Source organism: Salarias fasciatus, chromosome 13 (genome assembly GCF_902148845.1).
Source record: "Salarias fasciatus chromosome 13, fSalaFa1.1, whole genome shotgun sequence".
NCBI lineage: Eukaryota > Metazoa > Chordata > Actinopteri > Blenniiformes > Blenniidae > Salarias > Salarias fasciatus.
In genome coordinates this window covers 25,297,860-25,562,651 of record NC_043757.1, presented here as the reverse complement: position 1 = coordinate 25,562,651, position 264,792 = coordinate 25,297,860, and the positions used below count along the sequence as shown (strand labels likewise).

General features: G+C 44.1%; 5 protein-coding genes across 10 annotated transcripts; 3 read left to right on the top strand and 2 right to left on the bottom strand.

The window, feature by feature from the left end:
- Positions 1 to 55,678: 55,678 nt before the first annotated feature.
- On the bottom strand, positions 55,679 to 77,160 carry LOC115399381 (cationic amino acid transporter 2-like). Its single transcript, XM_030106705.1, has 12 exons — positions 77,135 to 77,160; positions 60,466 to 60,839; positions 60,196 to 60,351; positions 59,930 to 60,099; positions 58,291 to 58,408; positions 57,888 to 58,110; positions 57,215 to 57,351; positions 56,793 to 56,895; positions 56,406 to 56,530; positions 56,131 to 56,297; positions 55,882 to 55,990; positions 55,679 to 55,800 (listed from the first exon to the last, which is right to left on the bottom strand). Exons 1-12 carry the CDS (start codon positions 77,158 to 77,160, stop codon positions 55,679 to 55,681), a joined length of 1,830 nt encoding a protein of 609 aa, XP_029962565.1.
- A 23,769-nt stretch (positions 77,161 to 100,929) lies between these two features.
- Positions 100,930 to 124,624, bottom strand: LOC115399380 (coiled-coil domain-containing protein 85A-like). The gene is made up of 5 exons (XM_030106704.1): positions 124,552 to 124,624; positions 124,082 to 124,281; positions 121,175 to 122,234; positions 103,777 to 103,834; positions 100,930 to 101,033 (listed from the first exon to the last, which is right to left on the bottom strand). The coding sequence occupies exons 1-5, from the start codon at positions 124,622 to 124,624 to the stop codon at positions 101,018 to 101,020; spliced, it is 1,407 nt and encodes a 468-aa protein (XP_029962564.1). The 3' UTR covers positions 100,930 to 101,017.
- Positions 124,625 to 136,975: 12,351 nt separating this feature from the next.
- LOC115399084 (major histocompatibility complex class I-related gene protein-like) lies at positions 136,976 to 148,709 on the top strand. Of its 6 annotated transcripts, none has more exons than XR_003932631.1 (9): positions 136,976 to 137,131; positions 138,007 to 138,273; positions 138,688 to 138,966; positions 139,095 to 139,400; positions 139,695 to 139,790; positions 139,861 to 139,878; positions 140,103 to 140,149; positions 140,360 to 140,557; positions 148,693 to 148,709. XR_003932631.1 is itself a non-coding variant. In XM_030106273.1 (8 exons), exons 1-8 carry the CDS (start codon positions 137,077 to 137,079, stop codon positions 140,465 to 140,467), a joined length of 1,122 nt encoding a protein of 373 aa, XP_029962133.1. In that variant the 5' UTR covers positions 136,976 to 137,076; the 3' UTR covers positions 140,468 to 140,994. The 6 variants fall into 6 exon arrangements, 4 of the variants coding, with proteins under 4 accessions (XP_029962133.1, XP_029962131.1, XP_029962134.1 ...); XR_003932630.1 differs by lacking the exon at positions 148,693 to 148,709 and adding an exon at positions 143,466 to 144,258; XM_030106273.1 differs by lacking the exon at positions 148,693 to 148,709 and having other exon boundaries at positions 139,749 to 139,790; positions 140,360 to 140,994.
- A 10,463-nt stretch (positions 148,710 to 159,172) lies between these two features.
- slc24a3 (solute carrier family 24 member 3) lies at positions 159,173 to 229,084 on the top strand. The gene is made up of 17 exons (XM_030106200.1): positions 159,173 to 159,480; positions 187,792 to 187,911; positions 215,758 to 215,834; positions 216,765 to 216,839; positions 217,048 to 217,132; positions 217,283 to 217,386; positions 218,388 to 218,462; positions 218,686 to 218,711; positions 219,259 to 219,312; positions 219,416 to 219,543; positions 220,193 to 220,353; positions 220,718 to 220,961; positions 222,149 to 222,315; positions 222,493 to 222,607; positions 223,241 to 223,353; positions 224,196 to 224,261; positions 224,426 to 229,084. The coding sequence occupies exons 1-17, from the start codon at positions 159,279 to 159,281 to the stop codon at positions 224,570 to 224,572; spliced, it is 1,959 nt and encodes a 652-aa protein (XP_029962060.1). The 5' UTR covers positions 159,173 to 159,278; the 3' UTR covers positions 224,573 to 229,084.
- Positions 229,085 to 230,466: 1,382 nt separating this feature from the next.
- Positions 230,467 to 234,335, top strand: LOC115399056 (E3 ubiquitin-protein ligase TRIM39-like). Its single transcript, XM_030106201.1, has 2 exons — positions 230,467 to 230,585; positions 231,159 to 234,335. The coding sequence occupies exon 2, from the start codon at positions 231,168 to 231,170 to the stop codon at positions 232,806 to 232,808; it is 1,641 nt and encodes a 546-aa protein (XP_029962061.1). The 5' UTR covers positions 230,467 to 230,585; positions 231,159 to 231,167; the 3' UTR covers positions 232,809 to 234,335.
- Positions 234,336 to 264,792: the final 30,457 nt, after the last annotated feature.

Genomic DNA, 264,792 nt, shown 5'->3' with positions numbered 1-264,792 from the left:
CACCTGTTTTCCTGGACGACCCGTCCGACCTTTAGGCACAGATTTACTGAAGAGGTTTCTGTAAATGAAAATGCCTGAAAACATGACTCTGTGTGTGGGGAAGCTGTCGGTCAGCGCACACACTACATTTAGCATGCTTGGCTTCATGGATGTGAAATTTAAGACACAAAATACTGAGATGAATTTATGCTAATAGATTGTTGTGCAGAGGGATCTATGTTTGGAAAAGTGTGTGCTCCTTATTCTGATTGTGTCTTTTTTTAACGAGTTGTAAATCTGCTCAGTTTCCACCAGCAGAGATGCTGCTTTTATTCTGTCAGGATGCATTTCCTCAGCTGACCCCCAGTGACTTTCATTTGCGGACTTTTTCTGAGCTGTCCAATTTCAGCTTTTAAATGTCCAACAACACATTTTTGTTCTGGTTGTGGATCAATACTCCACCCAGTCACTCCATAGTGAACACAACAAATTAAATAAAAGTAGGTTCCAGTTGATCTTTCTCATGGAAACAGACCTAATGCAGATCAAACCCTCATCTTAATTCTCCCAGCAGGCCCGGACGGGCCAACGGGAGGAACGGAGGATCCCTGATGTGCTGATGCTGCCTGCATGTCGGCTTTTTCCTTTCCTTCTGCCTGCCGCCGCTCAGCCGGTGTCGCAGCTGTCTGCCTTTTTATCAAAGTCTTCTTTCAGCCAATCAGAGGCCAGTCTGGCCAGCAGCACGTGAGGACAGTAAAGGCTGGTCCATGCTTCACATGTACGCGTTTCCGCGTCCGCTTTGGAAGGTCCGCGCACCACCGATGCAGACGCGCTTTAAGGGGGGTTCCCTGCTAAACGACTGACTCTTCCCCTGTAAAAGTCGCCCAGTCAGGCCCTGACTTCCAGTGTTGTTCTGAGCTGATGACCTGCAGAACATGTACGATGGGAAAACTCATTTTACTTTCTTGAATTCAGCACATTTCATCCAAGAATTCAGTAAATCAGGATCCTAGTCTGCTTGGATTGATCCTCCAGTGACCTGAAGTTGAATAAAGCAGTGTCAATAGATGAAACGCTGAATCAATCCTACAGCGATGAGCCATTCTGCCGATCTCCAGATACTTCTGATGCAACAGAACTGAACACAGGAATTATTTTTGTATCCACAAAATACGACAATTTTATAACCTTTGGATGAAACAGTCTGACAAACACACTGGCCATGGAGGTTATTCTGTGGTAGAGTAGCAGCTTTCTGCTGTCATACAGTGACATCTAGTGGCCCCAGATGGCATGAGCCATATATTTTTGTATAAATGGTAAATGGTATCTTGCTTCCTGTTATTAGAAACGGCGGCCGGGCAAACATCTAAAAAAAAAGAAGGGCGGGATATCATTCAGAAAATATGGTTATGTTATATCTTTTGCTGACTTTGGTTTATATAAGAAGTACAATATACGACAGTACAACAGCCAGTGGTCCCTGATGGGGGGCACAGGTCTAATGTATGAGGTCAAAAGTTACTCTAAGTAATCAACAGTTTGACTGAATCAGATCCTGAATAATGACTGTTAGAAATGATGCTGCAGCAGGGACAAGGCGTCCCCCGGTCTGAAGAGTCTTCAATACCACACTTTTAAACCACATTCCTGCATGAATGCAACATGTCACACCTTCCATCCCCTGTGTGCCTGGCTCAGCTGCCACCAGGCAGACCTCCAGGCCAACGCCACATATTCCAGGGTTTTTCCTTTTTCTTTTTCTTTTTTTTTTTTTTTTTTTGTAGTTACAGTCTGAGCACATCGCCAGCACAGTGGGAATGCATTATTCAAATAGATCTTTGTTACTCCTCCAAGATGATTGTGGCACAATCAGCCATGAAATAAGTTTTGCTGTTTTTTTTTTTTTTTTTTTTTTTTTAAGTGTTATTCTCCCCTCCGGGTCTCTCAGGTGTAGCTTTGTATTCAGGTCGGCTCGCCGGCGCCAAAAATCAATCTCAATCAAAGGTGGCGAGGAGTTTATCATAAATTATCATGAAAAGGGTTCCCACTCAGTAGATGCTTAATTACAATCTCATTTGAATAAGTTTGCATATTAATGAGTTTGGAATGAAAATGGTTTGTGGGGTTTGTGATGGGGGGGTGGGGGGGCATGGGGTAACCCACGGCGATAATGACGCTCCTTTAAAATGGCGAACACACAAGGAAGTGGCACACACGCACACACACACACACACACACACACACATGCAGATCAGTGCATACACACTCAGGGGCGTTCTAATATGATTAATGGCGGAGTGTCTGTGACATTAATAAACTATAACCAAATTAAAGACTTCATTAGTCTCGACTCGATCTCGGTGTTTGGTCACACGGTGAATCAGCGCCGTGTGAGATCTGCCTCGCTTGACTTTTCTCTTTTTCTTCAAATCCAGCCGCAAAAGTTTACCTTCAGTAATAGAATAGTAATAGAATTTTGGGACAGCGGTAAACATGTGGTCCTGCACGTGCTGCGTGGAAAGCTCAAAAGATCCAAACGTCGTGAGAGGAGAGAGAGGTGAACGTGTGAGCTCTTTCACAAAACATAACAGAATAAAATCATCTGCATGGGTTGATCCACTGAGTAATTTTACGTTTTTTTTTTCTCTCTGGATTTTTGTAAGAACCAGTTTAACTAGTTTTTAGAACTTTGTAGGGGAAAAAAATGGATATCCAGACAAATCTTCAGCGGATTTGGATTGTTTACTTCTTTGTACCAGTTGATGAAATTACAACAGACTAAACAATAATAATAATTGAACACAAAGAGAGAGAATCATTTGTCACAGTTCCAGGCACTGAGTTTCTATTCATGTGGTTAAAACTTGTTTCTTGTCTTCAGAGTATATCCAGAGTCTGCCCGTTTCTCTCTCAGGCCAACACGGCGATACTGACAAGCAGACTCAAGACCCTAATATTCAATAGTGCTTTTAAGTGATGGCTCCCATTTTTTACAGTTTTACAATGGCAGAGGGAGGGTGGAGAGGTGGGTATCACGCTGTTCGACTTGTTTTTACCCTGTAAAGTATTGTGCTGCATTTCATTGTACTAAAAACATAAACAAATGATTTATTAATTGATTTATTAACTGATTTAATGACTCATTAAGAGTTTTCAATCAAAAAAAAAAGCCTGCAAATGAAACCTTAAAATGGCCTTAACTGTTAAAATCAAAATCTACTTTTAGCAATTAATACCTTTTGAAACCAATTTTTTTTCTTATTGTTTTTTTTTCTCGACTTCTAAAAGTTTTTACATAAAGTATTTCCAAAATAACCCAGAATGATTTTAAAAACATTGTCTTGATTTACTTTCAATGTGTCTGCATCTAACTTTCAAAAGCTAACTCACTATCAGAGGAACTGTCACGCACTGCAGTACCAGCTGACGCCACCAGGTGGTGTAGTGAGACGTTTGCATAGTTCTGTGATTCCAAACATAAAATCTGATAATGTCAGTGGAACTGATCCTGGTGCTTCATGAGTACAAACAGTCAATAGTCATAAGAAACACATTACCTCCAGCAGTGTACTCAATAAACTCTGTATTTTATTTAAGAACAAAAAACAACTGGATATTCATTCCTGTCAAACAGCCAAACCCTGCTGATAGTCTATGGTCAGCCATTGATCCGCGGCTCTGTGGGGAAGAAAAGTAGGGAGAGAAACAAACATGAGGCAGAAAACACACAGATCAGACTGTTTCTGCTGATGTTTCACATCACAAAGGACAGAAGAGGCCGTCTGGACCTGGACGCTCCGTTTAGAGGCAGAAGAGAACGTTTTCCTCATGTGTTTGAATCAGAGCACTGCTGGACGATAAAACTGATCACAGCAGAGGTTTCAAACATATGACCTGGGGGCCAAAAGTGGGCCACCTTCAGTTCCCATCCAGCGCCAGAGAGACAGTTAGTAATCAGACATGTAGAGATGTTCCAAGTCACGCTGGTTTGTCCAGATGGCAAAAGGAACCTTTGTGCCCTTGAGCCAAAGGCGCCACCCAAGAGCTAACTTCATGTCCAAAAGTTCTCGGGCCCCAATGTCGTAGTCCTGCTCTGTGGAGGAGAGTTTCTTGGACAGAAAAGGTGAACATGGGAGTCAATGACTGACTGTAGAGAAAAGACGGATCCGACACCGATCACCGACCGAGCCACAGCCTCCACGGTGAATCTGAAGGCCTGATCTGAGTTGGAAGTCCAGGAGAAGGTAACATGAAGATCTGTGCAGATGAGCATCAATGGAACTGAGCCCAAGAAGACAGTTTCCCAAAAAATGACCAAACCCCAGGAAGTGTTTTAGTTCCATATGTGCCTCCCTCTGGGCCACAGTGAGCCCTAAAAATGAGACGGCCTTCACAAAGAGTTGATTAACAAGATGTCAGATGGGGACTTGGTGAATGGGCCTCAAACAATGGGACTCAAACTCTGGCGAGAAGAAAAGAATATCATTAAGAAAATCAAACGACAACTTCAAATCCCCAGAGCGATGGCCGCCGCCGGAGCTGGTGTAGGCGAGGAGGGAGTGGGAACTTGATCCATCAGACCGGATAAATGAATTCCATAGGTGGAGAAAGGTTAGTCGTTCCCAAACTATCTGGTTTATCTCCTGTCCCTGGTGATCCACTGTGGTCCAGAAAGCCAGCTGGTCCGTTGTGGTGCCAGCTGAGTCCATTTGGTGGCCAGTTCTTCCTCTCACAAGGTGAAGGGTTGACTCACAGGCTTCACAGGTAGCGAGAGAAGCATATTGAGTTCTCGGGGGGAAACAAGAAGGGGAAGAATCATCCAGCAGAGTCTTGGATGCGTACACGAAAGTCAGAATGTTTAAACACACTTTGGGGCTGGAGAGGAATCTTGGTCGCACAGAAACAGGTTGGAAACGTGAGACTTGGAACGTAAGACAAGAAACCAGCAAAGACAGAAAATGTGTCATGTAAGACTGAGCCTGAGGGTTCTGCACAGATTTATCCAGTAATAAAATACTCAGAAGGCAGAAACAAACATGGAGGAGCAGAAGTGACGGATCTGGATTCCTGATGCAACAGCAGAGACTAGTGGTGAGAGGCTGTGTTCTCCTCTGGCTTCAGGCCTCCTGACCTGACCTTCTCCTCTGTTTGCAGGATTATTACGGCTACAATTACTGCAGATTACGTCCTGGGCAGGAGGGGGAGGAGTGTGTGTGCACACACTCGCATGCAGCAGCTTTTTATTAGATCTGAACAATGCAGCTTATTGACTCCTCACATCACCTAAAGGGCAGCATCCTGGAAATAAAGCAACTATATTTATGGACTATTTTCTCTCTCTCACTTTTATTTTCTCCCTGCATGAAGGAAAATCTTCCTCTTATTTCTCTCATGGTCAGTTTTACCATTTAAATTCGTGGCGCTTTGAGAAACACCAAAATATTCTCATAAATACTACAGTACTGCAAAGAATACCAGTATGGATGGATATGATGTGTGAAATGAAGATTTGCCTTTGTGGCATTGTCCAAAAACAAACAAACAAACAAACAAATAAATAAATAAATAAATAAATAAATAAATAAATAAATAAATAACACTGATAGAAATACAACAGCGTACAATATTGCACTAATGAATCTTAATCCTAATGCTGAGTAATACAATATTACTGCTAATAAAATACTACCATACTGAAGAGGGTGGTGTTAAGAAATACGAAGGACGGGATTCATGCTCTTAAAAATAGCAAGTTAATCAGCATCCAAAATGCCTAAATATTGTCAAAAATGGATGGGTGATTGGACAATACACTGGAAACATGTTGAGTTGTACTGGTAATACTACTACTACTACTACTACTACTACTACTACTACTAATAATAATAATAATAATAATAATAATAATAATAATAATAGTGTTGGGATATAGTGTTGGAAATACAGTGATCCACATCAAGGAAATGTCAAAATTACCATTATACACCTTGGCAATGTACAAAAATAAAGCAAAACAAACGAAAAACATGTTAAATATGCAGTGTGGTCTTGTAGAAACTTATATTGTACAAGAAAACCATGTGGCTCTAATAACAAGGCTGGATTCAAGATTGAAATATACCAGATTACTTATAAAATTATAATTTAAAATGATCAAAAGTAATAAATCATAAACTTAAGAACAATCACATACAAAATATGTAAGCCAAAAATACCATAATAACACAAAATTAAAATAGCTCTGACAAAATGACCATAATACCGTATTACTGGCCCAAAACTCCCATCACATTATCTATGAATACCATGATATCACCAGCAATTCCATAATACTACCAAAATACCATAACATCACCAAAAATGACCACAATTACTGTCATGCTCTCCATTCTCAGTATGTTTGGAATATAATATTACACATTAAAACACAGCAGATATCACATAATGTACGGTGTGATGTCAGAAATACATTAATACTGTTGAAAATACCTCAATACATATTATGTTAATTTAAAAAATATCATAGAAACAAAGAGATGCGATGATGCAAATCACAGTGCTACCAAATTTACCAGAATACTACCTCCTCCTCCTCCTCCTCCTCCTCCTCCTCCTCCTCCTCCCTCCCCTTCGTCCTCCTCCTGCTGCCACATGCTAAAAATCATAACTCACCATTTCTGACTTGTTTTGATGAGCGAGGAGGCAGAAGGAGGACGAGGAGGTGGAGAGTGTTCAGCTGTGTGGAAGAATCTGAGCTTAATCAGAGCTGAGGGCCGGCAGATTAATTACACACACACACACACACACACACACACACACACACACACACACACACACACACACACACACACACACACACACACACACACACACACACACACACACACAGGCTAATAAAGACTGCATGCTAATGAGTGGAGACCCCCCCCCCCCCCCCCCCCCCCCCAACAAAAAAAAACTGGAGCAAATAATTCCTAAAGTGGTATTGATCTGTGAGTGGAGACGTTCAGCCTCCATTAGAGGCAACAAAAAGAGAGGAACGAAAAACACACCGGGCTTCATCAACAGGAGAGGAACCATGTGAGATCACACACCGACTGTCACTACGGACGTCATGTGACACACACACACACACACACACACACATACACACACACACACACACACACACTGATGATAAATCAGAATCAGACAGCTCGCCGTATGTCTGCTGAACGCCAGACTAAGAAGCGAAAACACAGAAGTTTCATGGTGTTTTGGGTAGCATGGCCGCAGCGCTTTAGTCTCTTCTCCATCATCCTGGGGGCTGAGATCGACGGAGGAAAGGTTCAAAACCCGTCAGGTCCATTAACCCGCTCACTGAGTCCTTCCTGCTACAGCTGATGAGCTGCAGGGAGGAAAACACACCACATCATCCGCTGGGCAACTTTAGCTTTCTTAGAAGTTTGACAGAAAACGTAAACATTGACCGTACAGTCAAAATGTCTTCTATCAACACCAGAGTGAAGATCCGACACTGGGATTTGGAACCAAATGACACAAACAGGAATCCTTGATTAAATTTGTCTAAATGGAGAAGTGAGCCACAACTGAAACAAACAAGATCCACACGGCTAATTTAACCTTTTTCACACATGTTGACCAACAGAGGGCGCTTGATCTTGTTTTCCACTGACCGAGTGACCTGCTGTCTTTTTCTGTTTTGCAGCTTTTCAAGAGAGAACATTCAGATTCACCAGTCGTGTTAAGATGAGAATCACCTTCGTGTCAGAAGTGGGATCAGAGAGGCCGTTAAATACCTGCAGAACAAAGTAAAAAAGAAAATCGCTTGTCTAAATGGCTGCAGATGAATCAGACCGCAGAACATTTGCTTTTGTCGCCGACGTCTCGTAATTGCTGAAAACGCGCGCCGCTCACCTGCAGACAGGCACTTTGTGCTTCGTCTCATTCAGCGAGATTCTTTCCTCATTGCCGTACGAGAAGCCGTAATGAGGAAAACAGATTGATTATGTGGCAGACGTACATATTTTCGGTAATAGCAGCCTGCGCGGCGTGCTGCATGCGTGTGCATTGTGCGGCATGGTTAAGCGGCGGGCCCGTGATTCGGAGGGTATGTAAAGGATTTTACGCCACGCCGTTTCTCCATTTTGACACACGTATGCACACATACAGTCTGGGAATGATTGCGATTGCCCTGGCAGAGGTCCAAACCTTGTTTTGGGTTTAGCCCATGCTGGGAGAGGAGAGCACAGGCAGAGGGTGATATACTCCATCCCCGCTCTCATTAGGCAACTCGGGGAACACGTCAAATTGCAATTTGTTTCCCTTGCATCCAATAAACAGCTCATTCACCGGTCAATCAGTCACCGCGGCGGCTCGTCAGATTAAACCCAGCGGAGGCCGACACAGCCGAGAGACGAACCAGCGGCGGCTGAAGCAGCCTCCGGTCTCCTCTTCCACACAAATACACAGCGGCTGCCGGGCGATGTGTCCGGCCGGCACAGATCGCCGGCGTTGATGAGACGAGTGATGAGAACACCACCTGGTGGACTCATCAGGACGGGCAGAAATCCACCGTTTGTAAAAGAGTCTATTGCATTCAGCGTGGGATCAATTCTTTGCAGGAAGTGAAAGCAATGGGCAGATAGTCAGAGCTGATGGATGGAAAACAGATTATAATTTTGCAGCGGTTGTTTACCTGAAATATTTAACACAACACGACAGTAATGGAGGATATGAAGGGAGAAAAGTGTCTCCACGTGTGTGCACCAATACAGGAACCAGCTCGAGAGAAGAGAACCACTCGATATTAAACATGTTTAGTTTAAGTCAGGACTCGATCGAGCTCCAGTCAGACGTTTTAAAGCCCTGCTTAGCTTTCATTGTGTTTCGGCTGCTCGTTAATACGACTTTCAGAATCCCCGAAAACATCCTTCTGGAAACGGTCCATTCTCCATGAAACAAATGGAAAACGCAACTCTTCTGAAATCGTTTCACTGAACAAGATCATGAATAATAGAGACGGAATCTTCAGTTCAGTAACAGGACTTCTCAAACAAAGTGCAGATTTTCAACACCATCATCTGCATATGTGGTGACAAATTTCTCTCATGCAGCAGATTCTGAGTGGGTAAAACACAATGAGGGAAGAACACTGAAAGGAGCGTCACTGTGTCGGCGTGGGCGGTTGAACTACAAAACCACAGCACCCACTAGTGACATGCAAACTACAGCGTATTCAGTAGTTGTCTTCAAAAAGTTGGCAAGTTTTTAGATATAAAATCGATGCTGTTTCCAGTCGTCCGGAGGCAGAAACCAAATGAAGAGACTGGCACGAGAGTTTGTACGACTGAAGAATCCACCGCAGTAATGAGACGGAGGAGATTACAGCGTAGGAAGGAAGAGAAACACTCAGCAAAGACGTACTGAGAGCGAGACGAGGCCTGAAATGAGAAGAGTCAGTAAACCCAGACTGAAAACAAGGCTCAGCGAGACCAGACTGGAGTGGGACTTGAACTGAGGATTGAGAAACATCTATAAGATATGAACACTCATGCAGGATATTGTATAGAACACCTGAAACAGTTGATGTGCTGTAGAGAAAGTTATCAAACACATTGAAGCAAAACATAATTTTGAAGATGATCTGTGGGGACAAACAGTGTAAGTACAGGAGATTTATATATATTTAAAAACCTAACAAATGGCACAATAGACATTAAATGTTCCAATAAAGTGTACAGATAAAAGTCGCGATGGACCAGCAGAGAACGTGCTTCTATAACCACAATAACAACAGAATCTCTTCTGAATTTAAATTGATTTACACAAAATGTGAAATGAATCAAACAAGATGATATTACAAATAGCACAAAGACTCAGATGTGGTAAATCACACTGCTGTACAGTAATCTATTAGTATTAACAAACAAATAAATGAAAAACTTTTTGGCACTGTTTGTCATCGGTCAGACCAGATATCTGATTTTCAAGGCTGAGTTTTAACCATAAATCCAGGGAGGAGTCCAAATCCACCTTGACCTGACTAGACAGTGTGACCTGAACACGGCACGAACATGACGACCTGAAGTGGGACTTGTCATGGATTTCCTAGGACCTTGGGCCAGGGGGGGCTCTGGGATGACCCACAACCTTCGAGTAGAATTCTTCAGCTTTACTGGAAACAGTCAAGACTTTCCCCAGAAGTCAGATGGAGACCTCAGACTTTGGTTCAGATGAGTTTTAGTCCCATGACAGGCAAAACTCAGAGTCAAGAACCGGACTCCAGACTACTTTACAGCATCTGGCATGGTCTTTTATACAGTTTCTTAGTCCTGATTCGACATCCTTTTTATTTTTTTGGTACCCTTCTACGCCTGGTGGAGATAACTGTGTCTCCCAATGTCCGGAACACCCCGTCCCCCTATCCATTTGTTATCTAGTTTTTAATGGTGGCGCTCCAGGACACATCGAATGGCACGTCAGAAGAACTTTCTGTTCTGTGTCCTTGCCTGCCTGGTTTCATGGTCCTGTGTGACACACTTCAAACCACTGAGAAGACTACTCTAATTTTTTTGTTTTAAAGAAAAAGAAACACAATTTTGTAACTGTCACATGCCGCTGCAAACAAGTAGGATCAATATCCTGGACAGGTCCTGGAATATCTACATCTGTTACGGCCGGGATCACTGCGGACCTGGTCAATAAATCCTGTCTGCTGACATCGGGAGAGATTCCCTGTCTGACAGACTGAAATCTGTCTCGATCTGTTCTGGGAACAACTCTCCCCAGAAGTCCCTCGATTCTAACCTGCAGATCCCTGCAGATCCCAGTCCACAGCAACTCTTCTCAATCTGAACTCCTCCTCCAGCTGATCCAACCTCTGCATATGCTCAACCACTCTGACATGTGTATAGACTTCACTATATCAGTACATTTACACTGTATATTCATATTTTTCTGAATGTGTACATCTGTATATTTAGTCTCTATTCATAATTAAAAATAGAATATAAATTCATACAGTGGTTGCAACCATTTGTCACCTGTACTCTTGAATGTGTGAAGACAAGAAATGTGAATGATGATCCTGATGAAGACACAAACCAGACTAGAACAAGACTGGGGTCACCAGACATGTCTCAGCAGAAAACATCTCACACTGGCCTGTTCAAAACAAAACTGGAGTAATGATAATAAATTATCTTCAATGTTTCATGTGCAAAGAGACTTCGATGTCTAAAGATCTGTGAGGACGGCGCTCAACGGCTAAAATGACGAGGTTCACTCTGGAGGGCAAATACCGTTGATTTGGAGGAAACTGTGAAATCAGACCAATGACCTTGAGAAACATTTCAAGCCACTTGATGAGGGATTTCTATTCAGAGATCTATTTTATGATGACATTTAGTTCAGTTTCCACCTAAACTCAGGTCAACAGCCTGAAAAAAGACCTTGAAGGGCAACAGGAAGTAGAAATCCAGCCACAGCCCGGAGCTCTGAGGGTTCACTGCAGAACACACAACACGAGATGCTCAAGCTGTGTGCATGATGGGCATTCAGGAACTGTGTGTGTGTGTGTGTGTGTGTGTGTGTGTGTGTGTAATATAGCATATACATGCATGAACATGTGTGTGTGCATCTGAGTGTTTTCTAGGGGTGTGTGAAGAGGGCAGGTTTGTGTGTGTGTGTGTGTGTGTGTGTGTGTATGTGTGTGTGTGTGTGTGTGTGTGTGAGAGATGACTGTTGTCCTTGTCGGAACACCTGCTGTCTCCTCCCATCCTTCCTCCACTCCTTCCCTTCCTCCGACACTCCATCAATTCACACAAATGCATGCGATTATGCACACACACGCACGTGCGCGTGCACGCACACACACATACACACACGTACGTCATTGTCACTCCTGTGTACAGTCCCGCAGCTCAGTCCTGCACATCTTTACGTTTCCTCCTCGTGAGTCTTTCTTCCTCCCTCCTGCAGCTCTCTTCTCATTTTGCTTGCCCACTCCTCCGTCCATCCATCCTTCCATCCCTCCCTCCCTCCCTCCCTCCCTCCCTCTCTCATTACCTTAATTAGATCCAGCAGATGAACATGGTGGAGTCTGTTGGGGAGGAGGCGAGGCCTCGGTGATGCAATAAGGCTCATTTGCATCGGCAAAGTTAATTGCGGGAGCGGAGCAGGTGTATGGCAATAATGATCATCACACATGACACTAACCTGTGACCGCCGGCGTACGTGACACACACACACTCACGCACACACACATGCATAGTGCCACGAGTGTCAGGATTTGCAAAACGTGCACGTGCCGCAGGAAACACCAGGAAATTCAATCCACGCACGAGCGCGGACACACGCTCGCCGGTTTCCAAGTTTTGATTTCATAAGAAAACTTGATGTGGGAATACGTGCTGGACGGCGGCCACGGACGGCCACCTTCCAGTGACACCCAGTGGGCACGTGGATTATGGGGAGAATACGAGGAGCGTGCTCTGAGATGGGAAATGACTGCAGGAGGTCGAGGAAGAAAGTCTTTGTTCGCAACTGTGAGACTCACTGCGTGGATGTTCTCCCCTCCTGCACGAGTCAGGATGGAGCTCCGCCTTATTTTGATGCACCAGGTAAATGTTCCAACATGGACTACAACTGTAGGAGAGAAATAAAACAGCTGCGATCAACATAGCATCATTCAAAAAGCCTAAACACAGAGAAAACTAGCATATCGTGTGTCAGCACCCCAGTGAACCAACAGAAAGCCGTTAGCTTAGCGCCACTTTGGAATCAAAGTCACATTTACAGTAAACAAAGACTGAAACACAATTCTGCACCTAAATATTCATCGAACGTACAGACGGTGGAGTCTATGAAGAGAAATACAGACGGCAGTGGATGAACTTTCCAACATAAGGCTGAAAGAGAGCAGAAAAAGATGGCTGACTCTCTGTCACAGGCTCAAAACTGACTTTCAAAGTAAAAGACTTCACTGAACAGACTGAGAATCAAGAAACATTAAGTCTTATCTTTCAACAAATTAAGGGCAGAACAAACATAAGGCACCTTCTCCAGACCTCCTATGGCTGAAGTCTCCAGTTCGTCTCACAGATTTATCAACACTTTGCAGCAGCGTGGCTGAAACTCGACCTCGGTTTAACCAGGTCTGCCAACAGAACGACTATATTATGTTTCAGTTCCAGATCATCTCCACGTTTACACACCAATTTCAAAATGATGTAGTTTTCATGTTAGTGGTGTTTGTAATTAAACCAAACACGCAGTAAACTTTAACCATTACCAAGGCCAGTTCCAAGGTAACACCACCACGGGTGGAAGGACTCGACTAATTCTGGCAGAGGAACGACTTCCTGAAACCTCCGAATCCCCCGGTGGCTCGGCTGCTGGCCTGCAGAGAGTCCCGGCGTGCCGCCACGCCGTCCAGAAAGAAAAGCTGACGGGTTTTGTCATCGCCATCGCCATCGTCGCACGGACCTGAATAATTTATGGCCCCCGAGGTGAGGATCGCACTGGCGTGTTGCCGGGTGGAGGGCCCGGCGGCGGGGCTCGCACATGTTGTGCCGGGTCGGATGGACAAGGTGGAGCTGGTGACAGTTTCACCTACATCCACAGCGTCAGATGGATTTCACGGCGCATATTTAACACTGCTGGATTCAACACCGATGCCGAGCCATTTTTAGACGCTCGGAGGTACGGCATCAAGTCAGGCTCTGTACTTCAAGAGCAGCCAGCGGGCAGAAAGACGCAAAAAAGACAAAGAATCCACTGATGACTGTGTGTTATTGGTACTCATTGTAGGTTACCACAAATGAACCTCCAGACCAGAAACTGGGATTATTCTCGGAAGTTACCCATTACAGAGTGAAGCAGAACTAAGATCGGGGTGCGCAAAGGAGCAGCATTTCCAAAAAGGTGCATTCTCAGTGTCTCTGAACAACGTAGTCATGTAAACAGGCTGCTAAAATACAAAGAAAGTTTAGTGGCTTCATTTGAAAACATCGTCCCAGAGGATTTTAGCAGCTGAGGGTATATTACTAAAGTGATTTAGAGAATGAGCTAAGGCTAAGTGCTTTAGCATGAACGAAGCATGCCTGTCTCTGTGAGAGACACTGAAGCATTAAAGCCACGGAACAAGACATTATTAATAACTTGAGGACATTTGTGTGATCGAGATAGCTTCCTAGATTTCTTTTTCATAGATAGTTGAACATATTGTATCTTAGATCAGGCGGTTTAATCCACTGATGGTTGGTAAATACTCTGCTAGCTAGACATGTTAGCATGATGTGACCTGACTGCCATCTTTATCTGCCAGAAAATCTTTCTTGAATTTGTAGTGATGACATTATTGATAGACTACTTTGCAAGTTATTCAGTTTTAACATTTTTTAATTAATAACTGCTAATAATAACTCATAACTGCTAATAAGGCTGCACGGTGGCACAGTGGTTAGCGCTCTTACCTCAGAGCAAGAAGGTCCTCGGTTCAAATACCGGCCGGAGCTCGGGGCCTTTCTGTGTGGAGTTTGCATGTTCTCTCCGGGTTCTCCAGCTTCCTCCCACGGTCCAAAAACATGCATGTCAGGTTAATTGCTCACCCTAAATTGCCCCTAGGTATGAATGTGTGAGTGAGTGGCTGTATGTCTATATATACATGTCAGCCCTGCGACAGACCGGCGACCTGTCCAGGGTGACCCCGCCGTCGCCCACAGCAGCTGGGATCGGCTCCAGCCACCCGCGACCCCGAAAGGGAGAAGCAGTAGAAAATGAATGAATGAACTGCTAATAATAATAAGCAATATTAATTCTTCTTTCTGAGTTTATACCACAGAATTGGTTGTTGTGATTGTAGTTTACCAAAAGAAAATCCATGAAGTCTTCTTACCAACGTGAGCGAAGCCCCTCAGTGTAAACAGATGCTTATCTTTCGCTCTAAATAAATAAATAAATATGTTTTCATTGGAGGAGTATTTAAATGCTGTCTTAACCTTTTGGGTGGTATCTTGGGAACTTTGTGAGCACCGTGTTTCAGACTGAAGACGAACCTTTTCTGTCTGACTTCAGGATTTTTAATTTTTAGATTTGCACTGGTTTTCTTGACCGTGGGATATATTTAGAAACCATCTCCTGAATTTACCTCAAATGGTTGTTAGAGGTGCAGTATGTGAAATATAAGACCGCTTTGAGAAACAAGTAGCAGAAGCGAGGAACTGTAACTTCTAGTTACAGTTTTATTTTCCTTATTGGACTGGGTCTCAGCAGTGGTGTCAAACATAAGGTCTGTGGGCCAAAACCGGCCTGGCAGGGGGATCCAATATGGCCCACCACACCACCAATAAATGGTAAAAATTCCAATGATCCAAGCATATTTCTTCAGAGTAATGGCCATAGCAATGGAATTACATTAAAAAAATATCTTTTCTTTTGTAGTTTCTACCCTTCATACCTAGAATTTGTCCAATTTACAGCTGGTGAACTATTGAACATAAATAACAGATTAGGAAAAAGAAATACACTTTAAATCTGTTTGCATATCACTGAGAATATGACTGTCTCACTCATCACTGCTTTTTATTGTATTATTTCCATTGAGCGAAGTTCTTTTCCATTATATCTTAAGCGAGCTCGAACATTTATTTTATTAGCTTCTTTGATAAATGTAATTGTAACTACAAAATTCTGAACTGTTGAGCCATTCATGGCATGATTTCGAAGGTAACACAAGCTCTAGAAATTGTGATTTGATGGCATTAAGTTTTCATGCCGTTACTGCTTTGCCTTTGTGGATCATTGAGGAAACCTTTCCCAGGAAAAGCTGCTGCATCTCTGTACCAAGCCGAAAGTTCCACCTGAGCACCGTTGTCATGGAAACGGACCTGAAAACGTTATGAAAGTTTTGCGCTTTCGCCTAAACTTGCTTCCACTGCAAGAAACGCTTCCCTGCGAGTCCACGGCGACCGGTTGGACATTTCCAGCAGACTGAAGGTGTTCTGCTGAGATCTGCTGCCTGAGACGCTGGGAGGCGGCAGACAAACGCCCCAGCAGCCCGAACGAGGCAGAGCCGAGCCCCGCCGGTCTGAGATTTCCAGGATTGTCAAAGTGAAAATGTGATGATCGCACCAGATGGCGAGTTTTCTGCACGCCACTTCAAAGGGTGCCGGGACGACGCTTTGTAGGCATTCTGCCGACCGCGTCTCTTTTCATGTGCGGGTCGGGGAAGGTCAGCGTTGCTCTGTCTGAGCCTCTTCATTAGGCTCCTCGCTCCTTCATTATGGAGCGAGCTTTTAATTGTCTCCGTCGTTACCGTGCACACACACTGCATCTCTGGCAAAAGTTGCGATTTGCTTGGCGTCAACATTTTGCTGGCCGAGAGGAAACAAAACGGTGCGATTTATTTGGAAAAAAGAGAAAGTCTTTGCACAAGCAAGGAGTTTCTGCTAGTCTGTGCAGGTACGGCATCTGGTGAGGAAAACAAACCGAGAGGACGAAACATTAACAGCCTGCTGATCATTACACCAACAGTCCAGCGAGGAGTGTGTGTGTGTGTGTGTGTGTGTGTGTGTGTGTGTGTGTGTGTGTGTGTGTGGTGTGCTGCTGGTTTGACAGCCCTTTTGGATCTGCCTCCTCCAATCCACCACTGTGGAGAGAAATATGGAAGATATTCCTATCAGTTCATTTCTTTGCACACACACACACACACACACACACACACACACACACACACACACACACACACAAAGGAAAGAAGAAGCCATGAAAGTGCGGGGGAAAAAAAAGGGACAGAGTTTGGAAAAGAAGTCTCCTCCTCGCCTTATGTTGACCCATCAGTCAAACAGAGGGAAATAATTTGCCTGAGAAGAACCGCACAAACCACAAGTAAACAAGCTCTTCCTCCTTTTAATGCATTATTTATGGAAAACAGGACAGGGAGGAGGTGGTGGAGGTGGAGAGGAGCGCGAGGGGCGACTGAGTTGTGTGCGCTGTATTGTCTATGATGTCCTTTGTGTATTATTCATGACTGCTGCAGTGTTGCTGTCTGGTTAACATACTGTATCTCTACATACAAGCCTCTGAGCTAACGCTACGGCTGCTACAGCTGCTGCAGCTGGCGGTGGTCAGTCCAATTTAAGTTCCCCCAGTCAGACTGAGACTGGGGATCAGTGGAAAACTGTGCTGAATTCATCAGACCAGGCTGATTGGACACGGTGTGGATTTAAAACCAGCAAACAGCATCGTGACCCGAAGTTGTACAGACAAAGGTATATTTTCATGTTGCATGTGAGATATAAATGGGTAAAATATATTGGGGCAGCTGCAGATCAGTTGGTGAAGTGGTCATCTCTCAATTGACTGGTTGCTGGTTTGATTCCCCATGTATTTACATATTGAAGCGTCCTTTGTCAAACTGCTTCCGGTGGATGGACCGAGCGCCTTGCATGGCAGCTGCCTCCACTGGTGCGTGTATCTGTGCGTGAGTGTGATTACTAGGACAAGGTCAAAGGTCATTACTGTATGCCGTCAGTTTCTCAATCTTCAGGCACCATTGTGTCAAGAGCAGGAGTGATTCAGTCAAGAAACTTTATTTATGCCACTCAGACCAATTCGCTTTCGCACAACACAAGTACAATTACAATAAAAATCTCATCTGTCCACTGCAGAGCTCCCCTTGTTTTTTGGCAAAGCCATTCCCAAAAATACTTGGTACCACTCACATTTTCCAAATATGGAGCTTAAGTCTCTAATAGACTCTAATTAACAGAATTAAGACAGTTTTCATCTGAACTATAGAAGAAAAAAAGAAACAAATGCTTTTGATTAAAGACTGGATAACTGACAAAAAAACTGACTCCTCTGTTGATCTTGCACCAAAATAGTTTCAGCTTTGACATGACATTTCTGGTTTTGAAAAAAAGATTTTCCAGAAAAAGCTTTACAGTGCTCTGAAGCTTTCACCAAGAACAGGATGTACAGGGTGAATAGAAGTGGCACCAATACTAAACCCTGAGGTGCCCCTATGTGAAAACCACACATTTGACAAGATGCCATTTACGAAAACAGTGTTTCCACCAGGAAAGTCTGAAAACAACAATAACGTGCTCAAGTAAGTTAAAATATGCTAAAGACTGTTGACTGCATAAAAAAAAAACCTTGCATCTGCATCCTACAGAAAGCCAAAGAAAAGTCAAATTTCTTGACTGCAAGCCATAAACCGGACTCAAGAACACGTGCAGAAATCATCGTCTGTGTCTCAGCAGGGGGTCGGACCCCACCCTGTCAATGTGGGGGAGGCAGCTCTTATAAGTATGGAGAGGAAGAAGATGAATCAGAGGTGAGGAGCAAAGAGAACTTTAGAAAAAACATTCCTCATCTACAACAACACTTCATGTTTGTGCTGCTGCATCGTCGAACGATGATTAACTTCAATTCTCAAGACTCACAAATGCCACAAACCCAACCTTTAGATAATGAGGTCTTAAGGAACAACTTATTCAAAAAAAAAAAGAAACAAACTGGGGAGCGCACCATCAGAACACTGGTCGGGGTCGTAGCCCTGCCGCTGCGTCGTATCTGTGTTTTGTTTCCTGACCTGTTACGCAGTCGCCCAGCGGAGCGTCGCCCGGCAGACTCTTCTCGGTTTAGGCCGTCCCAGTCCTCCCTGTAATGCTTGAGTCATTTGGTGTGGGATGGAGGAGGATGGTATTTTTGGAGGTGCCTATTGTTTTTGCTTCTGAGGGCTTGGAGGTAAAGTCACGGGGGCTATGCGCTATGATTAGCAGCGTTGCAGGCTGAGGAGGGAAACAGCAGTAGCGGGCATTAGCCGTGTTTGCACAGCTGTTAAAGTAATGCTACCTCATTCCTCTGCTCCGGAGCCACGGCCTGCAAACCGCCGCCGTGAAAACACAACTCCCCCCCGGGGCGCACGTCAATTCAGACCTTCTACTGTCATGAATATAAATTCTCCTTTTTCTTACTTAGTTGTCTTTGGCTTGCTTCAGCTGTGGCAGAATCCTGCAGTCATTTACCTTTCACTGTTTGGATGCTCTGCGTGTTATCGCTGCTGGTGGTTCACAGCCGCTCAAGACACAAGCTCAGATTTCAAAATCAGGATTTGATTCAATATCATGGCTTCAGGAAGTATAAGGAAACAACTGGCAGCTCGAACAGGCAGTTTAGAATACATGAAGAGTACAGTGTGGCGTGGTCTCTTTTTAAAATAGATCTCAGCTCTTCTTTCACAATGATCATCGTTAAATCCTGTGATGGCAGGAAGTGTTCTGTCTGTAACAGGAAGGACCTGCAGCAGGTGGTGAGGGTGGCAGAACAAGTGTAATTAAAACTCAGGAAAACTTTTATCATTGCTTTTGTCTTCATTTAAATGATCCACAAATATGCAAGAAAAGGTTCTTACCGAGCAACAAAAGAATCCAAACACTTGTACAGTAAGTAATAAACAAACTGTACTTTTTGGTCACTTAGGAGGGAATATTGAAGGCAAATGTTTCACCAAACTTTTCCAGATGTATGTGTTCAATTGCTAGAGACATGCTTTCTTTTATTTTGCAAGTCTTCCCTTGAAATAGTGGATAGTCTAGTTATCAGGGGTCATACTGCACATCCTGTATATGTATGCAGGGATCAGGCTCGTTCAAAAATGAAGATCACACCTTTGCTCTTATGGGTCTTATGAATGACCCATCACCGGATTCTGATCAGTCTCTATCAGAGTAAATATCATCAACTCCTTCACTTCTGTTCTGTTGATGCAATGATGAGAAATATTATTTCTATATGTATGTTTACAGACTTTAGGCAAACTCCCAACTGTTATTCTAAGTTTGGGAAACTAAGAAATATTCAATATGGTTTAAAGAATTGAAAGTAATAATTTATTTAGGTACCACTAAAATTCAAACTGTAAGTTACACAGATGATTAAAGCTATTCATTGCTAGGAGGAAGTTTGCCCAATCGTCTTCATAAGCGCTTGGGCAGGTTTTACTCAAACGAGAGGATCTTTCAGGTTTAGCTCTTCTGACCTAGTTTTTCATTCTGACGTTCTGGACGTTAAATCCTGGTCTCCTCGCCGACTGACACCGTCTGTTTTTGCTACTCGGACTCTGTCCTGAAGCTCTGGAGAGGGACGGGGACATGGGCTCTGGGTCCAGGCTGTGCGGCGGCTCGTGGAGAAAAAACGGCCCCATCACGAGAGCCGTTATGGCTCTCGTTCCACCTCTGAGCCCGAGGAGTTTAGTTCTTCTCATTAAATGAACAACGCCGCTCTTCGGAGGGAGTGTAAAATCTATATTTCCCAAGGCTGCTAAAATAAAAGGACTCGCTGACAGAATATGGTCCACTCCAGCCGGCAGTAGGACCGGGGAGGGCGATACGGAGAGCCGGGGCGGGCGGAGATGGAAACAGATCGGCGTGCTAATGCTAATTCTCGCGTTCGGGAGGATAAACAGGAAGAGTTGTGGCAAATTGTGATTGCTGACAGGCCTGACCCCCGCGCTCTCGCCATGTTTCCCCATAACTCACAATTACGGCAGACATTAGAGGATCCCGGGAGGCCCGTCCGGCTTTATCGGTTCCCCGGCCAGAAATGCAGCGAGGCCCCTGGACACGAGCCCAGTTCCATGAATTAGCCGGAGAGAGAGCGCGGAGAGGATGGAGGAGGTGGAGGGGTACCCTGAGCACACTTTGGGGGTTTAGGGCTGTTATGGATATGGCTGTGGTAATTAGTCAGTGCTTGTTATTGCCCGCGCTGCCACACCTGTGCTCGGCAAAATGCATCCGACAACGTTCGAAGAAGAATAAAGCCGATCCAAACTCCAGACGACGCTGTCGGGGAGGAACTCTCCTTAACCTAGCCCGCCCGGCCGTCACAGCTTACCAGTGGAAGCTTCCACTTTGTTGTTTTGGACGGGCGACTTTTGGCGCGGCCGGCGCTTTTATTTGGGAAAATAAACGAGCACCTGTTCGTGGACGTGTCAAACTCAATCTCACGGCTCGTTAGCGGGGGGCCCTGCCCAATAACCCAGCTTTAGCGCCGCTTTGGCTCCTAATTCCCATCTCTGGGCTGTCACACGCCGTCGTCGCCACAGTCATTCATGTTTTTATTCATTTCACATTTCATCATTTATTCATTGCCCAGCCAGACCTCGGACAGGAGGCGGCGAGCGGGCTGACGGAGGAAGGACGTTGATGCTCTGGAAGAGCGGCTGATGGAGGAAGACATCAAGGCAGCGAAGGACCGGCTGACGGAGGAGGGAGTTAACGGAGGAACACACGCTGCTCTGGGAGAATGGCTGACAGGGAAACAAACGCTCTGGAAGAGCGACTGACGGAGGGAGACACGAACATCCTGACCGCTGACGGACCGACCAGAATCTTTTAACCGAGAGAGCTGTGAAAACCTCTTAGCAGCTGCACGACGGCCCGAATTCCACCTTCTAAAGTCACAAGACTAACATGAGCAATTTCCCCGTACAACTATAAAACTCACTTAAATGGCACATATTTCATGATTCATACCAGAAAAATGTTGTTTAAAGGGGAAATATTTCTCCCTGTGGTTCGCTTAGAGGTTAGAATTTTCACATTTTGTCCCACAGAATTCACAAAAAAAGCTTTTGAGATGAATCAACGCAGCCGCTGCAACAACGTGGGGTGACTGCCGTAAACTTCAGCACATTTTCAAATTAAAGGGGATTTTTCAGTGGTTATGTAGATGTTGAGAAGTTCAAAATATCTGTGTTGGTTCTGATACTAATTTACCTGAAAAAATTATTTCATTTACTAAGAAATTAAAAAAATTGAATGCAAACATTGCACCTTAAAGTAAAGTTAAAATAGATTAATAAACCTAAATAATAATAATAATACTCTAATAATAATGATAATGATATAATAATAATTGTATGTGTTCCACTATCATAAAACAGAAAATAAACTCTGCCAAACTGAATCGGTTTTGCTCCCTTGTAGGTCCTCCTTCCTTTATGAAAATGCTGGACTTGGTCCGCCGGTCCTGAAAATAAAACTCATGGTAATGTAAACAAATGAAAGTGTAAATCTAAACGTTTTAGCACTTGTTCATGGGTGAGACAGAATAACTCTCATTGTGATGCTTCTGTTTGTTCCTCTCATTCTTCGTTTCCCTCAAACGACTTGAGTGATCATTAGTTTAACTGTTTACTCACAGACCCTGTGATAAAAGTAGATGTGATGCTTGAAAAAATAGTATTTCTGACTGAAAACATGTTTTTAATACAATCTGTGTTCAAAATCTGCTTCTCGATGGAGAACTGTGCACCGCAGTTGTCTTTTTGTGATGTGTGTTGGTTTGAGTGTTGGAAGTGAAGCAGATGCCCTTTCCCCCACTCCCACCCCCGCCCCCGCCCCCCACCCCCGCCCCCGCCCCCACACCCAGGTAAACAGAGCTGTCACCTCGCTCTTAACCAGATCTGAAGCATTAACATCCTGGCCCCGCGTGCCGGCTCCCCCGGGAGCGGGGCCACCGGCGGCAGCGGCCGTCGCCCTCCCACCGCCGCGGCCCGGCCAACCGCGCTGGCACGCCGGGCCGCGGCGGCGCTGGCAGCGGCGCCCAAAGTCACTCGGCAGGCGCTGGCGTGGAGCCAGTCAGTTGATCCCGGGCCAGAAATAAAGAGGCAGGCGGAGACGGTGAAGGGACGAGGTGAGGAGAGGGAGGAGCAGGACGGCTTTCCTCTGCCGTTTAGCCTCCCAACTGCACCCCCCCCACCCCACCACCCCCCCACCCCACCCCTCCATCTAATTGACAGAATAAATGCACCTGCTATCGGCGGCCGTCACGGAAATCAGTCGTGGCGCCTGTTACAGGGCGAACGGAGCTCAAATCAAAGGTCGACTGATCCGCTTTTACTCTTATTCCTGCCTCTCAAACTCCCGTTGACGTCCGTCGCTCACCTTTGGTCATCTGCTGTTGACTTGACGCTTCTCTGAGCCGTAAATCCGGACGAAGTCCGGCTGCTGGATGTTTGCAACTAAGCATGAAGTCATTTTTATTAATATGGAGTGAGCTGCAAATCAAACACAGAGGTTATAGACTGATGAAATGAGTGCTGTTTATTGGGATGGGTGGCGTGAACGTGTTAATGAGCAGGTTGGTGCTGATGGCCGATCAAATCACAAAGAGCCCGAGTCGTACCGCCGCCGCGGTTTTATTGGGAAAACAAATGGAGGAGCCGTAAATCAGCCACAAACAAAAGACGCAGCCACGGAGCAGACGTCCACGCAACGGAGAGTTGATCCCAACTTCTTCTGCTGTTGGTAGAGAAGACCGAGATGCTGCAGGCCCCCGTTACGCTCCCGCTTTACAACATGGCGATCAATACTTTCCCAAATCGACTCTCATCTCAACCTAATATGTTGTTTTTTTTTGATATATGCCACTTCGATTATAACACTACCCATATGGAAAGGCTTCAGGTGAGAACCAGAGATCCTAACCTGGTCCCAATCTGGTTAGAATCCACAGATCTATACTTGGTCCCTGCATTAGACTGAGGCAAAAACACTCAAAATGGGCACAAAACAACTAATAGGAGGAATTTAGAGCTAGAATTAATGAGAATGAACTGAAAGTATTTGGTAGTTATTCAACTAAATCATCTTCATTTGTTAATTTGCAGGTGTGTGAGCTTGAACTGAACAGGATTGACCATTAGCTTGCGGCTACATGCTAGCTCTTTTGGGGGGGGGGGGGGGGGGGGGTGGGGGGTGCAGAGACCTAGATTGTCTTTCCGATCTGTAAATTCCTTTCTTCGTGTTTTGCTCCTATCTGCACTCTGATCCATCTCATCCCTCCATCCAGTTCTTTAACTGAAGCTTTCCTGCGTTGTGGAGTCCGTTTACACATTCACGGCTCTTTAAACCACTGAAAACTCACTTATTCCTGATCATATAAAATCTGTACACTGTATATTTACTTCCAAACCAGTCGAGATTCTTTCTGGTAGAGAATAAATTGATATTTGAACACATTAAACAACTTCATCCTTGGTTTCTCTGAAGGATTTCAGTTTGAGAGAGAGAACCAAAAAATGCAGAACAGGTTGTGGCTGCACGTATGGAAAGTGTGTGTCTGTCTTGTTTTGAGCAAGTGAATGTGTGAATGTGTGTGTGGAGGTGTCTGTTTGGGGGATGGAGGAGGAGGAGGAGGAGGAGGTGGTGGACTGGACAGATTCCGACGCATAATTTAAATTTAATTGGAGCGGGCCTGACTGGCTGGGTGTCAAAATGAAGAGAAAATCAGTCACATTAATCAAGATAAAATTATCAGCTGATTAATCAGTGTTCTAATTATGGTGCCGAGCGCTTCTCTTCTTTGTTCTGTTTTAATTACTCTGCTTCATTGTCTTTCCATATGGCCAGCATGTCCCCCCTCAAAATGGCCAGTGAGCACACACACACACACACACACACACACACACACACACACACACACACACACATCACCACTACAGCTAAAATAATTAGTGCATGCTCAAATATGTAAATGTCTGTGGAAGGACTGGTCTTAAATCCAGAGGTTTCCGGTTTCCAGTCTCTCTCTCACCGTCCGCTCGCCTCTGTTCGGTCGGGGTCTTCGCTCTCCTGCTGCAGAGGGGACAAAAAAAACGAAGCATGTTTCAGTGAAACCTTTGGCTCGTTTCACAATCGTGTTCATTGTTAAAGCTTGAACTTTTCTTCTTTTTTTTTTTTTTTTTCCTTTGGCCACAGCAGCATCTCCTAAATGAGCCGTCAGAAGCGACAATCCTGCTGAACGGGTCCTGGAGGAGATGATGGACGGTCAACGTCCGTCTGAGAGCCGCAGTACGACGCCGCCGCGGCTCTTTATGTTGACGGAAGAAAAACACTAATGAGGGACAATCAGCTGTCGGAATTCATCCAATCAGGCTCCAGATCAATGTGAGAAACCTGCGAAGAGTTCAGATTAAAGTGCAAGTTCAAGACAATTAATGGACGAATCCTTGTTGCAAGACCAGGTTTGTCAAATTGGATTCAGTTCAGGAGCCGGGCTGGAGGAATGGAGCCAAAATAACCTTTAAGTTTAAAATTTTAAGTGTTTCTTTGTTGTATTGCAGAGGCATATGTGACGAGAATGGGATATTTTTATATATAAAATAACAATCTCAACGTGAAGCTAATTTTATGAAACTTTCTGGTACTTTTACTGCATAGAACTTTTCCCAGCACAATAGCCATTTCACACGCACCATGCAACACGCGCAAGCATCCCAGTGCTCAAGGCCGCTGAAGAAGCAGCAGCAGAGTTCCTTTATGCCATCGTAAACTAAGCAACAAGCAGCACAACGAGACAAAAACTGTGAAAAGACATAAATATCTAATATTTAGAGACAGTACACAGGCCTGTATGGGGACGGCGGGGGTTAAAAGGTGACAGGTCGGGCAAAGAAAGAATAAAAACACTATCAGTGAGAGGAGCCCTGAGTTGCCGCCATCTTGGATCTGTGTTTGACGTGCGAACATGGAGGAACTGAACCTGCAAACATGACTGAAAGACGGCTAGTTTGATTAGCAACCAGTTAGCTAGCTGTCATGGCAGCTCGGGTCTTAGTGTGTTTAAAAAAAAAACCTGTTTCTTTGAATATTTTCACATCAGCTTGGTGGTTTGGTGGACCAGACTGGAGCGTCTTGCTGGCCGGTTTTGGAACATCGTCCTTTGAGTTCTTCAGGTTCTCTGCAGCTCTTCATCCTCTCATCAGCTTCATCTGGGGGTCAAACTGCCTCTAAACTTTGCTTCGTTCCTGCCATTGACCAGTCCTCCTCCTCCTCCTCTTGTTTCCGTCGACTGCCGCTACGCTACCTTGTGCTACGTCTGTAAATGCTAAGTATCAGCGAGAGCGGCGCGGGATGGAGTAAGTTAGTGAATAAAACATGCTTCTGTTGCCACAGGGGCTCCACATTAGGCAGGGTAAAGTGGTGATTAGACCTACCCATCAGACTCTGCACTGTAATTCCCCTCTCCACTTTCCCCAGTGTTCCTGTTTTACTCCCTCTTTTTTTTTTCTTAACTCTTGCTCCTCTTCGCTCCCTCTGTGCTCCTTTTGAATTCTCTCTCCTCATTTCTGTCTATTGGAAACAGGAAGTGATCCTGTGAACACGGTGAAAAACAGTTCAGGGTTTTGTATTTAAGGCAGAAAATGATTGATTCACGACGATGTGTTCGCTGCACTTAATGTCCCAAAGACTTTAGGTAACTAAATAATAGGATGTATTATTTATGCGACGCCTCCGCCTCGCCTGCAACTCTCTACCTCAACTCAACGTTACGCATCGAGCTGGGAACTTTCTCCTACGAAGCTGCATTGAAGTTTCAGAAAGGATCCGATCAGATTTTTAACCATTTTTTTTTAACTGGTTTTAATAGTTTCATCCCATCTTTTGTTTACAGCCAATTGACTCTTTTTAACATTTTTGAATGTTTTTCTTGTATTTTCTTTTGTCTTTTGTTGTTGTTTGAGTAGTTAGAAGTTGGTTTAGTCTTTCTTTTATTTATTAATGTTCTTGGTCGAATTGTTTTTTTTAAATCTTTTTCTTTATAACTACTATAATCCTTTCATTCTATATCGGTGGCGTTCCGGTGGTGACGGCCGCCATGTCCGGAGCTGGAACTGGATTGGGTAATTTGGGTGAACGGCGCCATGGCACCGAGTGTTCTCCAGAACAGACTGGTGCAGTTCCAGAAAATAATCTGAAAATCAGCGGACTGATTTGGTGACTGGTGAAGGGAACCGACCCAGCATTCGTCTGACTGAGGGAAATGGTCAGGAAACTCTTCTCCAGCTCCTACCGATCAATCTCAACTTTGAGTGAAAAACCGTAGAAGGACGTAGAATGGTTGATTAATATCTGGCCAGGCCCATCATGCACCGCTCCTCTTCACCAGCCAGAAGGTCTGTGGCGCTACAGCGTTGTCAGATCCCACTGAGAGCACATTCAACAGTCTGAACTTCTGGCTCTTCTCACCAATTTCATTTGTTAGCTGCAAATATTGTCCAACAAGACAACAGTAGAGGAGGAATCAGGATCAGATCCCAGTTCACTGATTCTGCTGGTTGTTGAAGCTAAGATATCTCATCACAAAAGGCCTGTTTTCAGACGGATGTCAGACATTCTGTCCACTCACATCAACTCAAATCTGTTTCTCTGTGATTTTCTCAGCTTTGTGGAAGAGAAACGTTCCAAGTTAAATAAGCTGCTCTTGAAGGATACGTTAGGTTTCCTCTCACTCTTTCATGTCCAGCAGGACTCGTTCAGACGGCTTTCGTTTCAGTAAATGTACCATGACAGTAAAACTCTGGTAATCAGCGCAGACGCAGCAGCGCGGAGCTGTGCACTCATCTGTTTGCTGCTGTGTGGAGAGGGAGAAAGCAAGACTTCATTCTTCATTCGGTCCTGCTGTGTTTTCACACCTTCACAGCGAAGTGTGTCTCGGAGACGTCAGACACGAGGGCTGAATCTGCAGCCGAGGGCTTTCCAGGCAAAGCAGACTCTCCTGTCCCGTTCCCCTCGATGTGGAGCCGCTTTACCAGGCTGATTTGAGCGAGGTGGGGGGGGGGGGGGGGGGACACGACTCTCTGCTCTTTCTGTTGCGGCTTCGCTGAACTTTCGCGGACGGCCGGTTCTTTTAACAGTGAAATGAAGGGTCACTCAAGATTGGACAAAGCCAGACACATTTTGTTCAGGTCACGGCAAAATCTATTGTCCTCTTTTGAGAGATATATATTTTTCTCTCTTTTCTGGTTTTCCTGACTTTTGTAGATCTGTTGATTTGTCTGCGAAGCCGGCGGCTTTCATTTGTGTCCAGACACTCCTGACATCTGCAGCGGGGTGAGACGTCACTGCCTGCGCCCTCTCTCTCTCTCTCTCTCTCTCTTTATTGAGTTGTCAGCGTGTCGGAGTGGAATCAGACCACTCACACCAGCGCCGGGCGACCGAGCCTCTCTGAATATGTAATTAGCTGCTGCAGTACAAGTGTCTCATGAATATTCATGATCTTTTTAATTAGGCGGCTCTCTTCACAGCTAGTCGCCACAAAAAGTTACCTCATCACACGCTGCATATGTGTGTGTGTGTGTGTGTGTGTGTGTGTGACAGCATTTCTGTGTGTGTGTGTTTGTGTGTGTGTGTGTCTTCTCAGCTCTCAAGTGTAGAGGAAAGGGTTGGTGGAGGGAGAAAAAAAATTATGAAAAGGAGAGAAAATGTGACAGAATGAAAAATAAAAACCTGCTCTCTTGTTCCTTTGTAGGTGTGTGTGTACCGTGTGTGTGCAGGCATGTGAAAAACAGCTCTTCCCGTGGAAATAATAATCATTCCTTGACATATTTATACAGGTCGCCTCTGGTCTTTTTCTTAAAATAGTCCTCACATATGCTGAAGCAACACCAAAAGGGAAATCATCAATGCATGTAATATTCTTGTGTGGGAAAAGTAAATACATCTGCTGGCCTCGGAAGCCGGGCTTCGTGCTTTTAGTAGAAATAACTTCCTGCTGGCATTTTTCAGAAAAATCCAGCAGTCTTTGATATCAGTTTCACCACTCCTTCACGAAGATTCCTTCCATTGAAAGCTTTCTGTAGGTTTTCAAACGCGGCTTCTTTCCAGTCCATTTAGAGCCGAGCTTTGTCACCTCGGCCCTTCACTTAGTCTTTTTCAAGCAGTTTCTTGGTTTAACCGTCTCCCCGGTTTGATCCGTCCATTTGTTTTTACCGTTCGTGACCGTACGGAAAATAGAAAATTCCCTCGTATCCCGGCCTGGATCTTTAGGGGACCGCAAGCTGTCTCAGAACCAAGAGAGATAATCACTTCAAATCTATTTAACCTTTAACTTCAGAGGCAGATCTGACCTTCCATCCTTTTTTGCTCAGTTTGGATAATCCCATAAAGGGAATATGGGCCAAAAAAAAGAGAAAAACCCAGAAAACCCAGAAACCAACCAACAGCTCCAACTTTCCCCAGTTTGACTGGAGTTATTCCCAGACCAGCGGAGAGGAGTCCTCCACGGTATCCTCACATTGTCATTGAAGAGGGTTCGTCCTGTCGATTGTTGTGAATATGCTCTTATTCACTTATTTCAGTGGACGAGGAAAACCGTTTCCAGATAGCAGGGACTTCTCTTGGTCCCTTTTCTGGGATCCGAACTGTTTCCTCCCTGGTTGTACAGTCCTGCTTCATGTGCTAACATCTCCGTAGGGATCTCAGGTAACGTTCGGGCCAGAAAGAGCCAGTGAAGGCTGAAGAAGCTGCTGAGGCTAGCGAAGCTAGCTAGGCTAGCTAGGCTCACGGAGTGGAAATAAGAACCTGCTACTAAAAACTGTGGATGAAACTGCCCGAATTCTTCAGACGAGAAGAGAGCATGAGACAGGAAATGAGTAAGTTACCTCATGTTTTGTTGCTTTTCACACTCATAAATCCACAAAACCACGATGACCAGAATGCAGAACCTGAACACAGAACAGCACAAACGAAGGAAGTCAGTCAGCGCTTCACAGAGCCGGGAGTTCATCTCACTGAAGGTGGCAGCGTATAAAACATCCACGCTACAGTTAAAAGTTAGCTTATTTACTAGAGTGGCTAACTCCAGCGGATCCCGCCGGAGCGGCCGGACCGGGGAATGAAGCGCGTCGTGACGGGCGTGTTTACGACGTCACACGTGAGCGCCGCCGTCAGACATTCAATCTCATAAGTGAGCTCCGCCGGTGAGCCGATGATATCAGCATTTTTACAAGCCGACTCGTCCAGGTGTAAAACGGGCCGAGTGACGGCGCCGCCCGCCACGGAGCCCGGCTCTATTAAGAAATGGTCGTCCACGCGCCAGATGCGAGCAGCCAGATTGATCGAGCCCCTAAATTATCCTAATGTTTCTCTGAGCATGACTTTTATATGAAAATCAGTCTCACCAGCATCAAGACACCACTTCAAGCTCTCCAGACATTTCAAGAAGCAAATGATTTACTTGTGGAGATTCGTTTGCGCCGTGGCCCCTTTGTGGGATTTTAATTGTTTATTGATCAATATAATAGGTAAATTTTAATGTGATTCCTTCTTGAAAAGGGTTTATTTCTTCTCTTTTTGTTCTCCTGTGGAACAGTGAGAATCCCAATTTAGAGGGATTCTTTTGGCAGCGCAAGCAATTAAGCTGCTCTGAAGGTTCAGGTTGTCCTTTTAAATATTGACAGTTTTGTCGCTCCACCTGCACCAGGCGACGTTTCTCTTTCTGAGGGCTCTCTCACAGATTTGCAATTAAAACACACACACAGAGGAAGAAAGAACAAACACTCCCTGACTGACGCCTCTGACAAAATGCACTCTGGGTAGCATTGCCAGGGATGGAGTCCAAATGCAGAGCAACAGCGATCTCTTGTGGACTTCTCGGTCAATACAAGCAGAAGAGGAGAGAATGAAATGTCTGCGATCATCCACTCCTTTGTAGATAAATACAGCTCTGATTGGAGGAACAGCGGAAGGACGATGCTCTGTGCAGATTCAAATCATAAATCAAACAGTGCAACAAAGCAGTAAGTCAGTTATGCACATATTAGAGAGCAGAGCATTAATAATCCTAAACTGGCAAATTCTGGAATTAATACTGACTTATTAATATTTTATCCTTACCTGTTTGCTATTTCAGCGCTTATTCTATTATAATCTGTTCTATTCTGTGTGGAAAACACTGCAAAGAATTCCTGTCTGGGTTTGAAAAGTCCAACAAATATTGAAGATTTGAAGTGGATCGTTGTGGGGTTGGGGGTGGTTAGCCTGGGGGAACGCCTGAAAAGGCTCCCCGGGTGGCAAGTTTTGTGTTTTTGTTTAATAAATGACCCGAACAGTCCAGTGACTGCGGCGGATGGCAAGCGGGAAGCGGATTCTGCTGGTATCAGCAGACCCGAGACACGATAAACAGGTTCAAAAGATGAATATTCAGGGTCAGAAAACACCCAGAGACTTAAAGCTTCCTCCATATTTGTTTACCTGTTAACTTGACTGTCGGAGTTTAGAGAAACAGGAACAGATATGGTAATTTGCTACAGCATTTTCAGTATTATATCTACACTGCTGTTACAGTGTGAGGCTCATCATGTTTGTTTTTCAGTGTCATCTTAACATTTTATTGATTTTCAAAATAAGTTAAATACTTTTCTTTTTTTAACAGAATTTAATCTTTTCGCCTTTACTGAAATGATGTATTTTTTCATTTTATTTAAATTCATGTTTTTTTGTCATTTATTTAATGTGTTTTACTTGTTTGGGTTTGTTTTTTTACATTTTGCTGACTTTTTTAAATTGTTTGGGTGAGTTATTCAATCCATTTGAAGTTTTTTTCTGTTTTATTTTCTCCCATTGCATTTATTTTGTCTAAGCTTGCAGTTGTAAAAGCTTTAGTCTATTGACCTGACTCTTTAATTTAAGATCCTGTATTGAATGTGATGAGTGGCATCCTCACTCCGATAGATAGAACTTTCTTTTCCTGTGCATTTTGCAAGTGACCAGATAGAAATAATAGCAGCGCAGACAGGAGTATTAAATCAGAAGCATTATTGCTGAATTTGTGAAAGTTAAAGGTCAAGTTCATACAAAAAATGTTTGAAGTGGAAATGTTGTTAGAACATCTACGGAAATGAGCCGAAGAGCTGTGGACGACACCTGCTGGCAGCATTCCCTCCGAGACCACCAAAATTCAACAAACATTGGAGTGGAACCTCAGATGGAAAAGTTTCACAATAAAAGTTTTGGGGAGCCAGTAGAAGAAAAGTCCCAGCTGTTTAATCATTATTTTATTTTTTCTTAAATGCTGTATTGAAAAAGATTTAATGAGTATGAACTCCTCCCAGTACATCACGAATTAAGTAACTGATTGATTAATCTGAGTCTAATCAGGTCTTTCAGCTTCAAATCTGAAACCTTAAAAAGTCCCAGACTCCCCCTCCTTCTCCATCCCTCCATCTTTCTGCTGTCTAATCATCTGGCTCCTCCATTAGGGGCCCGTGGCTTGGCACAAAATGGCCACCCTCCGGCCCTCCTGCCGCCTGGCGAGGAGCCGCTAAGCAGCGAGGCTGCGGCACATCCATCCATCAACCGGCCGTTTATCACAGCCGTCCGCTGGCAGGCCCGATCCATCAGAGCCCGGAGTGTCGGGGCCCGCTGGAGAGCGCGGCAGCTCCCGCCGTAAATAAAGGAGGAGACGCAGCGGGATCGGGAGGAGGGAGGAGGCAGCAAGCACAGGCAAGGAGGATCGAAGGATGCTGGAGTCTCAGGACGAATCAGAGTAGGGTTCGTGTTGTAAAGGAGACCAGTCCTGACCTGGTCTCAGCCCCTTAAAGTCTTGGGACGCTCTTGTCTGTTCTGTCTCAGGTTGGGTGGACCCAGGAGATGTCCACACTGCTTCACAGAAACAGAGCCATGAAGGAGCAGCTGGAATCCAGCATGACGGAGCAGAAGAGGGAGATGGACGAGATGAAACGCCAGCTTCAGGATTTAAAGAAGGAGACATTTTGGAGGAGGATCGTTTGGTTCTTTAGACGAATATAAAACTCTAGAAAAAGACAATGTCCTCGTCTGTGGGAAGACGACACAAAAGACCAAAAAAACAGGCGTTTAAAAACTCGTCTCCTCAAGAAAAACAAAACAAAACCGATTTAGATTCCTGACCCCGCCCAAAGAAAAGCTCATTAAGAAATAGAACAGAGAAAGCCAGATGATTTTATATTAGAGCAATAAAATGCAAACAGAAGCACATTTAAAACCTGTTAAAGGGAATAGGAGGGTGGGAGATAGACACATAAGTCAGTCAGATGCTGGGGCTGGAGGAGTGGATCCTGGCCCGGGTGGCAGTCAGACGCTGGGGCTGACTGGTGCTTGGCTTGGTCGGTCAGTCTGCCATGTGCTTATGGCAGGAGGCCGAAGATCTTGCTTCAGGCTGAAGGAACTGGTCGCTCCGCCTGTGGAAGTCTTAAAGAACAGTTTGTGAGAGTAGAGGCGGTGCTCCTCTGCTCTGTTCTGGTGGTCCTTGGGGGGGGGGGGAGTGGATGCTGGATGCCAGTCTGTGGATAGGCCTTGGTCAGAGGCCTCCTTCCTTTGTTATCCGTTAGCAGTGCTGGCTAGCTGGCTGTGGGACCAGGGAAGGTCCATACCTTCCTCTTTGAAGGTCGGGGGAGAACTCTCAGCCGAACCTTCGTCTTCGCAGAGGTGGGGTTTGAAGCTCGGCTTGAGTTTCAAATGCCCCCCGCCCTGCATATGCGTGCACACACAGCAGTTCAGGCAAATGAACAGCTTCCTGGTGATACCCGAGATCCCCAACAGGGCACAGCCAGGGTTCAGGGGTCAGGACAGACGGGGGTCAGGGTTCAGGACAGACGGGAGTCAGGGTTCAGGACAGACGGGGGTCAGGGTTCAGGACAGACGGGAGTCAGGGTTCAGGACAGACAGGGGGTAGCAGGTTTACAGTCTGGATAGATATGTAAAGCTTCAAAACAGCAATAAAAGATGTGAAGATTGAAAAACTAGAAATGTTTTCACCATTTCTTTCTGGGACTTCATTATGACTTACATCACACTCAAACTAGAAATCTGAATCACTTTAACAGATCAGGTAGCGCAAATGTCTTTAATATGTCTTCCTGCTTCAACACACCTGAATCTCATGAAGCTTCATGGCCAAGTCCGGCAGATAACGAGCCTCATTGCAATCAGCTGTGTTGAAGCAGGGACACATAAAAACATGCAGGGCTGCGGCCCTCCAGGACCAGGAATGGCCACCCCTGAGTTAGAGGCTTCTTCTTTTTTTTTCTTTTACTTTTTTTTTTTTGAAGGGTAGTATATTCTGGAGTAGTCTCATCAACACTATTTTAAATCACATGTATATTGTACAAGAAATGCATCCTTTAGCTACCTTTAAAAGAGGTACTAAATACTTCAGGCTGTATGTCACTACTATGACCATATACGACTATCTTGGTGGTAATAATAACAATAATAATAATAGTTATTATAATATAAAAATTATCATTATTATGGTTTTCTACCATTTAAAATAATTCTCTGGAAAGGATAGGCAATTATCAAAACAGTGCAGTGGGCCGAGAATCCTGCATGAAGAAGGAGAAGTGTAGTAGACAGAGTAACTACATATATATTATATATATATTATATACAATCTAATATATAATATATATATATATATATATAATATATATATATATATATATTCTTGTAGAAATTCATTCTCATCTTTTGCTTTCATTAATTTCAAGTGTATTTTTAATGAATAAAAATAATGAACCAGCAGTGAGCTTTGAAATGTATTTGCTTCATTTATGTATCGTTACAGTCAGTGAAGGTACTTAAAGGTTGTATAGAAGATCTCTATTACTTACAAAAATGAATTAAAGCTAAAAATGGCGTTTTTAAGCTGTAGCAGCCTTTTTTTATCATGATCAAAAAAATTTAAAAATTAATCAACTCTGGAGGTTGTAAAATCAACATTACTTTAGCCAATCCATAACGAGGTAGCCTCATTATCTATTGGTTTTCTAACGTGTCAGTCAACCTCTCTACATTTGTAGCTGTCATGCTCCTACGACCTTTTCGTCCCCCCCTCCCCTATGCGCTCCGCCATTCTAGGCTCTGCTGCCGCGATCAACACCTCTTCACCTGTAGACTTGAGACAGTTTTTCTTAATCATAGCTGCAACGTGCTGCCATTTGGCGAAAATGTATGTTTTAATCTTAAAACAAGACTCAAGTGGCCGAGTTGGGCGGTGCCAACTTGACTGTACGCTGCTTACCAACCTAACCTACCTACCTTTTTTTGATACCAATGATACCAACCAAACCATCGTCTGGCTGGTTCAAATCACTGGACTCATACATATCTAAATTTCTCTGGAAAAATAATCCATCACGTATCAGTTTAAAGACGCTACAACAGACTAAAGACAGAGGTGGACTAGACTTGCCTAACTTCAGTAATTACTTCATAGCCAGCAAGCTGCAATATATCTCCAAATGGCTTAAACCTAACAATCTAGATGAGCCATGGCTGGATGTAGAGCAGCATTATGTGAGGATCTAGTCATCTGACCTGCCATTCATCAGTCCCACCATCAAATCCCATCGGTTGTTTTAAAAGTGTCAACATCAGTTCCTCTTTAATGGCTTGGTGGGACTTTCTAAAGCTAACCAAATCTTCTCTGATCCCTTGTAAACTCACACCCATCTGGAACAACCCGGACATCCTGCAAAACAAAAAGATGATAAACTTCACTCAGTGGAGAAATAAAGGAATCAGCCAGCTTGAACATATCATTGAAAACGGCAACTTTCTATCATTCAATACTCTCACCTCACAATATGGAATCAGCAGCACAACTTTTTTAGAATATCATCAACTTAAATCTATCTTAGGTAAAAAGTATACCTTTAATCGAACAATAAGCAATCATCTTTCCCAAGCATAACTGTGAATGGAGAAAAAGTACAAAATGTAAAAGAGTATGGATACCTGGGCATTATGTTAGACCCACATCTCACCTTTAAAAAACATATAAAACAAATGTGCCATAGTATAAAATACAACATCAAAACATTCAAATGCATCAGAAATTCTTTAACACTGGAGGCAGCTCTGATTTACTTTAACAGCATGATCATGTCCAGATTTGATTACTGTATAACCTGCTGGTCCCAGGCCAATAAAACTACCCTGAGGCCGCTGGAATCACTGCACAAGCAATCACTCAAAATTCTTGACAAGAAGCCACGCCAATACCACCACTGCACAATCCTTCAAAAATACAAAATGTCAACAAGATCCAGAAATATGCCTCAATTAGAATGACACACAAATATTAAATAACTCTGCACCCGCACCTCTTCAGAACTTTATGCAGTACACCTCGGCAGTAACATCGCGATCCACACGAGCTTCTACCACTGGGCAATGTCATATACCAAAACTTAAAACAACATATCAGCCTTCTCTTACAAAGCTATTAAGGACTGGAATGACCTGACAACTACTCTGAAAACTCAGACAGATTATCTCACCTTCTCCACAGAACTTAAAATGTGGCTGGGGAATAATCAACACTGCCAACACACACCGGGTTATTAAGATCCAAGCTATGAGCCCAAGCACATATGAACAGAACTGAGATGGTGTAAATGTGCAATATTTATATGTAAATATGGGTGTTTTTAACTTTTATTGTGACATTGTAAATTATAGTGTATGTAAATAGAACATGGATTTGATTGTGTGTCTGGGTTGTGATGAGATTGTGTGGACGAATGTTGCATGTGTGAGTGCTAGGTAACTGAGAGAGTGAATATTTAACTGTTTGTATTGATGTAGTGTTGTAAGTAAATTTTATCCTTGTAACCAGGGACTGCAGATGGAAACTAGCTGTGTAGCTATAATCTGGTGCAGAACATCTCTGTCTTGAACTTAATGTCTCTGTACATTGTCCCTTCAAATAAAGACGAAACAAAAACAAAAAACAAAAACAGAAAGCTTTTCTGATCCGAACAGTGCTTTGGGAGAAATTTAGATCCAAGACTGAGCGGCGGACAGCCGTATACGTCTAGTAGACGGGGCATCGGTAGCACCGCTCCAAAACGGCTTTAATCGTCCAAAACTCATTAGTTTCAATATTTCATCATGGCCTGCTCACGCCTCTCCTCCACGACAGCCCGGTGTCGAGACACAGTAAATGTTGTGGTTTTGTTGACCTCTGAACTGAAAGCTTTGTTTACAGCTGCCGCGCACATGTGCAGTACGGTTCACTGTTTCAGGGGCTACCGGAGGCTACACAACAACTTTCTTCTTCCAGTTTAGTGCAAAATGGAACAATATCTGTCAGATGAAGATTTGTGGACGAGAACTTTGAATATGAAGGTGTCCTTACTGTTTCGAGCCAGAGAATACAGATGAAGAGCTCATCTAAAGGCGAGCACAGAGGCAAAGAGAAGAACGGCTGGCCAGAGCCACCCTTGTCTCCTGGATCACGCAGTTGTAGCTGCTTCTTCAGCGCCACCGTAGCCACGGTGCTGTGGTGGAAATGGTTCACCAAACGTGTGCAAGCAGCGATCAGTCGGCCCATCACATTCGCCTTCAACTCGTCACTGATTGCTGACTGCAGAGTATCAGCAAAACACAGTACCGACTCCCAGTCCAGCAGGGTCTCATTCGCAAGCACCATGTTGGTCGCATTATCAAGCACACAGACTTTGTTATCCAGTCCCACGTACTCATTGCACTTCACAGCCAAGTTTTCAGCGGGTGTGTCTCTCCTCCAATGCGCTTGTCTGGAGCACACAGCTGTGGAGATGTCCTTCGTCCGCATAATGACACGTTTAATCATGTATGACTCGGTGGTTATGGACGTCCAACCGTCTGAAGTTATGGCCACATATTCGGCCCCCTCAAACACTCATTTCATCTCCTTTTTCATTTGCAACAGGTGATCTCCAGTCGAGACGTAACTGTTTTGCCTAATTGAAGCCTTTGCCTTCAACAAAAGACAGCGGCAGCATATCGCAGGCAGTCACTTCACAAATCAGTTGCGGAATCTTTGCTGTGCGGTGAGCATCACAGCGTCTGGCTTTAACAAACGCTCTCATGCTGCCTTGCCCCGCCTCCGGGCCCGGTCTCGCCATCTTTCACCTGCAGCTCTACATCGAGGTGTCAACTATGGATGTGGTTTCTCATCGCTCCGGTAGAGTGGTTATAGCGAGTTTCTCCTTACACAGCCGACAGGCGACCTTGTTGTCATCTGCTGCGTTGAACTACTGCCAAACGATGCTGAATTTCTTCCGCAGTAGCATCGCCATTTCTTACATTACTTTACCAACTTTCCTCCCTAAACTTTGGCCCCGCCCCCTGCTACGTCTGCGTGTGCGGGAGGAGCAATTCTCCCCCTGGCTGCTCAGTCTGTTTAAAAAAAATCGAGGGAGAGGCGTGGAGAACAAGGCATGATGCTTAATGCAGCATTTAGCCGACCAGTGAAATACTAAACATTTAATAAATGAGTAGGTGGTTAAACGATTAAACAATTAGCCATGCACATCCCAGTGGACACGTCCAGGCCCCTGGGCCCCCCCCCTCACCCCCCCCCCCTCACCCACAAAAACTTTCCTCCAAACCCTGCCACCAAAACAACGATATACAGCAATACATTATATTATTTTTGGATTGTTTAATCAAAAATAATCTTAAATACAAAAACAGAGGATAAACAAGATCAATAAATAAAATACAGTATATGAATTGCACATGCTTAAATAATATCTGAACAAAGTAAAAAAGGCAACTCTATATATAATGTTAAATACAAAAAAGGAACAAGACCAAAGAAAAAAATCAATAAATAAAATAGAGCATATAAATGAGAAAGAATGAAGCAAAAAAAATCCTGCAGTAAGCTATTCTTTAACTTGGGTTTTTCACCCTGCTTAGAACTGACATGAACAACAGTTTGTTGCGTTACTGTGTCTTCATAACGAGGTAGAGAGAGGCTTTATCTGGAGTAACACAATACATGCATCACTTCCTGATTGCACATCACGTGGTAACAACATGCCCATGATTGGCTGAGGCACATATTTACTGATTCATATTAACTTCACACAAATCTCCCCCTTCTAAAGCTGTAGTGCGTAACTTTAAATGTCTATGAATGTCCGTTTTAGCCAAGCCACTACTAGTGGAGATGACAAAATGCAGATTAAGCCGATCGGCTCCTCTAACATCTCGCAGGATTGTTCAATATATATAATTCTTGCTTTGCTTGTCGACCGGCGACATTCCCGCGCTGGCAAGCAGGAAATTATGCTTTTACATCACAACAAGAAGGGAGGGGGAGGAAGAGGAGGGTCTCATAGCAACAGGCAGGAGCTCAGGCAGACCGCAGCTTGTGTGTGTGTTTACCATTCCTGCCAGTGAAAAAAATTCACACTTTTTTTCTACCATATGAGGGGTACCCAAAAGAAACCGGAATTTGGTTATACTTTTATTTCTTACATTTCAAAATAAAACACCACCGTCACCTTCAAAATAATCTCCATCCGCATGAATGCAGCGCCCAGCTGTGTCTCCCACTTCACCAATGTGTCGTGACACCCGTGCGTAATTGTGCCATTCAGGGCCGGCTGCGATTTTTCTGTCACCTCCTCTACATCTGCAAACTGCTGTCCCTTCAGCTCCTTCTTCAACTTGGGGAACAAGAAAAAGTCACTCGAGGCTACATCTGGCGAATCAGGCGGATGGGAGAGGAGATTCATCTCATTTTTCTCCAGAAACTGCGTGAGGCGCAGCGCCGTGTCCGCTGGCGCTCTGTGGTGGTGGATCACCGGCTCCACTCCGCCACGACGCTCTGCTTCCTCCTCACATCCTCACGGAGCGTCTGAGGACTTCCTGTAGTAGTCCTGATTTACAGTCTGACCTGGAGGGACAGACTCGCTGTGGACAATACCCTGGACAGCCGAGAAGCAGCTCAGCATTGTTTTCACTGCTGAGTGGACCTGACGCGCCGACATCTGGCCCTTTTTAAACCACCGAACCACTCATGGACCTGAGTCTTCCCCAGAGCATCATCCTTGTAGGCTTGCTGCAACAAGCTGAGTGTTTCTGCTGCTGTTTTTCCAGCAAAAGTATAATTTAATGTTTACGTGCTGCTCTGGCTTTCCAGTTAATGTCGCCATTTTGGAAAAAAGCGCAGACCGCAGCAGCACTCTGTTACTATAAATAACGCCTGACAGGCTCAGTGTAACTCTGTCAGCTCAGCTTTTTCACAGATATGCAAGAGGCTTACCTGTAGCACATCTGACGGCCAGAAGTCGAAACTCATCATTATTAGTATTTTATGACCTAATTCCGGTTTCTTTTGGGTAACCCCTCGTACAGTGGTATTTTGGACTGCTGCAATATTCCATGCTTGTCGTTCGAGAAGTGGTGAGATGGGATCACTGTATCTCCAGCTCCAGTGTCTAATTTAAACTCTTTCATTGATCCATTTAACTCCAGATTTTCTGTCCATTCATTATCCACATTGTCCAAGTTGATTGTCACTTCTCTGAGAAAGCTGAGGTCTGAATCATACTCTGTCTGATCCTCTGTGATATCATGAATACCACCAGCTGACCTGCATTTCCGTGCAAAAAATCCTTTTCTTTTGAATTTGTGGCACTCCACATCTTTAGCAGAACAGTCCTTCCAATGGTGGTTTGTTACATTTCCACACTGCCCACAGCCTGTGGTTCGGTCCTTAAAGGGCAACTCCGGTTTTTTGACACCTGGACCTTATTTATAGGTGTGTGCATGCTCATATACTCACTCAGACAAACATCGTGCAGCTCGGAGTCCTTCAGAAGTTATTTAGATCCAACCGATGTAGCTGCACTAGGGGGTGCCACAGCAATGGAGCGTTAGCGCGGGACATAATCTCTGCAAAGTCGCTCATTTCGGCTGTATTTTTCCTCCATGGCGCTGGGTTGCCTTTCGGTCGGAAGGGGGGCCTCCGGCGGTGTCCCGCGGCCTGGCTCGGAGCGTGCATCCACCGGGCGGCGGAGATCTGGATTCTCCTGGCGAGGAGAGAGCTCCGGCCGTCGCGCGTCCCGCGGCCGGCCCGGAGCGCGCATCCGCCGTGGAGCGGAGATACGCATCCTCCCGGCGAGGAGAGAGCTCCGGACCATCGCGGTGGGCTGTCGCACGTCCCGCGGCCGGCGTGGAGCGCGCATCCGCCGGGGAGCGAGATACGCATCCTCCCGGCGAGGAGAGACGTCTAGCGGCCGCGCGCGAGCCGTGCGTCTTCGCCGGTGTCCGGAGCCTCCGTGGAGCAGCTGAGGGCCGTTACCAACTCGGCCCCTGGAAGTCAGACGCCGGGGCACCGTGACAGCCGAGGCCGACTCAAAGTGCCTCTCTGGGGAGAGGAGCTCCGCAACGTTCCATCTGAGCTAATTGTGGCTAAGTTAGCGAAAACTGTCAGCTCTTCAGATGACCCACCATAAGACGGTAGACGAGCTGACTTATGATAAAACTGGCGATGGATGAAGAAATACAGCCGAAATGAGCGATTTTGCAAAGATTATGTCCCGCGCTAACGCTCCATTGCTGTGGCACCCCCGCTAGTGCGGCTGCATCGGTTGGATCTAAATAACTTCTGAAGGACTCCGAGCTGCACGATGTTTGTCTGAGTGAGTATATGAGCATGCACACACCTATAAATAAGGTCCAGGTGTCAAAAAACCAGAGTTGCCCTTTAATTCCTGTTTTTTCATTTGTGTCCATCTTTCAGACCCCTCTGTGCTTTGTGTGTGTGTGTGTGTGTGTGTGTGTGCTATGTTGCCATGAAAACGAGCTCCACTCAGCAGCCATGGCAGTGAATCAGCAATTTTTCATGCAGCGCACATGGTTGAAGAAATGTCCTCTGTCAAGAAGCGAGAGGTGAAATTGAAAAAAATGTTTCACTGTGAACTTCACAAGCCTTTCGTGGATTTATCCAGAAAATTTCATGTCTGTAGGATCATCCATTCAGCCACAGCGAGTTTGGAAAGATGTGTTAAGTTTTTGGATTAAGGCGACAAAATCTCTCTCCAAAATACATTGGAGCGGATGGGAGAAAATTCTGCATTCTTCTGAAACAGTAAACTGCAGTGCTGATGTTACAATACATATCCGACTGAATCAGTGCTGATATTCACAGCAGCATTCCCTCTCATGTGATGCTGCTTAATAAACATTAATGATGAGCCTTGACAACTGGGCTCACAACTATAAGATATGGGTGGAAACGTGACCGTTACCGTGATGAGGCGGGCAGCTGGGGGCGCGGAAAACTCAGAAATAATATTGCAGACAACTAAAACGATTTAATCGTCTTGCTTATGTAGTACATCCACTTAGAACAATAGTGAAAGTTACACCTCTTCTTCTTTCCCATTTGGGCAGCCAGCGCGGCGGTGCTTGGCGCCCCCTGATGGATGGCGCCCTTAGCACTGCCTATGCCACGGCCGGCTCTGACCAGATATTGAAATAAGGTTTTCACATCTGGATCAAGGACAAAAATGCCTACGTTTTGATGTGTAAATGACATCTCTATGTCAAAGTTTGGTGTGGCACGATGGCGGGTGACTCTATTCCGGAATGAATGGAAAAAATTGCCGGTTTTTGGCCATTTTCTTGGTTATTTCTTGCCGGAACGCCGAGAAAACTCAGAACACACCATTCCTGGAATTTACACACGTTTTGATGTGACTTTTGTGATGCTGCTCCAAACGGTGTGAGATTAGCTTTCTGGCAAAGTTTTCGTGTCAGAAGAATAATAATAAAATGTAAACCCAGGATGTGACCCCGGCGAGGACGGTAATTTTCACCTTGCTATAGGCAAGCACAAAGAATAATAGAAAAAAAGAAAAAAAAACCCAAATAAACATTTGAGCATGCATGAATTAGAAAAATTCTCCATCTGATGACATCATCTCTGGAGTTCACCTTGTTGCCATGGCAGCATCCTGAACATGCTTTCATGTCTGAGTTGAAAGGTTCTCCCTGCTCTCTGCAGCTGCATCAGGTGAAACTTCAGTCGCTCCAGTCAGAGCGATCTGATCTCCGATCGAAGAAGGCAGAAGTCTCTCACTCAACCCGTTAGCGTCTGCTGAACAAGGAATTATCGTTTCTACTTCAGCTCAAGACTTGAACAGGAACATTTTGCTGTGTGAACCAAAGGAAGCCCGCATTCAGCAGGACAAAGACATAAAGCAGTCCCAGCAGCTCACCCTGAGGTCAATATTGAAGACAAGCGACAGTTCTCAGCCAAACATGAGACCGAGGAAGACAGTGACCATTACAGCACCCCCGACTCAGGCAGACCGCAATAATATTCCACAAAGAGGTGAAGCGATGCAGCCGGACAGGCAAGCAGAGCTCCCTCCAGAGGAGCGTCTGGCGGAAAGGAAGAAGGGGAAACTCTGGACACCTGGACCACCGAAGACAGAGGCTACTGGAGGATTTGAAACCATTTTAAGACGTCCGAGAGGTGAAGCGATGCAGCCGGACAGGCAGGCAGAGCTCCCTCCAGAAGATCGTCTGGCGGAAAGGAAGAAGGGGAAACTCTGGACACTGGACCACGAAGACAGAGGCTACTGGAGGATTTGAAACCATTTTAAGACGTCCGAGAGGTGAAGCGATGCAGCCGGACAGGCAGGCAGAGCTCCCTCCAGAAGATCGTCTGGCGGAAAGGAAGAAGGGGAAACTCTGGACACCTGGACCACCGAAGACAGAGGCTACTGGAGGATTTGAAACCATTTTAAGACGCGAGAGGGAGCGATGCAGCCGGACAGGCAGGCAGAGCTCCTCCAGAAGATCGTCTGGCGGAAAGGAAGAAGGGGAAGCTCTGGACACCTGGACCACCGAAGACAGAGGCTACTGGGGGATTTAAGACCATTTTAAGACGTCCGAGAGGTGAAGCGATGCAGCCGGACAGGCAAGCAGAGCTCCCTCCAGAAGAGCGTCTGGCGGAAAGGAAGAAGGGGAAGCTCTGGACACCTGGACCACCGAAGACAGAGGCTACTGGAGGATTTAAGACCATTTTAAGATGCCCTGAGGGAGTGAAACAGCCACCCAATAACAACGATTCAAGGGAGAAGCCTGGCGACCCAACCAGGCTTCATTCGAGTGGAGGAGCAGCAGCTCCACCAACTCCTGGACAGCAAGGACGCTGTGATAGCCTCACTGCGTGCAGAAAAGGCTTCATTCCTCACAGAAATAAAAATGCTGAGGGAACAGTTTGAGGCCAAAACCAGTGAGGTTAAGAAAGAACTGGCAGCCCTGACGCAGGAGAACAAGGAAAAGGACGAGCGCCACGCTGAAGCCGCCTTCAGCATCATCGATCTCAAAGAATGCGTCCAGGCAGAGCGGGAAATGAGAGCTATAGCCGAAAACAGGCTGTTAAAGAAAGCGGAGGACGCTAAAAAGTTAGAAAAAGAACTGGAGAACGCAGGAAATGCTCTCCAGGAACAGAGAGGCTCATTTGAGAAGGAGAAGTCCCGTGTCCTGGAGGAACACAAAGACGCTGTGTCCAGCTTGATGAGGACCATGGAGAAGATGAGGGAGGAGATGGAGGAGGAGCGGTCCAGGTGGACCCAGGAGATGTCCACACTGCTTCACAGGAACAGAGCCATGAAGGAGCAGCTGGAATCCAGCATGACGGAGCAGAAGAGGGAGATGGACGAGATGAAACGCCAGCTTCAGGATTTAAAGAAGGAGACATTTTGGAGGAGGATCGTTCGGTTCTTTAGACGATCCACAAGTCCCAACAAGGGACAATAGATAAAAACAGGGCTGCAGGTTGATAAAACTGATCAGCCGAACCAACCAGACACACTGAAGAGAGAAAACTAAAAATAGTGACAGAGGGAGGAGACGAGACATGACTGGTGAACAAGCAGTGCTGGGGCAGTGACTCAGAAAAACCTTTACTTCATGAGTCACTGCAGTTTCACTGAAATCACAGTGTAGATACCAGAGGTGGGAGATTGGAGCCTGATCAAGTCATCTCCATGCCATGTTTCTGACCTCACCATGTACCTCAGACAAGCTGAGGAGCAGGGTTGATTAGATTCACCTGGTGTGATACATGGTCAGAGCAAAAACATGGCATGGAGATGACTTGATCAGGCTCCAATCTCCCACCTCTGGTAGATACTTCGCCTGTCCACAGTGTTTAATGTACAATATAAAACTCTAGAAAAAGACAATGTCCTCGTCTGTGAGAAGACGACAAAAGACCAAAAAAACAGGCGTTTAAAAACTCGTCTCTCAAGAAAAACAAAACAAAAAACCGATTTAGATTCCTGACCCCGCCCAAAGAAAAGCTCATTAAGAAATAGAACAGAGAAGGCCAGAGATGATTTTATATTAGATCAATAAAATGCAAACAGAAGCACATTTAAAACCTGTTAAAGGGATAGGAGGGTGGGAGATAGCCACAAACACAGGAAGAGGTGGGGCTAAAGGTCACAGACAGGGGTCAGGGGTCAGGGGTCAGGGCAGAGGGGGGTCAGGGGTCAGGGCAGACAGGGGGTAGGGGGTTTACCCCTGGATCAATATAAAGCTTCAAAACAACAATAAAAGATGAAAAGATAAAAAAACTAGAAATGTTTCTACACCTTTCTTTCTGGAACTTGATTATGATTTATATTCATAGTCAAATTAGAAATCTGAAGGACTTTTACAGATCAGGCAGCCCAGACGTTGTTAATCTGTCTTCTTTAACCTGTACATTTCAAGATGAGGGATTTTATTTATTTATTTTTTTTACATCAGCTGACTAGACAAAGCATCCTACACTCTAAAAAGTGGGTTAGTTTGGGTTATTTTGGTAAACCAATATATGAGCTACTAGTGTACTAGTGTTGGGTTAAGCGTTTGGGTTATTTTTATAAAGAGTTACAAGGCCATGATTTTAACCCAGTTTCGAGGTTTTCAAGGTTATGGACCATTTTTGGGTTGTGTTTCAGAGAGCAACCCATCTTTGAGTGAGGCTACGTTCAGACTGCAGGGCTTAAAGCTCAATTCAGATTTTTTTTTGTGAAATCTGATTTTTTTTTTGCGAGTTTGTTCACATTTACAATAAAATGTGACTTGGATGTGATCTCTCGTCTGAACTTAAATACCACCCAAAGGTGTCCCGCATGCACAGAAGAGGACATAACGCCGTCACGCAGCGAGCGAGGAGAGAGAGAGCGAGCACATGTGTACATATATTTTTCTTCCTGTCCGTTGTCCTGGCGCTGCAGAATTTAGCGCAGGCGGGGTGCCCGGACGGAAAAGGACACATGTCTTCGGCGCCCCATATCGTGACGTGTAGGTCGGATGAATGCGACCTGGCCGTTCAGACTGAAGTCGCATGGCCAAAGATCAGATACGTATTGCATTTAGGACCACATATCCAAGTGGCCTGGGTCGCATTTGAAAAAATTGGATTTGTGTGTTCAGACTGTCATGAAAAGATCTGATCCAGGTCGCAGGGACAATAAAAATTGGATTTGGGTCACTTCAGCCTGCAGTGTGAACGTAGACTAAAAGACTAACATATTATTTCCAAAGACTGCCTCCTTGTAACGGGGCCTGAACTGCTCCTCTTAGTCCAGAGTCTTTATCTCATTCACATGTTGATCCTTTGTCCGCTGTCTGACGCTGTAAAGCAGCTCCCAACACTTCCTGCTCCTCTTCCTCATCTTAACGTTGCCTTAATGAGCCAGTCTGTCTGTCTGATCAGCAGAAGAAGGGGAGGGGCACATTCAGCCTGAGGGAGCTGAGAGAGAGAGAGAGGAGAGAGAGAGAGAGAGAGAGAGAGGAGAGAGAGAGGAGAGAGAGAGAGAGAGAGCGAGGAGCGAGGAGGAGAGAGAGAGAGAGAGAGAGAGAGAGAGAGAGAGAGAGAGAGATGAGAGAGAGAGAGAGAGAGAGAGAGATGGAGATGACGAGAGATGGAGAGAGGACGAGAGAGAGAGAGAGAGAGAGAGGAGCGCTATTTGTAATACCTCACCTGGATACTCAAGCAGGACCAAGATTACCAACCAAATAAAAGAACAATTTTATTAACCAACACAAGAATACTACAACAATGTTATGATTCTGTAAGTTCTCTCTGTCCACACTGTATCATATGTTATGTTGGAATTGCTTCCAATAAAGATAATTACTAAAAAAAAAAATACTACAACAATGTCAACATTTCAATAAAAAATAATCCTATTGACTTTTTTCACACACAAAAAATATCAACACTAAAAACAAATATAAAAACTGTAACAGTATCATCACTACAACAAAAAGTACCATTACCATCGGTATTTATGAAAAAAGTCATTAGTGGCAGTAAGATGCAAAATACTTCTGGCTCTTTGCTCTTTTGTCAATGAGCTTACGCCCTGAGGTCCCCTTTTAGGCCCTGGATATCATGAGTAGTTACACTACAGTAAATAAATACATGTTAAAAAAATACCTGAAAATGCACAACAAATAACATGATAAACATAACTTTAAAACACACATGCTGCGTCAAGACACAGCATCTGCTTCAGAGTCACCAAGCTTTAAAGGTGCCTAAGGAGTTTGCACGTTTTATGCGAAACAGCGCCCCCTGCAGGCCTTGGGCGTAATGCAGCTTAGTGAAAAACTCGTCCCTGTGGCTCCCGTGCACGGAAGAGGGGAACTCCGTCTTCGCTCGTTTAGAAGCGCTCAAGTAAGATTTAAGTTTCTTTTACCTGGTGGAGTCTGTGTGGAGCTGTGGCAGTGCTAGAAGACAGTCTGTTCTTACTTTCTGGAAGATCCTGCTCAGTTGTTGCTCACTAAGCATCTGGCGGAGTAATGGCGGACAAAATGAAACCTAACCAGCCGGAGCGCGCATTACGTCATTCCTTTCAAATTCTCCCAAAAAAATGCTGGTGCCGGACCGGCACTGTGACTTTCAAGTGACAGTTTAGCGCTGTTAGAGGTACTTGTAATGAATATGTCAGGGCACATTGTACACATCATAAAAATGTGTAACATATTTATGGTGGAAAATAAGTATTTTTAAGGTTGTAAAACTCCTTAATGCACCTTTAAACAACTGCAGTCATCAGTGCAAATATACCCATCCACCATCGCTTTTCCTCTCTCTCTCTCTCTCTCTCTCTCTGCTCCGACACTGTGAAGTGCAGAGCGAGGAGGGGAGCGGCGCAGAGCGCCTCAACAAGCACCTGAGCACGGAAGTGAGCTATAAGGTCCGACAGAGAGGCTGTGCTAACTCTTCCAGAGCAGGAAAAAAATAAATAAATGATCTCAACGTGCTGGTATCGATCCGATACTAATACTAATTTTGGTATCGATACTATTGATATTTTGATCAATCTGCCGGGGCTCACATGATTAGTTTCCATCTCGCATCGTCGTGGATCAGTCTGATGTTGTATCTGCAAGTAAGAAAAAAAAAAAAAAAACAGCACAAAGTTAGTTTCCACGTATGCACAACAGTAACTCCTCATGAGAGCATGTAGATGCATTTCCCTGGCACTGAGCAACAAAAATGAGGAATGTATGAAAACATGAACAATCAGTCATGTACACATACCAACAGCATCCTATGAAAGATTACTAAGTGAATTGAGCAATTAAAGCAACACTAAGGAACTTTCAGTTTTCGTTGATTTTGGCGGCGCCAGTGGACAAAGCGGTAGTGTTTTGCCTGAAGGAATCCTACAGTTCCCATGAGGACGAGCGCGTTACGTCGTAAAATGCTGCTCCCGGTGGGCGTGCTGTCGGACTGAACTCGCCTACATTTGTTTCCAGTGGCTGTGTGAAGGACGGATAGCGACGAGGTCATGAATCTAATGGTGGCTTAACAATGTTATATCATGATGTGACGCATGCCGTAAAGCAGTCCGCACATTTGGAGTGTTTCAGTGTGCAGGGTTCCTACCACCCTCCTCACAGCTGCTTAGTCCAAGTGAAAGCAACACTGACGCCCTCAGGCTTTGACAGAGGGGTCATTCAACTAGTTGTAAGTCGATGTATCATCACAAAAGATATTAAAATGTTTTATTAAGGTTGAAAAGTTCCTTAGTATCGATTTAATTAAAAAAAAAATGACAGTATTTCAACCAGGATTTGCATTTTTATTGTTCATGTTTCCATAAATAATTCTAGCATCAAAAGAAAATATTTTAAAAAAATGAATCAGAGCTGTGCATAATCTTTCAAATGGAAAGTTTTTAACCAAAACCATAACAAAAACCCTTTTTTTTTTCCCTGACTTGGGAGTGTGAACATTTGAATTACACTGTTTCTTATTGTGTATTCTTATTCTTATTCTCTTGTCTGTGTCGGGGTTTGAGGTCCTACCTGCACGGCAGTGATCAAGGTGAGGAGCTGGGTGGTTCCTCCACCGGGGGTATCAGGATCAGGTTCTGGGACAGCTCGCCACCTCCTTGTTCAAGGAGGAATCCATATCCAATCCAGGGGTTCAATGTACCAATGGTGTTCAACCAGGGCAAAAAAAGAACCCAGCCTGCATGACAATAAAGACCTTATTGTACATCATATATGGCCATATCTGTTATTCAAATCCCTGTATGCTACTTAGCTTAAAAACACAGTAACAATCATTTCTATTCACTAATTTCAGGACCTACTTGGTCCTGTACATCAACTCAAAAGGAATATTTTTAACCTATTCAATGAGGATTTGTTCAATTTCTTTTAAACCATGAATTATGATTATAAATTTTAACCATGAAATGTTTTCTGCTCATAAAAACATTCTAGACCTATATTTAAAAACAATTTGGCAATATTTAACAAAACAATCATACCAGGTAATTCAAATCAACACTCATGACAACTGCACTGAGGATTTTCCACAACGCAAATGAAGCTACAGCTCACATCATGGATCCCAAAATATAATCAAACCACAATAAAATATCTTTGAAAAGTAACTAAATCTATCTAGCAATTGCATCCTAGCAGTCATTGCAGTACCAGCAGATGCACCAAGGCGACAGGAAAAATAAACACAAACATGCTGCAAGCGTGCCATCAGCAGGAGGCAGCAACTTAGCCTCGTGAACCAGCCCCGCCCACTCCACATCCACGTTTGGATTTAGTAGCTGGGGTGGGTCTGGGGACAAGCCAATACAAACCCTGTGCAGGGGAGGTTGGTTACTCCTTTGACTGACAACGCACTTCAGCCAATCAGCGCTTCAAAACATATACGTCATCAAGATGCGTTAGCTTCTCTAAGAGTTAGCTTTAGCTCTTTAGCTCTCGCTTCTCTACACACGAAGACACGCGAAAACGCCTTTTTCTGTTAGAAACTCACCAGGCGCAGACTCTTGCTCTTGCTTCATTGTTGTAATACTTGGTATTTTGGCTGTAACTTTACTGATTGCAGCTTTCAGACGATGGTTAAAGTCCGTAATCTCCGCCACGCTCGTTGATGACGTCACTTCCGGTTCAGCCGCCGGAATTTGCCAAAAAAAATTGAAAACAAAAAGCGGCAACGCTGATTGGCCGCATTGTCTTTCTATTGGCTTGTCCCCAGACCCACCCCAGCTACTAAATCCAAATGTGGATGTGGAGTGGGAGGGGCTGGTTCACGAGGCTAGCAGCAACTAGCTTGGCTGAATATATCACTCACCAAGAATTTCGGAGAGTTTTAACATGACTTTCTGTCACTTCCTCGCTCCCAAGCTCGCTCATGGACGGCTAAAAGCTTGTCCAGCTTTTTATTTGTCGTTAAATTATTTATTTCTTTTTTTTTTCCAATTCGCTTCCTCCTGTGGGTTTTTCCTCTCGGCTCATCCGGGTCAACCGAACGTGCTTCCTGAAGGGGGTGGGAACTAGCTCCCCTCCACCAATAGGATTTCGGTCTTGCTACATGACAACCAATGAAAAGAATGAAGTTTCACAGACATCGTGATCAACCAGTTTCTTTTTTTTCACAAAGTATTAAAGAATAAAGGGATTACAAATATAAAAAAACATAATTTAAACGGAAATCAATTCAAAAACACATTTATAAAATAAATACAGAGTATGAAACTCAGTTTCTACTGGGCTACACGTGGGTTCTGAGATCTACTAACAGCATCTGTCTGCAGGCTGCAAGACAGAGGCGTGTGCTAAAGCTTTCAGACACTTCCACTTCACTGCCAGGTCTCCATCGTGATCTCGTTCACGTCGAAAAAACACAGGACGTTTTGTTACCACTCTACTGGTATGAGTGTGTGTGGGATGACAAATCTAAAATCCCTGGAGGAATGCCTCAGAGAGGTCAGCCTCTGTATCTTGGGTTCTATTTCTATTAGTTATTACCACATTGTCTTGATGGGGTCCTTTTTCTGTCAATGTAAATAAATAATTTATATCACAAAGTGTAACATTCTGTGTGAGACTTTATTTGGTTTGATGATGTGAACAGTCAACAACATACACAAGACTACATTCATTTACTGATGAAGAATGACAGTCAGCCAGAGCTTTACAAGCATAACAAACAAAGTGAATTACATTCATCACGTTTTTAATATGTGTTGCTCTGCTGAGAAACAAAGTTTATTAAGAGCTCATTGCATCCACTGGCACATGCTCCTGTCAATATTCTAATTTGAAAAATGAAATCTATCATCCAAAAGACAAAGAAACAAGTTAACTTTTTTGGAAACAAATATAGAGTATGTAGGATGTGTAGGATGAAAAATCTAAAGTCTCTGGAGGAATGCCTGGAGGAGAGGGCTGTTTTCATTTTTTTATTTCAAAAGCTTTCAGCTTTACTGTAACCCCCTCCGACAGGTTTTTCATCATGTTGTTTGCCAACATTTTCATGTCACTGTAAAATTTTTTTTAAAAAGTATTCAATTAGATGTTTCATCATCATCAATCATCATCAATTGTTCACATATTATTATTACCATGGTTCATATTGAGGACCCCTTCTGAACCTTTCTAAAGCCTCTGATACTGTTAGTTGATGTCTTTCAGCCAGAACTGCAACTTTCACCTAGACCAGAAGAAAGAAATTTGCACAGTTAAAAAAAAAAAAAAAAAAAAACTATCACAAATTAACATAGTCCTTTAAAGGTATAATACAGGATTTTCTCGAAAAGACGAAGCCAAACGTCCGTTACTCACTTTTTGAACAACGCGCATGCTCCAGACCATCCGCCCGGCTCTCCTGCTTCTCCCAGGAAAGGCGGAAGCATGCGAGCGCGATCTCCTCTTCTCCGGCGTGCACGGCTCTGTTTACAGTTTCTGCGATCGGCCTCGCTCATACATAAAGCTTGTTTTCCGAAACAGTTACAGTTTCATTATGTCAGACTTGCCATCTGTAAGTACTAGCTCAGAAGCTCATGGCTACATAAACACTCTGAATGCGCAAAAGGGAGAAGCTTATTGGGCGCAAGCACGTAGAACCGCCTTACGAAACCAGCTCGTCAGAATGATTGACAAACAGACCCACCAGTTATTTAGGTGATCCACCCGGAAATCAAAATCCTGTATTCCACCTTTAATTTTCACTGGAAGACTAACTAAAGGAAAATATATGTAATGTTTTATTAACATCAACCTAAAAAAAGAAATTCCCCAAAATTTTCCTTACATTATTTCAAGTTTAAGATGCAGTGTTTCCCCTATAGTTCAACTGGATTAAATGCATACATGTGTTTAATATGCGCATGACATTCATTTTGTATTTTTATTTATTTTAAACTTGATTTTGAATTTTAAGGCATTAATGTTTGTATTTTAAAATTTTAGATGGATGGATGGATGATACCTACTCATACCTTACAGTAAAGAGTAATAATTATTTGTAATGAAGTACTTGATTTATGTATGAAACCTGCTGTATAAGTAAAGTTATTATTAAATCAACATTCAAGAAAGAATTCAATGAAATTGAAACAACATAAATCACAAAATGAAATGGTTTGATGTTTGCAATAGGAAATAATATAAAAATTAATATAGCATAAAGCCTATAAAAAAAATTTCCATGTCTCAATAAAATCAAATAAAAACAAACAGACCTGTTTAAAAACTGTTGTGCTAACTTGATTGAACACAAACTTTTGTCCATTTGTATGTATTTAGCTGTCACAGGAGGCTCAGAGTGAGCTGCCCTGATGGGCGATCATGAGTGTTTTGTCCACTCCGGGCCTCCGTCCTCCTCTGACGCCTGCTGTTGGTTTGTTCGGTCACACCAGTAAAGGTGTCCTTTCTGTCCCAGAGGATTCACCTGGAACCGGATCCAGAGGAGACCAGATGTGCTGCCGGAGCATTTTTGATCCTGACCCAATTCTAACACCCACTCAAGGTCACCACGGCATACCCACCGCTGTGTGTGTGTGAACGAGGTGTAAATCTTCATCTCTTAATCCTCCATCCGACACAAACCTGCAGATTTCTTTTCCTCAGTCTCCTTGGCTGATTTCTCCCCTTGGGGTCAGAGGTCATGACCTCGCAGTGACGGGACAGCGGCGTCGACCTTTAGCGGTGATGGAAGCTGACGTCCTCCTGAAATGTCAGGCTGAATGTCAGGGCCCGACCTGAGGCCGGAGGTCAGTGCGCCGCCCTCGCAGCGCCGGACTGTGGCTAAATAAAGACGCTCATGACGTCCATCAGCCCAGAAATAGTTTGTTTTTTTTATTTCTGCCGTTAGCTTTAGCTTCACTGCTCATGCTAAAGGCTCCCGCACAGACATGACTGGTATCCGTCTTCCTCCTGATGGAGGGATCTGAAAACCAGTCATTAACTCACCGCAAGACAAGAACAACTCAAAGTAGAGAAAACCAACCATGTAAATGAAAAAAATAATACAACATATATCAACTGGACAATGTCAAAAAAATTGTCTGCACAGCTTTGTCAGGTTTCTCTGACGAAATGTTGTTTCAGACTTTCTTATCCCATGCAGTGTTTTTCTTGTGATAGCGTGAGCGTTAGCTGGAAGTGTCTTCATCTTCTGGTTGTATTCAATGGCTCCGTTACCAGAGGCAGCAAAGAAGCAGCCCATACCATGATGCTGCCTCCACCATACCCACAGATGACTGAATGAACTGAGAACGTTTTACCTTGTGTTGAAGGACATTAGAAGTTCCTGACTGAAACGTGGGCTTGTCGGTCCTGTAAGTCGCTGCAGAAAACAAGTGTTTTCATGCAAGGAGTGAAGTTCCTTCACTTGAACTTTGCTTTTTGAATAAATGAAGGATTGTGCTCCATTCCTTTTTCTTCTTCAGCTTTCTGCTTTGTTCATCTCTCTGCTGATGATTTTCACATTCAGACAAAAAAACATCAGTAGGGGGGAGGAGGTCGTGGATCGAGGGGGATGAGAAGCGAGGATATTTCAGGAGGTTAAAGGAGAAGAAATGATGCAAATGATAACATTTAATTCCTGTTTGGTTTTCAAACCTGAAGGGAGCATCAGTAACCAATAATTTATCTAAATGTTACTGAAGTTTGTGATGTGTGTGTGTGGACTTGATAATTCCGTGCAGAGCGACACCGTCGACTCTGAGGTGCTGATGGCCTTTAAAACTCGCACTCAGTCCGCCATTGGGTTAATGAGCGGGCAGAATAATGCAGAATGATGTCCATTAGCGTCACGGCGTCTCCACAGAACTGTAGTCTGTGGAAAAGGCTTGTTTGGCTGCATTTCCACCGTCAGCGTAGTTATCAATGAGCTCATGCGATGCATGAAAACCCTGTTCAGGAAGCAAGAGCAGCTCTGCAGGACCTCACATGATCAATACATAAACATGAATCCTGTTCATCTGCAGTTCAATCCTTCGAATCCAAGTTATTTTCATTAAACTCGACATTCAGACAGCGTCTCTGCGATCGGACTCAACTAATTTCCACGGCGCCACCTGAACCTAAGAAAAGCGGCAGTAATACAGATGAGCTGGGAGGCTTTTACCTCGGGGAGAGAAGCCTTTTGAAAATGACCCCCTCCCTGGAGTTTCTGCCCCTAAGTGGTAAACTAAAGATTTTTTCTCAAGTCCTGAGATGGAAGCGATCTGCTAAACGCCGCTTTGAAATGACATACTTGAAGGCGCCTTAATGCTTTTCCGTTGGAGTGCAGTGGAATCTTCGCCTGTTAACGGATAACCTCGCCTCTCCACCACTTTGCGGTGGGGGTGGGGGGGGGCGGTGCTGCCTATAGGCGTCTCGCTGCGGAGTGTCACAGTGAATTAGCCTCCGCGTGGCATCGGCCTGGCACACTCCGCTGCCCGCCCTCTGCCCGCCTCGCCGCATATGCGTCCCAGATTAGCGTTAATAACCAGTCCTGCCAATCACGCTTTAATCACAATGAGTCTGCAGCGAGGTCGCAGGCGTCTGGGACTCAGGTTGGCCAATCTGGAGCCGCTAATAAGGCCAGTTTGAACGTGTTCATGTGTGTGTCCCTCATGGGTTTATTTTGAGTGTTGGAGGTGGCAGCTGCTCAGGTGAGCCCCAGAGATGGATGGGTGGGGGGTGGGGGTGGGGGGGTATTACAGGATATTTGGGCAACACAACAACAGCTGGCGCAGACATACAATACTGTGTGTGTTCATACGAGCAGTTTGCATGATGAGTGATTTGTCCAATCAGGACATCAATTACACTGCTCGAAGCAATACCTCAGTAACGAGACGCACTGGAAAGAAGACCCACATGCCGTGATCAATGCATCGGAAAGCCATATGCTGCTGCCATGTGGATATTTTCACCAGTAATACCAATTATGGTCAGAAATCAGAAATCACATTTTGAGAAAAATACAGAAAAACATCACAAAAATGTGTCACAAGTACAGTTCATATTTATTAACATTTTCTTTATATAACTTCAAAATACAGATCAATATTTTATTACGTTTCCTACAGTCAAATTCTGGGAAACTACAACAACCGCACTGCATAGCCTTGAATGACCTTGAATCACAGCAAGCAAGACAAATTTAGAATCACAAAAAACAATAACACATTCCAGTATAAAAACATGCTTCAAAGAAGGTGGCAGAGTATTCAATAATAATGTATAAAACATTTAAAATCTTTTCAATGTGATTCCTTCGTCATCTTGAAGTCTAATAAACATCAGGCAGCAGAAATGATGACTCTGCTGTGAACAAGGTCCATGTTTATCTGGACCTGGGCCTCCAGCAGTCTTCGTTTTTGGACACTATGCCGAACCCCATAACCAAAGTAAATAATCAGGCCTGAGGAAAGCGTCACAACGTTACAACAACAACAACACAAATAGTCCATATCAAGGTGTGACTTGAAGAGAGGCAGCTTACCGACTACCATCCAAACAGCGTAGCTGATCCAAGTTTCCCCCTCGAGCTGGACCATCAGGTACGTGTTGATGAAGATGCTCACCACGGGGAGGACGGGCACGCCGGGAACCTACCAAAAACTTAGTATTACATATATCTTCTTAATCACTGCCTGTCAATCATCATCGCCTCGAAATGGAAAGCATGCAGTTTCCTGGACGCCGGGGGACTTTGCACCAGACGTCCACCATCATCACTCCACCGTCTTACCATGAAAGCAGCTTTGGCGTTGTTCTGCGGTTGCCTACAGATGGTAATCACAGCGAGGAGGAGAACCAACACCAAAACAGCAACCAACACAATGCTCCACACCTCCCGTCGACGGAGGTTTTCAACGGCCTCCGACAGCAGCGCGCTCAGGGCGATCACCAGAAACACTGAGGAGACACTGAGCTGCTTAGAAAAACACGGATCTGAAGTCATAAACGTGAATGTACTGTACACTGAAGAGAAAAAGCCCAGAAGCTCACAGGTAAGAGACTTACGGATAATGACGGTGATCACTCTGACGTTTTTAGAGGTGCGTCGCGTCGCCCGGTATGGAGGCTTGAACAGTCCCTTCATGGTGAACTGCTCCCGTATGCCCCCGAAACCCCGGTTTTCTTTATACCTGGAAGAAAAAAAAAAAATCACACACACTCAAATACAAAGAAAGTTCTAATTGCTGTGCAACAAAGACAAACTAAGTCTAAAAACTTCCAACACGAACAGCTGACCAGTATTAGACTGGAGGGAGCAGGTCATTTCCATTTACAGCAGCTACTCTCTGAAGTAAACCAACACGACTCCAGACGTACAGAAGTCAACACAGAAACCGGGAAAGGCTTGAAATCATCAGCTAACATGCCAAGACCATATGTCTTTGTACATACCTTAATATGAGAATACACACTGCAACCAGAGTGTATGCAAAGATGGTCCCAATAGAACTCATGTCTACCAACGCCTTCAGGTCAAACAGGAGTACCATGACCGCTGCAAACAAATTCAAACAGGATGTTAAAAACAACAGATAAGGTTAACCTATGATACCTGAAGCAGAGAGTGACTGGTAAGACATCTTTCCTGGAGGAAAAGCCTCTTTCTGGTGTCCTATCAGAGCAGGTTGGGAAAAATACTGGAATTTGCAACCATCTATAAACATTAGAAACACCATGTGAGGACACAGTTACCCTAGCACACTTTTGGCTTGATATATCCCCCTCTTCATAATCATTTGCATGAGGTGAATGTCCTGATCAGAAAACAATTGAGCTGAGCTTGTTTTCACAAAGGGTCGAAGGTTCTGTCTCACCAGCCACAGCTCCTGAGCACAGTGTGGCCAGAACTGGACTCTGTCTGCGGCTCATGTAGCCCAGTTTCTTGAAGAGCAGACCGTCTCTGGCCATGGCGAACAACACCCGCGATACTGGAAACATCACCCCAAGGAGGCTGAAAGGAAGAGTGACACAAACTCTCAAACTCGATTCAGAATGATTGAAATTAATTCAAAAAGACATCTGGTCTATGCTGAGGTGAAAATATATATTTTAATTCACTTCTAACTTGACAGAAACTAAATGTTACTATAGACGTTTCACCTGTTACTCTATAAACATTCCCTTGGTTGTGAGAATGAATTTAGCCTCAATGTAAATGAATGAGCAACTTAAGACTCAAGATTCATTTAGTTGCCACTTAAACCCTGATAGTTTAGACAACAATGAGGAACAGTGTTGGTCAAACTCGAGCAAAGACATGAATTGTAAGAACCACCTTGTGCCACTCAGTCGCTCTCTAAAGCTTTCAAGGCTTTGGGAACTCGAGATAACTTGTTTCTTGATTTCTATATATCGTCACACAGTAGTGCCACGTGCTTTGAAGATTGTAACTGCAATAATTCCTTTAGTTCACTCAATTCAGCCACCATCTTTCCTCCCAGTATGACCCCTGACCTTTTTCTAAAAAAAGGACCGTTGCTGAGGTACCTGGTTGAGAGGGCACAGAGAGATCCTACGGCCACGGCAAACTTGGCCGGCTCCCAGCCGACGTACTCGAAGGCCACAGGTAGCGGACTGTGGGAATCGAGCAGGTGGTACGGCATCATGAGCGTCAGGGAAGCCGACACGCCGAAGTAGGCCAGGAAGCAGATGAGCAGGGACGCCACGATCCCGATGGGTATGGCCTTCTGAGGGTTCTTCACCTCTTCGCCTGGAAAACACGTTTGGTTTAGAGCCAACAAACCAAACAGTGGATTCATCACAAGCTGTTTTTGTTCGTAACTTCTTTCACTTGAATCTGTTTTTGGGATGAAGATGCTCTGTGTATCATAAATAAATCAGTAGAATGAGAGCTTCCTTTAAAGGTCTGCTCAGCGTCTTGTGACCGTACCAGTCGTGGCGATGCAATCGAACCGAACGAAAGCATAGAAACACGTCGCAGCTCCTGCCAGGGTTCCTTCGAAGCCATATGAGAAGAACCCGCCTTGACCGAAGTTAGTTGCTTCAGTCTGGTTCGCCGTGACGTTCCTGCACAGAGAAAGAGGATCAGTGATGGACTGGTGTAGTTTAATAGATCAGTGATTCTCAAATGAGCCGTCTTCAGAACCCATCGAAGACAACCTGTGACTCGAGATCACAGAACAGAACATGCCAACACACAAAAGAGTCCATCATAAGCAAAATAAACAACAAACAGATGCAGACAGATAAAGATCCACTTTTCAGCTCAATTATCAGCATTATAATGAAAAACTAGAGCGAAAGTTCAAGTGACTCCTCAGTTTTGACACCACATGTGTCATTCCAACAAAACACAACTGGATATTGAGATTCATGGGTCATATTTTGCGTCGTACTCATGCTTCATTGCATAGGTCTTCCACCAGTTGAGAATCCGCTCCAGACCAGAGCCGGAACAGAGATGAAAGCAGCAGTACTGCTGTTCAGGCCCTGTTCACACAACATTTCAAGTGAAAAAGCATTGTGTCCGTCTCAGAAAAGTTTCTCTTTTACAGCAGAAACACTGCAAATGGTGTAGTTAGCATGTTTTTTGTAATGAAACCACATACACACACACACACACACACACACACACACACGCATTCAGAAAATAATACGCTATAAACATGAACAATGGGAGAACACAGACATTTGTGTGGACAGACGACCAAGTTGGATTATTGTTAGAGATGATTGTCAACTCTGAAACTATCAAGTCTAGGAGAATGTGGCCTGGGACCAGGAGAATATGGACTGGAAGTCAAAACATTGTCCATCTACTGAGCATGAGCAGAAGAATTATTCACTGCAACTTGGTGCACACATGTAGCAGTGCTTCTACTGTCAACTTGACTGAGCATTACCAGAGTGCATCCTTTTCACCCGTTTTCATGACGACGGAGCCCAAATACTTAAATAAAGTTCCACCCTTGGGAGCCATTTTGAACAAGGTCTGTTTTCAGTACCTCCTCGCATCAAAAACAGATCCTCAAAATTCAATGAAAATGCTGCAGTTTTAGAGGGAATTGTTGTGTAAACAGGCTCTTATTGTGGTCACCATGAGATCTAATCACCCGAAACACATGCCAGGTATAAACGGGTCCCAGGTCCTCTTAGAAAGGATTTAAGCTGTTTCACTTGGAGATTACAACCAAAGCAGCTGTGAAATCTCAGTAACATCACAACCTGTGATGAAGACAGCAGGAGTTCTGAAGCAAACATGGACAGATGGAGAACTGGGATTTAACTTCTTGTGCAAAAATGGGAGTAAAAAAAATACATAATTAATAATGGACGTTTCAGGAGGTCCAGCAAACTTTATCAATTTTTGGGGGACTAGATTGGAAAATAATTGAAAGATTAAGATGATTTTCTCTTCAAGATTGTAAAATTGATATGAAGTGGATCTGGCCAGACTCAACATTTGATAGCTCAGAGTTGCAAATATTTACAAAGCACCACAAAGGGTTAACACCGTCCATCCATCCAACTGTGAACGATGGTCATTTAATATCAGGGTGAAATGTAACGTACAGTGTTTGTTGAGTAGCGTTGAGAATCGCCTCCTTGCTGATCCTCCAGTTCTCGATGTCTCCTTTTATAAAACCCGCGATGATGATGAAAATGAGCACCACCGCGTTCATGGTGGTCAGTATAGCGTTCACGATGGCGGACTCCTTCACACCAATCGCCAGGATCCCTGTAAAAAAAGAGAAGAAATTGAAACTGAACTCATTTCTGATCAATATTTAGCATCTTTAATGCTTTACAAACTTTGCATAGAAGAATTTGTCACCAGTGAGCAACATAATGATGGCAGCAGCAAAGAAGTCTGGGTACGGAGCCAAGCCGGGGGAGTCCATGGGGGTGTGTTTCCCCAACGTGTTGGCAATGGCGTTATGAATAAGGTCGTCAAAAGCCCCGGACCAGGCTTTAGCAATACTGGATGTTCCTGTAAATCAGAAAACAGAGGAGATGAAGTCAGCAAAGGCTGGTTTCAATCAATAAGTACCTTTCAGTTGCACATTTCTCATTCAGCTTCCGATCCTGTGGGAGTGTGACTCACCGATGATGTACGATATCAGCAGGTTCCACCCGGTCACGAAGGCCCACACCTCGCCCACCGTCACGTAGCTGTACAGGTAGGCCGAGCCCGTCCGCGGCACGCGGGCGCCGAACTCCGCGTAGCACAACCCGGCCATCGTGGAGGCTACGGCCGCCACCAGGAAGGAGACGACGATGCTGGGGCCCGCCACGTCCCTCGCCACCTCCCCAGACAGCACGTAGACGCCCGCCCCCAGCGTGCTGCCCACCCCCAGGGCCACCAGGTCCAGGGTGGTCAGGCACCGGCAGAAGTTGGAGTCCTCGCCAATTGGCTCCAGAGGCTTCTTCCGGGTCAGGGAGTGGAAGAAGCTCACAGTTCTAACGCAACACCTCCTGCTGCAGGATCAGGATCAGCATTTTAAACATAATGTTCATACATAAATAAATTTACATCATCTGCCAACAACTTTTATAAAGTCCAAACATAACATAAGCTAGAATACTTTAGGGCCGAACATCGAACCCTGTGGAACACCACAGGTCATTCTTATAGGGTGTATTTCAGTATTATTTAATTGTGCTGAACAGAACAGTTTCATGAATCAAAGTTTGATTTATTTACATCATTAAACAACAGCAAGGGAAAACTAAATCATGACTGAGCCATGCTACATGAGACTCTTTATATAAGAACAAACTTTCTCAGAAACCGATCACACAAACTAATTTCTTTAGGTCAATTTGCATGGATCCATCTGAGCATGCTTTTGGAGCTTTAAATGAACAAATAAGCAACTTTTTGTGTGATAAATAGTGAAGTTTACCTGCTGCTCATGTTCAGACCTCTGGAATCAGGATCAGCAGCTGCTGATGTGTGAAGGACAAAGGGAGTGAAATTCCCTTCTGTTCCCAGCCAGCAGCCCACTGCTGCACAGCTGAAGTCTATTCAATCAGGACCAGGTTGGGGGGGGGGGGGGGGGGGGGGGGGGGGGGCTGGCTCTCCTGCTTCTTCTTCATAGTGGCTCGTGGCTCAGTGTTGCCCCCTGTGGACATGTGAGGCAGCGCAGGACACAGTACACCACTGGAAGATGGCATAACACAGACTGTGAATAAAATAAAATAAAAATTTAAGAGTAAAACTCTGAGTTGAAATGTCTTGCTCGTGCGCTTCCTGCAGATCATTCCAGAAACCTCCAACACTGTCATGCAGTGCCAGATGAGTGAAACAACAGAGGAAAGAGGAGTGAAATGTGAGGCCGGTGTTGCTGATACCAAAGAAGTCGAGGATCTTGAGGAAGTCTATGATGTTTGGATCTTTTCCTCTTCCTGAGCTTATTGTCGAGTACCATAATCAGGTATTTCTATTCTTCTTCCACCATGAATTGAATTTGAAACATTGCAGCTCTCCAGGCTGGTGAAATACAGAAACCAAGGATTTTCTGCCAGCTAGAAATATTTCCAGGTATTCATACAACACAGGATGAAATATTCACTCGGTAACTCTACGTCTCTCCTGTTTTCCCACAGAAAACTTTAACACAGTTCGCTCTATTCCTAAAAGACATTTCAAAACTCAAGTTTGCTCAACACACATGCAGTGTATACATTTACAACATCAAACTATATAGAAGTTATATTGATTTTTATTGACTTTTTCTTTTGGGACATTTTATGCTAGAAGGTTTCATTAAAATTAGCTTTAAGTTGAGACTGGAGTTGTTTTCACAGTAAATGTAAATGTTTGTTTTTTTATGGACATGTAGACATTTCCCACATATATATATATATATATATATATATATATATATATATATATATATATATATATATATATATATATATATATATATATATATATATATATATACATAAAGTGTAAATTTAAAGGTTATTACACTATTTTACAGGTACAGTCTGCTCAAGATGAAAACAAAAATATGTTTGACACCCCTGAAATAGTTACATCTTTTAAATCTCAAATCTCAATCGTGTTCTCAGTAATTCAGAATTATTTTCCAGTTATTATACACACATTTTAAAAGCTTTCAAAGTGTTTTCAATGTTTGTTTGTTTTTTTAATAAAATGTTTTTTTTTTGTGACGTTATAGAGCCTCACCCCAACACATGTGAGTCTGCAGTACCTAACATCAGCCAGCAGATAGCAGCAGAGTCAAGGTTTTATTTCCAGGTGCCAGTGTGTGCACGTGCCTCCTCGCAATCATGACATAATCCGGAAATGTGTGAAGCATGTGGAGGCTTTTCACAATAATGCCTGAAAGAAAGAAAAGGACATGTTGCTCTTAATTACTTCACCCTACTCAGATTCTACTGAATGGTCAACAAACTCCTCCAGCTTTAGTTAGTAGCTACAGTTTTGTAGGAAAAATGCAAAATAAACTCTAATGCTAAATTATAATAAACCCACAATGTCTGTCCTTCGTTTTTTACAATTAATCTAAAAGGAAAGAGCAGTGTCACAGCTTGAGGAGTCACACAAAATGACGTGATATTGCAGGCATTCTGATCAATCAGGAAGCTAAATATCACACTTCCAAGGTACAGTACAGATAGTTTTGATTTATGTGCATCATAACTGTGAACTAGAAATGTTCAAAAGCACAAAGAAACAATGGGTAAGTAACTAGTTAGCATGAATAATTTCATAACGTGTTTTAAACACGATGCTACAAGATTAAAGGTTCATTCATACACTCTTTCACAGCGAGCTGACGCATGTGGCGGCGCACAGTGACCTCAGTCACTCTATTTATAGTCCAGGTACCAGCTATAAGAGACAAAATACTCAGACTTTTGTTTTGAAGGCACCGGCGTTAGTCTTTGTTCCTGTAACCAGGAAGTGAATCAGAGGTTGGAAGCCACTCAGAGGTTAAACATGAATTCATGAATGTTTTTAGAAAGCAGCAGAGTGGCTTAATTCATCAACAGGATGATGGCTAATGTGGCCGTTTAGCATCGGTACGCGATGTGCTGCTAGCTTGCGCCCGCTTGTGTGACTTCACTTTGGAACGAGGCCGTAATGTGACCGAGTTTAAAAATACCCGTCTGGATCTGGGTCGCTGCAGTTGTTTGTCATTTTGGGGACGGATCCGGAAAGTGCTTCACTTCATAAAACCACCATGTTGCGCTATTATAAACATAGAAAGTTTCTGTTTCTCTGACGTTTTTAAGCGCAAAGATGTGGCTTGATGGCTAAAAGTTAAACTCATGTGACACAGGGAGTGAGGTGTGCTCCGGACCTACTGGTCAGGTCACCCTTGTTAAAGAGATCTCAATTTCAATGAGTTTTCTTTCCTGGTAAAATAAAGATTCGACCACTAGACCACAATTGGGATCTGAATGCGGGTATTTGGATGGAGCCATTGTTAAGACAATAAGATCTTTGTCAAGCACATAAAACTGCTGAAAATCCTGAGCTGAATGCACTTAAGAGCAGACTATCAACCCTCTGTGCTGTTTTAGCAGTGCTATATCCAACGTTAACACCTCTCCAGAAGAGATTTGATTCTTTCACTCTGTGAAACACTGTGAATCTCCCACTATTTTTGGAAAAAGTGTGAGGAAATGTGTGTGTTTTTTCCTCAAGGGGAATTTCTGATGTCAGATCAGTGGTTTCAGAAGAAATTAATCAGGACGAATTCAAACACATCGTGAGCAGGGGGTCGCTCAAGCCGTATGGACTGAGGGATGTGAGATTTTGTCACATTTTAGTCAATCAAAACAGAAAACCTGCATATAGAAACATGTAGGAAATGTGTAAATTTGTATTTGTGACAGTGCTAAGTCATCTTGCATCTAAAACTGTCCGTCTGCTCTTTCTTCAGTCCGTCTACGTTTTCCTGATCCACTCACGGCTCTTTCTTCCTCCCCCCATTCCCTTCGTCCTAATTCTCTCCTCCGTCGTTCGCTTCCGCTCACTGTGAAAAGAGCAGAAGCTTACATTCAGCCGCTGGCTTTTGTCACTTTTAATCCCGGCGCTCGCCCCCCTCCCGTTCCCCCCGTGTCCTGTCACACTGCCGTCATACCAGGTGAGACGGAAGCGATCTTAGGAATGAAGGATGTCTGTACGGCAGCCTCTGGGGTACGGTGAGCTGACATTTACCGCACCACCAATACACGCTTCCCTGTGACCGTCCTGACGTCCGATCGCCATTTCCCCCAGGATGAGTGATCAGCACGCTCTGGAAGCACGTCCAGCGTCAAGTTCAGTAGACGTGAGCATGTAGATGTGCTCCTAATGACTTGAAGGATGTGAAGATAAACAATAAAAATGAATCCCTGGGAATCACCTGAAGTGATTCACCTCAGCTGACGAACTCGAGCTGTTTAGATTTGATCGGAAACTGAAGAATCCCAAGATATATATGCAATAAGATATAGGAATAAGAACTGTCGGTATGGTAGCTGTCACTAACGCTCTCCCATGCTTGCATTTCTTGGGTGTTTCTGTGGAAAGCAGCTAACACCGGGTGAACAGTGGGATCGATGACCAGTCTACCACATGGGACAGAATCTACTATGATCAACTAGACTGGACAGAAACGACCACATCAGCTGGATTAACGCTACAAAGCAACGCTGTTCGTGGTCCAACTGCGTCTGTGTAATATCAGAGCTTTCTCCTCCAACAGCCTGAGCCGGGGAGCCGTTTCTATAGGCGGCTTTGGAATTGGTTTCTTGGGCACAAACTCATAATAATCAGGAAAAATGGGATACGTTCTGCATGTAAATTGTGTTTTGGAGCTTTTCTGTTCTTCGATTATGTTTCGCTGGGTGGTTTCTTATCCAACCCTTTCTCATATCTCTGTTTTCATAACTTGCTGTTGTTATTTGATATTCATGAAAAAGCTGCTCATGTTTACAATTACTGCATTTTGTTTGTCAAGGACGTGTGCAGCTGCAGATAATAGCAACGGAGGCAAGACGTGTTTTTATCATGGTTGATGGGCCTAAATGACTGATGCAATTCCAAAACCAACTCTTTTTCTCTGAAAAGCGGTTTTCTCTCCAGTCATGGACTGATGCCTTTCAGACTTAAAGAAGTTTGTAGTTTTGATAGTTTGACTGCATCCAGTGTGACGTGACCAAATATGATGGAATATGGTGGAAATATGTGAAATAAATAAAGTTTTCATCTATATTCAAGAATAACTGGCTCAAGAAAGGCTCTCGTGAATACCTCAATAGTTTTTTTTTTCTTTTGTTTTTTATGCATCGTCTGGAGGTTTTCCCTCATTCCCTGAAAGTTCTGATTTTCCAATTGAGTGTCCATCTGCAGGAGGCCATCTGCAGCAAGCATGCGATGCTGGAATGTCAATACGGACCAAGAGCAGAGATAATTCCAGTCTGGTATATTCAGAATCATTTCTCAACATGCAGCCAGCCCACTCAAATGGTGGGAGGCAGACATGGTGTGTATTTCAGCCTGTTTCTAACCGTTACCTGGAGCACTCTTCAGAAAAGTTCCTATAGGTTACTGAACTTCACGAAGTGAAAAAGGCAGTTTTACACTTTGGGTTTTATTCTGAATGATTTTTCTCGTGATCTTATATGATTTCCAGCGGGTGTTGTGAAAGTAGTTGCTTGAAAACTCTCTTGAACTAAACAGTAATTGCATTTTTGTTGTCTGTTTACACGACAACCATGCTTGAAGTCACTGAAACTCAACATTTTTGAAAAAACAGAGATGCAAAAATGATGCATTCTCGTGCAAACTACAACAGATAAGAGGTCTGCAACTTTTCTTCGAGACAATCTGGATGCTATTGAAGCAAAAACTGTCTTCTTACCCAAATTCCACATGCTGAGCTAAACCTGAACACAGTGTAATGAAGGCTGCAGTTTTTGCAGTAATGAAACAAAGCAATCCTCTGTTGTCTGCTTGTGATTAAGAGGTGAAGTGAGAGATGTTAGATCTTTACACGCTGCTGAGAAAAAGGTGAGAATATGCAATTAACACCTTTGAGTTAAAGGTGACAAGATGTAAACACGTGCAGAAGCTTGTTAACAATAAGCAGAACGGAGACAGAAGCAGCTCTTGTTGCTGGATTCCTGGTGAATCTCAGGCCTGCTGTTTGCCTTCAGTATGTTTTCTGTCCTCATCATGGTGTCACTTCTCAAGCTGCACACGCGATGGAAGTGTGTCGTGTGTGGCGTTGGGATCCGTCGATACCGCGGGGTTACAGAGGGTGATCTCCCTCCTCTCATTAACCCGCCCCCGCAGTTAACAGAGGTAAACCCAGCAGTATCAATCCAGCCTAATTGGTCCGAGGCTGCGGAAAACGCTACGCTATCATTTTAAAAATTCCCCAGGGTGAGGTGAGGGGACGACTATTAAAAGCTGAGAGTGAGGAGGGGGGGGGTGGGGGGATTCCTCAGCTTTGTTGGGAAGACACTCTGGAAAAGACAATCCCTCGTTTGTAAAGTTGGAGCGTGGTGAGGGGAGGTTCGGGTGTCTCGTTCTCCAGACTTAACAAAGGTTTGTTCTGCTCACGCTCTACAACAAAGTGTACATTCACTAAAGTTTACCACACCATCATCTGCATAGAAGCATTTCCAACATCAGGCACAACGGAGAATGTCTGTTAACAGGAGCTCCAGGTGGTTGTTTTGGATAAAACACAGCACTAACTGGTTGCCTGACAGAAATGAATAGGGGTTAAATAAGTTTCAAAAATCATTATTTGTGTAATGAATACACAAGAATATGTGTGAAGTCAGAACAAGTCTCCCTGTAGTTTAAACGGTCCATGAAGATCGTTTAGCTATGAGGCTGATGCAGCAGAAACAAAAACCTTGTTAAGTTCTGGGATGGAAACTGGGAGCTGCTTTCAAAAGAGAAGAGTCTGAACCTTCTGCACATGGAACAACATGAAAGCAGCAGGTATGAGGTGGAGGGTGTGCATTATTGATTTTCTTCAACTAATAACAAAGAAACACAACAACAGCGATTTAAATGGAAAGTGTCCAGCTGCTTTTTTTGTTTTTTTGTGCTGACAGATGAGTTTCTCTTTCTTTGCACTCACGTTTCCCTGCAAGACCTTTAATATGATGAATAAATGTCTTCCATAAGGCTGCATAGTACAATATTATCAAGCTGTCTACTCGATGAATCTCCAATCTGCAGTCTGGTTGCACCTTTTAGAAGAGAGTAGATGTCACAGGATGCATTGGTTGTTTTGTCATGGGGGTTGTCAACCTGCTCGAAGGAAAGAAGAAAACGATCAGGACAAAGTGTATAAAACGTGTGTGGAAACATACATCAACACAGTTGTTCTTAGCAGACACAATAGACGGAGGTCTCATGCCGCAGCACGTAGAGCCGAGCCTTCACCAGCCGCTGAGGTGATGCATGTTCTTCCCAGAAACTCAATTACTTCTGTCACCAAAGACACACAACACCCCGGATAATCCATGAACAACAAGCAGAGTGATCGATTCTCCATTAGAGACGGTGTGGGCTGTTCCCCGTGCTGCTTCCCTGAAATTTACCGCCGTCACCGAGAAACCCGACGTGTCTCCATCCTGGAAAGTACCCGCTGGTTGGAAAACATCCATAAAAACCCTCATTTACATGGTTCTGAGCAATTCCTCTTCATCAAACTGAAACTTACTCATAATTTGAGATGTATTTCAGAGCAGAACCCAAAGAATTATTGTCTTTGCAAATCAGCAAGATGAAACTGACATTAATGTTTCCACTATAAATCCATGACCACAATAGTCATTAAGACCTTTCTAAAATGCTGCTTTCAGACTAATGGGAGCCTGAAAATTCATACAAAATTCTGCCAGACTCATTTCAGTCCGCGAGCCACATGCATTTCCTCTCGAGTGGGCCGGACCGGTGAGACCTCTTGACCACTTTGACCTTTAAATTAAAACATTTTGTTGTTGTGGCTCAGAGCATGCATGAAGAGAACATTGATATTTTCACAAAAATCAAATAATTGTGAAACAGAATTTGTACAATTTTAATGTAAAGTCAAACCTTGTAGTGCAAAGTACTTAAAAATGTCCAAAAAACCCATCAGTGGCTGCTACATTCTGCATGTTTTTACAAACTCAATATGATTTTCTTATATCTTCATTTCCTCAAGATAATCTTACTTTTTTAAAATTAGTGTAGTTGGAAAAAAAATCCATTCAAAAAGCTGCAGAGAAGAAGAAAATGCAGAACTTTAGGTGTATTTCCACTTGCCGTTATTTCCCGAAAATACGACGAATGTGATGAAAATATGGTGAAATCTGATTATGAATATGAACTGAAAACGCAACTTTTTGAAAACGTTCCGCCTCTCTCCACCTGTAAACGGGGTAAAACACAACAACTGCTGCGAAGTGAATAGTTCTTCTGCACATGCTCAGAAGATTGACGATAAAACAACCAGCAGCCCCAGCGCCCACGACGCCCCCCCCCGGCCCTCAGAGAACACCGCCGAACACCACCGGCGAGGAACGTGGCTAACGGAGCGCTGACGGGTACCGACGCGCCTCACGGTGCCAGAAGCCTCAAAATAGCAACACTCAGAGGTGAGTTGAGTGCATTAAAGCTGCCGGGTGGTTTATATTTAATGGTCTCACCTCTTCGGTAGAACTTCCAAAAAATAAATTAGGGGATAAATTTGACACTCGGGATGTAGATGAAAGTAAATTACAGCAATTTGAGGCAATCGATCAACGTCTGCGGCGCAGGCGGAGTGTTAACACTGGAGTGAGACGCCTCAGCCCGGTGATGCATCGCTCTCGAGTAGCAACCTCGCTAATTCTTCGCCGTGCGACGCCCGCCCCTCTGGCAGGTGAGCGCGCCGCGTCTTCATTATGCGTCTATACTTAGACTGGAAGTCTGTCTGACATCAAAGGTGCAACTGCACACCGAGCAAGAGCAGGCAGTGTGTGTGAGTCCATACGTTTCTACACACACACACACACACAGCGTCAGGTTGACACTCTGCGGTTGTTCGGGCGCGCTGCTCCCACAGATGAAAGAAGGCGACCGAGGAAGTGTGTTAGCCGAGCAGCAATCAGCGAGGAAAAAAGAAAGAGGGAGTTAAAAGGAGAGGACAGGAAGAATGATGGTGAGCACAGGACCGGGGGAGCGGGGAGGGTGTGTGTGTGTGTGTGTGTGTGTGTGTGTGGGGTGTGTGCTGTAGTCTGTTTGACACCACCATTCCTTTGAAATGTGACTGAGCCTTTGCTCTTTTGGGCTCAGTCGATTCTTCTCAATTTGCCCGGGTGACAGCGGCGGGGCAGGAGACTCTCCCAGCTCCTCCTCCCTCTGATCCTGATGTCTCTCTTTCACTCCATGTTTTTTTTTCTCCTCCACTGAGCCACTTTTTATTGGATTATTCATGCTCTTTATAGGCTTTTTGTCACTTCTGTTTCTGTGGCACCAGCTTGATTGTCAAGTACATTACAGGTCATGTTCTGCTGCCTGTGGAAGGATCTCGCCATCGTTCCAAGACTTTATTCAGCAGAAGTATCCCAAAACCCAGCAGAAGCCAACGGGACGGTTAGGTCCACGCAGACGGAGACGGGAGAGGTGATTCAGGATGAAACAGGAAACACGAAAACAGGCGAGACACTCTGACTTTACAAACGCCCTGACAGGTGACAGCAGGAATCATGGGTATTTTGACAGAAATTGAACTGAATATCTGTACCTGATGTTCTGCGAAGTCTATCAATCATGAATGCAAAGGGAAAACATGCAAACTCCACACTGAAAGAAGCCAGACCTCGAATCGAACTCAGGCATTTGTAACATCAACCAGCAGTGTTCACCACCTATCCACTGCTTCCAGCGCTGGCTAAACCAGGCTGGACGCCACCCATCACGGACATATGTGTTTTAACGACACTATTCCTGATTTCATCGTCCAATTATGTCTTTTTTCGGGGTTTCTCGGGCTGATCAGAAAGTTTAAAATAGTCTTAAATAGTCCTGATGTGTATTCATTACAGACAGCTTGGTGTACTTGTAAAGTTTAGTTTTTCACATAAAGAACTTTCTGGTTTTAACTGGGAAGACCTAAAATGAGACAAAGGTTTTCAAACTCTAAAAGTGCTATATAGATGTATAAAGATATAGATATCTATAGATATATGTCGATATATAGATACCACTGCAGTTATATCAATTCAAAAGGAAAAAAATGGAAAAATGTACAAAACAAACTCAAAACATTCAATGAAAATGTGCGCTCACAGAACTTATTTTGAACCTTCAGGTTTCACAGTGTAACGTAACGGACCAATCACAGGCCTCGTGGTTTCCACTTCCACGTGTTGGAAATCGGAGGCGTGCGTCAGGCAACACTCTGGCTCTGCCGGGGTTGATTCACGGTGATCCACAACCTTTACGCATCGAGTATAAATTTGTCTGAATTTGTCGCCTCGACCTTCAGATTTCTCCTTCTGCTGCTGAAAACCCTCAAATCTCTCTGGAAGTCTGTTTTTAAAGAGCCACTCAGCTAAACACACAAAGATCGAGCGTCTGCAGACACTAACATGCTCAGCGGTATGGATCTGCTTGATATTCTGCTTTAGCAGGGTCTCGTCGCTCTGTGTCTATGAGGCGTCGATCCATCACTCTCATCGGAGCTCAGTCTTGTCTTTACTGCACAGAAACTGAGCCACAGGAGAGATTTATTTATAGAACGCTCTGAAACTGTGACACACGGAAAAGAATGGAGGATTGTATATTGGTCCATTAGGCTTCCAGGCTCTTAAAAAACCAGCAGCAGACGTGAGGAAACTGAAATATCAGGCTGACTAATGATCTCTGCTCTGCTACATGTCTCTTTTTAAATCAGACTCCCTCCTTGCTTCCTCCTCCTTCTCGTGCTCGGATTCTCAATCCCTCACTCGACTTCAGCCAAAGTCTGCACGGAAAAATACTTAATGGGGAAGTGCAACGAGACGAGAACTGTGGTGAAGTCAGAATAAAAAGGCTCATTTATGAGAAAATTTGACCTTTTTTCTCAGGCTTTTAAACATCGTCTTTTTTAAGTGATTGGATTCATTTTCAGGTTCACCAGTGAACTTAACCTGCACAACACAAAATTACAACTTTTCCCACTGAAAACAGGTGGTTTATTCCTATTTAAAACAACTGTAATGTTAGCATTCAGCATGTCTGCTTTCTTCAATCTGAAGTCCTCAGAGTCCGATTGGGTGATTGTTTAATAACTCAGCTGTTAATTTTTTTCATGATTTATTAATAAAATGATATAAAACGTCTTGATAAATAGCACACCTAGCTAACAAGTGGCTAAGTAGCTTTCCTTGGCAGAGACGGATCTTCACTCAACCGTTCAGTACTGTCACAAATTTACTTTGGAAACACTTGAATGTGCAATTTAAAAACAGAAAAGAGGAAACGTGCTACATATGCAAAAGTGGTGCCGCTAGCTAAACGGGTTACTAGACCACTACGTTCGAGGCAGAAATCAAGGCTTGGTTTGACACAGACTATCATCATCTCTCTATACTTGCTCACACACACCGCGGTAGCCGCTCACACACACCACTAGAGCCTCCTTCACATAGTTAATGAAAAAAACCACCATATTTTCTCACCTTCCTGGGGAGGAATGTTTCATTTTATCCTCAAAAAAGATGATCAAGGTCAGCTCGATTTCCTTCGTGATGAATATTCTCTTGCTTGTCGTATTCTTCGGAAAAAATGAGAGAGAAAAAAACCTGTGATGTTTATTAAAGATTTTTATGCAGCACTTCAAAACAGCCTTGAATGTTTTATTAAAATCCACCTGATGCGCCATGATTTCACTTTATCTTTTGGAATTTAAGGATATTTTAGAACGTTCAACTGCAGTTCAAAAATTCTGTTTTATAGCGCTAAATACAACACCCTCAACTCTCTGCACAGCAGAAACCAAACAACTGAACATGAGCAAGCAGAGGAGACGGAGGAAAGGAAAACCTGCAGAACCAGACTGAGAGGGAGGCGTTTTGTTTCAGATCTTTCTGATATCTAGTACTTTTGCCTCATTTCAGCGGGGCAGTTTAACCGGCTACACATAAAACAAAAAGTTGAGACATGGAGGATAAAGAATTCCCACATTTCGTCCAAGAAAGTTGAATAAAAATGAATCTGTGGCGGCTCTTCCTCCTTTGACCTTCAGGATTTAAAGAGGCTGCTGGAATTTCCGTGGCTCATCCGTCAGGATGGAAGCAGCTTTGGCCAGATGAGTGCAGACCGCCTCGCCCACCACGGGTTTTGTCGAGTCTGATTGAATTATCTGAAGGAGTGAGGGTGTCAGAGTCGAGCCTTGAAGACTGCGTTTAGCATTCGGCTGTTGCTTGTTGAGCCGTCACTCTCCAAAGCAATTTCGAGAGCTCGAAAACATATTCAAGGTGTCATCCAGCTAATTTCCAGCAGGCTGGAGCAGTGAGGCGGCGTGTGTGAGCAGCGGATCGATACCGGCGCCTCTCCATCAATCAGCCGGGCCGGCTCAGTGAGACGCTCCCCGTCACCAATGTCACTTTCTCTTCACGTAAATTGTCTGAATGACACGAGATCACTTACAAGTCTATCAGAGAGCGATTCAAGCCTCCCGCTGCAGCGCTCTGTGTTTACACGAAGGAATAACACACACACGCACACACACACACACACACACACACACACACACACACACACACGATTAACCTTCAGATACGCTGCCTAAGCTGTTTGCCTCGGTTACCTCACGGCTAACCTTTTCACAAGGACCAAGCCCCTCATTTCTAACCCACAATCCCTTGCAGCTTGTCCTGTCAGTATGAGGCTGTTGCGATCTGACTTCAGTTCTGTGTATTCAGTGTGTGCATCTGCTGACATTCAGGAAGAAACGAATCTGCAGTGTCGGCGTAATGAAATCTTCCTCACAGTCGCTCATTCAGTAGAAATTAGAGAACGAAGTAATCAGAGAAGATGCACATGTGTTTATCAAAAAATTTAAAAAAAATTAAGGGGGGGTCTGGTGTTGATTTTTTTTTTTTTTTTTTTAATTCTTTTGAGGGATTCAAACTCGTTTGGGTTGAGTGTGTTCAAATAACAAACAGACATAAATGAGTTTGCTGCAAGAGACTAAAACCACAATTATGACCTGCAAAAACCTGAACTTAGCGCTTGAAATATTTTGCTTCAAAATACGGAAAAACATCCTTCCAAAGATCTGGTTTGATTCTCAGCAGATCTGAAAAAGTTCTCACTGAATATCATCTATCCACTGGAACAGCTCAAACCTTAGCTAATCAAATCCTGTTACTGACCCAGAAGCAGAAGCTCTTCCTCAGTCATACTGAAATGTGGGGTTCCACAGGGCGCCCAACTTGGACCTTTCATTTTCTCCATTCGGTTACATGAGTTTTCTCCAGTTTCTTTACATAGTCTATGATATGATGATATCTGCAAATTTTTATTTTATAAAAATAAAAGTAATGAAAGGAAAAACGATATAGGAAGTGATTGGTCACACATTTAAGGCAAGCAAAAGGAAGTAGTAACAGAAGAGATTCAGCAAAGTTCACAAGACCCAAGAAGAGGCAAAAAAACCCTGAAGATTTCCTGTAATAAAGTCGAGAAGGACCAGCTGAAGAAAAGCAGATTTGATATACTGAGCTGGTCTTCAGCTGTGTTTTAAACACGTTAAAAACAGACAAAGAGATACACAGATACCGATACCTGTATCAAGGATCGGGTCGATACCGAGTACTCGCTCTCTTCAAACATCCCCGGGTACAACCTGATGAGCTGCTTCGCAACGTCAGCAGCAGGCCGACCAGAGAGTGATGCCCTCGTTTGGAGATATTAATGGCATTTACAAAGGTAAGACAGACTAAATGATGTTCTGCCAGAATACCAAAAGGAGGAGGAAGATAGTTGGTCCAACAGCAGCAGCTTAAACTGCAGAGACGGTGTCCCTCATTAGCTGAACCGCTCAGTGGATCGGAAGGATTTTACATCCAGCCGTGCTGCATGCTGCATGCATGGATACATTATGTGTTGTTTTAAAGTGTGTCCTGTTAGTCGATCCGTTTACTCGGATGATTCCCACAGAACTCCAGCACTCGTGTGAAGTGGGAACACTGTCAATGCATCAGAACTAACATCACAATAAGTGTGAAGAACAGGATGCGTAAACACAGCTATTGCCTTTACTGTGGCCGTGTTGTGTGTGTGTTTGTGTGTGTGTGTGTGTGAGTGATGAAGGAAACACTGCAGTTATTGTTCCAAAATGAGCGCCGTTAAACGAGAGCGAGGCCCCTGTTGAACAAGGCGAGGCTAATCGTCTCGGGAGTCATAGCTCCTGCTCAGCGGAGAAACATCCTATCCTCAAGCTCCTCGTTACTTCTTTATGCCCCTTATGTCTGTGTCCAGCAGTAGGCTCTGCACACACACACACACACACACACACACACACACACACACACACACACACACACACACACGGAGAGGATAAAACATAAAGAGCACACCAGCCTCTGCGCTGTGATCTATGCTAGCCTCTCTGAGAAGATGTATGACACCAAACGCCGCCGTGAAGACCTTTGAGGAATTGACTCGGTGCTTTCGCTGACACAAACCGGGTGATAAAGCCGGAGCGGTGACCGGGAGCTGCAACAGCCTCACACTCCTCACTGCTGGAAGGCCTTTTCAAGCAAACGGCGGCTCCTAATGTGGAAGCCAGCAATAAAAAGCAAGAGAACTCATCGGACTCCGGAGCTGAGGGAGTGACCGCTGTGTCTGAGCGGCTGGTTGTCGTTTGTTATGTTGTGTAATCAGAGGTACACTGCATCCCGAGGCGTCCTGTGGCACATGCTGAGCTCTGGTAGGGAGACTCCAGCTACTAGCATTCAGGGACGACGGAATCAAGAGTCCTCAAAGACACTGTGCAACGTTTCACAACGATGCCCATTTACAGGGAAATGGGAGAAATGCTGAGAACGAGTCAGCGTTCAGATGTTAGCTTGTTAGCGTTTAAAAAAGTCCAGTCAAGTCAAGGTCTTGATGGATCAGAGCTGTTTTCAAAGCAGGAACAGGAACTTTGATTGCTTTTTATCCATCCATCATTTTGAACCAAAATACATCTTTCTATTCTTGTGTGATACATTGGTAATGAGCCTCTAAAATTTGGGGAAATTATTTCAGTAATTTCAGTATTATACTGAAATAAACAAAAATCTGTGTGGCAAAAGAAGTAAAAATGATGAAACATGCATGAAGAGTTCAGAGTGTGTGAGAAGCCTGTGAGAGACTGAGGACAAGCAGAGAAACTGTTACTGTGGTGAAAAAAAACCAGGAAGGCTGATTGTGGGCTAAAGAGCAGCTGAACCAGGACTATCAACACTTCTAATACATGGAGACACGGGAAAACAAATGTTCAGATACACCAGTGGGATTGATTTTACCTCTTTATTTTTTTGATAATGTGGCTTCTATTCCAGTAAATACGGTTAAAGACACACTCCACTGAAAATCAGGTTTGCATGTGGCTGCAGTTAGCGGGCGAAGCCCGGAACCTCCACCAGAGCCTTGACTCTACGGCTAGCTGCTGTTAGCAGGGAAGAAGCAGCATAACGCCGTCACCCCGGTGTTTCAGATCAACTGGTGTCCCTGTTAACTGGTGACTGACAGATTTTGAAAACCAGAAACTTGTAGTTGTTCTGGTCAACGTTGGTTATCTGCAGAGTCTTGTTTTAACATCTGCTATGTGTTTACAGAAATCAGCCAGTCAGATGTAAGAGAAACATGACTGTTTTGTGGGTTAATTTTTCAAAATTAAATTATATTTGATTTTAAAACTAATTCCATTTACTCTTAAACTGTTTATATAATGGAAATCTTCACAATAGTACATTAGTTGTTAGCTACCATACAAACTGCAGTACATTGATGGTACCGCTGATATTACAGAGGTATTAGAAATGAGAAATGGAAAGTCACTGGTAGGATCCCACTGGAAACATCTGTCTATGGACACGAGGTTTTAATAAAATGATGGCTGTGCCAATAAAGCATCATGGCATTATTGGACACCAAAACACAGTTGAAGTTGTCATACATCAAACCTCATTTACATCAGTTTTATTTAGTCGGATTATTTGGAATAACATGAAAACCTAATTATTTATTTCCAAATTAAATATTCAAGGATTTCCATGCTGCTCTGAGAAGGAACTTTCATTGAACATTAAACAGGTGAATAGAGACGAACAGAGACCCATCCATCATCAGGACCGATCTCCTGAGTATTGTTTTCACCTCATGATCTGCGCCTACAGGTCTTCTTTACACAGATCGATGTTTGCTTTGGGTCAATAGCGGAGCGTCCACAGCGCGGCCCCTCGTCAGGAGAGATCCTCCTGACTGATGCTGCAGCGGCAGACGGTGGGAAAGCCTCCAGTGAGTCTATTAAAGCTCATTATAAACCACATCAATGATGTAGAGACAAGTGTTTAATTACTTAGAATCCAAAAAGGCATCGTGGGTCCTCTCGGGATTTAGAAACTGCACATCAGAGAGAAGTTAAAGAGAAGTTTGGTAAACACCCGTTTGAGAGTGACAGGAGTCTTTTTTCATGTTAACACACTTTTTGAGAGGATTTTAGACTTCCTGTCTGGACTTTGTTTCCTTCCTCCATTAAAGGTGGCGTTGGCAGGATTACCTTCGCACGATGGCGATTTGACCCATCCAAGATGACGATTTGTACCCCGGAGTCGTGCCCACCTCGGGGTGCCGAGCGGAGCCGGCAGTGTCACGGCCGCCTACGCCGGCGGGTTGATTCACCTGTGACCTTTTCACGGCGGGCCTGGGGTCAAAGCCTTTTTTTAAGAATTCCAGTAGAAACAGACGGTGTCCTCCGTGGTGTTTTGATGATGTTATGTCCGACGAGGCAGGTAAATATACAGGCCTGGACTTCCTCATGCGCGTTCACGAGAAGCAGAGCTTTGAAGCGCCGCCCCTCAACCAATCAGGATAGTCTCAGGGGCTCTTCTGATTGGTCAAACATACCGGGAGCAGTCGAGAATCCTTTTCAGCTCAGAACAGAGACAGATGGAAACGCTGCGCCCTCGTGGTAGTGCAGTTATGCTACACTCCTGAAGGATTATCAATGGATACTCTAACATTTAATCCAAAGAAAACACAGAAAAATTAGCAGTGACTAGCAAAATCCTGCCTACGGCACCTTTAAACTAAAATACACTTTATTTAGTTTAGTTTAGTTTAGTTTAGTTTAGTTTAGAGGAGGCTGTGGAACAGCTGATAGAGCTGGTTGCCTTTTAAACCCAAGGTAGGTAGTTCGATTCCCAGATTCCTCCTCTTCGTGCAGTATGTCAAAGTCTCCCTGGGAAGGCCACTGACGTCTCCTAATGACGCCCAATCACAGTCCAGCGCTCTGCATGGCAGCCATTACCAATCGGGTCACGAATCAGTGCATATGACTGAAAGTGTCCAACATTTCAAAACTGCTGCAGCTGTGAATATAAGTTTTTACCCCCAATGCTGATGAGATAAATGCTGAGCTTGTCTCAAATTCCAATGTGTTTTCTGTGAGTACGATTATTTCTTCAGCTAAAAAAAAAGACTCAAGTAAAGTTTTGACTCCATATCAATCCACTTTTTGCTGAGACCTGAACTTTTGACTTCAATTCTGGTGAATATTCTTTGTTGAAAACCTTGTTGAACAGCAGAGATGATCAATAATAAAGAATAAGGAAAGAAGTCAGAGGTCAGCGGATCAATAACCGTGCTCTCTATTACTTCCAAATGCATCGTCCCTGCTTTCATTAGTGGGCGGTTTAATGAAGAGACTGCAGCATTAGTCTGCCATTTAGGCATTTTCTAGCCTGCCTCTTCCTCTCTTCACTGGGGAAATAAGGCCAGACTGCAAAGCCAGAGCTCAGGACGCAGCAGTGGAGTCTGCACAGGATTTAATTGTGTTTGCATTGAGATTTGGATGGTTTGCTGTTTGTCTTTGCTGCTAAAAGGAGAAAGATGATGAATTCTGGGCTTCCGGTGCTGTCCTGAAACGGCCTGTCGAAGCAGAGACTGAGCTCAGTCAAACGCCTTTAAATTTATATTAATGAATAAAAGACTTCATCTGACTCTTATCAATAATAGAAGAGGAATTTATCATTCATTGCAACCAGTTACTTCAAAGTTTTGATGGAGGAAAAATCCAGCATGTCAAAGCAGCAGTCTGCTCATTGGGGAACAGTTTGGAAGCATTGGCTTTCGATCCACTTTGAAGGACTGTTTCTTCTTCGCTGGATTCTTTTAGTTTTGCTCCATGTTGATGTGGTGACCTGGTGAAGGCAGCACACTGACAATAGATTTCCTCACGCTCACAACAGAACTTCAAGGTAGGAGGAGTTTTGTTGTTTGACGGTTCGACTGAGCAGTGAACCGATTTGAAGTGGATTGAATAAAAGCTTTCATCACACCAGATTCTGTTCCTACCTGTTATATCCATGTATATTTTCCACCTAGTTTCCAGCTCTTTCTTTGATATCCTGCTTCTTTTACCTTTTTGCTCAGGCTACATCTGTGGACCATGACTTTACCTGAGTTTTTTTAAATGTATTTTTATTGTGCCTAATCTAGTATTTTTAAACTGAAACAAGGAGTTCTGGATTTCCCTGAAATGGTTTCAGTCCCCTGGTATGGAAGAATGAGACGTTTTATCAGTGTTCAACAGTAAACTCAACACTGACGTGTGTGTGTGTGTGTGTGTGTGTGTGTGTGTGTGTGTGTGTGTGTGTGTGTGTGTGTGTGTGTGTGTGTGTGTGTGTGTGTGTGTGCGTGTGCCTGACACTCAGCCTCTGTTGACACCAGTTGTCTTCCTCACCTGGGAATGCCCGAGGCCTCGGAGACAGACGGAGGGAAGACGACTGAGAAGACGAGCCCCGCGGAGACGAACAGGGAGGAAACGGTGACAGAGGGACGAAAGAACGACTGTGTCTCATCCGAGTGGAGGATCTGGTGGTGTCAACAGGCCGAGTGCTGAGTGAAACATGGAGCTGAGAGCAGCGGAACTCAGGAGGACAGTGGTATATGGAGTATTTACTGACAACAAGAGGATCTTTCATTTCTAATTCAAATCGATGGAATTGGTGATTGCAGTGCAAAATCAGAGCGAACTCCAGCAGCAGAACCTTTGCCCATACATTGAGAAATTACTCTTTATGGAGTGAATAGTTTTCTTTCTGTCTGCAAAACGAAATAAATCCACACAATGTTTGGGATTTCTCCCCGTCCCAGAGCCTGCTGTGTGGTTTTGGTAGCAGGCTGCCAGCAGATGGTATCTCTGACATTTACAGAGACGTTTCATGACCTTAAGCGGAAATACGAGCAGGATGGGCTGAGATTTTTTATTATTTTGGTGTCTTTTCTCCTCCGATGAGACAATGCTGAGATTTATCGTCATGTGTTGGATGAATACGTGAATCTTATCTGCATTAGCGCACTTTATCATCGTTTACAGTTTTATGGAATGCATTTAATCTATTGATGCATCATTTTGTTACACATTTCTCCCAGGGAGGTACATCCGCGTTAAGAGGGAGTTTCCCTTTCCACCGTCTCCTGTGGCAGCTGTGGAGTTGTTGGTTCCTCTTTGTAAAAGCGCCTTGAAAGACCGTGTTATTTGGTGTGATTGAAATGAAGTGAAATGGAATTGAAGCTCATTAAACATTAAACATTTATTAACGGCTTCTTATTTTTTGGAGGGAAAACTCCCAGTGGGGAAATGTAATTTCACAGGTGTCATTTCTCAGAGTCTCACCTGCACGAAGGCAAAGTTTTCTACCTTAACAGAACATCAGAACAGGTGTTTTTACTCTTCTGGAAGCATGATGGAAAAATAACTGTATTGTTCCCAGTTTCTGAGACTGATCTGGCCGTGATGGGGAAGCGGCGGGTGGTGCAGGCCCCTGAGGTCCTGATCCTCAGGGAGTCCGTGGCTGAAGGGGCGGAGTCGAGTTCCAGAAGTTTCCGTCCTGCCGGCTGGAGCTGCTGGAGAGACCTGAAGACGGAGTTCAGGACCGCTGTCCAACTCCAACCTGGAGGAGCAGACGGAACGGACCGTCCTGTCCTCCAGATGAGACTCAGTCTGAACGGTAGGAAAACCAATTCAGTGTGGAGAGTGAAGTTTTATTTTGGTGTTCAAAATGAGCAACATTTCTATATTAAAATTAAAAGAACTTCCTGTCTTCTGTACTTTCTGTTAACTTCTGTGATTTTTAACATATTTAAGTGCAGATAGATTAATCAACGAAGCATGTGATTGATCAATAAGATCAATAAACAGAAATCGTGAGTGATTATAAAGGAGGTGATCAGAGGGCCAGTGTAAGAGGTGGAGGTCTTTTACACCCCAATTAGCCCTGGAAGCTCACTGTTACCATGAAACTCACTCATCCTCTCTCTTATCGTCTTGTCACAGTCTTTTTAGAAAAGATTTGCCACAAGTTTTAATCGAACTGTAAATAAAACCCACATTTTTTTCTCAAAATGCAACAAACAACATGTAATGGCTTCATATTAGATGTTAGGTTTTTCAGTTTTGGCTGTAAAACCTGTATTTGTGCAGTTCTGACCTCTGTGTTGACAGACAGTGATTCGTGGAAATGTTTCTGAGACTTCCTTCTTCCTAATTCAGTATTTGGATCCAATTTTATCGCTGCTAATGTGGACTTTGGGATTCACCGCAGCGCTTTCTGGCTCACACGAGGTCTTCACACACATCCTGAACAGAAATTTCACAGAGCGAAGTATTGATGATCCACAACTCCAATTGGCAGCTTGTCAATATCATTTGACCACCAGGAATTTCTACACCGACTGAAAAAGTCAGCGTGAAAACAGCAGATTGGATCATGTCTGAACATCCTGGTCAACAGCAGGAAATGCCTCAATTACTCCTTTATTTTAGCCTCTGATCATCTCTCCTCTGGATGGAACTCACATTTTAATGTTTTCTTCATCTGCAGTAGAATAAGGCCACAGATCAGCTGCTTAGTTTACCCACAGTATCGTAAAAACATTCTGCACTACATTTTATAATATTAAAGTTGCTTATATACAAAATTTGATTTGCTTTCCAAACTATTTCTTCCATGTTAACACACCAGATTAATGTATTTACTGTAAAAATACAAAAAGTTAGAAAATATATGAAGTATTCTGACCCATATTTGATCATATGTGACTTCCACAGCATGTAATCACTGTCTAATAATACACGGCTTGAACTGTTTTACACAATATATGAAGCTTTAATCAAATTCACAGTCATTTTAAACTTTAAATAGAGAAGTTGTGTTTAAACTGCACGTCGCATGTGTCATTTTTTGTTTATTTGAAGTGTCCAACACACACGGTTTTATTCCTCTGTGTCTAGAGACAATGAAAAAATGAAGAAATTGAACCAACTCACGTCAATATGTCACATAACTGATGAGAAAATGTCGCCAGCAGCGGCTGAAAGCCGAGTCCGGAGCAGCGCAGACGAGCCAAGCTGAGGATTATTAGGTATTCTGAAGCCGGCGCACACTGAACCTGACTGGAGATGAATTCATTAACATTCACAAAGGTTTTGGCTGCCAGGTGGCGGGGGAGAGTCTCTGCTACCTGATGGAGGATGAACCCCGTAAAGGTGAAGGGAGCCCCAGCTGGGGGAGCATCCTAAACATTTAAACGGCGCCGGCAGACTTCTAATGAGCAGGAAAACTGCTGAGTGCCGCTTCCCTCCATCTGTGTCGCTTTACAGCCGCCGAATTGAACGGCCTCAGCCAGACGCTGCAGGACCGAGAGGACTGGTGTCTGACCGTCCAGAGGAAGGGACGCTCAGGGGAATCTTCGCTTTGTCCTGAAGTTTACACGGCTGAGTGTTGAGCGAGTGGCCGGTGCGTTGTCCTGGCTCAGAACTTGTTTGAATCCGTCTGGCCGGCCCGCTCACACAGCTCAGCTCCTATTGATTACAGTTTAGACCAGATGGATCCCCTCATTACTGCTTCCTCCCTCAGCCGGAGCGGCTCGTAACGTTAACGACGGCTAATGCTGCTTTCTGCCGTGTCATACACAAACCGTCTCCACGCACAATTAACTCTGAAGCGTTTACAGCGGCGACACGCTCAGAATGGAGAGCGGCGGTTCTCTAACAGGCGGAGAGGATTCTGTTCAGGTCGATGATACAGTCGGGATACAGTCGCAGCGTCTTGGTTTCTTTCTTAATTTACTGTTTTCCGTTAATTCTGAGCACTTTTTAGCACGTAGCTGCAAACAAAGAAACAATGCCGAGGACATTCTTCCTCTCATTTCCTCCCCTGTGCTGCGGGTCGGTCTCTTAATTATATTCCTGATTAATACGCAGTCCCCCTTCCTCCCCTTCATGACCTGGTCCACAGTCAGAACACTGGCTTTGAATTCTGGGATGCTCTGAGGGAAAATTCTCCATGAATTTTTATTTTGCTTCTGACTTTGCTTCATACTCGATTTTGGCACTCGAGCATGAAAACTGATTAAAAAAGAAAAAAAAACACATATATAAGTCATTTATTTCTTCATGCATGTACTGTATCGTCGATTAACTTTATCAGGAACTCTTCCTTCTGCTCTCTTTTCTGTTTCCTGAATCAGATTTGATCATTTTCCTTGCTCTGCCAGTCATAAGCAGTAACAACGGTACTGCAGCAGCATCGTGCTTTCATTTCATATTTATCGCTGTATTCTGGTGTATAAGTTCCTTCTCCATGTAAGTTACAGGAAAGACCAAACATGTAAAAAAAATGTGACTTATAATTTACATAAAATTATCGAGTTTTTTTCAGGAAAGGACATGTAACCCAGTAAGGGTTAAAGATAAAAACTAAGGTGTTTTTCTATTTAAAGAAATACTTAGAATATTTTCCAAAACAGCGTTTCATGTCATTCAGGACCTTACCTACATTTCAAGTCCCGCCTCTCGCTGAGTGATTGACACCTCGCGGTGTGTGGAGGAGATATCGCACTTAATGAATATTTGTATCGTTTGAAAAGAATTAAGATTCTGAAAGCTTTTAAAGCTGACAGACTGAAGCTAAATGCCACTAAAGTTCAACTAAAGACCAAAATCACAGTGAAAATATATAAAGTTCAGACACATTTCTTCACTGTTGATGAAGGTTCCTCCTGTAGACTGATTTATGGCTTTAAGTTAAGGAGATTCTCTAAAATTCAAATGATTTGAAAAAGGATTTTTCTGTGTTTTCTGTGTTTAGGACCTTAATCACAACAGGAATATTGACTGCTGAAGTCTCCATCAACGTACGACATCCCTCCATCATCTCTGTTCGGTTAATCAACAAAATGCTTTTTTCTTGTTTCTCCAATGTGCTTGATGCCCAGATTCTTCAGATAAAACATTTAAATTAACTTTAATTAGTGAAGCTCTAAAAGTTCCAGACTCTGTTTCTGTCTTTTTTTTTAAACTAACAAAATACATAAATAAATAATCCTAATGTAGGAGAACCGACGTGCAATTATATTAAAGTTTACATTGTTTAGAACAGCTGTAGCCTCTCTGGTCTCACTCGGTCCAGAGCTCTGCAGAATTTATGACCAAAAGACACGTATTTGCCGACTGTGCATCTGATAAGATTTTCAGATATTTGATTTCGTGACATGATCCCTTAAATCTCCAGTTTCAGAGTTAAAGTGAACCATTGTAATCCACCACAGCGTCCGTTCGGAGTCTGATGCTGGGATTACTGTGGATGCAGTGAATGAAGAGATGGGTTTGAGCGGAGCTGGAAACGCTCCCTCCTCTATTCCCAAAGTCCTCAGTCATTCTGTTTAAACGGCGCGGAGACCCGGGCCATCCATCACCATGGGAATCTCATTTCCACAGTGTGTCCAATGCAAATGAACAGCGCTCGCCGTCGAGACGGGGGGTGTGCCGCTGTTTTGCCAATAATAGCGGAGGAGCGGAGAGACGCTCGCTCATCCGTCTTGGCTTCCAGCAAACAAAGTGCCGCTGAGACGAGGAGCTCCGCTCACATTTGCATAGCCCGTCTTGGAACACATTCACTCGTTCACATTTGTCAGGAGTGTGCTAGCAGTGTTATTTTGGGCTTGCAGATGTTAGATGGGTGAGTACCGTGCAGCTTTCATTCGGCTCCGTCCATCATCCTCTCAGGTTCAGACAAAAGCAGAGAGGAGGGATGAACGACTGGCTGCTGTAATCCACGTCATCTGTCTGCCTGCTTTTGTCTTTCTTAACCAACAACAGGCCCGTCTTTGACCTTTCCTCATCCTGCAATCCCAGAAAAAGTCAGCGGCTCCGGGTTTCTAAAACAAAAAAGGATAATGAACCGTGAGTGGTCAATTCCGTTCGGTTCATTTAAACTCATGCGTCTCCAGGATTCTACACTGAACCACGATCACCAGTGAATTGCTTCTCCTCCATTTATCATGTGTGCAGTCACAGGTTTACATGCTGGGAGAGTGCGATGCTGGTGTCGTTCGTCCGTTTTATCCCTCCGTCCCGCCTTCGTTTTCCAGGTTGGACAGGATGGATGACTTCCCAGCTGACTTGTTTCCTGCAGAATACCCTGGCAGGCCCACGGAAAACATGCAAACCATCCATAGAACAGCCTCAACCAGAATCCAAACATGATTCTCCGCTGATGATGAGAAAATCTAAATTTAAGGACTAAAATCCAAATGCTTTGGTTGTTTCCTCTCTGCACTGCTTCCTTCAGCTCAGCTTCTGCCTCCCAATAACGAACAGATGTGAACTTTAATGTGAATTCAGGCCATAAGTCTCTTCTTTTTTCTTCATTGACCTTTTCCTTCCTGCCTTCTGCAGCTCTCCCGAACCCGGAGGAGGCGTGTAAAATGTGATCGGGTTCCTTAAAGACGGTCCTGTCGCTGAATCCTCTCACATTGATGGATTCATCAAGTCGCCGTGCGCCGATGAGGAATTCAGACGGAGAGCTGCTGGCTGCCGCAGACCTGACTGATAATGAAGGATGGGAGCGCAATAAAGCTTTGACACACGTTTGTCCAGCGTCACTCGTTAATCCTTCGGTCATCGGTTTAACCACTACAGATCTTAAAACCTTCATTCATTTTTTGTTTTCCAGGTTGCGTTCAGCAGGATTAAGTATCAGGATCACTGGTTTTTTTGGTGTTTTTTTTCCCTGTGCGATCTCTATGATGTGATATAATCTTATGCACATGCTGGTTGTAATCTGATGAAAGCTCTTGTCATCTATTGTGACGCAACTGTCTGAGAGCAGGACTGAGTCCAACTGCCACTGTCCAGGACCACGTTTACACATCGCCGGGTATTTTCTCTTCATGTGCAGAAACCTACATAAAAACCTGGTTAAGAGCTGCTATGAGCAGCCAGACCTACAGGGGGCAGTGTAACGAGAAGCAGAAAGCTAGGCTAGCCAACACATGGTCACACATGTGATGCTAGCGCTGCTAAAGCTAGCTTACATGTAACTGAAAGACCCTCACACAGGAGGACAGAAGGGTTCGAACGGGGAACACATGTAATAGGAAGATGGTTATAATCTTCTGGCTGACGGAGCAGCAGGTCACTGGTTTGGGAACCACAATGCGGTTCCTCCATCTGGCTTCATTCAGCTTGTTCCAACACTCTGATATCAGATGAAACCGGAGGAGCTGCTCTGCAGCGCCGCACTCTTCCTCCTGGCCTCATTACATGTCGGGACGTTCTGGACAGATGTGATGCTGAAAGAGACAACCTTAAAGAAGCGTAGCTCTCGTTAGTGGCGAGTCAAGAAGAGCCCAATTCTGGAAATCAATGGCTTGTGTTTGACGGTTCTTTTTCTCATCTCAGGAAGTGGAGGGGGGGAGCAGAGATACTCTTGAGGTAATTGAATGACAGGGACACTCTTGTATTTCCACACAATAAGGAGCGGGATTGGTTCTGACTCTTTGTCATGTCCCTCCCATGTGAGCGTTGTCTGTAATTGCTCTGCTCGTCTCCTCGCCGTGACGTGTTGCTTCCTCCTATTGTCAGGAGGGCTCCTAATTTAGCTCCCCGCCACCAGAATGGAGATCAGGATTAGCCAGGAATAATCTCTCAATGGAGAGCTAATGAAGTGAGGGGCTGAGGCTCTCGCTCCAACGTGGGGGAAAGGAAATAAAAGGATTAACCCGTGAAGGTACACTTCAGCACGGACATTCATATGGACGGACCACCAAGTTGGACTGTTTTTAGTGGTGACTGTCTTCTCTAAAACTACCAGGACCAGGACCAGTAGCAACAACCAGACCAATCAGTCTCAATATTTCCTACTGGTTTTTGCTATTGCTTTTTTCCCCCTTTTTTTCAGAAACAGCTGTTTGCTTTAAAACCATTTTCTTGATGCTGTTGGTCATTTTTATCTCTAGAAAAATGGCCTCAGAAGGCAGAAAATGTTCCACGATGTGAGAAATACATGGTATTAGTTTAGCAGTCTGTAGCTTTTTTGTGTGTGAAAGAATAATTTGAAAATTGAGCAGAGATTTTATTCGATGTTAATGGAAGTTACAGGGTTGATCTGCTGCACAGCGTTAACGTGGGCTCACAGAGCGGAGCGCCGTCGTCTCTCTGACACTGCTAATGCCTGTATTAGTCTTGATTATAGAGATTGAATTAGAGAACAATGCATAAACATCGGTTCTGTTTGGCGTGTGTGTGTGTGTGTGTGTGTGTGTGTGTGTGTGTGTGTGTGTGGTTAAACAGTTATTAATACATCAATAGAATCCAGTTCTTTAAAAATACTCCACTGAAAGTCCTGAAGAACTGTGAAGCAGGACGAGGTGAAGGACTTCAGATCAAATCTTCAGCGTTAAACTACCCAGCATCAAGTGGTCCCTGCTCAAAACCAAGGATTCCTCTGAGAGTGGCTGGGAACACTCGATTAGACATCTATTCTGTAAAATAAAAACATTTTCATCCGTTTTTAAAGACTCTTAAAAGTAATTTGTTCTGTAGCTTCATCCATAAATGAACATTGTCCTGAGGTACCACTGAAAAGACGTCTCGAGAACGCCGCAGGTGCAGTGGGAGAACTTTTCCATCGCTCCTCCTTAGCAAGCGCTGCACGGCGCCGTCACGACGTGCTTTAATCAGGAAGGAGCTCACGGGCGGCACGGCGCCGCGTTCGGCAGTCTGCAGGAGGAAGTGCAGCGATTCAGCCAGCAGGCAAGGTCACCGAGCGCCGCGCTCATCGCGTATGCAGCGTCCGTCTCGCTGCGAGGAGCGAACACGCCGGGTCTCCAGGCGGGGCGGAAAGTGCACGTGGGGAGCGCACTTTACGGGAGTGCATGTCTCATTAGCAGCTCATAAAGAGGGATTCGGGGAAGAGCAACTCCTTTAAGTTACTGCAGTTTGGGTGTGAACAGGTGGTCAGAGGCTCCGGCTGACTCCGAGACTCCCGCAGAAACAGGAAGTTCTCCTAAATAACATATACATGTAGTTTTAGAATAAAGACTTAAGTCAATTAAGAGCGATCACAGATCAGACCTTTGTGAAGCAAAGACAGACTCCAGGAGAAACTTCATGATATGCGGCGGTGGGATTTAGATGTGTGGAGAGTTAAGGAGAGGCTGGGAGGATCTCTGTGCACACAGAGCCATGACTCAGGGATGGCTCAGGGTCAGCCGAGCCCGCTCTCAGCTCTAAGCTTTATTAGAAAAGGAAAGTTTTGAGGTTAATCTTGAGAGTTCGAGGCGTGCTGGATCCGCTCAACAGGAGGCCGACATCTGGGTGACCTGCACCCGGTCCTACCTCTGGATCCTCAGGGAACATCCAGTTTTCACACAATAAGAAAGAAATATTCAAGGAGAAACGGCTTCCATTACTCTGTAATGATACTTTCTGTCCTCCAGTTAATATTCTCACTGCAGCATTGGACGAGTTACAGAAAAATCTTGCTAATAATAACTTGTAATTATCCATAATAGTATTTTTTACGATATTCTAACGAAGGAGGGAAACTTTCCAGGGTCCTTTGCAGGAAATTTCACCCTTTAAAATGTACAGAATCACATGAGCAGATATAACCCAGTGGGTACTTTATCTTCCACCTGCCTTTAACTGGAGCATAATTAATTATTATTATTAAAAAGGCTGATAATGGAACAATATAATTCTTATGGTTTCCATTGTACATTGTTAAATTTTAGAGTTTAAAGTGAACTTTCTACAACATTTATTTCTGAATTTCTACAATAAAAGCTGAAGAAATTCAAAATTATTGCAATCAGACATGGTTTTCCTCAAAAAACCATCTGATTTTGTGAAGTCCAGATCCTTCCAGCAATATGTTTCAATTTAAAAAATGAGTCTATCGTCGAGTTCCCTCACTGATCTGGTGGCCCAGATAATCGGTTTGAACTGAACCCTTCCAGTGTGGAGCACCATGTTCCTTATTATTTAATGAGACGGCGTTCAGTGTAAAAATGCCCGAAAGGCTTCAGTCGATCAGACCCAGAAAGTGATGAGACCTCCTGTTCTCTTCATCTCTCGTCCATTTCTCTCTCTCTCTCGTTGTGTTTGTGCGTCCAGGGGCAGGAGTGGGCCGCCATGGCGGAGCTCCGAGGTGACGGACGACGACGCAGAGTCAGGGTAACCCTGCAGGATGGAAGTGGCCTGAGTGGGAGTTCTTCTGAAAAACTGAAAGCAGTGTGCTGAGAATGAAAACTCCGAGTCTCCCATGAACCCGTTCACTCACCTACAGTTACAGTGAGCCGCGAGAAGAACAGGAAGAACGAGATGGTTGCAGTGAGGCGTCTGCCAGCCTGAAGCAGTCGGAAATAGTCCCGACGCAGGTTCATTCCACACAGCTTGGTGTGCTTGTTAACTTTAGTTTCTGCAGGTTTTTTGCAAAGTCTGACCTGAAGAACGTTTTGGTTTCAGCTGGGAGTAAAAGAGAAGGACCAAATTTCACAATTAGTGGTGACTGGTTTACGTTATCACCCACTTTCACCAAACTGAGAAGTGAAACTTTAAAGACCACTCTATAGCAGTGTGTGCCTCTACCCTTCACTCTGGACGTTCTGCATGGGGGTCGCACGAGCCGTCAAGTCATTGGTCGAAAACACAATGAACTCGTTAGACGACCGGCTACTGCACCTGCATAAAGATATGACAGAGGGCGTCCTACGGGCTTCTGTTGGAGAACATAGCTGGTAGTGATCTGGGTCACGAGGCTCAGGATCCAGGTATCAAATTACAAACCAGGGCATCAGGAGAGACTTCATCCAGATAGCCATCAGTCTAACCCACCACAAGAAAACAAGGTAACCGAGTCCACATGCAGAATGTGAAGAGTGATTGAAGATCAGCGTGATCATGCAAATAAGACAGTGATCATGCAAGTATGACCTCTGACCCCTGAGGAGACCAGAAGAAGGCCAGAGAGGTCCTCAGGGCCCAGACAGCCAGCGACCATCCTGGAGCCCATATCCCAGCCCACCCCACCCCAGAAGGGGGCAGAAGAAGCCCCCGGCACAAAGTCCACATTTACTGCACCATTGTCTGGATCACATGTGGAGTTTACCCAGGGCAGAACTTTAAAAAAAAAATGTCTAACTCCATCTCTCTATAAATTCACCATTTGATTTCTTTACAAAAACAAGCGGCAGCGCCGACAGTGGCCCACCGGCTCGCCCCTCTGGTCCATGCAGGACGATCCTTCAGGACGCCGTCGTTCAGATACGAATGCATCAGATCAGAGATGTTTGCTGCCTGTCTTGTGACAAACCGCCGCCTCGCTCACACAAACTCATGCAGAGAGAATTCAGTAATGTGCACGCTTCCCTCAAGCCGAGGGTCGGCCCTGTTTTTTTTCCGCAGTGCGCCACGTGCCGAGCGGCATCACGCAGCGCTTCGCCGCTGCTTTTACACCTCGGGATTAATACTCCGGATGCAAACCAGCTTTCCAAATGAAACAGAGGTCACGTCGAGAATAACAAACATCACTCCCAGTCGGGGCTCCGGGCACAAGTCCTGCAGTGACTTCTGGGAAAAGGAGTTTTCACAATCAGGGATTAGCGGACGCCGGCGAGCGCTGAACCGGTGGAAACATTGTTAATCACATCATAGCATGGGGGGAAAGCTCACGTCTGTTTCCGTCGTGTTGGCTGGCAGTCGTTCACTGCTCAGCAGACAATTACGTAAGAAGAAGCAGGGTCAATGAGGCAGAAAGGAGTGTGTGTGTGTGTGTGTGTGTGTGTGTGTGTGTGTTTGTGAGATGTGGGGAACTAATGTGTGCTGTATGTATGAATACATTTAACTTGTGCATCTGCCTCACTCCTGACTGTCCATTCAGAGCGCAGACAGCGAAGAGAGAGAGCATTTCAGATGACACTCGCTGCCCACTTCTCCACATTTTCATGCCAAAAACCCAAAAATAGGCCGGGAGCTTCAGGGCTGGCAGTGGGAGGGCCGAGCCAGCTCACGACTTCCCTTCTCCGACTGCTAAACAAGCCTCAGTCTTAGAAAAGTCGGATTCTTTGCAGACTTTATTTCATCATGCACTAACAGCTGCCTTCGGGTTGAAGGATTTGACGCCTTTCAAAGTAAAACAAGACTTTTTAATGCATTTTGGCCTCATTTTAAACTTTTCTCAGTAATTTTGAATTTTCTATTTGTCATCATCGCCATGTTTAATCTCCTATTTTTCTACACAATTTCACCTATTTGATCTGACAACTCTATCTTCATGTAAAGCAACTTCACACAATATGTTCAAAAAAAGTCAAAAATAAAAATGTTAGTTTATTCCAATAAAAACCGTAAACATGCTCAATGGTCTGTTTTAATCCTTGAAAAAAGTGAAAGTAGAGTATAAACGTAAACATTTCAAGTACATAAATCGAAATCCAAAACATTTGTTGCCTTTTTTGTGTCTGTTTACACGACAACGATGCTGAAAACACAACTTTTTGAGAATTGCTCACAAACGTGGAACTTTTTGAAAAAACCTTCCGTGGGCTTTTATTTAAAACATTATATGACTAAACTATGAGGTATGATGAACAAAAGCAGCATCAAACATATAAACGTCGACCACTGTGAGTCATGCAACGTGGAGATTCATCAGAAGTGGGTTAGGGTTGGGGTTAACCAGGTTTTGGCTCTTAACTGGATCAAAAATCAGCAGGAAGCCACATTTTTGATTCAGTTTAACAGTGATTTCACTCATGTTGACGTCTGATTTCAATTGTCATAGTTATAAACAAAGGAAAAGGAAAAGTGTTATTTATTCAACAAAAGTAAAATGAATGTTTGACAAATTTAAATTGCAAGAAAGGCCGGGAGGATGTGTTTGTGGAAGACGGGGATTCGTCAGGTCTCACGGATTGGTGTCTTCGGAAACGTTGCTGTTTCGAACACACCTGGTGAAAACCTGCGAGGTCCAGGATTCTGCTGTCGTCTGCTGGTTCAGCCTCCTCCTGCTGTCCAAACAGGCGCTCTGCAGGTCAGCGGGTCGCCCTGAATTATTCATGGGCGTGGATGTGTGTGACCTGTCCACGGGGCACGCTGCCCCCTTCGCCCAGCGATCAGTTAATGGACTGAAACAGAGACACGGCGTCCCGCGTCTCTGATCCTACAGTTGGACTGGAGGAGGGAATGTAGCTCGAACCAGCTGCACACAGAAAGACGCTCCTGACTCTGACAGTTCCAGTCTCTATTGCAACTGGAGACACACTTTGAAAAAATACCAATTATCAACTTAAGGACCAGGAAAAGCTTCAACGTTTCCCCACAAATGAGACTGAATGTAGTTTTTAATGCCTCGCAGTAGTAAAGAAGAGCAATCACGAATCTCCTCACTGAGTTCTTGGAAATCATGAAATGTGCAAAAGCAGATGGGTGCTGTCAGACACTGCAACAGATACAGACGAGGTGAGTCACAGGCGTAAGCAGGGCTCAGAGGATCTGGGACGAACGCTCCTGGCAAACAGACAAAAAGGTTCCGGCAGCGACACACGACACTGCAGCACTGCAGAGCCGAGCCACAGGTGCTGAGAGCAAACCGGAGGAAGAAGCAGCTTCTCCAAGGCTGACGACGACGAAACCTCAACAAGCCAATGATCCCGAGCAGAGGAGGAGGAGAGCCGGCCTGCTTCATTATCCTGCCTGTGTTAGTGTGTGTGTGAGACGGCATTGTCAGGTGTGTGTATGTGTGTGTGTGTGTGTGTGTGTGTGTGTGTGTGTGTGTGTGTGGGTGGCTCTTATTCAGATGTGCTTGTTATTTTGCCAAGGCAGCTAATAAACAATTGGGGAGAATTTCCTCTGGAAGCCAGCCAGCTAGAAATCAATCTGTACACACACACGCACACACACACACACACACACACACACATGTTTAAACAGCATTACTTGTTGGATTTCCAATATACTGTACCTTCCCTCCTGATCTAAGGACCTGTTAACTCGTTTAGTGTGAAAACACGTCGTTTTGTGTGTTTTCGTTTCAGAAAAGTTAAAAAAAAGATGTAGTGTTCATGTTTCACCACTAGTGGCTGCTGTTGTTTGCTATAAAAGGTGATAAAACCAGAATAGAAAAGAATAAAAGAGCCACTTTGATTGCCAAACAGAAGAGTTGCACACTTCAATGAGATTTCTTTGCAGAAACTCACCAAAAAACAAAAATTATTCAAAATAGACTTAAAAAAATACATATTTATACATATATATCCTTATATATAAATCCTAAATATACACGGACATATTCACACAGACATCCACACACATCGACTGCACAGTGAAAATGTAGCTGCAGTTTTGCACAGAGGAGTAATTCACAGCGGTTTGATTTCACAGTGAACCATGAGTGTCCAGAAGGATTATTGGGATGTTTAGAGTCTGATGCCTTGGTGGATGAAACAGTTGTAGAACCTGATTACCGAGTCCCTGGAGAATATGGCCCGGGAGCCACGCCACTCTGGAGGACGCCATTAAACATCTACTGAGCATGTGCAGAACATATTTACTACGGCTTTGGTGAACAGCAGCAGCTTTGGGAGATATTTCCAAGTAGCTGCTTTTTCAGTGGCTCCAGATCATAAAAACACAACAAAAACTTAGAGTTTTTACTTGTGTGGACCAACGTTTTGGTCTCCAGCAGTTTGATCGACGTCCAGATCCGGACCCACAACACAGCCCGATACGCTGCAGCCATAATTGAACGAATAAATAAAGAATGCCGAGCTGCCTACTGTACATACACACACACGCTGCGGGTTATTGATGGGGTGTGTGTGCTGGAAGTGGAGTACACTGACACACAGCAGCAGGAAAGCAGCTAGCGTACAGTAGAGGGGGGCGGTTGGGTGGTGAATTGATGATGTTAACAGAAAGAGCTGCAAGGCTACACGAGAGCGCGCTCGCCATCGTCTGACTGAAGCTATGAAAAGGCAATATTTCATGAAAATCAGCAAACACAGACGTCACCACTGTGGGTTCTTGAGAAAGACGTTCCCCCTGTCAGCTCCTGAGATTTAAGATGTAATCCTGTATTGTGTCTGCAGGTCAGCCGAGCCGGCCAAACACATTTGTTGCAATTAACTTCCCATGAATGTTATAGCAAAGGGAGGGAGAGAGGTTTCAAAACAGAGGGGAAGGACAGACTCATCTGGAAAGGACTGAAACAGTGAGACACAGGAAGTGAAGAACAGGAAGAACCTGACAAGCTCTGATCATCATTCAGCCATCTCTGAAGCTGGCCCCATTTCAGAGACGCTGAAGTCCAGCTGCTGTAACAAGTTGTCCGTTTCACTCAGGCCATGACAGCAAAAAGCTGAAAAAAGAGAGAGTTTACGTACCGTCCAAGGTCCCAGACCCTCGTCTTCTTGGTCGTTTCTGTCCTTCCAGCAGGTTCTCCCATCTTGTGAAGCTCTAACAGATCTGATCAAGTGACTGTGGGGTTCTTGTTTGATTCCATGACTGCTTGGTCTGCTCGGACTTCCAGGAGTGCAGATGAAGGATTTCTTCCTGAAGGAAGTTCCTTACCCTTTAGAAAGGTCAAGTTTTGGACTCTACAGGAAGTCTGACGCTGGAGAGAAGAGTTGGGCCCTGCTTTCAGAATCAGTAAGAAACTCAAATCTTAGTTGTCAACAATCCTGGCATTTTGGTTGTAAATACCACCAAAGTATATCACATACCAACATTTTAAACTTGAACTGAAATTCATATGATTTCACTGATCATTTTGATTTTGATTAAATCTAAAGTCAAGTACCTTTTCAGACATAGCAGATGTATTGAGGGCTGGCACATTGTCATGGTTCACGTTTAGCACTGTTGTCTTATTTTGTGATTTTAACTGTGTCAGACTTTCTGCTCCTGGGGGTTTTGCTATAGGTTAACTCGTCTCGTTTGGCAGTTTGTCGCTGTTTAAGTGTTGCTGGTTTCCCTGTGACTTCATTGTGCTCCAAGTTGGTCTCTGCATGGTGCTTTAGGCTCGTTCCACCTCCCCTTTCCACAGTGCTCCTGATAAAACAAGCTCCTGTTTTAAACGACCGGCCAGCGATCCCTGACAGCTCAGAGCTGAACACATGACTCTACTGACCTGAAACACCAAGTTGGACGCTGGGATATTGTCAAACTACGGGAATGTCTTGTCTTGTGTTTGATTGCTGTCAGCTGTTTAGAGGATCTGGCAGGCTGCCGTGGTCATACCCAAATGTCAATGACTGAAGAAGAAACTGCACTAAGTGTGGTTGTAGTCAAGTAGAGTCAAACTCTGAACACATTCAAAATGAAAAGCTCAGTTTATCTTAAATGTACATTTTCAACTCTGAATTATTTGGAGTAGAAGAGAGTGCAACTTCACTCGTTTACAAATTACAATCTAAAACCAACACTTTGGAAAAACAGTGACTGAATGTCCCATTTAAAGCAGACACACACACACACACACACACACACACACACACACACACACACACACACACACACACACACACACAAAGACGGCCTCGGACAGAAGGAGTCGTTTTTACATAAAGACACTTTATTAGCTTATACGTACATCTCTGGGTATAATAATTCGCTATATAATACCAAGAAGTCAAAAATAATAACTGTAGTTATATAGTTATAAAACTAAGCAGATATACTACTCTTGAATTTAAAAACATAAAAGTCTTTGATAATATATTATACTTCCTGTCTTGTTTCGCTCGTCATCGATCTAAGAAAAGAAAAAAGAACAACTCACAGGTTGAAGAGGTTATACAGTATGGATTGAGGATGAGTGTGTGTGTGTGTGTGTGTGTGTGTGTGTGTGTGTGTGTGTGTGTTATATTGTGAGTCACTGTGTGTATGCATATAAATGTCATGTTTTCCACACACCCGGTCTTTCAGCGCCGTCATTAAATGGATCAGTATCCAACGTCTGCCAGTCTGAATCCCGTCTTTTAGGTGATAAAAACTGAAACTCAAGCCCGGTGTCAGCACCAGCGTCTGTGGAGGCAGAGCCACGAGTTCCAACGCAACATTTACAGGTTTTTGTTGTGTCTTTGTTTTTCAACCTTTCAAAAATGATACTGCCGCTAATAAATTCAAAATCAGCAAAAATTGAGAAAAAAACATTTTTTCAAATATTATAATACTGGAACATTTTTCCATAGTAAGTCATAGTAAGTCATTAAAAGATAAAGTTTTTGCAAATAAAACAAACTGTAGGCATTTTTCAGACATGAAAGAATGGCCTGTCAACATTGATTTGTTTATTTACAATAATTTTTCATGATAAATTCTGAAACAGGTGCATCATTGATTATTTTTTTTATCAAATATTTATGGAATAAAATGCCATTTTCTCTACTTTTAAAAAGTAACAACATTGAAAAAAACCTAATTATATATTAAGGCCAGTGGTGTGGTTCAGGGTAAAAGCTTATTTTTCAGTTAGCATTACATTCACTTCAAATCCCCCATGATGCACCACTCAGTAACATCAAAGAGTCAGATTTTTTTTTCTCTACAGGATGTGGAAGTTGTGACCCGCCCTACTCTGAATCTCACTGGCTGGTACTCACTGATTGATTGGTCAACGTCTGTTTAGCATGAGAGCTGACGAGCCAATACAGATTCTCTACCGGACAGTTGTCACTGTGATTTTTTGACCACGTGTTTTTATATTTAATTGGCTTTCAATTTTTGAAAATGTCTCTCAGATCATCATAAAAAAACGTGTGAACTCTTTTAAAACCAGCCTGGCAGTCATGACATTTCAGATTTTTAAGGTCGTGCTTCAAAAGTTATTGACACACCCAGTGGTGAACAGGAAGTGTGAAAAGGCCTGATCTTTCACGTTCGAGATGATTCAATTTGATGAAACTGACCATCGATCAGCGATCATGAACCCAGGAGTGTGGAAAACGCATATATAAACACACACACACACACACGCAGCGGCACATACAGTACGTGACTGAACGCCGACACAAGGTTTCAGAATACTGGAACATCGTCAGTATAGGATCGGACCGGGACACAGAAAGCTGGACGAGGAGCAGAGAACTCGGCCGTTTCTTCATCCCTAAACCAGAGCGCCTCCAAATCCCCACCTTTAAAACACCGTGTGAAAGCCTCACAGCCGCGTAGGAGTGAAACTTCACACACTCTGAAGAATATGGCAACTGGAATTCATTAGAATCTGATCGGAAGCATAAGCCGGCTGTGCGAGTTCAAGCTGGTGTCACGCCAAAGCTTTCAACACACCCGCCACATTTAGCTTAACCGACAAAGAAACAATTTCTACACAGAGTTTCTTAAGTTTGCAGTTTATCACTCCGAAACAGTTTGTGTGTTCTGCAGTTCTAAACTCCAGGTGAAACTTAGAACTCTTCTTCAGAACCAGGACTCTCATAGATCTCCAGGGAATCGGAGGAGAATTGACCGATAGCGATCGTTAATCAGATGCCGTAAGGCAATGTAATGAACGACCCTCAACAACGCCGCGTGCTGCGTTAAATGCAGCGCCATGTATTCTGGATTATTCAGAGGGATTGTTGCCAGCTTGAAGCTCAATGTGAAAATCATCCCTGTGGATATTTGCCTGTATTTCTGCCCGTCTCGTCAAGGATTAGGAGTTGCAGTACCATCAGTGGCCACAGGGCGGCCTCAGCTGTTCAGTTGAGCCACATGTTGAACCCTCATTCCAACAAGCTGCTGGACACATCAAGTATAAAGGCAGTGACTTTTAAACCATCTGAAGTATAATATCCGTCTTCCTGCTTACGTTGAGAAAAAAATGAGTCTTAAAACTCAAACAACTTCAAAAATGGAAAAAAGAGTCAAAGCAGAATAATCCCATGATGCACTTCGGTTACCGTGGCGATACCTGTAAAGTCCATCACGCCCTGTTTGGTCCACTGGCAGCTCTTTGGTCCGTGCTGCGTTCAGGCTTCATGTAAAACTCATTTTTTAACCAAGATGGCAGCATTTCCTGGCTACACTGAGACGTCCATCGCGCTGTGACGGGGTTGAAGCAGAGCGAGTGTGAGAAGCGCCTTGCTCTCTGTGCATCAATCTCTGTTTCCTCAATCAGAGGACTCCAGGTCCACCCTCCCATCGTGAGCCAGGATGGAGCAGCACTTCACTCCTAAAAGGAAAGACTGCTGCCTTTCTGATTTATTTCAGATTGCAGCCAAAACAGGACAGCATACAATCCATGTGAACTTTGTGCTCGGCTTTGTGCGTGATTAACCTCCAGCTGAACAGCAGATCCGGACGGACGCAGCTCAGACTGTGCTGAATGAGTCTCTGCTTTACCTCGTTCAATTTGGGCCACGTGTTGGAATAAAGCTATGCTGCTAAAACTGCTTCATGCACGGACATGACCAGTCCTCCTCCTGCCTTGCTCAAGGTGACGGGCTCACCGCAGGCTTCGACGTGACACCAGCAGAAACCTTGTTAAACGAGATCAGTAACACACCCTCTGTCGTCAACACGTCGTTTAGAAACTCCTAAAGTTTCAGTTTTGGCCATCATTTTTTTACAGTGACAATAAACTGAGCATGTGGGAACATAAATCCGTTCAAACGGTGACATTGTGAGGATTTAATGTCCTGAGGGGGACAACAAACAAGTCCCACTCCACAATTAATCACATCCTCGTATTACCTCTAATTAAGTTAGCTGTCGACACTAAATGAGCCGAATCACATTATAAAGCCGTCCCCGGGTCAAACGAAGTGTTCCGGCTTTCCATTACAGTTCATGATGTTTTAGCAGGAGGCAGACCAGCGCTGGGCCAGGTCCCTCTCCGCGTGGTGGTTTGCAGATTTCTGGTTTTGGAAGAATCCACAAGAACAAGAAGACATCGCAACATTTTGAAATCGATATCCGTTTCTGCGGAAAACAGCAGAAACACTGAAAACATGTCGTTTTCATGCAGGGTTGTCATTGAACATCTTCTGAAGCAAGTGCAGAAGAACTATTTACTGAGGCCATGTCAGAAAAGTTGAATTTCTGAAGCAGCAGCAATAAAATATTGCTGTAGTAAAATACCATCTTCTGCAACTATAGGAGATGTTTTCTAGACTTTTCACTGTATTTTACATCAGAAGGTTTCAATAAAATGAGTTTGACACCCCTGAACTAAGTAGTCTAGTCTGGCTAGTTTACTGAATGTTTATGGCAGCGCAGCAAATCAAGATCCTGCGAAGCAGCAAGAAGTAGGTTTGCTTCCGTAGAGCTAAATGAAGACAAGACGTCTCATTCTGAAGTGTGAAGAAGAAGCTGTAAGTCAACGGTTTGACGGTGGTTCTGACTGTTCATCCACACACAGTCCTCGTCAGTGAAAACCCTGGTGTCTGTCTGTCTCTCCTGCTTATGTTCTCCTCATTGACGGCTCGCCTCTCCCAGGAGCTCATTATCATCATCATCATCATCATCATCAGCAGCAGCAGCAGCAGCAGCAGCAGCGGCGGCGGCGGCGGCGGCCGTCATCGGGAGACATGAGCTCCGTTCTCAGATTCATTTACCGGGCTGCAGAAACACACGAGGCGCTGCAGGTTAAAGGCAGCGAACCCGACTCGGTCAGCGCTGAACTACTCTGAAGGACTCAGTGAATAAGTTCTTAATACGAAAAGCAGTAGACTCAAAACTTTCCTCAGTCTCTCTTCTAATATCGTGAAAATCCTGGAGGAACATTCTGAACAACTGGAACATCATTAATGGCATGACCGGCAGGGCGGAGTTACTGAGACTTCTGACGGCCGCCTCACTGAGGCCTGTCTCCAGAACGTGCACGTATTGATCGCAGTGTAGCCGCGAGCGAGCGGCACTATTGACTGGATCACTCTTCACTGGAGTCACGCCGGTTAGTGGGAGGAAGATGCTCCCAAAACCTGGATTGTAGCAGCTCTTGAAGGATTTTTAAGCGAATGAAGACGAGAAAAAGCAGCCGAAAAAAATATCATGACGGCCTTTCAGTCACACACGGAGCGCTTTGTGCTCATTAGCTTCATTAGTTGGGCTGATTTGTTAAAATAAAGAGGACTACTGATGGTCAGGGGGTAAACATGAAGATACTAGCATGTTGTGCTTCTCGAGAGCAGGCTTGGTCTCAAGACCACATGTTGAAGGTCTGGGTCTTCACACAGTCTCAGCCCCTCTGGGCTTGGGTTGGGTGGTCTTGACTCCCCCAGCTCAGCTCACCTTTGCGTTTGGGGCATAAAGCCACTATAGATACTGTAGATAGAAGGAATGCACAGCGATCGGAGAAAGAGAGGTGAACAATGTTTACCAGTGAAAACCACCAACTGGCTGCTCGTTTAAATCCTGGCGTCGCTGAATTACTGCACAGAGAGCAATGTTTTCCACCTGCACCGCTCTTTAAGTGAACAGGGAAAACACAGTTTGTATGAAATGCAGAGTACTGCAAACTTATTGAAATGCTGTTTTCTAAAACTGAAACTTTTCTCAAACAAAACAACAACAAAAAAAAGTGGGTTGTTGTGGCATAAACATATAATGTGATGTGAATGGTTCAGCTGCAGCAGTCTGTTTGATCCGATGTGGTTTCTCATTGTAACTGTTCAAATGATGGCCAAAACTTTGACAATTATTCCTAGAAAACAGCTGTTTGATGCTGAAAATACCTGTGTGCTTTAGCCGCGGCTCCGCGTTGCCTTTATAAAGGTGTGTTGGTTTGTCAGATGAAGGGATGAAGCTGGAACCTCCAGCCACTTCGCTCAGAGTCTTCCCGAAGAGGTAGGACTACATTGTTGGCAACACAAAGGTTCTCCTCCGTCTATATTTACGTTCTTCTCTTCTTTTGGCAATGCAGGAACGAGCAACATTCAGTCTTTCCTGGTGGTCCGCGAGGAAAATGCATAGCGGCGGCGGCAGCAGACGTGGCAGAGAGAGCGTCTCAGCACGTGGTCGGCGCTCCGCCTCTGAGCCGTCCCACTGCGATCCTGGACCCAGTCACGTGTCGATCGCCCCGTCCCCTCCTCCGCCCTCTCTCCCCGGGGTGTGTGTTGTCACAGCAGCATCTGATGGCGAGGCATGTCGTGGTCAGGAGGCATCAAAGCTGAAAGACAGCGGGGAGAAGCAGTGCTTCAGACGTGGCTCAGCAGAACGCCGCCGCTCGTCCTCCGCAGGTGCAGACGGGAACCTGATTTATTCGCCCATTAGGAGCTGCTCCTCCATTAAATATTAACCCGGTGCCATCGCTCAGCCCATGCATTAAAGCCGGGATCACGCCAGGGTGACCTTTTCAGACCGAAAGACACACGAGTTTCCTCCTCCTACCGAAAGAGACCATCCACAGAGACCGTATTCATGCATTCATGAGGTTCTACGGATTTGTTCATTCAGCAGGTGTAGATGTGCTTCCGTGATTAGTTTCATGAAATGAGATGCTACAATACAGTAGAAATATTAGAAATAAATAAATTCCTTTAATGATCTCTCTTTCAGAAATGGAATAAACAGTTTACTGGTGAGCAGCTCGTGTTTGTTTCGACACGAGAGAGAAAAAAGGTGAAAAAGTGTAGTTTCGTTGTGTTAAAGTGGAGAAAACCAAACCGTCTGTTCAGAGGAACAATTTTCACTCATGTTGAATTTGGGGCGGCGATTTTCTGAAAGGGTAATTTACTGAACAGCGGGGAGTCGATAAAAAGGCTCAAATCCGAGTCTCCTGCTGTGTTAAAACCAGACGCTCCACGTTCAGACCGACAACTGGAACATATCAGAGAGCTGGAGCTTTATTAACGGTGATCCTCACAGAAATCCACACAAACCTTCAACATGTGAGTCCATGAAGTGGAGGACCTGGTCTGGATTAGACCAGGATTTATTTGCCACGAGGCAGTTGTGCCTCATGTGTGTAATGTTGTGAGAAGAAGTCTGAAAGGCAGTAGAAATTCCTCCTGAGAACACTAAGAGCTGCAAAAATTGGGTTTATCGCTTTTCCCTGACCCGTGTTTTATCACAGAAACCAACACAGTTCCTCCCTTTCCATTAAAAATTAAACCTACCGCTTAAATGTTGACATTATCGACAGTGTATTTATTGTTTGTTACTAATCTAGTCTATTTTGAAGAGGAATTACAAAATAACGTAAGTACACTCGACCTACTTGAGGATTTTCACAGGAGACTCGACTAAAACTCGTTGATGTGGTCATAAAAAGGTACAAACTCATTTAATCAAAAAGTCACGACGTGTCTGCTGTGTGGCGTCGCGCTCCAGCTGATGGCAGATTTTTATTTTTTCAGCTTGGCTGTCGACTCTGACTCTGACTCAGTCTGACTCCCAGGACTGAAGAGCCGGGCCAGCGGCCGGCTGATTGACGGCTGCTCCGGACTGTTCCGGAGTGTCCAGATGGTTCGTGCGTTCCCGATCTGACCCCCACGTGCCCCTGCAACTTAGTTTCACTGTCCATCAACACGACACTGAAGACATTATAGAAATAAATTCAAAGTGTTGCAGAGAAACATCGAAGCTGTTTTTCACTGCCGACCGACCAGCTGACTGGAAGACTTTTGACTGGTGATTCTACTTTGCAAAGATCAGGAGATTTTATAGAGAATTCAGCTTCAACTGTCTCGTCAGACTTTATATACTTAATACTCCACTTGACTGACACTTTTATTTTTGTAGAAAATAAATAAGTCCACTAATAAGAATATATACCTATGAAGATTCCCGTTTGTCCGATTCCAGTTGACCTGATTCAAGATCATCGCTGTCAGGAATTCAAACATTTTGTCCTTATTATGACCTGATCTCCACTCATCTACCTCCATCTGTTCCTGCATGTGGCAACCTCCATGACACAGCCTCTTCTCACTACCGTTTGATGGCCAAACAATAATTTTCAGTTGGATAAGTCAATTAAAGTTCAGTGACTTCTTCAGAACTATCAGGTCAATACAAAAAAAATCGAAGACAGACACATGGAACGTTGTCCATCGTCTTATATGGCCATCAAGATGTTTACTTGTACTTTTCTTCTTGGTTTTGTGTCATCGTCTGAAAAATGTCCATTATATGTAGACTACTATCAATCTAAGTAAAAGCCGATAGTCAAAAGGTCTTCAGGGAGTCCTCAAATGTCTTTAAAGATCAACTCAGTGGAGCGTCATCCCAGTCAGGTCTCCTGCTGGTGAAAATGCCAACATGGCGACATCAAACCAACCAGCCAACAAATGAAGGCACTAATAAAGCAACGAACAAACCATCAATCAAATGAAAGTGAATGAATGAACACATGAAAGAACAAACCAACCAACAAACAAACCAATGAATAAAAGAACAAACCAACTAAAAAATTGATCACTTTACCAACCAATGAACCAACCAATGAATAAACCAGCTAACCAACCAACCAATGACAAAAACCATCTAACAAACCAAAGAACCAGTCAAAGAATAAATAACCTAACCAATAAATAAATGAAGGAATGAAAATTGACAAATGAAGAAATGCGGACATGAACAAACTAATTGATGAACCAACAAATAAACAAACCACTGAATGGTCAGTTGTAGATTTTGCATGCAACATAAAGTTATAGTTTGGTAATGTGACATGATCCCCGGGTTCTATTGTAAATGAAAAGCAGGAACTTGGACAGTTTTTTTTTTAATGATAAAAGTAATGGTTTCAGATTAAAACGGCCCTCGTCTATGGAAGCAGCCGCAGTAATCCAGTTCAATATCTCCTCAGATCATGCTGTGTGTTATGTTGAATTGGAACATAAAACTTGACATGGATCCTTAAATTACCACAAATTGTGTGTGTGTGTGAGAGAGAGAGAGATACTCACCTGTCCCAGAGCTTTACACTCCTACAGGAGCCGGTGCAGCATCCAGCAGAGATCAGAGCTGCAGAAGAAACCAGTGAAATAATCAGAGAAATGGCACCATGAGAGGCTCGAAGCACCTGGTGAGCAAACACACCATTTTCTTTGAATTTCTTCCCTTCCTGTCAACGCTGCCTGAGTCCCGTCACGGGTGGACAGGCAGCCACAGGCGGCACTTCCTGTTACCCATCATCCCCTCCTGTCCTGTCTCCATGTCTTCCTCAGACATGTGGGTTTGTCTCCGTCTGCCGCCGTGGAGAGACGCCTCCTCTGAATTCCTTCAGGTAAGAACCGGGCTCCACAGCTGCAGAGCACTAATGAATGTCTGCAGCTGGAAGTCCTCACGTCTGCTGGTGGATCACCTCAGTGTCCAACACACTCAGAATGGTTCTCATCACAGGAAGTTCTCTTGAGATCTGTGACTGGATTAGAAACAACGCTGCGGTTTCAATACATCTAATTTTACAATCAATGCTTTGTTTTGAGGAATTGGTAATAATTTGGCAATGATTATTTAAAGTGACTCTTTTCACACAGCATCACTTCGATGAAACAGATACCAAATATATAACAAAATGCAGGAAGAAGTATCAAATATCAGAGGACGTGGTGTCAGATTTCTCTGAATGTTAAAAAAATCAATTTAGACAAAACTTGTACAAAGACAGTCAGCAGAAGTTTCAGTGCTGCAGTTTTTTAAATCTTAGAGCTAATTTAACGATTGATACAAAGGGTTCCCTCTATAAGAACATCTATAGCTTCAAATCATGAACTTTTTCATCCAAGATGTTTTCTGTGAGTTTATTATTTAAAAAAAAATCTCCAAGTGGTTCAAAAGATTGTAGCCTGATTTTTTTCAGCATTAGAAAACCATGGAGCCCAGCATGAAGCCCTGTGGAACTCCTAATTATCAAACACTTCATAATGTAACTCTGGGTTCATAAAATGCTCAGATATTAGAGAAGATTTCACACAAACAAATTCTGGGTAGTTTTCAGGAGGTAAAAAAAAATATTCTTCCAACAGAATGAGCTGATTTATTATTTCAGGGTAGATATTTCAAAATGGGAACAATCCGGATACTAACTTAACATTTTTAATCATTTGATTTCTGCTTGAAACTTAATAAAGACTTGAATCATCAGATCTGTTGAAACTCGAAATTTTCATCCATCTGCACAGGCAAGTGTCATTATCGAATGAGAATGGATCAAAAGATCCAATAATCTTGTTCAAGAGCTGCCGCCTGTCGTACTCAATCTCAAAACTCAATCTTGGTTCATCTGAACACAGCAGGTGTGAAAACACCTTGAAGCAAAGATGTCTGTCCTACTTTATTTTCAGGGGTTCCTCCAAGAGATTTCAACATGGGATGTTAAATGGACACAGAGCTAGCACAATGGTGGGATGTAACTTTAACCCAACTTCACCTTTTGGGAGTATAAATTATTTTTAACAGCTTTTATTAAGTCCTGGTAATGGTACGTATCGACAAGCAGCTGAAGGTTAGAACTGGTCCTTGAATAAAGTGGTGTCGGTGCATTGCTCGCCAAATGCAACCAAACCCCAACTCCTCAGGACTGGGGAATGCAGGCGGGGTACGTGAGGGTGCAAATGGTGAAGTTTGTGAGAGGGTGAATGCTTGAAGTCGTTACGTAAGCCTGGGTTTGTGTGTTTAGCTGGGTGGAAGTGAAGGCCTGCTGTACAGGCTGCACCACTCCGAGTGAGCATGTGGCACAGCAGCTGTGGGGAGGAAGAGAGCCTGACCACTGACTGTGGTCATCTATCAACCCTCCAACACAGATTAACCACGCGGCGTGTGTGTGTGTGTGTGTGTGTGTATGTGTGTGTAGAAGTGATGCATATTCTAATTAAGGACCAAACACTAATGGATCAAACTGTGGCTCTTTGTGTTTCCCTCTCCTGGACGCTGAAACACACACTGACCTGCTTACACCTCCGGTTGAGTCTCTGTGGTATAGGCTGTCACACACACACACACACACACACACACACACACACACACACACAGGCCTCTGGGCTGGTTCACAGCTGTATGCTCTGCTTCGCTTCAATGCACCTCACTGAGAGTGAGGGGCCGTGATGGACAGAGGGTGTGTGTGTGTGTGTGTGTGTGTGTGTGTGTGTGTGTGTGTGTGTGTGTGTGTGTCTCAGTAGTTTATTCTGCAACTCAGTTTGATATATTTTTTGGGGGATTTTAAAAAATTTTCCAAGAGAAGAGAAAAGTGGCGATCTCTTTGAAAAAGAGGCTCAGTCTGTGGTTCATCAAAGGGTTCACACTCACACAGACACACAGACAAACACACACACACACACACACACACACACACACACACACACGGTAACGATGCTGCAGCAGTTTGAATAGCTCTCAGATGAAACAGACTGGCAGCGACACCTGTGTTTTTATCCTCCCGTTGCTACAAAGAGGTTTTATTATTATTCTTTTTCAGCCCTTGTTGATCGTGGTCAGTGACAGTCGGCGTACGCAGCCACAGAACACATGAATATGCAAAAAGTGGAAGATAATAGGAGCCTGGGTGTGTGTGGAGGGAAAGAGGGGCTTCAAAGCTGACTGGAGATGAATTGCCAGGGAAGCAGCTGTTGGCCTAGTTAGCAGGCCTGTCCTTAACACAGGACCTCTGATCACACACACACACACACACACACACACACACACACACACACACACACACACACACACGCTTATATTACACAAGCCAACGCATGCTCACACACAGCCTGGAATAACATGTGCTAACACAAGCTGCCAGCTTCAGCTGAACTTTGCCAGGAACCTTTGCTAACCTCCCTCAGTGTGTGTGTGTGTGTGTGTGTGTGTGTGTGTGTGTGTGTGTGTGTGTGTGTCATGCTGAACAACACCACCTCGTAATCCAGCAGACCCTTGAACACTGAATGACTTTTCCTGTCTATTTCTCAAAATCTCTCACACCTTCTGACCTTTATTCTCTAAACATTCCCTCAAATTGTGTGTCAGCCACTGCAAACCTGAGACTTTCTGTCAAATCACTGCGGTTACTCAGCACTGTCGCAAAGCGAAGGTTTCGGAAAGAAACAGAGACAGTTTGACTCAACAAGATGCATTTATGTCTCATGCATGTAGCACCGCTAATCAACACACTCAGGCCCCGTTTACATGATCGCGTTTCAAATTAAACCACATAATTTTTGCATTTCAAAAAAAGTTTTGTGTTTACACAAATGCTGAAAAAGACGTAGTTAGTATGCCATGGTTGCCGTGGAAACGTACACCCACAACGCAATGAAAGTTTTGTAGTTTTGCTTGAATCCGGGCCCAAAAGTGAGAAATATGATCCAGCATGCAAAATAAAAAAACAAAATAACCAATCGCAGCTGAAATGTGCCTCACATAATCTCTTCATCTGGTGCAATTAGTGGGTAGTGAATCTGCAACACACACACAGCTGTTGTCAAGTCAGAGAAGGGAAACACTGTTGAAAATTTGGCAATAAATCCCGACTGGTGTTCATGTGTAAGTATAAGACTGGAGTGGAATGTCTGCTCAGCAGAAACTCTCAGTATGCAAAGCAAATGATCTGCTGTGTCAGGGATACACACACACACACACACACACACACACACACACACACACACACACACACACACACACACACACACACACAGAAAGGCCTCTGTTACCTTCTTAAGAATACAATGTAAGTTCAGAAATGTGCACACTCATCAATACATGAGATATGTAAATATGAGGAGGGATCTGTAAGTGTGCACATTGATCTCTGGATGTTCGTGCCGTCTTGTTAACAGCTAATTAATGCGCACATAAATATGGGCTCTGCTTGACTTCCTGTTTCCATGTTGAATGCTGCGAAAAAAGAAAAAAGGGTGAAGATTGAAACATTGAATGGAAGAGGAGCACCAGAGGAGCACAAGCTACAGTGAAACACACACACACACACACACACACACACACACACACACACACACACACACACACACACACACACACACACGTTTGTACTTGTATCGTTGTGAGGTCTCTCATTGACATAATGCATTTCCTAGCCCCTTACCCTAACCCTAACCATCAAAAATAAAGGCCTAACCCTAACCCATACCCTAAACCTAACCTAAACCCAATTGTAACCCTAAATCAAAAACCAAGTCTTAACCCTCAAAAAGGTCAAAAAAGGCCTGTCGAAAAGTGAGGACCGTCAAAAATGTCCTCACTTTGCAAAAATGTCCTCATCCTGTTGGTGAAAAACAAATTCTGGTCCTTACTTTTGGGTATGTACAAGAACACACACACACACACACACACACACACACACACACACACACACACACACACACACACACACACACACACACACACACACACTTAAGCGTATACAGAGTTGACAGAGCACTGTCCATGGTGCTGAAACAACATCTGCACCAACTTAATAAGTACATTATTTGCCCATCCTCCACAAACACACACACACGCACACACACACACACACACACACACACACACACACACACACACACACACACACACACACACACACACACACACACACACAAGCTTATAGAAACACAGAGTAGACAGAGCACTGTCCATGGTGCTGAAACAACATCTACATCTACACAAACCTAATAAGGACAATGTTTGCCACACACACACACACACACACACACACACAGCCAGTGTCTAGCAGGTAATTAAAGTGTCATCTGCAGCTGTAACGTTTCTCAGTTGATTCGTTTCTCCTGGAAAACAAGAAATCTTTAAACATGGTGACTTCAGTGCTGCTTTCAGTGTTCTATGAAGGAGTATGGGGGTCTGACGGTGGACCACATTGCTTCGGACCACACACCAAAACAACATAACGCCTGTGTCTGCTCCTCCTCATGAGCTCTTGAAACAGCTCCATCTATGCTCCTGCTACTTTTATCTCAATGTTAAGACAGTGAAATCATTCTCTGAGGTTTTTATAGCTTCCTGGTACGAGAGCGTCTTCTTCTCATGCTGGTGATATGAAGTAAAAAGTCACCCGCAGCACGTTTGTAGAGGGTCTTCAGGGACCGCTCTGAATGACGGATGTATAGGCAGAGCGCAGCTGAGCAAGCAATGCTGCTAATTACTGCTGGAGCGCCGCCGCCGCCGTCTGAGGATCTGTTCGAATTATCAGGTGTGCTGGTGAAATTCCACTGGATCGCCGACAATCGATAGCACCGAATAGTGCAGCTCTTAGCATAAACTGGTTAGCATCGACGTGGCTAATGGTCACTCTGCGGCTGGGTGTTTCGGAGTCGGGAAACTTAATGATCTGCCTGTAACTTTGCCAGCGGTTGCTGTGTTTGACTTTGCAGTTGCTAAGCAACGTCCGCGTCTGGATGTTAAGTGTTTAAACATCCCTGTTGTGCACGGCGGGAAGCTAACCTGCTAACGTCTGATGAAAACGCAGCAGGGCTTCAACAGATAAAAGTGCATGTGCTTAAACCGGCGGACTCATCGGATCAAACTGTAAAACCCACTACATAGACGAGGGAGGTCATATTCTGAAAACCCAGAGTCGACTGCCTCTTCGGCCTCTTGGAATTACTGCAAAGATACCCAAAGTAGCTTGATAAACCAAACATTTATTTAAAACATTCGTGAAAATATTTTATGACACAAACATAAATCAAACTTCACAATATCGATTGATTTTCCAAGCCGCTTGTCCTTTTCAGGGCTGTGGGGGGGGTGGAGTCAACCCCAGCTTTATATGGGTGAGGCCGGGGTGCTGAACCCAGGACCGTCTCACTGTGAGGCAAGAGCGCTAATCACTGCACCACTATGTAAATACCACTATATGATATATGAAAGCAAAGTTTATACCAAAGACTGTCAAAATGAAGTAAAACTTCTGCTGTTATTATCATATTGTTGACAGAACATAATCTTCCATAAGATTCAGTCTCCTGAGTTGCAAATGTGATTCTGAAAAAGTATTAGAATTACAAGAATATGCTAAACTTCATGTAGAGAAAAAGAATGAGTGCAACATGAGCATTAACACTCTCACTAAAGAGTTCAGCTAAGACCCCGTTTAAACAACATTTCAAAGGGAAAATGAATTGTTGCTGCATTTTCAGTACAGAAGTTTCTGTTTTCGTTTCAACAATGGCAGCATTTAGAAAATAATGTCCATTTACACGGAAACAACTGAAACGTTGATAAAAATGTAGTTTTCATGTTTGGCCAGTAGTGGGCACTGCTGTTTGATTATGAATTCAAAGTACTGCAGTGACCATGGATTGGATTGGAGATTAAAATATATATTAATGTACTGACTGTCATTTGTCCAGCCATTAAACCTGTCAGTGAGTTCAGAAGATGAATACAGGGATTGAAACTTTATCGTGAACAAAAATTCCATTTTAATCACTTATTCACAAAGTGTTTGTCCTTTTTCTTTTAAAGTCACTGAATCATTCTGCGGTGGATATAATAGTCAGATTGAAATACACAAATTCCTGCAGCTTTGATGTTTGGCTCTCTATCAGGTGAAAAGGGAAGGAGAGAATATAAATGAGGAGGAGGACGATTTCCTCACAGTTACTCAGAGTGACGGTGAAAGACGCAGTGACCTTGGACTTCAGTTTTTATGACACACCGCCCAGGTAAATACTTAATACTGCACTTTCAATACACACACACACACACACACACACACACACACACACACACACACACACACACACTCACACAGCCTGCGTCAGCATGCGTCACACACATTGTTAGTCGTCTGTTCAGTTGGATTCGATTGAGAAGTCTCGAATGCTGGACACGTTCTCTCTCTCTGCTGGTGTAAAACAAGGCAGCTCACACACACACACACACACACACACACACACACACACACACACACAGACACACAAACAGATCTGATTTCCGGTTTTCTATCAAACCCACGCAGACACAGCAGTTGTTCCTGGCAGAGGGAACAGCTTGTGGAGGTTTAGCCGGCAGTGAGAGTCCGCCCGCCCCTCCCTCACCGGGGCATCCAGATTGGGCCAGGAGCCAGAACCCAAAACCCTCCGTCTGCCCAGCGGCCGAGGCGGGGAAGGGATGGGACGTGAGTTTCATCACTCCGAGCTTCACAAACACAGCAAAGCAAATATAACGACAGGGAGGTCTGATCAACCACTCTCAAGAGCCTGAAGTCATTAAAGGCTGATTTTTCACTGGACGACACAGCAAGCATTAAAAGAATGCTGTGTGAATGAAGTAGATGTTTAAAGTGATTAAAACGACAGACGAGACCCGATGAAACCTGATGGAGGAGGGTGAAAAGCAGCGTCTGAATCGTTCAGGTCTGAACTGTCAACTGAAAAACCCACTGCAGCAGAGATGGTAAACCGGCCACCAGGGAAGTCCTGATCGATGGGCAGAATCGGTCTGAGGCCAATTTAGGTGTTTTTTTGTTTGTTTGTCTCTTTTTTCCAAATGATGGCTGCTGCAGAGCGACAACGGAAGAGCCGCCCCGTATCAGCATCAGCAGCCCAGCAGCTGAAATGTCAGCAGACATGTGGAAATATTTCAGCAGAAATTGAAAACGGTCCAACCGCCACTTGCAATACCCACAATGCTTCCAGGAGGTCGGAGCGTCGGTGATTCATGCAATAAAAACTGATGCCAAAAGTTTGAGGCGAGAAGACGATCGTCGTGCAAAGAGTATAGAGAGAATACTAGTTTTTTAATGCATCTGTGCGGAGTTTGAATGTTTTCCCTGTTTTCTTCACCTGCTTTTTGCCCCCAGAGATTTGGGAGGTGTTTGAACATCATTTCACAAGATTTTCATTCCATTTATCAGCACAGAAATCCAGACTTCGGAGCTACCGGACTACAGACAGGAAGAATTAGTCAAGTTGCTCAATGTTAAACGGTCGAAGACGGCCCATTATCTTTATCTGGTTGTTTGTCTGAGCCATTCATTATTTGAGGAGGCGGCCAATGACCGTCATTACAACATGATTTAGAAGTGCAATTTTTCTAATGGCAGGGACCTGCTCTCAGAGGTACTTGAATTAAATTCCATTTCTGGTGAATTACAGTTATTTAATCACTGTGATTGGCTTCTTCAGCTTCCCCGGCTTTATAGATGGGGGCACATCAGACCACTGAGGCCTCTTGGGATGAAACTCAGCAGTTGAATTGTATCATGATTAAGTTTTCATGGAAAAAGAAACATCTTACAATCAGTCACAGATTTATGACCCCTAATGTAATTATAAATGAAGACATAAAAAAAACACGTCTGATGAAAAATGACAAAATTGTTCTGTATTCTCAAATAGCTGGGTGCTGAAGAAAACTAAAGTCCTCAATAATGTCAGGTTTTGGGGGTTTTTTTTCGAAAGACTCAACCATGTTTCATCAAGAAACATATGTTTCACACCTAGTGGCCACAAGTCAGGAAAAAAATACCACAAATAGCAAAGGCAGCCACCTGAACCCTGCAGTGTTCTTCTCTTGACTTTAATGCTTAATGCTGGTCAGTGCTCATCTGCTGGTGTCCCAGCACTCTTCCCTGAGGAACACCTCTGAACCAGAAAATAAGCATACTGCTCTCCTTCGCATTATTTGTGTGAATTGAAACCATCATAATTCAATAAAAGTGTTTGCGACGTGCCGTTTTTCAGAAGCAGTTTGAGGATTTAGGGATCTAATTTGAATTTCTCCCACGTGACGTGTTAAGAAAGATTTCCTGGGAGTTCAGATGGTGTGAGCTTCTCTCAGCGTGTTTACGCTCACGTTCAGTTTACTCACAGCTCAAAAAGCTGCATGTGGCTTATGATTATTAATAGAACCAACATGGACATGCATTACGTGCTTCTTGACAGCAACCGTGTGTGTGTGTGCGCACACTCTGAGGAGCTGTCGGGAGCTCAAAGACAAAACAATTCTGAATAAGTTTCATTGAAATTTAATGTTCAACACGTCATGTGGAAAACAGTGTAAATGGGTGAACATTCTGGAAGTGAGTCTTCAAATGAAACGTCACATCAACAAGACCTTAGTCTCGAATTTCACCTCAAACACTGTGACTTTGCACTTCAGCTCGAAGAGACACGACGGTTAAAGAGAAACTGCTCGAACAGAAACAGTTTATTTCTTTGGGACAAAGGACTCGATAATAAAAGCAGTGAAGGCAGACGTTTGTAAAGGATTCAGTCCAGTTAACAACGGGTCCATTAACGGATGAATGATCACAAAAGAGGCCTTTCTCATTCCCTAAATCACACGTCAAAGTGATGCGAGGCGGGGGTGGCGAAAGACAAATCCTCTCAAATCTGTAATTTCAGATAGGAGGATGTAATGAAATGTAAATCATAGCCTCTGCCTGGCTGATATCCAAGCAACGTCTGCAGGAAACAGGAAAGAGTTAAATCAGACACGGGCAGGAAGGCAATAAGTCACTTCGCTGCTCCTGCAGGAGCTTCATCAGGACAATGTTCTGCAGAAATCAAGACCGTAACGCTGGTTGGTTTCTAGGAAACAGGGGAAAATAAACCTGCAATAACAAGGGAGATTACCGAGAGACGTCTCGTTAGGAACAAGCTTTAGAGATATTGCAGTGAGGTGAGTACACATCTGTGCAATATCACTCTAACGGCAAGTGACCGAGTCCTCAGCGAAGCCCTCAGTGTTTCCACAAGTATTTTCTCCGATGGGCGATCCAACACGAGGAACATGATACGGAAAATACAAGGAAATTCACAACAAAGTGTAAGAGACAAGTTGATCGAGCGCTATGAGCTCTAAACAAACCCTACGCTGACTGATCCAAACGACCTGTTTCCTTCTCAGGATTCTGTCATTTCATCTCTGCAGGCAGACCGACTGACCAACATATTTACCTCAAGAATATGAAGAAAAAAAAAAGACATTAAAGTATGTCTGTGAGCATCAGACTGCACATGAGTTAAACTGTATATTAATCACTTTTTCTCCAAATAAGACACATATTAAGATGGAGATTTGGGAATTTGTGAAATTTTGAACATCTGTTTAATGTAACTATGAATGTTTATTCATGTACAGCGATTTTAACATCTTGAACTATCCTTTAATCCCACATTGGACCGGATTTCATTAAGCTCCTGCATGAAGTGTACTGAATTTTCAAGCTCATGCAAACGGTTGCACTTTGAGCTTGTAAGGGTTTTAATGGTAAAACATGTTAAATATAACAAAAAATATCTTATACAAGTCTACAAATGCAATTCCTGATGGGCTATGGGGACGGATTTAACTTAGTCCTCTGATTTAGTCCTCCAGTAGTGAAATGAGTTATTTTTGGATAGTATGAGAAAGTGTAGGTCTATGACGCAGAAATGTTAAACTATACTCAGATTAGAATCAGGGTTAGTGTTGCTACATCCTCTCATGGTTATTTCGAATCATGATTTTTTTCTTTGATTAGTTTATTTTGCGGTATGTGAAGGTACAAGATCACCAGAAATCTTACAGCTACTGTACACAGAAAGACAAGAGCTGTGAAATCAGGAGGAGGAGAGCTTGTTAAGGGAAGAGAGGAGGGAGGAAGGCGGGCAGAGTGTAGGATGGAAAATGTCAGCGTACAGACGGACCAACACACTTTCCTCTTTCCCAGAGTCAGACTGTCTGAGGAATACTGATTACATTTCAGTTTGACACCAAAGCAGCCCAAGTTTACACACACACACACACACACACACACACACACACACACACACACACACACACACACATAAATTACACCCCTTTCAGTCTGAAGCAGACAAATTCAATTAGACCACCAGTGGCTAAATGGGCTTATCTGAACAGCACAAGCTTATTACATGAAGCCCTTAAGCTCCGAATGTGTGTGTGTGTGTGTGTGTGTGTGTGTGTGTGTGTGTGTGTGTGTGTGTGTGTGTGTGTGTGTGTGTGTGTGTGTGTGTGTGTGTGTGTGTGCAGTAAACTTAATAAAGACAGCGGTCTGGTCTGGACCAGCAGTGTTCGTGGTGACAACACATCAGATTTCAGCTGAGTGACTACCCTAACCGTTAAAAAAAAGAATTCACATTGAAATAATACTTTTTGGAACAAAAAGGCCTTTATGTGAAATCTGAGAGTTCTTGATCCCACTTTGAACATTCATTTATCTGTCGTCTCCACCACTTCATCCAGTGAAGAGCAGCGCTGTGCCGGATACGTTTCCTCTATCAACCACGGATAAGAGCTGATTATCAAACAAATAAAGCACTTACATGGTTTGAACTGTAAAATTCTCCTGTTTTCACACAAAAGAAACAATATTTCAGACTTGAAATCATCAATAGAGTATCATAAGAGTATTTCTGAGCACATTTCACTCAAACGTCTGCCTGACAAGAGTCGACACTTCTGGTTGAGTGTGACGTGGTCTCCCGAAGAGTTACAGTACTAGAGACCAGGCTCAAGACTAGAATTTATAGGTCTTGGTCTTGGGATGATCTGGTCTTGGTCTTGGGATGTTCTGGTCTCAGTCTTGGGATGTTCTGGTCTTGGTCTTGGTCTTGGGATGCTCTGGTCTTGGTCTCAGTCTTGGGATGTTCTGGTCTTGGTCTTGGTCTTGGGATACTCTGGTCTTGGTCTTGGGATGTTCTGGTCTTGGTCTTGGTCTTGGGATGTTCTGGTCTTGGTCTTGGGATGTTCTGGTCTTGGTCTCAGTCTTGGGATGTTCTGGTCTTGGTCTTGGTCTTGGGATACTCTGGTCTTGGTCTTGGGATGTTCTGGTCTTGGTCTCAGTCTTGGGATGTTCTGGTCTTGGTCTTGGTCTTGGGATACTCTGGTCTTGGTCTTGGGATGTTCTGGTCTTGGTCTCAGTCTTGGGATGTTCTGGTCTTGGTCTTGGTCTAGGAATGCTCTGGTCTCTGCCTTGACTCAGTCTCAGGCCCTTAAACTCAAAGTCGTGGGATTTGAGCTCTGTAGTGGTCTGGTTTTGGACTTCAGGCTCCACTCCTGCTCTGGAGCTACACAGTTCCATGCAGCATCACCGACCTTCTGTTTCAACCCTCCTCAGAGCGCACTGCGAATCACTGCGAATCACTGAGAATCACTGGGAATCACTGAGAATCACTGAGAATCACTGAGAATCACTGAGAATGTCGCAGAGTTCATTGGTCACTTGACAGCCTGATATTTTGCAGCCCTAATTTGGCTCGTTTTGGACTGTGGCTATTTAAACATTCTCATGAGTTTTACACGTTTTTTCTTCCCATTTCATCGACCACAGATCGACTGGAGGCCAAATCAACTGAACTCAACAAAACAGTTCCTCTACCAGTAAAACCCACTGCGTTACAGTGAGTCTACCTCAGAGGAGAATACATTAGAGTATATCCGTCATGTCTCCCTCTCTTCCACTGATCCACAGTCAGTCTCACTGTGAGGCAGAGGAGGGGCGAGGATGCAAACGTCGTAAATCTGTTTTGTCACGTATATGATTGGAGAAAGAAAATTTCATTATGAATTCAATATAGTTTCAGTAGGTTAGTCTGCTCAGAATCTGGCACAGAGGAGGAGAAGCGCTGAGCGGACGTCACTAACGCCTCCGCGCATGATGACGTTTCACGTAAATTCAAGTCGTTTTTGTGTTTTCCTTCCAGAGAACCTCTGTATTCACACAGCAACGTTTTGAAAAGCTTTGCAAGGAAACAGAAGAAATGCTGAAGACGGTGTAGTTAACATGCCGCGGCAGGAGGTGGCGCTGTTGGTTGTTTGTGATGAAACCAGACACACACCCATGCTGTGTGAACGGGGCCTCAGCTTTGACATTCATATCTGGCGTACATGCATTTTTAATTTCAAGACAAAAGCTCTCCACCACTCTGACGTGGCATTTAAATAATATTAATAGCAGAACGAGATGAATGTTTGATGAACACGTCCGGGCCTGGTGTGACGCTGCAGCAGACCCGCGGGACGCTCAGGCACGTATGGATAACAGCAGCTGCTGTTAAAGGGGAAAATCACACGGCGGCTTTTCTATTATTTAATACGCCGGGGCTGCCGAGCGCCGTAACGGACGGCAGCAAGGGTAATGACCTCCATTTGTAAAGGCGCTGGCCTCCGATGAAGACCTTAATGAAGATTTACTCAGGCTGCGAACGGGGCGGCAACAAGCGGCAGAAAGTCGCCGTTTGGAGCCGATGGAGGGATGGAATAAGGATGGATGAGACGTGGAGGGGAAAAAAATTAAAGAAGACAAAGAGAGGGGAAAAAAACCAGGAAAATGACTTTCTGTTCTGTGGGGATTTTACCAGCTAATATCCATGCAATCTTTGGATCTGCGTCGTAGATACTCCAATGTGAACCAATTCTTCTCGGACACTCTCCATCCAGGTGAAAGTTCTGCAGGTAGCTCATATAAACGCTGCAGTACACCTCAACGTGAAGGAAATGACCAGGAGGAGGTGTTAGCATGGCATCTGGATGAACGGGTGGATGGATGATCGACGAGGCTTCAGTGACGGAAATTGGTTCAGTGTTGTCAGTTAGCTACAGAGAGAAAACATCTAAACATCTGACAGCTTCTATTTACGCTCCTTTGTTCCAGAGTTTCTTTTTTTACCATTGAAACGTCACTGAATGATCTTAAAAGGAATCAAACCAAAGCCTTGCTAACTGTGTCAGTGGAATGACTCAAAATCACTTGAAAAGTGGGAAAAAAAATAGTCGCACTAAAAACCCCATTTGACTCTCCAGCTTGGGAGCGCAGCCTTGACAGACGGGTTAAAAATAACTCCGGGAAGCGTTGGTTCGTGGCCCCGCCGGGCGAGTCAGCGGCTACTTCCTGTGGACGGCGCCGGGAGGCCGAATGAGCCCCGTCAGACGCCTCGTCTCACTGCGGCGGTGATCTGCACGCCGCGTCCAGAGACCCCGGACAGGTTCATCTGGACTCACTGCGTGTGCGAGAGAGCGGGGCGTTCGTGCAGGTGGAGACTACCTGGGCTGCAGGCGGCGGCGGCGGCGGCGGCGGCGGCGGCGGCGGCGGCGGCGGCGTGCGCTCGGGGCTGCTGTGTGAGGAGGAATGCAGTATCTTCTTTCCCCCGGCTCAGGACATCCTGCCACTATTGTTTCCCGCTAACAGCTGAGTCAGGGATCCGCCGTTTACCCGAGGTCCGCAGCTATTTCCCATGGCCTCAGCGCTTCCACTCAGCACTGCAGAAATCGTTACTGCTGCCGGACGGCCTCGGCCCATGAAGAGGCTACGGACTCAAACGCTCCGAAATATCACCTATTATCAGCATGATGAAGCCTGTCTTATTATTTGTTCGACTTTATACAAAATATGGCTGCGAATTCAAATACGGCGTTTTGTTTCAGCCATTCATATGTTTTTTTAATCAGTTTGACTTTTAATTTAATTGTATTTGAGTCTTTCTTTTTACATTTTCTAGCATTTTAAGTTGTTTTACTATTTTTCGTTCTGGCTTTCCTAATGGTCCTTGGCTATTCAGTTTATGCTAGTTAGCTCTCTTAGCTCGTTTGATTCATTTAGATACTTTTCCAGGTACTGAAAACCATACTAGCTGTTGTATTTTTGCCTATTTGCGCCGCTGAAAAGCCGTTCAAACAACAGAATCTTCTGATCAACACATCTCCAGTGTGATCGCAGCAACAAGGAGAGAGAAAAAAAAACTGTGTTCTAAAATTAAATTCAGTTCTTCACTTCAAAAGACCTGCACTGCATCCAGAGGACAGTCGACACACACACAGACACACACACACAAACAGCTCCAGCAGAAGGGCCACGAGGGAACGCTTTGGAATATTTACCGGCAGTCGAATTAAGTCAAGCAGAAGCGACGGGAAAATGTATTTTATATTCGTCCGACTGTTTGAAAGAGTACTGAATAGGAGTGAAGGAAATAAAGTGGAAATGAAGATTTAAATTCATGTAGAATCTTTAACCTACCTTCTTACGCTGTCTCAATCCTGTGTGTGTTCCCACACACACACACACACACACACACACCCCATGGGGAGTTCCATCAGCCATGTTCCCTTGATTCCAAACACACACAGATGAGTCTCCATCACTCTTTCAACACTGCTACAGCAGCAAGACAGTCAGATAGGCGGACTGGGGATCGGAAAGTTGCAGGTTTGATTCCCTGAGGACGACCCTTGACCCCTCCATCAGCTCCTCGAGGCACCAGACTGTAGCAGGACAGCGTATCCCAGGAATAGGACGGGGAGATACAGAACAAGGACTTTGTTTCTTCTAATAATATCATGGTTGGATCTCGTGTTATTTTGTGATTCTGACAGCCTCTCCTTCTCCTCGCGCTGTATTTGCATGTTCTGGTAGAAATGTGCATATTTAAGAAGGTTCAGCCTGAAGCGATCGTGCACATTGGAAAATCAGCTCACACGAGATTCCACACATGCAATCCTGCAGGAAAACTGTCTGTTTTTTTTTCTGCTAATGTTACAGCTGGTTAATATTAATTAATATTAATATTATATTAACGTTAAAAAAGAGTGATTAATAGCAATTTTTTCACAAAAATTGTGAGACTGAGGGTTTTAATTATTTCAAATTCGGTGGCCACAAGGCGGAAACACAAAAACAAGGGAAAGTGTCAAAGACAAGAAGAAAAACCCAGTCATAGCTGGTATAAATCAGGGAACAGAGAAAGTGTTGTTATTAAAGGAGGAAGCCAAAAGCATGAAGACATTAGCACCATTACTACTGACGTATGTGTGTGTTCATTTATCATAAAAATATATTCAACATGTTCACATATCATAAGTTCACCTGACCTGTAACTTCTCTTACACGATAAAACAGGAGTGAGGAACACAATACAGAAAAGAAGTGAGCCAACATGCAACCTTTGACATATTGGAAGACGTCAGGACACAAAGCCAAGTGTTCACACAACATTTAAATCTTTTCATAGAAGGTTTTGAGGCAGACTGGGCGATTTTGGTCAAATCAGACTAAAGACAGCAGAATGCAATCACGTCTGTGTTTATTGACTAGTGTAAAACTAGCAAAATTAGCATGAGGGTCATAGCACACAGGTGGACTGGAGAAAATACACTGAAGAAGAAGGTTTTATTCAGTTTTCTTAAACTCGACTGTTGTTTGTGGATGACAGTTCAGAAAGTACCTCCCCAGCGCTGGAGTCCCCCAAGGTTGTGTACTGGGACCCTTTCTCTTGTCACTGCACTCTTGACTGCTGACTAGACCACAACAATGCATTAATGATTTGTGGGAGAGATGGTCACAGACAGACACAACAAGCTGAAACTGAACGAGATATTAAGCATGGTTTCAGTGTTTGAATCTTGTTGTGTGTGCAATGACAGTAACAAACATTTGACCTTTATCTTTGTTTGAGCACAAACATAATAAACAGTTGAAAAATATAGTGTGGATGTGAAATCTACTTTATGTGACAACGAGTCAAGACCGAGACAAGAGCATCCCGAGACCAAGACAAGACCAAGACCAAGATCAGAGCTGCCAAAGATCAATACAAGACCAAGACTTGAAGGCCTCAGATTGAGTCAAGACCAAGACAAAGCCAAGACCTTCAAGAGCCGAGACAAAGTAAAGACCAACACTTGAAGGGGCCAGGACCGAGTCAAGACCAAGACCACAGCATCCAAAGGTCAAGAGAAGACCAAGACTTGAAGGGGTCGAGACCCAGTCAAGACCAAGATCTTGAAACTGAAAAACAGCTCAAAGGACGGCGTCCACGCACCAAAATTCGAAGAACTCAGTTATTCAAACTCACAGAAGAGACTGGGTTTGAACTAGACTTTTATAAAAAGAAACATTTATAAAACTGCCCGGTGTGGGTTTTGGTCAGAAGCAGCAAACTGGGAAGGATTTTTTTTTTTTTTTTTAACATCACAGGCTGCCAAGGAAATGAATGAGTAATACAGTTTCCTGGATTTTAAAGTTCATGACAGAAAATTTGGCTAATTTAAGCAGCTGATCTCTGTAGAGATTAGCGAGACATACTTCAAAACCCTTTTTGATTATGAACCGGTTAACAGGTTTCTGAATCGTACACTGCAGAAGTAACTTAAAAACTGTAGACAGCAGTGAGTTAGCATACATTAGCGCACATCAGATGAAGTGGTAACACCAAAACACGAGTGTTCAGAGGAAATGTTCTGGAGAATAATCCGATATTTTATGTATTGATTCAACACTTTTGGAAAACCTGATAAGACCCTCCGTCCTCGTGACTCACAGTGTTTGTAACAGCCGGCAGAGGAAAACACTTCAAGAAGTAATGAATCAGTATAAAAAGCCAGAAGTTACCATGTGCCTACCGTTGTACAGACTCTGGTGGTGGGAATCCATGTCGTCGCCCACCGCCCGGCGCTGGCCGCCGTCCCGGCCCGGGGAGCCCCCTCCGTACCGGGCCTTGCCGTGGTCGGCCCCGGGGCCGTGCTGGTAGTGGTGGTGGTGCCGTATAGACTCCGGACTGCCCACGATCACCCGGCCCTTCCTCAGGTGTTCGGGGGTAAACATGGCGGTCTGTTTGGGGTCCGGGCCCCCGCAGCAGGCCCCCGCGGCGTTGGCCTTGCGGTGCCTGTGGCTCAGCTCCGGGCTGGACTTGGCCGAGCCCCCGCCGCCGCCCGGGCCGGCCTGCCCGGACAGCAGCAGCTGCTTGTGGGCCAGCAGGTCCGAGCTGCAGGGTTTGGGGTGGCGGGTCGGGGACCTGCTGTGCTTCTCGGGGCTGTGACCCCTGAGGCCGCGGGGGTCCAGGTTGGTGAGCGACCCCCCTCGGGGGCGGCAGGACTGGGGGAAGGTGTGGTACTCCGGGGTGGAGCTGTGCCTCCTGCCTGTCGACTCGCACACATCGCCCGGTTTCTCCGAGGAGACGATCCTGGGCGCCGTCCCGGCGCCGGAGCCCGGAGGCGGGGGCTTGTGGTGGGGGTTGTCGGGGCTGTCCGTGCTCCCCGCGCTGGAGGTGCTGCTCCCGTCCCCCACGTCCCGCAGGAGGCCCGGCCCGGGCCCGCCTCCGCCCAGCTGGGACAGGCTGCTCTGGCTGTCTATGGAGCTCCTGCAGCCCGGGGCGGCGTGTCCGGCCCCGCCCCCGGCCCCGGCCCCGCCCCCTCCGCTCAGGGCCGCCGCCCGCTCCTCCTCCAGCATCACGCACACCTCCTTCAGCTCCAGGTTCTCCCGGATGACGTCCGCCTGCCGCTGCTCCAGCTCCTTCAGCTTCTGCAGGTAGATGGCGACCTCCTTCCGCATCAGGCCGGCGCTGTAGCGGCCCAGACGCTGCCACTCCCGCGACACGCGCTTCCCCTTCTGACGGTCGTCATCCAGGAAGCAGCACAGGTCCCGCAGCTCCTGGTTGTCCTCCTGGAGCTTCTGGTTCACGTCCTGGTTCACACACACACACACACACACATTTGTGAGGACCATTCAGTGGACATGATTTACCGTATTTTCCAGAGCATGAAAACACTTTTTCATGTGACTTACTGTACATTAAGAAGCAACTGACATGTCTAACATATCAAAATAAACCATCTGTGTTTGTTTGTTTGTTTTTTTTCTGATTTTCTGACTGAGGTGACATGTAGTCTAGAAAATACGGTAAAATACCTCTAAGTTGTCATAATGTTTTGATACATACATATATTTTCTCCTGAGTTCAATTTCCAGCAAATCTATAATTGCATCAGCAGTCAAAAGCGGGTCACCAGAGGTCAGGCTTTGGGCTTCAAATATCAAACAAATATAAATGCCGAGATGGATAAAACTACTTAACTAAAAAAGCTGAAATGGAAAAAATATCTTAAGAGTCATAAATGGATAAATTGATGAAAGTCAATAGGTTAAAACAGCTAAAATTGCTAAAATTGGTAATAAAAAACAAACTTAAAATTGAGTTGAAAACTTATAATCGAGTAAAAATAGTAAAATGGTGGCTAAACAGTTTAAAAACACTGAAAAGGCAAAAAATAATGAAAAAAATGTTCAAGTAAAAGTTAAACTAATAACTAAAAGATTATAAAAAAAATGTTCTCATTCAAGCTGCATTTATACACGTTATCTCAATGAGACACATTTTTAAGAGAAACGAGTGAAGATCTGTCCGTTTCTAAAGGAATAGCCTCAAATGATCTTTCCCCTGCTGGGTTTAGCGTGAGCAGCGAATTAGCAGAAAGCGCCTCGTCTGTATTTTCTAGAGTCACTCAAAGACACATCAGGAAGTCACTCAGCCGTGGATTAATGAAGCTCACAGCTCATTTCTGTGGACATAAAAACAGAAAACTCCTAAAAAAATCATGTAAAAACCTAATACACACACAAATATATCAAGTTCAAACACTAGACTCTTCTTTTATGGTGCGATCATATTTGTCTGAATTTCTGATTCAAAGATAAATAATTTAGAACTAAACTGAACATCATGGCTTGACTGAGAATTATTAAGTCTTATCAACTAAAAAATAATACTGTTCTTGTGAAAACAACGTAAAATATAGAAAGTACCATTTAAAAAAGCCATTAAGTCTTTATTTAGCAGATGTTGAACAGTGATTCTTAAGGTAAGGGGCGTGGCCCATTGGTGGGCCCAGAAGATATATTTAAGAGTAATGAGAAGTTAGGACTCAACTTTGAATTATTTTTATCTCACCAGTATTGGGGCTTGAAGTTGGTTTTCCATTGGGGGGGGGGGGGGGGGTGCGGGGGGGGGGGGGGTGCTCCCTCAATGACTTTAAGTTACACCTTGTATCTGAAGGGGAAACAGACTTCACCAAAAGACTTGAATAACGGAATCGTTATTCTGCCTAAAGAACAATTTGATCTATTAATGTTCACTTTGTGGACAATAATTCAGGATAAATTAATGTTTCTAGTGCAAATGTTTAATTGTCAGTGCCATATTTTGATTGGATCGAGGATTTTGAGATGTGTTGATTTTTCTTTTCAGTTTCCTGCAGACTGTTCATGACTGGTTGAGTTTTCCTGACATGCTTCGTCTTAAATTCCACTATAAATGTTTAATCCCAGGAGTTTAAATGATGAGCAACAGGTGGGAATACTTGATAATCTCCTGTTGGTTGATAGGTTTGTGGTCTCAGGGGGATTCAAAGGTCCTTCAGATGTGATCCAGTCTGCACTGTGTGTGGTCCTGGTCCTTTCTCCTGGCTCCCAGATGAGCCCCCCACCCCTCCCCACCTCCCCCCACCCCTCCCCTCGCCTCCCCTCCCTCTCACCTTCAGGCTCCGGATCTCGTTCAGGTGCTGCTGGAGTCTGCGGTTCACCTCCCGCATCAGATTGCCGTGCTCCACGATGACGCCCCTCTTCTCCGCCTCCGCCCTCCGCAGCCGCCGCACCAGCTCCTCTTTGCCCCACTTCAGCAGCTCCTCGTCCCGGATCTTGGAGATGTCCTCCGGACCGGGACCGGGACCGGGACCTGGACCTGGACCGGGACCCTCCGCCTGCTGCTGCTGTGCTCCTCCCTTCTCCATCCTGTCAAACTCCGGCGCAGCCCGCTGAAGTCCGGCGCTCGGTGAATTCCCAGAGAACAAGCCCAGCCCTGGAAAAAGACGCACAACTCTAATCCGCGCGCCCCCCGCGCGCCCCCTCCCTCTGCCCGCGCTCCGCGGCTCCCTGTCTCCCGGTGCGCGTCTCTCTCACGCCCATGTCGCGCCGCTGGGTGCCGGAGGTGAGAGCATCCGCCCGCATGCCGCTGCCGCTGCTGCGCCTCCGGAGGAGCCCTGCGCCGGCGTGGAGGCGCGGCTGCCCGCCAGGTGCATGCCGGCCGCGCTGCGCACTGACGCGGCTCCGTCAGGAGGAGGAGGAGGAGGAGGAGGAGGAGGAGGAAGAGCAGAGGAGGACCACTGCAAGGAGCGGCTGCAGGTGCATCGCAGGAGAGCCGGGAGGAGAAGGTGTGAGCTCGGAGCGCTCCTCCTCCTCCACCTTCCTCCCGACGCTCCTCCCGGTGTCGAGGCGCCACCTGGCGCACTGTGGAGGGATTACACACAACACAAGCACGCGCGCGCGCACACACACACACGCATGTTTGTATTTCTATCCTTGTGAGGACCTGCCATTGACTCCCATTCATGTCTAACTCCTAACCCTGACCCTGACCCTAACCCTAACCCACTCCAAAACAAAGCGCAGCCCTAAAGAAATGTTTTTTGCACTTTTTCTTTTTTCAGTAACAACAACATGGTCAAGAAAACACTGTTTCCCCTCATGGGGACCCAAAAAATGTCCCCATGAGGCACATTGTGGCAGGTCTTCCTAATGTCCACACAAGGATAGAAAAACCCGTACACACACACACACACACACACACACACACACACACACACACACACACACGACACGATTTCCTGATTAAAATAATTTTTCGTAATTATTTCTCTTAAAACTTTTTCTCATTTTAAATGCAGCTCAAAATGATTCTCAATGAATTAAACACTTTAAAATGTGAAGCTACTTAAAAATTGCACGTACATTTATTTGTATATGGACAAAATAATCTTATAAATATTTAATGAAAAAAATGTTTTGCTGCATCATTACTATATCTGTGTATTTTAGTAGTGCAGAAGAGTGATAGGACATTAAAGTTTATGTGCATTATGTGCATTTTAATGCTTCTGTTAGAATACAGGATGCTTTCAATTTATTCAGCAATATTATTGTTATTATTATTATTATTATTATTATTATCATCATTGATTTTCCTGTTTATTTCCTCCAACTCTATAATAATAATAATAATAATAATGATGATGATGATGGTGATGATAATAATAATAATAATAATAATAATAATAATAATAATAATAATAAAAATAATAACAATAACAATAATAATAAAAAAAATAATGATAATAATAATAACAACACATTTTATTTCGCCTTTCTGGACACTCAAGGACGCTTTACAAAAAAATAAAAACATAACAAATAAACAAAACAACAGAAAACATAACAGCGAATACAGATTATTTTTGTTGTATGATTTTGTTTTGTCAAAAACATGGCAAGTTTTTGAAAGCTGTGTCCATTTACACAGCACAGCGGAAACACTGAAAGCGATGGACTTATGATAGACGTCTGTTTTTATCATTATATTCTGCACTTTGAGTGAAAGTCCTTTAGAAATGAATCTATTATTACCTCCGCCAGGAGGTTATGTAATCATGTCGGTTTGTTGGTTGGTTGGTTTGTTAGCAAGATCCCGGAAAAAGTAATTGACGGATTGCAATGAAACTTTGTGGAAAGGTGGGTCTTGGGCTAACTTAGAATTGATTAAATTTTGGTGCTGATCCGGATCACTGTCTGGATCCAGGAATTTTTTTAAATGATTCTTTATCATTGACAGATAGGGAGTCTTTCACATGGTTGAGCAGGCCCGCCGACAGGGGGCGACAAACGCCTGGTTCACACAAGACGCGCCGCTTTCGACGTGGAAGTGAGAAGCGCCGCGCACCGACTGTCAGATCGGGGCCTCTGTTAACCTGTCTGATGGTTCATACAGGAGGCGTGGGGGAGCCGTGGACCACGGCCGCTCCGCTCCTCTCTATTTTCTCCGCGAGCCGCGCGCCAAGTGCACCGCCAGTTGTAAAGCTGGACAGAGCAGATCGCACCACACAGGAAGTCGGGAACGGAAAATACGAGAGAATCCGGCCAATTAAAATGAAGTAAAATAACATTAATTATGTTGCTTTTCGGTTTTCCTTTTCAGATAAACACACACACAGGGAGAGAGGGCGACAGGGCGGCAGAGAGAGGCACCGCACGCTGCAGCGCTTCGCTCCGATCACACCCCCGATCACAATGCTGTGTGATTATATCTGGTGTTCTTATGGTTGTTGGTGACTGATTTGAGCTGTGGCGGAGGTCTGCGCTCTCTGAGTGCCAAATTCTAGTTCTACTCTTAATTTCATTTAACCAGTAATTTAACTTTTAGTTAGCATGTTGAGTTCAACTCCAGACACAACGTAACAAGCTCAGTGCTGCTCTCCAATGGAGATGGAAAGCAGGAAGGCGTATTGCATAATGAGACTCTAACAGTGTGTGTGTGTGTGTGTGTGTGTGTGTGTGTGTGTGTGTGTGTGTGTGTGTGAGCTACCAAAGGTGTAGTTCAACTGGAAAAGTGTGTATTCGCGTGACACACAGACTCGAAGCTGGATGTTTCATTTCCAGGAGGTGAAGATTCCAGGCGTGACTGGTTCAGCTGCAGGAATGTGGCGGAGCAGGAGTCATTAACAGTCTTTTGTTTGCAACATTTAGTGACTCTGAACTGGAAACCTCAGCAGTACACAGGCGGATTGACTATTATTTTGGCAAATTGGCCCATTTAGCGCAATTAATTAGTCATTTCGAATAGCATACTTACTTTATTTGTGAGGGTGAGCTATTGTTTTTTGGGTTTTTTTATTATTTATTTATTTGTTTCTTTCGTTTAAAACAAGAACAACTGTTTATTCAGAGGTGAGTCGGGGAAGGTTTTCGGGACGGACACAATGGAAGTGAATGGTATTTTTGGTTCCCCTCTTCAAACTCATCAAATACAAAATCCAACAATCCCAAAACACTTTGGTGGACACGTTATAATCCACACATTCACTACGCTGTGGAACACCAACAAATAATACTGTAGCGTTTGACACTGAAGCAAATACTGGGAACTACTTTTTCTTTTGAAATCGCTACGCCCAGACGCCATGTTTAGTAAGTAGTTCTGTCTTAGCAATCTTCGCATAAACAACTCAATCTGGTAATTTTGCTTTAATATTTCACAGCGTAGTGAATGTGCGGATTATAACGTGTCCACCAAAGTGTTTTGGGTTTGTTGGATTTTGTATTTGATGAGTTTGACGAGGGGAACCAAAAATACCGTTCACCTCCATTGTGTCCATCCCGTAAACCTTCCCCGACTCACCTCTGAATAAACAAGAGCTCACCCTCACAAAAAAAGTAAGTATGCTGTTCGAAATGACTAATTAATTGCGCTAAATGGGCCAATTTGCCAAAATGTTGAAGTATCCCTTTAAAGCTCCTGCAGTTCCACAGAAAAGCCTTCAGTTCTACTGTATGCTCAGACCTCCTTTCTTATCCCAAGCCTTTAAAATTACACTAATAATATTAGTAATATTAATAAATGGCATCGATGTTAAAATATACGATAATTCCATCTGCGACCACCAGGTGTCACTGTGTGACAACAGAAAGCTACTATATTGCCCCAAAAACACCTCTCTTAATACTGTTTGACTGACAGAACAAGAAAAACATTTCCTAAACTAAAAAGCTACACTGCCGAAATTAACCTAAAATTTAAAAGCCTTTTATTATGAAAGAATAAATTATTGTGCCTCCTATTTAGTAATAAGCAAAACAAAAACACTGTGTAAGGACTGCATGAACCTCCATAATGTGTCTTTTTAAGGAAACAGACTTTTTTTTGGCAGAAATATTACTTTTTTAATGTATGTTTGTTAACTAAAGGTGGAAAAATCTATTCATCAGTGTGACATTTATGTTTCTTTCCCTCTTCATGATGCATTTTTGACATAATCAATTCATAGTCTGGAATATGGAAAAATCTCTGGTGTTTGTTTTTAAAGAAACTATCAAGCTGGATTGTTCAGCTTACAAACCCATCTTCAATCAAAGCAAAGCACTATGGGATTCATCCACTGACTAAACTCGGATCATAATTTTGTGTGTGTAAACTTGCACATCAGTGTGAGACTAAACAAGACAATTTGATCTAAGAATCCAGCCAGATTGAGAAAAAGTGATAATTTAAGCCAGACCAGTGGCTCATGTCTCCAGTTTCTGAGACAGATGGTGAACAAAGACAGATTCTCCCAATTAAAGTCACCAACAACACACATTTTCTACTTTAATCACGATATTTCTATACTCCTATTATAAACACTGAGGAACATCTGGAAAACACCCTTCATTCTCTCTTTCAGACACCAGCTTCGCCGAGGCCCTGCAGCAGTGTTGAGTTGAGTGGGAGTGTCCCTGAGACCAGAAAACCTGCTGATCTGAAGTGTGCAGGACGGCTGCCTGACAGCTCAGTTTGTCTCTGCGTGGGGACGACGAGGACGAGGATGATGGGACGGGTTCTGTTGGCTCTCGCCGCTCTCTTCCTGATGGCTTCCTGTTCAGCGGAAGGTCAATACTTCTGCTCCGGTTGGGATCGTCCTTGTTACCGGTTGATGGACGAAAATCCGGTAGGCTTCATGCAGTCTTTTCCCATCATGCTTTCTGTTTTGAACACTATATTAAAATTGTGTGTGTGTGTGTGTGTGTGTGTGTGTGTGTGGTTGCAGGACTTCGAGGTTCGCTTGTACGACTCCACCAAATGGCTCTCCACCAGAATAAAGGACAAACCGGTGCCAGATGCTAATGCTGCATTTGGCAGACTGACGGAGTTTTGTAAGAGTCATGCAGAAGCAGGTATTTCAGTCTTTGTACCACAGCTTCATTTGTGACGCCAACAGCTGAAACTGCTCTGTAAAAAAACACTGTGAAGCTCAACTGATCTGACATATGTTTATCATTCTGGTACATTTGTTGTTCAAATTATGAACCGATTACAGTCACTAGGAACATGTATTGAGGCTGTGTTTGCATCTTGTTTCAAGTGAAAACACATCATTGTATTTTCACTTCAGTCAAGATTTGCATTTACATGGCAACGTTTTGAAAATGATATTTATACAGAAACAGCTGAAAAGTTACATGTAGTTTTACTATGAATCAATTAATGGGAGGAGAATGGGGTAAAAACTGGATGTTAGGGATGTTAGGGCTTCCGTCAAAACAGCAGAGATGAACAACAAACAGCTATTTAAGGATGCCTTTGCTTTGCTGTGAGGATTGATGAGGTGTTAAACAGAGAAACCAACGGCTCATGGGTCAGGTCTGTAGAACTGTTTTCGTTTCAGTGACTTTAAACATCCCCAGTGGAACGTCAGGTTTCAAGGTCGTGATCAGTAATTAACGTGCTTTTGATGAATGACACAACTTGTCTGACCTGTTGGAAAAGCGCCAGGGAGCATTTCACCGCGAGTCTTTCTGCGCTTTAGTTGAATGGAGAGAGGACAAACAACAACAGATTCATATCAAAGTTCACATTGTTTGTAGTTTTCATGCAACACCAGCTCATGAAGAGAAGTCAGCGCCCCGGGCACATACTGTACAGCTCCCTGTTAAAAACCCTTGAGGGGACACGCCTCCATGCGCAGGTTGACTGCAGGTCATCCATCTTCCAGTTCATTTCTGATATCATCTGTGTTCATCATCAGTTAAGGCCTCGTCTTTCTGGCTCCTTCTGGTTATCGTCTTGTTTAGAGCCTATCGGCAAAAGCACATCATCTCTAAGATCTGCCCCTCGATCTGTTTATGGCTCTGGACGTCTGCTTCCTCCTTACATTGAATTTATGCCCATGACTTTCCCAACACTGGTTACAGAAAAAAGAAAGATGAGGAGTTAAACTGAATGGGCTAAAATGTGATTAAAGGGTTGGATGTTTGGAAAGTGTAGATATTCTCTGCAACTGTTTTAAGAAAGGGGTTCCTCGCTGTCACTGAGTTTTAAGGTTTGATTTTGGAGGACTTTAAGCACTTCTCAAACATAAGAGAGGCTAAGACCACCTGAACATTTAAACACCAATATGAAATCTCTCACAGGATTCCATGAGGGGCCGATGCAGCGTTGAACCAAGACTTAAAGAAGAATAATTCTCTTTGCCGGTTGTTGTCTTGTAGGTCACGACATCCTCCAGACCTGGCCGGCGCTCGTCGAGAAAACAGGCCAAGGGGAGTACTTCATGCATTGGTTCATTCCTAAGACGGTATCATTGGAAGCAGACCCAGCAGACCCAGCAGACCCTTATTCAGTCACTGTGGTAACAAGACCCGAAGCCACTGTTTTTGTCGGGTGAGCACAGCTTCACACGCCACATATTTACCGGTCCGCTACAAAAGACTTCAAATATCAGGACACCTGATATCAACTGTCTGTTTTTAGACTTATTATATATATTACCAGTGCAGCGGTTACTTTGATTTTTAATTTTTTTGTCATCGTGGGATTTAACAGTAAAATGTAATTTAGGTGAAATCTCAATGTGGCTGTTCAGCTGCTTTTGGAGCGGCTCAAAGATTTTAGAATATTTAATATAAACTGTTCTTCACTCACAGCAGCCTCTAGTGGCTCAAAATGCTAACTACACCATTTTCAGCATTTCTGCCACAGTTTTCAAAACGTTGCTGTGTAAAAGGCAAACTTTCCTGAAATGAAAACACAGAAGCAGTCCGGTTTCACTCGAACTCAGTGTGGTTTCCTCCTGTCCAGGCTTTTTGGTGGCATACCGTCTTTGGAGAGCGGTGAGAGCAACTATCAGAAGCTCTGTGAGAACCTGAACCAAGCCAACACCAGCTTCAGTCACCAGGGCTACATCGGAGCTGCATATGAGCCCCTCTTCTCTGTCGTCCACCACAACGAAATCTGGATCTTCGCAGACTGACGGCAGCGGACGCCTGGAGCTCCCCAACAACTACGATAAACAATAAAACTTCCCCCTGCCAGTTTGAAGAGTCTACAGTCACTGATTTTCAGTCTTAGCAGCAAGCCTTTAGGACATTTCACAGAATTTTTGCACCAAAAGGTTCCCATAAATACCAGATTTCTAAAAGAAAGCTTTTTTTTTTTCTTTTTTTTAACCTACATTAGGGTTTGTTGAACTCAGGAACAATTATATCTTGTAATGTAAAAATGAATGTGAATACATTATAATCTGATTATTTTGTTAAAACTAGGCCTGTACATTTCAAAATATTGGCACCGTCATATTTGAGCGACGAAACATAGCAAACTGTTAGCATAGCACTTTAAAGAATGGAATCGAAAACTATGACTTCCTCCCAGGGTGCCCAACAAGCCCCAACAAAAAAACCCCAAAAAAGCAGCTAAGTATGGGGATACTTTGAATTCAGTCCCAAACGGAGAGGTGTTGTTATCTGCAGCCTTTGCCAGATTGAGCCGGCATACCACACCGGCACAGCAGCGATGTTGGAGCATCTGAATTGTTTCTCGTGGAGTGGGAAACTCACTGTGGCTAAATTAGTTTCGCGTTTGTGGTGTGTTGTGCGGCTTTAGCTCTGTGCACTTCGGTAGTGTTCGTGCTTGTTTGGTTAGTAGCACTAGCGTCCATAGCTGGGTTCTGCTGCCGTAAGCTCGCTGTCATTCCAGTCAAGATGAAATGCTAATAAACGCTATCTCGCAGCAGTCTCGTCGCTAACCAACATTGTTTGGCTCCATTAGTTGACATTGCTAAACTGATGCAGTGAATCATGGTACTATACGCTGGATAATGTAAGGCTAATATTTTGTTCAACTCATAAATGGCAACAACAAGTGAGCGTGTTCATGCTGGGTGAGTAGCAGCTAGATAGCTGTGTTCTGCGGCCGTATGCTAGCTAATGTGTAGTTTGGAGAGAAAGCTATTCCAAAGGACAAAAACTTACTCCGATGGTGGAAAGAAAATTAAACACAGTTTCCTGCGCTGGCTGTTGTGGCGAGATCTTATCTGGCTTCCCCTGCAACATCCACACCTTCTGAACGTCTGTCCTCCGCAGCAGGGAATATTGTGAACAAATAAAGGAGCAAGCCTCACCAACGAGCATGTGGACATGCTCACATTCCTTCACAGTGATTTAGAGTAGCAGTGTCGCAGCACAGAGTTGTGATGAATGACAGGGAGGAGAAGCAGGTTCTTTGTTCTGTCTGTTACATTATGAGAAACACTCAGGGGTTTCTGTACTCTCTGCAGCACAGTGTTTGTTTTTGCACTGCATATGTTTTGTAATTTTGTACAGGAGAGATTTTTGCTGGACTGTATGTGTAAACAGGCTGGCCTATTTATTTTGTATAATTTGATTTTTATTTTATTTTATTTTATTTATTTTTTTGCTGTGCAAAGCAGTGTTGTTTCATAAAGTATATTATAAAGATTTTTGGGGCATTTATTTGAGAAACATTAGGGTTTTTCTTAATTGAACAACAGGAAAATAATCAGATTAATCATCCAATTAATCATTAGGATAGTCAACTAATTGATATAATAATCACCCGATTAATCATTTTTAAGATAATCGTTTACCCCCAGCCCTAGTTAAAAGTTTAAAAAATATAGCCGAGGGGTTTTTGATAATAATCCGAGGGCATTATGATCAGGTAATCTGATTATAATCTCTTGTGGAATTTTTTGTTTGCTGCTAGTTTTAGGGTGTTTTTGGACATTTAAACACTCAAAAGCTCAATCATAACATGTGATTATCTACAATGGTTTCCTCTCAGGAAAAAAGGAGAACAAGGCATGCTGGGAAACATTCACATCACTTATGGACATCACTCATGCACTTAATTGGTATGAAGGTTTTTTTGTAGAATCAGGAACCAGCTTTTTCATTTTTTGTTCTTTTGAATGTTAATGACACCAAAAACGAACCGTGCACAAAATAAATAAAGTAGTGAAAAGTAATGAATTCAGACCCTAGGTGTGAGAAACAATTAACTACCAGTGGCACAAAGAACAATGAGGAACATTTATGGAACATTTACCCACAAATCAGTTTTTCCAGCTCTGTGTTTCAAGGTCCGGACACCAAACCTCCGCTGTGGTTCAACAGTGAAAGGAAAACCTTCTAAGTGTCTGTTTAAACTCTCAGGTGAGGACAGCGTCTCTGAATCAGGCGCCAACCTCTGGTGCTGGAAAAAGAAGCCAATGAAAAAGTGCAGAAAAATTGTAATTCCAAATAAATTCCAGCAGGGGGCAATAATGTTGGTTTAAAAAAAGAACTGAAGTCCCACAGAACCCTTTCAAAACTGAACTAATTAAAAAAAAAAAAGATTAGAAGGAAGGAAAATGAAATAGACATATGAGGTAAACCAAAAATAATGAAAATCATTCAAAAACACACACTTAACTATTGCTGCTGGATTCTGCGCCGGCTGCACTCCGTCTCTCAAAGTGGCCCTGCCTGCACTCCCTCCTTTGGTCCTACTTCTTTCTGAATCCTGACCTCCCTCCTCATACGTAATTAGCAGTAAATCACATGAAGAAGCAAAACACTCAAAAACACAGGGATCAAATATACAAAGTCTGTCAACCCAGAAACCCAGAACACATTACATCTCAATGATATGAAACGTTGAAAGAACTGGAACCAGAGTCTTCTGAGAAACCTTCTGGAGAACATTAAGCACTGCACCCTGACCCCACATGACAGCCCTATTAGCAGTAAACATTATACCAAACTGTGGCTCTGAAGCTCATTTCACAGCCTCCTCATATCAATGTGTTAAAAGACAAAAGAAAAACTTTACATTCACAAGATAAATTTTGGATTTTTATTAGAGTTGTCAAAATTAGCACATTATTAACACATTGGTCTAGTACACCAACATATGTAATCATGGGGGTCACGGCTCAAAATATTTGACAGCAACTGGAAAACAAGCGCAACATTTGTTGTAGCTCCTTTTCAGAGTAAAGGTCTGAAGAGGTTGGGAGGCGTTGATGCTGCAGACCATGTCAAGAAGTCACTGGATGCATCAGTCACTTCATGTCAACATCATGATCAAAATTTTCATTTTCATTTTGGAATGAGGAACCACATAGAAGTTGTCTGGGACAGACAGGATTTTATCCAGATCGATCTAAAGGAGCCAATCATACATTCACACTCTAGGCTTTGATGCCTCCCTTGTCATTCTAATGTAACGAGTTTCATTTCTGGATCAAAACTAAAGCATCATCCAATTGGCTTTGTTTGGTTTTTTTTTGAGGAAATATTTGAAGAGGGGCGAGGACAAATCAATTTGGAAATACCTTCCACTGTAAAGATGGTGCAATCTCTGGTTAGTAAGTGGCTCAAGGAATTTTTCATGTCCAGGATACGAGTGGAAATATGGTGTCTTCTCTTCAAATGAAATTATAAGATAATTTCCTAGATATTTAACTTCAGATTAAACTCTAATTGAGGCAATGCAAGAATCAAAGCCTGCGTGGATTACGTAACTCATATTTATTAAATATAGTGAGATACGCCAGATGCTTTGGGAAAGACTGAAACAAAATTGACCAGCAGGCCAAGCAAACTGCTGTCCGAGTGGTTGTAGAGGCTAAAACTCTGGTCTGGAAGGATTCCGGGGAGGCCAAGGAGGACGACTATCGGACGGCCTCAAAGAAATTCTGGCAAACTGTCCGTCACTTTAGGAGGAGAGTGTAGGTCTCTACCAACACTGTTTACAGTGGAGGAGGGGAGCTGCTGACCTCAACTGGGGATATTGTTGGACGGTGGAAGGAATACTTTGAGGACCTCCTCAATCCCGTCGCCACGTCTTCCGTGGAGGAAGCAGAGGCTGAGTTCTCAGAGGTGGACTCGTCCATCACCCAAGCTGAAGTCACCGAGGTGGTCGGTAAGCTCCTCGGTGGTAAGATACCGGGGGTGGACGAGAGTACCTTCAGTCTCTGGATGTGCAGGGACTGGTCAGGGATAGTGCCTCTGGATTGGAAGACTGGGGTGGTGGTCCCCCTTTTTAAAAATGGGGACTGAAGGATGTGCTCCGACTATTGAGGATCACTCTCCTCAGCCTCCCTGGGAAAGTCTATTCCAAGGTACTGGAGAGGAGGATTCGACCGATAGTTGAACCTCGGATCCAAGAGGATCCTGGTCGCGTAACAACGGACCAGCTCTATACCCTCCATAGGATGCTCGAGGGTTCGTGGGTGTTCTCCCGACCAGTTCACATGTGTTTTGTGGACTTGGAAAAGGAATTCGACTGCATCCCTCATTGTGTCTTGTGGGGGGTGCTTCGGGAATGCGGAGTCCTGGGCCCCTTGTTAAGGGCCGTCCGGTCTCTGTATGACCAGAGTAGGAGTCTGGTCCGCATTGCCGGCAGTAAGTCAGACCTGTTCCCGGTGCATGTTGGACTCCAGCAGGGTTGTCCTTTGCAATCTGTTCTGTTCATAATCTTTATGGGCAGAATTTCTAGGTGCAGCCAGGGGCCGGAGGGGGTCCGGTTTGGGGACCACAGTATTCCATCTCTGCTTTTTGCAGATGATGTTGTCCTGTCTGCTTCATCGAACCTGGACCTACAGCATGCACTGGGGCGGTTCGCAGCCAAGTGTGAAGTGACAGGGAAGAGGATCAGCACCTCAAAATCTGAGGTCATGGTCCCAGACCAGTCTGCCCTCTCCAGGTCGGTGGAGAGACCTTTGCCCAAGTAGAGAAGTTTAAGTATCTTGGGGTCTTGTTCACGAGTGAGGGACGGATGGAGCGTGAGATTGCCAGGCCGACCGGTGCAGCATCTGCAGTGATGCAGTCGTTGTATCGGTCCGTTGTGGTGAAGAGGGAGCTGAGCCGAAAGGCAAAGCTCTTGATTTACTGGTCAATCTACGTTCCCACCCTCACCTATGGTCATGAGCTTTGGGTCATGACAGAAGGGACAAGATCCCGGATACAAGCGGCTGAAATGAGCTTCCTCTGTAGGGTGGCTGGGCGCTCCTGGAGAGATAGGGTGAGGAGCTCAGTCACCAGGGAGGAGCTCAGGGCAGAGCTGATGGACATTCATCCACTAAGTGGTTTGGACCCCTCCATTCTTCTTTATTGTTTCAGCTACATATAGCTGTCCACAGGAGCTGCAGCCCAGTACCCGTAACACAAGCCACACTCACTTGAATGCAGCTGGAGTGACAGGAGACTGCAGAAGAGCCGGTGTTTTGGACTAACTGGCTTCCTTGTTAACTGGTGACAAACTTTCTTTCACAACCCCTGTTGCTGCTAGATGTTGAACACCTGACAGAAAGCCACGTCGGACCTTTAATGAGTCTGATTTTAACATCTAAAAGGTCACCAGTTCACAAGGAAACCAGTTCATTTGAAACACCACATTTACCACTTTATCAAAGAGGAGGTTTTAGCAATGAAAACACACACACACCCACACACACCCACACACACCCACACACACACACACACACACACACAGACACACACACACACACACACACACACACACCACACACCCAGCAAGACACACACTGAATTGTCATTGGTTTACAGCAGCTTCCTTCACAGCACACCTTTTTAATCCCTTCTTCTTCCGCTCAGACAATCAAAGAGTTTCAGTGTGAGAAGAGGGAGTGGGCCGGTGACCATGCAGCTCTTCCTGGTTCTCTTCTTTCTGCTGGGAATCCCCAGCGTGGCTCCAGGTACGATTCACAAGCTTTTCCTCCTCATCTCCTCTGATTCACAAGTTCAAAATCTTTTTTCTGTTAAAACCAATCAATACAGGACCTAAATATTTGTTAGTCTGGTGCTGCAGAGCTTCATGAATGAATGTCATCTGTCAAACTGAGCCGTTAAACTCAGTGGGTGGGTCTTCACTACTGATTGGTTCCCCTGCTAATCAAGTCAGGGCAGATGGATCCCAGATGATGGATCGATGCAGAGCTAATGAACGTCCTCTGACACAATGTTCTCAACGTTACACCTGCTTTATGGAGAGTTGTCAGTGAAAATAAACTCACAGTGTCTCTGAGTGTGAGGGACAGAAGCAGCGATTAGATCAAGAAGACGATAACAGTGTGAAAGAATGTGGAAAAGGCTGCTGTTACCTTTGGATTTTCAAACCACAATCTGAAGAATGAGGAAAGATTTCCTTCTCTCTCTCTCTCTCTCTCTCTCTCTCTCTCTCTCTCTCTCTCTCTCTCTCTCTCTCTCTCTCTCTCTCTCTCTCGTCCTGTCCAGCATCAACACAGCAGAATGAGGAAACATTTCCTTTAGGGACTCCACACAAAACAGTCAAAAATTATTTAAAAAGTTTTTTTCTTTTAAAACATTGCAATGTTTCGTATTGTCAGTTGTAATTAAAGGAGGTGAAAACATTGTTTTTTAATCAATAGTTGATCAATGAGAAGAAACTGAGCTTATATTGGTCTCATCAAGTATATTTCTAATCATATGAAGTAAAGAAGAGTGAGGAGATGCTCCTTGATTTAAATGGATTTAGACTTTACACTAGAAAAGGAATCTTGTTTGACTGTCAGTACTTTTGATTGATTTCAGTCTTTTCTTTCTCTTCCAGAATTTCACTCTCTGAAGGCTTTCTACACCGGATCATCTCAGGTCCCAAACTTTCCAGAGTTCGTGGCTGTTGGTTTGTTCGATGAAGTTCAGATCGTGCACTACGACAGCCACACCAGGAGATTCGTGCCCAAACACGACTTGTTGAAGAAATTCAGTGAAGGCGATCCGACGCAGTGGAACATCTTCACCCAGGTGCTGAAGGGACATCAGCAGTGGTTCAGAGCCAACATGGAGATCCTCAAGCAGCGTTTCAACCAAACTCAAGGTTTGTCTGAAGCTTCCCTGATCCTGTCCTCACTGAGTGAGTACCTTATGATGTTTTATTGATTGGATAACACACAGGAGCACATTTTGAAGTCAGGCTCAAAATGGAGGAAATCCAAAGTTTTGGTAGACTCAACAAAGTGTCCAAGCATTTCACTGCTGCCATTCAGATCATCGCTTCACTGACTCTTTCTTCACTTCCACACGGACCAGTCTTGATGAATGAATCCAGACCCCTGATGATGAAAAAGCTGCGACGCGTCAACATGGAGCTGAATCCAGAAGAAATCCATCAAGTGTTCAGATGCAGCGAGAAGTGAAGATTCCATTATTCTGACAGCGTGTGTGTGTGTGTGTGTGTGTGTGTGTGTGTGTGTGTGTGTGTGTGTGTGTGTGTGTGTATTCTGTCTCTCAGGTGTTCATGTTTTCCAGAACATGTACGGTTGTGAATGGGACGATGAAACCGGTGAGCTGGACGGATATAATCAATACGGTTTTGACGGAGAAGATTTCATCTCTTTGGACCTGAAGACAGAAACCTGGATCGCTCCAGTTCGGCAGGCCGTCTTCACCAAACACCAGTGGGACAAGGACAAAGCACGGCTGGCCGGGCACAAAAAGGACCTCCTCCACGTTTGTCCAGACTGGCTGAAGAAGTTTGTGAAGTTTGGTGGGAGCTCACTGATGAGAAAAGGTCAAATGCCTCCAGTTTGTCTCTCAGCTGCTGTTTTCTCCATCTCCTCTTTCATTTTCCTCTCTCCATCTTGACTTCCTTCCAGTATATACAGTAAAGTGTGAGGTGTCTTCCTGCTGGCTCTCCAGATCTTCCCTCGGTGTCTCTCCTCCAGAAGACTCCCTCCTCTCCGGTCACCTGCCACGCCACCGGTTTCTACCCCGACAGAGCCGACTTGTTCTGGCAGAGAGACGAGGAGGAGCTCCATGAGGAGGTGGTCAGGGGAGAGACCCTCCCCAACCACGACGGGAGCTTCCAGATGAGCGTCGACCTGGATCTTTCAGGGGTCAGAGATGAAGACTGGGGGAGGTACAGCTGTGTGTTTCATCTGGCTGGAGGACAGGAAGTCCTCACACCGCTGGACAGACACGCCATCAGGACCAACTGGAGACACGGTGACTGAGGCTTTCATTCTCTTTACACAAACAATCAGAGGGTTTCCTGTTCTGTCTTTCTTTCCCATGTTTGGAGGAAAGTTTGTCTTCTGAATGAACTTTCATTTCCTCCTATGTGTTGAGGTTTGAACCTTCATCTGGTGGATTTCCTCTCTGATACAGACTTTTTGAAAGGAGCTGGGTTTGTGCATGGCGTTCCGCTCAGTCCCACGAGCTGCCGTATTGATCGGCTTCCTGTCGCGTCCTTCATTTAGTGCTGCTTGGCCACTGACGTCGCACTGTGTTTGCCTGCAGGGTTTCCCTCTGCTGCTGTGGTTTCAGCTGTTGTCGCTCTGCTCGTCTTGACAGGCTGCTTCATCGGACTCATTGTCTGGAAGAGAAACTGGAAAGGTAGAGAAGAATCATCCTAGATCCTTGGATTATAGTTTGTGAATCAACTCTTTCTCCTCCTGTTTTTCAGGGTTCAGAGCCACTAACAGTGAGTACTATCTATTTCCTTTCATCAGGATGTTTTAATGTGTGATGTTCCTTCCTGTTGTTTCGGCCTTCACGTTGACTTCTGGCTTTGGAACATGTTTCGTGTCTTTCATTGTTTTCAGGATCTTGTAGATTCTGTTGTTGTTAAATGTTCCTCTTCAATGATTTCTCAACTTACTTTCAGACACAAATAACTGAAATCACGTTTTCCGCTTTGTTTTCCAGCCTCTGAAGCTTCCTCTTCATCAGGAGAAGATCCAGCCGTGAAGAGAGTGAGTCCATCAAGTGAAGCATGTTGGAAATCAGCCTGTAGTCTCCAACACTCCGGTCCAGCTCCAGATGTGACGTCATGAACACGTGACGTTTGATTTGGAGACTTTGGACACATTTCTCTCTGTTTCATCTGCTGTGTCGACGCAAACATGGACTCCACGTGAAAAGTGGATTGAATCCCACTGACAGACGATTCTTTCTCTTGACAGGGCAGCAGTGAGGAGCAGAGCATTTTAAAAACCTCTGCAGAAAACCAAGAGTCCAAAGAGGCTCCAGTCACTGAGTCTGATGAACCGAGAGGGAAAAGAAACGATTGACATGTTGCAGACTGGTTCCAGTTTGAGCCTGTTGGAACGCAGCCAGCCAGGAGACTGTGGGGCAGTCATCCAGCAAACCCTGCATTGATTGTGAGATTCCCAGGCTTTCAGGCAAAATCATTATTTTTTGCATTCAGTGAAAATCAAACCAAGCGCTGAAAAGTAAACTTTGCAAAATCAAGTATCTAGAAATTAGGATAAATCTGAGTAACCTCCGTAAACAATGTTTTAAAGCTGGTTGAATATTGTTTGAGATGGACTAAAATGAGTATTGGTTCAAAAATGAAGCTGTTACAAGTGAAAACACTACTGCTGAATTATTAAACTTTATTAATCCCAAACTTCCAGAATTTCCCAGTTTGGGATTAATAAACTCATACTCTACTCTAAAATCAGACCATAACATACGTATGTGTTTTTAAAATTTTGCAAAGTAGGATATGATATTAAAAAACAGATGAGGCATTTGTTGGAACAGTGCATGAAAATAAACTGACTTGACTTGACCAATAAAAAAATGACTTTGACTTCTGTGACTTGGTGCCATGACTGAAGAATCACATCGATGCAGCGTCACTGCTCCAGAACCAGACGTACAGCAGGTGTGATGCCTCAGTTCAAACACTAGAGGGAGCTGTAGGCCTGAGGAATGGTCTGGGCTGTTGGAGGAAAAAGATTTCCAGTGAGTGTGAGACTCCAGCGCTCATACCCAAGTGTGCACTGTGGGGAACTGAAAGTTGAATGAGAAAATGCTCAGAAATTTCTATTAAAAAGGGGAGAAATGTAACACATACAATGTATCAGTGGCATATATAAATATTTCACATCTCTTACTAACAGTTTATTGATTTCCAGAACTAATTTTGAATAACTTTGAGTAATTCAAACTAATTTAGATTTGAATAAAACATATTAATTTCTAGAATTAACATCAAGTTTCTCTTGTCTCAAAATAAAAAGGTTCCACTACAGCGTGGAGGAGGAAAGAGGAACCACATGAATGAAAATAAAAAATCAATAAAAGATCTGGACTGTCTACTTTAGAAAAGAAAGAACGGCCGGCCTGTAGGAGGACTGGGAGAAACAGTGAAACCAGAAAAAGCAGGTGTAATTTATCACATAAAGAAGTTGCTATTTTGGTCACTATGGGCCTGATTTCCTGATTTTGCCGTGTAAAGTGTGATGAATTACACTCTCAAGCAAATTATACTGCATCTTTGGCTTTGCGTGGATAACACAGGTCATTTAAGATTAACATCATGAGTAATAGCACATGGACAACAGTAAAGATATGAACTTTACAAAAAGAAAAGATAAAAACATCCAATATTAGTCTGTATTCGATTGATATGGCTTGTTTGTTATATTTCCTGTACATTTCTTTGACTGCAAATCCACCTAAAGTGATTTTATTTGAAAAGCTGATATGCTTTAGCTTCTTAGCTTCTAGCATTGAATTTTCACTTGTTATTCAGACTTGACAAATTTCATTTGTTAGTAAATTCTGGATCATCATCTTTATGGAACTTTCAAGAAAACGTACACCATGTGTTTGTCAAAGGATTTGGAAGAGTGTTGAGTGACAGCAGACATTCAGAATGCTGTAAGAAACAGAAAATATCTCTTTAAAGAAAAAGTCACAAATAAACACTGAGGTGGGCCAGCTGAGGAAATGCAGGATCGCTGTTAAAGTCTGAACTAATTGATATGTTAAAAACAAAAGCAAATGTACTGTATACTTTAAATCATGTAGCACTTTGTGGTATAATCTATCAGTATAAACTCTTCCCAGTATTTTTCATGATCTATTTTGCAGAAGATCTTCAGCGCGCACTGTTATAAGATTTACGCTGAATCCCATTTCACCCCTTAGCCCTCCCCCTTGCCCCTACCCCTCGTTTTGCGCTTTCACGTGGAGGGGTAGGAGTGTCCCAGTCGTCATTATGACGTAGTGGTAGGGCCAAGAAGGAGGGCCAGTCACCCCTCCAAAAGGAGATTCTCCCGAGGCACACTTCAAACGGAGGGGTATGATCCAGTGGCGGCCAGTGGTGAGGGGCGCTTGTTTTGTCCGCCTACACCGTGAGTGTCGGGCGGGGTTAGTTCACTTCTGCATTGGCGGGAGCAATCGTTTCCACACCTGCGCATTCCAGGCGCATTCCAAACACAACAGATAGACGATTATTTTCAATAAACTGGTTTTTTCAACACTGCCCGCCTGGAGTGCACGGGTTTGGAAACGATCGCTCCCACCAATGCGGAAGTGAACTAACCCCGCCCGCCACTCACGGTGTAGGCGGACAAAACAAGCGCCCCTCACCACCTGCCGCCACTGGATGACAGATTTCCCAGAAAGCCTTCCAAGATCGGCAAGATGGCGGCGTCCGCTACGAAAGAAGTTCATAAATGTCAGTATTTTGTCAATTAATAAAGTTTTAAAATGTAAGAAAAACATTCTCCTTCAGCAAACAATTTACACATCTGCCTACGTCATCGGCAGCGGCGACTACTGATGACATACGCGATTTTCGAAGGGTTGTTCCAATTCGGATGGGTTTACTTTCGGCCCTACCCCTTGGCACTCCGTTTCAAAGGGGTAGGGGCAAGGGGGAGGGCTAGAAAGAGAAATGGGATTGGGCCTTAGCATCTTTGACGAAGGGAGTCATTTATTCGTCCATTCTTTGTCATACATTTAATTCTTTTTTGTCACAAAAAGCAGGATGATTAAAAAAGTATACTTTATCTTAGCAGTGTTTCAGTTATTTCAGAATATCAAAAAATCCTCTCCAGCTTCTCCTCGCTGATTTTTCGACTGAATAACAGATAAATTGTCCTGCGATCCGAGCTGAAGGTACAGCTAATGGGTGCAGGCGGAGTGCCGGAGCCGTCTCCTGTCATCCTGCGGCGTGACTCACCGATACCGAGCCTCTCTGGAGGGCTCCGCTCACGGAACACGCTGTAACCTTGAACTGCAGCGGCACTTCACTGCTTCTCTCCGCAGGAGGCTCGGGCGCTCGGAGGACGCACGCCATCGCCACGGCAACCGTTTCTATAGCGGGAGGCCGGAGCGCCGCGTGTCACGTATGGATGGATGTGATCACACCGCGATGGAGGTGGAGGAGCGCGTCCACATGACTCACGCTCGGCAGGACTTACTCACCTCGGAGACGATTTACCGACAATCTACAGATGAAAAGAATATTTTAAGAGTTTAAATGGACAGTGGCATGAAACCGCTGGAACGTCAGAGCAGCTCCAGACAATCTTGATTTACAAATGCAACACTACATTTACTGTCAAGTGAAAACAGGACTTTATCTCTGCACTTTCTGGTCCTGGTTGAGAACTCCAGATCAAATCCCGTACTCACAACTCTCACCAAAAGTCTTGAATTGATTTTTCTTTAACTTTCTATTAAGAATCAAACACAGCTTCTTCTGCAATCAACTTTTGTCCTGCAGGCAACCCTCACAAGTCATCTTTCTCCTTAGCGTGAAGCGCCGCCATTTTTTTTCTCCGCTGCTCCCTTTGCCTGCGTACTTTTGTGTTTATTGCTGCCAGTTATGAATAGTTTCTTTGATCATATTTTTAAATCAGTTATACGCTTTTAGAATAAATGCTCAAATTTTGCATTTTTTTTATACAAATCCATGAAGTTCTATCAGACCTGTTTTATAAAATATTTTCTACCTCTTGAAGAGTTTGGAATTAGACAGGAGATAAATTATCAGGTGGCATCCAAGAAACACTTTTTCAAGAAATAACAACCTCAATTTTGAACTATCGCCTTAATTATAATTTTTTTTTCAGTAGTCCTCATTTTACTGTGTTACTTTTGAAGAAACAGGAAGTGAACAAGATGACTGAATTTCTCGGAACAGGTTAAAGATCTGGTTGAAGGGATCATACAAAGACCTGAATAACTCATTCCAACACTGATACTGCATCATTGCTCTATTTGCTATCAACGACTGGCCTCGTTTGTGCCGATTAGTTGAATTTTCCACACGAGGACGTTTGATTTGTCTGCCGATCTGCAGGGTGGATTTGTGTCAGGGACCTGGAAAACTGAATTTCTTCCCGCCGTTGTGGAGGTAACGATGTGTGGCAGACCGTAACGCTACAGCTCTGAGTCACTGCGTCTTTATCAAGAGTCTTGTAATCCGCCATGTAATCGGGAACGCTGAGATTTCATCCTGATGCGGCCGAGATATCAATGATATGCTGGCAAGAGGGGAGAGTTTGAATCAGGTGTGATGAGGGCAGAGATGCTCCGAAGTGTCGTGGAAGGCAGTCCTCTTCTTTTCCAGTGAACACAGACAGTCCCTGTTCAGTTTTGCTTGGATCGGCCCCAGTCGAGGGCGGCGTGCTCATTTCCGAGCCTTCACGCTCTGTGGCTGGCGTCTGAGTCGAAGAGCGTGAAGTGTGCCAGCGCTTACCCTGATTTCACCGAATGGAACGTATGTAATGATCTGGCTGAACGGCCTTCTTCAGCTATTTCTGTTCACTTTCCTCCGTCTGCGCCTCCCTAATAAGTCATGTTTTGCTCTCTCTGATGCCCACACACACACACACACACACACACACACACACACACACACACACACACACACGGAGTGGCCTGCTTTAACCATGTGCCCATGGGAGTGTGAGTGTGTCATCTTGAGGACAGTGGAGTCTGATAGGAGAAGTCAGTGTCAGCCCTGAGGCGAGACGCCTGCTAATAGAGTTTGCTCTGTGGAGGAGAGCGCTCCAAGAACGCCATGTTGACGTGTTGGGATCTGCGTCGCCGGGGCGGGATGGGGATGGGGTGAGGTGGGTGGAGGGCGTGCACGCTCACAGCTCCGTCACACTGGACGCCTCCAGAAGCAGGACGCCCACAGGTCTGTCTTGTTTGCAGTCTGTATAAACGAGAGCGATGTTCGCCGCGCCACCTGAGCAGTCTTTGCTGGAATGTCTCTTCACGGCAGAACCCAACATTTCAGCCAGTGAAGAACTATTTCCATCGGTTTAATGTCTGGAACTGGTTCCAGGATGCCTTGGTGGCTGTGGCGGTGGGGATACAGGTGAAGCAGATCAGGTCGGAGTCAGGTTTATCACACACTGAGCGAAAACAGACAAGAACAGGAAGACAAGTGACCCGAAACAGGAAGTGCTCAAACTGGAATAGACAAGACAGGTAAGAGACGCCCGAGTTATTCAGGAATTGAGCAATTCCTGACACTAACAGGCTGGACAACTTCATGTTAGCTCTGAACTCAAGCACAAAGTATAAAGTGGCACCAGGGAGCTGGATGTGTTAATGCAGGAAGTTATCAAACATTCCATGATGGGCAGTAATTTTCGATGCTTATCAGACTCGATTCTCGGCTACCAGATCAGCTTCCACATGTTTCTGCAAGCAATATCAACTGTGAATAGATGAGGCCTTTAATGTTTCATCAGAATTTGACATTTTCAACGTTCTTCAATCCCAAAACTGTCAGAATCCTTAATGTTCCTGGTTAAATCAAATCAAATCAAATCAAATCAAATCAGATTTTATTTATATAGCACTTTTCATATTAATAAAAACAACGCAAAGTGCTGAACATTAAAAACAGTCATAAAAACAAAAAGAATAAAAACCGCACCATCAAACAGTATGCACCACACACACATTCACCCTCACGCTCACCCTCACACTCACCCTCACCCTCACCCTCACCCTCACCCTCACACTCACACTCACACTCACACTCTACCATTAATTCGCACAGAACAGAGGAGACACGGCATGGCACTGAGCATCTTAGGGAAAACGCCACCAGTGGGGCCCCCCACACCAAGGGAAGTCGAGGGTCAATTAAAACTGGGGCTCCAGCGCCCGACCCCCGACCCCGACAGACCATGGGAACTCGCACACCAAAGTGTGGAGCCCCCAGGCCAGCCAGGACCAGAGTACCCGGGCACAGTAACCCCAGCATTGGACCAGCACCAACTCCCGGTGTGAAGGACCCCCCTGAGGAAACACTGGAATTAAACAGCTAAAACATAATAAAATATGACACAAAATTAAAATAAGATAATAAGATAGGATTATAAAGTAAAAAAAAAAAAAAAAAAAAAGTTGAATGTGAATAATAAAATAGAATAAAATTACATAAATAAGAATGGAATAAGAGGACTATAAAAGGTCAGTTAAAAGCCTGATTAAAAAGGTGTGTTTTCAACCTCCCTTTAAAAATATCAACGGTCTCTGCGGTCCTGAGGTTCTCTGGCAGGCTGTTCCACAGGCGGGGGCCATAATGGCCAAAAGCCGCCTCACCATGAGTCTTGGTTCTGTTAAGGTGGCAGAAAGTGAAGGTCTGGTTAGAATGAGGCTGTTTTCATTCACAGTGAATTCCAACAGGCTCCTTCACTTTTTGATCCACTGACCACTGTTGAAAGCTTTCATTAGAAAGTCTGAATTTATAACTGTCTGAGCTCACATCTCCCTCTCAACGCCGTGTCTCCAGAGAGGAGACAAATATATTCATTACTGTAACATAAATACCACCTTAGCGGGAAAGAAGCACCAGAACTGCTGCTGCTCGGTTAGTTATGCAATCTTGTCACACAGGGAGAGAGATGCATTTGCATAAAACTGAACACTCTCATCTGCATTTTATTTCCTCGTCTGTGTTTGTGAAATTAAAAAGGAAAAAAAAAAAAGGACTTCTGCTCGGATGGATGATTTCTGAGACTTTAGCGGGAGGCTTTTATTACCGGACGACACACTCGTGCATCATCCCAGAGTGTGTTTACGTCCCTACTGTCCCTCTGCAAGTGTTACGCCGTTGTTATGGACTTGCATGGATTATATGGCATTAGTTTGCCCACACGGGGTTCGAAGCAGGATTAGTCGACTCTCTTGAGAGGGAAGTCAGACTGCATGGCTTGACTTGCACACTTTCCCCCCCCCCTCCCTTCCCGGAGTCGTGCCGTCACAGGACCGGAAACGTGCAGCGGCGCTGCGGGCGCTTCATATTGTAATGTTGACTCAGACTGAAGCACAATGTGGACAAATACTGTGACTTTATAATGCATACAGGAGCTACAGCAATAAAACTGAACTGAATTCAAACCAAACTGTGGTTCAGCTCTAAAGGATGCAACACGACACAGACAGATGCTGAACCTGTCAGGGTTGCCAGATCTGAGGAAGCACCAAACAGGCTTTCCACGAAAGGAAATACAATCAAACATCCAACGAAGCTTCCTCGACTGATTATTTATGCAATACTAAGATCAAAATATCTGTACAGATTTATTTGTTGTACACTTTCAAGTAGAATGTTTAGAACTTTCTCTGCGTCTGGTCCAAATCTGTATTTAAAGCTGTGAAATCCCGCTGTTTTTAGACACGTTTTTTTTTGACACATTTTCTCCCTCCAGTTTATAATGTGATTTTACACAATGCGTCTCCCGAGCTGGCTGTTTGATAATCTGCCGACGAGTCTCCCGACCCTCCCAAAATAAGAGATTATGATTGTGAAGAGTCACGGCTCGTGTCTCTATTTATAGGCTTTGGCATCGTCCCGCCACGTCTTCCATTCTCCGGCTATTTTTAGCCGTGTCTCCTTCTCTGTGGGGACACGGATGATCCATTTCTCAGCGTGAATGTTTTTAAGCTCCGGGTCAGTGTCTGTTTGCGTTTCTGAAAGGCGGGCTGACTTGTGGAGCGCTCTGCGACATCGGTAGTCAGAAAGTGCTGCACAGCATGGACAAATTCCGTCAGGCTGCGTGTATTTTTATTAAGCTAAAACAAAGGGCCATCAAATGCTATTTTTCAATGTGCCTCGAGGGAAACATGCAGCTCCAAGAGATTTCAGTAAAGAGGTCCAAAAGGCAGGGTTTCCAGATTCCTCTGCTAAAAATGAAGCCTTTGCAGCATGTGCCTGAGGACGTGACACTTCGACTAAAATCTCTGGGGATTTTGGGCCTGTTGTGTTCCTGGAGCTTGTTCTACAGCTGGAGGTCATAACCAGGCAACAAATATGAAAAATTCACTCAAAAGGGACGACCTCAGCAGCTCCAGATGCTCAGATTTTACTGCATGCAGACATCCATGCATTAATGTCCAGAACAGCTGGAGGACGCTGTTGAGGACAGATGTCTGGACTTGTTTTCTCTTTACTGCCACCGCAGCCTCACACGGACTGTGAGGAAACGAAGAAGAATGGATGCATTTTCTCTTTCTTCTGCAGTCTGTGCTCCCTCCCTCTGAAAACCTTCCTGCAGGATCGGTGACGGTAGAGCTGGAGGCTGATGACTGGAGCCTCCTGCCTCCATCCAGGCTGCAGTGAGTGGATTATCGTTATCTGATATCAACTTGCTTCTCTCTTGTCGCCTTCATCTCTGTCCTCTTCTTTACTCTTTCTCTCTCTGCCCTTTAATCTCAAACCGAAGCAGCAGAAAAACATCTGATTCTGCTTCTGCACAGAGTTTCTTCCTGAAATGTACAAAAATCTATAAACACACAGGAAGTTTCAGAAGCAGCTGCAGGTGACTGAAAATGAATGGCTGGACAGATCTCCACTCTTTTAGTGTGTTTCTTTAATTTTCTTTCTCCATAAAGAGACCTTGTTGATGTTTAATGAGTGTTTCTTGTTGTGTTGTAGCTCTGAGATCAAACCATATCAGTGTGCTTTCCTTCATTAAAATAATATACCGAGTTCATTTTAAACCTTCATTCTGAATCAAAGGGAATCATCTTCCAAGCTGGCCTACATTTCTTCTAAATGTGTTGCTGTTTATCCACAGTCTCGCAATCTTTCATATGATTAAGTTCATGTTTAACAGGTCCTTATATCAAAACTGTAAATGTTCTTTTTCCGTCAGTTATTTGGTAATGCTGCAAAATCCACTTCAGTTGTCGACACATAAACTGGTTCAGCTGAGGCTGCGTCATTGTAGCCTGAGTTTGAAAGTGTCCAGAATCCTCCTCCTCATGGCAACGCAGCACAGCACTAATGCTCAAGAATACTGATGTGTGTGTGTGTGTGTGTGTGTGTGTGTGTGTGTGTGTGTGTGTGTGTGTGTGTGTCAGTACCTCTCATGACCTACAGCATTCTGTCTCCGTATTCTTCGTCTCAGAAAGCAACAAACTTTCTAAATTCAGATACGATGGAACATTTCCTCCAATCAGCCATAACATTAAGACCGGCTTCTTTTTATGCATTTTATTACTCTTGTTTAAATTTTAAATCTTATTTATCAGCTTTAAATTTGGTTGTTTTTGAGAACATCAGTGACTTCTGATTGTAATGGTGATTGTACTTTTTAACTAAACCGTCATTCTGAAATTCATTTTCATTCTAAATTGTTTACTCAGCTTTGTTCTCACATGGTGTTTCAGGACAAAAATGAAGCGCTTCTGAAACTTCCCAGAAGGAAGAGGATGGACTTCCCAGCTGGGAAATGGGAAATGGGAAGAATCCTGCTGGTTGATGGAGGGATGATGGGAAAAGAGCTGCAGGAGGAGGTGACTGGGTTTCTGGAGCTGCTGGAGCGTCGACCTCTGCTCTGATTTTCAAGAAATCCTGACAGTCTGGAGGAAAGACGAGAGAAAACAGAGACGAGCTCCACATGGGGATGCCTCCAATGCCTCCCAACTCAACGAATGTTTGAAAAAGACTTTAATGTGGAACAATGTAAGATTTCAACGTATCGAGATGAAGTCTAAATTAAGATGAAAAGAAAATCCTTTCTATTCTGCCCTTTAGCTCTAACATTATTAATAAAGCATATATCTGTATGACTTTTATTAATTCAGCTTTCTCAAGTTCTATCAAGAGCAAACAGCCACATCTTTCATAGTATTTAACAGTGAAGAAAGCATAAACTACAATAAGCTTATTTCTCTCATGTGGCACACTAAAGACATGTATCTGAATCATCTGTATATGCTGTACTACGCCCCCCAGGGGTAGCAAAGGCACCATTAGGTATGAAATTAGGTGCAACATTAATTAATTAAAAACAAAACAGAAATTCGAATTCTAAACTGGTAAGAAGGGAACAAAAACTTTAAACAAACTAAAACCCAGTGTCATCAGTATCGATATGCTGAAATCATGCAGGCCATTTTCCTCCAGCCTGCTTTAAATCTGTAGCAGCTGAGTCAACGCCGTACTCATCAAAGTCCAGGATTTTACTTTCCCAAACCCAGTCCTGGAGCCCAGCATCTCAGACAGTGGGAACAGCTTAGCGATTGGCTGCTATGTGGGCCTTGCTGCCACTTGGGAGATCTTGAACTGCAGCAGTTTTTAAAGGATAAGTTCGGTTTAAACAGCTTTCACGTTGTTCATAGAATGAAGTAGAACAATATACTCACCCAGAAGGCTTTTCTGATCTGAACAGTGCTTCGGGAGAAATTTAGATCCAAAATCGAGCGGCGGACATCCGTGTACGGCTAGCAGACGGGGCATCGGTAACGCCGCTCCTAAAACGGCTTGAATCGTCCAAAAACTCATTAGTTTCACCAATATTTCATCATGGTCCGCTCAGCCTCTCCTCCACCACAGATATTCATCCGTTTTGCACTAAACTGGAAGAAGAAAGTTGTTGTGTAGCCTCCGGTTGCCTCTGAAACAATGATCCGTACTGTGCATGCGCGCGGCAGCCGTGAACAAAGCTTTCAGTTCAGGTCAGCAAAACCACAACAACATGTATCTTGTAATATGTTCGAAAGAAGTCCAGAGGCGTTTGACAGCGTGAGGGTGTTCATTCCCGAGAGCAGGTATCAGACACATGCGTTAGCATCGGCAGTCGAAAAAACACACACAACAAAACGGCTTCCATAGCTCCAGCTTACCGAGACATAGATCTATAGACATAGATATCTAGACACGTGTACACTTCTTACCGAAGATATATCTGCATATATGAAATATCTGGCGACACCGGGCTGTCGTGGAGGAGAGGCGTGAGCGGACCATGATGAAATATTGGTGAAACTAATGAGTTTTTAGACGATTAAAGCCGTTTTAGGAGCGGCGTTACCCATGCCCCGTCTGCTAGTCCTATACGGATGTGCGCCGCTCGATTTTGGAAATTTCTCCCAAAGCCCTGTTCGGATCAAAAAAGCATTGCTGGCTTATTTCCACCCTCCTCTCACCTGGGAGAGTTGCAGTGTGGTAAACACTTGTTATTTCAGCAGCTGTCAGCGTTGGACTCTTGTCCGGGCTTTAGCAGGAACCCGTCTATGGACTAGGACGCCTCCTGTAGAGCTACACGCTTTTCTGTGACTCTGGGATTGATACACATCCTGGTCATTGAAAACACGTGATTCTGCCTCGTAGGCCCAGGGCAAGGCTGGGTCTCCGCTGCCGGAGGGAAGAGCTCCTCTTCCCATAGCAGAACTGAGCTGAAAGGGGATGCTAAACAACATGCAAAATATAACAATATGACAATATAAAATATTGTGTCAAATGCAAATTATTGTTACAAGTGAATTATGTGAAGCTAATAATCATTTTCTCGGAAGTCAGAGGCCAAAATGCCCTCCAGACTGGAGTAACCCAGACATTACAGTACATATATATCCAACTATATCATAACGGTGTGATAAAAACTGTCAGACGGTCATGAACTGGTCCAAAATCCTACATATCTGTTCATCATTAGCTTGATATAAACGAGCAACATTTTTCTCTGGAACGCCGTTTAGGTTGATATAGCTTGATGGACACATACAAGGCAGTTTTCTTACATTTCATTTGATATTGGTGGGAAAAAAACACTGATTGTGACTTGCTTTTTGTATTGGACATTTGTCTATAAATAGACTAAGGACTGGGTGTATGTATTTAACATGGGGCTTCACTGATCCTGATCAATTTTCATGACATCCTAGAAATCTGATGCAAACTTGACCTCCGTCGACAAACTGCTAATTATCATCCTGAGTAAGTTTCATCCAATCATCATGTTCAGTTTTGATGCTAGAACTGTGATTTGGGAATTCAGCAGGAGCCAGAAAACCACATTTCTTCACTTCTGGAGAAATGAGGAGCTCGCTGGTGATTGGTCAGAAGCCAGAAGTGGCGCTGCTGTGAACTGAATGAGCAGAAAACCCAGGAAAGGTTTACTGTTGTTGGAATTAACCAAAAGAAATAGAAATGCAGCCCAAAACATTTTACATAGGAATGTTTATTTACATGTTAGCAGTGACACTCAGAGGAGAGACGAGACACAAACTGAATTCAATGAGACGCAAAAATTAACAAAAGAGCTTAAACAACCATAAAGAGATAAGAATCAAACACAAAGGCACAAACGCAGTGTACATTAGTGACTTCAGCTGCAATAAAGTGACAGCAACTGTTCAGAAAGCATGAAAAAAGACATTTAACAGGACAACTCCTGAAACAGACACAGAATGTCCTGCTATTCCAGCGAGGTTTGTTAGCAGCTACAATATGAAACGGAGCATCGCCTCAACAAACAGACACAGTTCCAAACAGAATCCAGTAGAAACCACGATCAGATCCAGCAGCCAGCGTCCAGAAATCAAACCTCAAACCGAAGTTAAGACCGGTATGCCACTTTAAAATCTGAAATTACCTCAGGCAGACATGATAAGCCGACCAAATCGACATGCTTTGTAAATCCAAAGCACCAGCCTTCCTTTTTGGTATTCAAGTAAAAGAGTACAATGATTAAAAGAGCTTCCAGTGGCAGACTGACTGGACAGATTTACAAGGTTCGCTTTTATTACTCAGCAATCTGAAGTTTCTCTCAAGGTTTCTTCTGTCGCTCTCTGTGTCCTTCATGCATCTTAATGGACCAGGAGGGAAAATAATAATAATGATAATAATACAGACATTGCTATTCAAGAGATGAAGCCAAAAGCTACTGAAACATTTTTAGGACCGTGGTTTCATCAGAAACAGTTGACAGCTGTGGGGAATGTTGCTCAGGACGCCGTAATGTTCGTCACTGGGCTGAAACCGGAGCGGCATTGGTAGACCTGGCGTACAGCAGTCCAGTGAGGTGGTGCCGGTGCAGGTCGGATGATTTATACAAAGAGAGAGAGATCAGTTCTTAAACTCGATGTTTAAGGAAAAAGAGGGATGAGGTTTAGTTTTTACATATTTGCAGTTTTCCCGGGGAAACACACACAGTTCTCACCAGACCAGCAAGCAAAGATACACAACTCATAGGGAAAAAAACCCATCTATTTTTAGCTGATTTTATTTCATTCATTGAAAAATAAAAACAAATCAGTTCAAAACAATGCAGAACAGAAATTTTCAATTGCCTAAATGAAAGAGAGAAGAATAACTTTACATGTTGTGTTTATCTCTTACAGCCATATTCCTCAAATGCTTTCTCTTTTTCTCTTTTTTTCTGAGCTTTATAACTACAGCATGCAATAATCTACTCTATCAAGAAATTTAAATAATTATGTTCATTTCTGCTTTCATTCAATAAATAGAATGACTGGAAATTCTTATTTTTTTTTTTTTTTTTTTTTTTTTGGCCTGTGTTGGTTGACTCCTGCTCCATCTGTGTAGAAATGGAAAAAAAAAAAAAATAATAATTTCATCCATATTAACCAGAGTAGAACTTTCCCAGAACAACAAATTCCTGTTTGTCACTTGAAAGTTTTTTAAGGACATTCAACAGGTGTGAATGCTCTACAGATATCCAGACATGCATATTTGAAAGACTCTTTTCCCCACTTCAGTTTTGAAAGTGAAGCTCTCTTATTGTCCAGCACGTCCTCTAACAGATCCCGTTAAAAAGAGATAACTGGTTGAATTCCCCTCACCTGGAAATAGTGCTGAGGTTGGAGATGGACCAGCTGACAGAGGGCTGAAAGCTGCGACTGACTGATGGAGGAATGGTCCGGCCTCAGATCAGCTGCTCTGTGTTTCCCGTCTGTTCTCTGAGCTTCAGCTCTTCTCCTGACCTACCTGTGTTTCCTCTCCCATCACACCGCTCTCGTCGCCCTTGGCGCGACCGACAGAGCGGTCTGCCCGTCACCGCCGGAGCAGCCCGGCGAGCGGGGACATCTGGAGAACGCCCCGCCGGGGATTCCTCGCCGCAGGACAGCGGCGGCCATCTATCGATCTGACGGGAGGACCGCAGCACGCCTCCTGGGCCTGGAGAACCGAACCATGTCTGTTTCTCCAAAACACGAGGAACACGAACACTCCTCCAGCGCAGCGAGTGTGTGAAGCAGCTGTACAAACTGCACACAGGGACAGAGGGCCGGCAGGGATCACAGGGATACTGCTCAAACTCTCAACACACACCGTCAAGCAGTGTGAGGAAGAAGACAATATGCTTCATCTCCTTGGAGGAATTATTCATCTGCATTCAGGAGCCCTGAACTGCACACACGGTGCCTGGGGAGCTGCTGGAGGTCGGGGGTCGTGCTCATGGGCCCACGGTGGGATCGCACTCCCTGTCATTAGTGGCATCGAAAGCTGCAGATTTCTGATTCCAGGTCTGACCTCTTCTGAAAAAGAATCAGGAGCAGCGGATGGTTTCGATCCGTTGACCTCTGGGTTCAGGGCCCGGCGCTCTTCTGCTTCATTCCTCCGCTTGTGACTTTCAGCGATCGAACCCGCGGTTACAGATGAGCTGGAACTCGAACATGGACTCATGCATATCTGTTTAATAATTCATCCTCCACGTTCATGTCCTCTAACCTCAGTTCGATTGTAACCTTGACCCTCAGACATCTGCGGTGTTGCAGCACCACCGGCGTCTCGCTGGGATTTCATGTCACTCTGATAATTTGTTATCTTCTTACTCCAGCTCGTCATGCTGCACTTAAGGTTTCACCTATGGGTTTCAAATCGCCGTGCACTTCAGACATTTTCATCCATTCACACACACGTCTCTGTGAAGTGGTGAGATGTGAGAAATCTGAAGTCTCAAAGTGTGAAAAAATCAAAGCACAGAAAAGTCATAAACCTCGTCAGTATCGTCTCTTCTCCTGATGCCACGAACTCAAGCCACTGTCAGTGTGTTGGTTGGAAATGGCATGGATTGTTTGGACAGTTTTTTGTTTTTACCAAGCCTGTCTCTTCACACATGGTTTTTTTTTTTTTTTGTTGTTGTTGTTTTTTTAAGAGTAAAGATGTGGTTTTGTGTCAAAGGTTACAATATGGCGACATGAGGGTGAGACACTCTGTTATGAAGTGTGTGTGTCTGTGTGTGTGTGTGTGTGTGTGTGTGTGTGTGCATGTGTGAGAGAGAGAGAGAGAGAGAGAGAGAGAGAGAGAGCGAGAGAGAGAGAGAGAGAGAGAGAGACATCAGCTGCACTTTTGCTTTGTTCCAAAACTAAAACACTCATTGTGCTAAAGTCTGGAAAAAAAAAGACTTCAGGGACTGAACAGGTGTGTCACTGTGTGTGTGTGTGTGTGTGTGTGTGTGTGTGTGTGTGTGTGTGTGTGTGTGTGTGTTTGCAGCTCCAGTCTGATTCTCCCAGACGCCTCCCTCGGTGCGCTCAGGTGTGTCTCCGCACTCGTCCCGGCCTCAAGCGGGCCGATGCGCACGTTTCACCTGGGACTGGGAATCTGCGCGTGCACGTGAGGGCGCTCGTCCGCATGTGTGCTCCGCACATCTGTGTGAACGCACACACGGAACCCGAACAAAACGCTGCCTAAGCCTCTTACGTGGGGCGGGATTCTTCATCCGTCCAGGATTTCTTTGATACATGCCTTCCTGTCTGGACAGACACACACCGTCACATCTCTGCTGCTGCGCCACACACACCGTCTGCCGCTCAAACTTTCACATGAGATCCAACTGTTTTTGAGATGCTGTCTGGACGAGCGGCAGTGCATTTTCCCAGCATCTCAACGCAGGCAGCAAAACCAGCCTTAGATGCGCTCGGTCTTGACCTGGCAGGCCGGCGGCGGCGGCGGCCCTCCTCTTCATGCCGCACGCCGCTCGGATCCTTTTCAGGGAGCTTCATGCTCGCACGGCCGAGCCAACCCTTATCTGGAAACCTTTTTAATTAGTTCTCTTTCAATAAGTGTTGCTCCTTCAAAATACCACAATAATTGGAAAGCGCGCTCCCACCTGAAGGGCATTCCTCACCCTGCTGAAGTCAAAGAAAAGTGTTTGGTCATTGTTTCCCGCTCCGCCTCCGTCGGCTGTTGTTGAGGAAGTCGGTATTTTTTGCCGTCGAAGCCGTGATTCGTGATGAGAGTTTGTGTCGGCTACAGAAAGCAGACACAATCAGCGGCGCCTCAGTCACCAGGACGTGACTGTGTGTGCGTGTGTGTGTGTGTGTGTGTGTGTGTGTGTGTGTGTGTGGCGTAATGAATTGCAAACACGCCTAATCAATCTTCTATGAAAAGGAGGGGGAATAAAAATCCTTTTAACTGTTCCAGCCAAATCCGCGATGATCAAAAGAAGCAGGGAGCCGCTTCAGCCGTCCACACAGGGAGGAGTAAACATGGAATCCTGGAGTGATTTACAGGACAATGCCTGAACTAACCGCACATCAAAGCCGTGCGTGTGTGTGTGTGTGTGTGTGTGTGTGTGTGTGTGTGTGTGTGTGTGTGTGTGTGTGTGTGCTGCAGGTACGACGTGATTGTCCTGATGTTCCCTCGAAGCTGTGGCAGGTCTTTAACATGAGAGGGAATTACAGCTGAGCACAAGAATTGGTCATACTGCAGATGGTTTTGCCTTTCAGGACATTTCAGTGAAATAATCTGATAAATTGTAAATGATCAAAAGTCAAATCGACACTTTTATTGATGAATAAACATAAGATTTCTTGGAATTCTTTTCGCTTCTGATCATCTCGGAGAGAGGGTTAGATCTGAACTTTACAACGTGTGACATTTTAAAGCTCCTTTCCACCTCCTGAAGCGCCGCCAGGGGCAGCAGAATACGTCAGCCATGGCGTCAGCGGCTCTTCCCGTCAAAGACTACGAGCGCTCAGCGTGTTCCTCTGCAGATTTCATCCCCCCGCCGAACGGCGGAGGACCGAAATCCCCGGCTGCCTCCTAATTCAGCGCGCTGGATCGGTCGTGGTCATTGTCTTGAATCACGGCTGTCAAACACTGTTGCTCAGGATGAGGATTAAACTTAATCCATCATGAAGGAAGTGTGCGCATGTGGGTGTAATCTGGGAGCTCATTCGCTAATGTCACACTGCTGTCTCTCTCTCTCTCTCTCTCTCTCTCTCTCTCTCTCGGTTTATGCTGGGACGACGTCACCACACACGCCATCGGGGGGGATTTCTGCGTTTTACACATGGAGCCTTGCCGTGGCCACGGCGCTGTCCGCCGACGCTCCACCGGCTGTCCTCCGGCCTGCACAGCAGCAAAATCCATGTGAAGCTCCGGGCGTGCGACCTCTGACCTCAGTGGGATCGCTGACCTTTGAGGAGCATGTGCATTTGTTAGATGTGAAAAAGCAATCGGCGTTTTTAGCACTAATGTTCAAACATAATGCTTCATAATGTGTTCTGTGAAGCTGTTACCGGGCTTACTAATGTTATTATTCTTCTTCAACCTTTTGTACTTATTGCAATCCCCAGAGTTACCAAAGGACCAGAAATGAGATATTTAACATGAATTTAGATGCATAATTCTGCTTATATTTGATGCTGTCTGTAACTTTATGTAACCTTATGGGCCTGTCTTGTAATTGCATAAGACTTGCATGAACAAAAGTCAAATAAAAAGCTGAATCGTGTTATAAAAAACACATGTAAAGATCACACGCTGATTAAAAAAAAAACATTTTTACAATGCATTGTTTTTCTTTCATCTACTTTTTTCAATGAAAGTGTTCATTGTTTTTTTGGGATTAATTAATATTATCATGGTCCAACTACGTATATCTGTGTATCAAATACCAAAAAGAAAAGAAGGAAAGAAAGCAAACAAAAATATTAAGCACATGAATGTATACATAAAAAAAGAGACTGGGCTCTTCCCCTTTTTCAATGTCAAGACAGATGTTGACAAAAATCTAAATCTTGATAAATATCTTGGTAAATATCATGCAATATATGAGGCATTATATTCCCAACTACATATTCTGCAGCTGTGGTATGCAAGCACAGCATCACCATTTCAGAAAAGTTGTGGTTTCCACAGTGTTTTCGAGAAGTTCCACCTTGGGAGCCATTTCATAAAAGTTGCATTTGCAGTGACTCCATGCAACGTTGTTAATTAATCGAACAACTAAAGCACAACAAAAGTTTTCCATTTTCACTTGAGAACATTGCAAAAGTAGCCTTAATCTAAAATGCTACCTCAGGGAACCTTAATACACACAGTTGGACTTGTTTGGTTTGGCACCAGATTCAAAAATAATATTGGTTTTAGTAATCCAGGAACCAAATACACTAAAATTATTATTATTTTTTTGTAGTAAATACCACAAATACCATATTATTTGTTTAATTTTGTAATTATAACCCAACATTTATCAAAAAAAGGTTTTTGTTGTGATTTTTCATTACTTTTGACATATGAAAGCTGATTCAATAAAATTTAGTGAAACATTAAAAAAAATGGTAAAACTACAAAAAAACCAGCTTTAATCGTGTGGGGATTTTATTGAGAGCTGAGCGTGCCCGTGCCGTGCGCGCTCCCAGCGGTTCACTTTACGCAGCCACGGTCCAATCCACTCATCACACCTCCCGCGCGCTCCCGGCGGCGGCTGACTTCACGCGGCCATGGCCAATCCAGTCACAACACCTCCCGCGCGCTAAGCTGCGGCTCCGCTCCGCTCCGCTCCGCTGCGCTGCGCGTGTCTGCTGCCCGCTCGGCTCGCTTCACTCTCCGTACCGGGGCTGAGCAGCGCCATGGCCGGGGTGCTGGTGGACGGGATGCCGGAGACGGCCGCCGGAGGAGCGGGAGGCGAAGGAGACGGAGGAGGCGGAGGAGGCGCGATGCTGAACCGGCGCGGGAGCAAAGCCAGGCGGCGAAAGCGAAAGGAGTTGCTGGCCGTCCGGATGTGCTTCGCGGGGGTTCTGCTGGGGCTCGTCGCGGGGCTCCAGAAAGCAGGTGAGGGGCAGTTTGAAGCCCGCTCCTTCCTCCTCCTCCTCCTCTCCAGCTGGGTTTGTTTTGGAGCAGTTTGTGGCATGCAGGAGGAACAACAGGCACAGGGGCTTTTAGTTCACTCTGCTTTTTGTTGCATGAAACAGAGAATAAAAAAAAAACATGCATGAGAAGTGGAAATGTGCTGGATTAGAGCAGATAATTACTGTTGTGCAGGATCAGCTCACATTTATATCACTGTAGCGAACTAAACAACAACAAGATGCCTCCTGGCAGCTCAACATCTGCAACTAATAATCCCCTGGAAGTGGTAGCAGACTGCGTTGCTCTGAATTACTCCACAGAAATGTACTTTTTGTTGTTGTTGTTGGCTTGTTGTTTGTCTCCCACTGGCCCTCCAGCCACGGCTGATAAAGCAGAGGCGGGGAGATACCTGGCAGGTATTTATTCAGAGGACACCGGCAGAGTGAGCGGCGCCCGGCCAGCAAACAGCAACACCTCAGGGATGGACGGATGGTGGCTGGCTCCTCTGCAGACCTGACAGCCTTTTCACTATCACGCAGCAGCAGCAGCAGCAGCAGCAGCAGCATGCTGCAGCCAGTCAGCCAGCACATGTGCAAGCTTATGCTCAGAGCCACAGAAAATCCTGACCTCAACCACAATCAGTCATGTTTCTGCGCTCTGTGTTCATCCTCTGCAAAATCACAATGACAGAACCTAAACTACACAACAAATTAAATAAGAATCTTATTCCACAGGCTTGGAAAAAAAACTAAAATCAACAAAGTGATCCACCTGCTGCACTGTAGATGCACTTATTATGAAAATTAGGGGCAAGAGAAAGAGGACAGCTGTTTGAAAGAACCGGAATCCAAACACAGAAACATTAACATCATCTGCATATGTGTTTGTATTTATCACATGTTTCAATAATGTTGTCCTTTCCTCAAGGTTTTTCAAATTAAAATATCACAATAGAGCAGATTTTGACTTGGACAGTGATTAAAAAGTGAATTAAGACGTTCATTGGATGAGAAGTTAGAGAGACTTACAAGATTTCAGACTTTATTTGCATAATCAGATAAAATCAATAAGAAGCATGATGCTAACGAAGACATGTTGGTTAATATAAAAAGAAATGGAATAAATACTTGAATGCAGGTGGATTCATCACTATTTATAATTTATCAGTCTAATTGTTTTTTAATAAACACAATATGAAGGACTTTGGTTCTTTATTTCCAGTTCAGTTAATGTTTTTGGGTTCCGGAGAAGCTTTGGAATTTGTTTTACTCGGTTTTAAGATGATACTTTGTGTTTAGTTTTATTCTTTTCTTTTATTAATTGTTATTAATTAATCCGGATGCAAGATTCACTGAAAAAAAACAGATATTAAAACCTGAATCAAAATATTTATTAGTGCATTAAACTATGCTGCTATTTAACCCTTTTAAAACTCATAAAACTGCTTGGAAGTGGAGAATTTCAACATTTAAAGAATATTTCAACACTTACTTTCGTTAACTTTTTAGTGCTGGTCTCAAAAACTGTAAGGGAATGTAATTTATAGATAATACCATCCTGATGGAAAGAGTAAAAGTGGTGGAAAAAGACCCTGCATCCTAGAAATTACATTTTTTAAAAAAGTAAATGAAATAAAATTTTTCTGGGAAGCTTATAAAACAATGACTCTTTTAATCTCCAGGGTTTTTATTAGAACAGTCTAGGAAAGATTTTTTCAAGCTTAAAATACTTAAAATAGGTCATTTCAAAGCTGTAATTGACCTTCTATGGCCTTAACATACATGTCTTTATGCACACAACATATTGGCAGAATTTTTTTCCCCTAATCTTTGATTAATTTAGCATTGTACTAATAGAGTGCAATTTAGTTTTGCTTTCTCTACAGATACTATTTAAGAAATCTTTGTCAGTTAAAGACTCCAAATGAGTGTTTTCATTAAGTGACCTCTTGTCTGATTTGAGGCTTGGTAAACTAGGTTCTGACTGACTGAGTAAGAGTTTGTGCATATATGTGACACGTGTTTGCTATCACGAGTATCGATGATCTGGTGTTTTTGATGAAGTTTATTCTGTGATTCACAGCAGATGTTGACTCGTTGATGATTGCATCTGTTTTTAATGCCTTTGAATCGGAGGTGTAAATCGGCTCAGCCTTCAGCAGACATGCTGCCGTTACTGTGTTTGGAGAGACGTTTCCTCAGCTGGCTCCTCGTGACTCTTATTTGGAGACGTTATAGCAGCCAATTTCTGTTGCAGTGGCCCATCACGCTGCGTGAGCGACACACCGCTCCCCCATGTTGGACTTACCTGGGCCCAGGTGTTTGTCTGGGACTTCAGTCCAGACCTGGCCCCACCAGGAGCATGTGCTCTGGACCGCGTAGCTCCTCAGGTTACTAGAACGGCTTGCTGGAGAGATGCTGTCAATGGTTTGGTTTGGTTTAAGATATTTTCTGTGTCATGTCTTTGCAAAGGATAGTCTCTCATATTATGTTTTATTCAAATATATGTTTGCTTTCAAGCTCTGATATGTTTCTTGACGTCCTCCCCCAACTTGGCACTCAGACATCAAATCGGTGCATGAATATTTCGTTTTCTTTTCTGCCAAGCATGTGTAAAACTTCCCTCTGACATGTTTTGATCTTGTTCTTCCATCTTCATCAGAAACGTCAAAGGTATGTTTAAGGCACCTGCTTTCCATAAAGAAGAAAGTAAAATACCTTTGAACAAACTAAATGCACGGTGAAGTTAAATAAAACATCGTATCGGTACAGTTGCAGGCACATTGTTTTTATGTGAACTTGGTCCAAAGAGCTGCTTGAGCTGCGTTACTCGTTCTTTTCGTCTGGTCACACTACATTCTTGGGGTTCGAAAATCAGGCTTGTTGCTGAATCTAGAGATGAAAACTGGGTGAAGGCTGACGTTTCTGCTCGGTGATGTGAGTGGGATTATCACACCAATGACACTTGAATTCAGAGGTCTGGAATGGGAACATTTTGACTGCACATCCAAGCTAAAAATCACTTTTCACAGACAGTAGATTCGGGGTTAATTCGTGGTCCCCATCATTCTGAGCTTTGTCAGTCCAAAAAAACTCTCCTTAAAAACTTTAGTGCAGAAATTTTCTCCCTAAAACATAAAATCTGAATATTGTAGGGGCACACTCTATCACTTGCAGACGTGCTGCTACAGCCTGATCATCATTTTGAAAAATGATCCACAAGTGTTGTCTCAAATTGAATGTTTTCAACGGTTGAGCCTCTTTGAGGGATTCATGCGCTTCCTGTCAAACCTGCAGATTGATTTGCCGTTTCGGCACTGAGCTGAGTGGTCATGAGCCTGAACTCGTCGTGTCGAGCTGACGCCACGGAGCTCTGACTGCCACGGGCTTCTAATTGATAGCAGTTTGCTGCGAGGACTCCCTCACGGCGGAGTGAAGTCCCCTCTCTCGTGTTGGCTGTAGTTGCTTTCGGGCCTCTGCGTGCAGACACGTGTGGAGGTGTTCATGTATTCCCTGTGGACTGACACGTGCACGCATGCAACTTTTTCCTCGTGTCCTCCATCTGTCCTCGGTTCTGCTCCCATCTAGTCATCTGTCTCCGAGTCTCCGTTCCTGAAATCGCAAGGTAAAAAGCCCGAACCGTGCGGGACAAAAGCACTATAGGATCCAGGATTACCCACCCAAGCAAACAGATGCCGCCGCCGCTATTATCTGCAGGTTTTAGTGTGGCTGAGCCCTGCTGCTCATACTAAAGTCCCTCCATCATCCATCTGTGACCAACCTAAAAGACGTGTGCGCCGGCCAGACAAATGCTCATGCTATAGAGAGGCCACTAATGGTTGTTTGGTATATCTGGTATATAGCATTAGTCTCCAGATGATCTCATTACGTAACTTAAAGCTCTCGTCGGCGGGTCCCCTTCTCTTGGCACGCCGGCGGAGGATGGGAGGGGAGAGCGGAGGAGCACAGACGGAGCACTTTGCACCGACGAAGCCTCGGGACTCGGAGCCAAATTAGACCAAAAAGGAAGAGACAAAAGTGGAGGGGACGAGGGGGGAGAGGGTGTGTGGATGTGAGAGTGTGAGGAGGGAAAGTGGGTGCAGGCAAGGACAGCGTGTAGCGAGGGAAATCACAAGAGAGAAGTGGAGATGAAGAGGTTCAGGGGAGGGCAGGTGGAGGGAGAGAAGAGGTGAGGGCAGGGGTGAGCGAGTCCACATCCAGATGGATAAAGTTCAGAAACTCACAGTTCACTCCCTGTGTTCTACCCCCTGAACAAGAGCAGCGAGACGATTCTTCTGAACTCTGAGCGAACACTTCATCCAGCTTTCAGGCAGTCTATTCAGAACCGCTTCTAATCAGGCCCGAAGAGCCACTTTAACAATTCAAATTAGAATAAAAGTTATGCTTCACTACAGGTGACATCAAGCGCACAGTGACGCTGCATCAAGTGAGATTTCCACAGAGCACAACACGAATGGTAACGGTTCAGGTAAACGTTCTTCACCTGCAAAGCCATGTCCCACAGGAAGAAAATATTCTGATGTAAAGTTAGCATGCCTCGTCTTGCTGGCGTCATTAGGTGGCGCTGTGGTATTATTGACGCTGGAACTTTTAGAGGCGGCGCTACAAGTGCAAAGGTTAGGCGAGTCTTGAGGTGGTCATAAGATCGGGGCTCTCAGGGTGCTTTCACACCTACTAGTCCGTTAGAGTGGTTCGGTTCGGACATAAATTATTCATAAATGTTGCAGCTGTCAACTGGTTCGGTTCGCATTCACACCACTTGTTTTTGCAGATGAACTATCCACTATGACCCTCCTGCCCCTTGGTGGCGCTGTTCACATAATAATGTGTTTTGGGTGGCGGAAGTGAACCCTGATTGGCCAGCATGTGTGACGTGATGTGCTGCGCGGCTTGCTACGGAAGCCTCCGCCGACCAAAAAGCCTTCTCCACAACAGAGCGGACAAGACCGAGGCTGGTCAACTTTCACACCAGCTGCGGACCGCGCCGAGACCGCACCGAGACCGCCTCCTCGAGGAGGTCTCGGTGCGGTTCTTTGTCCCGGACCAAAACTAACTGGTCTGCTTTCACACCAGCGCGTACAAACCGAACCTGCCGGAGTTGGGGACGCTAGTCCGCTTCAAGCGGACCAGATGCTGTAGGTGTGAAAGCACCCTCAGTTACTCAGTGAGTCAGAATCTGAAATCCAAATGTTTGAGGTACAAATTAGATAAAAAAAAAAAAAAAAAAAAAAAAAATATATATATATATATATATATATATATATATATATATATATATATATATATATATATACATATATGTATATATACATATATATATATATATATATATATATATATATATATATATATATATATATATATATATATATATATAAGACAGAATCCCTGTCCAAACCAGGGTTTTAATCCCTGTCCCGATCCAAACTCAGGTTTCTCCTGTCCTTTTCTCTGGAACTCCAGAAACAGCAGAAAGTTGTGGAAACACAGTATTCATTGTGCATCTTCCTCTTTGCCACACAGGTGAAACAGTGTTTAGTCCTTTAAAACAGTTTGATACCAAGCAGCTGGTCCTCACTCCTAAACTCCATCTTTCATCTTCACTACTGCTTGACAGTAACAATGAAAACACACTGTGGTGGGAGTGAAATCCCCTCAGCCCCTCAGAAAATGTTCCTCTCTCAGTTTGAACCTTTTGAAACTAAACCACAAGCAGTTAGTTTCCAGTCGATGGCTGTCATGTTGACTCTCTACAACAGATTGTGTGCCGATTGGATGATCTGATTCATGTGCAAGTCGCCCAGCCAGGCCCATAGTGTTTCCACTCTGTCAAACCTGAATCAGTGGTACATTTGAGGGAAAAAAACTCACCATTCTGTGTGATGAGGTTAGAAAGTGGCTGATCAGCAGCGTGAACAAGCGTACAGAGATGGCAAAGTGTGTCTTCAGGTTTCAACTGTTGCTCTAACAAAGCGACGTCAGTGCAGGAATACTACGACTCCTGCAGACCCCGTGCCAAGTTCTCCTGTATGTCGCCACCTGCTAATCAGAGCTGTTTGTTAACGTGTAGGCCGTGTACGGAGGCGTCCATCTGACGCCATCTGACAGCTGTCCAGACCCTATACGGCTCATTGCTTAGCAACAAGCCCCAGTCTGAAGTGTTTTGTCAAACTGAAGCCGCCGAAGGTCCTATAGGCTGCCTGGAGCAGTGGGGCATCAAACTGTGTTCAGACGTCACCTTCCTCGCAGTCAGCAGCGTCCTTGACCGGTTCAGGCTCATCTAAGTGATGATTGCATTAGTGATGATTGTAAGCTGATTCAAGTGACCCATTTTTCCATTTTCAAACCATAAGATGCCGGTTTTATACATTGGATGTCAGTGTTGAGGTTGACTCAGTCAGCAGATGGGAGAACAGTGTGGAGGACCTCTACATTCAGAATAAATCATGTCAGGATTCATTGCTGTTTTCAGTCTTCAAGAACATTGGATTTCTGTGCAATATTTGAAAACACAAGCTGTTAATAAATCAAGCTTTTATGTAGGTTAATACGATTGACACATTTACAGGTGATAAAAAATAAATGTAATGCATGTTGCATTATTTCCAACATTGCTTTTAAGTGATGGTGTTGATATATGCTGTTAAAGTGCCATAACCACTGGATGCTGAAGATTTCTGGAATCATTGTGACGTATTTAAGACAGCTGATAAAATCATTTTCTTTCCTCGCTTGTAGTTTTGGTCAAATCCTACAAATTTTTATTCAGTAATTCAAATGTGAAATGAAAAATTACATTTCATCTCATGAGAAAATTGCCAGTTTCAGGGGTCATACTTAGCAGAAGCCCCACACAAGCTCCACTTCCACAGCTCATTTTTGTGGATATATGTTATCAAAATTCTCGCAAAATCAAACAATTACTACTGAAAGTTGCTGCAGTTGCTATATGAAATCAATTTTAATGAGACCTTCTGATGCAAAACACAGTGAAATGTCCAAGAGCCTTCCTCTACAGCTGTTGCATCCTGCATGTTTTTACAAACTCAACCTGACAGCATGGCTTTGAGGCTAATGCTAGTTTGCATTTCTGCAGCGAGGAAGCTAGCGTCCATGGCGATGTCTCTTGTCGCCTCTGTGTTGCGTTGTGTCTGATATTTCTGGAGAAATTTGTTGAAAAATGATCCGTCGTCTTTGAAATTTTGGCAACTTGCTTGGTGGTTCAATGGCCACTTCTGATCCGCTTACGGGCTGGTTTTGGCCCGAGGGTGTTGTGTTTGAGGAGGGAAGCCGGCCCTCTGGAGGAACGCTTAGTTCCAGTGGATGCCATCTGAGCTGGCTCCTCACAAAGATCCCAACTGTATGTGTAAGAATGTGTTTGGTGTACAGGATGCACTTTTACAGTAAATAGGCCATCGGGCCTCCGGGGTGTGTGCTGGTAACATATGGCGCTGCGGAAGATGTTAGCATGAAGGGAAAGACTGCGCGGTTAAATTAAGGGAGCCGCCGTCAATTAGAGAAGAATTAAGTTGTGCTGACTGCTGCAGACAGAAATTGATATCATAATTGATAAAGATTTGATTCAATTCATTTTGATTGATTTACGTGGACGATACATTAGAGAAGTGAAAGGGTTACAGATTAGCAAGATAGGAAAATTGAAGACGACGCGATGCGTACATGTGGTGCAATTCTGACGCCCCGTTCACACGTTTCCAAAGAAGAACAGAAAATTTGAAGTGAGTACTCAAACTTCTGGTTGCATTTTGGTTGGCCGTCAGCAGCCTGAACAGTTGATGCAAAGCAGGACAGACAGGAATCGGAGCAACAAGACTGAAAATGGAAAGGGGGACATAAAACCAGACATGGGCGACAGATAGGAACTGAAACCAGGAAATACACAACATGAAGACAGGGAAAAACAAAAAAAAAAAAATCAACTCCAACACGGTGATAAAAGTGGATCCTTGGTGTTTCCACGGACTTCTGAGCTGAAATCTAAACATGGCAGCAGAAATCTCTCCCTGTCAGACCTGTTTCATTGAATCTGTGACAGTCGGGGCTTCAGTTTCCTGTTTATAAGTGACATTACGGGAACCTGCTGTGGTTTTCTGCTGGGTGCTGGCCCCGACGTTCCCCGAGTCATGTGGCTGCAGATGATCTGCAGACTGCGGTTCAGACCAGCGGTTTGACTTCCTGTTTCCCTTCAGTCATCTTTAACTGGTCGGTTTTCCTCTGACGTCAAGGGGCGATCTTCCACCCAGAGAACCGCTGCCTACAGAACAGTTTCTCCTCACGTTCAACTCCATTTGAACTCCACTGATGAAACATTCATAAATCATTAGTGATGTCTCTATTGAAAGGATTTTCTTTAGTCTTTTTTGGATTTTTTTTAATCAATTGTCCTGCTTTTCTATGTTGAAACGTCTTCAGATGCTCATCATCCCCAAATGTGTCAAGTTAAAAAAAAACACACACAAGTTGAAATATTGTATGAGGGAATTCAGCTTTATAGAAATACTCATACATATTAAATGTGTATATTCTGCAAGCTGTCAGAAATACGTCAGCCTGACGCGATCAGTCCGGTTGACCTGATTTGGTTACTTTGCAGCACTTCACTGTAAAAATGACAATACGCACAATCAACTGCCTCAAGTCCCGCCTCGACGTGATTTTAATTTATTGCTAAAAAGAACAAAATCCATAAATACCTAACTCTGTAAAGGTTCCTCAATTCATGTCCTACTGTTGTTCCAGCTCTATTAGTTTCTACTGAGACGCATCTGCTTTGTCTCTCCATTGTCCCGTGTCTTTGGCACACACACAAACACACACACACACATACAGAGGACTGTGTCTAATTGGGCTGCATCTGGGTCAGCCTGTGTGAACAGAGTGCACCTCTCCTCCAACCTGAGACTGCCACAAACTGCCTCCGTCCATCCATTTGTTCCCTTCCTCCGCCCGCCATCCCCTCTCCGTCATCTCCTCCACGCTCTCGTCTCTCGTCTCTCCCTCCATTTAGATGCCACTCTGCCGCCGTCATTTCACGGCAGAGTGTCCCCGTGTGGCCTCAAACCTTCAACCCTCTCTCTGCTGCTATCAGTGGCTGCAGGCTCTTCTGAATCTGTCTCACAGGATTTGCTCAAGCACAAACAAAAAGTCCGTCCACTTTTATGTCCGTTTTTTTTTTTTTTTTTTTGCCCCGTCTCCCTCAATCTGCATTGTTTATCAGTGAAGTCCTCCGTTTGCGACTTTAACCCTCCAACACCCTCCCGCAGGGGGAAAGACGAAACAAATTGGAATAATTTCTTCCTAAACCAGGATCAAACAGACCCAGACTCTTTAAAGGTGTTCCATCATGAAAAATTGAGTTTTATGAGCTTGTTGAGTGTGTGATCACTTCATTAAAACCTCAGTTAAGCCCGTGTTTCTCTTCATTCATGCACATTTGAGTAATCTATATGAATATTCAGTCCAAACCCCAACCGCACTTACTAATATTTTGTAATATGAAAGTACTCCGTAGTGGCAGGGGTTGCTAAAAGAGCTTATTACTGACTGTAAGATGACCTTGGCAGGCTTGGAGAAGCAAGATACGGCTTCTTCAAAGAAAAATGACATGAGAGGGATGTAAGATATGTCGCTCACCGACCATGGAAGCGTCATGTAGTACAGCTTTATACCACAAGGTGGTGTTGTGAGTTTCTGTATGCAGCAAGCACCAGGAAATGAGCCGCTGGAGCCAACAGTGTAATAAATAGATAGTAATGCAATAAATACTGCATGATTTTAGGCGCACATGCGACATGTTGCTGAGTATCACAATAACGAGATGACCTGATATAAATACATTTATGTAATGATGTTAATGTCTTTAGATTTGTTTTTAAAAACAGTGCTCTTTCTCTTTTATTTACATCAGCTGTGACTGGACCATGTGTGAGCATGCATGCATGCATGTGTTTGTGGAAATGCACTGTCCAAAGGAAACCCAATGCATCACACACATCTTCACTTCATAATATTTCTGCAATATCTTCAGTGATAAATTAGTGTCGGTATGTTTAATATCCTTTCCGTTCATCACTTAATGCAGTGTTCATGTAGGAGGAGTGGCTGGTGTGCCTTTAATAATTAAAACGTCGTTCCTAATGAATAGGAGGAGTGGAGGGGGGGGAATGCTGCATCAGTACAATCTGTGCAGACCTTTAACACACACACACATCTGCAGACACACACACGTCGACGTGGGGCCTCTTTACAGTGTTAATGTGTGTCACATCTTGAGAAAACAGACGCTACTGCTGCAGTGAACTGCTGTCACATAGAGGGAATACAAGCAGCTACATGACTCTGTGTGTGTGTGTGTGTGTGTGTGTGTGTGTGTGTGTGTGTGTGTGTGTTTGTGTGTGTGTGTGTGTGTGTGTGTGTGTGTGCGCGCTCCTCTTGTGGGGACCACCATACATCTGACACGTCTTTTTTAAGAGTTCAGCGTTATGATCAGATTGAATCAGGACTAGTGGTCACAGTTAATGCTGCTTTAGGGTTTTGGGGAAAACGCTATGTGAATGACTGATCCCCTCAAGTGTTGTTACTCCGAGCTGTGTGTGTGATGAATAAAATGGTCTGAGTATGAGGTGCTAATGGTCTTCTGGTGTACATCAGGGACTGGAATGTATGGATTTCTCTTGCTCTTGCTTTGTAATTTGCTGTTTTTTCTCCGGCAGCTGCTTCATTTTCCCCCCCTTCTTCATTTTTCTCTGCTTCACTTGCGTCTTGATCTCTCGCAGCACTTCATTACCGGGGCTGATTTTTGCCGGCTGGTTGACAGCGCGTCCAGGTTTTGATGGATGGATTTGTGTTTTGTGACGAGCTCCTCGTTCTTTCTTCCTTCCTGCTGAGAAGCGTCCTCGTCTCTGAATCATGCTCTTGTTATTCAGCCGACCGTAAAATAGAATACAACATACACTACACAGCTGCAGTAAGAGGCTTCAGATTCAGATTCAGATTCAGAAAACTTTATTGATCCCAAAGGGCAATTTGTTTGCAGCACATCTCGAGTCGTTTCACATGTAAATACAACATGAGACAGTTCAGTTTAACCCCAAGTGGAACTCAGGTTGAACAATATTAAAACAAGCAATACAATAACAATTTAGGAGCTTGAATTTCATTTACACAGTGAGCAGGATAAAGTGGACTGTGGACATCTGTGCATTTAATGAAGACATCAGTCCGTCCAGATTATAGAGCCTGGATATTTTCAAAAATCAAAGTTCGAGGAGTTTTCTAGTAGATCCAGGTGTCGGCATGAGTTTGCATCTTAAATGCCACGCTTTCCGAAATCAGTATGTGCTGCCGCTATAGTACGGCGTTTTAAATACAGTTTGGGTTCAAGCAGCTGTGAGACAGCTGTGATAAAAGAATCGGCGAAATGATGCCGGAGCACCGGCGTGGGAAACACAGCGGCGCCGGCGGGAACAGGTGACCGGGGCGGCACGTGTGACCCGAACCCCAACATCACAGGTTTACTGAGGGAGAGGCGTGTAGAAGTGGAGAAGGTCAACGCTTTGAAGACTTTAATGTGACGGCATGAAATCCGGGTGGCAGTGCCCTGAAACAGGTGGCGGTCCAACTGTCCGAGCTGCATCAGAAGCAAATCCTGGGTCAGTTCTGTTTCTGAGACTCACAATATGCAGGATTCAACTGAGCGTACTGATCGAAACGGAAAATAGATCAGCGTGATTTAAAAAAAACGGACTTTTCTCCTCTTCATGCTCACAAAGGGATTGAAGTAATTACTGGAAGCAAACCAGAAGGGTGAAAACACACTCTTGGTTGTGGTCAGGTGCCTTGTTGGAACACTGCTATCCTGAGGCAAGGGGAAATAATGATGAGAAGTAATAGTAATTTTAAAACCAGAAATCAAAGCAGGCAACGGAAATCAAGCAGAACTTGACCAGTAGTGCCGTACATAACGGCCCACTCTCATGATAAAAGTTCAGAACCGTGATAATCATCATGTGACAGGAAAAGGAGGAAGCGTGTGGCCTTTTTACATATTATTGATTTCCCTTGAGCTTTCAGATGAGAAGAAAGTGAGGAGGACCTTTTTCTCGGGTTAATGGTGTCTCCAGGAAACATTCCCGAGAGGCTGGATGTCGAAGTGCTTCCTGCTCCGCGCTCCTTCCTCGCAGATATTTCTGGGCTCATTCCTCACTGCGAACTGAAAGATGCTGGTTCCTCCCAGTGTCATCTTTCCTCATCCTGATGGGTTTGATCTTTGACGTTCTTCTGGTCGTTATCCCGTCGGTTCAGTACTTGATTGTTGTCAGAGTGGGTGCGATGGTTAACAGGGTCTGCGGAGGCTCGGGTTTCTCTTGTTCTGCCTTAACAATGTGCTTTCAGTGGACCGGTAGGATGGAGGTGTGAGTCAGAGTGTGGGAGAGAAGTCCACTCTTTCTTCCTCTGAATGCGAGGCATAAGCCCTGCAGGAGGCCCCCGAACACACACCCGCACTTAGACTGAAATCACTCATCTCCTGACTTATTTCATAGCACTTTGTACATTCAGCAGCCCTCAGCTGGAAGAGTTCGCTGTATTAAGCCAATCAGGTCAGAAATTCCCAGTGATGTTTGTCTTACAGCTTCAGTCTGTAGTAGATTTTTGTCATCATGTTCAGAGACGATCAGGCCGGTGAACCAGATCACAAAAACACAATAAAATGACTCAGGATATCCCAAACAAAGAAAACATGAAAAAAAAACACACACTAAAAACACTAAAGTGGTTATGAAAAGCTGCAGAAACACAAAAAAAGTGACTCTGTCTGAAGATACAAAACTGAATGAAAAGGCTCAAACATACCAAAAAACACAAAAATAGGAAGTCAGAATCATAAAAATGCACATCAGAAAAAGAAAATTCCCAAAAATGAGCATGAAGAGACTCAAAATACAGCAGAGATGAAGAAGTGTGCACGATGAGACTCATGATGACCGAAATAACCAATTCTGAATCTGAAAATGACCCAAAGTCACAAAAGGTCATGACAATTCAATTCAATTTTATTTAAATACTGTCAAATATTACAGTCATTTTCAAAATACTTTCACAGAGAAAAACTCATGAATAGATAGGGGAGATGGTGGGAAGGAGAAACTCTCTTTAACAGGAAGAAACCTGCTGAACCCGACTCAGAGGGGGAGACTCTGACTCAGCGTGGAAAGAGACCAGACGACGGGCCAGACAGAAATTCAGACCAAAGAACTAGAAAGACAGCAAAAAATATTGAAAATGAGAATACAGACACTCAAAATCTGCACAAAATGACCACTAAATTACAAAATAAAGATTCCAAACAGGACAAAAACTGCCACAAATATCAGGAAGAGCCATTTGTTCCAGTGGAATCGTGCAGCAGGGTCTTGGTCTGGGACCCTGATATTTCATTATTAATAAAGTGTGGTTCCAAAACAATGTTTAGTTTTTCTCACAGTCAATAACTCGGTTTTCCAATAACAACAAATTCCCTTTGAATGCCAGAAATGTGTCTGCTTACGAGTGAACAAACACCGAGGCGATCGAACGACTCCTGGTGATTTTATGGAAGTGTCTGCCTTTGTTTAATGTGAGAAATGAATAATAAACCCCGGCAGAGCGGCTCGAGAGCGTAACATCTTGAGACACTTGGAACGGCGGGGGGTCGGAGGGGGGGGGGGACTTGAAATCGCGGGCTGGAGAGCAGAGCGTGACTCGGCGGGGTCGCTCATGTGGCGCCGCAGTGAGAATTCCGCTGCACCAGGTTAGGAATGTTCTGCTAACTTCATGCGAGCGTGCGAGTGCGCCGCCGGAGAGGACGTGAGAGGCGGCACAAGTGTGTGCACGTGTACACTTCACGGAAGAGCGTTCTGCAGCTGAGCCGATAATGAAGAGGCTCCATCCAGCAGCAGCGCCCTGCGCGTGAAGCCTCAGTCCTGCTCTCTGCAGAACGAACCCCGTGACGGTCTGTCTGGAGTATTTCTCATCTGACCACCAGCAGCTCCGGGTATTGATTGTCAGTTTGGAACCGATGGATTCATCTTCCTCACACACACCTGGAAGCCAATCAGAGTCATTCTCTTGAATCTGAGACCTTCCAACAGGGCTGACAGAACTGTTCTTTTTCATTAGATGTGAATAAAATGAAGACGTTCTCACTCGAAAAGTTGTGCAGACTGGCTTTACAGACGTCAAATTCACACAAAGGGGATTATTTGTTTATTTTGAGATTATTGAGCTGCTGTTTTATTGGTCCAGCTTGTTGAACATCTCTGCAGGCCCAGGAAAAACATGCAAACTCCCCACACAACAGTCCACAACAGCTCTTTTCAGTATGGCGTCGCAGTGAGTACTGTGACTCGACTGCAGTTCATGGCGGCTGAGATAACGCGGGCTGATGTCCTTGGCTTCACCTCACCTGAGGCAGGTGTGCATCCTCATCCTTTATTTCTGAAGCCCGGGAGCCGCTTCCTGTAATGAGATCACATGGGCACAAACAGCAATTCATTTACAGCTCGCCTGTGATGGATGGGCGAGTCTAAGCAGGGGTCAGCGAGTCTGTCTGTGGGCCGTGTATGCTATTAGATGGAGCTGTGATTAAACATTACGAGCTATTTTCTGTCTCTCACTCTCCGTTGCTCCCTCTCTGTAATCTTTCTCTCACTCATCGTTGCTCCCCTGCTCCCCAAATACGCCCCAGCTAATTTATCATCCGACTCCAAGTCTATTTTAGCGCCTACCATGGGTATTCTGGGATCTTCGCTTCGGCTTGAAGAAGCAGGCTGAGGAGGAAGAGCTGCAGAGATGGTAGTCCATCCCTGTCCCTTCCTTTCCTCTCCTGCTTCACTCTTTAATATTTTTTACTCTTTTCCTGATCTCACAGTTTCGGAGTTCACTGGCGACCTCCTGTTGAGATGAAGCACTTTCACGTGTAGAAAGGTGTCACTTCTGATTATGACACATAAAGAACTGAATCAGCAGGGTTGATCCAAAGTTGATGATTGGATGATAAATGGAGCTTTAATCATAAACATAAGACTGTTTTAAGCTTTCTTTACAAAGTTTCTGCATTTTGAGTTCGGCTCCTCAGGCAGGCTGTTCCTGGATCCCCATGAGAATCTGGAGAGTCGTTGTGGTTCATACACCTGAACATACGGGCCACACTCATGTGCAAAACCATAAATTGCTCTAAAACCAATATATATGTAAGCATGTGTGTATATAAGCGGGGCCAGCCGAGAGCGCCAAGCACCAGGAGGGACGCCAAATTGCCATCCCTAAATGTATTTATTTTTGACAGGTGGATAATGATTGTCCTGCGCCTCTGGCACATGGAGATGGAAGAAAATGCTTAAGGTGGGGAGCTTGATCATTCTTCAATTCTGGTGCGTTTATAAACCGAATCGCAGTGGGTGACCTCAAATTCGCCTACAGCCACAGACATTCAACGGCGCTGGTTGGTTTAATTTTTTTGTAATTTCATTTTCCAGCGCTATGGGCTGGTTATCTGCTCCTTTCATGCAAATTATTTATAGGTAATGAAGCACAAACATATTATCATTCAGTATTAGAGTTTATTTTGCTGTTCTTTGCTTCTGAATCATTGGTGGTAAGGACAACACAATGTGCAGCGCTATCGCCACAGTAGTTGTTTTGAAAAAATTAACAGATATTGGTTCATTGTGTTCATCCTTTTTAAAACAAAAAAATCAAAAACCTTTCTTTTTGACAACACATTTGAAACAGTCGTAATTAGATGAAAGTGTTCATGTTTCCATAAACATAACAGAACTATGATTTATTTGGGTGGCTGCTCAGCAGCTAGCTTTGCTTTGAGTGTTTATTGTTGTATTTCAGTAACCTCAAGTTACAGAGTGACAGTGAGGAGAAGCTCAGACGAGTTAGTTAGTGCTGAATGTCAGGTGAGGGACTGATGGAGTCACTCAAGTTTGCAAATTAGACTTAAAAATGGGATCATTCAGATACATTCTTCTGAATGGAAACACATATTCACCTCAGACAGTCGCCGTCTCTAAATTCTTTTAACTGCCACCAGGGTCTTGTCATCGTCCAATTTTCACGTAGGGTTTAGAATCACATCCCTCCGCTGCCTCCAGCTGACCTGGAGACCTGCGCCTATATATAGAGAAGTGCTGTAAAAGTCCTCATTAAGCACGTGATTGATGATCTTGGTAAAAAGCTGCTGTACCTCTCACGGGCTCTCGACATTCCCCCCCCACTCGACCCACAGGAGTCCCTCCCTATGCATTAGAAATGAAACGAACCTGCTGTTCCCCCAAGGTTGCAGATCTGACAGAATTAGACTTCACAAGTGAGAGTTATTATGCAGTGAAATGTAGGTTAGAGTCTATAGATTACCGCCAAGGTAAGGATCCTCGTGCAGTCCGACGCCAGAAGACATGAAGGGTTATGTTAATAGATGGTGGGAAAAGTGGAAACGAGACAGGTTTTCACGGATGAGCGTCCAAAAAGAAACAGAAAGTGCTTTACAAGTCATGAAAATGTATTTCTAATCGCCAAGAGACGGCTTCTTTTCTGTAGTAATAACACCAAGTGCAGGATACGTGTTGGTTGGAATGCAGTTTGTTCATTTTCACTAGTTTGATCATGAATCTGAAAGTCGCTGGAATTACTTTGGTTGGTAAAAACATGAGTGACAAATCTAAACTCTGTGAAAATCTAACCGCTATGACAAAAACTACAAGCCGTAATTTATTGGTGAATTTCAGTTCAGTTCTCACATCTACGTTTAAAGCAGGTGCTGAGTGATACTGAGACAACGATTTGATACAGTACAGCGCGGTTCACACGTCTTCTAGCTTCCTCGTATATGAAGTTTTGTGTGTAGAGTCGATGCTTTTGCAGTTTGTTTTTTTACGATTTGTTTTGTGCACTTTCACTGATTTGTTTTTATTTTAAATAATATCGGTCCATCCGACTCAAGTCGTCACATTGATTCATTTTGATGATAAATTCATCATCTTGACATTTGGATTGAGCTGCTTCGGCATTTCGTAGGTTCACACAGCTGCCGGTTAGGAGGGGTGCAACGGATCACGATTGATCCGCGATCCGTATGGATTCCTCTCCATGGATCGGCACGAACGTGGTCCGCGGATTGGCAGATGAAAAAAAAGTTATGCGTGTTCACGTCATTGGTTCACGTGAAGGCGGCGTGTTCAATCAACACTCAAGCGCAGTAGCCAGGGCTGCTGAAAGAACAGAGGAAGTTGAAAAACTTCCAACGCCATTTAAATCACACGTATGGGAGTATTTTGTCTTCCCTGTGAAATACAGTGATGACGGAAGAAGGTTTAAGGACAAACCCATAATGACGTGTTGGCTTTATGGTACATATCGTTCAGCCACATCACCTCGATGTTGCTCAACAGTCGCTGATTATATATTTAAGCAGCTCTTTACTGTAGAATCCGACCAGGATAAATCTGTTACAAAAGACACCGGGGTGTTTATTGCTGCAGGCATGATATCGTTTCATTGTGTGAGAAACGGGCTTCAAACACTCTGAATGTGGCTGATTCTCTCTATGAAGACCTGTTGCACATCCACTTCAGTGACGCGATCGTACCAAGACTTCATGAGCAGGTAAAGGCAGCTCTGTGGACTGGGAGATGAGAAGCCCTGTGCTGCAGAATGGAAGTTGAATTTTGCGTTAATGCAATGGGCAAAAATGTTTAACAAAATAAATGGAGGACAAAGTTATCTCTGTTTTTTTCTTTTTGCTGATCTGAAAAATAATCTGATCCATGATTTAAAACTGTGATACGATCCGAACACAGAGTTTCTTAATCTGTTGCACCCCTACCGGTCAGAGTCCCAACTGAGCAAGGGCGAGGAGTCATCCTAATCTGCTCTCAGTGCCGAGGGAATATGTTAACGGTGACCCTCCAGCCATGAGGTTAACACCAACAGGTTTCTAGATCCGTGTGAAAACAGCTGTAGAGTCACCTTTGAACTGTGAGAGAAAACCAGGTTACCTCCTTTAAAAATCCAAACAGGGTCGTCACCATAAATCCAGGTGATTGATTTGATTTTTGTTTACTGGACTGCCGTGTCCCTGGCAGGAATCCCAAAACTTTAAAACCGAGTGACAGAGTGAACAGGTGCGAACTCCCTCACCTCCAGTCCACAGATCGACCGATTACAAACTTTGGCGTTGTGTGGACTGTGCGAGTGGCTGTTGTTCGCTGATGACGTCCCGCCGTTCAGCGACTGAGCGCTCCTGCAGCGATTAGCCTGGCAGGACTCCTTTGTTCCCCTGAACAATGCAAACACAATCACAGCGCGATTCACCTGCACTTAGCAGGGCCAGACCAAGCCATTACATTTTTAATTACTCCGATCAGATTAATCGGACTCTGGGATGACTCCCGGTGAATTCTCACCGCCTGCGCGTGTTTGCATGTGCGTGCGATCACCTGTGAGTACCTGGAGAGGAGCTGATTATGGTAGAGCCTCTCGTTTTGAAAAGACAAATTTGCAGAGGATATCAGTCTTCTGCAGAGATAATGAGTGAAACTGTCTCCTTATCTGCGGCCCGCCCTTCGTTTAGGGAACCGCAGCGTCTGATAGGCAGTCTGGCTGCCTGAAGCCTTTCTAATAAAGTCTGGCTGATTGTACGTTTGTTCCCAGCTGACATAGATGCTGTGAATTATGTTTGTAAAGATTCTGAGGAAAAAAAACCTTGAAGAAGCGTCGGCTCTCTTTTATGAACCGTCTGACTGAAAGATGTCGGAGGAATTCTGTTTCTGGGATTTAAGTGGAGGAAACCTTCACTCGGATGGGGGAGGGGTGGCTGTTTAGCGATTTGCCTTCTGATCAATGTCTATATTATCAGGCCAAATCATGATTCATAAACTATCGGTGTTTTGTCTTAATCTTAGATGAACTCTTTTCATATTTCTTAATTGAAACATTCTTGTTCATACTGCAGTAATATATAATAATATTTAACTTTATTGCAAAAGTTGGAAAATCCATTGAGTATTTATTAAACAGCGCAATCCTGAAATTGTCATTCTAAAAAGGCAAACCGATAAATTATACTGAAATTATATGACAAATTCTAGAGAGATTTTCACTAAGTAGTTGTCTTCGAAGTCGTGGTTTACATTTAAGTCAGCAGGAATGTGGTAGTTTGTGATCTTTCCAGTATTTGCAGCAGAATACGTACTGGCAGACGCTTTCATCTGAAAAACCAAACTGCTGACTTTTAGGGAAGAAATTGTAACTTTTAGAGCATTTTTCATCACTTAATTTTCCACATAAGACAACAGACCTGTTTTTCAAACATCTGCAGTTGTTTTTAACGTTGAAGCTGAAGTTTGCTTAATGCTTTTAACTCGTCTGCCTCTGACACTATTGTTTGAGTTCCTTCACTTGACATCGTCTTTTGGAAGAGTTTTATACTTGGATCATCCTGAGCCTCGGCGGCCTCAGACCTCCTGTTGGAGACGCTCAGACAAAGCACTATACTCTCCCTCAGTCTATTTTTAGACCATTTTGGCAAATGTACCTTGATTACATAACTACCTCTGTCTAAAATAGTTTCTGCACCGAAGAGACGATTTGTTCCGCAGAGTGTGTATGAATTTGTGTGTTTTGTCAGGTCCCCGCAGATAAAACATTTCCACAGTGATGACTTCCTTCTACCTTTTTTTTTTCCCCCACTCCGAACCTCATATATTATTTGTTCTGCAACCGAGTGTGAAGGGCGAATTGTGTGCGTTTTCCAGAGCAATGTCCTCGGCCTCTGGACCTGGATCCCTCTTTTGTCACGTGAGTTTCAGGGACCTGGGGACGGCGGCCCTTACGTAATGCAGTCGCACGCCGTGACGACATGTTGACATTACGCGGGTGATTCCATGTGACGTGGATGCTGAACGAGCTGCTCATTCAAAGAGACGTGAATCCGCTGTGAGCCAGAGAGGAAGAGCAGATTTAGTGGGTCTGTCTGCGGGAAAGGTCACAGAAGTCAAATCAAAACAGAAGCCGGATCAGACGGAAGATGAGTTTATACTCACGTGTTACTTTTTCTCTGGTTGAAATTATGAGTTGTAGGAATAAATTGTTTTTTTTTTTTTTTGGTTTTAATCTATGGCTTTATTTTGGCTTGAATTTCAGTCCGACCTTTCAATTCAAATGTTTCCTTTGTCTTGCCTTTGAAAAATGTACAGAAATCATCAGTACATTTGGTGTTAAACCTGTGGCAGGACTTGGTGAAAAATGCATGATAGAAACAGATTAGATTTGAAATCAGATTGTTTAGGTCAGCCACCGTATATTTGCATATATTTGTTAACTCACAACCATGAATCTGTCACACTGAGGCTTGCAACTATCTGGAGGAAGACTGTCTATTAATCAATACATCCTCTGCTGTTTAGTCGTTGAGGTTGTGGTGGCAGAAACGGAAACATGGAAACCAAAACAACCTCATCACCTGCAACTCCCTGCAGCTCTTCTGGGGTTTCCTGAACTCCTCCGCCTGAGGAAGGTTCCCTCCTGTACCTGAAGAGGGTCTTCACCTTCTTCTGAGACTTCCACATGGAGGTTTTGTTTTTTTTTAGTTGTGACGAAAATATTTTTATTTTAGAACATTTGCCAAATGCGAGATTTCTCTAATGTCACTCTTCTGTTTTACTCAGTGCCATCCTTCTGGAGCAGGTGAACATCAGAATCACGGTTTTGGCTTTTAGCTGTAGACCAGCACTGTTTTATTCTCTGAAACGTTTGGTGACCTCCTGTTAACACAGCTCATAACGTGTGCTGTTGTTGCTGGTGGGAGGTGAAGCTTCACCGGCAGAATATTACTTTCAGTGGACAGTCTTTAAGTTTTGCTGAAATCTGAAGACAGTCATGCCATATCCCATGCATACAACATAAACACGAATGTAAACTGAAGCGTTCCTGAACAGATTGATCTGATCTTGTCTGTTCCCTTATATTGTGATGGGAGTTTGAGTTTTGAGTGTTTTGCTTTTTGAGCGGCTCGACTCTGCAGCAGGATGAATGACGAACGGCTTCAGGGATGCTGCAGTAGCTCCACTTTCGTTTGTTTTTCCGCTGAATCTGCCGGAGATACCTGAACCAGCTATCTCCTTTCTTATTACCTTTTCTCTTTAAACGCTTTAAACCTCAGCTGGATTCCCGTATCTCAGCTTCTCCGGTTTCCAAGTGGCGTTGGATTCTCTGAACAACAGGTTTATGGTTTCATAAGTCTTGTGTGCTTTGTGGCATCGCAGCAGAAGGCTCCGGTCTGATGGTGAGATTACTGTTTATTCTCACTGCTCCTCCAGATGCTTTCTGCAATCACAGCCCTCAGCTCAGCCTCAGAAAGACAAACACAAAAGATTTAGGTTTCTGTAGAATAAATTTCAACTTAAACCTAATAATCCAATGCTGTCAGAATGTTTGCGATCTTCCAATCCGAAGTCGTCATGATCAGCATCTTCAAAATCTTGCATTTGACCTTCCATCCGGGGGCAGAGAAAGCCCCTCCTGAGAGAACCGCCCACGTGACCACGTCCTCGTGCAGAAAGACGGGAGGCGGCACCGTTTACGCTCGGCGAGAGCGGCGTCTGACTGCGTCAGCTAATAAGACCATTAGCGAGCTGTCATGTTCATTAGGCAACAATTAACGAACCCCTCTGACAGCGTCTCTGCGCGCTCTCCCTTTTTATCAGGGCCTATTTTAAAACCCTGCTGGCTAACACGGTATGTCCATGTCTATACGTCTTAGTGGCTTTTTTTTTTTTAAGGCGAGGCGTCTCTGCTGCTGCCAGTGTGAGCAGATCAGAGTGTGAACGAGGCGTCTGGAGCTGATCTGCCTCTGAGATGCTGGGCTGACGTGGCTCAGCACTCATTTTATTGAGCACTACATTTATTTAGCTTGTGACATTTTAATACTTCAACTAGACAAAGCTGCTGTTGTGTGAGGCACCGTTTACACGTTTCAAATGAAAATGCCTCATTTATGTTTTCAGAAAAGTTTCCACAGCAGCATTAAACGATGTCTGCATAGAAAGAGCGAAACACTAAACGAAGGATATTTTTTCCTGTTGGGCCACTAGTAGGTGCTGTTGGTTGTGTTTGTAATAAAACCACACACAGATGCACACAGAGGACAGTTTGCTGAAATTCAATTTGGGAATAAACGGGCATTCGTATGGACAGACGATGACGTTGGGTTGCTTTTATGGTGAATATCAACTCTAAAACTGCCAAGTCCAGGAGAATATGGAGAATGTGGACCGGGAATCATGGCACTCTGGAGCAAAGCCTGTGCAGAAGAACTGTTTTCTTCAGCCATGGTGCACCTGCACAGCAGCAGCAGCCAAGAAAAGCTGTGTTTTTGCCCGATTCCACGAGAATGGAGTTGGAGGCGTTTTGAAAAAGTAGCATTTTCCTGCGTGCACATTGAGACGGAGCCTTGATAGAAAATTGAGTTTTCATGGAGTCAGCGTTTTCGAAAAGTTACAGCTTGTTGCTGTGGAAAAGTTGCTGACCGGTCAAAATTAGATTCACAAGAACTGAAAACACTGAAAAATATTCATGTGTGGAAAAAAGGTGTTTTGAACTTTGAAACTGTTAAAGCAGATAAGATACACATAGGACAAAAAGGATTAAAAAAATAAAAACCCAACAACAACCCAACGTCAACTTTGAGTTGGGATTTGAAGACCTGGCGACTGATGGAGCTCCAGAGGATCGGAGCGAGCGAGACGGAGTGACAACATGCTGAAGGTCAGAGAGGTTCTGGATGGGCGAGGTGTGCAGGTAATCCTTCCACCAGGAGCCAGTGGAGTTGCTGTGGGATGGGGATGGTGTGGTGGAATGAAGGCGTATCAGCAGTGATCCGGAGTTTGTGGCGTATCGGCGTAACGTGCCTGAAACTCGCAGGAAAAGCGTAACCTACATAGTGTGTCCTACGACGTGGAGCCAAGGATGTGGGCGTCACGTGGAGCATATTATAGCACAGTATAGTACGAGCCACGTGCACATGGCCTGATTCTCTTCTCTCTAGGGACAAGGTTGTAGCTAGCTCTCAAGCGCACACACACACACACACATACACACACACACACACACATATATATGTATGTGCAGTGCGAGTAACTGATGGAACTGTGTTGGTACATACTGCATACCAAAATAAATAAATAAATCCACCACACATGGCACACTCAGGAACACAAGGGTTCGTCCTCAAGGGCCAATGCATGTGCTGTACACACGTGTCAACTCACGCACACGCACACACACACACAAACACACATGCATGGACACATGTATGCATGTGTGTGCGCGCTCCTGCCAAGGCATGCTAATGAAGATAAAGGATCTAATTAGGCGTGACAGCGAGGAGCCATGGGAGGGCCGTGGGATGTGATGGTATGGGGTCGGCTTGGACCTGCAGAGGGCCGATGTAGGACGCAGGCAGGGCTGAACACCGCGCCGTCGGACGGCTGAATTCGGTTGGTTGGTTTTATGTCATGAACTGCAGGAATATTTTCAGTTCATCTCGGCTCCCCCAGAATTTAAGAATCCCTCAAGCCTTTCCTCACACACACTCGTACGCACTGCTGGCCTAGATCTTAAAACCGGTAACTCCTGCAGGTACGTCTGTTCACCTTGTGCTGTTTCGGTTTTTTGTCTCTCTGTGACTTTGTATGAAGGAGAGTGAAGGTGTGGGTGTGTCCAGTGCGTCGGATTGGAGGCTCGAAGCCGGCACAGACGGCCGGCCTGGCCACCTGAAACACACGCTAACGCCGTGTGTGATGTTTGTGTGTGTGTACAGGTGATTCTGAGTTTGTTCAGGGTTTTGTGACTTGGGGCTCCGAAGCTCCGTGTTCCTCTTTACCCTTCAGTACTAGCTTAACGAAACTTTCACTTTTGTTTATTTGCATACTACGTCATTTTCAAAAGACTTCCAATATTATTCCAACCTGGAAACAGAAAATTGCTTATCGTGCTTAAAGTGGCTTGTAAAACCAGTATCCCAACAGCTAAAACTGCAGAAAAGCTCAAAAGGAAAGACAAAATGTCAAAGTTGCTAAAACTGCAAAAAAAACAACATAAATTGGTCAATGCTATTTGAAATGAACAAAGTAAAAATGAAAAAATACAAGATAAAATGGTTAAAAATGTTTAAAAAATTTCCGCCATTTTCACTGTAGCTATGCATTTTTGTATGTCTAATAAAACTCATGAAAACTAAAGGACAGACAGACTGTTGGTAGTTATTCAACCCCTGGTTCAAGCAAGAGGGGACAAAAACAAAAACAACCTGTAGATGTTAGCGTGTCATCTCCCTCCTGATTAGCCTTGATTGATGTCAGGAAGTGAACATGGAAACCTGTCCCTGCATTTTTGGGTCTGTTGACACGATGCCACTGGCCACAGCATGAACCTGAAGTTTTTGAAAAGGGCTCCCACGGTGGAACTTTTTGAAAATGCTCCGACTCCGTCTTCTCGGAAACAGTGGAAAACGCAACTTTCTGAAATTTTCTGGATCTCAGAATCGCTGCAGCTGCTCCTGCGCACCACGGCTGTGATGAGTGGTTCTTGTGCACATGCACAAGTAGATGGACATGAACAAAAATGGCGGCCTCCAGAGTGTCAAGACTAGGGCTGAATGATATGGGCAAAATTTCATATCTCGATATCTATGCCAGATATCTCGATATCGATACGATATATTACAATGGATTCAGTGAAAGTTAAGCATTTTTCAGAAAAATAAAAACATCATAATACAAAAGGATGTAAAAAAAAAAAAAAATGCAGGTTTATTCATGAGAACTCACTGCCACGACCACCAAACTCGTATGTGCAGATTCTGCAACCGTCCTCTGCCATCAGCTGTCAACCAGTAACGAGGTTTGTGGTTGGCGGGCCTTACCTGTGCATGGGCGAGCTTACATGCAGGGCAAGCAGGGGAAATCTTGGAATCGTTGATTTTGAGAAACTAATGTCCTGAATGTTCATATCGCGATATCGATATGATAACGATATATTGTTCAGCCCTAGTCAAGACTACTCTTTACAGCGTCTGTGAGATGTGCTAAGGTTTAAACAGGACGCACTACCGGTCCATGAAACTGAAAACTGAAACATGAAAACTACATAATTTTGAGCCTTTCTTCTACCGTTTCCATGTAAATGGACATTGCTTTCAAAACATTGCTGTTGAAAAGCAAAAACGATGCGTTTTCACTTGAAATGTTGCATGATTGGAGCCTCAGTGTCTTGGAGTTTGAAGCAGGTTAAATGAGCAGCGTGAGTGTAATCTGTTTACTCTGAAGAATGTGCTCGAATTGAATTGATTGCACAGAACGCCAAAGTACTTTGATGAATATGACTTCATTTTAATAAACTACGATAAACTCCATCAGTTGAGTTTCATTTCACGTCTGCTTCTGACATTTGCCGTCGCCCACTACACAAATGAGAACATGATAAGATTAATACCGTTTTGCCGCATTTGTTTATAAGACAGTATGATGAAAATTCCTCCTGATGCTGATGGATGCAGACCCCCCCCTCTACTGTTTTCACCTGAGAGAGCGAGCGGCGGCGTTGCAGCTCCGCGCACGTGCTCGGCGTGTGCGCTCGCTTGCAGTTGCGTGCGTCCTGTGCATGCATGAGGTATTTTTGGTGTTACGTCATGCGTGCACACACACAGACACACACGCACACACACACCCATGCCTCATCGGTTATGTCACGTCGCCATGGTAACCCCAGCAGTAGTGATGTCTTCTGCCTCACTGGACCACCTGAAACACACTGTGTGTGTGTGTGTGTGTGTGTGTGTGTGTGTGTGTGTGTGTGTGTGTGTGTGTGTGTGTGTGGGTGTGTGTGTGGTTATTAAGAGAGTCCTCCGGTGGCGTGTGCCGACTGTCATTCATGCTTTCCAGTTGTTCGGCGTCTCCTGCTGACGGCTCATGCAGACACATGGGCTGAGGGGGAACCATACAGTACGAGGGCAAAAAAAAAAAAAAAAAAAGCATCATTGCCGTGAACAGGCGCTGGTGCTGATTCGACGTGGCACATTCCAGCCTTCGGTTTTCCTTGTAGTACTGTACATACTGAAGCCTGTGTCGCACCGCTGGGACTGGTTTATTTTCCACTTACAGTGTTTCCACTTCATCGTGTTGAAGGTTTCTGATTCTCGGCCAGGTTTTGACATATTTATCTTGATGTAAAAACATCTAAAGCTTATCTTTATTTTTTTTACCTAATTTTGTAGCCTCATCTAAAAACCCGATCATATTTCATTCTTTATCTATCTTAACATTTCAGGCAGAAGTAAAAAGCACTTGAGACTGCATTTGTACAATGTTATAATCTATTTGTCTGTGTATCAGAATGTACCAGTTCTCAAACATATGTGTAAATCCTTCTTTGAGCTCTGACTGTTGCAGTCTGCATACACATAGATTAATGCATGATGTCCTACTGCTTGATCCTGCTGTTCATTGACCATGTCTCTAATGAGTGATTTACAGTGTGTTTTTATTTATAGTCTGCGTATGTCGCACTGCTTTCTCATTATGTCTGCAAACATTGTTTTCATCCTCTTTCCCAAAAAATTTTAATAACTGCCTCCTTATAGAAAGCCATTATATTTTCAGCCGTCACATTTAGAAAAGTATCATGAAGGAAGATAATGTTGAGGTTGACTGGTTGGTCGGTTTGTCGGCTGGTTGGTCAGTTCTTCTCCTGGTTGGTATGTCAGCCGGTCGGTGGGTCGATTGGCCTGTTGCTTGGTCTGTTGGTTTCCTGGTCAGTCGGTCGGTCTTTTCGTTGGTCTGCTGGCTGGTTGGTTGGTTGATTGGTCTGTCGGTCAGTTTGTATTTTGATTCGCTGGCTGACTGGTCAGTTTGTCCATCGGTCAGTTTGTAGTTCAGCTGGTTGGTTTGTCAGCTGGACAGTTGGTTGGTTCGTCGGTTGGTCTGTTGGTGGGTCGGTTGATCGGTCAGTCGGTTTACAGGATGACTCAAAAACTTGTGTGTGAATTTAGATGAAAATGGGTAGACTAACAGATAATTGGATGAGGAGGAAGTGTGGGACTATCGGAAAGCGATGAATGGATTTCAGTGATTTGATGGTTAATTAAGTGTGATACTGATAACTGTCAGGATAGCAGATCCAGATGAAAGCTCCTATAATCCAAATGTGTAACTGTTCATATGGCGACACCTGGAAGGGAAATTTGTCTTATAACATAAATATGAGTCATTGTGATTCGGTTTGTATCTGTGACTCCAGCGTAAACATAAGCTGATGTGAGTAAATACTTGAAACGTCATTGTGCCGTGTGACCCTCCGTGCTGTCGTCTCTCTGAAGCTTCCTCTTCTGGCTCGCTGTCTCTCCGTCCTCGCTGCCCGCTGTGACGCGGCTGTGTGCGACGTGTTGCTAACTTTTCACGTTTTGATAAAAATAGCTCGTGCTATTTATGGAAAGGCCCGGCCTCTTAAAGTTGCACGGGTCAGAGGTCGGGTACTCGAGGATACCGTGGCCCAGATGACTGAGCTGGAATGATGGGGCTCACCGCCGGCGCTCAGAACGCCACGCCGCTGCCATACGCAGGATGCGCGGCTCATCTGGCTTTGTTCTGCAAGGAGGGAGAAGTTTAGAGCATTGAGGGGTGTTATTTAACCGAGGAAACAGAAGATTTGTGGTTATCAGTTCATGTTTCGGAAGAAAGTTCTCAGAAGATCCGTGGTGTCAAACAGTTCATGCCGCCCGATTTAATCTTTCAACCTAACATTTACACTTTAAAGTTTTTCTTCTGTTGTGATGTAGAGTATACGTGATGAAAGCCTTTTTAACAAGTTGCGTTTTCCCCTGTTTACACGCGCTGTTTTCAGAAAGTTCCACCTTTGGGTCTGTTTTCAGGCTCCGAGCACCGTTGTGTTTTTCAATTTCACTTGAAAATGTCCTGTAAATGAAGCCTCCACTGTCTTTTGGTTTTGGATTTTCCTCAAGTGCACTCCTTCATTGTCCTTCTGTATTTAAATCATCTTTTCACTTGTGTAGTGGATGAAGTTCTCTTATCCCTTGGCATATTCCAACAATGATCTAATCTAATGGTAGCTGTGACTGACCGGTCAACGTGTCATTTAAGAAACCTTTCTAACTCTTCCATGTCGTCCCTCCTCTCTGCGTTTCCCCCAGGTTTTCACGTCTCGAGCTCCGTGGTCGTGGAGGACGCCCGGTGGGAGAGTCGCCACCTCCTGCAAGCAGACAACGACTCCAAAATCTACTTGGAGCCGGAGAAAAACTGCACTGAACCAGGTAGGACTGATTGGGCCCAGTGTGGTTTTGCGCTCTGAGAGGAGGCTTATCCCCTCAAACTGCTGATCTGCAGTAAATATCGGTTATTCTGGAGCTTTAACCCCATTTCTCTGCTGCCATTTGGTCAATGTTTTCTTCTGGGCTCGTACGAAAGGAACCTAAAGTTCCAACAGGTCTAGTGGAGAGGAAAGCTTTGCTCTTGTTTGAAACGTGGAGATGAAAACCTTCCCGATATGGAAGGTAGAGCGCCATCTGTTGCTTTCTTGTTTGTTTGAACATGTTGAGATTGAGATGTTGAGATCAGGAACTTTTTGGTCCAACTCTGTTTTTGTGTGAACAACTTAAAATGCCTGAACTCTCGGGCTCCGTCCCCGTGTAGATGACGGAAACGCTGCTGCTGCACGTGTGTGGCTCTGTTACAAAAACAACCAGCAGTGATGTTTCCGTGGAAACAGGCATCGTTTTCAAACTGTGGCGACACTTTTCTGGGACAAAACCTGATGCAGTTTTCCAAGCCGTCTTCCTCAAATGTTTTCTTTTTGAATACACATCTGCACGTCTGGATGAACCTCCAAGCCTCTGGTGGGTGTGTGTTTTTAACACCGTCAGTAAATCACAAAGGTTCATGTTTGGTGACGGAGATATCAGGTGAGTAGTGGAAGAGAAACATCCGCCTCCAGTTCCTTACACACACACACACACACACACACACACACACACACACACACACACACACACATGCACTGCGTCTCCAGAGAAGCCGAGCTGCAGATGAAAACTGCGCAGCGCTCCCTCTGGTGAGAGGGAAAGTGAGGGGGATGTTGACATTAGCATGAAAGCTGATGAAGAACACAAACTTCTCCCAGGTAGAAATCCTCTGCGCTCTCCTGGACTGACTGAACGCTGTCAGCGCCGCTCTCCGGCTCTGTCAGAGCGTCTCCTCCTCGCCCTCGTGCTTTCTGTTTGTTTCCTCTGCGGGGCTCGTCAGTGTGTGTGTGTGTGAGAGAGTGTGTGTGTGTTGTGTGTTGTGCGGCCTCCCCGCGGCGCGGAGTGTGCGAGTGTTTTCCATGTGGAGTCCTGGGGCTTTACAAGGCTGACGTCCTGCCAAGCATTCTCTTGATCTCATTGTAAACACACTGCCCTCCACACACACACACACACACACACACACACACACACACACACACGCGCCCGCCCCGTCTCGTGTAACGCTCCTTCGTCCTGCAGTCCGGCTGCTGGATTCTTACAGACGAGTTATATTTAGCGCGCACATAGTTTATAGCCCGTTTCCGTTAATTACACTTTGTCTCCTGAAACTCTAATTACCTTAATAGGGATTATTCCTGCTTTCCTGCACTAACAGAGGCCTTCACAGTCTGCTCCTTACACCTCACTCCCTCATTTTCTCCCTCTCTGCTATCATGTGTTTATCTCTCTCGCCCCTCTCTTTTCCTTTTCTCTTTCTTTTTTTTTGGTTTAACAAAAACCATCACCGGCTAGATTCAAAGGAATTGTTGTCACGCACTGCAGAGACGAGGCACAGAAGCGTGCGCTTGCTTGGGAGGCACGTGCACACGCATGTCTGCGCTTGCCCCTGTTGTAGCAACACGTGCATGCTCATATGCAACTAAATAACTCATTCTTATTCTTGTGAAGCATCTCCTTTTTTTTTTTCATCCCTTCTGATTTCAGGAGTAAGTTTTTGCAGGAGTGTCGGCACCTTGCACCTGTTGGTGCGCGATACCGTTTGCTTTCAGGTCACATTGCAGAATGTTGACAGATTAAGGCGATGTTAAAGTCTGTTTCAGGAAAAACAGTAGGTGACTCACGGCAACAGTTTTGGGGGGAAAATAGCCAGGGTTCTATTTTTAGTGGCTTTCACTTGACATCCCTGCTGCAAATACGCAACAATGGAGTCGGGCCACGTGACCGCCACTTCCCCAGAATAATGTCGGGCCAGCTGGGGTCTGCAGAGCTCCATCAAGTGAGCAAAGAAGTCTCTTCGGCAGCTCCGAGCTGGAGTCAGCTTGATGGAAATGATGCGGCCTGTGAGAGACGCGGTGGCGTACAAGGCAAAGATTCTGTCAGAACAGATATCATTTACTCAAATTACTTTGCTACTTACTGTCGTAAATCAAGCAGAATATTCTTGCCAGTGAGAATTAAGACAGATTCTATTCAAGCTCCAAACAATTAATTAAAAAGGGCTTGTTTTTTAATCTTTTCAAACCCAATCATCACGAAACGACAATCAACAAATTGTTTTATTTTAAATAGGCAATCAGTCATCCTGGTTGAAATGTATGTAGATGTTTTTAGGGGGTTTTTTCCATCCATGTTGTCACGTTTCCCCTAAAATGGATGTGATTTACTTTCATTTCTTTAGATTAAAAGGAATTGCAGCATGAAGGTTTTTTAGAATGGGCTCACTTCTGATGAATGATCTTTCTCTTTAATTGACAGTTTGTGAAGCTGCCAGTCTTTGCTGCAGCTCTCTGAGCCTCCCCCCGAAATCTGGAACAGAGACATATTGAATGTCCAAGTTGCTTCCTTTTTATGATGTCCTGTGGTCTCCAGCTCTGGAGCTATACGTTGCTTCTGTAACAGCTGTATCATGGTGGCATTATGTCTCGGTGCCTTTTTAGCAACGCCTTGTAGGACTTTCACTCATGTTCTGGTTCAGAGGGGAGCTGTGGCTTCAGTCCGTGTTTCTGGCGTCGTGATAAAACCCTCCTCCAGCCTGTCGTCAGGGACGTTTCTCTACCCGGCACCAACGCCGGCCGCCTCTCCAGCTCGGCCTGCCTCCTCTAGTTGCTCAGATCAATGGCACTCACCAGCTCCTCTCATCCAGCCGCATACAGATATCCACACACAGCGGCAGCCGTCACTTCAACCGGTCTGACACACACACACACACACACACACACAGCTGACGACGAACCGCAAGGACGAGTTACCCTTTTCATTTCTTTTCTGGCGGGGACGCGAGTTTATTGTGTCAATTTCCTTCAAATTGAAGAGAAAAGTCGCTTTGAAGTGAAACACACACACACACACGCAGATATGAGCACACACGAGGGTGGACTGAGTTAGATAACCATGTTTGCGTTACTTTTCCCCCTCTGCTCATGCACAGCAAACAGGAGCCTCATCAGTATGTATGTATTTATTCGTGTGTGTGTGTGTGTGTGTGGTGTGGTGTGTGTGTGTGTGTGTCGCGGTAGCAATAACCTCTGAGTCATGTTTGTTCTCATCCCGCTCAGTCCCGCTCTGTCGTAAACAGAAGCGGCGGCTGTATGAGTGCGTCCGGGGTGGAACAGCATCCTCACCTGCCTCGTGAATGACACCGGCGCTCGCCGCCTCTAACTCGCCGTAAGAAATCGCTTGTTACGCTTCTAATTATGCCGCGGTCGCACAAGTGGAGCGTCATTCAAGAGGCCACGCTCGTTTGCTCCCCGTCCCGATCCGCTGCCAGGTTTTCTTAATTATTCAGAGATATTCAGACTTTATTTTCAAGTATTGCTCACAGTGTCTGATATCATCGTCTCACAAGAAAATCCTAAAGGAGGGTTTTTCAGTTGGAGATCTCCTGACAGGAGGATCGCAATCTGAAAGACATACAAAATAACACACACTGAGTGGTGGACACAACACAACAGTGAGATCTGAGCTGAGATACTGACGATGCTGCAGTGTAAGCTAGCTACCTGGCTGCTAGCAAAGTAGCCTCAAAGCCTCAGCAGCAGGAGTTTTTTGGACATTTCACTGTTTTGTGCCAGAAGGTTTCATTAAAATTGACTTTATATTGAGATTGTTGACATTTTCTGGTGATTATGAGTTTTTTGTGAAAATATCGACTTTTCAATCTCTTATACTGCACTAGAAGAAGGAAAAACTTAAAAGCTTAAAGTCAAAGGTTATTATGGCACTATTTTAGCGATTCGTCCCACTCAAGATGATCTTAGGCTGGATGCGGCCCCTAGGGGTGAATGATACAGAAAAGATCTAATTGTGATTTTTCTAGCAGATTTTACGATTTCAGTTTGATTGTCAATATTTCTTCACATCAAGCTTTGGTGCAATATTGACCATGCAAGTTAACAGATTTAAACCGTGACATAAAGTTACATTGTACTATCAAAACATTAATTGATATTTATTTTGATGCAGGGATGAATATTAAAAGATAAGAAATACTTCCAATGTGTATTTATTGCAGAGAAACATGCATGCACATTCTTAAAAGAATACTCCGAAGATTTTGGACCCACGCCCTATCCCTATCATTTACAAAGTGAGATAAGCTCATTAATACCTTTTTTGTGTCTGTTCGTCCAGTGCCTGGCTAACAGCTGTTAGCATCGTAGTTAGCTTAGCTCAACTACAGCAGGTGAAGAGGAGACAGAGCCAGACTGAGAAAGTGGACAAAATACTCCTTCCAGTGGTCCAGGGGACGGCGTATTAGCACGCGAAGTAAATCCGATTGGTTATAAAACTTTTTAAAAGACATGTTTTCTTTTCAATCCCTTAAAATAGCATTTTGATACACACAGACCTGCACAAGCATAGTGCGCTGCGGAAGGATATACCAGGCGCACAGCGGCTGAGCCTATGGCTTCTACTGCTGTGCTCCAGTATATCCTTCCGCGGAGCACTGCGCATGCGCAGGTCTGTGTGGATCAAAACATTATTTTAACGGATTGAAAAAAAAACACATCTTTTAAAATGCTTTATAACTATTTGGATTTACTTCACGTGCTAATACGCCGTCCCCTGGACCACTGTGAGGAGTATTTTGTCCACTTTCTCAGAATGGCTCTGTCTCCTCTTCACCTGCCGTAGTTGAGCTAAGCTAACTACGATGCTAACAGCTGGGAGCCAGCGGCTGGACGAACAGACACAAAAAAGGTATTTATGAGCTTTTCTCACTCTGTAAATGATCGGGATAGGGCGTGGGTCCAAAATCTTCGGAGTATTCCTGTAAAACTCTGTGACCAATGTTAATTATTATAATTGAAGAACTAAATGAGCCCTTTTAAGGGACCTTTATTCCGTGGCAAATATAAGGCTGAGTAAATCTCAAGGGAGTTCATGCTGATTGATGCGCAACATAACATTTACAACCTCTGGAAAGTTTCTGCTATGATCGTTTCTGTTTTTGAGAGGCATTTCCTCAGATGGCTCACCACGAGTTTTAGCTGCAGACTTACAGAGTTCTGTTGTGACAAGACTCCGACGTGTTTGCTAACTTCTTCCACCAGTTTTCTCACTTTTTCACGTTTTCAGTCAGAATTGATCAATGCTAAAATATATTAGGAATTTATCTGCATTAGCACAGGGAGTTCGAGTTCGAGGTCTGGAGCTCCCTGCCCCGTTACTGTAAGGCTGTCGTGGTGCATGTGGTGTTGATGCATTGCCGTCATGTGACATTTGATAAGTGTCTTATGAGTACTCGACATCAGCTAAAGTGTAGAAGTTGTACTCATTCATAAAAACAACGTGGTTTTGTTGCGTCCCCGTTGTTGCAGTACTTCTTTAAAACACTGAAGAAGACGTCAGCGCTCATCTCTGGCTGTCGTCCCAGGCCAGCTGTTGCCGTCCTCTGGCACGTGTTGCTTGGCAGGGCAGAAAAAGAAGAAGCAGGTTGGACAGGTCGTGAATGCGCTCAAGAGCCGATGCCCCGGAGACTCCCGGCCTGCCCCCGGGCCTCGGGCGAAGACGGGAGAGAGAGGCCTGGCGGAGCATCGGGGGCTTCACATGCTGATGCAGTGGGGGTGATTACATGCCCTCGGCCCGTCCACCACTCCCCCTGCGCCACTGAGTGTGTATCTCGCTGTGTTTGTGTGATTAGAGGAGTGTGTTTACCGAGCCATCCCCTCCTCGCCCGCGGTCCATCTGTCACTCCAAGGAAGCTCAGTAGACATGTCAGAGTCTGTGGGCCAGCTGGGAGGGAGTGTTCTCCTGTGTGTGTGTGTGTGTGTGTGTGCGTGCGTGTGTGTGTGTGTGCGTGTGCGTGTGCGTGTGCAATGGGGGTTGTGATCTTTGTCACTTCATATAATCATCATTTCCTGTTTCGGAATCCCACCAGCACAAGTTAATCTTCAGTCTGAACTCGGGGTCGCTGTTCTTCATAATTATGCAGCCCGGGATCCACACATTTCCCATAAAAGTAATAATTTTCTTTTCCGAGTCGGTAAAGTGGTTATTGTCTCCTGGTTTATTTGTGGAGTGGAGTGTCCGGGTTGTTTCATTTCAGAATCACGTCCGTTCACAGAGCAGCAGCAGAAACACTGAGAACGATTCGGTCAGCACGCCAGGCCACAGGTTGGCGCTGTCGTTCGGTTTTGTAATGAAACCGTCAATAATAGCAAGCATACGGATATTCATGTGGACGGACAGCCAGTTGCTCTTCCGGCCGATCAAACTATGAAACCTGGAGGTAAAAGATGTTTTTGTCCGTCCACTCATGCTTGTGCAGAAGAACTACTCACTTCGGCCGCGGTGAGCCTGTGCAGTCCCTGAGTCTGAGTCTTTTCATAGCTCACCTTGACTCTGCTAAGTTTCCGCCGCAGGTATTTGAGCTGTCCGGGACAGTGTGGCGGCGTTCTGAGGGGCAGTTACAGATCGCTGCTACGCCACCCCCCGTGATAGTATAATGATATTCACAGCCTCGGTACGGCAGCATGCGCACACATAGGAGGATTAGCTTCTAAATGTCATATTAGTCAGCGAGGTAATAGCACCGCCAGCCCCACACACAGTGTCAGGTTCCATCAGTGTCTGGGAAGTGTGTGTGTGTGTGTTTGTATGTGTTGTTGTCTTACATTTTAAAAGCAGGAAGCTCTGCTCTCTGCTTCACTCTCTCTTGAAAACTGATCCAGTCTTTGTCCATATTGACAGTTTTGCTCCAGTAACCTCAGTTTATCAAGTCTTGAACTGGAACTACTCCAAGAACTTGAAAGTTCTACATCTTCATACTGGTCCAGACCTGAGACTGGGCCTGGACCAGAGCTTAACCTGGCTTTTAAATCGTAGAGGCTGTTTTTAAGTCTACTCCTCAACGTTTTGCCACACAGCGAAAAAGATTACCAAGTTGAACTCGGACTTTCGTTGATTCCAGCAGTGTTAATCGTCTTGTTCTGCCGGAGCCGTGCCCGCCAGGGTTTTTCAGCGCTTTTCCAGCTTCCTACCTTGACCTAGAGTTTCTCATTGGGATAACTTGCTGAAATCATTTGCTTTCTCTCCATATTCAGTTGGGCTGATGACCATTTTGAGCCCGTTTTGGTCCTCGCCTGAATGAAGCAGGTGGAGAAGCTGGATGGTTTGATCATCTTGACTCATGCAGGAACTTAACCAGACAATTTATTAATGTTAATTATTGCTAATGATAGGTTCCTGGACTCTCCTGATTTGTCTTGAAATTGGGATTTGCTGGCCTGGATGTCATATTCGTTGTTATTGACTCATGATTGCATCTTGTTGTGTTTACAGATGATTTGGCTCAGATTACTCCTGTAGTCTCGATTTGAGGATTATTTGCCTCGTTCTGAGTTTCTGCCCAATATTCTCAAAGATTTTGACTGTTCATTGCTGTACTCTTGTGATCATCCGTTCAAAAATAAGATCATTATTTACTCTTATAATTAATCTGCATGCTTGTCTGGAGAAGTAGATGTGATAGAATTAATGAGTTGACATGCTGAAATCGGAAAATCCTGGCTGGTAGCAGTAATTACCACATTGGCAGGATTCCAGTATTTACATATAGGTTTTAGATACATTAGATGTGTTTGATTTTGCAGAGCCTCAGCCATCATCTATCAAGTTAAGCTGGTTTTCACTTTGCAGCAGCGACACATCCTCCTCCAATCGAGTGCCTTCACAGGAAAACGAGCTTGTGAATTGATTTTATACTCTCCGATGGTAAATATCATGTCACAGTTAATCACCGTCTTCCCGGGCTGCTGGTCAGCGTGAGCGGGCCAGTTTGAGTGATGGATGACAGCAGTGATGAATGTGAAAAGACTGACCGGATGCTAAATTTAGACAGCATTTCAAGGGTGTAAAAAATGAAAACGATGCGGTTCACAATTGATGTCAGACCCAGCTGGGGACTGAGCCGGTAATCCCCTATTCACAGAGCCAATAAATCTTTCTCCATGCTTCACACAGCGAATACACACACTTCTATGTCCTGGTAGTTTTTTTTTTTTTTTAACCTGTTAAGAAAAAAATCTATATTAATTGACTGTAGCAGTGTTATAAATCGGCAACTTACTGTATGAAAAGGATAAATGTCCCAGTATGGAGCCCTGTGGGACTCTTTATTCTCCTTAACTAGATTCCCCTCCTGGGTCTGTGCCAGATACCAAAACATGCAGCAGCAGAAACAAGTGCAAATCGAGAAAATTGCTGTTATTATTGAAAGATGCAGTTATTTCGGAGGGCCATGTTTGACCGTTCTGGCATTCCTGAGCAGCTGGATTGGTGTCTGCCATCGTCAACATGCATCTGAACATCGCATTTCATGCACTCATTGTGAGCTTTTCATTACTGTGACTAAATAAAGCATTACTTCCTCTTGGCTATAAATCACGGAAACAAGCTAAATAATGTGCCTTTTGAAGGTAGAAACACATATTCACCTGAAATTAGAATATCAGACTATAGAGTACAAATACCAAATTGGTAAACATGAAAATTGGAGGGATTATTATTGTCTTCATCAGTCTCCTTGCTATTGGATAGTTTTTAAAGCCTTCTACAACATTAAGTTCCTGGACCATCTGCCGTGCTGTATGTTTTAGTTGCTCCCTGCTTCAACATGCCTCAATTAAACCCCGAAAAAGTCTGTTATTGCAGTGAGGTGTGCAAGGAGAGACCTGAGAAATGCAGGACAGCTGCCCTTAGACCAATCAACAAGTTGGTCTTCTGTCCAGCTCATCTTTCTGTTTCCAGCCTCCACATCTATCGTCAGAATTCCTTCTGCTCTTTCAGAATTCATTACATCCAGGTCAGTCACCTCTGCATAGCTTCGCGCAGTGCCGAACCGAGGGGGAGTCCTAATTAGCTGGAATAACTGAAAATGGTGACACGCAGCTCTGTAATTACGCTGTATTATTAATAGCCGGCAGATCGGAATCCCCCTTTACCAACAGGCCTGCGTTCGAGGCGAGTCGGATGCCTTCGCAGCCTCCACAGATCTGCAGCCAGCATCAAGACGCTCTCAGGAGACTCCAGTAACGCGGAAGCTTATTATGCAAACCCCGGATAAATCACTGGCTGCAGCTTTGTGCGTGCATGTCTGTATGTGTGTGTGTGTGTGTGTGTGTGTGTGATGGAGGTGTGCTGTTCAGGCCCCCTATTCTGCAGCCCAAGCAAATCGGCGAATTTTTCGCTTGTGGGAATAAGACCCTCCTTCAGACCTTGTTGCCATGGTAACCGGTGAGCGGTGACACCTGCCGTTGGGTTTCGGTGTTTGTGTGTGTTTTGGGTGTCTTATTTATTTATTTATTTTTAAAACCTCCCAAAAGGCAGGAGCTGCTTGGAAGGAGAGCACGTGTCCATGTCCGATACTCCAGGTGCCGGTGAGGCCGCTCGGACCGGCTGCTGCGTACCTGAGGCTGCGCTTGGCCGCCTCTGCTGCCTCTGCCGCCTCTGTCCGCATGCCGCCCTGCATTCCTCAGCTTCATGGGGGATATTTACATTCCAACCCTGAGAAAGAGTGAAGTAAGGACTGGTCGGGAGGCTCACAGACTGGGATGTTGTCTCACAGCCGGTCCCCCTGATATGTGTCGCTGCCGGGCCCGGCCAGAGACATCTGCAGACTCGAGCTGGGATACCCGCTGATATCCTCGGCTGTCTCAGTGAAAAACAGAAAAGATTAGTTGTTGAAGACGTTGAGACATTTGGAGGTAATTCAGGGCTGCTGGCTGTGCCTGTCTTTCTTCCTTTTTCCTCTTTTTAACAGACCTTGTACTTGATAATCTGCCAGTTTGTTGATTCAGAGCGACAGTGTCTGGTAGATTAGATGCTCAAAACTTGTTTTAAGACTTTAGATATTTTAGTATCAGGCTGTGACGTTTACTCTGCTTGAAGTGTCTGTTTTCTTGCATTCATAGAAAGAAAAACAAAGCATCTGCATTTTGAGGAGCCCATTTACACAAAGTACTGAATGCACGTTATAACACTGCCTCCTAGTGGCTGAAAAGACAAAAACCTCCTTTCTTTAGTTCTTTTTGGGTGAAGGTAGATGCACACTAAAAAGATGAATCTTACTTCTTGACTGCAAAAAATGATAATCCATGCAAACCAAACACAACCACTGGTGCCAACTAGAGGCCTGGCATGCTAACTGCATCGTTTTCAGAGTTGATGCCGATTTCATGTAAATGAACATCTTTTTCACAATGTTGCCATATAAATACGTTTTCACTTAAACGTATAAAGAGCTCCTGAGGCTCGCGCAGTCATGTAATACACACTCGTCTGCAGGCCTGATGTCAGGACTCACAGTGAGAGCGCTTATGAAACTGGATCAGGCCAAAGAATGACGCGAGACGAGGATGGGATTAATATCAGGTCCATCTGTTTGTGTAAATATATTTGTCGTTTGTTTGTGTACATACATGTATATGACGGCAGATTGGGCTAAAATGAATGGAGTCCACTTGATGGATGTTAATGACACAACCGAGGTGAGGTGGAACATGTCAGATGGACCGACCTGGTAATCTCCCCTGCTGTCAGTATTTCTGAGCGGAGCGCTGTGCAGCGTAGAGCACCAGCCAGGCATCATACATAGGGTTAAATCCTCAGTGTTAAAGGGAGGGATGCACCAATATCGATACCAGTTCCGATACAACCAGGAAAGCGTTACGTGAAAATATGTGTCCGCAAAGTCAGCCGCAGCCACGATTCTTTAAAGCAGAACTATGCAAGATTTGCTGTAGCGCTCCCCCTACTGGTCTCCTGTGAAAGCTCACTGTCGTAAAACGTCCTCTGCACCCCCCCCCCCCCCCCCCCGCCCCCCGTGCACAGAGCGTCTCACTCTGTTTCCTTTTTTCCGCTCGTTAGACAAAGTTTTTTTCTGTCTTTTTGGTTCTGCCATCCGTGAGCACCTCAGGGTGGCGTTGCTAACGCTAGCGAGGGTTTCATGTTTGTTTTACGCGCTTTTGTTAAATCTTCTGCAGCAGCAGTTCCTCGCGCTGCCTCCTCCGGTTGCTCCCTCTCTCGTAAACATGCCTGCCTCGCACACTCAGACTTATTGGAAAACAAACATTCGGAGATGTTTTGTAGCGAACTCACTCGCGCTCACGTCTACGAGAGGAGGTGCCACTCCTCTTTATTTTTCAGTTACCAAATGGAAATTAGAACTAATCATCACATTGTGCAAATATCGTCTATTGCAACACAATGACAGATCTCGCACTCCAACAGCTTTTATACTTGTAATCCCTTATGAGTGCCGTAAAGCAGGTTTGTTCTCGCGAGATGTGGTCGGGTCCGCTCCTCTGAAATTGCAAGCGCTGTTTTCAGGACTCAGATCCCCGGGGGGAGTGAAGGGACAGGCGAAACAACGTGACAAGTGTTTGTTTACCCCCACAGGGATTCTGAAACACATTTATTGAGGTAAAAAAGTTGCAAAGTTCTGCTTTAAGATTAATGACTGGTGAAATTAAGACAGACTGTAATTTTTTTTTTAAGCCACAATGTCAAGAGGCGAAAGCCGCTTCGTACAACACCAGCAGACGTTTGGACCAGCAGATCCAGACCGATGTGGGTTTAAAATCTGTCTCGTGTAAATAAAAACCGTTTTCATCAGGTCTGTACTGACGGCATGTGAGTGATTTCCACTAAACAAAAGGTTTATCATAAAATGGAAAAGTTCATTCACAGCCTATTTGTAGCAAATGACACGTCTTTATTTTAACAAGAAACTGATCTCTGTGAGTTCAGCCCAGATTACATCTGATGAAGGTTAAACTGAGGAGACGGAGCTAAATAGAGATCAACAAATACTTGGTCGCCAAAAAAATGTAATGGATTAAAGACTGAACTGAACGAGTTTATTTTTTCAGGATTTCTGAACCCAGCCTGGTCAAACTTAATGTTAAAATAATGTGTCTGCTTAAAAATGTGATCTTGAGGATTTGTATATTTTTGAAAATATTTTACTGTTCTTTTCCCCCCATTGTCAAACACAGTTTAGGTCATCGGCTCCACTTTTATCTTGAGTTTACCAGACCAGTCTGACCATGTCAGAAATGCTTCTCCTTTACTTGTTGCATTCTGCATGTTTTTACGAACTCACCCTGACAGTGCGGCTTTGAGGCTCGTTTGATAGCAGCCAGGTAGCTAGCTGTCATGGAGGCATCGCCGATATCACAGCTCGGGTGTCAGCGCTGTGTTGTGTCCATTATTCTGAAGAAATCTGTTGTAAAAAGTCAGTGTTTTCTCTGAAATGGTTACAGTTTGCTTGGTGGTTTGTCGGGCCGATTTTGGCCCTGGAGCCATGTGTTTGACATCCCTGGCCTAAGTGGCAGCTTCATTGCATGCTAATGTATGCTAAAATAACATTAAAGTTGAACATAAACCAACAAATTTATCTTAAAGTAAATGTTTTCCTCTACATAAGCGTACAGACATGGACAGTGAGCGCACAGCAGATTTCACAGCTGCAACCAGACTGAAGAAGAAGGAAAAACAATGCACCCCCCCCCCCCCCACCCCACCACCCCCCCCCCCCACCCCACCACCACCACCACCACCAATTTTCTTTGTTTCCACTGACTCCCGCACAACCTTTTTCTCCTTTTACAAACATTCCACCTCTGCGAATGTGTTTGTAATTAAGCAGCGGGCTCCGAGCCACACGCTGTCAGAGCGGCCCGTCATAAATGAGCCGGCCTCGGCCGACTTCAGCTTCATTCACTATAACAATCTATAACAAGTGGTGTCATTTTAAATTTATTTAACCTGCATTCAATCAATGAGCATTCAATTACAGTCGTGTTGACTTTTATTTTTAAAGTTTTAACTGTCAATACATTTCTTATCTACATTCTTCCATCAATCCCCAAAGACCAAATAAGAAGAAAAAAATTTTTTTTTTAGTAAGATCTGCTTTGTGATAATGTTGATTTGTTTAATCTTTGTCCAAATCTTTTAATCAGTCATCAAATAGCAGGATGTTATGGTGTTTATTTTGTGACATGGAAATGAAATAACAACTTTTTGAAAATTGATCCAGGGGTTAAGTTTCTGCAGACATTTTGATGCCGTCTCTGTGTAGACAGAGAGAAACTCAACTTTTTGGCTCTGTGTCGACGGGGGAAAATGTGAATTGTAAATTGAGTAAATTACTGTCCGACGGGAAGTTTGCCTGGGGAGGCTTTCTCTGCCCTCAGTGCAGACTGGCAGGGCTAGTCCTCCTTGTGTTTTCTAGCATGTTTTACATAGCATAACATCACGGGACACGATAGGTCTTAAGAAAAACCACTTTATTCTAGCACTTTTGGATATCTCTCTAAATAAAGACAGTGCAGATTTTGTTTGCTTGCACTAATTTGAAGGTAATTCTACACCGTGGAGGGCGAACTACACCTTCCAGTAAAGTGTTTTTAACACAAAGGTAACGCCTACTTGGAGATCTGTGGATGCGATTACTTAACATCCAAACACCAACTCCGGTGAGAGAGAGAGGGGGAGGCAGGTGAAAAACAAGGGGAATCCAGCTGAGGGGAGGGAAATCAAGTAGGAGAGACAGAAAGTGGGAGTCTGATCGGTCCACGGTGAGCTCTCCTCTGCTCTGCCCCTCCGGCCACAGCTAGCACCGGGAGTGGCTCAGTGAAGGGGGCGCCGGGTTCACAGAGCCTCCTCCTACGCCTCTGCTAGCTTGGCAGCCGTTGCCCATCCTGCCCTCCTGTTACCTGACGTATGTGGTGATCAGAGTGAACTCTCAGATACTTTCAATCCCTGCAGTGTTCCAGACATCTGCCTCTGGCTTCCCCAGTATCGACAGTGATTTTATTATGAGTTGAAGGAACCTTTTGGTGGATTTGTTAGTGTGAACCTGATCCCAGCAGGTTAGACCCTGGACAGGTCAGCAGTCCATCACTGAGGAACACAGAGAGAACCGAGCTGAGGCGGTGCAGACGGACAGATGGGTGCAGTGCTGGAGTGGTGTCCATGTATACCGCCTCACCGAAATGATATTCTCAGTTTTGTTTTGCATCCAAACAAAATTTGTTGAGGCATGTAATTCTTTAATTTGAATGTTTGTCTTGTTTGTTTTAGTTTTTTGTTTTTTTTAATCTGAAAGAGAAACGTTTGCATACATAGGCCCAGTGATAATGCTTCAGTAGAATATGGACTGGGAGTCATGATATTGATCCTGAGCTATTGAGAGCAACTCTCCCTGGAAACTAACCAACCGGACAGATCTAATCTTTCAGCAAAAATTTGAGTAAGATGCTTGAATCAAACAAAATCCAGGCATTTGATTCAGCTTTCAGTTCCCACTAAGACCGGCTCCGCCCCCTGCAGCCCTCCTCAGGAGAAAACCCGTAAAGATAATGGATGGAAAGTTGTTTTAACTTGACACAAAGGGCTATTTTGGACTGCAAATCAATGAGTCGGTTTTCTCTATAACATGATGTATCGGCTGGCCAGAACACCAACGTGAGGCACGGAACAATGGAGATTTAAAAACCGTGAAATGGCCAGTGATGACAGTGTAGGGTTTCTATCTTCTTTTTAGGTTTTCTCTTTTTTTTGAGACTATGCCACATGGCCAATCAAATCATCTGTGGGTTAAGACGGTATAGATCTTTCTACCTTGTGTCATTGGAGTCCCGGGTCAGTGCAGCTCATCATCAGATTTTTCGCTGCCCACGTTTGCTGCCACATTGATTAAATGCCAGTATTACCATGTAACCTTTAGCTGCAGTCGCACACACACACACACACACACACACACACACACACACACACACACACACACACAGCGCCCATGTTTGTTGTTGGGTGTGGAGTATTTTCAACAAAAACCAGCTCTCATGTCTACATGCTTCACTTCACGCACACACATTCGCCCATCTCCGTGTGTCGTCCTCTTTTCCATGTCCAGATGCGTTCCTGTTGATCCAGTGCTTCCATCTGTTCACGTGGCTTCACTTTACACCTCCTCTTTTCTTCTCTGAGGTCTTCTGACATCCAGATTCTATTTCTGGCCAGCAGTAACACACAGCGGTGTGTCATCAGGGAAAGGAGTGCAGTGATTGATGGAGAGCGAGAGAGAGAGAGAGAGAGAGAGAGAGCCTTGTCTTCATCTGCTCTGGTCATCTGCTGGTGGGGAAACCAAAATCCAGAAAATTACACGATCCCCCCACCCTCGGAGATGAACTCCTTCTTTATTAGCCTAAAGGTCACTGTGACCTCAAGCATTCTGGGTGCTAGTGAGGCCCAGCCAGTGTTTTCTTGGAACTCCCCCTTAAAGAGGACTCTGAACCGCCTCTCTGAAGTCTGGTCACTAAGTGAAACCAAACACTGCTCAACAAGGTTACTTTCAACTACAGCAATAAAAAAATGCAGGAGCGTTCTAGACTTTAGTGTGATTTTCTTCAACATACAAATCCATGAATTTTCCTCTGTGATCAGTAAAGTGCTCTGTTCTCTTCTAAAATCTCATTTTGACAACCTCAAAGCAGGCAGCGCCTCCGCTCCAATCCGTAAAACTCTACATTCAGAGATGCTCTTATTACATTTTTCAGCATGTTTCAGAAAAGACTGATGTGCTTCTGTATTATTTTCCACCACGAGTCTCTTGTTTCATAAGCTGTCGGTGTGGTTGGTCTGGCAGTCGGCTCAGATGCTCATTGCAAATGAAACTGACACAAACAGTCCGTGTGGTGGATGCTGTCTGGAAAAAGAAGCAGTCCCCAGTAATGTGATTAGTGAATTTGGCATATTTGGACCGTCCAGTCCCCACCCCCTGACCCGAACCAGGGTTTGAATCGCTCCCCACAATCTGTCTGTCTGTCCTGCCTTTTCTCTCTTTCTATTCTCTTACCCCGCCCTGAACAACAGAAAGTCTCCTCTGACTCTGGTTCTGCAGGTCTCTTCCTGTTTGTTCCGTTTGCCGTTTCCACCGTCTCCTCTGCTTGCTCACGGGATTGCTGGGATTCTCTCCGTAAAACTGCCTTGAAATGACTGTTTTGTATTCATAGCGACATAAATAAATCTCAGTTGAATTCAAGTTGAAATGATTTGAATTGAATCCAGCAGGTGGTGTTCTGGTTCGCGCCGAGACCTCGTTTGATCGTGCAATGCAAGTCGATGACTTATGGGAATTTTTATTTTGGAGGTGCATTACTTCTGTCAGAAATTAGTGAACCAGACTGCAAGTTATCAGATTTGCCGGGGATTATTGTTTTGCAGTCATATCGGAGAGAAAATGCTGGGTACGTTGGGTATTGGAGTGATTCGGTGAAAGTTTATCTTTACCCAGTTTCTCTTCCACCTGAGGATCTTTTTTTGTGGACTGTGCATGTTCTCTCTTTGTCCGAATCTGTTTTTTCAGTTGATGGATTCCCTGCAGTGAACTCACGCCAATCAATAAGCTCGACTTGAATATACTCTGCTGACGTCCGCTTGGCTGAAGTGTGTGTTGAAGATATTTTCATGACTTTTGATCCTGTTTCAAACACTGCCGGAAATCAGAGTCGGACCATTTTCAAAACGTCTTGGGAGCCGTTTTCAAAAAGTGGCATTTTCAGTTGCTCCGAGCACCGTCGTCATACCACCGGACTCCCAAAATGAAACAAAAGTTTTCTGTTTTCACTGGAAACGTCTTTGTAAACAGTGCCCTAGTTGTCTGTCGTCATTGAAACAGTTGAAGTGTTGTTGTCTTAAACTGGCTGAGAGAAGCAGTGTTTGAGCACACGCTCAGAGCGCCACGCTGCTGCAGCCGTCTGAATCCTGCAGATGCATGCTAACGCCCCGGGAGGAACCGTAAGCACTCAGGCTGAGGGCATGACAAAGTGTTGTTCTGAGGGCAGCGTATAGGCTGAGCGTTGACTCAAAAACGTATTTATTCTCTCAAGTGAGCAGCTTAGGACAGACGGGGTCGGCACAGCAGCCGGTCGCAGGGAGCGATGTGACGCAAGTTTAAAACGTTCGACCCTGTGGCCTTACGCCTGCGAGTCGTTAACAGTTTAGTGCGTAAGAAAGCATGCAGCTACACACATGTACACAAACCGCAGCATGTGGTTGCATTTATTTTCTGCCACAAGTGCTTACAAGTAAGTGGGTGGTATTACCTAACACGTCGGACATTCGTCAGCGGGGGGGAAAAAGTGCAGAAATTAGAGAAAACGAGAGGGAAGCACGAAGAGAGGTCGAGTCTATTTACAAGGTTTTTCCTGTAAGTCGGCCACATCAGTGTTGAATAAATACAAATAAACATGTCTTGATAATGGCTCCTAATGTTTGGAGGAAACGTGTGCAGAAGAAGAGGAGTCCGCGGACGCCTCTTCCAGAGGAAAGGAAAACCAAAGCAAAGCAGGGAGATGAAGCCGTCTGCTCTGCCTCACCTCCGTGAACTGTTCCTCTCACTGCGTTGGGCATTAAGCCTCAATTAGCACTCAGTGGAGGGGGTACCGGGTTCACACCAGCCCACCCTGGAGCCGTACAGAAGGAGGGGAGCTGCTCCTCTCACAACTCATTTCACTCCCAGGTTGTCCCTTCAGTCTGCTTTGATTCAGATGAGCTAATGCAGTGTTCATTGTCTTATTAAAATACATTTTTAGAGATTGTAATAGAGATGTACAAACCTATAAGTGTAACAGTTACATCACTTCCAGAATTAGAATGTATCAGATAGATTAAATTCTACATCTCGATCGATCTCGAAGATAATTCACTCCTGAACAGATTACAGGAAGCACAAAGTTTTAGTTGTGTTTCGGGAGTCACGATGTTCAGAGCCACTGAAAACAGTCAAGGTGGAGCTTTATGTGCGATATCTTGTCCTGAGCCCCAGCAAAGCAGTCAGCTGGCCTGCTCATGTTTGTGTGGGTTTTATACTCAAACAAACAGCCTGGTATATTAACTACATACACGTTTTCACTGTTTCTGCTGTTTCAAATGCAAATAGTCATTGTTTTAAAATAGTTCCTGTGCAAACGGAGAACTTTTCCCATGCGAAAATGATACGTTTTCACTTGAATTCTTGTGTAAACGGGGCCATATATAAATACTCACATCACTGCTGTCATTTTCGACAGATACTCTAGATTAGTCAGCAATTGCACATTAAAAAGAACAGAGTGTGACAGACTGCTAACCGCTACACCAACGCACCATCCAAAATCAAACACGAGTTTGAAAAATGACACTATTGGTAAAGCAACTTGATTGGTAAAGCTACTTTCCAGAGTGTTTGTGTGACTTTGGGAGTGATCGTGCATTAGGAGTAATCGCTGACTGTAATGACGGACTGATGAAGAGCAGCTTCTCCAAAGTGAAGCTAAAAAACCTGACTGATTGCAGCGCAGGTCGTCGGGTCATCACTGGATATTCGGGAGCGCAGACAGAAGTGAATAGAGTTTGAAGAAGACGTCAATCCCTGTTTGCTACAGAGGCTTTCATTTGAGTAGAAAATGCACATGCAGGCTATTTTTCAAGTGTTTGAAATGATAAAATGAGTGTGTAATCGCCACTTTGGCTCAAGTGGCCAATTACGACAGAGCCGTTGGACCTCAGCTCTGTGTCTCCATAGAGCTGAATCACTGAAGGAGTGTGACAGTTACCCATTACAGTTCCACTAATATTACCCCACTTGTCCAGAGCGAGAGGGTCACTGTATTGCCGAATAATGGAAATAATGTACTGATCCAACCTTTTCATCGTTTGGATTTTCTCATCCAGACAGAATGACGAACACCTGCTTGACCGCTTGCAGTTTTCCTTCAGGGTCGGTCCGGCAGATTACGAAGCCGCTGCCACTTGATTAAACCGATTTTAGAAACATCTTGAAGGGAGCAAAAAACAAGCCAAGCTTATGTATTTCTTGGCTGCTTTTAACACAGTTCAGCCCCATATTTTAAACAATAAACCTCTTGACAATTTTAACTGAGATCTTAGTATTTTAGGCAGGATTGGTGATTGTTGATGGATGCATGCAATGTTTTCACCCACTGGGTCTCCTCCTGGCTGTGTCCTCTCCCCTCTCCTCTACAGTTTGTACAACAGTGACCACAGTTGGCACAATATCAGCTTTTTAATCAAATACACTGCAGATTCTGTTCCAGTCTCCTTTCCCATGGTTCTGTCATTGAGAATTTGTTACCCGGTGCGATGATGCTTTTCTTCAACTGGCACGGTGAGCTTTATTTACATGAGAGCAGGTATATAGAGTCTGTTTACATCTGACAGCTCTCTGCCTCCACACAATGCACGCACTCGTGTGTTTGTATCCGTCCGACAGCAGATGCCACAGCATGCTTTGTCATTGATGGAGGAAAAGCCATCTGTCATCTGCATAAAGCCGCGTCTTTTCTGCGGCTCTTAAAACACAGCGGCCTCCTCAGATCCCTTTAATGATGTATAGGATTTGTCGGATCCTCTCTGTCTCCCGCTCTCTCTCTCTCTCTCTCTCTCTCTCTCTCTCGGTGTGTCTCTGCCGGAGCCCGGCGGCTCTTACGTAATGCGCGTGGCATTACGTAAGCGCTGCTGGGAGTGAGAGTGGTGTGGGTTGAGGTGGGGTCGGCTGTTGTTTCTCTGCCCCTGGAGTGATGAGCCGTACGTCTCAGCTCGGGTCAATCCACATTGATCTCATCCAGCTTGGGGATTTCACTGCTGACCCTGTGTGTGTGTGTGTGTGTCTGTGTGTGTGCATGCATGCGTGCGTGCGTGGATAAAGCTTTGCCTCACATTTGCGACATTCTCAGAAATAACTGAACAACCCCAAATATAGGACACTCTGATGATAAGAAGCGCCTTCTTCCAACATCTGGTTTGGAGAAAAAAGACTTTTAGGTAATTGGAAACACTTTCACACTCGTCTCTAAGATGCTGGGAACTCATTTCAGTGCACTCGCTGTAAATGGACTGAAAACACTCACTAGCTTAGCAGCATTAAAACTACATGCAGCCCATAATGTTACTCTTCAACCACGGCATGTCAGCTGGTGGCTGTTGGTTGACCGGAGGTGGCGGGTGGGTGGTGGGGGTTCAGGTAGAGGATCAAAGTCCTCGTTTTCTCTCGGTCGGTGCTGCTGTTCCTGTTTTTATACATATAAACTGTACCTGACATCCTGAGAAATCGCTGAGATCTGTTATTTGCTGCTTTCTTCTGATGCATCTTGGAATGTTGGGCCCAAATTCAAAAAAGATGTGCTTGAAGTCTTCAGGTGGAATCGGTCACCCTCACATGTGAGTGACTGCTTCATGACAGGGACAATGTCTCTCCGTGCGTCTCCTGGGTTGCTGGATGCTCACTGGTTTGAGTGGTTTTGAGCAGGTGAAGGTTTAGGAGTAGGTACCAGGAGCAGGCGAGAATTGGCTTAAAAGCAGTCTGCGGGCCAGGCATTGTGTTTCCAGCAGTTTGTTAAATCATGGCGCTGCCATTGTCTTGGTGCACGGTACATCCTGGGAAAGGTTGATAGTCCATCACCATGCCAACAGAGAGACAAGAGTCTTTAATCAGGCTAATGTGCATGTCTCTGTATGGTGGAAAGAGGTGGTAACACCTTTCCAGAAGCCGTCCAGCCATAGCAACAACATGCAGGTCTACTCAGTCAACAATTAGAATCCATTGTCCTCCAGCTTCGAAGTCTTTGAAATGCATTTCAGGTTCCACCTAATGATCGTATGGGTATCCTAACCTTTAAAGGCTGCTGAATATTTTCGAACATAACGGTTTATTACGATTACAGCTATACTATATTACGTGATTGAACTTGCCAGACCTTCCCCATGGGGTTGGAAAAAGGTTCATTGTTAAGGGTTTGCATTAAGTGAGGCTTCAGGTCATTGTAATTCAAGTGAGGATGAGGGATTGAAAGCTCAGTGATGATTTCTGCACAGACTGTGTCAGAAATGGGGGTTTGCAGCCTATTTCAGACTGTTGGACCAGGCAGCGATGACATTTGCATTTCATTTTAGTTTTCAGCGACTGTAACCGATCCAGCAGTCAGAGGTTAGCCAAAGGCCTGAAATTTCAGGGGAGAACACGGAACAGCGGCTTGCACTCACACACTGCTGCTGACACACAAGCAGGAGTGAGAGGGGATTGGGGTCTGATGGCGTGATTAACCCCGCTCCCCTATGCACACGTTCAATTAAATGTTGTCAAGCCTCCACGCGTCCCTGCAGGACCGGGGTGTTTAACTGGCTGCGATCTCAGTTAAGGGAAGGATTGGACGTCCGGGCCGCTTCGAGATGTTTAGCCACATCCATCAGCAGCTCAAGTAAAGCCATAGTTTTACAAAGTAGGTGCTCAATACAAGGATGCCGTGTTTTTGTATTTACGCAGTTTGTTTGCTTGGGATTTCAACCATCAGACACTGAACAGAAAAACACAATCTGCAGAGAAGGCGAGAAAAGATGTTTAGACCAGAAGTTTCGAGCACGACAAATTGATTCCACCTCCTCCGGAGCTGTGCGTCTCCGATGGACGGGAACGTGACCTTCATGTTTTCTGCCATTTTGCACTGCTCTGCCTCAGGAAAACACTTTGAGCGGTCAGGGAGACACGTGAACACACACGTGAATTTTAAACGCAGGCCGTGGTTTAATTACATAGCCAGTGATAATAGGAGTGAATTCCCATGCAGTAACGTATAATCTCATACTGGATTCTAGTTGATTTTTATGACAGAGTAACATGAAGTTTAATCTGGCTCGGTGAGTCCCCAACCTTTAAATACGATGAATGTTTCAGGTCATGTCAGATGAGCTTGAAGCTGCGTCAAACATATGGTCTGACGGCCAAAACAACTGAAATATAAAGTTGTAGAGGTTTCTTCATGAGCATGACTTCTCGGCAGCAGAAATGTTCTGGTAAACCATATCTGACCCTTTTATGAACTTTATAAGGTGATAATCACTCTGTGTTGTGTTTATAGCTTTTTGCCCTCGAGCAGTCGAAGTGCTTTGTTTTTCTGCTACATTTGCCTCATTTGCACCAGAGAAACCCTCATGTTTCAGATCAGGCTCGTCTTTTTTCTACGAATTTTTTAAATCTTACTTTTCGGTTTGTCAGCATATCTGTAGGTTTGTGCAAACGAGCAACGTATAAACTGCTTCTGTATGCTCATTCTCTTCATATATCTCCATCGTAAAATGCCTCTTAACCTGGATGTGCTGAGAGAAACTTTGCTTGGCTTACTGTGTCAACTCCGTCTTCTGTGGATCTGCCTGCAGGGAGAATACAGCTCCTTGTGGCGAAATAGGAAAACTTGTTTATTCCTTGAAGGGAAGTAGACAGTTCCCTTCGTATGGATGCCAAATAATGTGCTAGCGGGTGACAGACATTAGTTTTAAATGTTTGAATGAAACCGGTAAAGGAAAAGACTGCGGCCACTGCTCCGGTTGTGTTTCTTTTGAGTTTCTACAGTGGACACAACAAACCGACAGATCCTTAAATCCTGAAAATGATCTGATGCAGTGACAGTTACAATCACTTCCCCGTTAGCAGTGGAGGTCTAGAGGTGATGCAGAGATATGGAGCAGTGGTATCTTGTTTTTTTCAAGACATCGATAAATATTATTGCAGTGAGGCAGCTGAGCGAGGTCGCTGCGAACAGAACAGGCTTTCGTACTTCTGAAGAATATCAGACTCTTGGTTTTCACTCAACACGGGGCGATTTCTGTGTTGCCACAAGGAGAGAATGTGCTGTGGAAGGGTCCGGTCGGTCCCTCTGCGGGCCTCAGCGCACAGCGGTGCCTGAACTCTCTGATCCAGCTAAAAGGGTCGCGCTGACAGTTTGTCCACATCCCAGAGGACATTCCCCTCCGAGAGCGCTGCAGGATGCACTTAACCCACCAAACACCGGCTAACTGGGATTACACATTACCACAAACTGCTTTAATGCCGCAAATACTGTAAGTCATATAGATCTTTTTTGCTTTATCTCAACCTGAACGTTACGTAACGCTTTTGTCTCACTCGCCGCGGTTTGTCCTTGTAGAGTATTTAATAAGATCAGCGCAGTATGAGACGTGAGCGTCACAGTTTGATGTCAGACCGATGGAACCATCAGCCTCATTTATTTTATTTAATCCTAAACAGCGGTTGATGCTTGTATGTTACTGAACGTTTTGGAGACTTAGGCACTCAAAAGAAGCTTTTATCCAGAGTGACAAAGGGCAACAATAGCATCAATCCTGTGACATGACTCATACACATGTGGCATGCAGCTGTGGATGAAGGGTCATTTCAAACACGATTACAGGAGACTGAAATGCTTTGAGCCAGATACTGATCCTGCCGGAGAGTGACAACAGGAATCAAGATTTCCACCAGTCGCTAAGGCTTTTCCTTGACCTGTACATGTTGGCCAGTTGCATTTGGGTTCGGAATTTTAAGCAGTAAATCTCATCACTCAGTCCTTTCTGAGCAGAAAGGTTGAAACTCACACAGTCGGATGACAAACGTGAAGCCTGGATGTTTTAGATTAATTATTCCACTGCGAGAGGAAGCATATTCATCTCTTCTCCAGTACTTGAAAACCAAACAGTGGAACTCCCTGATCGACTTCAGGATGAGCTGAAAAATCCTGAATGGCTTGACCACCGTGGAATCTGTTTGTACCACGCGTTTGAGTGAAAACACCAAATTTTCATTTGGATGTTTGTTTTTCGCTGACACAACAGCGGAGTTTGGAGTCACTGAAACACAACTCATTGAGAACGACTCCCGAAGTCAAACTTATTGAAAACTGTACACCGTCGTCATGGGAACAGGTGAAATATTTGAAAACACTCGGCCTCCAGAGTCCAACTTCATTGTCTCAACAGCACCCGCCTGTGGCCCAACATGAAAACTGCATCATTCAGTGTTAATGATCGTCGATTTCAAAACCTTGTAAAAGCCAAACTGAAACAGAAAGTTAAGGTTTCACTTGAAATGTCGCATAAATGTGGCCTGATAGAGCAAACGTGGTAGTCTCTGTAATAAAATTTTATCAGAAAATATGCAATTTTGTCTGAGATACTTTTGTAAATGTACTGGCATTCTGAAAAACAAGACCACAGGATGAAAAGGTGAAATGAGGCCCCTTTATGATGTACGTTATGCAGCAGAATATTCAGGTTTTGGTTCAACACACTGTGAATTAGTAAAAATCAATAATAAAAGATAATTTATTATTATTATTATTATTAATAATAATAATAATAATAATAATAATAATATTACAATTATTAAAAGTCAAGCCAAATAGTTGTGTGCGTGTGTGTGTGTGTGTGTGTGTGTGTGTGTGTGTGTGTGTGTGTGTGTGTGTGTGTGTGTGTGTGTGTGTGTGTGTGTGTGTTCTCGTATTTCTATCCTTGTTGGGGCCAAATGTCCCCACAAGGATAGCAAAACGTGGAACGACGTGCCTTGTGGGGACCTTTTTCTGGTCCTAAGTAGGAGAAACAGTGTTTTCTTGACCATGTTGTTGTTACTGAAAAAAGTAAAAGTGCAAAAACATTTCTTTAGGGTTAGGCTTTGTTGTGGTGTGGGTTAGGGTTAGGGTAAGGGTCAGGGTTAGGGGCTAGACATGAATGGGAGTCAATGGACGGTCCCCACAAGGATAGAAATACGAGACTGTGCGTGTGTGTGTGTGTGTGAGAGAGAGAGAGAACATCTGACTTCATCATGACTTCAAAGTTTGTGTTTTTGAGAAATAAAACTCATAAGTCATCCAGTCCTGACAGACTTTATTGGAGTGTGACATTTCGTGATGCGTTTGCCATTGTGTCTGTGTCGATGCCAGAAGGAAAGCACCATGGCCGTCTCACACACACACACACACACACACACACACACACACACACACACACACACACACACACACAGAAATGCACAGTAAACACATGGCTGAGGCTCAGTGGAGCTGCTGGGGATCAGTGAGCAGACTGTGGCTCAGTTGGTTCAGCGTCATCTTCCCCAATTTCACCCTGTCTGTGTGTCAGAGTGTCTCTCAGTAAAACCCTGAATGGGCTCGAGGACCTTGCAAGGCTCTCTCTATTGCTGTATGTGTGTGTTTGTGTTTGCATGTAACCCACAGTTAAAAGTGCTTTCGGACTGCTGAGGCAGTGAAGCTCGCTGCATAATGAAGTCCGTTCATCAATACCACCTGAGACGCTTGAATTGAAGTCGACTCGTTTCCTTGGCGGTGATCGGTAAACCTTTAATCAGTGAATGGGAAACAAAGACAGGAGCCCTGAAAGAAGCAGCTGCGCCGCTCGGTAGTGTGTCTCCGGTATCCATACGGGTTTGTGTGACGGTTTGGATGAAGGTATACAATGTGTGTCAGACGTGAGACAATGCAGAGGGTGAACTCAATTGTTTTGCTGAATACGTGTGTGTGTGTGTGTGTGTGTGTGTGTGTGTGTGTGTGGCAGTTCTTGGCAGTCCAGGGAAAGAGGATTCAATAGGAAACACATTCCAGTGCTGAAAATGACATGGCAGTAAAGCATAAGTAGAATTTTTCCTTCCTAACAGTAACAAAAAGCACCAAAACTGATCTAAAAAATCTTGATGTCTCCAATTTTTACGCTTCATACTAAAGAACGAGTTCTGTCACTAACTCTTGATACGAGGCAGTCCTACTTTTCTTCATGAACAGTGAAGGAAAGTTCATGAACAAAACAGCCGTAATGTGTTTATCTAGCATGGGTTTTACTGTGTAATGGACTCTAATGGACAGTGAAACTACTAAATGAGCTCTAATCAATGAAACTTGATGGGAGCCAGAGCGACTTTGACTTTTCACATTTCAGGTCCAGAGTGTGTATAAGTCAGAGCACAGTTTGCATGACAGTATGTGTGCGGGTTTTCATGGAAATCTATAATCTTGATAGCCAGGTTATGTCAGAAAGAGTCTGATCTGCGGTACAGAAGCGTGTTTGGTTGATATCTGCACTGCCTGCTAATGGAACTATCATGTAGTTTTTACTTCGCTCTTTGCAACCTTCAGTCGCTTCCAACCGGCCACATGTCTGATTATCTCTGGAATCATTGTTAGACTGGTTTACTGGGTTGTTTCCACTCGCGTTACTGATAAGTGAACCAAAGCGACCACAGCTGGACTGTGTTTCCACTTTGTTGTGATGCCAGTCAGGTCCACAGATTGTTTTAAATCCAGATATTTGACGCATTAACCAGCGTTGGTGGAGCTTAGATTTGTTGGTTTAAGCGGCAGCAGCCGTGATGTTTTCATCCATTCCCTGTCATAATGGTAATGATGATAAATCAGATGTGGTTCGGGGCATTGGTGGCGCTCCGCGATGGAAGATGGTAATGGAGAGTATTTTCTTGTTACGCTGAGCAGATCGAGTCGTAGCATGAACAGCAGCTGTCTGCCATAGCAAATGGGAGTTAGCACAATATGCAAGAATGATCTTAAAATAAAGGCAGCACACTGGATGTGTAACATTTACTGCTCGAACCTTGATTTTCTGGTTAAATTTGCTCTTTTTTCTACGATTTTTTTTCCTGGCAGCTGCGCATCATTTCAGGTATCTTTGTTTCCCCTCTCTCTCTCTCTCTCTCTCTCTCTCTCTCTCTCTGTCTCTCTCTCTCTCTCTCTCTCTCTCTCCTGTCACTTCGGATGAGCAGACGGGCCTGTGTTGTGTTTGGGCCACACAGGGCGGGCTGAAGCCGAAGCCGGCTGACTCACAGGCTCTCGGCTGTTGAGAGGGAGAATGTCACTGTGCATTGGGCTGCCTTCACATTACACAAGGGCACACACACACACACACACACACACACACACACACACACACACACACACACACACACACACACACACACACTGCATGAAAACAGCACGCGCGCGCATTGCTCAGGGCGCACAGATAGTATTCAAGCAGAGCAAGCCAAGCAAATCTGGAATACACACACAGACAGGCAGAGCCGCAGTGGGCCGGAGCTATTTATAGCTCGCATGCGGTCTCATGTTCAACAGGAAACGCACATGATGGCTGTGGATGAGGTTGGGGGCATATTTTTGGCACGTTGTGATTGGCGGGGGTGGATTCCTGCCGTCACCTCCGTCGGGTCAAGGCGGTGAAGGCTGAGCCGCGTGGCGGCGATATCTCACTCAGGGCGGCGGCACGCCGTGCACATCCACACCGCGGGGCTGGTGTTTCGTCACGCCCCCACAACTCCACAACGCCAAATACAAACATCCACCACAACCAATCACCGACCAGCATTTAGAGATGGGAGCGAAAGTAAACAGAAAGTCACTCTAAAATGGAAAACAGATAAAATCTGCGTCTGTTTGTGCGCGCTGGCTTCTTCATGTCTTTGTCTTCTCCTGCCGGGGGATGTTTACTCCAAACTGGCATTCGGGGATTCTTCCCTGACGTTTGACTGAAAATCGCTAACAGGCAGAGGCAGCTCTAGAAAAAGTTTAAAAACATCAAGACAAATGAAGATTAAGTTTTTTTCCCACATGTTTTCCACATGAAGCCCAGCAGATCCTGTTGGAGATTTAATCCATGGGTGTGTTTGCTGCTCGGACGCTGCAGGAGTTCCTCGTGGATGCTTCCTTCGACCTGCTCTTCATATTTAATCATTTGCATTTTGCCTCCTCTCACTTTGTTTTCTGCCTCTGTCTCGCTCTGCAGCAATCCACGAGTTCCCCAGGGATTACTTCACCGAGCAGGAGCGCATCGAGGGAGCGGTGGGCCTCCACGTCCTGTGTGTGAGTGTCGGCGTGTTCGACACCTGTCACATGTGTTCCCTGGATTAACGATGCGCCGCCGTAAATCAGAGAAGCTTTGGCAAAAAGAGACATCAGGATGAGAAAGACATTGCTGTCAATGCAGTGATTTTGTCTTTCAACCCCCCAGGTTATGCACAGACTGTAGGAACACAGCAATGAACTCATCATATAAAAACATAGCGATTGTAGCCAAAACAATGTTAGCTAAACTAGCTAATCAGACTTGGCTATCTTTGTTTTTCTCCTTTGTTCTTTCATATCTGCAGTTGCCACAGAGCTTTTTGTTCTTTCCCCTGGCCTGTTGTTCCCTGTAGCGAAATGAAATCTGATCTATTGTCACAACACACGCTCAGTGAATAGGAATAACCTTTATCACAGCTAAGTTAGTCTTTTGCGATACCTGTGTTGCGATAGCGTTAAGTTTACGATACATCTTGCAGTCCTGTTAGTCATATTTTGCAACATGTCAAATTAAAATGGAAAACTTTGACTACAAGAAGATATGCTGCCAACGCAACTCTGACACCAACAAAATGACCAAATATCAAGATTCATGAAGTTCAGTCGATCCAGAAGCTAGCACTCAAATCAATACTCTACACAACAGTCACACTGAACATATTGTGAGAATACGAGCCGTCATTTCTGAGCCGAAGAACCAAGAAATGAGCTTGGTGCACTGGTTTTAGAGGAGCGGCTGCAGCAGTGTGTTCCATCTCCTGACGACCCGTCGCTGGGTCCGGGGACCGGGGACAAATCCCGAGTCTACACAGTTCATTTGAGGGAAAGTCCAGCTCACAAACTGATGATGTCACAGAGCATTTTGGGGTCAGTCAGCTGATTGGATGAGAGGATGTTCTTGGTGCATATCGGTTTGCGGAGGTGATGCATGTCGTTTGTGTCCGGCAGGCCGTCTACATGTTCTACGCTCTGGCTCTGGTGTGCGACGACTACTTCGTCCCCTCGCTGGAGAAGATCTGCGAGGTAAGAACACGCCAGCGCTCTCTCTCACGGAGCTGAGGCCTGATTTATGGTCGAGAGGAAAAGGCTACGCAAAACCTCCGGAAACACAACACACGTTAGTCTTTTGCCTGCTGCTTTCCTGCATCAGCTGAAGAAAGCCTGAACATGGCGGCGTTGTGTACGGTTCCTGTTGAGAAAACCTCGGTCCTTCTCGCTCTGTGTCCACCAGCGCCTTCACCTCAGCGAGGATGTGGCGGGGGCGACCTTCATGGCAGCGGGCAGCTCAGCGCCTGAACTGTTCACCTCTGTCATTGGTGAGGCACACACACACACACACACACACACCAAGTGCTTCCACACTGTTTGTCCGTCCACCAAACCAGCGTCGGGATTTGTTTGTGAAATGGGGACAGATCGCTTGCCACATGTCATTTCCGCCGCTCTCTCCTCCCGCCGCCGTACAGGGGTGTTCATCACCAAGGGCGACGTCGGGGTCGGCACCATCGTGGGCTCCGCCGTCTTCAACATCCTCTGCATTATCGGAGTGTGCGGGATATTCGCCGTGCAGGTACAGAACAACACACATCCGGATGAATCAGAAACGCTCTCATACCTGAAGGAAGACGCCGTTCGGTCTCTTCAAGATGACGCAGTAGAAAATTCAAATCCAGGTGAAGGTTTACAGGATGTTTGAGATGCAAAAAAAAACTCTTTGGCATAAGAAGATGGCTGAAAAACAATGTTTTTTATTAATTTTAAGTAAATATCTAGCAGGCATGTCATATTGTCCAAACTGAAAATTGCATCCTGTCATGGTGGACTCATTAGATTAAGCTTTATTATGACCTGATGATGAAAAAGGTAGGGTTAGAAAACAGACTCTCAACTGGAGCTTCAGGCCGTGTTTACACGTCCATGTTTCAAGTGAAGACGCATCATTTTGGCATTTATCCAGTGTTTCTGTGTCTCCACAGAAATCTCCCGGCCCTCTCACACATCCTTTCTCTGTGTAGTTTGTATTTCAGGCACAACATTTTTTTTTTTTTAAAGTTAGCAAACTTGACAACCCGGACGAACCAGCACACTCAAAAACGCCAGATTAAATATAGAAGTGCGCGCATCGGGACATGAGTCACCAGCATTTGCATTCCCAAGAGTGTTCCAGCCAGGAACAAAAAGAATCGGACACATCAGCATTCACGGGCTCGGATGAGAAGCCCGCATCAAAAAATCATATCTGTCCCCTTCTGTAATCCCACCAGGAAACATCAAACATACTTGAACATGGTTTTTTTTTCCGATTTAGATTACACATTACGTAATGCGCGCACACACACACACACACACACACACACACACACGCTGCTTGGTTTATCTTGTTGGTGGAGCACAGCAGTTTGTGGCATGTGTTACTCAACAGGAGAAAAACTTTTTGCATCGTAACATGTTTCTCTCTCTCTCTCTCTCTCTCTCTCTCTCTCTCTCTCTCCCTCTCTCTCACTCTCTCTCTCTCTCACTCTCTCTCTCTCTCTCTCTCTCTCTCTCTCTCTCTCTCTCTCTCTCGTCCAGGCGATCCGCCTCTCCTGCTGGCCTCTGCTCAGAGACTCCACGTACTACACCCTGGCCATCTCTGCTCTCATAGTGGTAAATGCCTGTTTGAACACTGCGAACAGTCTGAAGCCTCATGAGCAACACGATCGGCGCACATTTAGGTTTCTCTGTGCATTTAATGAGTATGACAAGTGTATGAACGACATATCCTGTCAGGGTATGTGGTTTATTTACATGTTGTCAATTATAAAGCATGTGTAATTCATGAGCAGTTTGAATTTTAACTTGTATTCTTCTTTTCTTTTCTATTTTTCAGTTCATATATGATGAAAAAGTAGTGTGGTAAGTCATTTTTGATGGAGATATTCGATAATCTGGACGTAAATTAAAGTTACATTAAGTAGTGGGAGGAAGATGCTCTATAATCTGGATGTTAGAGGAGGAAGATGCTCTATAATCTGGATGTTGACACTTCCAGAAAGATTTGCATTTAAGAATTAAAAATAACAAAAAGAAACAACAGGAAGTGATCTCAGATGAAGCGTCAACATGCAGACAGGATTAAGAAAGGAAGCTAACTGCTAAAAAAAGTATAAAATGCTTCACAGCTCTTGTGGATCCATGCTAATGCTAATGCTAACGGTACCTCCGGCAGGACTTCCTTCATGATTTGGGTCAGAAGGTTTTGTTCAGGAAACATACGTTTTTGGCTAATGCTAGCTTGCTGGGCAGGTTTAGACAGCAGCTCCTGGAGTGTTTTCTGTCACAAGTCACTCTTTGGAGCAAACGTTAGTGACCAGAATGTTGATTCCACCAAAGCTGTTCAGTTATGAAAGAACATGATGTCCATATGGAGAGTCAGTGACTCAGAACCTGCTGTGTTTTCCAGGTGGGAGGCGCTCACGCTCATTCTGATGTACTTCGTCTACATTTTGATCATGAAGTGAGTATGATTCAGAGGAAGCGGTTTAGAGGTGAAAGCTGCTTCCTCAGAAAGGTGATTGTGTTTCCTCTCAGAGGACTACAGGGAAGTTTCTCCGTTTCAGACTGAACTCGCATGTGGTCCGCTTCCTGGAGCGGCAGAAGAAGAACTCGTCCAGCCTGAGGAACGGCGCGGCCAGCAACGCCGAACTGGACGACGGCTGCGACGCCACGGCGGTCCTGCTGAAGAAAGGTACCGAGCGGCGGTCATGCTGGGCGTTCACAGAACGCAAAACCTCGATGCAGCGGACGCGACGGGTCACGATCGCAACAACAATACAGTACACTCGAATTTAGCAGCTTTCCTAGTAACGCCTGAGGCGCACCGTCACATTGTGGGCGGAGCTTATTTGAACATTTATTGTTATTCTCAATATTCATCTTCTTTTCTCATATGTTGAACTTTTCCATAAACATTCTGGCTTTCCTCTCCACTCTTTCAGAACTTCACTCTTTACTCACACCTTGACATTTTCCCTCATTTCTCCTGTGATTTACTGTATTTATTAATCATTATTTACTTGCTTCTCAACTTTTTCTCCCACATTTTGCATTGTGTTGATGTCGTCCTTTACGTTTTATCTTTATTTTTGATATTTTATTCTGCATTTGTGACATTTTGTTTTGTCTTCATGCACTAATTTGATATTTAGTTTTGGTTATTTTCACCATTTTTCCTGTTGGATTCTCTATTTTTGGTCTCCGTATTTTGAATTCATTTATTTATTCCTGCCGTTTTGTTCCGATTTTAAAATATAAGACCGATATTTCTAAGTTCCGATGTGTGTGTTCGTACATGAAGAGCTGGTGGCAGTCGTAACGCGTTCTCGTATGTCGTGCAGCGAATCACCACAGGAAGCCGTCGGTGCTGATGGTGGACGAGCTGCTGTCTGCGTACCCGCACCAGCTGTCCTTCTCCGAGGCCGGCATGAGGATCATGATCACCAGCCACTTCTCGCCCCGCACCCGGCTCACCATGGCCTCCCGGATGCTCATCACCGAGGTGAGGGCCGCCGCCTCCTGATTGGAATCAAAATAGAGCGGGCGGCTTGTTCTCAGAGGGGAAATCATTCCAGACAGCCTCTTTAAGAGGTAATCTGGAGCCCCGCCGAGGCCTCGGACTACCAATCAGCTCCGCCAATGAAAACCGGCCTGTCTGAGAATGACATAAGCTCCTCTTTCCAAATCTTTTGTAAGACTTTCACTGAAATGAAAGGAAAAGGAAAGATATTTCAAGCCTCTACTGCATTTTTATGATTTTGTGGGTTTAAAGGATCCAGCTGTTAGAATGCTTCTGCCAGTGGAGGTCTCTGCCTCATCGCAGGTTGTGTGTCTGTGCGGTTGTGTGTCTCGCTGGCGTCTCGCAGAGACAACGCCTCATCAACACCCGGACCCTGACCAACGGCGACTCCGAGGTTCCCGCCAAAGCGGGGGGCCGGCAGGGCGTGGAAAACGGGCTGTCCAGGGCCGAGAGGGCCGTCAAGGTCCGCCACGACGACCGGGAGGCGGGCAACGAGACGGAGAACGAGGACAACGAGAACAACGAGAACGACGAGGAGGAGGAGGAGGAGGAGGAAGACGAGGGGCCCTTCGTGCCCTTCCAGTGTCCAGGTACCTGCTGGAGCTCTGCTGTACCGAAATACTGAACAAATAACGTCAAAAACCGTAACGGCGGGAGCTAGCATTAGCTACTTGTCATCAAAGTGACATATACAGACACAATATGTTTGACTGTTTGACCATCTTCAGCAGCCTTTCTTCTGGGTCACATTCCGGCTCAAACCAGTTGAACGACCATGTTTCAGCGAGCCGTAGCAATAAATCCAACGCCTCCTCTTCAGGGTTGCCAGATCTGAATACAGATTGGATTTTCCAGCCCAAACACAACATCAAAACTCAGTAAACTACCAGGACAAATCTCGACCTCTGCAGAAGCTCACGTTAAAACAGTAAAATTACTTCATCCTTAAAGGTGCTGTAGGCAGGATTCGGCATCTGATTTGACCCATCTAAGATGGCCATTTGAAACCCAGCACAGCCAATCCTGTCCTGTTTTCTCTGACATCACGCCCTTACGCAAGCTAAGCCCCTCCCACAAGAATGTGCGACGAACGCCCCTCAACCAATCATGGTTAGAGCCTCAGGGGCTCTTCTGATTGGTCAAAGATACCTGGAGCTGTCGAGATTCCTTTTCAGCTTCGAACAGAGACAGATGGAAACGCTGCGCCCTCGCGGCAGTACATTTATTCTACACTCCTAAAGGATTATCAATGGATACTCTAACATTTAATCCAAAGAAAACACAGAAAAATTAGCTCTGACTAGCAAAATCCTGCCTACAGCACCTTTAACAAATGACAGTTTCCCATCTGCTGAAGAATCGATTTTCACCTAAAACTGGGATTTGGAGCCTAAAACGAAGTATTTCATTGCCGAACTGAGTGTTTGTTTTGATTTTTAGTCGCAGATGGCGACTGTCTAAATCGAGCGCCGCATCATAGACAAACAGCCGCTCTAAAAAAAGAAATTAAATTTAACAACACAAACAGGCTTCACAGGAAGTCCAATTTGGAAGAAATCAGGGTTGAAATTCAGGGTTGGTTTCTGTGTCGTTGCAGCTCTGACACCTCTATGAACTGGTTCAAAAACAGTAATACATTCTGCCTTTCAATTAGTCAATTCTTCAGTATTAGTTATAAAGCATTCAGGAGCATTTGACCCGTTCCTATCCTGTTTAGACAATGTATTTTCACCGACGTTTTGAGGCCTCACTGTGTGATCTCCTGCGCTGTGTGTAGGCGGGGCGTTCAACAAGCTGAAGTGGCTGATCGCCTGGCCTCTGTGTCTGCTGCTCTACTTCACCGTCCCCAACTGCTCCAAGCCCCGCTGGGAGAACTACTTCATGCTGTCCTTCGTGTCCTCCACCCTGTGGATCGCCGGCTTCTCCTACATCATGGTCTGGATGGTAAGTGGACGGCGGGTGTGGCTGTTGATCCGTGCATCCAGTAGAGGGCAGTGCAAGTGATGATTGCAGTTCAGATCCGCCTCGCGCTGTGTTCCTCCGTCGTTCATCTCCACCCGGTCCGAGCTGCCGAGCCGGCAGGAGGGGTAACCGTGTGGTGTGTGCTGGTGTGTCCGTCAGGTCACGGTGATCGGCTTCACGCTCGGCATTCCGGACGTCATCATGGGCATCACCTTCCTGGCAGCCGGCACCAGCGTCCCCGACTGCATGGCCAGCCTCATCGTGGCGCGTCAAGGTAACCCGGGGTGGGGGGGGGGACCAGAACCAAAGTGAATGAGCGATTAAAGAGACGGGGAGACGGGGAGGTCACAGAGGGACGGGTGGGCGGAGGAAAGATCACGTCCCGGTGGCCAAGCTATGAAAGAAGAGAGAGAGAAGACAGGCCGACGGGGTTCCTGCCTCCACCCTTTCATCTGCGTTTATTCTTGCACCCATCATCAAATATTTACCTGCTCTGTCTTTTTGCGTGTGTGTGTTCTGCTTTGTGGCCACTCTCTCTCTTTACGGCTTTGATGTTTCGTTTTGACACATCTTGCAACTTATTCAAACCAGCGACTTATATATTAGGATATACGATCTGTGACCACTAGATGTCACTGTACGACCGCAGAAAGCTGCTACACTGCCACAGGGAAACCTCCGTCTGCTGGAAGATGCTCTGCCTCGCTTCGCCGAGTTGTTTCAGGAAGTTTTGACCAGTTCCCCGTGCAGCATCAGACCCCGTGCGTCCCTAGACGTTACCATTGAATCCAAACTGTGACGGCAGCTTTTATGAAAACATGCAGCTGATCCAGAAATGTGCTTTTTTTTTCTTAAATGATTCCTTTCCTGTTCCACTTTGCCCTTTCACACGTCCCTCTCCGCTCAGGAATGGGAGACATGGCGGTGTCCAACTCCATCGGCAGTAACGTGTTTGACATCCTGGTGGGCCTGGGCCTCCCCTGGGCCCTGAAGACCCTGGCCATCAACTATGGCTCTGATGTGAGTATCACGCCGCTCCTCCTCAGTGGTGCCGCCGCTTCTTAGTGTCAAGCATGTCGCATTCTGTCGCAGCCGAAAGTGACTCATTCAGAGGGCCTTCAAAAAAGTTTTTCTTTTTCCTTTGCTTTTGTCAGTGCACTGCTAATTTATTGGCAAAGATTCACAAAAGCCATCTTTTCTCATGACAGTGACAGAGTAGAATCAAAGAGAAGCGAAATCAAGTCTTGAAGGGAGATTTCCAAATTCCAGGGAGGTCAGATTTCTCCCGTTAGCCATCAGACTGGATATCTGGGGTCAACTTCCACTGCTCCTTCAGTCACCTCTGATCCGAGGCCGAGGTCTGCTTCAGGAACTGCCTCTCTGTAAAGCTTCCTCATGCTTACACGGGACATTTTGTGACATATTCTCAAAACGGGATTTTAAATTTTCAGGTTAACATCACAAATGCGACAATTAAATCTAGGAGTGGTTCAGTATTTTGCCATAATCGGCTCCAGAGAGAGAGAGACAATGAATAGTGAAACAAGATGAGTCAGAAAGGAAGGAAACTGAGTGTAGACCTCTCAGCAGCGTAAACCTTCAGCAGCTTCACTAGAAAATGCTCCAGCAGCTCTAAATGTAAGCTCTGTTCAGATTAGTGGCTCCATGTCATTCTGAGGAAAGTGGCTTTGACTGACTGTTTTTCCATAAAATCTCACGTTTGTTGCTAAAAGTTAGATAAAGGCTTTGATCTGACAGAGATTTCAGGTCTTTCTAATAGATTTGATCAAATTTGCACCAAAACTAAAAAAAAGAAAATGAATAAAATTTGTGGTAACTCATGCAACGTATTCCTCCCGCAGATCAAACTGAACAGCAAAGGTCTCATCTTCTCCGTGGGGCTGCTGCTGGCGTCTGTGTTTATGACGGTGAGTCTGCAAACCCGGCGTGTCAAACTGCGAGATCTTACAAACGCAAATGAGTCCAGATCCAGTCGTAATCCAGTCCGCACAGATTAATATCTGGATAACCAGTAGTTTTTATTGTTGAGTGTCTTCAAACTGAGCTCTAACGATCCGCGGCCTCCGCTCAGGTTCTGGGAGTTCATCTCAACAAGTGGACGCTGGACAGACGCCTGGGTCTCATGTGTCTCCTGCTCTACTCCGTCTTCCTGTGCTTCTCCTGCCTCATCGAGTACAACATCTTCACCTTCGTCAACCTGCCCACCTGTCGGGATTGATGAGACGACGACGCACACACAGACACACACACAGACACACACACACACACACACACACACACACACACACACACACTCCAACACACACAGAGCTGTCAGACTACTGCTTCTTTCTGACTGGAGGACCTCGTTTTTTGAACCGTCTCTGTATTTCCGTGTAATGTTTCCTAGCTGCTAACCCTTCCCCGACAGGAAGGTTGGGTCTTTTAGATCTTCTAGATGAGAGTAATAATGATTAAAGCAATGATTTAAAGGGGGCGGGGGGGCTGTAGTTCTTCGTGCTGTAGGACAGCAGACTTGTTGAAGTGTTTTAGACACAGTTTTTATTCGTGTTTGTCTGAGAATGAGATCGGTTATGCCGATTAGCGGGATTAGATGAGATTATTTTTCACTGCCATGGCAGGCCCAGACTGAAGTCTGCTGAGGGACGTTTTCAGGCTCAATGTCTCCACCCAGTGGCGAGAAACAAGTCTGTGAATACTGAAAAATGTCCCAGGTTTGTGGATCAGTTGGTCATTCAACGTGATCTTTACTGTCTCCAAGTCACAAACAGAGAGAAATACACACAATAACAGACTCAATCTGTGCAACATTTTTCCTTTTCATCAATGCAAAAACAATTCACAATGTTGTCATCCCTGTTTAGATTTGAATCTTGAACTGTTTCATACTCGGAAGATACTGGACAGAAGTCAGGAACACAAAAGTCAAGATAAAATGACCAAACGAAACATAATCTAGTCTCATCATCTACTGTTTGCTGCTCAACAATACAACAACATCATTTTATTATATAAAGAGTCACTGGATTTAAAGGTCCTCTCGTGAGGAAGGAAAAAGGTTTCTTATTGATGTATGAAGCACTGCTTTGATGTGAAGCCTCACAAACTATTTAAAGATGATATTGAACACTCACTCTGGAAAAAGGAGGCGAAGCGGTTTTCACCCGCTTCAGCACCGAGAACCTCAGTTGTAGCTTCTCCACCTTCAGGAGAACGTTCCCCCTGAAGTCCTGATTCTCTGAACGTCTCTGAGCTCCGTCCACGGCGTCTCCGCTGGGCTTTACTTTATGCTCTGAGTCACTTCCAGACTTTTCTTTCAGAGCTTTACAGAGTTTGACTCTGGAGCATGTCTGAAGCACAATAGAGATTGAATTAAAAAACCAAACAGACTCGAAATATATTGGCCAATAAAAGTCACGGTGGGCCAGCTGAGGAGTCAGTCAGCTCCTTCACTAATTTTTTTTTTTCACAGTTTTTGTTAATTTTCCATTTTAAGAAACAGACATTTAAAGCACAACACAAATAACACAAGAAAAACCTAAAACAAAACAAGCAAACAAAGTGAAGGAGCTTTTTTAGCTCCTTCACTAATGATGCAGTCGTAAACAAAACAACCTTTCGACATTGCACGTTGTACATGAATCTGTCCGCGTGAATTCCTCCCATTTATTCTTGCAGGATGTGGAAGATGAGCCTGTTGAATGCAAACATGCTAACAATCAGCTTCCATATTAAAGTGTTTCCTCCCGCTAACACGATGTTTCTGAAACGTAAACGCAGCACAACCGGTGCCTTTCACCTGGAGCGTTGTCGTGTAAACGGGGGCCTGAATCGGCAGGATGGGGTTTCTCTGTGTTTGTGACTGAGAGGCAGACTGAACCACGTTTCATAACCTGTCTATTGATTCGCGCTGCTGTTCATGGAACCAGGGCATTATATGATCGTCACCTTTTCTAACTGTGCTCACGGTCGGTTGTAGCTTACGTGTTTTACATTCAATAGCTTTATAAAAGAGTGGATTTATTTTGTAAATAGCCCTCCTCTGTAAATACCCCCCACAAGATGTCCTATTTATTATTTATTAACATTATGCGCACATTTCTCCTCTGGAGGTCAGACAAACGCCGAAGACCGACTGGGAAGAAAACATGTACAAAAAACAAGCACAACAATTTCCTCTGAGGGTGTTTTATCTTTCTTCTTCTTCTTCGGACCGGAGGCGTCGTCCTGTGTGTGGATGTGAAACACAGGAAGTCCTGGTTGCACTGAGGAGCTTCGGATGATGTGTGCTGATTATGAGGAGATCGTCCTTGTAAGATGAAGCAGGGCTGCGTCGGGATCGTGGTTCAAGAATCTAATGTCTGGGGGTTTTTTCTACTTGTTTTTGTTCTACTCTCTTGTTGTTGGAGTCAGAACAGCGAACAGACTGCTGCTTTTTTCACCTCTGAAAGACCAAATGGATTATTGCAGACGGCTCGGAGGCGCTGTGGATCCCGCTTCGCCGGTGGCAGCCGGGTCACGACGCCGGACCTCCCACTGCCGGACTCTCTGCTGGAGGATTCCCACTTTATTTTTTATCTCTTGTATTTTGTAAGGCCTCATGTTTAGGTTCGTCCAAAATTAAATTGTGGTACTTTAGGATTCCTCCTCAGTTTTAGAGCATGCACAGTGTGCTTTGTGAAACCCTCCAGAGGATTTCCAAGAAGAGTCCTGAGAGACAGAAGTTCTTTCAGACTTTCACTCACTTCGCTCCACATATCCTCATTTTGTGTCGTTTTCTCCTCGCTAGTGAAAAACAGTTACTAAAACAACAAGAAACCTTCTTTCAGGTACTTAATTTATTGATCTGTAATATAGAACCCTGTCTTTGGAATGTACAGATGCTTGACGTGGTCGATGTTTCTTTCTATTTATTTATTTGACAGACACAGGCTTTGAGCTATGACCGGAAAACAGGGTTTCAATCCTACGCGATGCAATAACTTCGAGCTGGCACGTGTGTGAATGTGCCACGTTAAAGATCAAAGATCCACTGAATTCTCCTTGTTGTAATCTGTGAAGGGATTTCTCACAGGCTGCACAAACGAGCGAAGCACCGGCGGCGCCGCCGCCGCAGACACGGACTCTGTCAGCTGCTTCTCCGCATACTGGATGTCCTCATCAGCCGACGTTACACCTGTGAGAACGTCTGTCCGATGGGAAACGTTTGGAATCCCGCTCACTTTAAATCACAGCACAGATGTTGCTGCTTCCACCAACATATCGTTCATGGCGGAATTTAAAGGAACAAACATCGTTTGTTTAAGATGAGTGAGAATAAATTCAGACCTGAACAGGGGATAAAAGAAAGATAAAAAAAGATATATTAGTGTTAAACTTGATATTAGATCTCAGGGTTGAACATAAAAAAAATCTGCTTTTAAAGGAAGAATAAGTGTGATTATCTCTAGTTTGTGTTGTGTGTGGTTTTCCTGCACGTCTCAATAATATGACTCCAATTTGTACAAAAACTAAGACACTGCCAGATACAATAGTTTTACCATGAATTACGTTGTTTTTGCCACGTTACTTTTCTTCCTTCTTGGGGGGGAAAAAGTATTTTTCGACAAAGTTGTTAAAATGTCACTTTAAACGACTTGAAACCAACATGAACACAAACTGGAGAATTTATCATGAATTTGCTCCAAGCATTTTCTCAACTACAACTTAAGCTTAGATGGGAATTGACGCACTGTTTGAATAGTTTTTGCTGGAAGATGGGAAGAACATGCAAACAGCACACAGAAAGGCCCCATTAGCCAGCAGGTTCACACCAGGAACCCCGCTGCTGCGAGGCTCCAATATGAACCAGTGCAGATGTTCACCCTATGCCCAGGCCAAACTGGGACTCTCAAAACTTTAACGTGGTCTCTGTTATGACTGATCCCAACAGACAGGTCCAACTATGAGGACATGACAAACAGGCTCATCTGTATGTATGTAGAAATCATCATGATGAGGATGAGCCGGACCGTTTGGTTTCAGTTCAACAGAAAATACCTTTCTCTTGCACTTTAAAAAAAAAATAAAGGAAAACTCGGGCTCCAGATGATTTAGTTTCCTCCACAGCACTGATGGTGCAAACCTGACACCTAAACATGATCTTTGATTCCAGCCGGATCACCACAAGGACTCTCACGTTGTCAAATGAGGCATCTTGTATAGGAGATTTCTAAATAATTTGTGATATTCACATGAGTGATATATTGCTGATGTACATATGTACATAAATAGGTCTAACTGTATTTATATATTTTTTGTCTCAAGCTGTATATCTGTCGAATATATTTTCTTAGATCCTAGGTCTCCCTCGTACTCCCCTCTGTTTTGACGTGTTTGACAAACCTGATGCTATCGTCCTTTGTTTGCTCGCATGGAAATACTTCAGTATAATAAATTATTTATGGTAAATCTTTATGTACTATGGGATGAGAGTCTAAGGGGTTTCAGACGGCACTGGATTTACTTTGAACTGGATATGCTAGCTGACTGCATGTTATTGCCAGCATAGGGATGAAATAAACCAGAGTGTTTGCAGACGACACATTTCTCTACGAGTCAAAGCTTTACCTCTTCCTACACAAGACCTTTTCAGCAGAATGGTTTACTTTGTGTTTTAGATGTTTCAGATGTAATTTTAGAGATAATTTTGCTACTTGAGCATTAATAAAGTTGTCTATGCTTAAGGTTACATGACTGTCTCAGTTTTTGTATTTTTTCGATGAACTTTCAACAGATTAAGTAGACTCATAGTGGGCGTCTCTGTGTTAACATCACATGCATTATATCATGGTCCTTTTAGTGAGCACATAACTCAATAGGAACTAAACGGACCTGTTGAGTCCGGTGAAGTTGGCCTGATATTCACAGATCAGGACTTTCGGTCTCAATCACTCTTTAACAAAACGTCATTAAAACACAAAGGGTGACTGTTCCCCGTTGTTGTGAGGTGGACAATATCTGTCTGTCGCGCAGCAGAAATAATATTGATTTCTATGTGCAGATGTCAGTGCTGCGGTGTTCAGGGACCGTCTGCAAGTTACAACATGCTGCAACAGCGAGGACAAATACCACAAAAATATACATAATGCCACCAAAATCACTACAACCTTCACTTGTCTCCTGCTGCAACACTTGGCTTCACAGAAAAAAAGGCTTTTCCGTAGTTTGAATGGATTTTGTGAATGATGAAATTCAATCACCACTATAATGTACTGCAGACTAATAAAACCGTCACCATCAGTTCTGTTGATCACATTGCAGTAATTATTTTGAGAAAAGAAGGCATCTTCATAATTTTTATTGATAACATTCAATAACTAGTAAACTACAATCAGCGAATATGATCAGCAAGAGGCAGGTGAAGGTTGTAGTGAAATTTTCAGAAATTCAAACATTGTATGTGAAAGAGTTTAACCACGACTGTCCAGAAAAGGTTTCAGAAGTGAGATGTTATGAGTGGATGTACAATTCATGTGCTCTGTTAATGACACTTTTAAAAAAAAGTTGAAGGTCATTATTGCATAGGGCTGCCTCTTAAAGACAAAAATGTCAAATTACCCAACATACAACCATGAGTTTGTTGTGGAGAACAGAAAGTCTCAGCAGGAAAATGCTGAAGAAGAAAGACTTTTTCAAAGAGTAAAAGGCACTCTTGTCTCATGTTTCAGACAAGAAATATGCTGTACAAACAACTTGAACTTGATGATGGGAGATTATGGTATAAACCTCATCATGGGGTGTACCACCCACAAAAGGGAAAGCTTGATGTCGTCTTTGATTGTGCAGTTTCCTTTCAGGGTAATCATTGAACAAATAACTTCTGCAGAGTCCTGATCTGACAAACACGTGAGTGGGAGTCTTGACTTGCTTCTGACACGACTGCATTGCTTTAGCGTCAGACACAGAGGTGATGGATCATCAGTTGAAGGTTCCACCTGAAGACACAGGCCCACTGAATGACTGAGCTGATCAGAGCAGCAGAGGTATGTCACTGTGTGAAGCTGATGGAGGAAACAAACACTGAAAAACAGAGCTGCAGCAGAGGAGGAGACACTGAAATCCAACGTCACACTGAAAGTGAAAGTCAAAATTGAAGTCAGAGCTGCAGTTCAGACTCATCTCTGAGTTTCTCTGTGAAGAAATCTAACCTGAGTTCATCTGGACTTTCTCAGACACTGACTCCGACACTGGTGAGTACAGCTGATCACACTGATACTGACTCTCAGGAAACTGATGAAGAAGGTGGACAAACATCCTCTTTTGTCAGACAGGTCCACGTTTCAGGTCTGTTTCAGGTTGTGTGAGACAAAAGTATTATTTAAGTTATGAATGATATATGACAGTACACAGTGAATAAACATGATTCTGATGATTAGTGACAAAAATGATCTGAACACTTTGTACCTTGTTCACAAAGTTGAATATTCCTGGTTTCTACAGTCTGGGAAGCAAAAAATGCCACACATATTATAACTGGACCAACAGGTTCTGCAACAGGCATGAGTCAGGTTGATCTTGGGACTGAGCAGGGTGTTGTATTTGGTGCTATTCAAATAATACTGAATTTAATGAACAAAGTTCTTGAACTTTGTTCTTGAACAAAGTGAGCAATGAGTGACAGGTTCAGTTTCCAGTCTGACATGAATGTATGATCCAGTAAGTGTAGAGATCAGTGATTGACACCAGATCAGATTAAATGATGGCAAGAATTGGAACTCTTCACAATTAAAATATTTAACAGTTTCTATCATAAATGTCCTCAGTGTGTGAAGATGTCTGCTGCCAGCAATCTGCTCTCTGAAGACCAGTTTCTGTGCTCCATCTGTCTGGAAGTGTTCACTGATCCAGTCTCCACACCATGTGGACACAACTTCTGCAACCAGTGCATCACTCAGCACTGGAACACCAAGGTCATCTGTGACTGTCCCCTGTGTAAAAAACAGTTCAGAACAAGACCTGAACTCAACGTCAACACTTTGTTCTCTGAGATGGTTTCTCAGTTCAGACGTGAAGCTGAACTCAAAGCCAGCAGCAGCTCAGAGCAACAAGCTGCCAAACCAGGAGAAGTTCCCTGTGACGTCTGCACTGGAACCAAAGAGAAGGCCCTCAAGTCCTGCCTGGTGTGCCTGGTCTCCTACTGTCAGACTCATCTGGAGCCTCATCTGACAGTGTCAGTCCTGAAGAAACATCAGCTGATGGAGCCTGTGGAGAACCTGGAAGGCAGGATGTGTCTGAAGCACCATAAACCTCTGGAGCTGTTCTGTCAGAGAGAGCAGACATGTGTCTGCATGATGTGCACTGTTTTAGAGCACAGGAACCACGAGTTTGTTCCTCTGAGTGAAGAATGTGAAGGAAAGAAGAAGGAGCTGAGGAAGACAGAGGCTGAGATGCAGCAGATGATCCAGGAGAGACGAGTGAAGATCAAGGAGATCAGAGAGTGTGTGAAGAGGAGTAAAGCTGCTGCAGACAGAGAGAAAGCAGAAGGTGTTGAGGTGTTCACTGCTCTGAAGGAGTGTGTTGAGAGAGGCCTGAAGCAGCTGATGGAGAGGATGGAGGAGGAAGAGGAAGCCAGAGAGAAACATGCTGAAGGTCTCATCAGAGATCTGGAAGAGGAGATCTGTGAGCTGATGAAGAGGAGCTCAGAGGTGGAGCAGCTCTTCCTCTCTGAAGACCACCTCCACCTCCTCCAAGGCTTCTCCTTCCTGAAAGCTGCTCCACCCACCAAGGACTGGACACAGGTCAGCGTCCGTCCATCATCATATGAGGGGACTGTGGTGAGAGCTGTGGCTCAGCTGGAGGAGACTCTCAGCAAAGAGATGAAGAAGCTGTTTGAGGCTGATCTGAAGAGGAAGCAGCAGTTTGCAGTGGATGTGACTCTTGATCCTGATACAGCTCATCCTGATCTCATCCTGTCTGATGATGGAAAACAAGTGAGTCATGGTGATGTGAGGAAGAAGCTTCCAGACAACCCAGAGAGATTTGATAGACATGGTTTTGTTTTAGGAAAACAGAGTTTCTCTTCAGGTAAATTTTACTTTGAGGTTCAGGTTAAAGGAAAGACTGACTGGGTTTTAGGAGTGAGCAAAGAGTCCATCAACAGGAAGGGAGAGATCACAGTGAGACATGATGAAGGTTTCTGGATGATAGGTTTGGCAAATGGAAATAAGTACTTTGCTGTTGACACCCCTCCCCTTTTCCTCTCTCTGAGTTCTGCTCCTGAGAAGGTGGGGGTGTTTGTGGATTATGAGGAGGGTCTGGTCTCTTTTTATGATGTAGCTGCTGCAGCTCTGATCTACTCCTTCACTGGCTGCTGCTTCACTGACAAACTCCTCCCACTCTTCTGTCCCGTACGAAATGATGGTGGTAAAAACTCTGCTCCTCTGATCATCTGTGCTGTCAATCAAACTGTCTGATCTGTTTTTATCATTAAACATCACCAACAATGAATAAAGTGGTGAGAAAGTGACAGATTAACTGTGATTCATGGTGAACGATTCTCTGATTTCATTGAGCAGCAGTTTGTACCTAAAGAAACGTTCATCTGACAGCTTGAACTGGGGTTGGGCAGTAATAAGGTATACCGGTGATGTCTTTCAAAAGCAACGGTATCAGTTTCAATACCGTCATTGAAAAAAATGGCACTGCACTTATATAGAAGATAAGGATTAAATCTAAAATAGAATGTATTCAATGCCTAAAAATGATTCTTTGTCCAGCAGCACTTATATGTGGTTTAATTTTCAGTTTTACTTCCACAGTAGTTTAATTTTGGAGACTTTTGATGAAGTTTATGAACATGACGTCATCACGTGACAGTGCGCGAGAGAGTGCAAGAGACAGAGAGAGAGAGAGAGACAGAGAGAGAGAGCGGGAGAAAGATGGCGAGTCACTTACCAAGTGACCCGGTCCCAAAGAAGAACAGGACTACAGCAGACTGGCAGTATTTCGGTTCCGAGCTAATGAGAAGAGAGAGCCGGTAAAATGCCGAGGCAATTTGTAAATTGTGCAATACGCTGATTGAATTTAATTGATGTGTGCGCGGTGCATTCTGCGCAAAAACTGTTCTGGATGGTCAGGTTAGTTTAATTGTTTGACTGTTGTATTTACACCTTTTTAGAAGCTGGTCTTTTTTGTTATTAAAAGTTAAGGTTGTGATTTTCATTTAATTGATATGTGCGGAGCGCATTCTGCGCAAGACAGTTCTGGATGGTTACTGGATGGATGTTAATTGTTTGTTGTATTTGCACTTTTTAAGCTGTTGCTAATAAAAGTTGTTAATAAAAGTTGTTAATAATTTCCACATTATGTTGTTGTTCTTTCATTATTAGTGGTTGGGTTTCAGTTTCTGAATGGTGTAGGGACAAGCCAACAGTTTGGTGATGCTGTCTGAGCCTCGAGTTATATTTTTTTAATTCGTCATGGTAATACCGGATACCGGGATAAAATGTGGAGATGGTATGACGGTATCAAAATTTGGATACTGCCCAACTCTAGTTTGAACAACACAAGTAAAGCTGTGATGAGAAGAGGAAACACTGAGCAGTCAGAGTCAGTATCAACCTGTTTCCTCTGAGTCTGATTCATGGCAGAGCTCCTTCATGGTTGAAGACTCCATCAGGAGAGTTTTCTTGTGTTTTTATGTCTTCATGAGCAGGAATCTTTCAGTCTGTGTGTCTTCAAGCTGCAGAGTCACAACATGAACACATTAGTTTTCTTCTCCAGCTTCAAGGTTTCTTCAAGGGGAAATTCAATTTTGAGATTTTATAATCCAGTTTCACACAATCTGCTGGAAGAAGTATAACAGCTGTCTGTGAGGATCCAAACTGAAAACTGTTAACTATGTGATAATCCTGTTGTTATTTGTGATGATTCTACTTGTAAAAAGTGCTGAATGTTGTAAACATGGGCTGCAGTTGATGAATTAAAGCTCCTTCGGATCACCTGGACTCCTCCTGAGTTTGACCTCCACAGAAACACAACAACACACACTGAATGTTTGCAGCTGTGTGCTGGAATCATGAGAGCTGAGGGAAGTTGTTCCCTCTCATGGATGTAACCCTGACTACACTGACACTGAAGACAAACACACTTTGTCAAGTCCCACGTTTTGTTTCAAAGCTGGACCTTTTGTATTTCCACAGTGAAATACACAATTTTTCACCAGCAAGAGTTTAGTCATTTAGCGTCACATTAAACACAAGTTCAATCTACTAACCCACACACATGGAAATCAGTTCATCATGAGGCAGTGTCGTCTCACACATTCCCATATACACTTCACAAACACTGTACACACACTGGAAGTCAAACACTATCAAAGAATACAGAGTTGCTTTGCTTTTTGTCCAGAAATCCAGGTTCACTTAAAACAAAACGTCAATGGTGTACATGTCTGTGTTTCAGTCAGACTTCCAACATGAAGTTTTTAATTTTTATGTCTTTATTTCAGACAAAGGAAGCTCACATTTATACTCATGGTGAGTCGATATTTTTGGGAAAAGGTGTGTTGATGTTGTTTTAGCACCATGGACAGCACCATACTGTATGCCTATATGGATACATGTACATGAGAGAGAGAGAGAGACAGAGAGAGAGAGAGAGAGAGAGAGAGAGAGAGAGAGCATGTGTTTCTGAGTGTGCGTGTACGTGCGTGTATGTGTGCGCGCGCATGTGTGCATGCACATTTATGCCAACCAACGTACTTAGAAAATATGTACAGATGTGTCCGCCAGCATGGACAGCACCATGAATGTGTGTTCCTACTGTATATGCCTGTGTCTGTGTATAACCCACTGTCCAGTAGGTGTCACTATAGCACCAACAGCAGAGCATGTATATGCAGATTCTGTATTTGCGGGATAGCAAGCTTTTAGTCCAATTTGCACTTTCGATTTTTCTTGTTTTTTTTTTTTGTTTTGTTTTTTTTTTTTTTGTTTTTTGTTTGTTGTTTTGTTTTGGAGCATGAACAGGTGTGACACAGCAGTGCCACAGACTGACTGCCTCCATGCTACGCCGCACTGAAGCAGTCATTTCTGCAAAAGGATTCCCGACCAATACTGGGGTTAGGTTAGTACAAGTATTGAGTGCATAAGTGAACATAATTATTTAAAGGTTGACTTTTTTTGTATGAAAAACACTTTTCTTTTATTGGTTGGATGGAATATGCTAATTTTTTGAGACAGGGATTTTTGGTTTTTCTTTACTTTTTGGCCAAAATCATCAATATTAAAACAATAATGGCCTTGGACTACTTCAGTTGTGTGTAATGAATCTAACATATATGAAAGTCAAATGTTTATCAGTACATTACAGAAAACAATGCACTTTGTCACAATATGCAATTTTTTTGAGAAGGACCTGTTTATGTCTGCGTGTCCATGTACAACCCACTGTCCAGTAGGTGTCACTAGAGCACCAACAGCAGAGCATGTATATGCAGATTCTGTATTTGCGGGATTGCAAGCTTTTAGTCCAATTTGAAATTTAGATTTTCCTTCTTTTTTTTCTGAACATGAACAGGTTCCTGAAGAAAGTGTCACACAGCATGATATAATTAACTCATTCATTTTGTATAGGTTTACTCCATACCTTTGAATTTAGAAAAGGTTGAGAGCGATACTTTTTTACTGAACCGTGCTCTACATGGACCCATTTTGTGTCCACATCTAATCTCATCCATTAAACCAATTTTCCAAGTTGTGCTGCTCAGTAGTATCTTCTGAAATGTGGGAAGGCTAATCCACCCTCATCCTTGTGTGCACAGAGGACTTTGAGTCTCACTCTGGGCCGTTTGTTCTGCCAGATGAATTTGGAAACCAGCTGGTCAGAAATGTAAGAGTGACAGTGATCGGTGATGAGTTGAATTGAAATAGCAACATGGGCAAAATATTCATCCTGATAACTTCTACCCTTCCAGCTAAGGACACTTCAGCCTTACAGGACCACTGTTTCGAAGTTTGTTTGTTTTTTTTCGGAAAAATCCAACTTTTCTGTCAGTTTTTGTCCTGCAGTAAGAAATCAGTGAAATGAATGTTTTGAGCTGGTCTGGCCCATAAATGCCAGAGAGAGACAGATACGGTATTATATGTCAAACGAAAGATTTATGGCCCCCAATAAACCCCTCCCCTTGCCATTTGTCCACCATTTGTCCAGCGTATGTCCACTGCGCATTTGTCCCCCCCCCCCCCCCCCCCAAACTTCCTTCCGTCTGAGGTCTTTTGAAGTTTTTTACGACGGGTTAGGTGTTGACACATCTGAAGGGGTGAGTAGGAGCCAGACAGTCGGTTAGAGGGGGTGAATTTATATTGTACCCGGAGATGGCGGAGAAACGTGTTATGAAGAGGTTATATTACAAGCCGAGTCATCATGGTAGTTTCGGCGGGGTAGAAAGAAAGAAAGTTAGGGTGGAAGATGTGAAAGACTTTTTATCATCTCAAGACTCCTATACTCTGCATAAACCGGCTAGGATACATTTTCCAAGGAACAGAGTTTTTGTTACAAGACCTCTCAAACAGTTTCAGGCAGACCTTTGCGATAGGAAGACGGGCTCACCTTTGAGCGTGGTTGACAGATTTAACCGAACGCTAAAGACTAGAATTTCACTGCTAAGAACACCAGACGGTGCGTGGAAGTCCTACTAGACTTAGTAAAAAACTATAACAACACTCACCACAGCAGTATAAAAATGCGCCCGGCTGATGTGCTGAAGGGCCTTCAAGTGTTTCACAATTTGTACGGTACACCTACACCACGAGACAAGAGAAAACAAAAATTTAAGGCAGGATTTAAGGTCGGCGATGTTGTCAGAATATCCAAGTTGCGAGGGGCCTTCAATAAAAAAAAATACGAACAGAGTTTCACGGATTAAGTATTTACGGTGTCAGAATGCATTCTGCGTACTCCGCGTGTTTAAGATTATGACGGCGAAGTGATCGAAGGTTCATTCTGTGAGCCGGAGCTGCAGAAAGGGAAAAAAAAATAGACTCATTAACATTTAACTCATTAACATTTCTCAATCATACAATTTTCAAACAGTCTGTTAGATATTACATTTTACTACAAACAGATATGTCCGGGTGTCTGTAGCACTTTAGGTGGTTATATGACCTTTTTAAAGCTCTCCAGAGGTGAACCTAAAAATTATGATCTAAACAAGAAACTCAGGTTTCATCTTAACATGTAAAGCAAATAATCAAAAGTGTTACTATTTGTGACCTGAAGATAACCAAATCTGCTCCTAACTTGAAATTTTAAGTTGCTGCTCTCAAAACTCTGAAACATGTCGTGTCCTTTGTGATAAGCATCGTGAAATTCTCTGATATTTCCCAGTTAACGTGATCACTGGAAAACCTTCACATCCACCCAAGTTCTAATATATAGATCTGAAAATACAACTCAAAAGGAGGTAAGGTTTTTAAAAAAGTGTATAAAATACAAGAAAAGGTATAAATGAATAGTAAAATCATTCAAAGACAGAGTCTCATTCTAAATATTCAAAATAAAGCCACACAAACTTAATCAGGAAGCATAGACACGCGCTTGAATAAAAACAGAATAACTGGTTGATAATTTTCACAAACTCAAATTCAATTTTCTGTATAAGAGACAATAATGATGTTGTCGGTGTACGCCAAACAAAACCGAGTCAGCAGGTCATGTCAGCTTTGAAAGCTGCTGTCTCACAGCTGCAGCGTAGACGGTTGGACTGTCCAAAAAAAAAAAAAAAACAAACAACGTTAAACTTGTAAAGCGATATTGTTGGTCACAGAAGGTGAAACTAAACAAATCCAATGTATTCCTGTGTACAGCAGAATACAAATACACAACTGTGTACCATTTCACTCTGGCTGCTACTGATACTAAGATAGCATTAACATCTGGTACAACTGGAGTTAAAGGAATGATGCTGAAATTTATTTATTTTTCCTGTGCAAATCTGTACTTCTTTGTTCCTGGTTTCAAAATGGGGTTTATTGGTGTGGTGTTTGGAGACAGACATGACACTCTGCGGTTCAGCATCGTTTGAACCACTGGTCTGATCCCCAGTTCTTTTTCCTTTGATAAGAGATACTGTTTAACACAAACAGGATATTTCGCATAGTTAATTGTTGCTTGATAAGGTTCCACAGCCAGCAATCCTACATGATTTTCTTCCCCTTTCTAACAAATCCACAGAAACACTACCAAAGAACAAAATATGACAACCCCTTGTAAGAACAGCATTATATAAGAACAAAGAAAGAACAAATAAAGTGCTTAGTTTAAGAAACAAATACAATTATCAGCTTTACATACCTTTTTCCTGTAGCAATTTCTTTTCTGATCAGTCTCAACCAGCTGCACAAGAAACAGAATTTCAACTCAATATACATTTTGTCACTCTTTTTCTACTCTGACAGACAGTAATGCGCACAGCTTTACACACTCCGTGCTGCAGTTTGCACCACTGTTTTACATGATTTGCAAATACAGATTTTCTTCCCCTTTCTAACAAATCCACAGAAACATTACCAAAGAACAAAATATGACAACCCCTTGTAAGAGCAGCATTATATAAGAACAAAGAAAGAACAAAATAAAGTGCTTAGTTTAAGAAACAAATACAATCATCAGCTTTACATACCTTTTCCTGTAGCAATTTCTTTTCTGAACAGTCTCAACCAGCTGCACAAGAAACAGAATTTCAACTCAATATACATTTTCTCACTCTTTTTCTACTCTGACAGACAGTAATCACTCCGTACTGCAGTTTGCTCCACTGTTTTAGGTGGTGAAAAAGATTAGTTGTGCGTCAACTCTTGCCTGTATCTTGTTTAAAGCACACCCTACATATAACGTGACTCTGTTGCCCGTCTGATACTTTAAAACTGAACCATCTCTGAATTACTGAGCCACTGTTTTTCTGTTTTACTGAATGGGGTTTTTATTGGGGTGTTGTTTGGAGACACACAATGACTCCCTGTTTCAACAGTGTTTGAACCACTGGTCTGATCACCATTTCTTTTTCCATTTGATCAGGGATACTGTTTTAACAAACAGGATATTTTGCATAGTTAATTGTTGCTTGATAAGGTTCCATATCCAGCAGTCCTACATGATCTGCGTGCTGTGTCCACAATCTAGATGGAACAGACGCTCAAACTGACAGAGGTTGTAACAACACATCCAGCTGAATGAACTTCTGCTTTCATTGTATTTTGCAGGATTTTAATGAACAAAAATGCAAAGTGTCCTCATCATACGACCAAACAATAACATTTTAGTTGCTATCTTCATCATCTGGTTGTCTATGAAGAAACTGGTAACAAATGTCAAGCATTTTAGTCCCCGTACTGTCCCAGTGATCACTTGTAACTGCACTTTGAAGTTTTTACGATGGGTTAGGTGTTGAGGAGATGAGTAGGAGCAAGACAGACGGATAGAGGGGGGTGAATTTATATTGTACTCACAGATGGCAGAAAAGCGTGCCATGAAGAAAGTTAGGGTGGAAGATGTGAAAGATTTTTTTATCATCTCAAGACACCTATACTCTGCATAAACCAACTAGGGTACATTTTCCAAGGAACAGAGTTTTTGTTTCAAGACCTCTCAAACAGTTTCAGGCAGACCTTTGCGATAGGAAGACGGGCTCACCTTTCCTCCTCTCCTCTCTTTCATCCTCTGGTTGTCTATGAAGAAACTGGTAAGAAATGTCAAGCATTTTAGCTACTGTCCCAATGATCATTTGTAACTGCACAGATGAATGGTTCAATGTTTCCGTGCACATCTTTTAATAATAACATCAGTCCCTCTGGAGAGAGACAAACAGTATTTGTGGACTTTGTCCGAGAATGGTTTATCTACTGGTCTGCTTGACAGAACGCTAATGTTCTGATTCCCTCTATTGTGAACAGTCAAGTCACCACATCAACATTTAGCAAAACAGAGGCTGCTTTTTGCCAAACAGTGAAATACTGTCCTACCGTCTGATGTATGTTTGGAATGTTTTACTGTTACTCACTCTGGAGCACAAACGCTATATAATCTTAATTTTGATAGCATATCTTTTCCTAATATTGAAAACATTTCTAAATCACAAACACATGTTGAAATTTCCAGCCATCTCTCTCGACCGATAACAGTTTTGACAGCGGTTCTCTTGGTGGGACACCAGAAATGCTGACAGTTTGAACAGTGAACGTAATGGACAGTATATCTCCTGTTGACGAATACAAGAGAGAAATGCACCTACATTTATGAGAAACTTTTTTGGTTTCCCTTTAATGTTTAAACAAATCTTTGGTATTTCTACCGGTGTGTTTGAAACTTGTGCCTGAATAACCATCATTATTATTATTATTTGATCACCGTCAGCGTACCAATACTGTCGGCCTCTTCATTGTGTAGAAGTTTTTCTCCACAGAAATGAAACTGGTCTCTGTTCTGGTGTAATGTTTGTCTTTGGTACTTGTTGAGTTTTGGCCTTGATTCAACACTTGTGGCACTCCGGTGGGTCTAGCTACTTTAGCTTCATCTCTTTATTTCTTTTCCTTTGCTCACAGTCTCTGGTAATGGCATGTATCATTGAGGTTTCTTCACCCTTGCCAGTGTTTGATCATTAGTATTATTATAATAACCCCGGCCCCTAAATCGTCGTTGATTTGGTCTCATCCTGTCTCGTCCTCATCCTCTGAAGCCTGGTAGTGTTGATACAAACGGTCTAGACTCTCCCAGAGTTGTGTATTGTACAGCACGAATCTTAGATTTTTTTTTTTTTTTGCAAACAATCCAGTTGCATCTAATTCTCTAGTCCTTTTTTAGTAATTCCACAGGACTCAATGAAAACACGTCAGGGGTTGCTAATTCTTTAAAGTATCAGCATCCTGTGTTCCCACTCCATTAATGATCATTGACACAAAGAAAGGTTCGGCTTTATGCGACACTTTTAATTTGACCATTTCTTTCCAACATTTAAGAAATCTTTCTGCATATTCAGACACCTGTTCATCAGTCCGTTTCATCTGCTAAAGTAAGAAGCTTTTCCATAACTTTGTCATGTATCGTTCACCATAAAGTCCACTCATTTGAGAACAGGAATTCCAGAGCAGTTTCTCAGCATGATCTATTTGCACAGGGGGGTTACTGACTCCATCGTAAGAATAAAGATTGCTTCACTAAGGAGCAGGAAATGGCTGTAGTACAGGCCTGCAAGAATGCCCCGGAATACAACTGGCCCCCAAAAACAGCAAAACGGATCGATACTCAGATGCTTTAAAGAACATTCTGTGACAAGACACGGAACGAGGGAATCTAATCTAACTTATTTCTTTCATCCGTTTGTCAACTTCTCTGATTGACCTGACCATACTAAATACACATTGGGAAAAAACTCTGTGGAAAACCACAAATGCGTCAACTGACGCAAACAAATGGCTTTAGCACCTCTGCATGGTGAGGCTGTAAGGCCTTATTTGTACTCACTTCCAGAATCAGCAGCTGTAGCGAGCTTCAAACACTCACAGCCAGACCGAGCGTCTCTACAGGCCTGATGTGCTTCTCACCTCCAGAGAATCATCGTCAGCGTCCAAGTTCCTTCAACTTCCTTAAATCAGACACAAAATACGCGTCTCTCTGCTTTTCTTCACCTAGACAGGACGCCACACTGTCAAATGACTTCCTCAGATCAGAACACACACACACACACACACACACACACACACACACACACACACACACACACACACACACTTACGGTTGGGTCGTAAATGGTTCGGCAGATGAGGGCAGGTCGATGAAGGGGGGTAGAATGCTTTTTTCAACCACCGTTTTGTCAGTCATGTTTTTTCAGAAACACTGAAAGAAAACCAGATTCTTTTTTTGTTGTTTTATTTAAAAAAACCACACGCACAAAACAATTTTTTCTACCAAGTAGGAGGGAAAAAGGATTTCTATTGCAACAACACATCATCAGTAGGGTAAAACTAACTTGTCTCATGACGGACATGAAACTGAAAAGGAACACACAATTTAAAGTTTCTTTAAAGTTAAGAACAGTATGCCCAGCTACAAAGAAATGATGACATGCAAAACTAAAAATAAGATTAGATGGAAAAAACAATACTGAACACATCAGGACAGCTCCAGGCCTGCCTCAGTTCTCATTCCAGCATTCTTTCACAATTCCAAGCTCACCAATTTTCACAACATCCAGTCCGATCAGATTGTCGTACACATCTGCAAAAGTTTCCACAAACTTTTCTTTGGATCTCATCTCTCTCAGCAAAGTCTCTGCCACAGTTTTGACTCGCACATCGTCGATTTTAATGTTGCGCATGAATAACAAACATTGAATAGCAGGAATGAAACGGTCGGTACACAGTTTTTCCATCAGACGGCGAAAGTGAGTTTGATAGAAATATTCGTCCACCTGCTGTAAACAAGGATGCTGTTTCTCATTCGGATGTCTGATCTGACACCCGTAGCAAAGCTCTTCCCGGTACTTGTGAGTCACAATGTCCAGCAGATGGATGACCGCTGTTTTGACGGTTTTGATGATGGCCGAGGGCATCCACCCGTCCAGCTCATCTTCGGATTCCTCAACCTCTGGAGTGTCAGGAGGCGAAGATGCTGGTTCCGGCTCCACAAAATCGTCAGAGTCGGGGATTTGGGATTCATCCACTTGAAGGTCTCCGCCGTCAGCGCTCACCTCCCTGCTTCGATCCTCATCATCTCCCAGGGACCCTGGATCCGGGTCGCAGGTCTCGGGAATGGTGTACAGCGATCGAGAGGGACCCGGCTGAGAGTCAGGGTCCGGGGAGATCAAATTCGACGATTCATCCGCAAACATGTTGATGGGGTACTCCACCAACGGAGTTCTGCTCCACAGCGGATCGATGAGGACGCGAGAGCTGGTTCTACGGATACTCCTGATGTTCTCCATATCTTCTTGATGTGGAATGATCGATCGCAGTCTCTATAATGTGTACGGGTGGCAGGAAGGTCCGTGGGGCGGGGTTAAGCAGAAAAACTGGTAGGATCGTGGACGTGGTGAACTAAAAGCTGGAGGATTGAATGGAGGCCGAAGGAAACAGGTTTTTTTTAACCGCTAGAAGGTCTTTCCAGTAGCAGCAGCTGCGAAAAAGTGAGCCGATTTTATCGTCCGGTCCTCCAAACCTTTCCTTCCATGCGACCAGCGGGACATTTAGCAGTGTATGGAATACGCCGCAGCTGGTATTAAAGGTCTCCAAAGAAAACTCCTCCGAGCCTTTTTTCCCTTCGTAGCAACAAATGCAGGCGCGAAAGCACATAGTGCCTGAAACACCCGCTCTGGACTGCCACGCAATGCTGTAAAGCACTTTTTTTTTCCAAGAAGGAGACCCCGTTTGTGCATCACCCTCCACGGACTCATGCTTCAGAGGCCGACCTGGTGTCAGCGTTGGATCGACGGACTTCGCGCCACCTTCATCAGGGTTTGCCCGAAAATGTCGAACAATCATGTGATACAGTACACCCCAGTCGTTGGAGTTCAGCATCGCTATAGAAGGTACAGCTCCCTGCTTTTCACCCTCACCTCGCTGATAGAGGCAAAGCTCCCCCGTCGTATATTTGAACACGTAGCCCCATGCACCACGCCGTCCGTACGGTTTCAGCGGCCATTCTTCCTTCAACGATTCCAATGGACGGAGCTGGGTCCGAAGCAGGTGCATCACATGCTTCTTGGGCGCATTCGGGATGATCGGCGTCTCTTCGTACACCATGATTGGTGTGTCCCGGATGATCGGTATGTGAATTCTTTCCTGAGCCATTTTTTTTCTTCCGAACTCTGTATTTTTTAATTGGAGTGATCCAACACGGGCTTGATGTATTTAACGACGCGTTTAAATAGAGACCCTTCTATAGGGAGCCCCTTCTATAGGGAGGGCGAGAGGAGGGCCCACAGGACTTCAGCGTTTTTATTTTTTCCTCCTTTCCCCCACCTCCACTGAGTCAGCATGGGGGAGGGTGTGTGTGTGTGTGTGTGTGTGTGTGTGTGTGTGTGTGTGTGTGTGTGTGTGTGTGTTCTGATCTGAGGAAGTCATTTGACAGTGTGGCGTCCTGTCTAGGTGAAGAAAAGCAGAGAGACGCGTATTTTGTGTCTGATTTAAGGAAGTTGAAGGAACTTGGACGCTGACGATGATTCTCTGGAGGTGAGAAGCACATCAGGCCTGTAGAGACGCTCGGTCTGGCTGTGAGTGTTTGAAGCTCGCTACAGCTGCTGATTCTGGAAGTGAGTACAAATAAGGCCTTACAGCCTCACCATGCAGAGGTGCTAAAGCCATTTGTTTGCGTCAGTTGACGCATTTGTGGTTTTCCACAGAGTTTTTTCCCAATGTGTATTTAGTATGGTCAGGTCAATCAGAGAAGTTGACAAACGGATGAAAGAAATAAGTTAGATTAGATTCCCTCGTTCCGTGTCTTGTCACAGAATGTTCTTTAAAGCATCTGAGTATCGATCCGTTTTGCTGTTTTTGGGGGCCAGTTGTATTCCGGGGCATTCTTGCAGGCCTGTACTACAGCCATTTCCTGCTCCTTAGTGAAGCAATCTTTATTCTTACGATGGAGTCAGTAACCCCCCTGTGCAAATAGATCATGCTGAGAAACTGCTCTGGAATTCCTGTTCTCAAATGAGTGGACTTTATGGTGAACGATACATGACAAAGTTATGGAAAAGCTTCTTACTTTAGCAGATGAAACGGACTGATGAACAGGTGTCTGAATATGCAGAAAGATTTCTTAAATGTTGGAAAGAAATGGTCAAATTAAAAGTGTCGCATAAAGCCGAACCTTTCTTTGTGTCAATGATCATTAATGGAGTGGGAACACAGGATGCTGATACTTTAAAGAATTAGCAACCCCTGACGTGTTTTCATTGAGTCCTGTGGAATTACTAAAAAAGGACTAGAGAATTAGATGCAACTGGATTGTTTGCAAAAAAAAAAAAAAATCTAAGATTCGTGCTGTACAATACACAACTCTGGGAGAGTCTAGACCGTTTGTATCAACACTACCAGGCTTCAGAGGATGAGGACGAGACAGGATGAGACCAAATCAACGACGATTTAGGGGCCGGGGTTATTATAATAATACTAATGATCAAACACTGGCAAGGGTGAAGAAACCTCAATGATACATGCCATTACCAGAGACTGTGAGCAAAGGAAAAGAAATAAAGAGATGAAGCTAAAGTAGCTAGACCCACCGGAGTGCCACAAGTGTTGAATCAAGGCCAAAACTCAACAAGTACCAAAGACAAACATTACACCAGAACAGAGACCAGTTTCATTTCTGTGGAGAAAAACTTCTACACAATGAAGAGGCCGACAGTATTGGTACGCTGACGGTGATCAAATAATAATAATAATGATGGTTATTCAGGCACAAGTTTCAAACACACCGGTAGAAATACCAAAGATTTGTTTAAACATTAAAGGGAAACCAAAAAAGTTTCTCATAAATGTAGGTGCATTTCTCTCTTGTATTCGTCAACAGGAGATATACTGTCCATTACGTTCACTGTTCAAACTGTCAGCATTTCTGGTGTCCCACCAAGAGAACCGCTGTCAAAACTGTTATCGGTCGAGAGAGATGGCTGGAAATTTCAACATGTGTTTGTGATTTAGAAATGTTTTCAATATTAGGAAAAGATATGCTATCAAAATTAAGATTATATAGCGTTTGTGCTCCAGAGTGAGTAACAGTAAAACATTCCAAACATACATCAGACGGTAGGACAGTATTTCACTGTTTGGCAAAAAGCAGCCTCTGTTTTGCTAAATGTTGATGTGGTGACTTGACTGTTCACAATAGAGGGAATCAGAACATTAGCGTTCTGTCAAGCAGACCAGTAGATAAACCATTCTCGGACAAAGTCCACAAATACTGTTTGTCTCTCTCCAGAGGGACTGATGTTATTATTAAAAGATGTGCACGGAAACATTGAACCATTCATCTGTGCAGTTACAAATGATCATTGGGACAGTAGCTAAAATGCTTGACATTTCTTACCAGTTTCTTCATAGACAACCAGAGGATGAAAGAGAGGAGAGGAGGAAAGGTGAGCCCGTCTTCCTATCGCAAAGGTCTGCCTGAAACTGTTTGAGAGGTCTTGAAACAAAAACTCTGTTCCTTGGAAAATGTACCCTAGTTGGTTTATGCAGAGTATAGGTGTCTTGAGATGATAAAAAAATCTTTCACATCTTCCACCCTAACTTTCTTCATGGCACGCTTTTCTGCCATCTGTGAGTACAATATAAATTCACCCCCCTCTATCCGTCTGTCTTGCTCCTACTCATCTCCTCAACACCTAACCCATCGTAAAAACTTCAAAGTGCAGTTACAAGTGATCACTGGGACAGTACGGGGACTAAAATGCTTGACATTTGTTACCAGTTTCTTCATAGACAACCAGATGATGAAGATAGCAACTAAAATGTTATTGTTTGGTCGTATGATGAGGACACTTTGCATTTTTGTTCATTAAAATCCTGCAAAATACAATGAAAGCAGAAGTTCATTCAGCTGGATGTGTTGTTACAACCTCTGTCAGTTTGAGCGTCTGTTCCATCTAGATTGTGGACACAGCACGCAGATCATGTAGGACTGCTGGATATGGAACCTTATCAAGCAACAATTAACTATGCAAAATATCCTGTTTGTTAAAACAGTATCCCTGATCAAATGGAAAAAGAAATGGTGATCAGACCAGTGGTTCAAACACTGTTGAAACAGGGAGTCATTGTGTGTCTCCAAACAACACCCCAATAAAAACCCCATTCAGTAAAACAGAAAAACAGTGGCTCAGTAATTCAGAGATGGTTCAGTTTTAAAGTATCAGACGGGCAACAGAGTCACGTTATATGTAGGGTGTGCTTTAAACAAGATACAGGCAAGAGTTGACGCACAACTAATCTTTTTCACCACCTAAAACAGTGGAGCAAACTGCAGTACGGAGTGATTACTGTCTGTCAGAGTAGAAAAAGAGTGAGAAAATGTATATTGAGTTGAAATTCTGTTTCTTGTGCAGCTGGTTGAGACTGTTCAGAAAAGAAATTGCTACAGGAAAAGGTATGTAAAGCTGATGATTGTATTTGTTTCTTAAACTAAGCACTTTATTTTGTTCTTTCTTTGTTCTTATATAATGCTGCTCTTACAAGGGGTTGTCATATTTTGTTCTTTGGTAATGTTTCTGTGGATTTGTTAGAAAGGGGAAGAAAATCTGTATTTGCAAATCATGTAAAACAGTGGTGCAAACTGCAGCACGGAGTGTGTAAAGCTGTGCGCATTACTGTCTGTCAGAGTAGAAAAAGAGTGACAAAATGTATATTGAGTTGAAATTCTGTTTCTTGTGCAGCTGGTTGAGACTGATCAGAAAAGAAATTGCTACAGGAAAAAGGTATGTAAAGCTGATAATTGTATTTGTTTCTTAAACTAAGCACTTTATTTGTTCTTTCTTTGTTCTTATATAATGCTGTTCTTACAAGGGGTTGTCATATTTTGTTCTTTGGTAGTGTTTCTGTGGATTTGTTAGAAAGGGGAAGAAAATCATGTAGGATTGCTGGCTGTGGAACCTTATCAAGCAACAATTAACTATGCGAAATATCCTGTTTGTGTTAAACAGTATCTCTTATCAAAGGAAAAAGAACTGGGGATCAGACCAGTGGTTCAAACGATGCTGAACCGCAGAGTGTCATGTCTGTCTCCAAACACCACACCAATAAACCCCATTTTGAAACCAGGAACAAAGAAGTACAGATTTGCACAGGAAAAATAAATAAATTTCAGCATCATTCCTTTAACTCCAGTTGTACCAGATGTTAATGCTATCTTAGTATCAGTAGCAGCCAGAGTGAAATGGTACACAGTTGTGTATTTGTATTCTGCTGTACACAGGAATACATAGGATTTGTTTAGTTTCACCTTCTGTGACCAACAATATCGCTTTACAAGTTTAACGTTGTTTGTTTTTTTTTTTTTTTTTGGACAGTCCAACCGTCTACGCTGCAGCTGTGAGACAGCAGCTTTCAAAGCTGACATGACCTGCTGACTCGGTTTTGTTTGGCGTACACCGACAACATCATTATTGTCTCTTATACAGAAAATTGAATTTGAGTTTGTGAAAATTATCAACCAGTTATTCTGTTTTTATTCAAGCGCGTGTCTATGCTTCCTGATTAAGTTTGTGTGGCTTTATTTTGAATATTTAGAATGAGACTCTGTCTTTGAATGATTTTACTATTCATTTATACCTTTTCTTGTATTTTATACACTTTTTTAAAAACCTTACCTCCTTTTGAGTTGTATTTTCAGATCTATATATTAGAACTTGGGTGGATGTGAAGGTTTTCCAGTGATCACGTTAACTGGGAAATATCAGAGAATTTCACGATGCTTATCACAAAGGACACGACATGTTTCAGAGTTTTGAGAGCAGCAACTTAAAATTTCAAGTTAGGAGCAGATTTGGTTATCTTCAGGTCACAAATAGTAACACTTTTGATTATTTGCTTTACATGTTAAGATGAAACCTGAGTTTCTTGTTTAGATCATAATTTTTAGGTTCACCTCTGGAGAGCTTTAAAAAGGTCATATAACCACCTAAAGTGCTACAGACACCCGGACATATCTGTTTGTAGTAAAATGTAATATCTAACAGACTGTTTGAAAATTGTATGATTGAGAAATGTTAATGAGTTAAATGTTAATGAGTCTATTTTTTTTTCCCTTTCTGCAGCTCCGGCTCACAGAATGAACCTTCGATCACTTCGCCGTCATAATCTTAAACACGCGGAGTACGCAGAATGCATTCTGACACCGTAAATACTTAATCCGTGAAACTCTGTTCGTATTTTTTTTTATTGAAGGCCCCTCGCAACTTGGATATTCTGACAACATCGCCGACCTTAAATCCTGCCTTAAATTTTTGTTTTCTCTTGTCTCGTGGTGTAGGTGTACCGTACAAATTGTGAAACACTTGAAGGCCCTTCAGCACATCAGCCGGGCGCATTTTTATACTGCTGTGGTGAGTGTTGTTATAGTTTTTTACTAAGTCTAGTAGGACTTCCACGCACCGTCTGGTGTTCTTAGCAGTGAAATTCTAGTCTTTAGCGTTCGGTTAAATCTGTCAACCACGCTCAAAGGTGAGCCCGTCTTCCTATCGCAAAGGTCTGCCTGAAACTGTTTGAGAGGTCTTGTAACAAAAACTCTGTTCCTTGGAAAATGTATCCTAGCCGGTTTATGCAGAGTATAGGAGTCTTGAGATGATAAAAAGTCTTTCACATCTTCCACCCTAACTTTCTTTCTTTCTACCCCGCCGAAACTACCATGATGACTCGGCTTGTAATATAACCTCTTCATAACACGTTTCTCCGCCATCTCCGGGTACAATATAAATTCACCCCCTCTAACCGACTGTCTGGCTCCTACTCACCCCTTCAGATGTGTCAACACCTAGCCCGTCGTAAAAACTTCAAAAGACCTCAGACGGAAGGAAGTTTGGGGGGGGGGGGGGGGGACAAATGCGCAGTGGACAAACGCTGGACAAATGGTCCACAAATGGCGAGGGGAGGGGTTTATTGGGGGGCCATAAATCTTTCGTTTGACATATAATACCGTATCTGTCTCTCTTGCCAGTGCTGATGTTTTTGCTCTTGTCCACCTCTGATCACGTTGTCTTCTGATAGTGCAGATGGCAAAGCGGTTTTGGTTCTGTCCAGTGCTGAATCCAGAGAGACACTGGTGGTTTCAGCAGTGTCTGATGTTGAGGATGCTCTTGGAGTGTCCAGCGTAGTTTTCCCAAGTATGACTGAAAATTTCTGAAATATTGTCCAAACTTGGTGATTGTTTTTCACACGTGTCTCAGGTACAATGTGAGAACATGATCAGTGTAGTAAAATCTAACATTTCTGTTTGTACAGACTCAGAAGAACAGAATACAGGATGGTGCAGAGTACACTATCAAGATAATAACAGAAAGAAACAGTGAACTGCTGGTTTCACAAGGACTGGTGCTTTGAGCCATCAGACAGTCGGTAGAAACTGTTCAACTGTAGACTGAAGCAGGAGGAGGAGCTGGCTGACATGATGGACTGATGGAAAATGAAAAACTTGGTGAACAGGAGAGTGTGAGAGTGTAGCAAGACTGAGAACATCAGATCTGAGTACCAGATGTTTGACAGCTGATAATCCTCAGATTTTTTGTTGAAGTACACCCCTTCAACTCTCATCTCAGTTCCAAGTTTAACTGAACTCCACTTATAGAGTACTTTTACACTGCTTGAGCAGAGCCCAAAGTACTTTACACTGTTGATGACTTTCACACACCAGTGGAGGCGTCTGCCATGAAGGCGCTTGATCCATTCACTGGGAGCAGTTTGGGGTTCAGTGAAAACTTCCACATATAGACAGGGAAAGATGGGAAATCTAACCAACAACCTCCCAGTTAGGACATGACCCACTCCACCAACCAAGCCACAGTCACCCCAAGCTGTGGTTTACTGCTGACCATGTCAACTCGACAACATCACGACGTTGAAGCTCTTCTTGGTTTGGAGGAATTCAGATTGAACTTGCAAATTCCAAGCTGCTTCCTCTCATGTGTTATCTTGGAGCGCCCCCTGCTGGGAAACTAGCCACATGTTTCTAATATGCTGGAAAGTCATTAATCTGAGAGATCATGTGGAAATAATACAGTACAAGCTGTGAATGGATGTGAATCATTGTGCTGTATGTTCCTTTAATGTTTGCTGGAAACAAAGCTGCCACAGTCATTTCTCTTTGAAACTGTGAATCTGTTTCTTCATTCAGCTTCTCTTCAGAGGTCACCGCAGTCCATCGTCTGCCTCCACCTCCCTGCTCCCCTGCCTCCACCACTGCTTCACCAACCATCTCCATGTCCTCCTTCACTCCATCCATGAAGCTTCTCTGAGGTCTTCCTCTGCAGAGAGGAAACAAACTCTTTCATGGTTCACTTTGTGTCCACATCTCCTCATTTCTGCACAGGATGTTTCCTGCTCAGGACTTTTTACTGAGCTCCTCTCCACAATCCTCAGCAGCTTCAGTGGTTGAAAACAAGAGCATCACTATTTCAGCTCTGTCCCTGATCATACAGTCACATTCAGAGCTTTTTTCCAGCGAGAAACAAACTGAAATACCTTCAAAGTAAAATCAAGGGCATCTTAAGTCTCATTCTAAACTTCCAGTTCACGTTACTTTCAGCTTTGAGTTTTATTTCCTTTCTATATCTGAACAGTTTGTTTCAAAAAGGGAACAAAGCAGAAAGTTTTCCTGCATAGACAGTCGTTAATCTCGCATCCATGACATTTCACAAAACAACAGTTTTTATTGAGCTGTCAGTTAGTTTGGTTGTTTGTGTTTTAGCCAGGATGGGTTGAGTTTCTCAAATCAAAACTCTCTTTTGTTTTTTATTCAGACTCCAGATCAGCTTTAACACTGAGACTGAAACATTTCCCCAAAACACAAACAGTCCTGAAACAAACCAGAAGAAAAGACGAAGTGAGGAAAGTCTTGTTTCCACAATGAATCAAACCGTTTTTATGAAAGGAGGCAGGAGGTTGACTTTATTTTCTGTCTTTATGAAATATTAAAACTTCACATTAAAGGAGCAAAGCACAGTTTTAAATATTAAATTATCAGTTATTCCTGTTTTCATAAGAAAATCTTTTTTCTCCAATCTTGATCAGATGATTGGCTCTTTTGTTTGGGGCAATAAAAGAGCACGAATCGCTCGTACAGCTCTCTGACTTCCTAAATCCCTAGGAGGATTAGCGCTCCCAGACTTTGGTTACTATTACTGGGCTTGTAATATTAACAAGCTCCTTTTCTGGAATACAACTAAAGTAGAACCCGACCGCCCACAATGGGCTTTGCATGAAGTATCGTCCTCTCATTTTTCTCCTCGGTCTGTGGCGTGCTCTCAACTGCCACTGTTAATTAAACAGGTTTGCCCCGGTCCAATTGTGAAGAACACTCTGATGGTCTGGAATCAGTTTAGGAAAGCTTTCGGACTACACACACAGTCATTTCAGTCTCCAATCTTTTGTAATCATCTGTTTGTTCCTTCATGCTCTGACCCTGCTTTCTGCTTTTGGTCAGAGAAGGGCCTAGTGATACTGAATGACCTTTTTATTAATGGTGTTTTCTCCTCATGCACTGACTTGGCGGCAAAATTTAATCTGTCAAAAACACATCTTTTTCGGTTCTTTCAAATTAGACATTTTGTAAAATCTTGCCTCCCTCAGTTTCCTCGCAGCCCTCAAGAATCTCCCACTGACCAATTCTTAACTCTCAATCCCAGGAAGAAAGGACTGGTAGGGATCACATATAAACAAATTCATACATTGTCGCCAAATCATCTGGTTTCCCGAAGAGCTTCTTGGGGGCAGGACCTGGGAGCCCCCTTAGCTGATGAACAATGGGAAGAGATCTTAAAAAAATGTTCACTCATCCTCTATTTGTGCGAGGCATGGCCTTCTCCAGTGCAAAATTCTGAACAGAGCATATCTCACTAACGCCAAGCTGGCAAAAATCTATCCCGACAGAGCTGACACGTGCAACAGATGTGGACAAGCTCCCGCTGATTTACTCCACATGTTTTTGACTTGTCCCAAGTTAGCTGAATTCTGGACAGCAATATTTGAAACACTTAGTAAAGCAACCGGTCGAATCATCCCATCTGAACCCCTCGCAGCTCTTTTTGGTTTGCACTCTTCATACAATGTGGCTAAGTCCACAGGAAAAATCATAGCATTTACCACATTACTTGCTCGAAGACTTATCTTTTAAAATGGTCCCACGCCTCTCCTCCAACTCATAATAAATGGATTCAAGACATCCTGCAGTGCATTACTCTGGAGAAGATTAGGTTTTCCCTGAAAGGTTCCTCTGGCAGTTTTTATAAGATATGGCAGCCATTTCTGTCGTACATTGATTCTCTGATTATTGTAGAGGAAACTAAGTGAGCCCCCCCCTTCTGTTTTTCTTTTTGTTTTTTTGTTTTTTTTTCTCTCTCCTCCCCTTGTGTACATGTTTACACTTAGAAAATTGTGATTGTATTATGAAGTATCCAAAACATACCGTTATTTATTTATTTATTTACGGTATTTTATTTTAGTTATTTTTTTGTATCATGTCTATTTGCTTAGTGCTTTCCTGTTTGTAGTCTGTGTCCGTGCCTGTCGTGAGAGTGAATGGATTGAATGTGTCCGGACTGGGGTGGGTGGGTGGGGGGAGGGATTGATTTGGGTAAAGAGAACTGTCATTGTTAATTTTGTTTAGTACTTTTGTTTACATAAGTGTTACGACTGACTGTTCTATGCAAACTTCAATAAAAAAAAAAAAATTTTTGGAAAAAAAAAAAAAAAATTATCAATTATTCACACCCACACACGTTTTCACCTTTGCCTGATGGGCAGCAAGAGCTATTTCTGCAAGATTGCAGTTGCTCCTATTTTCCTGTACAGGGCACTGAAGGCATAGCAATTGAGCTTTGGAACCAACGTCACTGCGCAATGCATTATGGGACGACGGCACCATTTTGAAGGGGTAGAGAAATCAAAACAAACTATGACAACACTTGAAAATGCAAAAGAAAAGAGATTCTACCGCCACCAATAGCGTCTGGATGCACAATTATGATACCTCGTTCTCTCGACATCTCACGACAGGCCTGACATCGTGTACGCAAGTTTGAGTCAGTGTGGATTTACAGTGTAGTGCAGAAAAACCTGGCAGAGCGTGAAAACAATTATAAAGCACATCTGAAACACGCCAAAGCAGAAGCAGCACATATTCAGTGCAGATTCAAAAGTGAAAGAATAAAAAATAAAATAATGCCCTCACAGAATATCTAATAATATCCCCTCTCGTGGGATTAATGAAGGATTTTTAACTTTCAATAACTCCGCTGAGTCCATCCTGCCACTGAGAGGAGGCTGTTTTAACAGTGCGCAAAGACCACATGCTGCTGTGGAGCAGCTTCAGACCCAGCGGGGGAAACGCTGCTGTTTAGCCCCAAAAAGATGGGACTTTATTTTGGCACTTTTAAACAATATTGCACTGGTTGATAGAGTTACTGTTGATGCGCCGGCGCCACGAGAGGAGCTGATGTGGAAACCAGCAACGCCTTGACTGGCTGGACCGAGGAGACAGGACCTGAAGAACCGCTACTGAAATGTAAATAAACTCTCAAGTGTAGCAAACTCATGGGTGTGAAGCCAGCAGCCCAGAAAATAAAGTATCAGATAAAGGGAGATTAAATCCAGACAGAGGACGTTTAGTCAAACATTTTATTAAGACTTCTATTCTTTAATTGAAGCTGCACCGACAGAGGGTGGCACGCGCCGCCCTCGGTGGCCTGAGTCCCGGGTCCACTCGGTCCTGTGTCCTGCTTGGTCCTGTGTCCTTCTCAGCACCGGGTCCGGCGCCGGGTGTGTGTGTCTCGGTGGGACCGTCCCGCTGTGGGGAGGAGTCCGGGCCGAGGTGTCGCCGCTGTCTGGCTCTGAGACATAATTAAACGAAACAATAAAAATCTGAGCTGTGTCACGTGATCAGCCTCATTATTTGTAACATCGGGGTTAAATTAACAGATCTATAATCTATTCAGACCTCAGCCGGTGTCCGTTCATTCAGACGACGCTGTTCATCACTGCTGCAAACTTCCTCCAGACAGCGTTTTCCTATTCTCCTTTAATTCCAGTTTTTATTCTTCCAAAGAGCTCCTCCTGATTTACCTCCAGCTGAAAGGTGATGCTATGATTATGAAAAACTCTCAATAAAATGTCAGTCTGACTGGAGGATGGGGATTGGTAGCAGCAGGGCTTTGTTTAGAAGAATTAATTAGCCATGTGCTAGTCTTAGAGTAGCTCCTTTAACTGACAGAGTAATTTATGACAGAGTAATTTATTCATTACCAATATGACAACTTTATGTCCACACGTCTATCAGTAGCAATCCAGGCAAGCCGCCTTCTTTTACTAACATAATATGGTGCTTCCAAGCAGGAAAACCAAAAAAAGACAGCCCATTATCTATTTTTTGCCCTTCCGGTCATGCCAGTGAGCCTTACAACCAGCAACACAGCAGTTTCGAACCATTTTTGTCATTACTTTCCCAACTTCTAATGGGTTTGCACTGCAGTGCGTTTGTAGTACCCCTTCAAAATGGCGGATCAACATTAAAAATGGCTCCGCCCCTTTTTTGTGACACCATGCTCCAAAGCTCAATAGACCTTTCCGAGCTTACGTCACAATCGCGTCACAATCCAAAATGGCGGATCGAGTCGGTGAAAAAAAGACTGTCGTCAGTGAGAAAACACATCGGACTCGGAGCAGTTTTGGCTTTTTTGTGCAGTTTTTTTTTCTGTAAAAGAGTAGCGGAATGACGTATGAGTATGACAGGAACCTGCCCAGACAGGCAAAAGTCCGCCACAAACAGAAATTGGACTTGATAGGCGTAACTTCAGATGAATGTCCATACAAACAGCCGAGAGGTGCTTGAAGTAATGACCCTACGAAATGGCTAGATAATGGATGTATGGGGACCTGTACACCTATCTCATTGACACACCAGGTAAGTTCTTTTATAATACATATGCAAGTTAAAACCATTAGCTGGAGTGTACCTTTGACCTAGCCTCGTAAACCAGCCCCACCTACTCCTCATCCACAATTGGATTTCGGAGCTGGGGTGGGTCTGGGGACAAGCCAATAGAAAGAGAATGCGGCTCGGCCATGAAACGGCCGAGCCAATCAGCGTTGCAGCTTTATGTTTTCAAATTTTTTTGGCGGCTAAACCTTAAGTGACATAATCAGTGAGCGTAGTGGAGATTACGGACTTTAACCATCGTCTGAAAGCTGCAATAAGTAAAGTTACAGCCAAAATACCAAGTATAACAACAATCAAGCAAGAGCAAGAGTCTGCGCCGGGTGAGTTTCTAACAGAAAAAGACGTTTTCGCATGTCTTTGCATGTAAAAAAGCTAGGGTTAAAGAGCTAAAGCTAACTCTTAGAGAGGCTAACGCATTTTGATGACGTATTTGTTTTGAAGCGCTGACTGGCTGAAGTGCGTTGTCAGTCAAAAGAGTAACCAACGCCCCCTGCATGGAGTTTCTATTGGCTTGTCCCCAGACCCACCCCAGCTCCGAAATCCAATTGTGGATGAGGAGTGGGTGGGGCTGGTTTACGAGAATACCTTTGACCTACTTAATGTAAACCTTTTGACAGAAGTAGTATATTTACATGCTGTGTGTTGTTTTGTTTGTTTGTTTGTTTCAGGAGTGTTCAGCAGGGACAGCATGAAAAACAAGAAGAGTATGGAAGCCTACCAGTACTTCCAATCTGGATGGGTGGAGAACGTCTCATCTTGCCACATCCCAAAGACCAGATACACGTTACTACATACCAACGTAAAACTGTCAGAGAGACACATCAAGTCACACATCACATCAAATATGCCGTGTAAGTGGTTGATAAAACTTGACAGATAAATTTATTATTCATGTTTATTTGTCAATTTAATTAGTCATATTGTGATGTGCTTTGTAAAGAAAGACAGAAACATTTTCAAGTTTGCTGTTTTATTACGATGACATTAAAAAAAAAAAAAAAAAACATTTATCAGACCGGGATGCCTACTCAAATAACACAAAAGATGTAAATTCAACCGGCAGAGTTAATTTTCCAGCACAATGTTACAGCAATGTGTTTTTCGCTCCTGGTACACAATGCTGTCACCTAGGTGAACAAAACTGCACAGGAAATCAGTATTTTTTTTTTTTTTATCCTGCTAAGATCAAGTTCATCTGCCTCATCAGTCGAAGTTTTAATTACTGGTATGGACAAATCCCCTTGTAAAATTTTACATTTGCTTTTCATGTGTCCAATTACACGTTCTATGTGACTTCTTACACCACTTAATTTTCTCGACTCTTCAACCTCCGTGGCTGAAAGCTGTTTTTTCCCTTTGGTAAATGCAGGTGTTATAATTTCTGCACAACACAGAGCTGCAAAGTTGTCTTTCAGAACGTCTTTCCCCTTCACACTGGAAGCACGCAGGTGACCTGCATCATTCAGCCTCCTGCTCAGTGTCTTTGTTGCACTCTTGAAAAAAAACGGACTCCGTTTCTTCTTTCTTGCAACTTTTATTCACCCCGGAACAGTAATTTGATTCATCGTTCTTACACCGCAGCTTCACAACGAAGGAGTCACGTTCCCTCCTTTTTCTGCGATCTCCAAGGCAACCGACAGCAGGCATAAAGCAAAACAGTGTCGTGCATATCCAGCAAAAACAACCCAACGACAACGCAGCATTGAACAATATTTTCTGCACAATTTACACATTTTTTCAGGTCGCAACACCCTCCCCCACTGAAAAAAATAAAAAAAATAAAAATGTTGCCAAACATTTCTTATTTTTCTTCACACCAAAAATAATAAAACTGTTGCACATTAGAGCATAGAACAACTTTTCAGGCTGCAATTACACAAACTGTATCTTTACAGAGATTAAGTGTTACTGTATGGGGTTGTGTGACTCTTCTGATTCGATTACACAGAATAAATGGCAATAATACAAGATCACAAAATCACAATCCACTTGTATTTAAGGATGAGCAGTCCATCGAAGCATTGGTGGGCCCCCCAAATCTTCAGAAAGGGACAAGGACAATACCATTTCCATCCTTATAACATGTTATTCAACATTTTTTTCATGCCATACATCTTGCATTCCTGTATAAATCCGCACACTCAACAATTTAATCATCATCTAGTTTGATCTGATTTATCACAGTTCCTTCAGTAGTCTGTCTTACCCACTTCTGTGCTATTTCTATTCAAAATAAATGCTCAAAATAACAGTTTCTTTTCTCTTAATCTCTGTGTTAACCTTATGCAATCCTGAAATGCATATAATGCTGAATAACACTGTCTTACATCTAACAATGACCATTAACTAGATCATTTTCAACCCTTCAAACGCCACCCATGAGCTTATCTCCCTCCCAAATCATGATACATATGTCAAAGGATACATGACGGAGGAGATGTTGGGGTCATGGCTCGTGTTTGGAGAGCTTCTCACTTCAGTCCCACAGGCTTCCAGCAGCTTATAGGTCGGCCGACCAAGCTGATCATATGTGTAGATGCGCCTGGCCTTTCTTGCTCTCACGGGTCTTTCCCTCTCAGCTTCAGCATCTGCATGTTCTTCCCCTGGTTCTTGCTCAGCAGCAGGTTCATCCAGAAGCGGTCCCACATATTTTCTCAGTCCAGTCAACTCTTCTTCTGAGTGTTCCTCTGGCATGAAGACTTCCTCAGATGTTTCTTGCTGTATCCTCATTTCGGGATGAAATTCTTCTGCTTCAGCATTAAGGTAAGAGGTTTTTTGTTTTGCTGCAGTCCATATAAGATACTCATCTTCACTGGACTCATCGGTGTCTGTCAGGTCAGTGTCAGGGTTTGGTTTCCTGTTAGTGCTTCTCCTTCTCTCTGCATTGTTCTGATCACTCTTCTCTTTCAGGGTTGGTTTACTGACGACCGGGTTTTCAACCAGGTAAGGACATGGCAGGAGGAGATTACGGTGTAACACACGTACTCTTCCTTCCCCCTGGGATGGTTTGACCACATACACTGGGCTGTCAGGGCCTTTTCTTTCTTTGACCACGTAGATCATGTCTTCCCAGTAGTTGCACAATTTCCCAGGGCCTCCTCTAGGTGTCAGGTTCCTTACCAGGACGTTGTCACCAGGCTCGAGTGTGGAACTCCATGCACGCTGATTATAGTTTCTTTGTCCCCTTTTTGCACTCTTTTTCATGTTTTTCATGGCGATTGAGTAGGCTTCTTCCATGGTTTGTCTCCATTTCTCTGCATAGCCACTGTATGACTGGCGACTTTCTTTTGTACCGTTTTTGGGGAAGAGTAGGTCAACTGGCAGAGTTGGTTCGCGTCCAAAGAGGAGGAAAAATGGCGAGAAACCTGTTGCTTCGTGCACTGTCGAGTTGTATGCATGAACCACTTTTTGGAGGTGTTCTTTCCACTTTGATTTTTGAGTCTCCTCAAGTGTGCGTAGCATACCCAGCAAGGTTCTGTTGAAACGTTCTGCTGGGTTTGCTTGCGGGTGATATGGGGAGGTACGAGAGTGGTGGATCCCAGAATAACTTTGGAGCTTGCGAAACAGGCTATTTTCAAATTCTCTTCCCTGATCATGGTGGATTTTTGATGGGAATCCAAAGCGCATGATGAAGTCGTCGAAGATTTTTCGTGCAGCTGTTTTTCCAGATTTATCTCTGGTTGCGTATGCTTGGGCATATTTGGTGAAATGATCCACAATCACTAGTATGTACTCCTCCCCTCCCCTGCATTTTTCCAAATGTAGATAATCAATGGAGATCATCTCAAAAGGTGCAGAAGTCTCAATGGTTTGGATTGGTGTTCTTGTTGTTCTGTTTGGCTTTTTCCTTTTTAGGCAGTAACAAACTCTGGTGACATGATGGTCAATTTGTTGTCTCATCTTGGGCCAGAAAAAACGTTCCCTGGCCAGTGCGACCATTCGATCTGCTCCTAGATGTCCCATCTCTTCGTGTAGATGTTTGTAGATCAGATGTTTAAGAGACTCAGGCAGAACTAATTGACTCCTGGACATTGTTTCTCTTCTCAGAATCCCATCTCCATCAATCTGCAGTTTTGGCCATTCCCGGAGAAGCTCTCGGACCTTCTCATTTTCTCCCAGTTTCTGTTTGTGATGTAACTGGGCATGTGTTTTCTTCAGGGTCAAGACTCTTCTTATCACTGGGTCTGATGATTGAGCAGATCTGATGTCCTCCTTTGTCATTGCTTTAATTGGCGTGGAAACAGTGCCCTCTTCAGGTATTGCATCTGGATTGCAGGTGACCGCTGAGATCCAGTTGATTTCTCCCCTTTCTTCCGCTCCCATGGCATGACTAATAGATTCCAGGACTTCCTGTTGACACTCCTCCGTGCACTCCTGAATGAGTTCTTCAATGGGTTTTGGTCTCCTCGACAGAAAATCTGCATCCCCATTGGATGATCCAGGCCTGTATTTGAGAGTGAATCTGTAATCAGCCAGTTCTGCCACCCAGCGGTGCCCTGTGGCGTTGAGTTTCGCTGTTTTGGTGACATATGTCAGGGGATTGTTGTCACTGTACACTGTGAAATGGGGTGCGTGGAAAAGGTAGTCACGAAAACGCTCAGTTACTGCCCATTTCAGTGACAGAAATTCAAGCTTTCCAGAGTGCAACTTGTAGTTCCTCTCTGCAGCTGTTAAAGTTCGGGAGCCATAAGCGATCACTCTGAGCATACTGTCCTGCCGTTGGTATAACACTGCACCCAGGCCCTCCTCAGAGGCGTCCACATGGAGTACAAAGGGTTTTTCCAAGTCCGGGTATGCCATGATGGGTGGGTTTGTTAACTGTGTGACAAGGTTATCCAGAATTTCTTGGTGTGCCTCTGTCCACGTCACTGGATGAGATGGTGCTAACTGAACAGACGTTCTGTTGACTTTGTTTGTCTTGTGGTTTGTTTTCTGTTCAGACTGTGGTTTTGCTAACAACTCATACAGAGGTTTGGCCGTTCTTGAGAAATCTGGGATGTAAGGGCGGTAGTAACTGAGGAATCCCATCAGCTTCCTCACCTCTCTGACAGTTTTGGTGGATCACGTCGCAAGGCTTGAACTGCTTCTATTTCTTTTGGATTCATTTTGTATCCCTCTGCTGAAACCACACGACCTACATAACAGACCTCCTGTTTGAAAAAGTCACATTTTTCTGGACGTAACTTAATGCCACACTGCTTCTGACGCTGTAACACTTGCCGCACATTCTGTATGTGTTGCTCAAAGTCATGACTGAACACCAGCACATCATCCAGATAAGGAACGCAGATTTCATCTCGTAGGTCACCCAGACAACTTTCCATGTAGCGCTGAAAGGCGGCGGGTGCATTTGTCAGGCCAAATGGAATCCTCACCCACTCATACAGCCCCCATGGTGTGATGAATGCTGTGCACTTCCTACTTCCCTCACTCACGAAGCCCTGGTGGTAAGCTTTTCCCTGGTCCAACACGGTGAACCAGGAATTTCCCCCCAGGTTTTCTAGAATTTCTTGGATGCGGGGTATTGGATGGCGATCAGGTATGGTTTTCTCATTCAGCTGTCTGTAGTCTATGCAGAGACGAAGGCTTCCATCTTTTTTTCTAACACACACCACAGGTGAAGAGTAAGAAGAATGAGATTTCTGGACCCAACCTATATTCAGCAGATCTTGTATGTGAGTCTTAACTTCCTGATAGAGATGTCTGGGAATTGCATTATATGTTTTTTGGACAGGGATATTGTCTTTCAGCTGAATTGTCATGTTTAGGTCCTGGATGCACCCAGTGTCCCAGTCATCCTTTGCAAAAACATCACATTCTTCTCTGAGCATTTGACGTACCTGTCGTTGTTGTTCCACTGAGAGATGACTCAGGTTTACTGGCGGGTCCCAGAGCTCACCATCGGGCATGGGGCGAGGTTGTTCCACAGGAGGCTCAGCACTGAGGGGTGATGATTCATGCTGCTGGTCCTCTACCGGTCTCATCTCCAGTGGGTGAACTGCCTCAATGTTGTATAACCAGCCTAGTGTTGTGCGACTAGGGAGTGCGAGATCTCTGTCACTTAGGTTTTCAACAGTGAGTGTTATTTTCTGATTGTCTTCTTGTGGAAGTTGGATCAGCTGCTCTCTGATGGTAATTCCCACAGGCCATGGTGCATCCTGATTTGGTTCTAGCATCACATGCGATCCACTCAGCATTCGCTTATTCAGTTGTCCACACTCCACCTCCGCGACTTTGTTTCTTGGGATGATGATTGGTCGTCTCCCTGTTCTTGCGATGTGGTTGTCATTCTCAGATTTCGGGATTTTTAAGACAGACAAAACTGCTCTTGCAGTCTTGCGGCCCACTTCCAAAGCTGAGCATAGTTTTTGTATCATGTAACCTGAGGAGGCTGTACTTTGGGGCGCATCCCTTTGTGCCAGTTCTTCAACAACATTAAACCCAATGAGAGGGCGGTCAAATCCAGTGCTGGCAACCAGGATTGGTACTGTGACTGGCTTTTCACTCATCCCGGAGACAGCGTTTTTGGACAAAGTGAATTCGACTCCAATCCATCCCTCATAAGGGATATGGGTTCCGTTGGCAGCTGACAGGTCAAAATTTTCCTCCTCAAGTAACTCTTTTACAGGTCTCACTTCCACATCAGGTAGGTATTTCCTCTTCCAGTCTGCTCCCACAATTGACACCTGTGAACCTGTGTCCCATAATACAGTTGTACTCACACCACCCAGAGAAGCTCGGACCAGACATCTTTTTCCCACCAGTTTGGCTGTCTTCTGCTGTTTGCCGGTGAGTTGTGTTTGGAGGTGACCCAACCCAGCTGAATGTTCTTCTGAAATGAGTTCAATTTTGTTGACATTAGCTGGAGTTGTTCTCTTGCGGCAACCCGCTGCCCAATATTCTGAACTGCCACATTTAGAACAATGAGAACATTTTCCTTCTGGATTGGACAACTCACACTGCTGACACCGTCTGGCTGATGCCGTTCCAGATGTTGGTCTTGGTCTCCTGTTGTTTCTATCATTTACTCCCTGTGTCTGGGGATGGTGTGCACGACTGAGACCAGCAATTTGGGAAGTCAGACTCTGAATAGCTTCACATATTGCTTTGTTACCCTGGTCCACTTTTTCCATCAGTGTGTCACGTTTTTGTGTCTCATTTTGTTTAGCTTTGGGGTTTTTTGTGTGTACGTCACTCTCCAGATCATCTGTTTCACGCCCCTCACTTACTGCTGCCACTTTGAATGTGCGCATTTTTGCATTTGTTGCCAATTTGTTTCTTCATTCCAATTCTAGAGTGTAATTGCTGTCATTTTTTCAAGCAAGGTTTCATCTGTAATCTTTGGATCTTGTAGGTATGGCTTTAGGTCTGTCCGAATAGTGTCATCATGCAGGCCAGTGAGTACTGTCTGAAGGAATTGGTTTTGGATCAGTTCTGGGCTGTACTTCAAACCTGATTCCACTCTTTCTGAAGCAAAGGTAATTTGTTGCCTTAAGTCCATGGCATGCACCAGAAACTGAATGGGGGTTTCTTTATGTTCCTGCACTGCACGGGTAAGGGAGTGATACAGTTCTGTGGCATCTTTTTCGATGAAATGAGTCCTCAGAATCTGTCTCAGTCCTTGGAGAGTCAAATCCACTCTGCTTTCCAAGTAACTTTTCAGTTTTGTTCCTGGGACAATGGCCTGGACAGCAGCTTCAACAATTTCGCCTTCATCATATCCTTTTTTTAATGCTCTTTGTATTTGTCTTTCCAAGCCTGCATATCCCAATTTGTCCTTTTGGTGTGGCTCTCCAATTTGTCCCAAAATTTTCAAATCTCTTCTGTAGACTGGACAAACAACTGCCGGGCTTGTTATGGGAGGAATCATTGCCCCCATATCCTCTGAATCACTTTGTTTATTCTGGCCTGTTGTGGTAGTTGTAGTGCCGCTTTGTGTCACTGTGTGGTGCTGTGACTCCATTTGCTTTGACTCGGGATCAATACTTTCAACATCTTTGTTTTTTAACTCATCAATTTGGTCATTTACCTCCAGCAGCAGAGAAAGTCCGTCATCTTCCAGCATGGTTACATCTTCTCCCTCCAGGAACCGCAAGATACGCCGTCTCAGCTTGCGAGGTGAGTCTCTGTCAGCCTCGTCCACATCCAGCTTCAGCGTTGTGCAAACCTCGTTCAGAAGCGCGACAGACAGCGATAGTAGCTTCTCTTCTATTTCTCCCAATACATTCTCCCAAGCAGAGCTCATCTTCGGTGTATTGGCCATGATAGAACATCCCTACCTTCATTGGTTGCACTTCTGTTGGAGTTGTTCTCAGATGATCGTGTTTTTTTTTTTTGTTTTTTTTTCGTTGAGCCTCGTTCTCCTCTCGGTGAAGAAAAAAAAATCAAACCGGGCGGAAACACCAAGTTTATGTTGCACTCTTGAAAAAAACGGGACTCCGTTTCTTCTTTCTTGCAACTTTTATTCACCCCGGAACAGTAATTTGATTCATCGTTCTTACACCGCAGCTTCACAACACAGGAGTCGCGTTCCCTCCTTTTTATGCGATCTCCAAGGCAACCGACAGCAGGCATAAAGCAAAACAGTGTTGTGCATATCCAGCAAAAACAACCCAACGACAACGCAGCATTGAACAATATTTTCTGCACAATTTACACATTTTTTCAGGTCGCAACATCTTCTTTTCTTTCTTCTCTTTTTCATGCGCAGGTTGTTTGTGTCCTCATGCAGCTGCTTCCGTTCATCGTCAGCAACCGGCT

What these genes read in the sequence shown, in the direction of transcription:
- LOC115399380 (XM_030106704.1), bottom strand. Translation starts at nt 124,624, where the DNA reads ATGCACCTGGCGGGCAGCCGCGCCTCCACGCCGGCGCAGGGCTCCTCC. An exon ending in CGCAGCAGCGGCAGCGGCAT is followed by an intron (nt 124,282 to 124,551) that starts GCGGGCGGATGC and finishes GTCCAGGTCCAG; the next exon opens with GTCCCGGTCCCGGTCCCGGT. An exon ending in ACGAGATCCGGAGCCTGAAG is followed by an intron (nt 122,235 to 124,081) that starts GTGAGAGGGAGG and finishes TGTGTGAACCAG; the next exon opens with GACGTGAACCAGAAGCTCCA.
- LOC115399381 (XM_030106705.1), bottom strand. Translation starts at nt 77,160, where the DNA reads ATGGGTCAAATCGCCATCGTGCGAAG. An exon ending in CTCTGTGCCCTCTCAACCAG is followed by an intron (nt 57,352 to 57,887) that starts GTACCTCAGCAA and finishes TCTTCCTTTCAG; the next exon opens with CCTCCTTGGGGTGATGTTTC. An exon ending in GTGCTCAGGAGCTGTGGCTG is followed by an intron (nt 56,896 to 57,214) that starts GTGAGACAGAAC and finishes ATTTGTTTGCAG; the next exon opens with CGGTCATGGTACTCCTGTTT.
- LOC115399084 (XM_030106271.1), top strand. Translation starts at nt 137,077, where the DNA reads ATGCAGCTCTTCCTGGTTCTCTTCTTTCTGCTGGGAATCCCCAGCGTG. An exon ending in AATCCCCAGCGTGGCTCCAG is followed by an intron (nt 137,132 to 138,006) that starts GTACGATTCACA and finishes TTTCTCTTCCAG; the next exon opens with AATTTCACTCTCTGAAGGCT. An exon ending in AAGATCCAGCCGTGAAGAGA is followed by an intron (nt 140,150 to 140,359) that starts GTGAGTCCATCA and finishes TTCTCTTGACAG; the next exon opens with GGCAGCAGTGAGGAGCAGAG.
- LOC115399056 (XM_030106201.1), top strand. Translation starts at nt 231,168, where the DNA reads ATGTCTGCTGCCAGCAATCTGCTCTCTGAAGACCAGTTTCTGTGCTCC.
- slc24a3 (XM_030106200.1), top strand. Translation starts at nt 159,279, where the DNA reads ATGGCCGGGGTGCTGGTGGACGGGATGCCGGAGACGGCCGCCGGAGGA. An exon ending in CCTACATCATGGTCTGGATG is followed by an intron (nt 222,316 to 222,492) that starts GTAAGTGGACGG and finishes TGTGTCCGTCAG; the next exon opens with GTCACGGTGATCGGCTTCAC. An exon ending in CCTCATCGTGGCGCGTCAAG is followed by an intron (nt 222,608 to 223,240) that starts GTAACCCGGGGT and finishes CTCTCCGCTCAG; the next exon opens with GAATGGGAGACATGGCGGTG.